The sequence below is a fragment of the Anomaloglossus baeobatrachus genome, chromosome 3, assembly GCF_048569485.1.
Source record: "Anomaloglossus baeobatrachus isolate aAnoBae1 chromosome 3, aAnoBae1.hap1, whole genome shotgun sequence".
Lineage (NCBI taxonomy): Eukaryota > Metazoa > Chordata > Amphibia > Anura > Aromobatidae > Anomaloglossus > Anomaloglossus baeobatrachus.
The window spans coordinates 134,152,810-134,411,239 of record NC_134355.1 but is presented as its reverse complement, the minus strand read 5'-3'; the positions used below and the strand labels follow the sequence as shown (position 1 = coordinate 134,411,239).

The following is a 258,430-nucleotide window of genomic DNA, read 5'->3' as shown; positions in this document are numbered from 1 at the left end:
CAGTAGGATGTTGAACCCCTCCTTGGGTAGGGTTTTTTTGCCCCGGGAGCCCGATGAAGGTGGTGAAGGGGTGCCGTTGGGGAGAAAAGGGTTTCTGCGTACTCACTCAGTCCAGGAATACTGACACCGACAGCTTGTAAACCAGAATTCTGAGCACCGCTGCAGCAAAGAGGGAGCACGCTTGGATCCGTGCCCTTGGTGTTGCTTGTTAGCCTGTGACCTTTTCCGTGGCACCTTCTTCACTATTTGGACCCTGTAGTGTAGAACTATTCGGGTCCCGCTCACCCGTAAGGCTAACGGAGTGAGCTTGCTCTCAGGGTTCACGCTCGGGATTTTCTGGACTATGTTTGGGAAAGTCCTATCCCATCGGCGCGCTAGTACCCTGATTTTGAAGCGGGTGAGGGATGAATCCTGAAGACTTCACCCCCGTCTGGTAAATTACCGGGCTGCGTGAAGCTACTTCCCGGCCTAGGGTCCACGTACCCCGTCGTGCCCTGGCCCCTGCCCGGAGATGGCTCAAGGTCATCGGCTGCCCTCCTCGACAGATCTGTGCCCCTTGACACGATCCCCTGCGACCGTGGTTCCAGCTCCTACCAGGCCCAGACCAATGTCTGTCACCTAGGATTCTACTAGGAGCCCAGCTTGCTCTCAGGGTTCACGCTCGGGATTTTCTGGACTATGTTTGGGAAAGTCCTATCCCATCGGCGCGCTAGTACCCTGATTTTGAAGCGGGTGAGGGATGAATCCTGAAGACTTCACCCCCGTCTGGTAAATTACCGGGCTGCGTGAAGCTACTTCCCGGCCTAGGGTCCACGTACCCCGTCGTGCCCTGGCCCCTGCCCGGAGATGGCTCAAGGTCATCGGCTGCCCTCCTCGACAGATCTGTGCCCCTTGACACGATCCCCTGCGACCGTGGTTCCAGCTCCTACCAGGCCCAGACCAATGTCTGTCACCTAGGATTCTACTAGGAGCCCAGCTCCGCACCGTTCACTCCCCACTTCACAACTCTTCACTTTTTGACACTTCTCACCTCCCCTTACCAACCCTCTAAGAGGGTGGCCCTATTCCCTTCAGGCCCCCCAATGGTGTGTCTGGTAGGTGTGGTACAAAGTGTTCCTAGGATTTTGACTGGCTTGGCTCTTAGCAACACCAACAGACCGGGATCCATAACCAAGGAGGATGCGGATACTATGCAGAAGGGCAGATCGCACAATACCCTGTGACGACCTGATAGGCCAGGGATTCAGAGTATGATAAAAAGAAAATTTTGTAAAATACCCTGTTCAGGAAGAGGTAATTGAAAACCATATCATTTATAATTAACTCCTTCATGCACCAATACTCCAATAATATGTAGAATATAATGTTCTGACAATATTGATAGTGACATTTTAATTGCTGTGTATGAAAACATAAGGCTGCTCCCCCAAATTATCTGCATAGCTTCATATATTAAGCAGAGTTATAGCACGTCTATATCAAATGCACTGTGGAGAAATAAGAGCGTCCTGTCCCTTTAAATTCTGTGTGTTCAATGACACTGGTCAGCAGCCAATAAGCTTGCTGGATTTAAATTTGAAAAAATAAACACAGACTGTCTCTCCTCCTCAGTCTGTTGCAGACAGTGACAAGTGGAGACAGATATCAGTGAGTAGCTGCCATCACATCACCTGATGGACCTGACACTGATTTATCTCATCCTCAATGCTTCTTTCCTGTTATCTGGAATCCGCTGATGATTTCATCATTTCACCTAAACTCAAAATAGGCGAGACACCGGGCAGAGCAGAGAATTCTGCCACAACAGCTGCTGTAACCGGCCATTAGGGAGCGCTATCAGTATAATCTATATTTACTAGTGCATTGTGCTCCCCCTAGTGGCTGCAGGAAAACAGGATTTTATATTTCGCTTACACAGCTGCTGCCAGTATTAATTAGTGGGGTATTATTTACCACTAATGTCAGTGGGATTAGTGTCCTGACACTGTTATTGGGGGTGAGGCTCTATGTGCTGGTAATGAAGTCACTTTTGCTGTCATTTTTGTGGAGTTACCTTTATTTATTTGCATGAAGAACATAGAAATACATGTATGCCATATATCTTTATTTACAGGCCCCAGTATAATCCAATGTACAATGTTTTCCATGTGGTATTACCTATACCTATACAGGAGACTACAAACACCCAGTAAACACCCAGTTTGCTCCATGTGATCCTGTTGCCTCCATGTATGGGTGTAATGGGGTCTGATACCTGGGGGGACGCTCACTATGAATATGTGTGGTAAGCTCCAGTGTTTGTGTATTTATCAGATCTGTGACTATGTGACTAAAACTTTTTTGGATTCACAGATTTTTCTATGGATTCATCAGTGACAATGTATGTAAAGCGCTGTGGAATCAATAGCGCTATATAAGTGAATAAATATTATTATTATTATTACAGGACATACTGTATACAGGATAGCAGCGAGCCACAGCTCTCTGGAGGTCCGCAGCTTTATTATACATTGACCCTCGTCCTATTGTCCATCCCTGATGAGTGATGAATGGACACTCACCGGATTCTGTTTTCTTTAGCACTCCTACCACCGCTAGGAATGCATATTCGGTTCTGGACACTTCTCATGTGAGATTATTATTTTCAATAAGAAGAACTTCCAGTTAATCTGAGAATAAAGTGTTATTCCTATAATCCAGCATTTAATAATCCAGAACTTGTATTACTCCAGCACATTGCAGATTGAGCAGAAAGTCAGAAAATAGGTTTCCATAGTAATTTGTGTGATTTTCTGTGCACAGAATCCAGCAGGTCACGGTGATTTGGGTTAAAGGATTCTTCCTGTAATTTTAAGGATTTGACGCATTCTGGACATTGTATGATTGATCCCATTATCTGCTTGTGTTTTCTCTCCAGCTTGTCTCAGCACAAAGGAGGAGGCAGAACAGCAACTTCTCATCTATTGCACCGGATTCCTCCCATCACCGATCTTCAGGATGGAGGGGACTGATCACACCGCATATTATGTCCTCATGTTCTGTCCATAGATGTAAAGGAAAGTCTCACCATACAATTAACTGATTCTTATTTTCTTAGAGCCTGATGCCGACCAACTGCAAAGCCTAGAAAAAATACCTTCCGTTTCCTTTATATAAAAAAAGACCTGAGCCGCCATCAGTGACGCCAGAGCAGCGGAATGGAGTGGTGATAACGGAACCAATGAAGTATCAGGATGTGAAAGACCTGGAAGAAGATGAGAAAGAAGACATTAAGAGAAAAGAAAGATTCAGGAGCTAAACAAGAAATGGTGCAAACTACGACAATAAGCGTTCAGAACTAGCTGACAAAAAGACAATGAGTTCAGAACCAGCCAGCACAGACACAACGAGTTCAGAACCAGCCGGTACAGAGTCAACAAGTTCAGAACCAGCCGGTACAGAGTCAAGAGCAGTAACTCAAACATTAATTGTATAATAATTATAATTAGAGGCATAAAAACAATCTCAGCGCAGGTTTGATCTGGGGTTCTCGGACTGAACGCCTTTTCCCGGGGTCAAGAAGGAATTTTATTCCCTGAGACACAAATTGGCTGAATGTGTTCATGGGTTTTGCCTTCTTCTGGATCAACAGCTTGATGCCGACCAACCGCAAAGCCTAGGAAAAATGTCTTCCGTTTCCTTTATATGAAAAAATAGCTGAGCCGCTATCACTGACGCCAGAGCTGCGGAATGAAGTGGTGATAATGGAACCAATGAAGTATAGGGAGGTGAATGACCTGGAAGAAGATGAGAAAGAAGACATTAAGAAGAAAGAAAAGAAAGATTCAAGAGCTAAACAAGAAATGGTGCAAACTGCGACAACAAGCGTTCAGAACCAGTTGGCAAAGAGACAACGAGTTCAGAACCAGCCAGCACAGAGACAACGAGTTCAGAACCAGCCGACACAGAGTCAACGAGTTCAGAACCAGCTGGTACAGAGTCAACAAGTTCAGAACCAGCCGGCATGGAGACAGATGATCCGCCAGCAGACCATGTTCATGCGTCTCGTGTATCCGTGCGAGATGCACCTATATAGTGCTGTTTTGCCCGCCTGACCTGGGTTTCTGGCGTCATTTATAGGTCACAGTTCAGACACTGTGCATTTCACTCATTATATGATGGGCTCCCAGTGCAAGCCTTATTAGTGTGCATGTCTTATGCTAAGCAGCCGCCCCTCCCCCCTAGTGTGGAGGTTGAGTGGCTGTGACATCAGCATCTTGCACCTCGGCTGCAGCCATCTTTATGAGGAAGGCTCACCACATTCTGTGTGTGCACATATCATTTATCTTGGCTCCTTTTTGGTGTTTTTTTGATATAGTTCTTTGTGGTTTTTCTAACTAATTCAGTGTAGGGACTCGCAAGTGTGAGAATCCTTGACGAACGGATTGCGAGCTTACATATTTTGGGCCAAAATATAAACTAATATCTCACTAATTGAGGTATGGCACATTTTATCCATTTTTGCAGGATGTGTGTGGACCTTTTGAATTCAGGTGGTTAAATGGTGAGCCTGTCATGTGTTATGTACTCATAGTGCTAACTGACCCGCCTGGACCTGGTGTTGTGCGTCATTTATAGGCCATTATTCAGACACTGTGCGTCTTGTGTATCCGTGTGAGATGCACCTATATAGTGCTGTTTTGCCCGCCTGACCTGGGTTGCTGGCGTCATTTATAGGTCACAGTTCAGACACTGTGCATTTCACTCATTATATGATGGGCTCCCAGTGCAAGCCTTATTAGTGTGCATGTCTTATGCTAAGCAGCCGCCCTTCCCCCCTAGTGTGGAGGTTGAGTGGCTGTGACATCAGCATCTTGCACCTCGGCTGCAGCCATCTTTATGAGGAAGGCTCACCACATTCTGTGTGTGCACATATCATTTGTCTTGGCTCCTTTTTGGTGTTTTTTTGATATAGTTCTTTGTGGTTTTTCTAACTAATTCAGTGTAGGGACTCGCAAGTGTGAGAATCCTTGACGAACGGATTGCGAGCTTACATATTTTGGGCCAAAATATAAACTAATATCTCACTAATTGAGGTATGGCACATTTTATCCATTTTTGCAGGATGTGTGTGGACCTTTTGAATTCAGGTGGTTAAATGGTGAGCCTGTCATGTGTTATGTACTCATAGTGCTAACTGACCCGCCTGGACCTGGTGTTGTGCGTCATTTATAGGCCATTATTCAGACACTGTGCGTCTCGTGTATCCGTGCGAGATGCACCTATATAGTGCTGTTTTGCCCGCCTGACCTGGGTTTCTGGCGTCATTTATAGGTCACAGTTCAGACACTGTGCATTTCACTCATTATATGATGGGCTCCCAGTGCAAGCCTTATTAGTGTGCATGTCTTATGCTAAGCAGCCACCCCTCCCCCCTAGTGTGGAGGTTGAGTGGCTGTGACATCAGCATCTTGCACCTCGGCTGCAGCCATCTTTATGAGGAAGGCTCACCACATTCTGTGTGTGCACATATCATTTGTCTTGGCTCCTTTTTGGTGTTTTTTTGATATAGTTCTTTGTGGTTTTTCTAACTAATTCAGTGTAGGGACTCGCAAGTGTGAGAATCCTTGACGAACGGATTGCGAGCTTACATATTTTGGGCCAAAATATAAACTAATATCTCACTAATTGAGGTATGGCACATTTTATCCATTTTTGCAGGATGTGTGTGGACCTTTTGAATTCAGGTGGTTAAATGGTGAGCCTGTCATGTGTTATGTACTCATAGTGCTAACTTACCCGCCTGGACCTGGTGTTGTGCGTCATTTATAAGCCATTATTCAGACTTCAGACACTGTGCGTCTCGTGTATCCGTGCGAGATGCATCTATATAGTGCTGTTTTGCCCGCCTGACCTGGGTTGCTGGCGTCATTTATAGGTCACAGTTCAGACACTGTGCATTTCACTCATTATATGATGGGCTCCCAGTGCAAGCCTTATTAGTGTGCATGTCTTATGCTAAGCAGCCGCCCCTTCCCCCTAGTGTGGAGGTTGAGTGGCTGTGACATCAGCATCTTGCACCTCGGCTGCAGCCATCTTTATGAGGAAGGCTCACCACATTCTGTGTGTGCACATATCATTTGTCTTGGCTCCTTTTTGGTGTTTTTTTTATATAGTTCTTTGTGGTTTTTCAAATACATCAGCACCAACCTCAGAGGAATGAGAAACATCATGTGGACCATCCTCCTCAAACCGATGAGACGTGATTGACTGTGTGGCCCCAACATACAAGTTGTAAGAACATCAACAGCATAAAATCTAATAAGTATAATAATAATAAAAAAACATAAAATAGTAATTATTAGGTTTAGAAATAGGTTAAAAATGTAGTAAAAACATTAAAAAGACATATAATATGAACAGTAATATAGTATCTAATATCATAATAATAAGAGCAGTAACCCTAACATTAATTGTATAATAATGATAATTAGAGCCATAAAAATAATCTCAGCAGGTTTGATCCAGGGTTCTCAAACTGATGACCTTTTCCTGGGGTCAAGAAGGAATTTTTCCCCCTGAGACACAAATTGGCTGAATGTGTCCAGGGGTTTTGCCTTCTTCTGGATCAACAGCTTTAGGAATAGGAATCTAAGTTATGATATTAGTAAAGTATCAATACAAATTTTAGTATTAATAGTACTAATAAAATAGCAATAATCCAAAGATATCTAGAATAAAATATTCCACAGTAGAATAATAATAGAATAGTAATAAGATAAGTAAAATAGCAACAAACTAAAAATAGCATAAATAATAGCAATAGTAATAATAATAATAATATTACAGTATGTATAGTAATGACTAGAATAAATAGTATATAATTAATAGGTATTAGGGGAGTTGATACAGGGTTTTTGGACTGATCGCCTTTTTTCGTGGTCAAGAAGGAATTTTTCCCCCTGAGACACAAAATAGCTGAATGTGTCCAGGGGTTTTTGCCTTCTTCTGGATCAACAGCTTTAGGAATAGGAATCTAAGTTATGATTTTAGTAAAATATCAATACAAATGTTAGTATTAATAGTAATAATAAAATAGCAATAATCCAAAGATATCTAGAATAAAATATTACAGAGTAGAATAATAATAATAGAATAGTAATAAGATCAGTAAAATAGCAACAAACTAAAAATAGCATAAATAATACTAATAATAATAATAGTAATAATAATAATATTACAGTATTTATAGTAATGACTAGAATAATTAGTATATAATTAATAGTGTCAGGAAATGGGGGGAGAAAGAGGGAGTTACACCCCCCATTTCCACCCGACAGAGCACGTGACTCGCTCTCTAGCGCCCCTCTTATAGTCAGGCCAATTATGGAATTGACCAATAAGCAAGGAGGCCGCTATTCTACTATGCCGATGATTGAAGGGTTCCCGGTGAGAGTAAGGTATATATTCCCCCGACTCCCGTGGGCGGAATATATCTAAACCTCCCCCGATCTCACTGGTTGCCCCACAATGATCCTTGCCATAAACTCGCTGCCACCAATCGATTACGATAACTATTAAGCCGAGCCCACAGATGTGGGATTCAGGATCGAGATAACAGAACAGCCCAAGATTAAATTATATATGTTTAATCGCCGTAGGGGCACACTAGATACTACAATATATACAATATGGAATTTACAGAATATATATATATATATATATATATATATATATATATATATATATACATATATATGTCAGAGTACATTTACAGAAAATACGTGGTCACAAACAAAAACAGATCAAGCAGTTACCTTATGCGTCTGGCCACAGGGGGGCGCCGTTCGACCAGGGTTTCATGGACTTCCTCACATGTGTTTAGTACGCATGACCCCCGAGTAAAGACAAGCCAAGAATGTCCACATTGTCTATCAAACTGGCTACAATCCAATTCACCTCCCACCTGGTGACCTCGCAGGGGTGTACTGCCCCACCCCTGTCCTGAGTCTAAAATAATATCCCAAAGGGAATATGATCCGCAACTCCGGACTGGGAGGTCCGATCGGGACAGTTCTGGGGTCATCAGATCCATCTGTGTCCCCTTTGTATACTGAGTCCAAGCAGGACTCCTCTACCGGACTCCTACTCGCAGTTCTCTGTATCTCGCCGCCCCAGGGCACGACAAAGAATTTGAGGGTATGCAGAGATGCAGCTTGGAGTCCCAATTTTAACGATGTAGTGGGTGTATGGCTCACACGCACGGTAATATTATAACTGTGTATGACGTTACGGAGTCAGGAATATGAACTCCTGCTGGGAAAGAGGGTCCGGGATCCCTTTGAAGCTTCTCAAGGTTTTCCAGTTGCCCACACACTCCCTTGATGAATGGACATATCCCCCCAGGGAGGGGTCTTCCTCTGGATTGACAGTGTAATTGGATCTGACACCTTCCCAGATGCTCAGTGATCTGAGGGGAATCTCTGTGTGTGCAGGGGGAAGAGGTGTATGTGTAGAGCCAGCTGGCTAACTTTGCCATAATTCTCATCATATCTCAGGATTTCCATCACAAATAGGTATTAGGGGATTTGATCCAGAGTTCTTGGATTGATCGCCTTTTCTCGTGTTCAAAAAGGAATTTCCCCCCCCTGAGACACAAATTGGCTGAATGTGTCCACGGGTTTTTGCCTTTTTCTAGATCAACAGCTTTAGGAAAAGGGATCTAATTAATAGTAAATAGAGAAATAATAGAAATATTAGCAATAATAATCATAATATTAGAAATAATAAGTTAAAAAGCATAGAAATAGTATATTAAAAAATAATAGTAATATAAATTATAATATTACATTATTATTAGGAATAATATAATAATAACATAATACATTATTAGGTGCCAGCAGGTTTGATCCAGGGTTCTCGGACTGATCGCTTTTTCCTGGGGTCAAGAAGGAATTTTTCCCCTTGACACAAATTGGCTGAATGTGTCCGGGGGTTTTTGACTTCTTCTGGATCAACAGCTTTAATTTTAATGATTTTATAGGGTAATGATAGTAATAATAAGTATAATAATATTGTAATAATATTGTAATAGTAATGAATAGGTTACTAGGAGGATAATAATAAGAATATTATAAATACAATAAATAGGTTAGTGTAGGGCCCCATCTAATGAGGTCGCCTTGTCAGTGGCAGATGGGCTTGCACAATTTTATTAAAATGTGCACTAAGAACCTCACATTTATAAGTATAGTAAATATGTCAGTAATAAAAGGTAGAATATTACAAATATAACTTTGTGCCATTTATTTTCCTGCAACAAACAAAAACAGAAAATCAAACACATTTGGAAACATTTGTCTTTCAGTGTAGCAATGAAACGCATGATCTAGATGTCACCCGCACATGCCGCTGTGTAGCCCTAATCTAAAGTGTATCACTGGTGGCTGATCAGCCAGTAATTTTGAGCTATGGGAATGATGAGTCCAGTTGTTCTCATCTGCAATACAGTGTTATAGGCAGTGGAAAGCACAGTGCGCTTACAATGGCCAATCATGTCTGTTAAACGACCACAGATCAGCTACATCCAGTCGATCGTCCGTCATTTAATGGTCTTTCTAGACCGGCCGATCATCGCACTTCCAGGCGCACAGAATATAATTGGTACAAATTGATTTGCACAACCTAGTATATCGGCGATGTCAGTAATCTGTGGCCACTGGATGCCCTGAGAACCGTCTCCTTCCTCCGCGAATCTCAGGACTCCCAGATTACTGATGATTCTCAGATTACTGACGAGCTCAATAGACCGGGAACTGTCAATCGATTCTCAATAACTCTAGCACACAATGATCGACATAATCATCTGTCACCCGATGGACAACTTTTGCTCCTTAGTCGGGTGACTGGCGGCTGATTTATTCAGCCGATAATCCGGAAATGAGCTTTCGTTTCATTTGTAAATTTGCCTGATGAAGAAGGCTCTATGCTCCAAAAGCAAATATTTTTTGGATTGACTAGTAGAGAAAACTTTTGTCTGTTTTGGAATAAAATATTTGTAGTAAGATAAGAAGCACAAACTTTAAAGACAAACCAAGCCCAATGGATCCACTTCACCTTGCAGCAGAAATTGGCATAAATATATTATTATTATTATTTATTATTATAGCGCCATTTATTCCATGGCGCTTTACAAGTGAAAGAGGGTATATGTACAACAATCATTAACAGTACAAAACAGACTGGTATAGGAGGAGAGAGCAGATGTCTGTATCAGCTTATGGCTGGAGTAGATTTCACTCACTGGTGTGAACGCTGCCTGAGATGTGCTAAATATATCGTCATCGAACTTTCCACAAACTTGAGGTACCTTAGGCCTCCTTAGTATGTCAGTGATTTTTCTCATATACAAAAAACTCTCCAAATGTCATTCAGGTAAAATATATTTGTACCATGTTAGACAGTAGATAGAAAAAAATTGTTTAAAAGAACTAAGAGTCCTCAGTGGTTGAGCCGAGTTTTATCAGTATTTTTCATCAGAGTCATCAGAGTTTGGTCAGTGTCAGCTTTAACCATCAGAATTGAGTCAGAGATTCATCAGTTTCCCTTTAATGAAAAAACCCTCAAACCGGCAGATGTTTCTCAAGCTTCTCCTATCAAACAGTCCATGCAAATTGGACAGCACAAACGACATCCGAGTGCTGCTTGATTTTTTTCACTGATCCACAGACTCATTGACCTGATTCTCCAACACGTGGATAATTATCAGACAAGTCTCTGTGTTTTTGTGACGACCACTCGGTTAGAAGAAAATATCGCACATGTGAACTGCCTCATAGGCTATGATGCACGAATGCTGTCTGTGAAAAACAGATAAAACTAATACGAGAAGAACTGATGTCTGAAGACGCCCTTACTCCAGTGATGTTTCAATCAAGACATGTTCATGAATGCTGATCTGAGGTGGATGATGACTCCTCGTATTCCCTGCATTATAAACCAGCAGTGTGGTAAAAAGTACTGATTGGTTCTGTTCAACAGCTTCAGGCTTCAAGACAGATATATGTGTCATAGAGTGGGTCAGGGTGTATGGAGTGGGCTCATAAGCTAAGCTGGCGCCGCATAGGGCAGATGCCACCTGTATTACACAGCCAGCATCTCCCTCTGACAGAAGCATTCAGAACTAGCCTTAAATGTGGCAGTTGACCCCTAAAGTACCAATGACAATCACCTGATCCCTCACTTTTTAACACACAATGTCTTAGGCCCCCTTCACACGCATGTGTCTCCGGTACGTGCTAGGTCCATGCCCGCATGTACCGAAGACACGGGCACGCGTAAACCCTTTAAAATCAATGGGTTTATGTGCACGCACGAGTGCAGCCATTGGCCCGTGCCTCCGTGTGGAGCAGACGTGAACCCATGTGCTCCACACGGATGCATGTCCGTTTTTCTCCGGCAGCACGGGTGTCACGGGGCCCGCACTCGTACCACACGGATGTAGTGTGCATGGGGTCCCATGTGACACGCGCCGGAGAAAACTCACGTGTCAGAGAAAAAAATAACAAATCTTTACTCACCTTCTCCTGCCCTCCTGTCTCTGCCACTGCCGTCACTTGCTGCCGACCGCCGCTCATTATGCTCATTTTATATTGACTTCACTGCGGCCGGAAGCAGCAGCAGCGGGGGGGTCGGCAGGACTGGAGACTGAAGATCAGCACCACGGACAGCGACGCCAGGGAATCCATGTGTTATCATTTATAAGACACGGAGAACACACGTAGTGCCATAAACACAGCTCATGGAGGGGAAAACGCACCTTTGACACGTCCATGAAACACGTGCTTGATTTTCACGGACGTGTGAAGGGGGCCTTAAATGTACTCGATGTGAGACAAGTCCGGAGACTCTGGAGTACATGGTAGCACATTTAGGCAACGCAGGCTGTGCACAGAAGAAGGAACATGCGGCCTGGGATTGTCGTATTAAAAAACAGACCCTAGAACACTATGAACAGGGCGATCTAAGGAATAATGTTTCTCCTAGTGGAGAGTGCCAAGCAAGCATAGCGAGATTTATAAGCCACCCAATGCTCATCTGAGAATTTACTTCCTTCTCAACCGGGCGCGCTTTAGTTCTTTTTCTCCTTTTATTCCAAGAGTAATACATTTCTTATTTTTCCATCAATCTAGATGTGAGAGGCTTGATTTTCATTCAATAAGTTGTAATTTTGAATGATGTCATTAATTTTCTCATGTGATGTACTGGAAAAAAATTCCAAGTTCGACAAAATATAATAAAGCACAATTCTATTATTATTATTATTATTATTATTATTATTATTATTATTATTAATATATTCATTATATGATAAAAATGACCTGACATTATACAGGTCAGTATTAATATGGCGATACCAAATATACATTGTTTGTTTTTATTAAGTGCTGAAATTTTTTGGTAAATTTGTAAAAAATAAATTACCTTGTGCCGCAATTTTCCATCGTAATATCCAAAATTGTTAGTTGATGGAGGGCTTATTTTTTGCACCTTGATTCTGGCATATGACGTAGCTTTACATAAGGGGTTAGATAGGCAATTAACCTCTTTAGCGTGGAAGAGGACTCTAGTGCCACCTATTGGATGTATATTTAAATTTCCACGTTTTCCACAAGGAGTAACCTTACAGTAATCCTTAAACCCTTTATCAGAGCTCTTTCAACAAAGTTAGGTCTCCTGCTTTGCACTTATGAGAGGCAAAAACCCCAAACTACGTGTCTGCTAATGAAATGTATGGTTTGATTTGAACAGCTGACATGTGTGGCTATCAGGCACAAGTAGATCCGCTCTCTACTCGTGCCTATTAACCCATTGCACCATGTTGTTAAAATGTGACAGCGTGGTGTACATCCCAGCTGTGTTAAGCATTCACTTACCCATCACCATCGGAAGACACGTGATGTGATCACGTGGATCTGATGGTTGCCATGGTAGCACAAATTCATGTGACGGCTCATGTAGCTATCATGAGTCAGTTCATCTTACAGCCGGCAGAGGGCCGTGTGTGAGAGGAGAGCTGCTTTTCTGCCTATCAGAGCAATGCTGCTCTGATCTACAGAAATAAATGAGCGATCAGACTGCTGATCTTTATAGTCTCCTAGGGGGACTAGCAAAATAAAAAAATAGTAATAAAAAAGGTTTTAAAAAATAAAACCTAAAAGTTCAAATCACCCCGTTCGCCTCATTGAAAATGAAAGGGTTTTACAAAAACATACACATATTTAGCATTGCCGCGTTCAGAAATGCTTGATCTATCAAAACATAAAATCAATTAATCTGATCGGTAAACAGCGTAGCGTCAAAAAAATTCCAAACGCCAAAATTACGTTTCTTGGTTGCTGCAAATTTTGCGCAAAATGCAATAACAGGCGATCAAAACATAGCATGTGTGTAAAAATGATACCGTTAAAAATGTCAACTCGACAGGGGCCCAAGGGGCTGCCCAGGGGCCCAAGAGGTGAGGGAGCCCTCCAGAGCAGAGCAAGTGAAATTGTGCATTTCAATGAGCTCCTGGGCTGCAAAGGTCCCATATATTGTTCTTGCACAGGGGCCCTTTTCTGTCTGTGTCCGCCAGTGGACAGGAGAGCTGGTCAGTTTGTAGGGAAAGGTGCAGTATTAAGAGAAAGTGGCTGACCTTTTTAACCAAAACTACTGTACTAAGACAATTATTACCACCATATATGAAATAATAGATATCACTGTCTCACCAGTGATGTCCTCACTGTCATTCATTTCCTCTTTTCTGATCCACTCGATCCGGACCACTGTGATTACTCCTTCTATCCATGACTTGTCTGTGCAGAATGGCTTATTGCTTTTCCTGCACCATCCTCACCCTCTGCCCCTTCTACACAAAATATAAACTGTAGTGCTTTATTCAATGGCCTAGACAGTAATAATATCCCCCTGTGGCTCCTCATAGTATTAATACACCCATGTGTCCCTTATAGTTTTAGACCTCCCCATAGTAATAATGTCCCCCTTTGGTTCCTCATAGTAATAATACACCCATGTGCCCCCTTTAACAGGTCCCTGTAGTAATAATATCCCCCTGTGCCTTCTAATAATAATAATAATAATCATGCCTCCTTATAATAAGCCCCCCCCCATTGCGCCTCCTTATAATAATGACCTCCCCAGTAATCCTTCTTATAATAATAATTCCCCATTGTGCCTTCTTTTAAAAAAATATCACCCCTCGTTTTGATCTCTTTCAATAATCACCCCCTCCACACCGATTGTGCATCTCATTTGCCTGCCAAGGAGAAAAAATAAACTAATACCTCACCCCGCTTCCAAATGGAGTGGCGATGTGCTCCTCCACTGCAGTTTCCAAGTAAGTTGAGGTGGCTCGATGAATTTACATTATTCCACCACCTGATGTCCCCTGCATGACGCTGACTTGTTTCAGACTGGAAGCCTTAAGGCAGACTACAGTGGAGGAGCAGCGAGTCAATGGCTCTCTGCTCTACTACAGTTGTTAACAGGAGGTTGTCGATACTGTTAACATTTTTTGCAGGCCATTGTGACCCATTGCTGGTTTGGCCCATCTTCCATTTCCAGATAGCCAATTGCCAGATACTGTTCCATTCTGACATTGATAAGTTCAACGTCATACGCTTTTATGATCAGAAAATCTACAAAAACATCCTCTATAAAAAGTACAAATTGTATGTCGAGACATATATCAGAAATAATCAGGATGTTCTTTATATGTACATACGTGATAATAGCTCTCAGCCTACATACGTTTAGGCATATCCAGTATATGTGTGGGGCTGCTCTGCAGGTCAGTGCATTGAAGTAATTGCTGAGGGCAAAGGTGTGGTGCAGTGCAGCAATAAACAAGCAGGAGGTAAGGAACTTCAATTATCAGGGTAAGTCTCCTGTCTAGCATGTCTCAGTTTTCTTCCAATCAATACAATACCTATAATACTTTACATTGATTAGGCTCATATGAGACAATAGGAGACGCATTGGAATATATGCATGAATAATTCCTTCTTGTATAGAGGGCATCATAGCATGGATGGCATCGTCAGCCATAAAGTGTTAATGTCATTAACTTTCGCAGGACTGCTTACTTTAGGGACTGAAAGACAGAGGAGCCTTGTTCAGAGCCTGTGTTCTGCTTGAAGTGAGCACACTGCTTTGATTGCTGAGTCTGAAGGTTATGTAACGAGAAGAAGAGAGTACATTAGTTCCTCTCGCCTCTAAAACCAATGACTAGCTAGTGACAGTTCTAGCCCAGGAGCATTGAGCTGAAGGAGGCTGCAGTCCCTCCACTCTTCTCACATGCACCTCCAGCTGAGACAGAGCTGTCCTCACAGGCGCACCTTAAACCACACTGAAGTGACCTGTGCTGGTGAGTTCACCCTTCATCCCTTTGCTATTACGACTTCATTTATATCATGTTCATTCACATCATCACTGGCTTGTAGTATTTTTTACTGGATAACTATGTAGTGTTTTGCTTTACATTATACGCATATATGTGTGTACCAGTATATATACATATATACTGTATATATATATATATATATATATATATATATATATATATAGATATATATATATAGATATAGATATATATGTCTCGTCCGGTTTATATTTATATCTACCCGGTCATGGATAATGCTTGTTACAGAATGTTCTTTGGATAAATACCACTGCACAGCTGGGTTAGTTTTTGCACTCATGCCAAACTACCCAGGATCTTCTCTGAACTGCATGCATTGTCTCCTCGCCTGTCTGCTTTCTTCCTCTGGGAGAGGTTAATAGCGGCACTTGGAAAACGGAGATGATACAATTAACCCTATCGCTGTATTGCACATTTATATCTATTAAATGGATGCAGCTGCCCTGTTTTGATCACATTTTTTCAATATTACCGTATCTTTATAATTAATGTTTCCTTCTATCCAGTTGTGGTTAGAACAATATAGGTTTATGTATCATTGCGTACGATGATGGGTAAGTCACCTAAATTTCCTATCATCCACAAAAGTAAAACTTCACAACTGGTAAATCTGATCTGGTCACGATAATTAAACCAAGCGCTCAGTTTAGTACCTATTTAGTATTGTTTTTAGGTTATTGTTGTTTATTTGGAATTGTACAACTTGAAAAAAAAACCCGCAATATTTATCCTGGAGAAAACTATAGAACAATGTTTGAAAATTGTGTAAAAATATATTTTGTGTTAAGTGTTATTATTGAAATCACTTACACACAGTTCAATCATGAATGGCAAGCACTATTCATCCCCTATTACATCACGAATTAAGGTTATTTTCAATATCATGAGCTTCTGATGGAATATATGGGAATTTGATTCTATGGCAATTACCTAAAATATTGCTTTGTAAACGCCAGTTACATTGTAATCAGTTCACCTAGGGTGACCCTGTCCTGTAAATACTTGGAAATATATTCATATTTGACAAACAGTAGCCTGCAGTAATCTTAGGCAGTTGTGTGAGGCTTTAACTTGTGTAGATGAGAAATACATAGCGAGACGATAATGAAGGATATTTGAAATGAGTAGGGTGCATATTAAATATGTATGTGCTATAAAAAGACTAAGAAAAGAAACACGTAAACAAAATCACATTATCGCTTGTGTACTTTTCGTTAGAACAGATAAAAACAAATGTTTCAATGTTCCCATCAAATATAAAGTTGCTTAACTAAATGTTTTACTATTGATTTTTATTAAACATTATATTGGATATATACCTTCTGTTCCAACCATAATAAATCATGATTGTAATAGGCTTTACATTTTAGATTTAATGGCTTTCTTATATACACCTCAGATCAAGCTCATAAAGAAATATCTCATAAAGGCAACCCTTGTCCATAACTGCTTAAAGGGAACCTGTCACCATATTTGGCGACTGTAAGCTGTGGCCACCATCAGTGAGCTCTTATATTCAGCATTGTTGAAAACTGTATATGAGAGCCCAGGCCGCTCTGTATAACATGAAATGCAGTTTTAGAATACTCCCCTGGGGGGGTGGGGGCAGTATGGTCTGATGGGTTTCGCTGTTGAGAGCAGATCAAAGTACTGTAATGCACAGGCATGAGGAAAGTTTAAAGTCTGCATGCGCAATACAATACTTTCATATGCCCTGGGTAGGGCAGATCAAAGTGCGCCTGCGCAGGACCTCAATGCCGGCTGGTGTGGGTGACGTGGGACGCGTCATGCACAGGGTCTCAGAAGAAGGAGGACGGCAATCGTCGCAGAGAGGAGGCACTGGACCGGAGAGTAGCGACACCCATGGGACCAGACCACCCTCTAGGTGAGTATTATAAAAGTTTTTTACATTATACACAGTGGCCTGGGCTCTTTTATGCAGTATTCTAGAATACTGTATGTAAGGGCTCACTGGTAGTGATCCCAGCTCATAAGGGAAAAACCCGATAACAGGTTCCCTTTAAGCATGACAGTATCAACACAAAGTCTGATTTACACTGACAGACTTTGTGTCTTAACGAGTGCCAACCAACGATATTACAAGTCAATCATCAATTCTTTATAGGCCCTTTTTTAAGGACAGGTGCAAACCGGGGACACAAAATGCATATTATTAGCAGCACATCCCTTGTTACATGTGCTGCCAACAACTATGATATTGGGCTGCATTCACACTGCAGCTGAAAATGGCAATAGTTCTCTACTGTTGTGGTCTTTCCACTTTTTTCCCTGCACATTCACTTACTCTTGCAAGGAAACAGATGTTTCACCTGCAAGACCGTGCAGCCATTTAAATTGGGCCTGCAGTTTTGTAGGTGTAACTACTGTTTCCTTGCAAGAAAAACTGAGAATATAGAAAAAAAGTGGAAAAACTGTAGCAGTATGTGGCTCAGCCACAGTGTGATCGCTGCATGTGAGTGCAGCTGTACAGCTCATTCATATGTCCATGCACAGGAGTCTGATCTCAGACCGCATTGCACGGACTGGTCATGGCTCTCCCGACCCAATAATCATAGTCTCACAGAAATATATGAAGCTGTCATGCTCTAGTCGGGAGACACGCGACCAGTCCATGCTTTGTTGTAAAACATTGAACCGATGTGCACGGACATCTGAATGACCCCTTAGGTTGCATTTGCTTGTTTGTGGGCTAAATGCTGCCATGTCTACACAGGCCAATTATCAAGATCAATAATTCTTATGATTACTAACTAGGTCGATGTAAAAGGGTCTTAAAGGAAAGCTTTAGTCAAAAACATGATATTGTTTGAATCAGATTTTTATGTTAAATGTACTTTTTAAATATTCCTCTTTTTCCATATCACAATCTGTATGAAAAATAAAAAAATAGAAATCTTGCCATTCTCACACTGGCCATTGGGGCTTTTTTAGACTCTAATAGACACACTGGTCAAACCCCAACACTATTGTTTGTATTGAAGAACCTACTGAGCATGTGCAAAAGTCATTGTGAAGGGATAGGGAACAGGGTTTGCTGTGGAATCACCTACTGTGATTGGTGGATCCTGTGTTATTAGCAGTGTGTAGAGCGGGTACTTGTTATTGTAATAATATTTCTCCTGATAAGGAGCCTGCTGAAAACTCTTTCTGAAAGCATGCCAACAGTTTAATGTTTATGGGAGCCCCCGACAGAGGATTGTCAGGAAGGTTAAGGATTTGGTTTGTCCGTTTTCAGACTGCCAATCCTTTTGTGTTTTAGAGATGTTCTGCTGCCAGAGGAGTTTGGCAGTTTCTCTTTTAAAGAAAACACAGAAGTGCATGGCCATGTGAGCACTCCTTCATATAAGACAGTTGGGTGAAATGGCTTCTCGGCCAAACAATCAGCTGAACTATGATTTCAACTGACAGCTATCTAAAATATCTGGTGGGATTAAGAGTGGCTTCCACCGGGTATACCCAGTGTGCAGGATCCACCGGGTAGACCCAGTGTGCTGCCTCCACTCTGGCACACCCAGTGTGCTGCCTCCATTCTGGTAGACCCAGTGTGCTGCCTCCACTCTGGTAGACCCAGTGTGCTGCTGCCTCCACTCTGGCAGACCCTGTGAAAGTGTGAGAAAAAAAAAATTGAACTAATGATTTATGTCCTTGTCTTTGTAAGCCAAACTCATCTTGCTGCTGGAAAACTGACAACAAAGTGCTGCTGACTGATCTGATTTACATTATGAATTTTTGTTTAGTGCTTCAAAGAATACATTGATATTCACTAGTAAAAATGCTGATAGTGGAGGGCTTTGTAATATAATTATATTACTAAGTCAATTATATTAGAGAACCTTGCTGGTAACCCATAGCTTGTACCTTCCATTGTCTGTATGGTGGGCTGCACTCAATAAAAAGAGTCCTGCTCTGACTACTAGGCCAAGGAATCAGGCCAGGTCATTGGCCATAGGATCCAGCAGCACTGGCTTCCATAGTGAATATGGTAGCTTAGGGGTGAGCAGGATAATAGGTGAGTATAGACCTCGATAAGTGCAGTCCATGATACCGAAATAATGCTGCAGAATAATGGGTTTTCATGTGACACTAAACATACTCTAAGTGAAAGGCAGAGTCTTGTTATCAAGAAAATTTAAGCTTTAATAGCCACTAAAATCAAACTTATTGTAGAGGGTGGTCTATTTTAGAAAACCTATTTTCAAATAGCCAATTATTGAAATATGACTAAAATGAATTCTTATGTGGTGACCAAAATTATTAGGAAGAGTATTCAGAAGGTTTAAAAAGCACCTGTGTCTGTATGGACAGTAAGGGTGGCTTTACACGCTACGAGATCGCTAGCCGATGCTAGCGATGGCGAGCGTGATAGCACCCGCCCCTATTGTTATGCCGATATGTGAAGATCGCTGTCGTAGTGAACATTATCGTTACGGCAGCATCACACGTACTTACCTGCTCGGCGACGTCGCTGTGACCGGCAAACCGCCTCCTTTCTAAGGGGGCGGTTCGCTCGGCGTCACAGCGACGTCACTAAGCGGCCACCCAATCAAAGCGGAGGGGCGGAGATGAGAGGGACGAACATCCCGCCCACCTTCTTCCTTCCTCATTGCTGGCGTGTGGCAGGTAAGGAGAGGTTCCTCGTTCCTGCGGCGTCACACGTAGCGATGTGTGCTGCCACAGGGACGAGGATCAACTTCGCCCAAGCGACAGCAGCGATAATTGGGAGAGGACCCCCATGTCAACGAGGAGCGATTTTGGACGTTTTTGCAACAATCCAAAATTGCTTCTAGGAGTCACACACAACGAGATCGCTACAGCGGCCGGATGTGCGTGACAAAATCCGTGACCCCAACAAGGTCGCTGTAGCGATCTCGTCGCGTGTAAAGCCCGCTTAAATCTAAGCATTATTTCGACACAGTCAGTAATAGAACTTTACAACCATGACATGGGAGAGAATCATCATCTACGGATCTTGTTTTCAAAGTCTGCCATTTAACTTTCAAACTAAAGACTTTTAGCCCTTTGGAGGGTGACCTAATGTCTCAAAGGGCTCATTTATATCATTCCAGATAAAGCCACTTTACAGAATGGAAATTCAGTACTCAAATGTCCTTGCATTCTGGATTTTATGTCAATAGTCACATGTGATTCTTCATTTCTGCAGTGGTGATGCTGCTGCATCAAATGAAAATACTACCCAGGTTTCTTGGAGAGTACAGTGGTTCCAAAAGCAGGCCACCCTCTGACCACCTTGCAGTCTGGGGTACCCTTCTAACAAAGTGTGAACACTAGAGATAAGCAGACCCGTAGAAGTTTGGGTTTTGCTGGTTCAGCTGAACTTTTGTAGTGTTCGGTTTTGGACCTGGACTTGACCTGAACTTCATTTGAAGTCACTGATTGACAGTTCGGGTCTCTGCCCACATGCAGCCAGCCATAAACAAATCAGATTCCGAAAGAGGGTGGATGGGGTTTTTTTCATTCCTTTTTTTTGGGTGCACACTACATCTGATCATGCTGCTGTTACCCCCAGTGCGAGCCGTTCAAACACTATAAGCAGCTCGCACTCAGCTGAGCACCAAGCTTACCCAAACAAATTGAAGCTCGCGTGAGTGGTGTTCATGCGTAAAGCACCCGAACTCCGAATCCAAACTCTGTTTTCTTGGAAAAGTCTGAGTTTGTACCGAACACCGAAACTGAACTATAGGTTTGCTCATCTCTAGTCAACACTTAAAAGAGTATAAGATATTTGTATATTAATCAAGCAATTTTATTTGCTTATTTTGTGAGATACTTGGTATATTATTAAAACATTTGATTATGTCAAATGGAAAGCAGATAACTTGTTGATATTTTTCAACCACCTGTATTTTTTGTTTTGCTGCACATAGCATATATAAAATTTAACTTATAAAATGTACAAATGACAAAACTTCCATTTTATCATAGGGCAATCTGCAGGCTTAAAACAATATTTCAACATTTTATTTTATTTTGTTGCCTATATACTGGATTTTAGGTTAGGATATCACTAAAGAATAATGTAGTTACTCCTTAAGGGATTGTCAACTACTCGGACAACCTCTTATCAATCTTTATGCTTCCCTACAATAAAAATAGCATAATAAGGCCTCGGTTCCACTTGCGCATAGCTTCCGATGCAATGTACTAATGACTCTCTACTGCGGGTGTGAGCACTTTCTTCCTCTCCTCCGCAGCCTGTTTCTACGTACATCACACTGCACTCTGATGACATGCGAGTGCAGTGCGATGTTTCACATGCACCCATAGACTTGTATGGGTGCGTGTGAGCGGAGACTCACTGCCAAACTCAGCATGCTGCGATTCATTTCTCATGCCGATATGGCATGTGAAATCAATCGCAGATGGACACTGCCCCATACTTTTGCACTCGTCTGTGCAAAACGTAAGTGGAACCAAGGCCTAACACTCATACCTCCGGTACCGATGCCGTTCCAGTGGTGTTGCCACTGACTCTCCTGGGGATCAACAGCTATCAACGTCACACGATCCTTACATTCAATCAGCGGCGCTTCATTCTCTCCTCCTTCATATGTAGTTGATATCCAAAAGTGAGAGAGCAGTCACAGCTCTCGTTTACTGTGGATGTCTGATTTGTCCAAAGGAGGGGATAGGGAAGTGACCACAATGTCACACGATCCCCAGGAGAGCCAGTGCCGACACGCTGGAATGGCGCAGGCACTGGAGGTGTGTGTAATTGTTATTATTTTATTGCTGGGGAAACAGAGATTGAGAAGACATTGTCCGAGTAGTGTGATCCCTTTAGTTTGAGTTGTGTATACCTCTTTTAGTTGATGAGCCATGTCTGAGTTTATACCATGTTAATTTCCTCTTAGCATTTGGTATGACTCCACTTATTCAGACTACAGTAGCATGCAAAAGTTTGGGGACCCCTGGTCAAAATTACTGTTTTTGTGAACAGTTAAGCAAGCAGAAGAAGAAATGATCTCTAAAAGGCATAAAGTTGACACATTTCCTTTGTATTTTAGGCAATTACATATATACAGTATATACAGTTAGGTCCAGAAATATTTGGACAGTGACACAATTTTCGCGAGTTGGGCTCTGCATGCCACCACATTGGATTTGAAATGAAACCTCTACAACAGAATTCAAGTGCAGATTGTAACGTTTAATTTGAAGGTTTGAACAAAAATATCTGATAGAAATTGTAGGAATTGTACACATTTCTTTACAAACACTCCACATTTTAGGAGGTCAAAAGTAATTGGACAAATAAACCAAACCCAAACAAAATATTTTTATTTTCAATATTTTGTTGCGAATCCTTTGGAGGCAATCACTGCCTTAAGTCTGGAACCCATGGACATCACCAAACGCTGGGTTTCCTCCTTCTTAATGCTTTGCCAGGCCTTTACAGCCGCAGCCTTCAGGTCTTGCTTGTTTGTGGGTCTTTCCGCCTTAAGTCTGGATTTGAGCAAGTGAAATGCATGCTCAATTGGGTTAAGATCTGGTGATTGACTTGGCCATTGCAGAATGTTCCACTTTTTTGCACTCATGAACTCCTGGGTAGCTTTGGCTGTATGCTTGGGGTCATTGTCCATCTGTACTATGAAGCGCCGTCCGATCAACTTTGCGGCATTTGGCTGAATCTGGGCTGAAAGTATATCCCGGTACACTTCAGAATTCATCCGGCTACTCTTGTCTGCTGTTATGTCATCAATAAACACAAGTGACCCTGTGCCATTGAAAGCCATGCATGCCCATGCCATCACATTGCCTCCACCATGTTTTACAGAGGATGTGGTGTGCCTTGGATCATGTGCCGTTCCCTTTCTTCTCCAAACTTTTTTCTTCCCATTATTCTGGTACAGGTTGATCTTTGTCTCATCTGTCCATAGAATACTTTTCCAGAACTGAGCTGGCTTCATGAGGTGTTTTTCAGCAAATTTAACTCTGGCGGGTCTATTTTTGGAATTGATGAATGGTTTGCATCTAGATGTGAACCCTTTGTATTTACTTTCATGGAGTCTTCTCTTTACTGTTGACTTAGAGACAGATACACCTACTTCACTGAGAGTGTTCTGGACTTCAGTTGATGTTGTGAACGGGTTCTTCTTCACCAAAGAAAGTATGCGGCGATCATCCACCACTGTTGCCATCCATGGACGCCCAGGCCTTTTTGAGTTCCCAAGCTCACCAGTCAATTCCTTTTTTCTCAGAATGTACCCGACTGTTGATTTTGCTACTCCAAGCATGTCTGCTATCTCTCTGATGGATTTTTTCTTTTTTTTCAGCCTCAGGATGTTCTGCTTCACCTCAATTGAGAGTTCCTTAGACCGCATGTTGTCTGGTCACAGCAACAGCTTCCAAATGCAAAACCACACACCTGTAATCAACCCCAGACCTTTTAACTACTTCATTGATTACAGGTTAACGAGGGAGACGCCTTCTGAGGTAATTGCAGCCCTTAGAGTCACTTGTCCAATTACTTTTGGTCCCTTGAAAAAGAAGAGGCTATGCAGTACAGAGCTGATTCCTAAACCCTTTCTCCGATTTGGATGTGAAAACTCTCATATTGCAGCTGGGAGTGTGCACTTTCAGCCCATATTATATATATAATTGTATTTCTGAACATGTTTTTGTAAACAGCTAAAATAACAAAACTTGTGTCACTGTCCAAATATTTCTGGACCTAACTGTATGCAGTATATATACATATATATATATATATATATATATATATATATATAAAATTTTACATTTTTAAATTAACAAAAAAGGAAAATGAGCGGATGCAAAAGCTTGGGCACCCTGCATAGTTAGTACCTAGTAGCACCCACTTTGGCAAGTATCACAGCTTGTAAACGCTTTTTGTAGCCAGCCAAGAGTCTTTCAATTCTTGTTTTGAGGGATTTTCATCCATTCTTCCTTGGAAAAGTCTTCCAGTTCTGTGAGATTCCTGGGTTCTCTTGCATGCACTGCTTTTTTGAGGTCTAGCCACAGACTTTCAATGATGTTCAGATGAGGGGACTGTGAGGGCCATTGTAAAACTTTAGGCTTGTGCCTTTTGATGTAGTCTATTGTGGATTTTAACTTGTGCTTTGTAGAAACCATCCTCTTTTTAACTTCAGCTTTTTTACCGGTGGTGTTAAATTTGCATCAAGAATTTGTTGAAATCTCATTGAATCCATTCTTCCATCTACCTGTGAAATGTTCCCCGTTCTATTGGCTGAAACACAACCGCAAAGCAGTATTGATCCACCTCCATGGTTAATGGTTGGCGAGATATTTTTTTCCTGAAATTCTGTGCCCTTTTTTCTCCACACAAACCTTTGATCATTGTAGCCAAAGAGTTCTATTTTAACCTCATTGGTCCACTGGACTTGTTTCCAAAATTCAACTGGCTAGTTTAGATGTTCTTTTGCATATTTATGACACTTACTTTTATGGTGAGAAGGCAGGAGAGGTTTTCTTCTGATGACTATTCCATGAAGGCAGTCAAGCAGGGGTTCTGTTTTGCCTTACTAGCAATCCTACGAGTCGCTCTCACAGAAATTTTGCTAATCTTGACCTCCACTGTTCCTGTTAACTGCCATTCTTAATAGCATTTCAAACTGAGGAAAGGGCAAATTGAAAATGCTTTGCTGTCTTCTTACAGCCTTTTCCTGCTTTGTGAGCCTCCATCATTTTCATTTTCAGAGTGCTAGTCAGATGCTTAGAAGAACTTATGGGTGCTGTTTTTTGGCAAAAGATTAGGGGAGGCTGGGTTTTTATAAAGTGTGAAATTGCATAACTTGCCCTTACCTAACAAAGATAGTGAATAAGCTATAACCCTAACAGGCTAATTAAGGTCTGAAACCTTTTTCAAAGTCATCTGAGGACACAAATCTCCAAGAGTGTCCTAACATTTCCATCAGTCCACTTTCCTTTTTGTAATTTTTAAAATGCAAAAGATGAAAACTTTTTTTTTTACCTAAAATACAAAGGAAATGTGTCATCTTTACCTGTATGCTTTTTAGAGATCATTTAAGCTTCAAATTGTTTAAACGCTCACAATAACAGTAATTTTGACCAGAGGTGCCTAGACATTTGCATGTCACTCTATAACGGATACACTGCCAAGATAAGCACACAGCTAGGGACTGAAGCCTGTAGCCGTATGCTTTATCTGTGCTTATATGATAATATAGGGGACCTTACATTAATTTTTAAATTTATTTACCATATTTTTCGCTTTATAAGACGCACTTTTGTTCCCAGAAAATATACAGGGAGGGGTGTATATATATATATATATATATATATATACACTACAGAGTCCAGGGGAGGTGGGGGCAGCTCTGTAGCTCTGCTGGGGGGCTTGTGAAAGCTGGGAGCGGCAGCGTTTGATCTCCTGCACCCGCTCATATAATATGCACAGCCACTGTCCACCACCATGGTGCTGAAAGCGCACCGCGGCGATGGGCTGGGGCAGCAGTGTATATTATATCTGCCTGGGCCCTCCTTTGATCGCACATGCCCCCTCCCCCTGTGTTAGCTATGGCCCCCATGCTGCTGCCCATAGTAAAATAATAAACTCTTTACTCACCTCCTCCAGCATGTCTGCCCGGTCTCCCTCCTGCTGCTGTGATCATGCACGCAGAGATATCACTCTGCTGTGCCGGTCTGTGCCGATCACATGACCGGCCAAGATCCAGGAAATGCAGGAGGTCGGAGCTCAACCCCGAGGAGGGGGACAAGAGACAGGACAGTGCTGGAGAACCAGGAAATGCAGGAGGCCGGAGCTCAACCCCGAGGAGGGGGACAAGAGACAGGACAGTGCTGGAGAACCAGGAAATTCAGGAGGCCGGAGCTCAACCCCGAGGAGGGGGACAAGAGATAGGACAATGCTGGAGAACCAGGAAATGCAGGAGGCCGGAGCTCAAACCCAAGGAGGGGGACACGAGACAAGACAGTGCTGGAGAAGGTAAGGAAAGAGTTTATTTTACTAAAAGCAGCAGCATGGGGCAATATCTAACACAGGGTGCTGTATGCCAGCAATAGTGGGCCGTGTGCAGCTGCAGTGGGCCGTGTGTAGCCACAGGGGGCTGTGTGCAGCCACAGGGGGCCGTGTGCAGCCACATGAGGCTGTGTGCAGCCACATGGGGACGTGTGCAGCCACATGGGGATGTGTGCAGCCACAGTGGGCCGTGTGCAACCACATGGGGCCGTGTGCAGCCACAGGGGGCTGTGTGCCAGCCACATGGGGCCGTGTGCCAGCCACAGGGGGCCGTGTGCCAGCCACAGGGGGCCGTGTGCCAGCCACAGGGGGTCGTGTGCAGCCACATGGTGCTGTGTGCAGCCACAGGGGGCCGTGTGCCAGCCACAGGGGGCCGTATGCATCCACAGGGGGTCGTATGCAGCCACAGGGGGTCATGTGCAGCCACAGGGGGCCGTGTGCAGCCACAGGGGGTCGTGTGCCAGCCACAGGGGGCCGTGTGCCAGCCACAGGGGGCCGTGTGCATCCACAGGGGGCCATGTGCAGCCACAGGGGGCCATGTGCAGCCACAGGGGGCCGTGTACATCCACAGTGGGCCGTGTGCCAGCCACAGTGGGCTATGTGGCAGCCTCAGGGGCCGTGTGGCAGCCATAGGGGCCGTGTGCCAGCCATAGGGGATGTGTGCCAGCCATAGGGGACATGTGGCATCACTGGGGGACGTGTGTCAGCACAAAGGGGCTATATTCAATATAAGGTGGCCATATCCAGATTAAGAGGTCTAATTTTAGGATGGGGGGGCTATGAGGGACATATACTCTATATGATTTGTTAGACGGACACTGGCATTATAAGACGGACCCCATTTATTAAAAAATTCTCTATTCCTTCACCAAATTTGGGGGTGCGTCTTATAATCAGGTGCGTCTTATAAAGCGAAAAATATGGTATTTTTATACCATGTTAGACACACATGGTGTCTGTGATTGAAAGCAATCAGCTGACATGCTGTTACTCAGGGTGGGAGCGCTGTCTGACTGCAACCAATCATAGACACCGGTAGGTGGGGAAAGTAGTGCATATGCAATGAAGGCTAATACTTGGCCCCGGAAGTGAATGAGTGGCCTGGAAGCAGTGTATAACCGTGATGTAGCCTCGGTAACTACAGCGTGCTTGGTTTTATCCTCCTATCCCTTCTACCACCATTTTTAATCCTTGAATTCTGGTCCCTATAGACTTATATTAGGACCAGCATCCAGCCCAGAACTGGATTTTAAAGACCAGATAACTGAGACTTGATGGTCCCGGTAATCTGCGAGTCCACCCATCATTACTGCTGACGTCTAACTCTTACTACATAATTTTTCTACCCTATGTATGGCATACTCTAATGTGGGGGTCACACAGTACGATCTATCGTGCGATCGCACGAGCGATCGTACTCGCCCCCGTCGTTTGTGCGTCACGGGCAAATCGCTGCCCGTGTCGCACAAAGTCGTTAAACCGCCGTCTCAAGTGCTTACCTGCTGAGCGACCTCGCTGTGGGAGGCGAACATCCTCTTCCTGAAGGGGGGTGGGACGTTCGGCTTCACAGTGACGTCACACAGCGGCCAGCCAATAGAAGCGGAGGGGTGGAGATGAGCGGGACATAAACATCCCGGCCACCTCCTTCCTTCCGCATAGCCAGTGGGTGCCGCGGGACGTAGGTAAGCTGCATTCATCATTCCCGGGGTGTCACACGGAGCGATGTGTGCTGCCCCGGGTACGATGAACAACCAGCGCAAAGAAAAATAAACGATTTTTTAAAAATAAGCGGTGTGTGACAGATAAACGATTTGCACACGATTTGCAAACGTTTTGCGTCGCTCGTAGGTGTCACATGGCGCAAACGATGCCGGATGTGTGTCACAAAAACCGTGACCCCGACGATGCATCGCACGATAGATCGTCTCGTGTGACGCCCGCATTAGACTCTATACTTGTTACTTATGTTACTTTGACATTACTATGATATAACTCAGAGCAAAGTCAAATTCCTTTAAAAATCATCATTCTATATTGAGTATTATTAAAATGTTTCCATATATGTTTAGTTCTTTTGCATTTTTGGATAGTTTTGACTTTTTCTGTGCATTTAATTACTGATACTAAACAATTGTGAAGACTTGAACTGCCCTGGACTGGGTGATATGAAAGGTTCATCATTATGAGATTTGTATGACTGTATGCAGTGAACTATTAACCTTCATTCATTCTTCATCGCCAAAACAGCCTGGGGTAATATGCTAGGCGGATTTTAATGAACACAACCTTTTGTTGTTTAACTGTTTCTCCCGATTTGAGCTTATTTTAATATAATAAAATGAACATGTATAATAAAAGGTATATGAGATTGTGTGGGAATGATTATTCTCATTTTCTGTCATAAAAAATAAACTACAATTTTAGCACCACCCAGTTTTAAAGAGAATTGCCAATATGCAAAAGGACAGAAAGTAGCAAATGTTTCACAAATTCAACGTGCAATAAATGACATGGCATTTCATGCCAGAAAAATGTCGCAAAGGGAATGTTAAATTCTACCCTAATATTTTTTTCAAATCAGATGAATTAACATTTTATTTTCCAATTACGTGCTCTTTCTACATTTATCCTTACAGATGTCGTTTTATATATAGATATATATATATACATACATATATATATATATATATATATATATATATATATATATGCAGTCATGGCCAAAAGTTTTGAGAATGCTACAAATATTAATTTTTACAAAGTCTACTGCTTAGGTTTTTCTAATGGCAATTTGCATATACTCCAGAATGTCATAAAGAGTGATCAGCTTAACAGCAATTACTTGCAAAGTCAATATTGGCTAAGAAAATGAACTTCAACCCCCAAAACACATTTCAACATCATTGCATTCCTGCCTTAAAAGGAGCAGCTAACATTGTTTTAGTGATTGTTCCATTAACACAGGTGTGGGTGTTGATGAGGACAGGGCTGGCGATCAATCAGTCATGATTAAGTAAGAATGACACCACTGGACACTTTAAAAGGAGGCTGGTGCTTGGTATCATTGTTTCTCTTCAGTTAACCATGGTTATCTCTAAAGAAACACGTGCAGCCATCATTGCTCTGCACAAAATTGGCCTAACAGGGAAGAGTATCGCAGCTACAAAGATTGCACCTGAGTCAACAATCTATCGCATCATCAAGAACTTCAAGGAGAGAGCTTCCATTGTTGCCAAAAAAGGCTCCTGGGCGCCCAAGAAGGACCAGCAAACGCCAGGACCGTATCTTAAAACTGTTTCAGCTGCGGGATCGGACTACCAGCAGTGCCGAGCTAGCTCAGCAATGGCAGCAGGCTGGTGTGAGTGCTTCTGCATGCACTGTGAGACGGAGACTCTTTGAGCAAGGCAGGTTTTCAAGGAGGGCAGCAAAGAAGCCACTTCTCTCCAGAAAAACATCAGGGACCGACTGATATTCTGCAAAAGGTACAGGGAGTGGACTGCTGGGGACTGGGGTAAAGTCATTTTCTCAGATGAATCCCCTTTTCGATTGTTTGGGACATCTGGAAAACAGCTTATTAGGAGAAGAAGAGGTGAGCGCTACCACCAGTCTTGTCTCATGCCAACTGTTAAGCATCCTGAAACGATTCATGCATGGGGTTGCTTCTCAGCCAAGGGAATTGGCTCACTCACAGTCTTGCCTAAAAACACAGCCATGAATAAAGAATGGTACCAGAATGTCCTCCAAGAGCAACTTCTCCCAACTGTCCAAGAGCAGTTTGGCGGCCCAACAATGCCTTTTCCAGCATGATGGAGCACCTTGCCATAAAGCAAAGGTGATCACTAAATGGCTCATGGAACAAAACATTGAGATTTTGGGTCCATGGCCTGGAAACTCCCCAGATCTTAATCCCATTGAGAACTTGTGGGCAATCATCAAGAGACGGGTGGACAAACAAAAACCAACAAATTCTGGCAAAATGCAAGCATTGCTTATGCAAGAATGGACAGCTATCAGTCAGGATTTGGTCCAGAAGTTGATTGAGAGCATGCCAGGGAGAATTGCAGAGGTCCTGAAGAAGAAGGGTCAACACTGCAAATATTGACTTGCTGCATTAACTCATTCTAACTGTCAATATAACCTTTTGGTACTCATAATATGATTGCAATTATATTTCTGTATGTGATGTAAACCTCAGACAAACACAATTAAAAACCAGAGGGCAACAGATCATGTGAAAATATAATTTTGGTGTCATTCTCAAAACTTTTGGCCATGACTGTATATATATATATATATATATATATATATATATATATATATATATATATATATATATATAGTGTCTAAATACAGTTAGGTCCAGCAATATTTGGACAGTGACCAAATATTCATGATTTGGCTGTGCCACTATTTTTTATCTAAAATGAAATAACTGAGATATAATTGAAGTGTAGACTTTTAGGTTTCATTAAAAAAAAATGAACAAAAATATTTTCGAAACGTTTAAGAATTGCAACCATTTTTCTACAAATCATAAAAGTAATTTGACAAATTTTCCTAAGCATAAATAAAATGTTAATATGTTAAGTTTTAATACTTTGTAGAGAATCCTTTGCACGTAATGACTGCCTGAGGTCAGGAAGCCATGGAGGTCACCAAACCCTGGATTTCCTCTTTTGTGATGCTTTGCTGGTCTTTACTGCAGCTGACTTCAGTTGTTGCTTTGTGGGTTTTTCTGCCTTAAGTTTTCTCTTAGTCATGTGAAATGCAGATTAACCCCTTCACGACCGCGGGCAGTAAAATTACGTCCTATTTTAACGTGACTTAACGACCAGGGACGTAATTTTACTGCCTAAACTTCATTTGATTGCCGTGGCCATAGCAACGGCTTTCAAATGTGGTACCACGCCACCGCTGCTGCTGCCGTCGCCGTCGTAGCTGAGGTCACCGCTCCTGCTGCACGTGAGTACTGTGCTCACCTTGCAGCCCGTGCGCGCTCCCGTGGTGCCCCTGCGCGCTCCCGTGTTAGCCCCTGCTTGCTCCAGTGTTAGCCCCTGCCCGTGCCCCCCTGCGATCTGCCCCCCCGACATGCCGATCTGCTCCCCCCCCTTTCCCCGACATCTCGATCTGCTCCCCCCGCGATCTGACTGCCTCCCCCATTATCTCTATTCCGCTTCTGCAGCTCCCTCTCTGGTCTCCCCCTCTGCTCTCACCCCCCCTGTGCTCTCCCCCCCCCTGCTCTCACCCCCTCCCTCCCCCTCTGCTCTCCCCCCCTCTGCTCTCCCCCGACGTCCTCTTACCTGTCTTCACTGGCCCGATCACATCTGCCTCCATCGCTGGGTCCTTCCTGGGCATTCTGCTGATCTGCCTGCTGCTCCTGTAAAGCTGTCCATCTCTCTGCCATCTGTTCCTCTGCAGCTCTTCTGGTCAGTGATCCTCTGGGTACTGTGAGTATGACTTTTTTTTTTTTTCTGTATCCCCTGTCCATTTTTACACCTCATCTGTCCGTGCGTCCCGCTGAGCGCTGATCAGGGATGCAGATAACGTATCTGCATCCCTGCTCAATTTTTGGCGTGACTTCTTTTTTTTCCGTATCCCCGACGCTTTTTGTATGGCATCTGTCCATGCGTCCCGCCAAGTGCTGATCAGGGATGCAGATAACGTATCTGCATCCCTGCTCAATTTTTGGCGGGACTTTTTTTTCCGTATACCCGACACTTTTTGTATCGCATCTGTCCGTGCGTCCCGCCAAGCGCTGATCAGGGATGCAGATAACGTATCTGCATCCCTGCTCAATTTTTGGCGGGACTTTTTTTTTCGTATCCCCGACGCTTTTTGTGTATCCCCGACGCTTTTTGTATCGCATCCGACCGTGCGTCCCGCCGAGCGCTGATCAGGGATGCACATAACGTATCTGCATCCCTGCTCAATTTTTGGCGTGACTTTTTTCCGTATCCGCAACGCTTTTTGTATCCCATCCGTCCATGCGTCCCGCCGAGAGCGCTAATCAGGGATGCACATAACGGATCGGCATCCCTGCTCAATTTTTGTCGTGACTTTTTTCCGTATCTGCGACGCTTTTTATATCGCATCCGTCCGGGCATCCCGCCAAGCGCTGATCAGGGATGCACATAACGGATCTGCATCCATGGTCAATTTTTGGCGTGACTTTTTTTTTTACGTATCCCCGACGCTTTTTGTATCGCATCCGACCGTGCGTCCTGCAGCGGCCGATCAGTGCACTGCGTCTGTGCGTTTGAAAAGTCAAATGGCGCTCCTTCTCTTCTGAGCCCCGCCATTTGCCCAAACAATTACTTTCCACCACATGTGAGGTATCTACGTAATCAGGAAAAATTGCACGATACGTTTTATGGTGCATTTTTTCCTGATAGCCTTGTGAAAAAAAAAGCTACCTAGTTGAAGCAACCGTTTTGTGGTAAAAAAACAATTTTTTCTTTTCATGGCTCAACGCTATAAACTTCTGTGAAGCCCCCAGGTGTTCAAAGTGCTCACCAAACATCTAGAAAAATTATTTGAGGGCTCTAGTTTCCAAAATGGGGTCACTTGTGGGGGAGCTCCACTGTTTAGGCACCATAGGGGGTCTCCAAACGTGACATGGCGTCCGCTAATGATTCCAACCAATTTTGCTGTCAAATGGCGCTCCTTCTCTTCTGAGCCCCGCCATGCGCCCAAACAATTACTTTCCACCACATATGAGGTATCTGCGTACTCAGGAGAAAATGCACAATACATTTTATGGTGCATTTTTTCCTGATAGCCTTGTGAAAAAAAAAGCTACCTAGTTGAAGCAACCGTTTTGTGGTAAAAAAACAATTTTTTCTTTTCACGGCTCAACGCTATAAACTTCTGTGAAGCCCCCAGGTGTTCAAAGTGCTCACCAAACATCTAGAAAAATTATTTGAGGGCTCTAGTTTCCAAAATGGGGTCACTTGTGGGGGAGCTCCACTGTTTAGGCACCATAGGGGGTCTCCAAACGTGACATGGCGTCCGCTAATGATTCCAACCAATTTTGCTGTCAAATGGCGCTCCTTCTCTTCTGAGCCCCGCCATGCGCCCAAACAATTACTTTCCACCACATATGAGGTATCTGCGTACTCAGGAGAAAATGCACAATACATTTTATGGTGCATTTTTTCCTGATAGCCTTGTGAAAAAAAAAGCTACCTAGTTGAAGCAACCGTTTTGTGGTAAAAAAACAATTTTTTCTTTTCACGGCTCAACGCTATAAACTTCTGTGAAGCCCCCAGGTGTTCAAAGTGCTCACCAAACATCTAGAAAAATTATTTGAGGGCTCTAGTTTCCAAAATGGGTTCACTTGTGGGGGAGATCCATTGTTTAGGCACCTCAGGGGGTCTTCAAACCCAAAATGGTGTCCGCTAACAGGTGCAGCTAATTTTGCACTCAAAAATTCAAATGGCGCTCCTTGCCTTCCGAGCACTGCTGTGTGTCCAAACATTTGATTTCCACCACATATGAGGTATCTGCGTACTCAGGAGAAAATGCACAATACATTTTATGGTGCATTTTTTCCTGTTACCCTTGTGAAAAAAAAAGCTACCTAGTTGAAGCAACCGTTTTGTGGTAAAAAAAAAAAATTTTCTTCTCACGGCTCAACGTTATAAACTTCTGTGAAGCCCCCAGGTGTTCAAAGTGCTCACCAAACATCTAGAAAAATTATTTGAGGGCTCTAGTTTCCAAAATGGGGTCACTTGTGGGGGAGCTCCATTGTTTAGGCACCTCAGGGGGTCTTCAAACCCGACATGGCGTCCGCTAATGAGTGCAGCTAATTTTGCGTTCAAAAATTCAAATGGCGCTCCTTCCCTTCCGAGCTCTGCCGTGCGCCCAAACAATTGATTTTTACCACATATGGGGTATCAGCGTACTCAGGAGAACATGCACAATAAATTGTATTGTGCACTTTCTCTTTTCTCCCTTGTAAAAATGAAAATTTTATGGCTAAAGTAACATTTTTGTGTTAAAAAGTAAAATTTTCATTTTTTCCTTCCACATTGCTTTGGTTCCTGTGAAGCACCTAAAGGGTTAATAAACTTATTAGATGTGGTTTTGAGCAGTGTGAGGGGTGCAGTTTTTAGAATGGGGTCACTTTTGGGTATTTTATGTCACCTAGGTCTCTCAAAGTCACTTCAAATGTGATGTGGTCCATAAAAAAAATTATTTTGTAAATTTTGTTGGAAAAATGAGAAATTGCTGATGACCTTTGACCCGTTCTAACTTCCTAACGAAAAAAAAATTTGTTTCGACAATTGCGCTGATGTAAAGTAGACAAGTGGGAAATGTTATTTAGTAACTATTTTGTGTGACATATCTCTCAGATTTATGGGCATGAATTTTCAAAGTTTGAAAATTGCGAAATTTTCAAAATTTTCGCAAAATTTCCTAAATTTTCACAAATAAACACAAAAAATATCGGCCTAAATTTACCACTGACATGAAGTACAATATGTCACGAAAAAACAATCTCAGAATCGCCAGGATCCGTTGAAGCGTTCCAGAGTTATAACCTGTCAAAGTGACACTGGTCAGAATTGCAAAAAATGGCCCGGTCATTAGGGTATTTTAGTGGCCAGTGGTGAAGGGGTTAATGGGGATGAGATTTGGTGATTGACTCGTGTATTGCAGAATATTCCACTTCTTTGTCTTAAAAAAAACCCTTGGTTGCCTTCCAAGTTTTGGGTCATTCTCCATCTGTACTGTGAAGCGCTGTCAATTCAACCTTGCTGCATTTAGTTGACTCTGAGCAGATTGTACAGTACCTTGAATCGGCTGTTCACATCTTTAATAAACACTAGTAACCTAGTGCCATTAGAAGCCATGCATGTGTTGCGGGTGGGTCCGGCGCTGCTGCGGCTGCTGCTGCTCGGTGGCTCGAGCGGTGGGCCGGATCCGGGGACTCGAGCGGCGCTCCTCGCCCGTGAGTGAAAGGGGTGGTTGGTGTGGGGGATTTAGTCCATGACGCGCACCCACGGGTTGTGGTGAAGATGGGCACCACCGCTGCTGGTGACGGGGATCCCGGGAGCGATGGTGGTGAGCAGCTGGGATGTTGTTTACCCCCTCCGTGGGTAGGGGTCAGTGGTCCCGGGGCCCGGTGATGAGATGGGGCTGCAAGGCCGGTGAGGTGCAGGGTTGCGGGGACAGCGCGTCGCGGTGCCGGATGGCACAGCTGTACTCATTCAGCAAATGAGGCACAAAGTCTCCGGTAAACCAAACAGCTGGATGGACGGGTCCCGCAGCTGGCTGCTGTGTCTCTCCCTGGACAGGTGATGGTGGCTGTCTCTCCCTGCACCTTAGTGTTCTCTGTTGACTACTGTGGCTTCCCAGCGATAGTCCGCTCCCCGGTGTATGGGTGCCGAAGGAGCCCGTTGTGCCCGCAGGCGCTGGCCCTTGGGTCTCTAGCCGTTGGCTGTGGCTGTATACCCTCACGATGCGGACAGTTGCCTTCAATCGGGACTTTTGCTGTTAGGAAACCACTAGGGTTCCAGTCACATTCGGATTTGACTGTTGTCGGCGGCTCCAAGCCTGGTCGGGGTCCGATGGCCCTGCCTGGGTGTGCTGGCTTCACTTCGCTCCCCGGTCGGTACCGGCGGGCCAATGCCCGACCCCGGTCCTACGGTTCTGCGTTGCTCCACCACTCCTGCAGATGGCCACCACCATCTGCCAACCTTGCTGTCAGTGCCTGGGCCACAACCCATACACCCAAGTGTTTACTCCTCTCACTTCCACCTCCTGGACTAAACTGTCACTTTTCCCGCCTCCAGGCCTGTGAACTGCTCGGTGGGTGGGGCCAACTGCCTTGGCCCCGCCCCCAACTGGTGTGGACATCAGACCCTGGAGGGAGGCAACAAGGGTTTTGTGTTTGACTAATGTTGCTGTCCTAGGGGTGGGGGTGTTTGTGTGTTACCTGTGACGACCTGGTTAGTCCAGGGCGCCACATTCCCCCTTGGTAAAACGCAGACCGTCCGCGGGATGCCCGTCCATCACCGGTTTTCTTTTGTTTTCATACTGTAGAAAAAGGGAATATAAATAACATTTAACAATCTACATTTCAACATATGGATATTTGTCAGGTCACTTTTAACGTTGCACATAAAAACAGTTTAAACATAGATGGACGGACGGACGGATGTCTTACGCTCTCCCACCCAAGCAACCTAGCCCTGATGCTGCCCCTAAGAAGTGGGCAGCACCCCTTGACCCCCGTCCAGGTTCAGGCTGCCCGAGCGGGAACGGGTACGGTAACTCGCACCCGGCTGTCACTTCAGGGGACCCCACGTCCTTGGGGGACCCCTGACCCCCTGGAGGATAGCCACCTGTCCTGATGGTGGCCGGGCCCCAGCCTGCTCCGCTGTGGGCCCTTCCTCCAATCTGCCTCTCCGGAGGCGGCACCGGCGGAAAATCAACCCTCAATTTATTTACAAGCCCACAAGTTCGTGGGTGGCCTGCCAGTACCCGCTAGTAAGGTCAAGGGTAGAGAAGAAGTTAGCAGTTCTCAGTGCAGCTTGCGACTCTTCAATACGGGGGAGAGGATAGGCATCTTTATGCGTGATCTGGTTGATCTTCCGGTAATCCACACACATTCTCATGGTGCCATCCTTCTTCTTTACCAGCACCAGTGGGGCTGCCCAGGGACTACAACTATCCCGAATGACCCCTGCCTCCTTCATGTTCCTCAACATGTCTTTGGCGCATTGGTAGTGTGCTGGCGGAATGGGCCTATACCACTCTTTGATGGGTGGGTGTAGGCCTGTAGGGATATGGTGTTGAATACCCTTAATCCTCCCGAAATCTAATTGGTGCTTGTTGAAAACCTGTTCATACTCTTGCACTACCCTGTATACCCCCTCTTTGTGATGCGTGGGTGTGGTTTCAGTACCTACGTGTAGTTCCTGGTACCACTCCTCTAACTGTTCAGGGGGTGTATGGTTACTGGCAGGGGATGCTGAGGTAGGAGGGACGGCTTCGTGAATGGTGTGAGGGTCTAGAGTGAGCAACTTGGCGAGGGTAGCGTAACGGGGGAGCCTAACTTCCTCCTCTCCACAATTCAGCACTCTTACAGACACTCTCCCCTTTTTAACGTCAACCACCCCTCTGGCCGCCATCACCGTGGGCCAGTGTTCAGAAGGCGTGGGTTCCACCATCGCCGGGTAGTCGTGCCCCTGGGGGCCTACTGCTGCCCTGCACCAGATCATCATCTCACTTCGGGGTGGCACTACTAAGGGGGCCACATCCATCACCCTCACTCCACCAATCTCTCCACCAGTCGAGCTCACTTGCTGCCGATACAGAAGGGCCCGGATCTCACGCTGCACAGCCCTCTGTCGGCCTCCTCCTGCTGTGGTGGCCAACTGCTGCAACAGATTCAGCACCTCGCTCCACTCCATTACATTGGTCCCCAAGATTACTTTCGGGGTATGATCACTGGGTTCGTTCATTACCACAATCATCCCTTGATTCTTTAACTCTGCCCGCCCCACAGTCAGGGTCACTTGCTTGTATCCCACCTGGGTCAGCGGGAGTCCATTGGCTGCGATAAGGGTCAGGCTATCATCAGAGGGGGCAAGTTCGTCAGTGCCCCAATACTGCTGGTACAGTGTATATGGAAGAGTGGTTAACTGTGATCCTGTGTCCAAGAGGGCCATGAGCGGGACGCCATCCACTGCCAGGGGGATGATGGGGCGAGCTCCGACGTACCGGTCTCGCCAATCGGGGGGGCCATTGGTGTCTACTCCTGAGGATTGGCCCTTGGCCCCAGGGGTTGCTCGTTTAACGGGCACCTCCAAGAGTAGTGGCCAGGCTTGCTGCACCTGTAACAAATAGGAGGCCCATACCATGAGTCATTGACCCTTCTCCGCTGCATCCAGGGGACGTCCTCCGGGCTGTCGGCGAGCTGGATCCCTCTTGGGGGCTTGACTCTCGTCGGAAGCTGGAGTGCGGCGAAGATCTTGGCTAAGTCTCCATCCATGCGGCGGACTTGGGCCGCTGATTCCTCCATGATTCCCGATGGGCGCTGAAGGGGCCGGTAGATCCGGGGGTGGAGGTGCCACCGTGATAGGAGCAGTCTCGGCCAACCATGAAGCCGCCTCAGGAGCGTCTGGCATTGGGGCCTGCAGGGCCTTGATGGCCCGTTCTTTCAGCACTGCGAAGTCCAGATTGGGGTGTTCTAAGGCCCACAGCCGCAGCTGCTTGCGGTCTTCCATGGACCCCAGCCCTTGCAGGAATTGTTCCATCAACATCTTATTACTGTCTGCATCATTAATAGTGTCCACCCGCTTCAGTGTACGGAGGGCTGTTTGCAGGCACAGGGCGTAGTCTCTTACATTGTCCAAAGATTAACTGTCTACCGCCTGACCCAAGATTAACTGTCTACCGCCCCTGCAAACCTGCAAGAAGCGATACTTAATTTGAACTCTAACGACCTCCCCTCCGATGCTCTCCCCCAGACCATGAATATCCCCCCTCACCCCCATATGAGAGGCAAAAAAGGAGAAATTCACACAAGCCCCTCCCCTATTTGTTAGACCGGGGTCCCTCACTAATACAAATGGGCACATTTCAACCTCCCCAATATCTGAAATCAGAGCCGTGCAGACTTTTCAGCCCCATCCACCAGATGATGTAGAACCTGGATCCTTTCCCCTCCTCTGCGTCTGGGGACCCATGGACTCCCAAGATAGCCAATCTGATAACAGAGAGAGGTAGAAAAGGGCTTTTGTTCACCGCGCCAATGATCACTGATGAAATTGTAGGATTAATGTAACTTTATTTTGCACAGGTCTACGCGTTTCTGGAGGCTCAGCTCCCTTCCTCAGGACCGACAGGCACAAGAAACATCAAAGTGATTGATCAAATCCTACAATTTCATCAGTGATCATTGGCGCGGTGAACAAAAGCCCTTTTCTACCTCTCTCTGTTATCAGCCGCCTGGGGTACTGCTGCCGTGATCTGGATTTTACGTGCCTTTACAGGAGTTGTGACTTTCACAACTCCATTTGGTGAGTAGGATTGCCTATTGTGTTTACCCCGTATATATTTGGGTAAGACCCTATTGCACTTTTCTTTCCACAGCTTTTTTATAAGATAGCCAATCTGAAATGGAGAGGTCAGGCAGTTCCAGAAATTTGCACAGTCCCGGTAACTCCGCAGGATGTCTCAGCGCAAATGTGGATGACACCTTCCGGACGATGAGGTGGAACGGGTGCCCCCAGCGATACAAGGTATTCACCTCTTTGATTTTCGCCAAAAGTGGATGAAGCTGGTGCCTCATATAGAGGGTGCGACTGGAAACGTCTGGAAAAAGTTTTATAAAAGCACTATCCATCTTCACCGGCCCTAACTCCAGGCCCTCCTCAGGATCTGTTCCTTGTCTGTAAAATAATGCAAACAGCAAAGAACGTCTCTTGCAACAGATGAATTGACCCCTTGATTAGCCCTGGCAACTCTGTGTACTCTGTCACATAGGTATGTGGCATCCAATGGTCTGGCGGTAACATTGTTGAATATTTCTTGCACTTTAGAATGGAGTGACTCTGTGGGCCAGTCTTCTGGGATACCCTTTAACCTTATATTGTTGCGACAACCTCTATTCTCTTGATCGTCCAGCAAAAGTGCCATATCCTTAAACATGGGTGTTATAATCCTCACAATCTTTTTCCAGCCGTGAAACTCTGCATTCCAAGGACTCCTGGGACTGTTCAGTGGCCGCGACTCTATTATCTAAGGCACCTATCTCCTCCCTCACAGAGGAAATAGCTTGCTGATGGGACTGTTCAATTATGCAGACTAGTGCATCCAGGTCACTCTTGCTTGGGAGGGCCAGTATTAGCTCCCTCAGTGCCTGCAGGTCTGATGCATTATATGAATGGCACACATGCATGGTGGAGAGGGCTGAGCTGCCCAGGAGGGGCCCCTCCACAGGGAGGAAGATGGCTGGGATGTCCCTGTCTGGGGATCCCTCTGGTGAGGGCAGGGGGCCACGCTCCTTCTCAGGGCTCCTAGGTATCAGGGACTGTGACTCAGATGGTGTCCCCCCGTTCAGGGTCCCCCCCTGCTCCTCCGGGTCTCCTCACCTTCCTCCTCGTGGTGCTGCGCGCCCTCCATGGCTACCTTGTGATCACCGCTGTGGAGCTTCTCAGTAACGCTGCCTCTCCTCGCCGGCAGAATCCCCTTCTCTGCTTCAGCCCGAGGCCCAACTTCCTCCCGTGTTCTCGCACCACCAGCCGCCGGCTTCTGCAGTCTCACTGCCTCTGGGGATTCCCCTCCAGGAGGACGCAGCATGGGAGTCTGCGCCATCTTGCCGCTGCTGCCCGCTCGCTTCACATCGGGTGAGGGCCCGCTGAGGAACCGCTCCATCCTCCCTCCCGTTCTCGGGGTTGCAGCTCCAGCCACCGCGGTGAGTACCCCCTGGGGCTTCTTTTTGGGTGGCATTTATTGGCGGAGAGGCCGAGATAGTAGTGATATTAGGCGGTGGGTGTGGGAGCTCAGCAGGGATGCCTCCTCACACCACCATGTCCAAACCACGCCCCCCCCTTCCCTTCTTACCTGATTTTCTTCTTCCTTCTATTCCTTTCTTGTTCTTTCCTGGGCATTCATTCAACACTACATACTTTGCCCTATCTATAGGCTTCACAGATTACAGTTTCTGTGACCCTATTCATATATCCTCTTCTCTTCTCTTGATCTTTAGTGCCTTTAAATGTAAAAAAAAGTTTGAATTATATGTATTTTTACTGTACTAAGACAGTTTGTAACTTTCTACACATTTTAAGTTCACATGCTTTCTCAGTAATATCTGTTTTGAATTGCTTCTCCGATAGGTGCATATGGATCTTTAGGTTCGAGCAAGTTGTATCTTATATATGTATGATTCCTTGTTAAATAAAGAATTAAAAAAAAAAAAAAAAAAGTGCACATTTGCCTTCTATGTTGCACTGGTGATTGCTGGCTGTAGGATGGGGTAACTGAGAGTCTGTCACTAAGCTTATTCGTAAGGTCGAATAGCAGCATTTATAACTCTTTCATCTGTCTTTTTAACTCCTTAAATCCTAGCTAATTTGGGTCTAGAAACCACATCAAAATTTAATGTTCAGAAAAACAAGCCAAACCTAGGAAAAATGCAAAACAGCAACATTTTAATGAAACCCAAAATCATAAAATATATTTTTTTTTCCCCCAAATGCATGCATTTAAATAAAAAAAATCTTCCCCAGAAGTTGAAAATCTCTTTACTTGAATCTTGCATTAGATTTTAAAAATTAAACTTATGAGCTTTAGAAGGAAACTATCATGTTACCATACAATATTGACTTGCAGACTTCAGATTAATCTGCAGGTTAATAGCATCAGTGCAGAGTCGGATGTTAGTCATTGCCGGGGCGTGGTTATAGCCACCACTCACTGTGTATTAAAGCTGTGATTACAGCCACACAGGGGTGGGATTCAGCCGGCTCTGTCCGGTTCGGGAGAACCGGTTGTTAAAATAGCAGCCGGTTCCCAGAACCTGCAAGAAACAGCTCAAGCGATCCGGTTCCCTGTATTCATCTGTGTTAGTGTCTTTAAGACACTAGCACAAATGAATCCCCGTACCTCTGCACTGCACTTCCGGGTTCAGTGGAGCCTGTTTGCTCCCTGACCCAGCGTGCAGCGACGTGCTGACGCTGCAGAGGTCACGGCAGTGTGAGGAGGTAGCTCCTCCTACTGCCGCCTGTCAGCGTCAGTGTGACTGCAGAGTGCGCGGAGGAGGACAGAGGAGCAGCCGCCGGTGCTTGGAGCAGGTAAGCGTTCAGTGAGCAGAAGATGCAGGGAGAGGAGCCGCATAACATGGCAACTATATGGGGAGAGGGGCCACATAAGATGGAAGCTATATGGGGAAAGGGGAACGAAGAAAAAAAATTATTCAGCTCACCCGTATATGTATCCGCTCAGTTCAGGTGGGATGCAGGATGTCCACCGGACAGGCAGGTCCGTAGAGGCAATAGCAAGGAGAAAGGATGGGACTCAGCACCAATTCCAGGATAGCAAAAATATAAATCCAACGAAAAAAATATAAAAGTGTAGAAACTTTATTCAATGATTAAAAATCCAAGAAAAACATCATCGGTTCCATGAAAACATCATGGCTTGACGCGTTTCGGACAGTTGGAATATAGATAAGTCCTTAATCATAAGCATGATGCTTATGATTAAGGACTTATCTATATTCCAGCTGTCCGAAACGCGTCAAGCCATGATGTTTTCATGGAACCGATGATGTTTTTCTTGGATTTTTAATCATTGAATAAAGTTTCTACACTTTTATATTTTTTTCGTTGGATTTATATTTTTGCTATCCTGGAATTGGTGCTGAGTCCCATCCTTTCTCCTTGCTATATGGGGAAAGGGGCTGCATAAGAGGGCAGCTATATGGGGAGACGAGCCGCATAAAGATGGCAGCTATATGGGGAAAGGGGCTGCATAAGAGGGCAGCTATATGGGGAGAGGGGCTGCAAAAGATGGCAGCTATATGGGGAGAGGAGCCGCATAAAGATGGCAGCTATATGGGGAAAGGGGCTGCATAAGAGGGCAGCTATATGGGGAGAGGGGCTGCAAAAGATGGCAGCTATATGGGGAGAGGAGCCGCATAACGATGGCAGCTATATGGGGAAAGGAGCTGCATAAGAGGACAGCTATATGGGGAGAGGAGGCCGCAAAAGATGGCAGCTACATGGGGAGAGGAGCCGCATAAAGATGGGAGCTATATGGGGAGAGGAGGCCACAAAAGATGGCAGCTATATGGGGAGAGGAGGCCGCAAAAGATGGGAGCTATATGGGGAGAGGAGGCTGCATAGATGGGAGCTATATGGGGACAGGAGGCTGCATAGATAGGAGCTATATGGGGAGAGGAGGCTGCATAAATGGGAACTATATGGGGACAGGAGGCTGCATATATGGGGACAGGAGGCTGCATAGATGGGAGCTATATGGGGACAGGAGGCTGCATAGATGGGAGCTATATGGGGACAGGAGGCTGCATAGATGGGAGCTATATGGGGACAGGAGGCTGCATAGATGGGAGCTATATGGGGAGAGGAAGCTGCATAGATGGGAGCTATATGGGGAGAGGAGGCTGCATAGATGGGAGATATATAGGGAAAGGAGGCTGCATAGATGGGAGCTATATGGGGAGAGGAGGCCACATAAGATGGGAGCTACTGTATATGAGAAAAGGAGCACATGGGATAAGATTTGCTGGGAAAATAAGCCATGATGGGATGGGATTTGTAGGGGGAAAGGAGCCACATGGGATGGGATCTGTAGGGGGGAAAGAGGCCATAATGGGATGGGATCTGCAGTGGAAACATGCCATAATGGGTAGGGAGCTGTAGGGGGAAAAGAGGCCATAATGGGATGGGATCTGCAGGGGAAAGGGGCCACATGGGATGTGATCTGTAGGGGTAAGGTCGTCCGTTCCAATGTTAGCAGGGCTCCTTCAGTAATAATTTTTAAAAATTGTAGAAAAAACGTTTAATACAATATGCCTGACAGTGACTGGAACAACTGGTGCTGGACAGGAGAGTGACGGTAGAGGAGGGGAAGAAGAGGAAAAAGCTTTTACTTTAAATTACTTGTATTTTTTGGTTGAGGAAAGTGCGTGAAAATGGGTGTGGCTAACAAAATGGGTGTGGTTACAGAATGGGTGTGGTTTTCAAATGGGTGGGGTTTACAGAGAACATGTTGTTAAAAATTTGAATCCCACCCCTGCAGCCACATCTCTATGACTGAAAGTTTGAGGCTGCTGGAAGAAAAAACGTTAATTTTCTCCCATTAGCCGGGCTTTCAGTGAGATGGCTGCACTGCTTTACAATGCTATTAAATTATAGATTTTGCAGAGGAACACTGTGCATGATCGAAAGTGCAGAAGACAGCTGTTCTTCCACTGTTCTATGTATGTGAGCTGAATTCTGCTTTTCCGCTCATATGCAGTGCACCTTTCAGAAGCTTCAGAGGTTTAATGATGTGAGTGAACAAAGTTGTGGTCATACCCGAGATTTGTAGAGTGCTAGCAAAGACACTGACCCTTGTAAATCCTATTTGCGTGCCCACAGGGGTGTGATAACATGCTAAGTGTGACAACTAGTCTGGGAAAATTAACACCCCGTTGACTAGTCAAAGGCTTCATTTGAATATCCTAAATGGACTTTAGATATACTTTTTCTAAAAGTCTGTTTATGTGTCCAATGTAATAAAGGGACTGTTAGGCAGGGAATTTAGATAGGTAGACCCAGCTGCTAGAGGCTCCGAGGGCACAGGGGATCTGTCAGGTTCCCTTCAAAGCTTTGTAACCATTTTGAAGAATTCCATTTTGAGGCTATGTAAGTTCTAGAAGCTAAAAGTAGATCCATCTTTAGGGGGCACTCTAAGAAATATTGTAACTCTTGTAAAAAGCCTTCATTTGAGTACTTGATAGTTTTGGGATCCTTTACGAGGGCTACAGCGTTCATTTCCGAATCTGTGGTTGAGGAGCTACTTTTGGCTCCTTGATTCCTTATATGTTGATATTGGTCTAGACCAGCAGTCCAACTTTTCTTGCCTTGAGAGTCACATTCAACTCTGAGAGATGGACACGATCAACATACAGCACACCCAGTGGTTACACTCTGAGCATCCACCATTGCTGGTATGATGACAGCCAAAGCTTATCCACAGAAAGCACAATGAGGTCTTGTACCCCCTGCCCATGTGGGCAGAATAATTACATCCAAGTGTTCCCATTTTACCCTCATTTGGCATTTTTGTATTAAACACGCTCTCCACATCACTGAATCCAACTTCAGCTCCTGTCTAAAAGAATCATCCTATCTCCAGCTTAATGTATTTATTTCTTGCCCCTGTCCCCTCCGCAGGAATATGCACATCCACATCTTCTCTTCTATGTGGTGCTAATCATAAAAGTCATCATCTGGAGATCTTCTCTTTATAGTTGGTTGCTAGACTAGGTGCTAATGCACCAAGCTGGCAGACAGCCGCGAGTCATACATCTTGGACTTGTGAGCCACATGTGGCTCTGGAAACACAGGTTGGGGGCCCCTGGTCAACATCAATGACAACAAAGAAGTCATAGTTTTTCTAATACTGAGATCTAGGCTTTTAGGAGTTGCCACCCAGCAAAAAAATATAACATTTCCTCATAAATGTAAAATTTACACCAATTAAAATAAATTGTAGGTCTTTATCATAATGTAAAATTTGCAACAACTCCTATTTTCATTTCATGCCTGCAAAAAATACAGGGTTCCTATTAATGGGAACCTGTCAGGTCCAATATGCACCCAGAACCACGAGCAGTTCTGGGTGTGTACTGCCCCGGGGCTCGGCCGGCTGCCGAGCCGCTCGGATCTGTGCTCGTCGGTGGGTGGCTCAAGTCGCTCTGAAAGGGGGTTGGCGCTACACGTAGGGACTTCAGTGGGGAGGTCCACGGCCGGAGCCGCGGTTGTTTGTAGGGGATTTGAGTTTGTGACGCCACCCACGGGTTGTGGTGAATGGATGGACACCACCGCTGCCGTTGACTAGGCTCCTGGGGACGGTGTTGCGCAGCTTGGTGTTGACCCCTCCGTGGGTAGGGGGAATGATGGTCCCGGGGGCCCGAGGGAGGTGCTGAGGCGGAGGGATGGAAGGTACTGGCGTGTCGGTGCGGTGTGCGGCCCGAAGACACTGTTGTACTCACTATTACAAACACGCGGGAGTCTCTGGTAAACCAAACAAGATGGTGAATGGTGCAAGCAGCCGGCTGCGCTTTTCCCCTTTTCAGGTTGGTGGTTTCCGCCTTTCTCCTGCACCTCACTTATGTAGAAATGACGACTCCTATGCCTGAGCAACGGTAGTCCGCTCCCCAGCCTGGTGTGTGCCGGGAGAGCCCTTTTTGCCCGCAGACGCTGGCCCGTCAAGTCTCTATGCCTGGGCGGTGGCTTTACCCTAATGGTTGGGCTGTTGTTTTCAGTCGGGTCTTAGGTGGGAAAGGGCCTAAAGTCCAGTCCTCAATCAGTTGATTTGACTCAGGCCAGTTGTTTCTGGGCCTTGTACTGGGTCTGAGTACCCCTCCTGGTGCTCCGGCTTCCAATCGGTTCCCCGGTTCGGTACCGGCGGGCCACTGCCCGTCCCTGGTCCCTACGGTTCCACCGGCTGTAATCCCAGCTCCTGCAGGTGGCCACCACCGTCTGCCTCCTTGCCAGAGGTGACTGGGCTCCAACCCAGACACCTGGTGTAGACTATGACAGACATGGACGCAGGTCTGCCCTTGAACTCCACTCCATTTCACTGTCAAAGCTAATCTACTCCTTCAACTCTGCTCCCCACGGGGAACTGCACTGTTTTTCCCTCCTCAGGGCCTGGGAACTCCTCGGTGGGCAGAGCCAACTGTCTGGCTCCGCCCTCTCCGGAGGGAGGTGACAAAGGTTTTGTAGTTTGGCTGATGTCACCTTGTTAAGGGGGAGGTGTTTGTGTAAGGGCCTACCTGTGACAACCTGGCTAGTCCAGGGCGTCACATTCCCCCTTGGTTTAATGCAGACCGTCCGCGGGCTGCCCGTCCACCATCGGTTTATTTTGTTGCTTTATAACTGGAAAAGAGTAAAACAGGTTACAAGTATAATAAACTTTGTACAATTCAAGCATATTTTGGACTCTTTCCTTATGGGAGGCATATTCTTAAACGTTACAAGAATCAAACATTTTTATTAATATGGGAACGGGGCCGGGTCCTTCAGTCACCCACCCAAACAAACCTAGCTTTGATGCTGCCCCTAAGAAATGGGCAGCACTCCTTTTCCCCAGTCCAGGAACGGGCCCAGGTTTGCTTTATGGGATGGGTACAAGGCTCCACACCTGTTTGACTCTCAGGGGCCCCACGTCCAGGGGACCCCTGACCCGGAGGATCGTCACCGGTTGCAGTGGTGACAGGGCCTCGGCCATCACTTTCCCGCAGGCCCATCCTCCAGTCTGCCTCTCTGGAGGTCATGAAGCGTAACAGGCCAGTCAAGGGATTATTTAAAACGGGATAAACTCCGCTGCCGACGTAGCCTCCTCCAGCCACTTTCCCTCAGTCCACCACAGGACAGCACGGATCCCCAATGCCACATTCACTCACGGTGGCACTGTCCAAAAAGACCCCGTCGTTCACTGCCTGCGGTGCAGGTACGGTGCGCTGGGCTTTGAACTGGAACTGTCCTCACTCCTTCAATTCCCTGCCGTCCTCCACCAGGGGCTCCGACCCCTGATGGCGCCCTCCGCGGCTCCGACCGCGGCGACGTTCAACAAGTCAGGCCAGGTCCTCCTCCTTCCACCCATGTGCTGGATGGCGTCTCCCGGAACATGGGGACGTTCAACAAAGGCAGGAGGTTTACTGCAGGAGCTGGTCTTTTAAAACTTGCAACTTTAAAACTTTAAAATGTTGAAACTTCAGGGGTTAACGTGCAGTACTTCTCACCATTGCAGGGGACCGTACTGCGCCATCGTCGGACGGGTTATCGGCTTCCCCCTCCAGGTGCAGTAGGTTCCGGGGCTGTAGGCCGCTACCGGGAACCGCGGCGGGGGCAGAGTAGCCAGTACCTCTTCCTCCATGAGTTGTGCTACCCCGGGCTCGCTCGTCACGGTACTGGCGGGCTCCAGCTCCCAGCTGATGAGGGACAACATGGGGGTCTGCGTGGCTGCGGCGGTCCTCTGCTCATGGGCCCACACCACGGCAACCATCCTCCGTACCTCCGCTTTCCAGTCAAGCACCTGCTGCAAACTTTGCACCCTCACCTTCACACAGAATCGACCCAGCTCCCGCTCCAACCAGGCAGCGGTTCCGGCAGGGAGCTCACCCGGGCCGCAGTCCTCATCCACAAAGGCTACTCCACCTCTGCTCCTTCTGGGTCCCGCTGCTCCAGCCGCGGGCGCCTCTCCGCCCCCGTCCGGGAACGCCGACATTTTTCCATGCGTCCCCCCCCCCCCGTGGTCTTTTCGGAGCACTCTGCTTTTTTCTGCACCGCTCTGTTCTCAGGGGGCGGGACTTCACTTTCGCACCCTTTTGCTTGGAGAAGAAGGCTTGGGTGGGAAACTTCGCGCCAGAGGACAGTGACAAGATGGCGGATTCTGAAATTTTTCAGCGGGACGCCCCTGACAAGAACTAGAAGGCGCACTTCCACAGGTAAGTGGATGGGTTTAATCCTGTTCGTGACGGCAGAAGAGTCGATGTGTACTGCCCTGGGGCTCGGCCGGCTGCCGAGCCGCTCGGATCCGTGCTCGTCGGTGAGTGGCTCGAGCTCCTCATGGACCCGGGGGTCACGTCGCTCTGAAAGGGGGTTGGCGCTACACGTAGGGACTTCGGTGGGGAGGTCCACGGCCGGAGCCGCGGTTGCTTGTAGGGGATTTGAGTTTGTGACGCCACCCACGGGTTGTGGTGAATGGATGGACACCACCGCTGCCATTGACTTGGCTGCCAGGGACGGTGTTGCGCAGCTTGGTGTTGACCCCTCCGTGGGTAGGGGGAATGATGGTCCCGGGGGCCCGACGGAGGTGCTGAGGCGGGGGATGGATGGTACTGGCGTGTCGGTGCGACACCTGGTGTAGACTATGACAGACCTGGACGCAGGTCTGCCCTTGAACTCCACTCCCCTTCACTGTCAAAGCAAATTTTCTCCTTCAACGCTGCTCCCCACGGGGAACTGCACTGTTTTTCCCTCCTCTGGGCCTGTGAACATCAAACCCGGGGTGAGGTGACAAGGGTTTTGTAGTTTGGCTGATATCACCTTGTTAAGGGGGGAGGTGTTTGTGTAAGGGCCTACCTGTGACAACCTGGCTAGTCCAGGGCGTCATAGGTGCATATTGCTAATCCCTGTCTAACCGTCCCCATATCTAGTAGCATAGCTAAAGGGATCTTTAGTTAAAGTATTTCGAAAGATCTTTTATTGTATGCTAATGAGCGCGGGGACTAGTCCCAAGAATGTTGCTTCCCTTGTACTCACCTCTCCGCTGCCATGGCCGCCCGACGCTGAGAGGAGAGTGAGATCATCCTCTGACACTGCTCATTCATTAGCACGTTAGTACGCCCACAGGAGCATACTAACATGCTAATGGGGCCGACTAGCAAGAAAGTAAGGCCCAGGGGACTAGTCCCCGTGCTCATTAGCATATGATAAAAGAGCTTTAGAAATACTTTTTCTAAAGATCTCTTTATGTATGCTACTATATACAGGGACCGTTAGGCAAGGATTAGCAATATGCACCCAGAAGTGTTCGTTGTTCTGGGTGCATATTGGACCTGACTGGTTCCCTTTAACTTTTGATACCATACAGTAAAGTTATACCTAAATAGACATCAATACAAGATGCTGATACATAATTCAATTTAGCGTTTTGATATGTTTTATTTGAAATCCATTTCAGGCACTTAAAATACAGTAGTTACTAAGGTAATCTTTGATAAGGAGAAATATACACTGGATGATAGCCAATTCAAAGCAATTATCCAGGAAAGACCTAGGGACACGTTGCAAATTAAAGATTACTTAGTTAATAGTCAGCCGTGAAGCAAGAATGGGAGAATTAGTTTTTAAAGGTCAAAAAAGCGACTGTACAAAAAGAAAGTCGATAGTTTACCATAGTAATTAGAACGCAGCACGGCTTGGATATTTTTCATTGGTTATCTATGTCTAATAAAGATCAACCTGTGGTGCTTGTGATCTTAATATGTTTATAAACAAATACGTTTATACAGCTCATTATAAGTGTTGTATCTTAAAGGAAAACTCTACTTTAAGCAGCAATCTAAAACATTTTAGATTTTAAATTTATAGAAATTGTTGCATAAGTCTGTAAATGCTTTCTTATCTTGTACCAATTGGGAATCAGATGGATTAAAGGGGTTGTCCAGGACTTTATCATTGATGGCCTTCCTCAGGATAGGTCAGTGGGGGTGTGACACCTGATACTGTTGCCGAACAACTGTTCCCGCCTGGAGCTGCTCAGTTTCAGAGCTTCACAGCGCAGTTCCGTTAACCGTATAGTAACCGTGGCCAGATTCTGCACATCCACCGCCTATTGATTCAAACAGGAGATGGATATTCAGTACCCGGTCACCGCCACTATACAGTTTATGGAGCTGTGTTGTGTAGCTTTGCAACTGAGTAGTTCCAACCGGCTGTGGTACTGGTAACAGCTGATCGGCGGGGTTGGGTGTCACACCCCCATTAATCAGACATTGATGATATTCTGGGGATAGGACATCAATGATAAAGTCCTGGACAACCCCTTTAAGGACGGTTTTTCACATCCGTGTTTCTCGGTCCGTACTCGGGCTGTGATGCAAGGCCTAGCTACAGATCTTCTTACTTAAACTTGGCTGCCTTATAAACAGAATACAAATGTGTGAATCTGTCTTGAGGAAGGAAAAAATATGCAATAGAATAAAAAATGGCAAGTGACCATTTGTCTTAAAGGGACTGTCCACTACTCAGACAACCCTTTTGAAAATTACACCTTATATTCACGTCCTGGGCCAATGACATTGTTGGTGGGTCTTCCGGGGCTCACATGGTGTTGTTATGTCCCATGAGCCTTGCTGCCAATCAGCGGCCACTAATAGACCGCTCCACTCTCACTTCCTGACATCGGAAGGTGGTGTGAGAGCAGCAGACGTTCTTTCTACTTCTGGATATCAGTCTCGTCCAGTAGAAATTGGCAGAGAAGCAGCCCATTAGCGTCCGCTGATTGGCTGTAGGGCGCAAATGAAGTAACAATGAGTGAGTTTCAAGAGTCCCAGCGACAGCACCGTAAGTGAGTAAGGGGTGTCTTTATTCTATGAGGGGAAATATTGTAATTGAGAAGGGGTTGTCCGAGTAGTGAACAACCCCTTCAATAACATTGTTACAATCTTATTTGCTCATTTGTTCCTTGTGATAGCTGTAGAAAATATTATCATCACTGATCCTGACAGTTATAAATCCTTCATTAACTTATTCTGCCTCCTTCATACCCAAACACTAAACCGCAATTCAAGCTCCTTTCAACTATAGCTCAGCAAGGTCCATCCACAATCTAGGTATAAGATTTTCCTACTCTCAACTCCTCCTCAGTAATGAAAGGGGGAACGGCCCATATACAGATTGCAGTGTATGGATCTGCTGAGCAGCAGTTGGAAGGGGCTTCTAAATGAACTTGAACTGGACATTGAAATGGCCCCTACAAAATAGTGTTTTGGAGTGGAGACAAAATAAGTTAATGAGGTATATTACAAAAAAAGTCATAACATTGCAAAGGCTGATCAATAATTATGGAAAAAAGAAAATTTAGTAACTTCTTAAATGTAATCATTGTCGTGGGTGTACTAATCCTTCTACCCATTTTTCACCCACAGACATAATTATTTTTTATATTCATGCATAAAATGAACTTTGCTACATCTTTGTATAATTGGTTCTTTTTAAAGGAGATCTATTACCACATTTCAGAATACAAAGTGAATACATTATTAACCCTTTAACACTCTATGACAGATATATTTATAATGGAGCATGGTGGAGCATGATATCAGAGCATGGGAAAGCTGGGTGCTGAGGGAAAGGTGTATAGCAGAGCATGGGAAAGAGCCTCTTTCCCATGCTTTTATCTTTGTCCCCTCATATATAGCTCTCCAAATACTATAATGGACCCCACATAGCCTTCCATATAGTATTATGGGTCCTACATAACGATTCATATATTATAATGCAGCCCCCATAGTCCTTCATATTTTATTATGCAGCTCACATACTGTTTAATGCACACCCATAGGCCTCCATATATTATAATGGAGCCCTATAGTCCTCCATGTTTTATAATGCAGCCCCATAGTCCCTCATATTATATTATGCAGCCCCCATACCATTTAATGCACCCCATAGGACTCCATGTGTTATAATGTACCCCCATAGTCCATGTATATAAGGTGTTCTTCATATTGTGTTATGCAGCCCCGATACCATTTAATGCATCCCATAGGCCTCTCTGTACTATAATGCACCCCCATAGTCCATGCATAAGGTGTCCTTCATATCGTGTTATGCAGCCCCCATACTATTTAATGCACCCCCACAGGCCTCTGACCACAGTGTACTCACTGATTAATAAAAAAATAAACAAGTCCTCATCTCTCCTCGTTCCCCCGCTGCTCCAGTCAGAGCGTCCTCTCGTCCTGTGCTCTGCCGGTCTCAGCACAGTAGTCGCGCAGTAGTGACGTCACCGTGCTCTGCTGCACTGAAATGTCGAGTGCAGGCACAGGGGGAAAATGATGAATGATGGAACAGAGCGCTCTGCTGGCACCGGGCCCTCTTGACTCACGGGCCCCATAGCAGCTACGTGGTCTGCCAGTGAACAGTGCAGCTCCTCTCTCACAGAGTGGAGCCGGCTGCTTCTCAGCAGGGCAGGCACTGGGCCCCTAACCCTGTTGGGAGCGGTCACAGTCACGATCTCTGCGACTGCTTTCGTTACACGCCTACCCTATAGCCTATCTTCATAGTAGATCGAAGATTAGAACTATATATTACAATGCTGTGCTAGTCCAGTAAGAAGTACAAGTGATTAATCAATTGTATGTTCAAGTCCCATATAGGGACTAAAAAAAACCAAGATCTCTGACATCAGTCTGGTCTAGTTACTTTGAAAATTGATGTCAGAGTGGCTGTATAATCAATTGTGAAAGTTTTCCTGCCTGATGTTAAAACAAATATTTCACCAGTCTGGTTCTAGATGTACCTGAACTCGTAATAATTACTTAACATCAGGTGGAAAAACTTTCTAAAAAGATTATAAAGTATACCAGCATCATAAGAAAAAGAGGTCTATTTAAAGGGAACCAACCACCAGGTTTTTGCCCTATAAACTAGAGGCAGCGCCATAATGGCGCTAGGATGCTGATTAACGATACCTTTAGATGTGAAATCCAAGGCTTTATTAGCAGAGAAATATTTGTCCAAACTTTCCAAAATTATGTAATTGGTGCAGTGGCTTGACGATCGGGTGGGACTTTGTGGGTCGGGTCCTTTGTTATCATTCCTCCTCCTGCTTTGCCTCCTTTCCTTTATTTAAATTTTGCACTGCTGCCATCACCGCTGTTGGCAGGATGTGCGCATTGCAATCATGAAGTTGCATTCAATAAATGGCACTGGAGTCAGCGCATGTAACTGCCACGATCTCCGGCGCTAATTTATTAAAGACTGTGAAGACTGTGGCAATGACTACTGGTGCATGCACTGATGAAAAAAATTAAATCTGTACATGCACCCCCACTGCTGCTATTTATCTCTTCATTGTCTTCAATAAAATGGCATCGGAGAACGCGGTGTGCGCATGTGCTGATTCAGGCGCCATTTGTTTTAAGACAACATCACAATAGCAAAGCGCACACTCCGCCAACTGCGATAATGGTGGTGGCAGTGTAAAATTTAATCAAAGAAAAGGAGGGAAGGTAGGAGGAGGAATGATAACAGAGGACTTGGCCCACAAAGTCCAGACCTGATGCTCAAGCCACTGCAACAATGACGTCATTTTGGAGAGTTTGGACAAAGATCACTCTACAATACCTCAGATTTCTCAACTGAAGGCATCATTTTAATCAGCATCCTAGTGCCATTATGGCACTGCCTCTAGTTGATAGGGTAAAAACCTGCTTGTTGGTTCCCTTTAATATTATATGCAGTATAAGGCCGGGGCCACAAGGGGGACTAATGCGATGCTCGCATGACACTCGGCTCACGCTGGCAGCACACCGAGAGCCGAGTGTCATGCAAGTGTCACTGCGACTGAGGTCCGATCTTGCTATCGTACCACAGCTGCGAGAGGTGGGCCGGCACTGAGGAGGCGAGGGAGGGATTTATCTTCTCTCTCCTCCATTGCCGGCTATTGCGATTCTCGCCCTGCACTCGCGGTACATGGGTGTAATGCGAGTGCAGTGCGATTTTTCTCTCACCCCATAGATTTGAATGGGTGCGAGAGAAAAAAGGATCGCATTGCACCCGCTGATGCTGTGACTATTTTCTCTGTCCAATTAAGGCTGAGAAAATAATCGTTCATGTGTGCTGGCACATAGGCTAATATTGGTTCAAGTGGAATGCGATGTTTTATCGCATTCCACTCGCTCCGATTTTCGTGCCGTGTGTCTTAGGCCTATATTGTGAAATCTGCTGAGATCCTCCATGTTGATTTTTGTTTGAAGTGGAGTTTAATAAATGAGTCATTAACTAGAATCTTTATGTTTTAGTAGCTGATATCTGATGTAGCAAAGTATTTTGTATATATACTACATAACTGTAGCCATGTATGAACTAGTTGTCCTATAGTATAATAGCATGCAAAAGGGCTACAAAGAACACAAAGACGTAGTTAGTAAACGTTGGATTTTATTAAATTAAGAAATGGGTGGACAGATTATGTAATTATGAAGAATCCAGTTTTCTTTTCTATAGATTATTGTCCAACTGTCATATGAAAATAAATTTAAATTTCATAAGCTGGCATGTCACTGCATGTGAGTTCAACATTCTCATTTCCTACATCCAGAGTTTCAATAAACCCTTTATCCTTTTTATGAAAACAGGCATTGGCCATCATGAAACATCATTGAACTCACATGATAGTGACTGCTGCCCCATGAGCTGCTTTCAGAGAACAGAATACTGTAGCTCTGTGCAAAGATGATCTGTGATTCTTCAGAACAGGGAAAGCCAGCCATGGACTCAAACAAACAAGAAGGTAACATCTTTCTAATTCACATTGAGTGGACGCCAAATCCCTAGAATATATCAATGGTTTTATGTTTTTTATAGAAATAACTGTACAATTTGTATCTTATGCTGAAATCATTATGTTATAATGTGGCTCATGTAAACTATGTAGTATACTTTCCCACTAGACTTAATGCCTTTATAAGTGTAAGTGATCTGATAACTGCAGCTTCCCTCTTATCCCATTGTTTTCGGAGTCCGATCCTTCATAAGCAGAACACAGTCTACCCATAAAAGATATTCTGAGTGATTTGCTGGGTAACAGTGGATATTTTGGGTTTGCTCTATTATTGGATCACTCCCTATAGTAAAGGCAGTAGTAATAGATATTGAGAATAAAAAGGTTCTAGATGCAGTACTATCCGATGTGGTCCAATAACTAACCCATACTGGAATGCCAGGTTATATGAAATGTAACATTACTGTGCATTCTCTTTTAGTGTTATCGCCTTATATATTACCTCTATGCTGATACACTTTGTTTATGTTGCTTATCCTTTGGCCACATCCAATTATTGCCTGTAATAATACTGACCTACCACTGTAAAGTCGTGGTCAAAGATTTTTAGACTGGCACAAATTCAGATATTTCTATGAATACTGATGCACAATTGTAAACATTTTATATAGTTTTTTAACTTTTATTGCCAAGTATATAAATTTTATGCAAAGACTCAATATTTATAGTGTTGACCCTTATTTTTGAAGACGTCTGTAATTTAGCCTGACATGGTGCATATCAACTTCTGGGACAGATCTTGACTGATCACAACCCATTATAATCAATGCTTGGAGTTTATGACAATTTTGGACTTTTTGTTTGACCACCTGCTTTTAGATGATTGACCAATGGTTCTCGATTGGATTGAGGTCTAGGGAGTTTCCAGGCAATGGACCCAAAATGTCAATGTTTTGTTCACCGAGCAACTTGGTTATTATTGCCATGTATAAAGAATAGTAACGAAACATCATCCAAGAGCAACTTCTCGCAATGATCCAAAGGCAGTTTGGAGATGAACAATACTTTCTCCATTACGATGGATGCCATGTCACAAGGCAACAGTGATTACTAAGTGACTCTGTGAACAAAATATTAAAATATTGTGTTCAAGTGGATATTGGTATTGTAAATTGCATGCAAGTCTGGGGGACTCTGTTAGAGTTTTTACTCTTACAGTAGGTCTAGAAGCATAAAGTTATAGCCCATATATCCTATTCCTTTCTAATATTTAGACAGCATAAATGTGCCGAATATTACATTTTACACATCTTCACACACTCTTTTCTAGCGTTATACTTCCTATTGGCTGGATTAGTTTCAACTTATATTTTCTGCCAACTTATTTTTAAATTTATTATTTAAGCCATTAAGGGAGTAGGAGTTACAAAGCCTATCATTGCAACACAGCTTGCACAAGGTTTTTCAAGAACAAAACAAAAAAGAACAAGCTGACTCTTGAGAAACAAAAGAAGACCTATTGGGAGAGGAGGCTTAGAGAAAGAAAATCAAGTTGAAAGGTGGGAAAAGATTAGAAGGTGGGTGAGGAGACAGGGGCATGGCACCTAGAATTCTAGCATCTAGGCATTCAAATCTCTGACCTATACACTGCGTGCAGACTTATTAGGCAAATGAGTATTTTGATCACATGATAATTTTTATACGTTGTCATACTGTATAGGCTTGAGAGCCAACTACCAATTAAGTAAATCAGGTGATGTGCATCTCTGTAATGAGGAGGGGTGTGGTGTAATGACATCAACACCCTATATAAGGGGTGCATACTTATTAGGCAACTTCCTTTCCTTTGGCAAAATGGGTCAAAAGAGAGATTTGACGGACTCTGAAAAGTCCAAAACTGTGAGATGTCTTGCAGAGGGATGCAGCAGTCTTAAAATTGCCAAACTTTTGAAGCGTGATCACTGAATAATCAAGCATTTCATGGCAAATAGCCAACAGGGTCGCAAGAAGTGTGTTGGGCAAAAAAGGCGCAAAATAACTGTATATGAATTGATGAAAATTAAGCGTGAAGCTACCAAGATGCCATTTGCCACTAGTTTGGCCATATTTCAGAGCTGCAACGTTACTGGAGTATCAAAAAGCACAAGGTGTGCCATACTCAGGGACATGGCCAAGGTAAGGAAAGCTGAAAAAACAATCACCTTTGAACAAGAAACATAAGATCAAACGTCAAGACTGGGCCAAGAAATATCTTAAGAATTATTTTTCAAAGGTTTTATGGACTGATGACATGAAAGTGACTCTTGATGGGCCGGATGGATGGGCCAGAGGCTGATGAGTAAAGGGCAGAGAGCTCCACTCCGACTCAGACGCCAGCAAGGTGGAGGTGGGGTACTGGTATGAGCTGGTATCATCAAAGATGAACTTGTGGGACATTTTTGGATTGAGGATGGAGTGAAGCTCAACTCCTAGACCTACTGCCAGTTTCTGGAAGACAACTTCTTCAAGCAGTGGTACAGGAAGAAGTCGGTATCATTAAAAAAAACCATGATTTTCATGCAGGACAAGGCTCCATCACATGCATCCAACTACTCCACAGTGTGGCTGGCCAGTAAAGGTCTAAAAGATGAAAAAATAATGACATGGCCCCCTTGTTCACCTGATCTGAACCCCATAGAGAATCTGTGGTCCCTCATAAAATGTAAGATCTACAGGAAGGGAAAATAGTACACCTCTCGGAACAGTCTCTGGGAGGCTGTGGTGGCTGCTGCATGCAATGTTGATCATAAACAGATCAAGCAACTGACAGAATCTATGGATGGTAGGCTGTTGAGTGTCATCATAAAGAAAGGTGGCTATATTGGTCACTAATTTTTTTGGGTTTTGTTTTTGCATGTCAGAAATTTTTATTTCTAAATTTTGTGCAGTTATATTGGTTTACCTGGTGAAAATAAGCAAGTGAGATGGGAATATATTTGTTTTTTATTAAGTTGCCTAATAAGTCTGCATAGTAATAGTTACCGGCACAAACAGATATCCTCCTAAGATAGCCAAATCTAAAAAAAAAAAACACTCCAACTTCCAAAAATATTAAGATTTGATAATTATGAGTCTTTTGGATTGATTGAGAACATAGTTGTTGATCAATAATAAAAAAAAATCTGCTAAAATACAACTGGCTTAATAAGTCTGCACACGGTGTATTCTTCTAAGGAGGTAAAGGTAATTCACTAAGACTATATTTACAGATGTATGTCTTTACTGCCTTTATTAAAAGGTGGGAGCTCCTCCATCTGCATGATGAATATTTTTTAAAGAAACACTCCCATTACAGTTTTTATCCTCTTAATATATTGCAGTTATCATATTGTATAGCACTGTGTAATTACAATTGCTTATTTTGCCATTCTATAGAGATAGTTCTTCTGTTTTCCTTTAGATCTATGACATCAAGTCCTTAAAAACAGATTAGCTGAATCCTTGCTCTATGTAGAAACAAAAAGTCAATTTTCCCTGCATGAGTCATCACTGCAAAGTTCCTGGCAGGGAAAGGAGTGGAGCAGCTGGATAAGGAGTTAATGCAGGGAATGATTCATGCAGGGACAAGATACTTCTTGTTTCTACATAGAACAGAGAAAAGAGCAGAATTTACTGGGTAGAAAGGCAAAATGAGAAATCGTAAGTACACAGTGCTATATTATATGATGATGTAACGGTGTATATGGAGAGCAGGGGCCCGGGGCTCCTAGACTGGCCGTCAGGCTAGGGGACCCTAGCTATTCCTAATTCAGAGTATCCTCTAATGGTGAGGATATCTGGGCCACCTTCCTTGCCCTGCTCCTGACCAGCACACACACACACACACACACACACACACACACACACACACACACACACACACACACACACACACGTATAAGACAAAAAGAGTTTAGAAGGAGAATAAAAGCAGGGAGGAAACAACAAGACAATGAGAGAATTCCACAACAATGCCATGCACAAAGTAATACAATCACCAGCAGGCCTGGGAAACAACAGCACACGGAGTGGTTTAGCAAAAGCTATAATCGGCATGGGAAGTAATCTTAAAAAGCCAGGGAGTGACTGTGATAGGTCTCCCACAATATGTGATCCAAGAGGTAACCAGCAGGGTAGCAGAAATTAACTCCTGCAAGCCCGATCACTAATGAGAACACAGATGGTCCAAGCCCGAGACTGTCTCTGTAACTCAGAAGCACTAAAGGAGGCTTGAGTGTCAGATTCTGCAGTGTGAACAGTGTCAGATGCTGCCATTACACTTGACGAGTTAGGGTACTTTCACACTTGCGTTGTTTTCCTTCCGTTACAATCCGCCCTTTTGGAAAACAGCGGAATCTGTTAACGGATTCCGCTGTTTCCCATAGACTTGTATGGGTGACGGATTGTACCAAAAGGACCTGCGTTGCTTCCGCTGGGCGACGCTCCGTTGCTTCCGTCCAGCGGGAGGAACGCAGCATGTAACGTTGTTTTGAGCAGCGGAATCCTGTGGATTTCACTGCGCATGCTCTTTTTTTTTTAAAATCACAAACTTTATTTTGGCTTGCGGTGGCCGAACGTTTAGCTGAGCGCCCGGCCGTCGGCAAGTGACAGCGCTCAGCTGAGCGACCGGCCGCCGGCATGCCTGGGCGCCGGCAAGTGACAGCGCTCAGCTAAGCGACCGGCCGCCGGCATGCCCTGCCGTCGGCAAGTGACAGCGCTCAGCTGAGCGACCGGCCGCCGGCTGCAAGGAGCGATCAGCTGATCACCCGGCGGCCGGCTGCAAGGAGCGATCAGCTGATCACCCGGTGACTGGCTGCAGGGAGCGATCAGCTGATCACCCGGCGGCCGGCTGCAGGGAGCGATCAGCTGATCACCCGGCGGCCGGCTACTGGGAATGATCAGCTGATCACCCGGCGGCCGGCTACTGGGAGCTACTGGGAGCGATCAGCTGATCGGCCGGCTACTGGGAGCGATCAGCTGATCACCCGGCGGCCGGCTGCAGGGAGCGATCAGCTGATCACTCGGCGGCCGGCTGCAGGGAGCGATCAGCTGATCACCCGGCGGCCGGCTGCAGGGAGCGATCAGCTGATCACCCGGCGGCCGGCTGCAGGGAGCAATCAGCTGATCACCCGGCGGCCGGCTACTGGGAGCGATCAGCTGATCGTTCCCAATAGTCTACCGCCGGTAAAACTGTAAAAAAAAAAAGAAAAAATCAAAACGGATTCCGTTGTTTTGCAGCATCTGTTGCATCCGTTATGCCACTATATGCAACACATCCGTTGCATCCGTCACACAACGCAATGCAACGGATACCGTTCAACGCAAGTGTGAAACTAGCTTTAAGAGCTAAACACTGTGTGACAGATGATTGCAATATACTAAGAGGATAAAAACTTTGATGGGAGTGCTTCTTTAAAAAACACAATTAAGAGTCAATTTTTTTGTTTGAGAAGCAAGCCACAGAATTGTGCTGCACTGATCAAGTGTTGCTGTAGTGTAGGGGTTAGGAACCTCCAGCCCGCAGGCATATTCCTTGGGACCACAGTGCTTGGGCAGGTGGCCTCATATTCCTCCTTACCATGTGATTGCTAATGACATGAATTTCTCACCAGATGTCTGTAACGACCTATCCACTCCACTTAGACAAAAAAAAATCAAACTTTAGCTGTCCATAACTAAAGCTATGTGTATAATGAGAAATTACACAGGGAAAATGTATTGAACATGCTTAATGAAATGTATTTAATAACTTTGTACAAAAGCTTTTGTTGGTGATGATGGTTTCAAGACACCTCCTATATGAAGAAGCTAGTTGTATGCATTGCTCAGGTGTGATTTTGGTCCATTCTTCAACACAATCACTCTTCAAGTCCTGAAGGTTCATTGAGCTCCTTCTATGATCTCTGAGCTTCAGTTCCTTCCATAAATTGTCTATTGAATTCAGGTCAGGTGATTGGCTGGGATATTCTAGCAGCTTTATTTTCTTTCTCCAAAGCCAATTGATAGTTTGGCTGTGTGCTTGGGATCATTATCTTACTGAAGTGTCCAACCTTGCTTCATCTTCATCATCCTGATAATGACAGTAGATTTTATGAAGAATGTCTCGGTACCTTTGTCCATTCATCCTTCCTTCAATTATATGAAGTTTGCCAGAGCCATCAGTTGAGCTAGCTTGTTATGCTCACTGGGTGAACATGTAATTAGTGGGTCCACTGGACCGAAGGTACCGATCATTTGCTTGGAGGAGCCAACTGAACCGACCACCGAGTATTCACTACCACCATCGGAGGTAGCAGTAGGTATACACGCAGGTAAGCAGCCGTCAGAGGGCAGCCCCAGGGGGTCAGCGGTACCCCAGCAGCCGGTGCCATAGATACAATACAGTCTCTGGTTGTAGCAACATTGTTCTGGTCTCCTGAGCTCTGAATGAAAGCTATAGCTAATTTTTCTCTATTGCTAATTACCCCTGCTATAAACACTTCCCTTCTAGCCTAGGTAATCAATCGTGATAGTTTCTGCTTAGCTTGCCTTTAGAGGGAACCTGTGAGCTGTGGACCAGGAAGGCTTTCGGAAAACATTTGCTTTGTGAAAATTGTGAGTTTTTCCTTTCCTTAGTCCTTTTTAGTTTTCCCCTCTGGTCCATTCCGCATTATTACCTCTTGTCATTTGTAATGTGTTGTATGATTGCTGTTTATTTTATCCTTGTCTGTCTAATCCTCTCTGTGTCTTTAAGCTAGAGCAGGACTAGCATTCCTGCTGCCCTGCGCACTATAAAGGGCTGACTCCAAGGAAAGACAGGGGTAGGCACGTGATCTGTGACGAGGTGAAAGAACCTGAATGGGGATGTTTGGGAGTGCAACAATCATCTTCAGGTGAGTTTAGGAGGTGACCCTGCTCCTCTTTCACTAAGACAGGGACCACCATTGTATCATGTACCCTGTGTTTTGTGGCACTTTGTGGTGCTTTCCGTGTACCTGGCGGAATTCCACTATTCATTGCTTGACACTGAGTTGTGTTTTGCCTTTCCTGTTCCTTTTTGGTGTTGTCTCACTAGTCTGTTCCTCACTACTTCCTCCTGTCATATGGAGTGCTTTGTATGATTGTTGTTTATTTTACTCCTGTCTGTCTAATCCTCTGTGTGTCTTTAACCTAGAGTGGGACTAGTGTTCCTGCTGCCCTGCTCACTAGACAGGGCAGAATCCAGGGAAAGACAGGGATAGGCATATGACTACAGGGTGAATGAACCCATATAAGAACGTTAGGGAGTGCAGGATTCAGCCTCGCTTGAGTTTAGGAGGTGACCTTGCTCCTCTTTCCCTAGCGCCAGGACCCACCGTTGTATTGTGTTACCAGTGTACCCTGTGTGTTATGTCTCTCCCATGTACCTGGTGACTCTCCCATGTACCTGGTGGAACACCGATAGTCACTGCGTGAGACTGTGTCCCCTACATGGCTTTTTGCATACTGTAAAAGGACTTTTTATGGCTTGCTTTCAAAAGTGGTTTTCTTCTTGCCACTCTACTATAAGGGCCATATATATGGCATATACGGCTAATAGTGTCCTATGGACAGATTCTCCTACCTGAGCTGTGGATTTCTGCAGCTCTCCAGAGTAACCATGGGTCTCTTGGCTACTTCTCTAATTAGTGGTTTCCTTACTTGGGATGTCAGTTTAGGCAGACGACCATGTCTTGGGAGGTTTGTTGTTGTGCCATTCTCCTTCCAGGTTTGGTTGGTGGATTGATCAGTGCTCAGTGAAATCTCAGAGCTTGGACTACTTTTTTTTATAACTCATCCATACTTTTCGCTTCTTCACAACTTATTTGTTTTTCTATTTTATCCATAATATTCTCAAACAAACCTCTAAGTCCTTCACAGAACAGCTGTAGTTATACTGAGAATATATTACGCACAGGTGGACTCAATTTACCAATGAGGTGACTTCTGGATTCAATTGGTCACTCAGGATTTTATTTAGGGGTATCCAATTATAAGGCGCTGAGTACAAATGTATGTCACAATTTGAAAATTTTAAAGTATTTTAAAAAGCATGTATTATTTCCTTTTCACAACACAAATACTTGCTAATTTGTGTTGGTATATTACATAAAATCCCAATAAAATACAGTTAAATTTGTGGGTGTAACATGAAAAAGGTGAATATATTGACAGGGTGTGAATATGTTTTCAAGGCATTGTATAACCTGATGAAAATTAAACTTTAATTTCTTTAATTTGGTCATAAATCAACTTGAATAACCCTTCAGAGGTAATGAGATAAGGTCACAAATCCTATTCTGTATGCTATTGATGCCTCAGAACTTTCTTTCTTACCTCCAGTTATTCAGGTTATCCAGTCCATCTTTCTCAATTGCATCTCTTCCACACTTTTAAAGGGAACCTGTCACCACTTTTTTGGGTTATAAGCTGCGGCCACCACCACCAGGCTCTTATATACAGAATTCTAACATGCTGTATATAAGAGCTCAGGCCGGGGGTATAACATAAAAAACACTTTATAATATGGTCACGCTGTAGGCCTTATGGGCGTCTCCGTTGTCCGGTGCCAGCGCCTCCTCTTTCAGCCATCTTCTTCCTCTTTCTGAAGCCTGGGTGCATGACGCGGCTATGTCATACACACTGCCGATCCTGTGCAGGCGCACTACAATACTTCTATCTGCCCTGCTCAGGGCAGATCAAAGTGCGCCTGCTCAGGACCTGAATGCCGGCGAGTGTGGATGCCGTCGGCTCCGTCATGCACCGCGGCTAGAGAAGAAGGAGCACAAAGATGGCCAAAAGAGGTGGCGCCAGCACCAGACAACAGAAATGCCCAAATGGCCCACAGCGCGACCATTAGGTAAGTATTATAAAGTGTTTTTTTATGTTATACCCCCGGGCTGGGCTCTTATATACAGCATGTTAGAATGCTGTATATAAGAGCACGGTGGTGGTGGCTGCAGCTTATAGGCCAAAAAAGTGGTGACAGGTTCCCTTTAATAGAATCATAGAATCATAGAATGGTAGAGTTGGAAGGTACCTCAAAGGCCATCGGGGACAACCTGTTGTGAGTGCAGGTTTTCCTAAATCGTCCCAGCTATATGTTTAATGGAATCATAGAAACTAGTTTACAAACTAGGAGGAAAAACAAACTTGAATCTACTATAACTATAACCCATTGCTCTAAAGTAGACTGAATGGTTTGGGTCCTATATGGCAATCTTAGTACCAATTTGATGGATGCTCTGAGCAATGTAATTTATTTTGTAGCATACTGAATCTCATTTACATCTTTATTAGTTAATCACTATTAAAACATAGTGGAAAAACGTATTTTGAGTAATGGTACCTCTTTATACATAGAATGAATGAGAGTGTAAGTGATTCTTGTAAGAACTACATAATTCTTAATTACTAATTAACTGTTACTACTAAATATTACAAGTATGACTATTAGCATTAATAATAATGATCAACAATAAATAATAATGTAAAAGTGTACTACTCACCAATTCATGTACAATCTCTAGAAAATGTTTGTTAGCTGTACAGCTCTGAATGGCAGTAGTGTTTTACGCTGTGAGCTTCAGTGCAGGAAAGCCCAGAGGTAATCAAATGATGTCTTTATCGTGTACCATATGCTTACAATAAAAACAGTCCTACTCCTTGTTGTGCTTAATGTGTGTTTTATAGGTCAATGTCTTTTTTTTTCCCTCACAGGAGAATCTGAAAATGTTCCAGTAAGCACCTTGCCAGCCCAAATATATCAGGTAAGCATACCATAAAATAGTAATAATAATAATAATAATAATCTTCATTATCAAGTATATTGGGTTAGTTACAGTATATAAGAACATGTACTTTGTTAAACTCTCGCCATTGTGATTGGTTGATATGTGATATATATCAGAGCTTTGTGGTGATGGGAGCTTGGATTGCTACTCTGTAGGTGAGCCTGAAATGATAGTGACCTCTTCAGAGCTGCTAGGTGTAGAGGGAATCTGCCCAGCTCAGCTCAACAGGCACTGTTGGAGGTGCTTCGAAGGACCTGGAGAAGGTGCTTACAGAATGCCAGGTGGAATATTTCTGTTGGGCTGGAATCCCACCTTGACCAATCTGGGTAAGTGTGAGGGCCCCAGACTTCGCTGTCGTACAGGAGGATTGGAGCAATGATGGAATCGAAGATTTTTAGCCAGACCCTCACTGGTGGCTTCAGATGATACAATTTCCTTCGGATGCCATAAAAGGTTTTGCAGGCCTTGTTTTTCAGGGTCTCTATGGCTTGTTTGAAGCTCCCTGACTGGTGAATTTCCAGGCCCAAGTAGGTGTATTTGTCTGTTCCTGTTAGAGTGCAGCCGTTTACGACAAATGAAGGATGCTGGTCAAATCTTCTTTTTCTCTTCTGGAACACCATGATGTTGGTTTTCTTTAGATTGATCGGTAGTGCCCATGTGGAGCTGAATTTCTCCAAAATTTGTAGGTTGTCTTGGAGACCTTTCTCGGTTGGTGACACCAGCAGTAGGTCATCTGCATAGAGCAAGAATTTCACCTGGGCGTCATGGAGTGTGAGACCTGGAGCAGTTGAAGATTCTAGAGCAGTAGCCAGCTCATTGATGTAAATATTGAAGAGCGTTGGACTTAGGCTGCAGCCTTGTCTGACTCCTCGGCTCTGCTGGAAATAAGCCGTTCTTCTACCGTTCACACTCACACTGCAGAGGTTCTCGGTGTAGGAGCTTTTGATGACATCGTAGGTCTTTCCTCCTATTCCGCTTTCCAGCATTTTTAAGAATAGGTCTATATTTTTCTTATCCATTGTGATTGGTGCACTGTTGTTATCAAAGATAATGTGTATACGGTATATAGTCCATTTATCTTCTTGAGTTGAATATTTCTCTTTGGTTGAGTCCACATTCATACATAACTCAGTGTTCAAGATTAAAGTGGGCTTTACATGCAGCGATATCGCTAGCGAGCATACCCGCCCCTGTCAGTTGAGCGTCGCAGGCAAATCGCTGCCCGTGGCGCACAACATCGCTTACACCCGTCACACATACTCACCTGCCTAGCGACGTCGCTGTGGCCGGCGAACCTCCTCCTTTCTAAGGGGGCGATTCGTTCGGCGTCACAGCGACGTCACTAAGCGACCGCCCAATAGAAGCGGAGGAGCGGAGATGAGCGGGACGAACATCCCGCCCACCTCCTTCCTTCCTCATTGCGGGCGGCCGCAGGTACGAGGTTATTCCTCGTTCCTGCGGTGTCACACATAGCGATGTGTGCTGCCGCAGGAACAACGAACAACCTGCGTCCTGCAACAGCAACAATAATCGGGATTACAACAATTGGACAACGATCAACGATATGGTGAGTATTTTTAATCGTTAATGGTCGTTCCTGCGTTTCACATGCAACGACATCGCTAACGAGGCTAGATGTGCGGAGCGAATTCCGTGACCCCCAACGACATCTCGTTAGCGATGTCGTTGCGTGTAAAGCCCGCTTAACAGTTTGGATTTTTTTTATTCTACTTTTTTTTTCTTCTGGACTCATCATTTACTCTCAATTCTCTGGTAAAATAAATCTTTAGGGTAAACAGATTTTCAGCATACTTTGATGAAAGTTGCTGCTCCTTAATGTCTTTCGAAAGGGAAGGAGAAAGGTGGAAGGAGCAGGAGGGAGACACAAACATTCTACTGCAAGTTCTCCCTAAACCACACTTATGTTTTATATCTTGGAGACCTCTAAGCAGAGGAACTTGATAATACATATGCCATAGAAAAGTGAGACTGTGGATTATCATAGGGGCAGACATATCAGTGCCACAATCTATGCTGCCACACAGGAGCCCAAGAAGTAAGGTGGCTCTCTTTTACGTCCACTCTACCATCATCAGTCCCCTCTACGGAATTATATATTATGATGAATTCTTGGACTGCAAAAGGCCCATATATTGTTTTTCCACAGGGGCCCTTTTTTGTCTGTATCCTCCACTGGGTAAGCAAATCCATATATTAACATTTCAAAAAGGCCTCAAGTACCCAGTTTTTGCTCTTACCCTGAGTATGCGGTTTTCTTTTTTAAAATCTACCATATTGTTGCAGAGATAAGGAGCTTTTTGTTTATTGCTAATTTTTATTCTCTTTTTCAAGGGGGCGTGGTTCACAGTTCCCTGTGTGTGTATGCTGCTGTGAAGTGGTGCGGGCCGGTAACCGTGGGCAAGGTATCACTTTCCATGCCTCTGCACTCTACAGAAATATAGGGCTCCTGGGTGTGTGTTGTGGTGTTTCAGTTGAGGAGACCTCAATGTTCACTTCTGCCACACTTTGCGCTGCCCCGGCTACTTGAGACCCCATGAGGAGGAAACCATACTAGCTTGTAAAAACAAAGATATTTTTACGAACAACCACGCTGATGTACAGCGAGTAACATCAAATAAACTTTCCATTTTTTTCTTTATAGTACAACAGCACATCCCCAGTGGTCATGGTGGACAACGACACAGTTCTTGCAAAAAAAAATTATATTCTAGGAATTAATGTAAGGGAACTCCCTAGCTACCTAACTAGCCTTGCTATTGTGGCGCCCCTGCAGCTTCAGGCGCCACAGGGTACTGCACCCCCATTAGGGTGTAGTACTTAGTCCGAATCTAGGGAAGGTCGATGCCGGTATTCACTTACACAAACATACAGTCAGTGGGTTGCCCTCCCCAATGGGGACTGCGCCAGGGTCGGATCTCAATAGGGGGTCACTACTGCGGTGGGTGTACAGGATGCCATTGCACCAGGGGCTCCCCGATCCACTGGAACCGGGAACTCAGGGTCAAGGAGAAGCAACCACCAGGGGGAGTTAGGAGCTAGTGAACCAGCTGGTGGCAGCGGCTGGGGGCAACAGCTCAGAACACACAACACAACTACAACAGATATACAGTCCCTGACAGAACTTCTGTCGCTTAGCCATGTTATGTAAATAAAAGCTTATAACCTGACTTTAAATTCATCCATTGGTTTCATAAATTACTCTTTTGAAAGCTGAAACCCTGCCAAATTTGGTTTAGGTTATGAAAATAAAGTTGCTGCAAAGCTGAAATATTGATCATTTAATGAACACAGAAAGGTCAGATTTTAGCAAGACAAACGTTTTGTCGCCTTGTCATATAATGCACCCAATCCTAGTTTACATCCTGTAAACCTGACCTGTGCTCACTAAATGATCGGTTAATTAGTGGGTGTGTATAAAAAGAAACCCAGCACCCCAGACCTTCAGTTGAACTGCAACTTGACCTCTGACAACATGCCAAAAATCCACCCTGCGACCAAAGCCTTGATTATCAAGAGACTGAAGAACAGATCCACTGCAGAGGTGGCTGGCACCTTTAATGTGTCTCAGCGTCAAGTACAAAGAATTAAAAAAAGATTTGAAGAGACTGGAGATGTTTTTGACACAAGCCCAGGTCCAACAGACCCCGCAAGACAACTGCTCAGGAAGAACGTTTGTTGGTTAGAAAATCCAAAGCCAGCCCCTCTTCCTCTGCAGCAGAGCTCCAACAGACCTGGTCACCTCAAGTCCCTGTGTCAACTAGAACAGTTTGTAGGATTCTGTCTCGACATGGCCTGCATGGTCAAATCAATGCCCAGAAGCCAGCACTAAACAAAAGGCAATTAAAAAAACTGTGTGGCATTTGCCAAGACCCACAGCCTGCTAAACAGATGGATGCTAGAAAAGTGGCAGAAGGTGGATTTCTCTGATGAATCTTCAGTTGAATTACACCATAGCTGCCACAAATACTGTAGGAGACCTACTGGAACCCGTATGCATCCAAAATACACCTAGAAAACAGTTACGTTTGGTGGTGGAAGATCATGGTCTGGGGTTACATTCAGTAAGGGGGTGTGCAAAACATTTACAGTATTAGCTACTTCTTACATTCCCAATCATAAAAGGGGTCAAATTCTGCAGCAGGATGGTGCTCCATCTCATATATCCATCTCTACAACAAAGTTCCTCCTGGCAAAGAAGATAAAGGTGCTCAAAGAATGGTCAGCCCAGTCACCCAGACATGAACATCATTGAGCATGTTTGGGGTAGGATGAAAGAGGAAGCTTGGAAGATAAAACCAAAGAATCTAGATGAACTCTGGGAGGCATGTAAGACTGCATTCTTTGCTATTCCTTATGACTTCATCAATAAATTGTATGAATCATTGTTGAACCGCATGGATACAGTCCTTCAAGCTCATGGAAGTCACACACAATATTAAATATGGCTCTTATAGCACCACAACTTCATTCACCAATGTTATGCAACATATCTTTGTATTAGAAGTTAATTATTTGTTTGAATTTCACATTACTTTCTGTGGACAACAAAACTTTTGTCTTGCCAAAATCTAACCTTTCTGTGTTCAATAAATGATCAATATTTCAGCTTTGCAGCAACTTTATTTTCATAACCTAAATCAAATTTGGGAGGGTTTCAGCTTTCAAAAGAGTAATTTATAAAACCAATGGATGAATTTAAAGTCAGGTTCTAAGCTTTTATTTACATAACATGGATAAGAGACAGAACTTCTGTAAGGGACTGTAAAGGAGGAGAACAGCTTCAGACACAGAGCAGAGCGGACGTGCCGCAAGCAGCTCTGTGGGCCAGTGTATTCAACACGGTCGCTGGGCTGAAGCAGGTGGCTGCTTCCACAGGAGCGGCACTGTCGGGATACAGAATCTTAGGGCAGATATACTTCACGTTATCTACCAACTCTGCAAGGTTCGCGGGGTTACGGCTAGAACAGTCACCGGACCCGTCCCAAAGAGCCTGCAGCCAAATAGCATATAGGATCCGGGGTTGAGGACCGGCCCCATAACGGAACCGCGCTACCAGCATACAAAACAGGACACTCTTCTGACACCGGGACCCTCAAGTGCTTTACCCCACGCGCATCAAAGGAGGAAAGGGCTCACAGGCTGACACACACACCTCACTTGACCTTTCACGAATCCGGGATTGGCTGGAGCCCATTGTAGCGGAGATCGGTGCTCTGGGGCAGCGCTTGAACATTCCTGTGAGTAAAAAGATCTGGAACCGCAGCCCCTGCCTCTCCTTTACTAACGCCGTCGCCCAGCGCTGCGGCGCCAACGGGGACTACTACCACCTCCGCCATCCTCCCGGGGCCCGCTCCGCCTGTTGGCGAGCAATACCGTCCCGGCTGCACCCGACATCTGCCCCAGTTAGAGACCCTGCAGCGGCAGCCCATCCCTGGTCGCGTACCACAGGTGGTGTCACGATCCTAATAGACTTTCCTTTCCCCAACTACTACCTCCAGCCTCCCTACCACCCTCCAATCCTGCCTCCTGTATGCCTCGGGGCAACAGAAATGGGCCAGGCCACCCCGTGACAACGCAGAGGATCCGCACCCCCAGCCCGGCAACGAGTAGGTTAAAACACCTGCCCCGTAGGGAACTACATTAGCAGTTTGGCTCAGATCCACTTTCTCTTCACCACTATCTCACAGACACAGTGCACTAATGCTGTGTTGCAGCTTGTAAGTCTTAAGTGCCCCTACTCGCCTGCTTCAAGGAACTGCCACCACTGTAGGTCCTCTGCTGTACTTGCTCCCTTGAACTTGCCACACACACACACACACACACACACACACGCACACACACATGTGACGCCCTGGCCTATCAGGTCGTCACAGGGTATTATGCAATCTGCCCTTCTGCATGATATCCGCCTCCTCCTTGGTTACGGGTCCCTCACTTTTGGTGTTGCTATGAACAAGCTAATCGAAACCCTAGGAACACTCTGCACCACATCCACCAGACACACCAGTGGACAGCCTGAAGGGAATAGGGTTGGCCACTTGGGGGGTTGGTTAAGGGGAGGTCAGGAGTGTCAGGAGACAGTTAGTTGAGGAGTGACTCTCAAGAGGAGAGGTCACAAGTCAGTTGAGTGGTGACTCTCGAGAGGAGAGGACAGGAGCTGGGCTCCTTGTTAATACTAGGTGGCAGACGTTCGTCTGGGCCTGGAAGGAGCTGGACCCTGGTCGCAGGGGATCGTGACATGGGGCACGGACTGTCGAGGAGGACAGCCGGCGGCCTTGTGCCATCACCGGGCAGGGGCCAGGGCACAACGGGGTACGTGGACCCTAGGTCGGGAAGTAGCTTCAGGCGTCCTGGTAATTTACCCGACGAGGACAGAGCCTTCAAGATCCGTTCTCCACCCGCTCCAAAATCGGGGTACTGCCACAACGAGAGGGCTAGGTCTTTCCCACTGCATAGTCCAGAAAATCCCAAGCGTGAACCCTGAGAGCAAGCTCACTCCGTTAGCCATACGGGTGAGCAGGACCCGTTTAGTTTCATACTAAAAGGGACCAACTACAGAAGAGAGGTGCCAAAGTTAAGGTCACAGGCTAACAAGCAATACCAACGGGCACGGGATCCAGGCATGCTCCCTCCCTGCTGCAGCGGCATCAAGAACTTTGGTTTACCACGGTTTTCATCATCAGCGTTATTGGACTGAGTGAGTTCGTAATTAACCCTTACCGGCCCGACGGCACCTCCCCAGCGTCATCACCGAGTCTCGGGGCATCCCCACTACCCGTGGAGGGGTTAAACACCTGGCTGACCAGGTATTAACCCTGTCCTTTCCAAACAATTGTCTTTATAAGAGTAAAAAGGAAGACAGTTACCTCTTGTGGCGAGTCATTTGTACTGCAGCCCACAAGGAAATTAACACTTGCTACCACAGGAAAACATTGCAGAAATACAAACATCACACATATGCGATTGGTGTGTTTAGGGGATATTTGATATCCTGTTCACATCCTTATACTGTGCCACATAATTACCCTGAGAGCAATGCCCCTTTAGTAAAATCTATGAAAATATGCCCTGAATAAAATGGCCCGTACCTCAGGAACCGTATGATGGATTAAAAAAAAAAAGAAGAAGAAAAAGACAAAATAGTAAGAGGAAAAACATGTGGAGAGGAACCAGGTAAATTGCCATGCTATTCACCATTTAAACGAGCTGATATAATTTAATCTATGAATTTATTGAATATTGCCAATACAGGTCAACATGTTTTGGAAGACTTAGCCCCCTTCCTCAGGACATGCAGCAATGACAAAGATTATTTTGTAAGGATAGAGAAATCTGTAAGCATAGAAATCTCCCAATCAGTGGTGTGGGTGGGATTATACAGAGATCCGCATTCAGAGAACTGCTGGAACTGCAATTATTTTATTAAAACTGCAGCAAATGTGACGCCCCTGCGGTAACCAGGTGTCACAAAAACAATGTAACAACAAGGTAACAGCTCGGGTCCTACATGACTGTGCCAGTCATTAAACACACACCAGGACACCAGGACATTTATACTCACAACCAGGGTGGGAGATTCTCCTTAGAGCCAGATGACAGGGCTGGGCACTGTGAGATAACAGGAAGCCAACTGGGAAGGGAGGAACCAGACCTGGGGGAGGAGAGAGTGACCTGGGATGTGTTAGTGAGCAGTCTGCAGTGGAAGTGAAAGAGGAAGGAGTGGAGGAGAGAAGTGCGGTAGCAAGGAAAGGTGTCAAGACAGACCACAGACTCTTGAGACACATTGGAAAGTAGAAAAAAACTGCAAAGACCTGAGTAGAAAGAACAGCCACTCAGAGGAGGAAAGTAGCTGGAGAGTGAGAGAGCCATCTCCAAGGAAAGAGGGATCCTGTGGGGTGGACATCCAGGGCTCACAGTACTTTGCACGCACGGGTTGAAGATCCCAGAACAGACAAGGACTTCAAGCCATCTGTTAACTCTGCTAGGCGGGTAGGTTTACAGGACTCACCTGCCACCACTAACGTCTGAGGTATCAGCAGCAAACGGAGGACCGGGACACATACCCTTAAACAGTACAAGCTGCCTGCGGCAGGACCCAGACACCAGGAGGACCTCCAAGTGCTCCACGCCAGGGAGGATCCACATACACCAGAGTGCAGAGGTGGAGAGTGGCACCAGGTTGCCGGCACAGCCATCAGGACACCTGGGATCCAGCACGTTCCCAGGGTGTAAACAGGGCTGTATTTTGCCTTCGTGCTGCCCTAGGCACTTTAAGTGGTCGCGCCCCTTATTGACAACGTAAAACTGAGTTTTCGCACACGACATCTGTTTAAGGCAGATCTACTCTGTAAAACACTTGAAAAAGTATCAATGAGAAACGAAGGGCACTAACCCCCCCCCCAATGGGAATCACCACAGGCACATCAAAACATAGCATGAGTATAAAATATTCCCACCATCCCCACTTATATACTGTGACTGTCACACTGCCCTCCCTTATAAATTATACCCACCACACCTTCCTCAATTATGAAATATGATCTGCACATTGTCCTCACATCATGCTGCCCCCCTCCTCACAGTGTCCCATGCATGCTGCCCCCTCCTCACAATGTCCCATGCATGCTGCCCCCTCCTCACAGTGTCCCATGCATGCTGCCCCCTCCTCACAGTGTCCCATGCATGCTGCCCCCTCCTCACAGTGTCCCATGCATGCTGCCCCCTCCTCACAGTGTCCCATGCATGCTGCCCCCTCCTCACAGTGTCACATGCATGCTGCTTCCTCCTCACAGTGTCCCATGCATGCTGCCCCCTCCTCAGTGTCCCATGCATGCTGCCCCCCTCCTCACAGTGTCCCATGCATGCTGCCCCCCTCCTCACAGTGTCCCATGCATGCTGTCCCCTCCTCACAATGTCCCATGCATGCTGCCCCCTCCTCACAATGTCCCATGCATGCTGCCCCCTCCTGACAATGTCCCATGCATGCTGCTCCCTCCTCACAGTGTCCCATGCATGCTGCTCCCTCCTCACAGTGTCCCATGCATGCTGCTCCCTCCTCACAGTGTCCCATGCATGCTGCCCCCTCCTCACAGTGTCCCATGCATGCTTCCCCCTCCTCACAATGTCCCATGCATGCTTCCCCCTCCTCACAATGTCCCATGCATGCTTCCCCCTCGTCACAATGTCCCATGCATGCTGCCCCCTCCTCACAATGTCCCATGCATGCTGCCCCCTCCAGACAGTGTCCCATGCATGCTGCTCCCTCCTCACAATGTCCCATGCATGCTGCCCCCTCCTCAGTGTCCCATGCATGCTGCCCCCTCCTCACAGTGTCCCATGCATGCTGCCCCCTCCAGACAGTGTCCCATGCATGCTGCTCCCTCCTCACAATGTCCCATGCATGCTGCCCCCTCCTCACAGTGTCCCATGCATGCTGCCCCCTCCTCACAGTGTCCCATGCATGCTGCCCCCTCCTCACAGTGTCCCATGCATGCTGCCCCCTCCTCACAGTGTCCCATGCATGCTGCCCCCTCCTCACAATGTCCCATGCATGCTGCCCCCTCCTCACAATGTCCCATGCATGCTGCCCCCTCCTCACAATGTCCCATGCATACTGCTCCCTCCTCACAGTGTCCCATGCATGCTGCCCCCTCCTGACAGTGTCCCATGCATGCTGCCCCCTCCTGACAGTGTCCCATGCATGCTGTCCCCTCCTCACAATGTCCCATGCATGCTGCCCCCTCCTCAGTGTCCCGTGCATGCTGCCCCTCTCCATGAGCTCCTAATGCTGCCTTCCTCTTTTCCATAATGACACCTCCATGCTGCCCCATTCATCCTAAGACCACCACACTAACGCTTATGCTGAGACCCCCCCCCCCACACACACTACCCCACTCTTGATATTGACTCCCCTACATTGTTCCACTCCATACTGAGCCCAGACATGCTGCCCCTTCTCCATAATGAGCTCCCAATGCTGCCCCCCTCTCATTCTGAGTCCTTACACTCCCCCCATCGATATTGTCATTGCTCTATCCCTCAACCCTTGTCCTCTGTCTCTAGCATTGGCCCCTCTCTCCCATTCCCCCAGCAGCAGCCGCTCTCTCCCGCCTTCACCAGCAGCCTCTCCCCCAGCATCAGCCTCTCTCTCCCCAGCATCAGCCTCTCTCCCCCCAGCCTCCCCCAGCTTCAGCCTCTCTCCCCCAGCTTCCCCCAGCATCAGCCTCTCTCCTCCCAGCCTCCCCCAGCATGAGCCTCCTCCAGCATCAGCCTCTCTCCTCCCAGTCTCCCCCAGCATGAGCCTCCTCCAGCATCAGCCTCTCTCCTCCCAGCCTCCCCCAGCATCAGCCTCCTCCAGCATCAGCCTCTCTCCTCCCAGCCTCCCCCAGCATCAGCCTCCTCCAGCATCAGCCTCTCTCCTCCCAGCCTCCCCCAGCATCAGCCTCCTCCAGCATCAGCCTCTCTCCTCCCAGCCTCCCCCAGCATCAGCCTCCTCCAGCATCAGCCTCTCTCCTCCCAGCCTCCCCCAGCATCAGCCTCCTCCAGCATCAGCCTCTCTCCTCCCAGCCTCCCCCAGCATCAGCCTCCCTGCTCCCAGCTTCCCCCAGCATCAGCCTCCCTCCTCCCAGCATCAGCCTCCCTCCTCCCAGCCTCCCCCAGCATCAGCCTCCCTCCTCCAAGCCTCACCTTCCCCCTCCCAGCCTCAGCCTCCCTCCTCCCAGCCTCCCCCAGCATCAGCCTCCCTCCTCCAAGCCTCACCTTCCCCCTCCCAGCCTCAGCCTCCCTCCTCCCAGCCTCCCCAGCCTCAGCCTCCCTCCTCCCCCAGCCTCAGCCTCCCTCCTCCCCCAGCCTCCCCCAGCCTCAGCCTCCCCCAGCCTCCCTCCTCCCAGCTTCCCCCAGCTTCAGCCTCCCTCCTCCCAGCCTCCCCCAGCCTCAGCCTCCCTCCTCCCAACCTCCCCAAGCATCAGCCTCCCTCCTCCCAGCCTCCCCCAGCATCAGCCTCCCTCCTCCCAGCCTCCCCCAGCATCAGCCTCCCTCCTCCCAGCCTCCCCCAGCATCAGCCTCCCTCCTCCCAGCCTCCCCCAGCATCAGCCTTCCTCCTCCCAGCCTCCCCCAGCATCAGCCTCCCTCCTCCAAGCCTCACCTTCCCCCTCCCAGCCTCAGCCTCCCTCCTCCCAGCCTCAGCCTCCCTCCTCCAAGCCTCACCTTCCCCCTCCCAGCCTCAGCCTCCCTCCTCCCAGCCTCCCCAGCCTCAGCCTCCCTCCTCCCCCAGCCTCAGCCTCCCTCCTCCCCCAGCCTCCCCCAGCCTCAGCCTCCCCCAGCCTCCCTCCTCCCAGCTTCCCCCAGCTTCAGCCTCCCTCCTCCCAGCCTCCCCCAGCCTCAGCCTCCCTCCTCCCAACCTCCCCAAGCATCAGCCTCCCTCCTCCCAGCCTCCCCCAGCATCAGCCTCCCTCCTCCCAGCCTCCCCCAGCATCAGCCTCCCTCCTCCCAGCCTCCCCCAGCATCAGCCTCCCTCCTCCCAGCCTCCCCCAGCATCAGCCTTCCTCCTCCCAGCCTCCCCCAGCATCAGCCTCCCTCCTCCAAGCCTCACCTTCCCCCTCCCAGCCTCAGCCTCCCTCCTCCCAGCCTCCCCAGCCTCAGCCTCCCTCCTCCCAGCCTCCCCCAGCCTCAGCCTCCCAGCCTCCCCCAGCCTCAGCCTCCCCCAGCCTCCCTCCTCCCAGCCTCCCCCAGCTTCAGCCTCCCTCCTCCCAACCTCCCCAAGCATCAGCCTCCCTCCTCCCAGCCTCCCCCAGCATCAGCCTCCCTCCGCCCAGCCTCCCCCAGCATCAGCCTCCCTCCTCCCAGCCTCCCCCAGCATCAGCCTTCCTCCTCCCAGCCTCCCCCAGCATCAGCCTTCCTCCTCCCAGCCTCCCTCCTCCAAGCCTCACCTTCCCACACCCAGCATCAGCCTCTCTCCTCCCAGCCTCCCCCAGCCTCAGCCTCCCTCCTCCCAGCCTCCCCCAGCTTCAGCCTCCCTCCTCCCAGCCTCCCCCAGCCTCAGCCTCCCTCCTCCCAACCTCCCCAAGCATCAGCCTCCCTCCTCCCAGCCTCCCCCAGCATCAGCCTCCCTCCTCCCAGCCTCCCCCAGCATCAGCCTCCCTCCTCCCAGCCTCCCCCAGCATCAGCCTCCCTCAGCATCAGCCTCCCTCCTCCCTCAGCATCAGCCTCCCTCCTCCAAGCCTCCCTCAGCATCAGCTTCCCTCCTCCCAGCCTCCCCCAGCATCAGCCTCCCTCCTCCCAGCCTCCCCCAGCATCAGCCTTCCTCCTCCCAGCCTCCCCCAGCATCAGCCTCCCTCAGCATCAGCCTCCCTCCTCCCTCAGCATCAGCCTCCCTCCTCCAAGCCTCCCTCAGCATCAGCTTCCCTCCTCCAAGCCTCACCCTCCCAGCTTCCCCCAGCATCAGCCTCCCTCCTCCCAGCCTCCCTCAGCATCAGCCTCCCTCCTCCAAGCCTCACCTTCCCCCTCCCAGCCTCCCCCAGCATCAGCCTCTCTCCTCCCAGCCTCCCCCAGCATCAGCCTCCCCCAGCCTCAGCCTCCCTCCTCCCAGCCTCCCCCAGCCTCAGCCTCCCTCCTTCCAACCTCCCCCAGCCTCAGCCTCCCTCCTTCCAACCTCCCCCAGCCTCAGCCTCCCTCCTCCAAGTCTCCCTCAGCATCAGCTTCCCTCCTCCAAGCCTCACCCTCCCAGACTCCCCCAGAATCAGCCTCTCTTCTCCCAGCCTCCCCCCCAGCTTCAGCCTCTCTCTCCCCCCAGCCTCAGCCTCTCTCTCCCCCCAGCCTCTCTCCCCCCAGCCTTAGCCTCTCTCTCCCCCCAGCCTACCCCCAGCCTCAGCCTCTCTCCCCCCAGCCTCAGCCTCTCTTCCCAGCCTCAGCCTCTCTCTCTTCCCAGCCTCCCCCCAGCCTAAGCCTCTCTGTCTTCCCAGCCTCAGCCTCTCTCTCTCTTCCCAGCCTCAGCCTCTCTGTCTTCCCAGCCTCAGCCTCTCTGTCTTCCCAGCCTCAGCCTCTCTGTCTTCCCAGCCTCCCCCCAGCCTCAGCCTCTTTCTCTTCCCAGCCTCCCCCCAGCCTCAGCCTCTCTCTCTTCCCAGCCTCCCCCCAGCCTCAGCCTCTCTCTTCCCAGCCTCCCCCCAGTCTCAGTCTCTCTCTCTTCCCAGCCTCAGCCTCTCTCTCTCTTCCCAGCCTCCCCTCAGCCTCTCTCTCTTCCCAGCCTCAGCCTCTCTCTCTCTCTTCCCAGCCTCCCCTCAGCCTCTCTCTCTTCCCAGCCTCAGCCTCTCTCTCTCTCTTCCCAGCCTCCCCCCAGCCTCTCTCTCTTCCCAGCCTCACCCCAGCCTCTCTCTCTTCCCAGCCTCCCCCCAGCCTCTCTCTCTTCCCAGCCTCCCCTTGCATGATTACAGTGGACAAAAAGAGGCATCGCAATTTGCAACGATCATCAACTAACCTATAAGGAGCCCATACATTCTAGGCTCTGCCTCTGCCTTACCTGCTCCGGTGCCCGCCGCCCCGCTCTGGCTGGCTCCTCTTCTGGCTTGCTCCAGCTGCAGACGCGTCCTCCTCTGTGGCGTGTGTCATCTGCAGCATTGGACGCTGCAGCACGGGGCAGTCAGCTGATTGTCGCGCCCGCGCGCCTCTGACCCCGGAAGTGCAGGCCATGGAACTTCCGGGGTTAGTCAGCTCACTATGCCATGTATTTAAATAGACAGCAGAAGTGCGCCTCTTCTCCCCCCCCCCCCCCCCCCGGAACACAGCCGAGTGTAATGGAGGGAGGGACGGGGGGCGGGGATGTAAAAAAAAAAAAAAAAAAATTTATAAAAATTTTTTTTTTTTTTTGCTGCCAGAAAGTGCCGCCCCCCACAACGTGCCGCCCTAGGCACGGGACCACGGGTGCCTAGTGGCAAATACGGCCCTGGGTGTAAATCCAGTGAGTAAAAACCATCAAACTACACTCTCTGTCTGGACTGCTTCATTGCACTGCGCCTCCACGTTAACAGTTCACCTACCCCTGGGGAGAAGCCATGCTCGCGGAGGGTTCCACCATCCACGCTGCCCCATCCATCATCCACAGTGGGAACCAGCAGCGGGGGCCCTACCATCCCTGGCCGCAAACCGCGAGTGGCGTAGTCGGACTTTTATTTTATTTTTATTGTTATTTTTCATTTAAATCTTGTTGACGGTGCCCCCGGATCCGGTACCCCTCGAGTCACAGACCGTCCGGATCCGAGTAGCCCAGCTGCCCCGGGCCGCGACACAAGCAGCTCAGTAAGGGACACATCGCTGTGATCAGGGCCACTGCCCCTACATCATGCTGGTCTGAAATAGGGTAGAAAAAAAACTGGTGACGAATTCTACTTTAATTTAAGGGTTTTTCTAAGTTTAATTTCTTTTTTTTTTTTACATTTGCGCCTTACCGATTCTTTGTTGATCATTTGACCCTGTCACTTTACTGCTACACCTCTCACCTCTGGCTATCTCAATCGCCCAATATGAAGTGTTCCATAGAAACTGATGGTAAAATAATACTTAAACACTTCTATGACCTTTGCCAGAAAATCAAAGAAACTAAAAGCGTTGCTTGGTGCTACAATATTATTGTCCTGTCCCATTCATGTAATTGAGACTGAGATGCAGTGATCTGCATTACCAGACACAGACACTGTGCGCCTGGCAAACAATGCAGCGGACATTGTGCTTCCTGGAACACCACGGAATCTCCAGGCATCTGATAGCCATCTGGAGTCCTAGGGATGAGGCATCAATATTTTAGTCCTAAATGTCCAGGTTCTTTTCACAACAACACTGTGCCAGATGTGAGCAGATCTAAAGTCACTCAGCGATCTGTCATGTTTTCATGTATTTTCACTGCAAAAATAGTGACGCATATTGTTTAATTGATGAATATCTTGTTGGTCACTAGTGAACTGTTTCGTATCTTATAAAGAAAGTGAAGGCATATTACTAGGATTTACTCAAATTCTGAGAATGAAGGGGGATGCATTCGTGGTTTAGTGCTACGTCCCTGTCACTATTTTTTTCTTGCACAAGTTCATTGGCCATGCTACTGAAAAAAAAATTGGAAGGGGTGATGGTTCTAGAGGTTTAACCGCCATTGATCATAAAGTGATTGCATCAGAGACCGCCGTCAATGAGATAGATGAACTTTCGTCAAAAGAATCCCTGCTTCTCGGTTCCGTATAAATCTGGTTGTTTTCCTGAGTTTTTTTGGGGGGGGGGGGGGGGGTTCTATCTCAGGGACTTTTCATTTTACAGTTTTGCCAATTGAGGTTGTGGCGTTCTACATTTGCCTGCTTTTCACTGATGTCGATTAACTTTTTCTTTTAGGCTGTATGCTCTGCTGGTGTGTGGAGACTCTTCTGCAGTATGAGCCCGGGGAGTCCACCTTGAGGTCCCTCTGGCCCATAAACTTGGGGACCCAGATTCGAAGCTTGACAAGATATCTTTCTCCTGATTCTCCCTTTCTCTATGCTTTCTCTCTCAATTCTGCTTCTGGGCCATGGCTAGTGGGCTTTCACTTCTGTATTGAACACCTTAATCCAGGGCAGCAAGGGGGCCCCTCTCCCCTTGGTAGAAAGCCTAGCCCCCCACAGGGGTCCAACGTCTTTAGGACGTTTAACTTCTTTATCCCAGCTAGTGGACTGAGCCCATTAATCCACATCTTTTTAGTGTTCTACTCTATCTCTACCTCCTCGATCCTCCTCTCATTTAACCTCTAATCCTTCCTTCTTTCCCTTTGTTTGTTTCCTGCTCTCTCTTCCTCCTTTCAATCCTACCTCCCTCCCCTTCCTCTCTCATCCCTGTTTTCTCTCTCACACCCTCCTTGCCTCCCCCGTCCCTAGACTAAATACCTCATATTGTGGAGCAATGGCGCAGATTAATGTTGCCTCTTACAACACCAGGGGTCTCAACTCGCCTCGGAAGAGATCGCAAATTTTATTTGAAATGCACAAAAAACGGATCCACATACTTATATTGCAGGAGACTCACTTCAAGGAAGGCCATCTCCCTGCACTGAAGGACAGGAACTACACCTCCTGGTTCCACAGCCCCAACCCGGCTTCCAGGTCTGGGGGGGTCTCTAATACCCTTCACAGGTCTTTGACCCGCACGATTGTGGATTCCTTGCCCGACCGGTAGGTTTCTTTTTCTGAAATTATGCATTGGCTCCACCGTATATACAATTGCCAACTGGTATCTCCCCAACAGGGATCCCTCTCGGGCCTGCGCCTCTATTCTGTCCCGTCTGGCTGAATTTTCTGAGGGCGTGTTAGTAGCTGGTGGAGACTTTAACCTCACACTGGACCCAGACATAGACACCTCGTCAGGGCGTCATTTTATACCACGCAGAAAACTTAAGGCCCTTAAACGTGACATTCAAAATATGCAGTTGGTGGATGTATGGCGTGCCCTATACTCCACCACAAAAGATTACTCCTACTACTCCCCAGCCCATTCATCATATAGCCGCTTCGGCATGATCCTCCTGAGCCAACATGTCCTGACGTGGCAGGTTGCAGCGTCTATTGGGAACCTTTCCCTCTCCGATCACTCCCCGATCTTTGCTCACTTCACTCCTCCAAATAGCTCACAGCGCCCATGGACTTGGCGCCTCAATGAAAATTTGCTTAATGATCAATTGTGCTGTAGTGAAATACGGAGCCACATATCTGAATTCTTGGAAAATCATGCCAGAGGCCCGACTCCTCTTCCGACACAATGGGAGGCGCTAAAGTGTGTAGTTCGAGGTTTATTAATTAAACACGGCTCTAGATTGAAGAAGGAGAGGTCTTCCCTTATCATAGAGCTCCTACAGCAGATTGCCTCTTTGGAAGCCGCACACAAGCAATCCCTTTCCACCACGGTTTATGCGGACCTCACAAAGGCTAGGGAGGGGCTGAGGGACCTTCTCGATCAAAGGTACAGGAGACAAAGGGCCAAGTTAAGTCGATATTTATATGAGCATTCAGACAAGTGTGGGAGAGCCTTGGCTCGTTTTCTGCACCCCAGAAATGCTATTGGCCATGTTCCAAAAATCCAGACCGGGGGGGCCCAGACCCAAAATCCCATCCAAATTGCAAACCTGTTTCGTTCATTCTATGATGACCTCTATAATTTGAAGGGGCAGTTTAGAGATATTCCGTCACAACAATCTTTCCAGCGTAAAGTTAACGAATATGTGCAGCAAACTGCACTCCCTCGGATCTCTGAAAGGGATGTGGTAGCCTTGGAAGAGGACTTTTCCACAGAAGAGATCCTCGCCATAATTAAAGCCACCCCGAATGGTAAGAGTCCGGGTCCGGACGGATTTACCTCCAAATTTTATAAGATATTTGGTGACCAAATTGTCCCTTTCCTCACGAGGGTTTTTGGCTCTGTATCTGGAGACTCCCCCTTTGTCGCCCAGTCCCTAGAAGCACATTTGTTCTACCCAAACCGGGGAAGGATCATTCATCTGTCTCTAACTACAGACCCATCTCCCTCATCAATGCTGACATCAAAATTTTTGCATTGATGCAGAGAAGGCCTTTGATAGAGTCAGCTGGGAGTTTGTGATGGCCTCTCTGCGGCAGGTGGGACTGGGAGACAAATTTATTGAAAGGGTCTCTTCCCTTTATAGGTATCCCTCTGCCAGGGTCAAAGTCAATGGGTTCGTCTCATCACCAATTGCAATACATAATGGTACACGTCAGGGGTGCCCCCTTTCTCCCCCTACTTTATGTCCTGGTTATGGAACACCTTGCCGTGGCCATCAGAAACAATTCCAGTATCCACGGGATAGGGGTGGGGGGTGGGGAATGCAAGGCAGCTCTTTACGCAGATGATCTACTTCTGTTCATTTCACAGCCTCGCCTTCCCCTCACTTATTCAACAGTTTGAAAAATTCAGTCACCTCGGCAACTTTAAGGTCAATTACTCCAAATCCGAGGCATTAAACATATCTCTCCCTGATGCTGAGGTGGATCATATCAAGAAAAATTTCCCCTTCAAGTGGCAGGACTATGCCATTACTTACTTAGGGATATCAGTCCCCATGGATCTCTCAAAACTATATCAGCTTAACTACCTTCCCCTTCTCAACAAGACAAGAAAGGATCTTACCTCATACAATAGTAAAAGATTATCCTGGTTTGGACGAATAAATGTTATCAAAATGGACGTTTTGCCTCGCTTTTTGTACTTGTTCCAGACGGTCCCCCTTGGTTCCCCCTGCAGCCTTTTTCTCCACCCTGCAGTCAGTTATCACGCGCTTCGTGTGGGGAGGTAAGCACCCGAGGATAGGCTTCACTACCCTTTGCAGACTTAAAAGCCGGGGAGGGCTGGATTGCCCAACCTTAAACTCTATCATAAAGCGGCTCTACTGATGCGATTACTAGATTGGCAATATCATGGGGCCACAAAGCAGTGGGTAAGCCTAGAAGAAATGGATCACGAGATCCCCTTGCGTTACCTCCCTTGGATTAGCTCGGGCTCCAGGAGCCAGCCTCTCTCTGAGGCTGATCTCTTGAGGGCGACATTGAGGACGTGGGATTTAGAAACCAAAAGGGGTCATCTGTCCAGGGGGCGTGGTCCCCTCTCCCCTATCTTTTCAAACCCAGATTTTGCCCCGGCAGTTGGGGCCAATGTTTTCCTGTGCCGGAGGAGGAGCGGGGACATGCGCTTCTTTCACATACTTCAGGGATCCCCATTGCCCACATACGACTTGCTCTCTGCCTCTGCCTTGGGAGGGGCCATACCCTGGTTTGAATACTTCCAGATCAGGCAGGTCTTTCTTGACCGGATCAGGCCGGGAGGCACTTTATGCTGCCCCCCCCCTCCTCGTTTGAAAAGCTCTTTCTTTTGGAAGAGGCTCCGGGACATACCCTGTCCCTTATCTATAACCTTTTGATCCAGAAGGGGGATGTGGACGAGCTCAAATTTGTGGGGGGATGGAGTAGAGACTTGGGCGTGACTATCCGGGTTGAGGAATGGAGGACTCCTTTTCTTTTCACTCACAAATTTTCTAGGGCTTGTTCGGTCCAGGAAAAGGGTTATAAAATTCTCACCCACTGGTACCGCTGCCCTCATGCCCTACACGCAATCTTCCTTTCAGTGTCAGACAGATGTTGGCGGTGTAATCACGAGAGGGGGGATATGTTGCATATTTGGTGGAGCTGTAGCCTCATTAAGCCTTTTTGGAGTGGGGTCTTCTCGGCATACAATAGCATTAGTGGGGAGGCCCTCTCTGGTTCTCCACAAATCGCTCTCTTATCTATCCTACCGGGGTCTGTTAAATCTCAGAAAATGGGACTATTGCGGTTTTGCCTAGCGGCTGCCCGAGCCGTGATCCCCAGACACTGGAGGTCCACCCGTGCCCCCGCCTTGGATGAGTGGCTTGAGGAGATGGCCTCCCTTTACAGAATGGAGAGTCTCACTGCTGAAATTCAGGACGCTACTGAAAAATGTATTAACCCTTTCACGACCGGCCGATTTTTCGCTTTCCGTTTTTTTTTTTCGCCATTCTTTTTCTGAGAGACGTAACTTTTTTATTTTTCAGTCAATATGGTCATGTGAGGGCTCATTTTTTGCGGAACGAGCTGTACTTTTAAATGAAACCATCAGTTTTACCATATTGTGTACTAGAAAATGGCAAAAAAAATTCCAAATGCTGAAAAATTGCAAAAAAAGTGCGATAGCACTATGGTTTTTGAGATATTTTATTCACTGTGTTCACTATATGGTAAAACTGATGTGTGGGTGTGATGCCTCAGGTCAGTGCGAGTTCATAGACACCAAACATGTATAGGTTTACTTTTATATAAGGGGTTAAAAAAAATCGGAAGTTTGTCCGAAAAAAGTGGCGCACGTTTTACGCCATATTCCGTGACGGCTTATTTTTTGCGTCTCGAGCTGACGTTTTTAACGGTACCATTTTTGCGCAGATGCTACGTTTTGATCGCCTCTTATTCCATTTTGCGCAAAAGTTGTGGCGACAAAAAAAACGTCGTTTTGGCGTTTGGAATTTTTTTGCCGCTACGCCGTTTACTGATCAGATTAATTGATTTTATATTTTGATAGATCGGGCGTTTCTGAACGCGGCGATACCAAATGTGTGTATATTTTTTTATTTTTTTAACCCTTTAATTTTCAATGGGGCGAATGGGGGGTGATTTGAACTTTTAGGTTTTTTTGTTTTTTTTTAATTTTTTAAAACTTATTTTTTTACTTTTTTTTTTATTTTACTAGTCCCCCTAGGGGGCTATTGCGATCAGCATTCCGATCGCTCTGCAGTATCTGCTGATCACAGCTGGAAGGCTGTAAACAGCAGATACGCTGTCTTTCTCTTTTGCTGTGCCCCGGGCACAGCGAAAGTGAAACCAATTCATGTGTAGTACAGGAGTCATCACATGACCCTGTACTACCATGACAACTATCGGGAGTCACGTGATCGCGTCACGTGACTTCCGGTTTCGGCGGTAAGTAAAACTTTACCGCGATTGCGCTTATAATGGCGCTGTCATGTATTGACAGCGCCATATAAGGGGTTAATCGGCACGAGCAGATAACGATTCTGCTCGTGCCTAGCAGGCACACATCTCAGCTGTGAAAATCAGCTGAGATGTGTGCCGATCGCGGCATGCTGCCGCCGGAGGACCGCGGGCAGTAAGATTATGTCATTTAGGACGTAATTTTACGGCCCGCGGTCGTTAAGGGGTTAAGATCTGGAGTCCCTGGGTCATTTTTTTGGATTCTCCGGACTTCAGGTCCCTCTTTGGGGCGAGTTGAGACTCTACCTAGATTTTTCCTGCTAGTTATTCCCGGCCCTTTCTTGCCCTTCCCCATGATCCTTTTCCCCGTCATCATTCACTTGGTCTACTTCCCTCTTTCTTTCTCTCTTTATTTCTTTTCCTTCGACTGACCATTATGTGCCTCTATGGTATGAATGGTAAATCTTTGCTGTTTATGGTATAGTTTATGGATTTTATACTTTTATAATGGTTCAAGACAGAATGATATAAATGTTCTTAAATGTTCTTTATTGTAACAAACTGTATATGGCTACAACCATGCAAAGCCTTTCATGTTTCATTGCATTCTTGTTTTTATTTTGTTTTGTCTCTATTTGGGGGTGCCTTGGTCTGCAGCCCTGCTTATTGTAACCAACCTTAATTTTTCAATAAAAAAGAGATTTAACATAAAGTGATTGCATATCCTAGAAATATGCCACTTTATGTGATGGAAAAGCCCTTTGATGTCTTAAGTAAGTTGTTCATATAGAAAGAAATCAGTACTGAACTGTTAAAAACTAAGAAAGCGGATAAATATGAAGCAAAGAATTTCTGTATTTTGTTTTGAAAATATTTATTAGTTGCAGATTTTGGCATCTGAACTTAAGACGGGCTTTACAGAGGCTATGCAGGAATTGTCCCGAATTCAACATGGTGAATATGCCTTGGAGGAGAAAGTCAAGAGCTGTCGCTGTACCATGGAAGAGAAGGTTACAGAGTTGAAAAATTCCCTTAACAACCTGAAGGTATCGATGTCAATTGGATCTAAAGACTATGGAGTTTGGAACTATGTGATATATTTTTTATTATTGTGCATACCCAGCAAGGGGAACATAAGATCTCTTCACTTCATATACAGTGTGTCCACCCATATCCTGTCCACCGCCATTAACTTGAGAACGGCGGCAGCTATAGGCATAGAAGTGGTGTCTAGGTATAGTAAAGCAGCCATGCGCTACGCAATGAAACCACCTATAGCGCCACCTGGTGGAAAACAACGGAGTTAGTATTTTTATCTCGAAAACGAAACGAGATAGAGAAAAAAAATGAATTACAAAGTTGTAGGGCATCATCAATTCAATACGAAGCGACACATTGCATACAGAAATGCTATGATATGAAACCCATGACCCCCCCCCCAAAACATTGAATGCTGGTCACGCATATGACGCTCATTTAACTTTGATGCTCAAAGTGGCCACCGTCAGCTGCAATGCACATCTGGACTCTGGACAGCATACTGTATCTTGCTGCACGTTGTGCAATATGGTAGGTGACACTTTTGCACAAGCATCTGTGATATGTCGTCGTAATTCCTGCAATGTTGGTAGAGGGGTCACATACACCTGCTGTTTGATGTGACCTCACAGAAAGAAGTCCAATGGGGTTAGGTCAGGTGAGCGTGGAGGCCACTCCACGCACCCACCATACCCAATGACTTGTAGGAAGGTCTCCATGAAGTATCGCTTCACGTCTGCAGCCTTGTGGGTTTTACACATTCTAATCATAGCATTTCTGTATGCAAGGTGTCAATTCGTATTGAATTGATGATGCCCTACAACTTTGTAATTCACTTTTTTTCTCTATCTCGTTCTGTTATCGAGATAAAAATGCTAACTCCATTGTTTTCCACCAGGTGGCGATATAGGTGGTTTCATTGCGTAGTGCATGGCTACTTTACTATACCTAGACACCACTTTTATGCCTATAGCTGCCGCCGTTCTCAAGTTAATGGCGGTGGACAGGATATGGGTGGACACACTGTATAGGTACTGTGTTTCCCTGAAAAAAGAAAGTGTCTTATACTAGGGCTTATTTTTGAAGTAGGTCTTATTTTTGTGGAAACATGGCTTCATTAAACCCCAAAAGAAGGCAGACACCTTCCCGAGGAGAATCGCACTGACCAGACACCAGACATCTGCATCGCTGCCAGGTCACCCTGCGTTCCACAGCACTTTCTCTCTCTACTGGCCGGAAGCAGTATCACTCTCGTAGAGTTAGTGAGAGCGGAGTGGTACTGCGATCGGAAGCGTGTGTGTGTGTGTTAGAAGAGCGGAGTGATATTGAGACCCAATGTGTGAGAGCTAAGGGATACTGGGACCCGATGTGTGTTTGTGAGAGGGATACTGGACCCAACCTGTGTGTGTGTGTGAGTGGAACAACAGGGTACCCAACAGCGACATAGATCACTGTGGGAGAGCCCATCCGCTGTCGGTATTTGCCAGCTGTAGTTATTCGGGGTCAGGTGAGGACGATTTTTTTTTTTAAAGGGGGGGGGGGCTGTCTGCTATCTTTTGAGGCTGTCCTCTCTCTTTCTGGTCTGTCTTTTTTTTGTTTGGGGCTTTCTTCTCTCTTTTGAGTCTGTCTCCTTTCTTTTGGGGGTGTCTACTTTCTTTAATGAAGTGTCCTGCTCTATTCTTTAATTTTTTTTTTTAGCTGCATGGACACTTCATTATTGAACTGCAACTAACGCTTATTTTTGGAGTAGGGCTTATATTTTAAGCATATTCCAAAAAGGCTGAAAATACCTGCTAGGGCTTATTTTCGAGGTAGGCCTTATTTCCAGGGAAACATGATAGTAGCCACTTAGTTTGAAAGCTTAGTTTAGTTGCCACTTCCACTGTGCCACTCATCACTCAAAGTGAAATACTATAAGCACAGGAGAAATCACGCCTGTGTGAAAGGCAATAGGACCTATAGGTATGAAATTTATAGTTGAGTAATTTTGTAATATAATTCTTTGGTATTTCTAATTCTCACTCATAAAGAATCAAAGGAACCTATCACTTCCATAAATATTATTTACCTGTAGATATACTGGTAATTTGAAGGTACAGTCAGGGCCAGAAATATTTGGACAGTGACACAAGTTTTGTTATTTTAGCTGTTTACAAAAACATGTTCAGAAATACAATTATATATATAATATGGGCTGAAAGTGCACACTCCCAGCTGCAATATAAGAGTTTTCACATCCAAATCGGAGAAAGGGTTTAGGAATCATAGCTCTGTAATGCATAGCCTCCTCTTTTTCAAGGGACCAAAAGTAATTGGACAAGGGACTCTAAGGGCTGCAATTAACTCTGAAGGCGTCTCCCTCGTTAACCTGTAATCAATGAAGTAGTTAAAAGGTCTGGGGTTGATTACAGGTGTGTGGTTTTGCATTTGGAAGCTGTTGCTGTGACCAGACAACATGCAGTCTAAGGAACTCTCAATTGAGGTGAAGCAGAACATCCTGAGGCTGAAAAAAAAGAAAAAATCCATCAGAGAGATAGCAGACATGCTTGGAGTAGCAAAATCAACAGTCGGGTACATTCTGAGAAAAAAGGAATTGACTGGTGAGCTTGGGAACTCAAAAAGGCCTAGGCGTTCACGGATGACAACAGTGGTGGATGATCGCCGCATACTTTCTTTGGTGAAGAAGAACCCGTTCACAACATCAACTGAAGTCCAGAACACTCTCAGTGAAGTAGGTGTATCTGTCTCTAAGTCAACAGTAAAGAGAAGACTCCATGAAAGTAAATACAAAGGGTTCACATCTAGATGCAAACCATTCATCAATTCCAAAAATAGACAGACCAGAGTTAAATTTGCTGAGAAACACCTCATGAAGCCAGCTCAGTTCTGGAAAAGTATTCTATGGACAGATGAGACAAAGATCAACCTGTACCAGAATGATGGGAAGAAAAAAGTTTGGAGAAGAAAGGGAACGGCACATGATCCAAGGCACACCACATCCTCTGTAAAACATGGTGGAGGCAACGTGATGGCATGGGCATGCATGGCTTTCAATGGCACTGGGTCACTTGTGTTTATTGATGACATAACAGCAGACAAGAGTAGCCGGATGAATTCTGAAGTGTACCGGGATATACTTTCAGCCCAGATTCAGCCAAATGCCGCAAAGTTGATCGGACGGCGCTTCATAGTACAGATGGACAATGGCCCCAAGCATACAGCCAAAGCTATCCAGGAGTTCATGAGTGCAAAAAAGTGGAACATTCTGCAATGGCCAAGTCAATCACCAGATCTTAACCCAATTGAGCATGCATTTCACTTGCTCAAATCCAGACTTAAGACGGAAAGACCCACAAACAAGCAAGACCTGAAGGCTGCGGCTGTAAAGGCCTGGCAAAGCATTAAGAAGGAGGAAACCCAGCGTTTGGTGATGTCCATGGGTTCCAGACTTAAGGCAATGATTGCATCCAAAGGATTCGCAACAAAATTTTGAAAATAAAAATATTTTGTTTGGGTTTGGTTTATTTGTCCAATTACTTTTGACCTCCTAAAATGTGGAGTGTTTGTAAAGAAATGTGTACAATTCCTACAATTTCTATCAGATATTTGTGTTCAAACCTTCAAATTAAACGTTACAATCTGCACTTGAATTCTGTTGTAGAGGTTTCATTTCAAATCCAATGTGGTGGCATGCAGAGCCCAACTCGCGAAAATTGTGTCACTGTCCAAATATTTCTGGACCTAACTGTATGCATAATGTTCAGGTAATTACGGTATATAGTGGAGCAGTATTTTCTATGAGAAAATTAAGTTTTATTTTCCCTGCTGCTTCTAGTTTCCAGTCATTAGAGCAGTGCAAGGAGCAAGTTATCAGGCTAGATGTAGAGGGAGGGGTTACTGTGCAATCCCTGTGTAGAGAGCGATGACTGTTACTGCATCCGAGCACCTCTACCATGACTGAAATCAAATAGCTGCAGAGAGAATATAACTTTGTTTTCTCCCTGTAGCCGCTCTTTCAGTACTTCTGCCTAACATGATTTATTTGCTATTTACCTGTAGATTACCAGTATATCTACAGGTGAAAATGTGGCGCCCCTGAGGCTTCCGTCGCCACAGGAACATTGCACCCCAGCCAGCGGTGTGATGTCACATTCTGGGTAAGATAAGGAGTGAACGGCGGTACTCAGGCAAATCTACACTACACCCATCGTTAGGTACACACTGGGACCAGGGACAGTGGCAGCAACCCTCCCATGCTGCATGCTGGGAGGGGCCGTAAGACTCATCCCTGCTCCTATAGGGTACAGCTTAGCAACTGGGGAGGTGGGAGGAGCCACCAGATGACAGACAGAGAAAGGGAGTCTAGTGTAGTGAGTAGTAGGAGAGAGAGAGGCTGCGGGAGGCAGCGAAGGGAGCTGAGGATAGAGCTCTAGTCAGACAGGAGCAAAGAAAGAAAGAGACGCTTCCTGGTGAAGATCCTGGGACTCAGAGGGTCCAGGCAGGGCCGGCTCCAGGTTTTTGTGGGCCCTGGGCGAAAGAGTCTCAGTGGGCCCCATCCACACACAGACATGCACAGATACATACACATACAGGCATACGTACACATACTTATTTAAAGAGAAATTCACAAAAACACATAAATAGACATAAATCTAGACACAGTCATATACACTGCCAGATAGTTACACATCATACACACACACACACACACACATTATTTTTATATATTTATCCTGTATATATATTTCTAATATTGGGAAGCCGGCAACAGCCTCATTCACCTCCCGGCTTGTCTAACAGACATGGCCGCACATAGGGCACACTAACACTGCAGTATATACATCACAAGAGAGGCTGGGGACAAACACATTACTGGGGGGAATACATATTACTGAGGAAAGGGGTATACAGCTCTAGAGGAGGGCAGTGACTGAGGTGGGGGGGGCAGCTGTGAGGTGGGGGGTTGACATGCAGCTCTGGGTGTATACAGCTCTGGGGTGGGGGGGGGGGACATACAGCACCTGGGTGGAGGGGACATACAACTCTGGGGGTATAGTAGTATGCAGCCCCCATATTGTGTTATGAAGCCCCCATTGTCCTCCATATAGTATTATGTAGCCCCCGTATGCACTATGCAGCCCCCATATAGCACAATGCAGACCCAGATAGCATTAGGCACCTTCATGTAGTATACAGCACACATATAGCACAATGCAGACCCAGATAGCAATAGGCACCCTCATGTAGTACACAGCCCCTAAATACCACAGTGCAGAGCCAGATAGCATTAGGCACCCTCATGTAGTACACAGCACCTATATAACACAGTGCAGAGCCAGATAGCATTAGGTATCCTCATGTAGTACACAGACCTATATAGTACAGTGCAGACCCAGACAGCACAGTGCAGAGCCAGATAGCATTAGGCACCCTCATGTAGCATACAGCTTGTATATAGCATAGCCTGTATATAGCACAGTGCAGAGCCAGATAGCAGTAGGCACCCTCATGTAGCATACAGCTTGTATATAGCATAGCCTGTATATAGCACAGTGCAGAGCCAGATAGCAGTAGGCACCCTCATGTAGAATACAGTGATTAATACTCAGTGGCGTAACTAGAGTTTGATGGGCCCTGGTGCAAAATTTGGACCGGGGCCCCCCTCCACCTACACCGACACTTAGGGTGCGGGATAATGACACTGACACTCGGGGTACAGGATAATGATGCTGACACTTGGCTATTACCCTCAGCACCCAGGTTTCCCATGATCTGAAATCCCTCTATCAGTACCCAGCTTTCTCATGTTCTGATATCCATCTTTCCCTCAGCACCCAGCTTTCCCATAACAGAGTAAAGCTGGGTGCTGAGAGATGTATAGCAGAGCATGGGAAAGCTGGGTGCTGAGAGATGTATAGCAGACCATGGGAAAGCTGGGTGCTGAGGGAAAGAGCCTTTTTCTCTCAGCACAAAACATTCCCATCCCCTGCTTGTATCTTTGTCCTCCTTATATATAGATCTCCAAATACTATAATGGCCCCCACATAGCCTTCCGTATAATATAAAGGGTCCCACATAACCCGTCATATATTATAATGCACCCCCATAGTTCTCCATGTATTATAATTCACCCCATAGTACTCCATATATTATACTGCACCACAGTCCTCCATGTTTTATAACGCACACCCATGTGTGTCCATGTGTAAGGTAGCCTCCATATTTCTCCATTTATTATAATGTAGCCCCCATAGTGCTATATGTATTATAATGTAGCGCCATAAATCATCATATTGTATTATGCAGCCCCATACTCCTCCATGTATAATGCACCCCTAGTCCATGTATAAGGTGTCCTTCATGTTTATTATGCAGTCCCATAGACCTCCATGTATCATGCAGCCAGGCCCCTCCAGGCCTCCATGTGTCATGCAGCCAGCAAAATAAAAAACAAGTACCTCTCTTCTCCTTCCGACCCCTGCGACTGCGGTAGTTACGCCCCTGCCCCCATATGTCACACACCCTGCACCCCCATATCACACACACTACATCCCCATATCTCACACACCCTGCTTCCCATACAGCCTGCACCCCCATATCACACACAGTACACCCCCATATCTCTCACACCCTGCTTCCCATACAGCCTGCACCCCCCATATCACACACACACACACACACTGCTCCCCATACAGCCTGCACCCCCCATATCCCACACACACACTGCTTCCCATACAGCCTGAACCCCCCAGATCTCACACACTACACCCCCATATGTCACATACCCTGCTTCCCATACAGCCTGCACCCCCCATATCACACACACACACTGCTCCCCATACAGCCTGCACCCCCCATATCCCACACACTACACCCCCATATGTCGCATACCCTGCTCCCCATACAGCCTGCACCCCCATATCACACACACTACACCCCCATATCTCACACACCCTGCTTCCCATACAGCCTACACCCCCATATCTCTCACACCCTGCTTCCCATACAGCCTGCACCCCCCATATCACACACACACACACACTGCTCCCCATACGGCCTGCACCCCCCATATCCCACACACACACACTGCTTCCCATACAGCCTGCACCCCCCAGATCTCACACACTACACCCCCATATGTCACATACCCTGCTTCCCATACAGCCTGCACCCCCCATATCACACACAATACACCCCCATATCTCACACACCCTGCTCACATATCTCACCCTGCCTGTACCCCAACTTACCCCTCTCAAACACTCTGCACCCCTTCACATCCTTCTGTCAGTCTGCAGCCCTCATATGCCCCTCACCCTGCAGCCCCCCTCCCCCTCATGTCCCCTCTTTTCTTATTACCAGTCATCATGTGTCCAAATCTCCTTCAGGATTCAGTATCTTGCTTTCTGCCCGGCATCCTGTGTCTCCTCCCACACAGTCACATGGGCGTGACATCATCGCAGGTCCTGCAGGATGGAGATTCCGTCTGCTGTGCAGGTCAGGAGCTCTCCTGCAGCTCAGACATGGCTGGTGGCCTCTCCAGGTCAGGGGCCCCTCTACTGACACTGGGCTCCCCTGACTCACAGGTCGGCCACTACACAGCAGCACTACACATAGACGCAGAGCGGCTGCCGGGCCCCTATGTGTACTAGTGCCGCTGTGTAGTGGCCGGCCTGTGAGTTAGGGGAGCCCAGTGTCAGTAGAGGGGCGGCTCACTTCTCCTCGTTCCCCCGCTGATCCGGTCTCCTCGGCGCATCGTCCATTGCTGTCGCTCGCTCTGTCCTCTCTGCAGGCGCGCAGTGATGACGTCACCGCGCTTGCTGCAGAGCTGTCAGAAGAACGCCGACAGTCACAGCGGGGAGAATGATAAGAGAGAGAGCGCGCCGCTCCCTCTCTCATCATTGCTCTCAATTGTATCGGCACCTGCGATGCCGATGCAATTGAAAGCGCGATCCTCGGCGGGGGGCGGTGACAGCGCGGCCACCGGGCCCCCCTAAGTAGCGGTGCGCCACTCCTGCCCCCGCGAGTGGGCCCCTCCGGCAGCTCAGGGCCCCGGCATTTGACCGGGTTTGCCGGGTGCTGGCGCCGGCCCTGGGTCCAGGTGACACCAAGCAGAGAAAAGAAGGGATTCCAGGGCCACAGATAGCTTTTGAGCTTGTGGCCTGTTCCACAGGAACATCGGTGGAGGGATCAAGCTGCAAACAGGGGATGGTCCCTAGAAACCGGAGGAGTGAAAAATCATCTCCAACAGTAAAAACCGAGGTCCAGGGAAAGCTGCAAGCTCCCCGGGCCACAGCCACAGCAGAACCTCTAGAAAGGGGGTAAATCACCGACAGGCGAGCCCCCGGCCCGGAGGCTGTAGTGGAGGCCGAGCCAGGTTCATCCTACAACGGCAAGGCTTAAGGAGACAGCTGAAGACAGAGACACTTTAGAAGGGGGTACCGGCTTTCATTCCAGGATCTACCCAGGATCGGCGGGGGTCCCTGACAGTGGGTTCCAGCCGCCTAAAGGCACCAGTGTGCTGCAGCCCCGGAAATGTGAGTAAAGACCTTAGAATTGCACCCTCTGGTGTTGTCTCAGTTACTGTCGCCTGCATAGACTTCCATCACACCATAGACTCTTACGAGCACCAACTGTGCCCCGGGGCACCGCTCCACCTGTGGGAAGCAGTACCACCATTGCTGCCATTCCATCACCCCGGAGGCCCCATACAGCAGCGGCGGCTTAATAGTCGCAAACCACAGGTGGCGTCACGAAAAATACAAACTTTAATCACCCCCACTGAAGCATATTAATTGACACCCACCAGGGTCACGGAGTCGGGCCCCGCCACCACTGACGATCCACGGACTAGTCCGGTCCGGCACCGGGTGTCCCATAGCCCTGGGGTGGGCGAGTCAACAACATTTCTGGACATGTCAGGATCCCTTTAACAAAGTATTTCTATTGTATCATCAATGCTAGAATCAATTGTGAATGGAGAGGTTCTCCGAATATTCCTGAGTGGGAAAGGCAGCTTAATAAGAGTGAAGTTGCAATTTAATGCTTTTGTGTATTAATTGAGCCATCTGTTTTTTTTTAGAATTTGTTTTCACTATAAGCTCAAAAGGTAAGCTGATCACAGGGCACCCCCTTCTAAACCCCCCAGTCTATATAGGGACATGTCAGCAGTGCCTCTACAGTAGAAATTAAGCTGTCACATGGAGTTTTGCATAAACTTAACCAACTGTCATGGCAATGTCAGGCTCTGTTCACATTGCAGATTCCGACACTTTGCCCGATTTTGTTTCTTTGCTGTCTGGGATCAACACAGACAGACTTGGAAGTCCACCCGCTGTGTGCTGATTCATAAACAGGCTAGCAGAAGTTAATCTGTGCTAATCTGCTTGTTAGGTTCCTTTGATCACATGGGGTGGGGAAGCCAATCACATCTTCTCCCCTTGTATTTAACCTGGATGGTATCTTCTACCCATGCCAGCAATAGTCTTGTTGCTTCCTTCCTGCTTTTGTTTTCCTCCTAGTCTTTAATTTTTGTCTTGTAAATGGGTTTTGGGTTCCCCGTCTGTCTATTCTGTGGTTTTCAACACACTTCTGTCCCATCCCTCCCTGGAGGGAAGGGGAATCAGATCAGAACTGGTCAGGAGCAGAGTCAAGAAGGAGACTCAGGTATCTCCACCATTAGGTGTATTCCTGTAAATGGGGATAGCATAGAGCCTAGCTTGAGGGACAGCTTAAGGGACCCGGTTCCCCGCTATCCCAATGTCATTGTGACAGATGCATTGCATGGTGTCCATTGAAATCAATGGGCCAATGTAATGCATTAATGTGCTGAGGCCTCTAAAGAAAGTTGCTGTGTCTTGGATAAATTATGGAGACCCTTCTATTATTATTGTACCTCTCATATCTTTAACGGGGTATTTAAAAAAAAAAAAGATAAAAAATCTTTTTAACTATATACTGTAATACCTTAAAGAAGTTGACCACTAATTTTTTATTGATGGCCTAACCTTAGGATAGGTCATAAATATCTGATCGATAGGGTGCAACACCTGTAAGCCCCGCCGATCATTTGTTACCAGCAGACAACAGTTCATAGATGCTACTGGTCCATATAAGGGGGGGATGTGTACAGTACCTGACAGAAGTTCTTTCGCTTATCCATATTATGTAAATAAAAGCTTATAACCTGACTTTAAATTCATCCATTGTTTTTTTAAATTACTCTTTTGAAAGCTGAAACCCTCCCAAATTTGGTTTAGGTTATGAAAATAAAGTTGCTGAAATATTGATCATTTAATCAACACAGAAAGGTCAGATTTTGGCAAGACAAAAGTTTTGTCGTCCACAGAAAGTAATGCGAAATTCAAACAAATAATTAACTTCTAATGCAAAGATATGTTGCATAACATTGGTGAATGAAGTTGTGGTGCTATTAGAGCCATATTTAATATTTTGTGTGACTTCCATGAGCTTGAAGGACTGGTCCAACAATGATTCATACAATTTATTGATGAAGTCATAAGGAATAGCAAAGAATGCAGTCTTACATGCCTCCCAGAGTTCATCTAGATTCTTTGGGTTTGTCTTCCAAGCTTCCTCTTTCATCCTACCCCAAACATGCTCAATGATGTTCATGTGTGGGTGACTGGGCTGGCCAGTCCTTGAGCACCTTGATCTTCTTTGCCAGGAGGAACTTTGTTGTAGAGATGGATTTATGAGATGGAGCACCATCCTGCTGCAGAATTCGACCCCTTTTATGATTGGGAATGAAAGAGGTAGCTAATACTTCTTGATATTTTAGGCTGTTGATATTGCATTCCACCTTGCAAAAGTTTTGCACACCCCCTTACTGAATGTAACCCCAGACCATGATCTTTCCACCATGAAAACGTAACTGTTTTCTGGGTGTATTTTGGATCCATACAGGCTCCTGTAGGTCTCCTGCAGTATTTGCGGCAGCTATGGTGTAATTCAACTGAAGATTCATCAGAGAAATCCACCTTCTGCCACTTTTTCACCATCCATCTGTTTAGCAGGCTGTGGGACTTGGCAAATGCCACACAGTTATTTTAATTGCCTTTTGTTTAGTGTTGGCTTCTGGGCACTGATTCAACCATGGAGACCATTTCGAGACATAATCCTACAAACTGTTCTAGTTGACGCAGGTACTTGAGGTGACCAGGCCTGTTGGAGCTCTGCTGCGGAGGAAGAGGGGCTGGCTTTGGATTTTCTAACCAACAAACGTTCCTCCTGAGCAGTTGTCTTGCGGGGTCTGTTGGACCTGGGCTTGTCGAAAACATCTCCAGTCTCTTCAAATCTTTTTTTAATTCTTTGTACTTGATGCTGAGACACATTAAAGGTGCCAGCCACCTCTGCAGTGGATCTGGTCTTCAGCCTCTTGATAATCAAGGCTTTGGTCGCAGGGTGGATTTTTGGCATGTTGTCAGAGGTCAAGTTGCAGTTCAACTGAAGGTCTGGGGTGCTGGGTTTCTTTTTATATACACCCATTAATTAACCGATCATTTAGTGAGCACAGGTCAGGATGTAAACTAGGATTGGGTGCATTATATGACAAGGCGACAAAACTTTTGTCTTGCTAAAATCTGACCTTTCTGTGTTCATTAAATGATCAATATTTCAGCTTCGCAGCAACTTTATTTTCATAACCTAAACCAAATTTGGGAGGGTTTCAGCTTTCAAAAGGGTAATTTATAAAACCAATGGATGAATTTAAAGTCAGGTTATAAGCTTTTATTTACATAACATGGATAAGGGACAGATCTTCTGTCAGGGACTGTAGTACTCTGCCTCAGCTACTAGAGAAATGATGGAGTTACTGTGTAGTGTCAACATCTAAGAACTTCTGGACCGACCTCCACGAGTAACAGATTGGCGTGCTGTATTTTCACCAATCAGATATTAATGGCCTATCCTTGAGATAAGCCATCAATAAAAAAGTAGTGGCCCACCCCTTTAACACTAAACTAACAAGTCTCCTCAGTGTTTCGGTACATTTTATTAGTATTTTTTCTAGTTATGTACATCATTATTATCAGTCATCATTACCACCATCAAACAGTTATATTCCCTCTATTGATAATTATATAGGAAGAGGTGAACGCGGCTATGGCAATGATTCACGCTATCATCGCTAAGCAGGAAGAGATGCAACAGAAGATCGAACAATTGCAACAAGAAAAAAGGAGGGAATCCCGGAAAATGAAGAATAAGTGAGTGGCTATTAGCCACATTTTGAAACTGTATATAATATACCATATTATTTGCTCCCTTTCATTTCTATGTATGTGTATAGCTTAAAAGTGAAAATACCAGAAAACAAAAATTAAAACATATGGGATTATAAGAGTAGAATTCTGGATGTCACAAATCCTGTGGGTATTCTTAAACTAATTATAAAAACCTGTATTGTTCCTGATATTAAGAATCAGGTCACCCTCCTCTAATTAGAAGTTATTCACAGAGCCTTTGGTTTCTTGTCTTTCTGGTGGGGGTGGGGACTGCTACTGATCTAATTATCATTCTTATTTTTTCCCCATAAAGCTATTTAACAAAAAAAAAGTTTTGCTAGAACTACATAAGTTAAAGGGAACCTGTCATCACATCCATGCTGCCCAAACCGCAGGCGGCATGGATGAAACCTGGTTGCACTATTTCAACCAAGTATATTTTTCTGTGAAACTCTCCGACTTTTCAGTGAAATCATAAGTTTAAAATCCAGTGAGACTAATCTGGCTCCGCCACTTGACAGTTTTTCCCACAGCTTGACAGTAGGGGAGCCACACTAGTCTCCTCTCCAGCTGTGTTGCTTCTCTTCAGCTGTCTTGCTTCTCTCCAGTGTGGGTCTCCTCTCTAGTTGTGGTCCTCAGCAAGATATCTACAGTTTATCCGCTCTGAAACACCTTAGCATTCCAGTTAAAAATATACCTGACTACAACTGTACAGCCAAGCTCTGGTTCATGCTACCCATGGTTTGGCATCATAAATCAGATGACATGTTCCCTTTAATACCAACCATACAATGGGTCAAACATGATTCTGGAAGTTTTGCCTGACATCCATAGCTTTCATTAATGCATCATTTAGAGCAGGGGAGGAGTACCTTTTTTTTATGTGAGGGGCCATTGGATATTTCTACCATCATTCGAGGGCCACAGAAAATTAAGAATTTGAAAATGACCTTGCTGTATTTGGTCAAACAATTAATTAATGCCCCCTTAATGTCGTGTCTGGAGCTGCTTCTCTTTAGTGAGTCTGTGATCTTAGGCAATATTGGTCATGTTGATTCTCACAACTGCTTTTTCAGATTTGCATCAGTCTGGAGCACAGTCAACTGTTTGTGATGATAAGTAGTGGCGGACCCGGACTGTAAAAGTCCAGATCCGCGCCGGTTCAAAAGAACCCATGCACCGACTCCGGGCCCGGAGTTCTCAGGGAACTCCTGGTAGCAATCCGGGTCCGGCCACCCAGGTAATAAAAAGAAATAAATCAAAGAAAATAAGAATAAAGCAGGTGCTTCATACTTACCGGTCTTCGCACGCTGTACATTACTTCCAGGGCTGCTCACTCTGCTTCTGGGGCTGCTCATTATCTTCATGGATATGCACTGCTTCCCTTACCCACTGGCAGTCCCCGTCTCCCTGATTGGTTGCAGTCATACAGTGCCCCCACCCTGTGTGACAGCGTGTCTGACTGCTTTCAATCAGAGGCACTGTCTGCATCTAGATTGATGTAAAAATAAATAAATTGGCATAGGATCCCCCCATATTATATACCCTGCAGCCCCAGCCATACGTGTTATCTTGGCTGTGTATCAAAATAAGAAGAAACGCATGCTGTTTTTTGTTTGTTTGTTTTTTTTTAATTTAAATAAAGAATTTTTAAAAACATCGTGCTGTCCTCCCCCCAATTTTGATACCCAGCCATGATAAAGCTAACAGCTGGAAGCTGGTATTCTTAGACTGGGGAGGCTCATGGTTTTTGACCCCCAGCCTAAAAATAGCTGCCAGCAGCTACCCAGGATTGTTGCATCCATAAGATGCGACAATCCTGGAATTTTACTAGGCTCATCCCAATTACCCTAGTGAGGTGGCAATCTGGGTAATAAGGGGTAATAACAGCTCACAGCTGCCACTAAACACTAGATTAGTATCTATGGTCTATGAGACCCCCCATTACTAATCTGTTAGTGAAAAGAAATAAACAAAAACATCGAAAAAAATCCTTTATTTGAAAACAAAAAAACACACCCTCTTTCACCCCTTTATTAATCCCCAAAACACCCAGGTCATAATCCACACGAGGTCCCACAACGATTCCGGCACTGCTACATTTGAAGTGACAGCACTCGGGCATAGAATATTACTTCAGTTAATCCTTGCATTGCAACATTTTAAAGCGCGAAGCTACGCTATTGTCCGGTGCCTCCTCTGTTTTTTTTGCATACAAAATAGGACAGAGGTAGATGCCTACCTATGATGCCAGAGAAAGTTATGGAGGATATGTAGCGCCCAGGGATATGGGGTACTCTGTTCCGGGCGGTTGCAAACGGGGATGTCGCTCTGGTGGCCGTTGCCTGGTTCCGTGCCCTGGGCCCCTTTTGTTAATGGAGGGTATTTACAGGGGAGATAAGAGGTTTTTGTCATATGATGCCACCTGTGGGTTGCGGTTAAGGATAGAGAACCGCCGCTGCTGAATGTGGGTACTCCCAGGGCTGGTGGTAGTGGCAGCTGAGATGGTAGGCCCTCCGCAGGTAGGGCTGTGCCTGGGAGATGTAACGGGGGCAATAACGGAGACCACACCAGATTGTCTTTAACAGTCTCTACTCACTGTGGACCCAGGGGTTGCTGGTTCAGGTCCCTTGGAGGACCAGTGCTAATGTTGTGACCCAGGTTACTCTGTCCCCGTCACTCTCAGTTGATTGGGTCCCCGTAGCGTGGAGCGTTTGGGGGCCCCAACTGTCCCCTTTGCGGTACAGTTTCCTTCTCCGTACGGCGGGCAGTGCGGACCCTGTGGAGAGGTAAGTGTCCTAGTTTACTGCTGATGCCCCTGGATTATTTGGTTCAGTGAAGTCCGTGAAGGTGTCCTCACCGGGCAGGTATTTGCCAAACAGTCTAAAACTTGCACTTGACCTAGGGACCTGTGCCCCGTGCGTGCTCCGGTCCTAGCGGTATCTCCGGTACCCATCCTGGCGATCTCTCTCCTGTGCCCCCGGGGGTCACCGTTACATGGACCCAGCTCAGGCACATCTGCACACCTCTCCTGTGTGCTACTCGACTCTTTCCTCACTACTGACTGACCCCTCCCACCAGGCCGGCTATACCCAGGGACTCGTTCCCATGGCGACCATCCCCTTACATAATTAATCCTCTATGCCCAGTGTGGAGTGAAGAACTAGGATTTTGGTCGTGTTTTGATGGAATCGGCACTGGTACTCCAGGTCCCAGGGGGGTTGGTCCTGCATTCCCAAGAGGATGCAGTTTCCTGTAGTGCCCTGAGAGTTTCAGGGGCGCTCCAGATATACCTACTAATACTGCGCTAAGTTAGAAAGGAGGAAATAATACCAATAAGTAGAAAAAGATGCACTGTGCATAAATAAGGGTTTGTTACAATGGCACAGAGGTGATTTTGAGGGAAAAGTGGCTTTAAAATATTGCTGCAATTACACAGAGATTTGTAGTGACTCCTTTTGTACATATGAATTCCCTAAATCCAAATCTTCTCTTTAAGTTCTCCATTAAGACAAAGCAAATGTTATGATTTATAGATCGAATAATGTACAACATTAATTTTCTGACACATACTTTTTGTCCATATGTTTCTGTTGTCCCCAGAAGAATCCAGAAGGAAGAGCATACAGGTCAAACCCAATCAGTCCAGAACAGCACCTTCCAAAACTCCAATCATTCCGAATCACTGATGGTCAATTATCATAACAACCTAGTGCAGCCGTCCCCATATGAGAAAGGTACTGCGATGTTTAGTGTGGTACAAAATACTTAGGTTATTAAATTAGAGTTAATTTATATATTAATATTTAAAGAAAATCAATATGCTCTGTAATTGGTATACACCAGGCAGTCCGAAACTACAATGTCAGTGTTGGGGCTACTATGTAAATATTAGTGCAGAATTTAATTTCAGCAGGTGGTGCTATATATTTATAAAAGTTGACAGACAAAAAAGTTACCTTCCAGTTTTTGTTAATAAGCACGGCACTCACCGATCTTAAAAAAAGCTTATTTTATTAATTCAGACGGAGATTACAATATACGGGCTGGAGCAGCCTCCTCCTAATACAGTGTGACGCCCTGGCGCAGCCAGGTGGTCACAGAAGTGTACTACACCCTACATAACACCAAACCACACAGGTACCATCAGCCACAAAATCCTAGCTGTTTGTTGCGTTTTGCTGCGGATTTAATGCGGATTTGGTGCTGAAACGCCGCAGCCAGCGTCGGACTGGCTACTGGAGGAATCTCCAGTAATACCAGGCCTGGCCGCGGTTACCTGCACTGAACTCCAGAGCTCCCACCTGAGCTCCGGAGTGCAGCCTAGACTAAACTGCGAGCGCCAACTGATTGATTCCCCGGCGATTGCCGTTTAGTTCAGGCTGGGCTGATCTCTGGAGCTCAGGTGACAGCTCCGGAGTGCAGCCCGGACTCTCTGCAGCTGTCACCTGAGGTCCGGAGATCAGCCCAGCCTGAACTAAACTGCAATCGCCGGGGAATCAATCACTCAGCGCTCGCAGTTTAGTCTACGCTGCACTCCGGAGCTCAGGTGACAGCTCCGGAGTTCAGTGCATGTAACCGTGGTCAGGACTGGTATTACTGGAGATTCCTCCGGTATCCAGTCCCGCAGCTACCTGCGGAAATGAATTGACATGCAATTGTTTTGCTTCGGGAATACACCAGCAAAACATGCAGCTGTAAAAATCCGCATAGTGCGCACAGCTTTTTTTTTCCCATAGGATTTGCTGGTGAATCACTGCAGAGATATTATGAACATTTTCTAGGTTAAAAAATTGTCCTAAGACAATATTAAGCGCTTGACCCAAAGGACTTACTTAGAATTCTGCAGCTGGTTTTAAGGCAAAAACCTCCCCAAAAATTGCCTAAAAAGGTTAATGATATAAAATAGAGATTTTTTCCACATTTAAAAAATCTCACAAACCAGCGCTGAATAATAAGAGTGAAAATTATTTTATTAATACCATTACTCCTAATCCCTAACAAAATAAACAAGATTAATTTCTACAAGTAGATAACAATGGACGAATCATATACACTTTATAAGCTCAGTAGGACTAAAGGGTCGTGGGGCCCCGGCCGATGGCAACCACGATCTAATATATATATATAAAAAAAATTATTTTGATGTTATTAGTCCGATTAAAAAGGAGGGTGAATTTCTCAAGAAAAAGATTTTTTATAGCTGCAGAAAGTTTTTACAAAGAAGCACTATGACTGTACCAGCCCGTATATAAAGGCAATCTTCCTGCTTAAGGGTGCCTGCACCGAGGTTAAAGCTTTACTGTTTGTTGAATTTTCACTAACAGCCACGCTGCACTCTTTCACGATCCCTGGTTAATATTGAGTATACCGCGCTCCTGACAGGGAGTCTAGCGGTAATTAGATCAGTGCACCGGGGGCCCGTTACAGATCCCCAGTGTAGGTTACCTGACACCGATGCTAACCGAGAGGGCTCCGTGAGATGTGGTCCTTGCGTGGAGTAGTTTTTTCTCCTGTCTGGAGAGGAAAAAGTTGATGCTGAGTCTCTGTGTACAAAATCCTCAAATCCAGAAGACAGGATGCCGATTAAACGTTATTGAAGAATACAGGGCTGTAATATCCTGGATTGTAGGCTTCTCCGTGTACCTGCTTAGGCGTTCACCTGCCAGTGAACCGACAAGTCCCGTAGAATTTTTGACACATCTGTTCATGCAATCATTTTCCTTATAATTATTGTCATGTGCACATTTTTTATTTAAATTGTAGGCAGCAACACCTGGAAGGAGACATATGTAAACAAGCAGTGAAGAAAAAAAGTGTCAAACAAATCAGAATTTGACTCAATCCTTAGATTCCTCACAGTATCCCTCTTTTACTTTGACAGCTTTATACCTCTTTTGTATTCTCCCAATATCTTCATCTGGTTTTCCACTCATTTGTTAACCCATTATTTCCTCATGGGTTCCTTTGTGGTCTTGCTGCCTTGAGTCTGAATTTACAACATGCACATTGCAAGAAGAATAAGAAAAAAAATAGCATGAACAGTCAACTGTGTCCAAACCTTTGATTGATGCTGTAGTCCCTTCCGCTATCTATCTCTCCACACCCTGTTGCTTTAAGGATAAAATTAACTCACATACTGCCACACAGTTATCATTTCACATCATTGACATGTCACTCATTCCATAAAAGTTAGCCACTCCCCCAAAGTAAACTCTTGTTATGTCCACCTGCAGGAAAGATCTGTTACTAGATTGTATGGAAATCAGACTTTAAAGCCAGCTTTACACGAGGCAATGTATCTTACAATGTGTCGGCGGGGTCATGTCGTAAGTGACGCACATCCGGCAACGTAAGTTACACTGTAGCATGTAACAGCTACGTGCGATTGCGATTGAACGGTAAAACATTCATCGCATGCACGTCGTTCATTCCTCATGAATTGAACGTCAGATTGTTCATCGTACCCGGGGTAGCACACATCGCAGTGTGTGACACCCTGGGAACGATGAACAGATCTTACCTGCGTCCTGTGGCTCCTGGACGGTAATGCGGAAGGAAGGAGGTGGGCGGGAGGGGAGGTTTACGTCCCGCTCAGCTCCGCCCCTCCGCTTCTATTGGCCGGCTGCCGCGTGACGTCGCTGTGACGCCAGAAGTCCCTCCCACTCCAGGAAGTGGACGTTCGCCGCCCACATCGAGGTCGTATGGATGGATGGGTAAGTACGTGTGACGGGGGTTAATCGTTTGTGCGGCACATTCAACAAATTGAACGTGTCACACATACGATGGGAGCGTTGCAAATCGCATACGAAATCGTATACGAAATTGCAACGTGTAAAGCTGGCTTAATATTAAGTAACTCAGTTTAATTTGTGCCCATAGCTCCTGGGCAATATTAGAAAATATTTTCAAGATAAAGGCATAGAATTACAAAGGGCCTCAGTTCGGCCTGTGTTACACAAGTGCAACATAAGGGCATTTACAGGAGGCATGAATTCGGCTTGCAACTGTATGGAATAAACATTACTTAGCCTCACACATTCTATTTTAGGGACCAATGTTTCAGCCCCTTTGCTATTATGTGGTAAGAATACATGCTGGACTTCCCTCCCCTGAGGAACTATTGTTTGCTAAACACAGGGTGGGCTATAAGAAGTTGCTTTCTGGTTGCAGTGGGGGGATAAATATAATTTCCTGATGTCTTGGGTAACAAAACCCAGCTCCTCAATCTTTACTATGGACTCTCTATGTTCTGTGTAAACCACTAAAAGCTAGTATGAATATTTGAAAACCAAAAGTGTCAAAATGATGTTCCTAGAAAAGATATAAAGATTGGATAGGGGAGTGAATGTATTTGCACAAACTGATAGCTCAGTCCTGGATTATAACAGAGCAAAATATATTTAATAACTGATAGCTTTTTGTTTTCAGCACCTGCATCCAGGTCCCTAAGTGCTGGCAATGAAAGCAATATGACGGTCAGCAACGCAGGTAAGAAAAAAAGACTCGTATGGTAGAAGAAACTTTCATCACAATCATTTTCTTTTAACATTTTCAGCTGGATTCAATATTGTATTTGCAACTTTTTTGTTTAATTAGTTTTTGGTCTTTTTCACATATTTTTCATTTGCACCTTATTCTTGTAATTTGCACTTGTTTTAAAGTCTATTTTATATATATTTTACATTTTCTTAGTACATTCTTGTCATCATCTTAGTGGAACATGCACCTTTTTGCTCCAAAAGGTCATATAATGGGTTAAAGACAAAAAAAGAGCATTTTTATTTTGTGAAAAATTCAAAAACCACATACTCCATTTTAAAGGATGTAATGCAAAAAAAGAGTGAACAAATACCACACAACAAAAAAATGACTGATAAAATGTGATGTTCTGTCATCATTTAAATTTTTTTATGTGCTGCTACTGGTAAAGATAAAGAACATTAAAATCACCAGTATATTGCAAATTCTGATTGTATCAATAATAATGTTCAATTTAGTTCAATGCTCATGCTTATTTCCTTCCTTGTACTTGAGCCAATATCTACCCTACCTTTTAAGTCGACATTTCTCAATCTCCCTTAACTACCTTTTACCATGAACTATGGCTAACCTTACCTATTTCATGTAGCGTACCGCCAATGATGGCAGACCCCTACCCCTTCCCTCAGCATCACGGATACTGATACAGTTGAAAGGTGTGTCTGCGCTCTCACATCTTAGTCATAGGCTAGATTTTCAGCTCAGGTGGGCGAAATATCTGAGTGATAGCCATGTGTACAGCCACAGTGGCGCAGCCTAATCATAGGTATAGGGGAATATTATCAGATGACCAACCTGTTACTGAAAATCACTATACAAATATTAACACCGATATTACCGTCATACAGTGACTGTATAGTGGTAAATATCAATCCTGCAGATTAGGTAATAGATACAGTACAGTTACAGATGGTGAATTACAGCTGACGTTCTTTCTGATAGAGTCGTTCACTTTTCCCATCTTTTCCATCTGGTCCAAAGCAGCATGACAACTTCTTTCAGTCACGAGTCATCTGCAGATATTATAACACATTTGATGTCTCACATTTCCAGCACCGTCTGGAAATTACATTATCACGCAGAGTCCCAGCGTGATGACATCATCACTCTGCTCCACATCCCCGCCTCGTCCTTGAGTCTGAGAGCGTTAGTGCAGGGAGATCATGTCTCTATGCACTAACACAGAATTTAACTATATTGGTGCCCTTCACACTCTGATAGAGTTTACAGTAGCAATAGCTCTGGGTGGGACGCTGAGATAATGGGGGCATTATAATATATGAATAACTATGTGTATGCATTATAATATATGGAGGACTATGGGATGCATTATAATATATGGATGACTGTGTATACATTATAATATACTGTATGTATTACTATGGGGTGCATTATAATATATGGAGCACTATAGGTGTGCATTATAATATATGGAGCACTATGGGGGTGTATTATAATATATGGAGCACTATGGAGGTGCATTATAATATATGGAGGACTATGGGGTGCATTATAATATATGGAAGACTATGGATGGTGCATTATACTATTTGGAGGACTATGGGGAGTGCATTATACTATTTGGAAGACTATGGGCTGCATTGTACTATGTGTAAGAAAATGGGACTTGAATTATAATATATGAAGGACTATGGGGTGTGCATTATAATATATGGAGGACTTTGGGGTGTGCATTATACTATATGGAGAACTATCGTGTGTACTTTATAATATATGGAAGACGATTGGGGGTGCATTATACTACATGGAGGACTATGGTGTGTGCTTTATAATATATGGAGGACTATAGGTTGTGCATTATAATTTATGGAGGACTATGGGGTGCATTATAATACATTGGAGGCTTATAGTGGATGCATTTTACTATATGAAGGACTATGGGGGGTGCATTGTAATATATGGAGGACTATGGATGCATTATACTATATGTGGGTGTATAATGCTATCATATATGGAAGACTGTGTCGCCAATTATACTCTATGGAGAACTATGGGGGTGCATAATATTAAATGGAGGACTAAGTGGGGCCAATTATACTACAGGGAAGGCTATGTGGGGTACTTTATACTGTTTGGAGGGCTAGTGGGGGGGTCTTTATATAGTGTGAAGAGGTGTGGAGGCCATTATAACGTATTTAGGCTCATTATACTGCATGGAGGGCTGTGTGAGTGTCACCGTTGGACATCATACTGTGCTGGAGTCACCATACTTTGCCAGGGTTATTGAAGTACAGTAGGATCATCATACTGTGCATGTGGGGAGCATGGGATTACCTGTGGCGATATCATACAGTGTTTGTGTGGAACTTTTGTTGGCATCATACTTTATGGATGCAATAAAAGGGGTACCTAGAGGCTTCAATAGGAGGAAAATTACTTTCTAAGGGCTGTAAAGGAGTGAGATATGGCCCTATGCAACCCAGACAAATATTAATTTATTTATTTTTGTTGAGGTTGGGAGGGAACGGGGCTCAATTAGGACTTCTGCTATGGGGCCCCATGAGACAATACAAGACTAGAAATACAATTTATTCTGATAATGTATCTACAGTGTACCTTATTCATGGATTAGAAATTAAAAGGCTACACCTTTTATATAGAAAAAATTAAATCATTTGTGTATATAAACGACACAAATCTATAATAATACTAATTGAAACAAAAAAAAAACGCCAAAAAGTATATGACAAATACAAACATTTTATTTCAAATATTTTCACCCACTTGTTTATTTTTATAAAACAAAATACTTATGATACTATATACTACTTTGTTGAATAGTAGTATTCCAGAAAAAAAGTGGAAACCCCCTAACTACCATACATGTTTGATTTTCATTCACCGTATACCATTGTGTTTTTATGTTGTTTATTATGTATTTATTCGTTGTAGCAACTCGGGCCAATCATGAAGAGACAGATGAAAGTTTCAAGTCCTTAGTGACAATTGAAGGTCAGTCCAGAATGTATATGCCTTCTCTCATCTGGAGACAACCAAAAGATGGAAGGGAGTGGGAGGAAGAAGCCTCTAAAGAACAGACAGATAGGCCAAGGGAACTTGTACAGAGCCGAGCTGCCCCAGTGGAGAATGTCCTCAGCGAACCCAGTAATTTTGGTAAAATACTATATTACAAAAATGTCTCTTTTAATATGAATTGAAGCCTCATTCATCGAAATGTGTGTCTAATGGAAGTTCACAGCATTCTTTGAAATAATTCTTATATAGGGTAGCTTTTAGTAGCTTAAGGTTTTTATTGGTTCTCCTCTTATAAACAGTGATCTACAAGTGTCAGACTGCTTCTGATTCATAATAATCGTGGTGATGGGACAAACCTTATCAAAGGAGTTTTTCTTGACGTTATTACGGATGAATGATCCTTAGGTTAGATCATTAAAATCAGATTAGTGGGGATACCTGGTTGATGGTGCTGTGGCGCACTATATGTGGCTCAGCTCTGTACTTTGCGTAGTGAACATGAATGGTATTGCAAGCTACATACAAAATACAAATTCCATCCATATAGGTTGGATTTAAAGAGGACCTTTCACCAACTTTTCCATGTTGAACTGGAAACACAATGCTGCAGAGAAGAAAAAAAATACTTTTTTTTTTTATTTTCCTTCTCTGTTGCAAATATATTAGCAATCAAAGTGAGAAATTTCACTGGGGGTGTGTATTTCTTTCCTCTGTATAATGCTAACCAATCATAAGCAAGGCAGCAATACACTGGGGAAAGAACAGCTATGACAATACAATGTCTCCCACATTGAGACTCTCCATATCCCCCCTAACACAATTACTATGAATTTATAGGCCCCAATTAATAATTTCATTTTATAAGTCACTTTTATAGTGAAATTCAATGACTATTTTTGTGGCACATTTTTCAAAGTATTCATACATTTTATGCAAAATCAAAAATACTGTTTAACAATTTTAGAACTTTTTAGTTAAAAAAATTTTAATCTGCTGCTAAATGTCACAAAATTTACCCCAAAATATCTGGTGTACATAAATTCACTCTCGGGAAGAAAAGTTTGTGGAAGAATGGAGTACAAAAATGTTACATCTTTTTAAAGAGAACCTGTCGGGTCCAATATGCACCCAGAACCACTAGCAGTTCTGGGTGCATATCGCTAATCCCTCCCTAACCTTCCGTGTATACACTAGCATAGATAAAGAGATCTTTAAAAAAAAGTGTTTTTAAAGATCTTTCATCTCATGTTAATGAGCATGGGGACTAGTCCCAAGGGCGTTATATCCCCCGACTAGCCACCCTCTTAGCATGTTAGTACGCCCACAAGGGCGTTCTAACATGCTATTCAGTGCTGTGTCACGAGCGGTGCTGTGTGTACCTGTTTTCACTGTGACCACACTTCTGAATGCCTGGCACTTCCAGTCACGTGCAGTAGACCTCTCTGAAGCCAGGACGCGTACACCCGGCTTCATACTGCGCACGACCAAAAGTTCCCGGCATTCAGAAGCACGGTCACAGTGAACACAGGTACGCGAGGCGCCACTGGTGACGCTGCATTGAATTGCATGTTAGTACACCCCTCTGGGGGTGCTAACATGCTAAGAGGGCAGCTATTCGGGGGATATAATGCCCTTGAGACTAGGGCATTAGCATAAGATAAAAAATCTTTAGAAATACTTTTTGTACAGATCCCTTTATCTATGTTAGTGTATACAGGGTCCGTTAGGCAGGGAATAGCAATATGCACCCAGAACTGGTCATGGCTCTGGGTGCATATTCGACCTGACAGGTTCACTTTAAAAATTCATAATTGTCGAATGGGCCAAAAACATCTGGAAATCCCATACCCTGCCCACAATGATGACCAAAAAAAACCACAAAACAGGAGAAAGTAAAAAAAAAGCTGAAAGAAAGGCAGAAATTTAAAAAGAATAAGGAGTAAATTAAAAAAATAAAACCACAAAAACTAGACAAACGAAAATGCAAGTACGAAAATGAATCATGTCCAAAGTATACCCGAGATATATGGTATAGCAAAAGATTCAGAAAACAGACAAAAGATCTTCTGAGTCTTCTCTGCAGCAGGAGATGAGTGGTCGGAGCTAATCTGCATGCATCATGTATATAGGATTATGTCCACAATAACCAGGTTGTTTAGAAGTTAAGCTGCTACCCCTTTTACAAGCACAGAATACTGTATTAGACACCTATCAGTCTGCAAGGAAAAATGATTTTACACGTAAGATTTTTTTTTTAAACGTTGACTGAATGTTGCATATGTGGCGCCCCTGAGGCTTCAGGCACCACAGGGTACTGCACCTCCATTAGGGTGTAGTACTTATCCTGGGTCCAAGGAAGGTCGGTACCGGTTTCCACTCACACAAATATACAGTAACACTAGGTTGCCCTCCCCAATGGGGACCGGACCAGGGTCGGATCACAGTAGAGGGTCACTACAGCGGTGGGTTTAGAGGATGCCCCCGCACCAGTGGCTTCCCGATCCACTGTAACCGGGGACTCAGGGTCAGGGAGAAGCAACCACCAGGGGGAGTGAGGAGCACACAGTGGGAAGAGCAGGTTGACCTAGTGAGAGTAGTGAACCAGCCGGTGGCAGCGGCTGGGGGCAACAGCTCAGAACACACAACCCAACTACAACAGAGGGAGAGAACAGCTACAGACACAGAACAGAGCGGACATGCTGTGAGCAGCTCTGTGGGCCAAGGCATTCAACACGGTCGCTGGGGAGAAGCAGGCGGCTGCTTCCACAGGACCGGCGCTGTTGGTGTACAGAACCCTAGAGCAGATACACTTCACGTTGTCTACCAACTCTGCAAGAGTCGCGGGGAACGGCTAGAACAGTCATCGGACCTGTCCCACCAAGTCTGCAGCAAATAGCATATAGGATCCTGGGTTGAGGACCGGCCCCATAACGGAACCGCGCTATCAGTATACAGAATGGGACACTTTACTGACACTGGGATCCCCAAGTGCTTCACGCTACGGGGTTCTGATATTTAGCGCATCAAAGGAGGAAGGGCTCACAGGCTGACACACACACCGGACTTGACCTTTCATGGATCCAGAATCGGCTGGAGCCCATCGTGGTGGAGACTGGTACTCTGGGGCAGCGCCTGAACGACTTGTGAGTAAAAGACCTGGAACCACAGCCCCTGTCTCTGCCTCTCCTTTACTGGTGCCGTCACCCAGCACTGTGGCGCCAATGGGGACTACCACCACCCCCGGCCATCCTCCATCATCCTCCCCGGGGTAATCCCGCTCCGCCTGTGGGGAGCGATACTATCCCGGCTGCGACCTTCTCCATCAGCCCCGGAGAGCAGCACCTGCAGCGGCGGCCCATTCCTGGCCGTGTAACACAGGTGGCGTCACAATTATTAAAAGACTTTCCTAACCTCCAACTACCACCCTCCACCCTCCTTTCTGTACACCTCGAGGTAACGGAATCGGGACAGGCCACCCCATGACATTGCAGAGGATCTGCACGCCCAGCCCGGCGACGAGTAAGTTAAAACACCTGCCTTGTGGGGCGCTACACATATATTTACAGAGGTTATAGCTTTGTATTTATATTCCTGACACAATGCCACAAATTTTCTGCATAGACATATATTTTAAAAAATTTACTGCATTTAACATCAGAAGGAGGACATGGGAATTATTCTAAATTGTGTTAAGATTGAATTCAGTGTATTTGTTTATTTATTTGTCATACCAACCGGTATGCATTTAGCACCCCAATCCCCTTAATGACAGCAATAGGTAGTCAGCACGGTATGTTTTTAATGTATGTAATTGTGGGGGGTTGATGCTTTGAATAAAAAATATATACAATATATACATACATACACAGCGAGTGAAATAAGTATTGAACTAGACACCAATTTTCTAAGAAAATATATTTCTAAAGGTACTATTGACATGAAATGTTCACTAGATGTCGGTAACAACCTATCCAAATCACACAGGCAAAGAATTCAAACACTAGATGTCCACACATTTAGTGATGTGTAATAAAGAGCAATTACACAGGGAAAAAGTATTGAATACATGAAGGGAGGTGTAAAAAGCCACAGAAAGTCATGAAACCAGCTGAAATCTATCAGTAATTAGAAAGCAATCCTGCCGCTTAGTGAAAAATAATATCTGCTGGTTCAAACGATGGCTTATAAAAACATGTCTCATTACCATGGTGGCACACAAGAAACATCTCATGACTGTAAAACCAGTGAGCTATCTCAAGACCTTCACAATTTTATTGTTGCAAAACATACTGATGGCATTGGTTACAGAGGAATTTCTAAATTACTGAAGGTTCCAGTGAGCACTGTTGGGGCCATAAACCGGAATTGGGAAGAACAGCATTTTCCAATAAAATGGCCAGAAAAAGGTGCTCCACACAGGATTTCAGACTGAGGAGTGAAAATAATTATCAGAAGAGTTGTCCAAGAGCCAAAGACCACCTATGGAGAGCTACAGAAAGACATGGAATCAGCAGGTATAATTGTTTCAAAGAAAACAATAAGTAATGCACTCATCGGACATGGACTGTATGAACGCTCACCTCGCAGGACTCCATTGCTGAACAAAAAGCATATTCATGTGAATTTAAGGTTCGGTCAACAACATTTTTCTTGAATGTCCTGATGGAGACTGAGCTCTCTGAAACATGTTGACTTGAATAAAAGAACTTTAATTAATCAACATCTGGAACTTCTGGTGGCAGCGCGGCATACACCCGGTTTCTCTACTCCAGCGTTGACATATGTACCAAGACATTCTTGATAAAAATCTGCTGCCATCAATTAAGGTGATGAAGAGTAAACGAGGGTGGACAATTCAGCAAGACAATGATCTTAAACACACATCCAAGGAAACTCTCAATTGGTTTCAGAGAAAATAAAGGTGCTAGAATGGCCCAGCCAATCACCTTACCTGAATACAATAGAAAATGTAAGGAAGGTACTAAAGCTCAGAGTTCATAGAAGGAGCCCACAGAACCTTTAGGATTTGAAGAGTGTTTGTGTGAAAGAATGGTAAAAATCACACCTGAGCAATACATGCCACTGGTTTCTCCATACAAGAGGCGTCTTGACGCTGTCATCACCAACAAAGGCTTTTATACAAAGTATTAAATACATTTTAGTGTGTTTACTTTTTCTCTGTGTCACAGCTCATTATTACACATAATTTATGGACATCTATGATTTGACTTATTACATCTTTTGAGAATTTCATGTTAATAGCATCTTGAGAAATATATTATCATACAAAATTGGTGTTGTGTTCAATAATTATTTCACCCGCTCTATATACTGTATGTTATTCCTTCTGGAAATGTATGAAAAAAAGTTCAACTACAAATTGTTATTCCCCTTGTCAATATGGTTCATGTCTGCACAGTCTGATACTGTCAGTGATAGTTGGAAAGTGACTTATGTAAGAGCATAGCCCACTGGCAAGGAAAATGGTTACACTCAGTTGTTAGTTTATTCATACATTTTCAACAGAAATAAAAGAAAAACGGATTTTCAATAAAAGATTCTGCTAAATTGTAGTTTTATGGGAAATGTAAGTATTTGACAGGACCTCTTTACGTATACTCATAGGTACTTGCAGAATTTGTTCAGAGCGCTCTTGTTAATTAATTGTTTTGCTTTGTTTTTTAAAGTGAACCTGTCAGGTCCCTTATGCTTCCATCCCAGCAGCATTCACATGTGTATTCCAAAATTCCCTGCCTAACCAGCCCTGTATAATGCTATTCACTAAAATCAATGTTTAAAAAAAGCATTTATAAAGTACACTGTTCCTTTTGCTAATTAGGTGTTTGACTAGTCGAACGGGCATGGTTTCCCCAGACTAGTCAGCCCGTTTTCCATCTTATCAAGCCCCTGTGGAAGTGATAACATGACTTCCAGCTCTTGGAAAACTTGCGCATGCGCGTGGCTCATGTTGGAAGTGTCAGTGCGCCTCAGAAGCCAGGTGTACGCTTCCCAACTTCAGAGAGACACCCTGCGCATGTTCAGAAGAAAATCTTGTGCACTAATGCTGCCGAAATGAGCTGATGGATGTGTATGATTTCCAGCAGCTATGGTGATGCCGGCTTATGGATATCATGTTATCATGCCCAGAAAGGTGTGATAACCTGGAAAGAGGACTCACTAGTCTGGGGACTTTATAAATGCTTTTTTTAACCATTGATTTTAGTAAACCGCAGTACACAGGGCTGTTTAGGCAGGGAATATTGGCATACACATGTGAATGCTGCTCGATTGGAGGACATAGGGGACCTGACAGGTTTCCTTTAAATACTTTTTTCCAATAAAGTACAATGTAATTTAAAGGAAACCAGTCAGCAAGTTTTTAGATCCTAATGTCATATATGTAAAATATCTGGAATGTTGATTATGTCCATACCTTTGTATTATAAATCCATTTCTTTGTTTTCTAGAAATCTATTGATGAATATTTTTGCAAATGAGCTCGCAAGTGCAAGGGGCTACATCTCTTTGACCTCGATCACTCTTTTGCCTCCAGCCTCCAATTTCCTGTCAGAGACTGACAGTTCACACTTCTCTGTGGCCAGCTCCCCTTCCAGAGATCTTGAGCTGTGCCGTCATTCCCACGGGTGGCGCATGCGCAGTAAGGTCCTGATGACAGACCCGGATTATCAATCTGTACATGCAGTGTCCCTAGAAATGATGGCACCACCACGAGATTTCTGGCTGGAGAGCAGGTTACATAGAAAAGTGACCTGTCAGTCACTGACAGGAAGACGATAGAAGGTGGGGAAAGAGGGAGACAGGCCGGAGAGTTGTAGGTGCAGGTCAAGCCTTCGGCACTTGTGAATTTATGTGCATAAACATTCACTGGGTCTAAAAACCTGTTGAAAGTTTTCCTTTAATAATATTTCATTATTCACTAATTTAAAGAGATTTTTTTTCTTGCTAAAATGGATGTATTTGTGACTATGAATAATTTTTCAAATTGGGTACATTAAGAATGTGTTACTCTGCCTATTGCTGGCTGCTCAATAGATAAACTGAGACTTTTTTTTAGCCCTTTTTAATTGACTTAAGACCACAGACCAAACCATAGTTTAATGTGCAGGGAAACAAAGAGCCTGAAAAAGCCAAATAGTGAAATTTTTTAACGAATCCGAATTGAAAAATTATTTGCAGCCCAATATACAGTACATGCATATGAACAAAAAATATATTTTGTTTGTGAGGGGGACAACCCATTTTAATAAAGTCTGAGCATAGAATATTAAAAACTTAGATGGAAAATCAAATGGCAAAGCGGGTCAGAGCCAAATTTTGAAAGAAATAGTATTGGTTATCGTTTTGGGTTTTTCCGGGACGCGGCACCACAGCTAAGACATTCATCCATGAATGTAAAATAATCACTAATTGATTATTAATAATTAGTACAAGTTTGCTATACAGGTAATATAAATTGCTGATTCTGCACATTCGTGGCACTGTTCAGTGATTTCACTTTGCACATAAGCAGAGGATATTTCTGAAGGTCAATTCGTCAGTCTTCAGAGTTCATCCAGATTCAATGAACTCCCTCTTTCTATGCATCACTTTTCTCATTTTAAGTCTATATATTTTTGCAGACACCTTTACAAGGACAGAAAAGTCACTATTAATAATAACCACAACATGGCTTTGCACCAGATCCTCAGAGGTATCACGCAACCCCTGTACAGTCATTATCGAGTGTCAGTTTGATGGCTTAGTCCTCACAGTATTCTGGAGATATAAATGTAACCTCTCTCGCTTTTTATAGAAACAACTCTGTTAAGTTTGACTTTAAAAATTTATCTTGTGGACGCAGCTCCAGTCTATTCCTTTGTGTCTTGCAATATGAACATAAACACATCAATAATGTAAAAAACCCATCAACATCAGGTTTGGATATAAAGTACTCTAACAGCTGAAGCCCCGTTGAAGGGTCAATTCATGGAATTTATAAATCACGCTTTCAGCCTTCAATCTACATTTCAACTACACAAGAACAATAGTAATTGCGAACATAATACAAACACTAAAATTCTATTATAGTGACCACAAACTAGTCTTATGGTGCCCATACATATTATTTTAGCAAGGCAGAGATTATCACGATTTGCGGGCTGCGCTCACAGAAAGGATGAGAGATCCATAGAGTATAAACAAGATTTTTCTTCACACCAATGCTTTTCGGAACTAGACCAACGCATTTCTCAAGGTTAAACACCAAGTGTCAAACATATTAGTTGTAAGTCAAATGAACTGCCTTATTTGTGTAGGGTCATTTTGACTCTCTTCCCTCAGTAGATGTCTGGGAATACAAGTATTGGGCATGTTGTACCTCAACATGCCTAATCTTTTGTTGCTGTAGGAAATAAGGAGCTTCTTAAGGTGTGTGGCAATGGCTTATACCCCTCGAAACATTAAAAACACATATCCTGAATGGCAATGGGGGAGGGTTGTGTGGAGCCAACATCAGATGGTGATGTATTAATTGTCAGAGTGTGCTAACACTATTGTATGACCTTCTAGGATATTGTGTGTGAGCTGTTTCCTATAATCCTCTGTATTATGATTTTTTAAATAATGGGTGCTGTAAGTAAAAGTTCATTCTCCCACAATGTCTACGTGTGGAATGATTATGTTGAAAGTGAAAATCTGCAACAGGTAATGGACCTAAACGCAACCCAGCAAGTAGCACAGCACAACTTCATGATCAGACTGATACAAGGTATCTTATTCACATCTTCTGAAGACCAGTAACAAACATTAACACAGAACCATCTGCTGCCTGCTCAACACAGTCCCTCCAGCATGTCTGTAGTTGCTGCTATTAAGGCCCCGTTACACGCAAGAACGGATCTAACGATATATTGCCGGGGTCACGGATTCCGTGACGCACATCCGGCATCGTTAGCAACGTTGTTGCGTGTGACAGCAAGGAATGGTCGTTAACCATGGAAAATACTCACCTTATCGTCCATCGTTGACATGTCGCTCCTTTTTAAAAAATCATTGATTGTAGAGGACGCAGGTTGTTCGTCGTTCCTGCGGCAGCACACATCACTACGTGTGACACCTCGGGAACGACGAACTGCAGCTTACCTGCAGCACCCGGAAATGCGGAAGGAAGGAGGTAGGCGGGATGTTACGTCCTGCTCATCTCTGCCACTCCGCTTCTATTGGGCGGCCGCTGAGTGACGCCGCTGTGACGCCGCACAAACCGCCCCCTTAGAAAGGAGTCGGTTCGCCGGCAACAGTGACGTCGCTAGGCAGGTAAGTCAGTGTGACGGCTCCCAACGATTTTGTGCGCCACGGGCAGCGATTTGCCCGTGATGCACAAACGACGGGGGCGGGTACTTTCACCAGCGATATCGCTAGCGATATCGCTGCGTGTAACACCCCCTTTACTCCAACACCAACAGCCCTTCTAAACATCTAAGACTAAAGGTGCTTTACACGCTGCGACATCGCTAACGATATATCGTCGGGGTCACGTCGTTAGTGATGCACATCCAGCGCCGTTAGCGACATCGCAACGTGTGACACCAAGGAGCGACGATCAACTCGCAAAAACGTCAAAAATCGTTGATCGTTGACACGTCGCTCCTTTTCATAATATCGTTGGTGGTGCATGCCGCTGGTTGTTCGTCGTTCCTGCGGCGTCACACATCGCTATGTGTGACACCGCAGGAACGACAAACATCTCCTTACCTGTGTCCACCGGCAATGAGGAAGGAAGGAGGTGGGCGACATGTTCCGGCCGCTCATCTCCGCCCCTCCTCTACTATTGGGTGGCCGCTTAGTGACGCTGCAGTGATGTCGCTATGACGCCGAACGCACCTCCCCCTTGAAGGAGGGATTGTTCGGCGGTCACAGCGACGTCGCTGAAAAGGTATGTGCATGTGGCGATCACCAAATGTCGCACGAACGGCAGGGGCGGGCGGGTGCTATCGCGCACGACATTGCTAGCTATCGCTAGTGAAGTCGCAGCATGTAAAGCACCCTATACTCTGTCCATGTTGAATAAAGTAGTACAGAGAGTTTTCTGTTACTCCAATTGATGACTCCACCTTGAATGCTGCAATTTTGAACAACATGCGTATGGGCTAGAGAGATGGGGAAAACTGTCGACCAAAAGAGTATTTTTCCTATATCTATTATATGTGTATAGGCAACTTATTCTGGTGATAAAACCTACAGTACTATGTAAATTAATTTTGTGTTTAATGTAATATTCTCCTATTTTCCATATCAAGCAAAAAGACAGACTGCTGCCAAAGACCTTCTTGAATCTGAGCGAAAATATGTCCTGAATCTGTCTCATATCCTTAAGATAAGGGCCACGCTACAAAGCTCTGACATCAAGAGGACCACAAAGGAAAGAAGGTACTGGATTTCTTTCTGTTTTTAAAATGAAGTATAGCATAAAGTGAAGTCAGCCCAAGAATGCAACTTATCACCCAATGACTGTCAGCACCAAATACTATAGAATTAATTATTATAACGTGCTATTTGTGACCATTGTGATCTTTATTTTATCGATTTCTTGTGATGTGATGCATAAAATAAGCAGGTTTACCTTAAAGGAATCTGTCAGCTACTCACCTGTGGGGTGGTCAGATACGTTCCAGTCCGATGGGAATCACTGGTCTTTGGAGCGGCACTTCCTCTATGATTGCGATCGCCATCCTCCTTCTTGCTACATGTGTATGACGCTTCCCATGTAATCCCCAGAGTGCCCTCCATTGCGCTCCTGCGCAAGCGCCCTTCTCTCTGCCCTCCCGAGGGAAGAGCAAAGTACTGTAATGTACTGGCGTTCTTTGACCTTTCACCGCGCCTGCACCTTAAAGTACTTTACTTACAGTAGCTCTACCTTCAGCATGGCAGAGAGAAGTAAATAGGAACGCAACAGAAGACACTGTGTGGATGACATAGGATGTGTCAACCACATGAAGCAGAAGGGAGTACAGCGATCACAAGGATAGAAGAAATGCTGGGTCAAGATCAGTGATGCCCATCGGACTAGATCGGACCGACCACAGGTGAGTAGGTGACAGGTGCCCTTTAAAGAGAACCTGTCAGCAGGAATTTGCTAACTAAACTACACACAGGGCCATATTTGTGAAGTTACACTAATTAAAAAGATTCCTGCTGTGAAGAAATCCATTTTGTAGATTTTGTGTAATAACTCAGTGTTTGAACTTTTCTTCTAATCGTAGCTTTGTGCATCGGGTTGGGACTGTGGGAAAGGACTGTGATGTCTTTATTGTCTCTTGGTTTAAATTTCACGCTGGTGCTATTGTTCTAGCTGCAGGTGGCACTTGCGCACATTGTTGTCCTGCCAGGAAAATTATGACAACGGTGGCGCATGCACAGATTTAAATCTTGGCTCAATGACAAGCCATCATCTCAAGTCTGCACATGCACCACCACCTGAGCCATTTTACTGAAGACCAACGAGAGGTCAATCTGTGTAAGTGCCACCACCGACGCCATTTTCCTGAAAACTGCCAGGAGATCAATGTACGCAAACGCTACCCATGGCTAGACCAGCACCACTGTAAAATTTAAACTAGGAAAAGGCTAAAGACACCAGAGGCAGTGGAGGGACCGTGGCAGAACCGAAGACCCAACCCACAGTCCCACCCCAATGCACAAATCTATGATTATAAAAAAACTTCAAACACTCATTACAGAAAATCTACAATACGGATTTCTTCACCGCAGATATCATTTTAATCTCTGGATGGTTCTGTCTGTACTTTAGCAAAATCCTGCTGACGGATTCTCTTTAAAACATAGTGTGTTTTTCCAGATCCACAAAAGACACACCGCATTTATGAATATATTTTCTTGTGAGTGCAACATTTTGGGTTGCAGACCCTTCAACAGGCAAGAGCAAGTGAAAGGAAACAGATAATGGTGTCTCAGTGCCATAGTGAGCTCTTTCACTTTAAAACTCGGACCAGGTAGGAATATAGCCAGGGATTAGGAATGCTCTTGGCTATATTCTCTTTCTGGCAACACTCTGCACCACTCCTTGTCTATATTTCTAAATGGTCTGAGTTTTAAAGAGGTTGTCTGGACATCAATGTCTGCTCGGTTTGAGTGCGACACCGGTGCTGCTGGCGGCATAACTACTCAGTTAGGGCTAAGCCACACGGCGAGAAAATCGGTGCGAGTGGAGTGCGATAAAACATCGCATTCCCCTCGGACCAATTCTAGCCTGTGTGTCAGCACACATGGGCGATTATTTTCTCAGCCCTAATCGGACTGAGAAAACAATCGCAGCATGCTGCGATTGTAAGCTGAGTCTCTTTCTCTCGCACCCATTCAAGTGAATGGGGCGAGAGAAAAATCGCACTGCACTCGCGGTACATCGGTGTACTGCTAGTGCAGTGCGAGAATGGCAATACCCGGCTACACAGGAGAGAGGGAGAGAAATCCCTCCCTCCCCTCCTGAGTGCCGGCCCGCCCCCCGCAGCTGAGGTCTGCTCGCACGAACGGACCTCAGTTGCAAGGACACAGGCATGACACTCGGCTCTGCTGTACTGCCAGCACGAGCCGAGTCTCATGCAAGTGGAGTGCAGTAGTGCCCGTGTGGCCCCAGCCTTATGGAACTACCCATCACATCTCTGTCACTTGTATAGTGGCCGTGGCTGGGTACTGCACATCCACTCCCTATTGATTCGAAAAATGTAGCACAGTATGTCATTTGTTTGTCCGTACGTCATCAGGGATTTCACCCATGGCAATGAAAATTATGTTATCGGTGCCAAATCCACAGTAAAATCTGCATTTTCCATATGAAGTTTGCTGTAGATTTCCTGCAGAAAAATTGCCAGTAAATCTGCTGTGTGTGCATTTGCTCTTAAAATAATTAGTTGTGGACTTATTATCATCTGCATTCTTATTTTGTCAGCAGATAATCTTTTGATTCATTGTATCCCATTGCTCAGGATGAAAACATCTTCAAGGGTCACTTTTTGTTCATTTCTCAGTTTTTTCCCCAGTTCCTTGCGGTATTTGATCCAGCATCACCTGGACCTGCTTCACGTATTACAGGAGAGGGTAGTAAAATGGTCCAGACAAGGAATCCTGGGAGATATTTTCCTGAAGTTAACCAATGATGAGGTAACTGTGCCGTTTTATCAAATCATATACAGTATATTATATGTCAAATTTATTTTGCGGTCTATTATTTGATACCAAATGTAAAGTTTACTTTTTGCTATTATTACTAATTTTGTACACTAAAAAAAAAAAAAAAAAAAAAAAAACAACATTTTTTTTTAATTAAATAATTTGTTGTTTTTTGTGTTTCATTATTTTCTGAAAGCCATAACTTTGATGCTTATTTTTTTAAGGGATAGGTTAACCTTTTTTTTGGTTATTACAACTTGTTGATAACTTTAATTCCTTTTCTTCAAGGCAGTATAAACCAAAAAGAGCATTTATGACCTTGTCTTTCCTTTTACAGCATTCAGTATGTGCAAGGGTCACAGAACCTAATAATTTTATAGATTGATTATATTATTTATAGTGATGAGTGAATAGTAACTATTCGTGTTCAGATTATTTGTAATTAATCCCAAAGTACTATTCTGGTATTCGTCACGAATAACAAACCTAATGCAAGTCAGTGGGGACCCAGAGCATTTTGCTTGCTGTGATGAACACTGGAATAGGACTCAGTACTCGGTAAGCCTTATCCCAACATGAATAGTTATTAGTCATCTATCACAATTTTTTTTTCTGATTTTTACTATAAGCCTTTGCTATGCAATTGCTTGTATAATACACTGCAATACTTCTGTATTGCACTGTATAGTGACTTTTAGACTATATCTGCTGAAAAATGACAGACAAAAGAATATGATTACACAGTTTTTGCACCATATAGTATTTTTTAAAATATTTTGCACTTCCTTCAGTCATCCATTAGTAAATCTGCCAAATGAAGGGACCTCTGTGCTCCAAAAGTTTTCAAATGTAGGTACCGTGTTTATACGAAAATAAAGTAGGGCCTTATATCATATTTTGCTTGGAAAGATGGGCTAGGGCTTATTTTCAGGGGATGGCTTATATTTTCTTATTTTCTCATGAACAACAATCTACGTTTATTTTTGAACACAAAAATGAATTTTAAAACATATATATATATATATATATATATATATATATATATATATATATGTTTCAGGCAATGTGTACAAACAGGCATTCTATAGAATACCTAGGCAATGTACACAATGCCGGAAATGGGTCATCAAAGTATGAAATACACCAGATGTTCATACATTTCTTAGTCACTCTATAGAATACCTAAATGACAAACAGGCGGAGTATAGAATACTACAGGGGTCGTCCGTCCAAAAGTAGGTGGACAGAGCAGGCAGCAGCAGATCTGTAAAACTGGCTCAGTTGCCCTTAGCATTAAAATACCATTCTAACCTCCCGTGCTGCAACAAATAGTCGGGAATGACACTTCTGATTCCTTTTTTTTTTCCCAGCAAAGATATCCTGTTGTTCATTTTGCATTTCTTCTTTCATGTTTTTGATTATTTGTTACTAAAAACTAAAGGCCCCATCACACGCAACGATATGTCTAACGATATATCGTCGGGGTCACGAAATTTGTGGCGCACATCCGCCATCGTTAGAGATGTCGTAGCGTGTGACACCACCGATGGACTGTTAACGAGCAAAAATACTCACCTGATGGTTGCTCATTGACACGTCGTTCATTTTCATAATGTCATTCCTCCTTCTGTGCACAGGTTATTCGTCGTTCCTGAGGCAGCACACATCGCTACGTGTGACACCCCGGGAACGACGAACACAGCTTACCTGCGTCCCGCCGGCAATGCGGAAGGAAGGAGTGGGCGGGATGTTACATCCCGCTCATCTCCGCCCCTCCGCTTCTATAGGCGGCCGCAGTGTGACGTCGCTGTGACCTGTCGAACGTCCAACCCCCTTCAGGAAGAGGATGTTCGCCGCCCACAACAACGGGGGCGGGTGCGATCGCATGATATATCATCGTGTGTGACGGGGCCTTAATAGTCAGGAATGCCACTTCTGTTTCTTTAAGTTTTCCCAGTAAAGATATCATGCTGTTCATTTAGAATTTCTTCTTTCATTAGTTTTTTGACTGTTTGTTTCTAAAGACTTTTCCAATCTGGGCATGATATCAGACTTTGCCTGAGCAGTTCTTGTCATTCTTTATAATACATAGACATTTTATGTAATGCCTAGGGAAAGTATAGAACAACGCAGATATTTCATACCTTCTATAGAATGCCAGTTTTCATACATTGCCAGTAACATATATATATATACATCTCTCTCTCATATATATATATCTATATATATAATTGCCTTATTCTGTCTGTCTGTCTGTCATGCTCCAAAATTGTGTCACGGTGACAGTGTCACCGTGACATGTCCTTACGGTGACACAAAGCTGATTGGCCGCTGGGTTCGCCATGGCCCCGCCCCCCCACACGGATTGGCCTCTCGCCCCGGCTGCGCCCCCACACGGATTGGCCAGCCGCTCGCCCAGGCTCTGCCCCCCCCCACAGATTGGCCTCTCGCCCCGGCACCCTGCAGGCATTGGCAACTCGCCCACGCCACGCCCCGCCCCCCTCACGCAATAGACGTTAGCTCTCGCCCCCCCCCCCCCGCATTGCCCGAACTGACACGGTCACGGAGCCACGAATCCCAGGTGAGTACTGTACTCCCCCCCCTTTCCCCCCTCCCCAACGGGAGCCCACATCAGCGTACGCCGCCGCCGTATGCTGGTGTGGGCTCCCGTGCGAGCGGGGGACGTGTTGCGCTGGTAACCATGCTTGCATAGTTACCAGTAAATCAAGGTCCTGCAGCGGCGCGACTTCCACACGCACAAACATAACAGCACACACACACGCATACACACACACATCAGATCGCACTCACTCTCACAAACACCTCACACACACCTCACACACACATCGCATCCACATACAGCATCCGGCGATATCGCTTGCTTCTCGGCCTCGATACTGTGCTGTTGTGATCTTCCAAGACCTGACGGAGGATCACATGGCCAGAGGCATGTGGTATGTCCGGATGTTGTGAGTATCAGCGCGTATGTGCGATATCGTCAGTGTCTGTGAGTGGATGCGATCGGGTGTGTGTGAGTGGATGCGATCGGGTGTGTGTGAGTGGATGCGATCGGGTGTGTGTGAGTGGATGCGATCGGGTGTGTGTGAGTGGATGCGATCGGGTGTATGTGAGTGGATGCGATCGGGTGTGTGTGAGTGGATGCGATCGGGTGTGTGTGAGTGGATGCGATCGGGTGTGTGTGAGTGGATGCGAGGGGCTGAGGCTGGGGACAGAGAGGGGCTGAGGCTGGGGACAGAGAGGGGCTGAGGCTGGGGACAGAGAGGGGCTGAGGCTGGGGACAGAGAGGGGCTGAGGCTGGGGACAGAGAGGGGCTGAGGCTGGGGACAGAGAGGGGCTGAGGCTGGGGACAGAGAGGGGCTGAGGCTGGGGACAGAGAGGGGCTGAGGCTGGGGACAGAGAGGGGCTGAGGCTGGGGACAGAGACGGGCTGAGGCTGGGGACAGAGACGGGCTGAGGCTGGGGACAGAGAGGGGCTGAGGCTGGGGACAGAGAGGGGCTGAGGCTGGGGACAGAGAGGGGCTGAGGCTGGGGACAGAGACGGGCTGATGCTGGGGACAGAAGGCTGATGCTGCGGGTAGAGAGGCTGATGCTGGTGCAGCATGGGGGATGGATTACAATGGGGGGTGCGCAGCATGGGGGATGGAGCACGTTTGGGAGTGCGCAGCATGGGGAATGGAGCACGTTTGGGAGTGCGCAGCATGGCGGATGGAGCACGTTTGGGAGTGCGCAGCATGGCGGATGGAGCACGTTTGGGAGTGCGCAGCATGGCGGATGGAGCACGTTTGGGAGTGCGCAGCATGGCGGATGGAGCACGTTTGGGAGTGCGCAGCATGGCGGATGGAGCACGTTTGGGAGTGCGCAGCATGGCGGATGGAGCACGTTTGGGAGTGCGCAGCATGGCGGATGGAGCACGTTTGGGAGTGCGCAGCATGGCGGATGGAACACGTTTGGGAGTGCGCAGCATGGCGGATGGAGCACGTTTGGGAGTGCGCAGCATGGCGGATGGAGCACGTTTGGGAGTGCGCAGCATGGCGGATGGAGCACGTTTGGGAGTGCGCAGCATGGCGGATGGAGCACGTTTGGGAGTGCGCAGCATGGCGGATGGAGCACGTTTGGGAGTGCGCAGCATGGCGGATGGAGCACGTTTGGGAGTGCGCAGCCTGGCGGATGGAGCACGTTTGGGAGTGCGCAGCATGGCGGATGGTGCACGTTTGGGAGTGCGCAGCATGGCGGATGGTGCACGTTTGGGAGTGCGCAGCATGGCGGATGGTGCACGTTTGGGAGTGCGCAGCATGGCGGATGGTGCACCATGGGAAGTGCGCAGCATGGGAGATGGAGCACGATGGGGAGTGCGCTGCATGGGGGATGGAGCACAATGGGAAGTGCACAACACACCACACACACACACACACACACTGGGAACCACAAACAACTGCCCTACACAGACACCTACACACACAGACAACGCTGCACACACACAACACCCAACACACAAACACCGCGGCACACACAAATATACGCACATACCGCACAACACACACATTGCACAAAACATACCTCCCCCCAAAACACACCACACACACACAAACCGCGCAACACACAACGCTACAGACACACAGCGCTCCACAAACAACGCAACACACATACAACACCGCTCTCACCCCCGTCACACCCAGACAACACCCAGAACATGTACAGCGCCCTACACAAACACTTGGTAACTACACACAACATATATATATATATATATATAACAAAAATCATACATGAACTACACAATACGTAAATTCTAGAATACCCGATGCGTAGAATCGGGCCACCTTCTAGTATATATATATATATATATATATATATATATATATATATAAAATATGCATATATGTCTCCTCTTCAGCTCTCAACTTCTGCAGTTAAGAAACCTTTGTTGACATCATGGTCACATAAAGGTCCTTGAGCAGTGCTACCCTTGGTATAGAAACGCTGGGGTCTCTTAAGAGGGCGGCACCCTGAGAATTTGACCAGTTTGACTTACCCTAATGCTGACTGACTGCAACTAGCATTTATTTTTGGAGTAGGGATTATATTTCAAGCATACTGCAAAAACCCTGGAAAACCATGCTAGGGCTCATTTTCGGGGTAGGTCTTATTTTCAGGGTATCACTAGAATACTTTTGGCTTTTTGGATATCATGTATTTCTCCACTTGCTAGCCTACTTTTGTAGTCAGAGCATGTCAGCATTAGGACTCCTGCATATGTAGGAGATCTGAGCAATGAGCTGGCATGTCTTTTCTAGTAAAAGCATGAGCTTTTCTTCTACTGGATCCCTACAGAATCCTATTACAAAAAACTCCACATGCCTTTGTACGGAATTATAAATACTGTATAAGGATGTAGAATTACAAATATTTTTTTATGTTAAAGGTGCACATACCCTGTAATGCTTATATTGTCCACCCTTGTTTTTTGTTCTTTTTTCAAAAACCATCCAAAAAGCTCTTAAATAATAAAAAAAAGGTCATACTTCCCCTACAAAAATCAGTGTTGGACAATTCCTTTGAATATAGTTCTTAAATACGTTACTCCTTGTGTTGAGCTGCCTGTATTCCCCCTTTCTGCTGTTTATATCTATTATATTACTATAGACAACTTTCTACAAACAAACTTGCTATTTCATTTTCGTCATAGCTTTAGTAATAACTCCTACCATTATACATTTTAAAAAATATATATTATTTATGTCAATACAAATAATGTTCTCCTTTTTTTTTTTTTTTTTTTTAATTAAGAACAATTTCTTAGACTACTATGTTGCTTACTTGAAGGACTTACCGGAAAGTATATCAGTGATTCACATTGTGGTTCTTAAAGAGGTAAGTGTTATAAATATATATGGAAATGGTAATTTTAAAAGTAAAGTCATGTTAGATCCTAGCTCATTTTTTATGCCCTTTCCTTTCTATAATGACAATTTACAACTTTCTGCTCTGTTACTAGAAGCACAATTGTCATGGAAACTTTGCAGAGCACTGTCTGAATTTGCTGGAGGCCGAACATGCACACCAATACTCCATTGATTGCACCCATACACAATAAATGTAGCCAAGATGTGCTTGCTTGATCTCTGCTCGGGTTTAGCATGCCCTTGCCATGTCTGATGAGGTGTTGCTGAGTGAGAGTGTTGTGTTTTGTGTGAACCGGTGGTGACCTCCTCCATACCCAGGATGGAATACCACACCTGCGACTCAAGCCTCAGGGGCGCCACATTTTCAGCAAGCAGTTTAGCTTGACAAATCTTAACAGTGTGTAATATATATACAGTTAGGATTAGGCTGTTATCCGGTTTGAACAGTTGTCACATGAATGCAAATATTTCATTTGCATACAGTTTCTTTTTTTGTAAATCACTATAAGTATGCAATTTTCTGATTACTGGAGTCGGGATACACAGAGCCAAATCTAATTAGTGTGTGAATTACATATGATTATAATTCTATAAGTTACACCTCTTTCCGAAAATTTGATCTAGCCTGGAAAACTGCGCAGTAAACCCATACTGTACCCATGAGTCCTCCACAAAATTGTGCATATAAGTTTGCTTAGTTTTCATAATAGTTCCAGTAATAAGACATAAACATTTGTAGTCATAGCTGACGTGTATGGAATATTAATGTAGTATCTAAACATACATTAAGTCTGGAAAATTCTGTTACTGACTAGGCTGAAGAAGACCTGAAGTCAGATCTGTACATTCTGCTTTTCCATGTAGTGCAACGCATACCAGAATATCTTATTCTACTACAGGTAAATCTGTCAATCATTTAATCATTCAATAAATTGTAATTTGCCATTTTTCTGAATGGTTCCCAAATAACATTAAAGAGTACCTAGCACCAATCTATGTCCCTTTTTATGTAAGAAAACAGCACCTGCTACGGTAAAGACATTCTACCAAACGTCTGGTCCGAACATCTGGCTTGTGAGACATCGGCAAGCAGAGTAGGATCTCTCAACCCTCCATGACCCCTTCACTGCAAAAGTCTTACCCAGAGATCTCCTTCTTTAAGAAAGACCAGCCCTGCCGTATCATTTACTTAGAAGTTCACAATCGGTAACTTCTCTAATGATATTACTGATTGGTAACCACTTAATAAATGATGAGGAAGCGCTGGTCTGCATCAAAGCGCGTAATCTCACTATAACTGCAAGATCTCACACAATCACAGCTCAGGGATTGTGGAGGATTGTGGGACTTAGCACTGTATGCCAAAATACCACAACCTGGAAGTTCAGGTCAAACTTTTGCTACAAAGTCAGATACCTAAACCAGCCATTGGGGACCGTTTGGGACATTTTGGTTAAGATATATTTGGTAAAATCATCTAACTTTGGTTACCCTCTGAATTCTTAAATATAAAGAGCAAGTGATAGGTATTCTTTAAGTTATTTTCATTATATAAAAAAGATATTGTTGGAATATCCATAATAAGCCTGATAAACAGTTTCTGTAAATCCAATAGGCTAAAATACTGAGAAATATGGACATGAATGAACCTTTGTAAAGAAGTGGACTGGTTGCTGTCTTATTCCTTCTCTTGAGGACACCAATAGCGTTTTTGTATTGTCGCGTAGTGTAATGTGTGTCATGTGCCTATTGTAAATATTGTTTTATGTGACATGTGATGTATTGTAATGTGTTCATGTATAATTTACAGTACGGTTTTATAATGTAAGCTATAATGTGAAGTAATATTATACGTGGTAATGTATTGCATAGTACTTGTATAGGAAGTTACCAGACTACAGAGAAAGTAATAGTTAAAATAGTATTCCCATCTCCAAGTTCCAAGATCCTATCCCAATATGTAGTAGGAATAATAATAATATTAGCAATTACCCCCCAGATAGAAATGTAGTATAGTTCTCCTGACTAGCTACCTCTCTTACCTCATATGCAGGGCACATTGCAACCTAAATATCCATGGTTATGACCACTCATATAGTTACAGTTATTTAGTTGCTCGTGGTAATAACCATGGATACCTAAGCTACTAAAAGTCCCTGTATATGAGGTAAGCGACTTACAGTACCTAATCGAGAGAACGATGCTACATTTCACATTGGAAGTATTTACTAATATTATTATTATTTCTACTTATTGGGATAGGACCTTGGAGATGGGAATACTCCTTTAAGTGGGATTAGCCCACATTGCGAGCAGTTAGTTGATAAGGGAAGAAATAGTTCCTTTTAAAGAGTTCTAATGTGCGATAGTTCGGGACAGATAGTCTGTAGGTCGGGAAGTTTGCATACAGTGAGTGACTTGTAGCAGCAAAAGAAGAAAGGAAACTTGAGACAAGATAGTATGATTCCTCTGTGTAGACTGAGACACAGAGCAAGAAAAACGCTGAGGCTACCTTCGAATAAACCAGCCCCAGACAATAGGAGTCATAGGATAGGACTCTAGTTGTCAGGCCCCTAATTGTCAAGGTAGCAGGTTAATAATAATTGATACCCTGTTAGAGTTTCCTCAAGCGTCACAGAGCATAAGATTCTGCTCTGACACTAGTGGCAACCCCTTACTCTACGAGGAGAAGAGACCTGGATATGGAACCGTCTGGGAGTATAAAACTCTACTCTGGCCATAGTGACAGAACACTCCAACCTCTCCTGTACTAGAACACTGCTAAAAGGGAAAGTGACCATCATGAGTTGGACTGTAGCATTAGGCTGGGTTGTGCTGGAACTCACAGGACCAGCAACCAAGATTGCTGGTCCTGGTGCTGCCACCCCCATCTGCCTGATTTTACCTTGGATGGCAATCAAAATACAGGGTAGCCCCTTCATTTTTTTTAATTATTTAAAAAAAAAAATAAAAAAATTGCGTGGGCTCCTGCATATTTTGATCGCCAATCAGGTAAAACCAGGTAGCTGGGGGCTGGGATTCTCAACTGCAGCCCCTGAAAATGGCGCATTGTTTCTTAGCGCCATTTCCAGGTGCTTTACCTGGCTCGTCCAGTGGCCCTGATGGCGGTGGCATGCTGGGTAATAAAGGGGTTAATACCAGCTTTGTATTCTCAGATGGTACTAAGCCCAAAAATTAATTGTGTCATGCCAAATTAGACGTGGCCACCATGAATTTCTAGTAAACAGTAAAAAAAAACCACAACACAGAGAATTTTTTTTCATTAGAAATAAAACAAAAAAAACATTTAGAGACTCCATCTTTATTATAAAAACAATCCTTAGTCCGACATAATCCACAGGTGGAGCATTGTCAGCTTCATCACTCTGTACAGACACAGTCTATACACAGTGAGAAGCACACAGAGTCATGTCAGCTCTGCTACATCAAGCAGGCTGACAGTGGGGGTATGACTGGTGCAGTCTTGCATTGCATCACCCCGCACCTGACTCTCTCCGGACAGGAGCGCATCAGCTGCATTGAAACACATGCAGCTGACCCGCTCCTGTCGGGAGATTGTGCGCTGTGATGCGACACTTGCACAGTGACAATCCAAGTTCAGATAACAGGACCTGCAAGACGTCATAGCCATGTGACCAGTCTGCAGCCAATAAGGTAATGCAACATTCACACCTGACTGGTTACATGGTTATGACATGTCGGAAGGTCCTTTTAGTCAGCGGTGGTTACCGGGAGGGCACAGCAATGATCGGACTCGGAAGCAGCGGCCAGGAGATAGCGGGTCTGCACGACGCATCGCGGGACCTGTAAGTATGATCATAATGTTTTTTAATAATTTGCTTTTTTTTTCTTTTACAGACCCTGAACCCGATCTGTACCCGATCTGTAACACAAGCTTCTCAGGAAAGCTCGTGATCGGGATCGTGTACACGATCACTATGTGATCGGTACGACCCCCGATCTTTACACTAAACAGAAGTCCTCACACCCAGCCAGGACCAGCTCTTGTAGTGTGGCGGGGCATCTGGCCTTGCCCACGACTACTGCCCCATGACACTCTACTCCCTCATTCTTCCGATACATGGGAACAACATATTTATGGCATATTTTGGATATAACATGAATGCTAGTTCTGGGAAAACCCCTAAATGCAATTGCCTTTCAAACAATAAATACAACTTTAAATGTCCAAATATATATATATATATATATATATATATATATATACAGTATATATATACAGTATATATATATATGTTTATGTATGTGTGTGTGTGTGTATATATATATATATATAGACTGTATATGTGTGTATATATACAGTGCCTACAAGTAGTATTCAACCCCCTGCAGATTTAGCAGGTTTACACGTTCGGAATTAACTTGGCATTGTGACATTTGAACTGTAGATCAGCCTAGAAGTGTGAAATGCACTGCAGCAAAAAGAATGTTACTTCTTTTTTTATTTTTTTTTTAAAATTGTGAAAAGTTTATTCAGAGGGTCATTTATTATTCAACCCCTCAAACCACAAGAATTCTGTTTGGTTCCCCTAAAGTATTAAGAAGTATTTCAGGCACAAAGAACAATGAGCTTCACATGTTTGGATTAATTATCTCTTTTTCCAGCCTTTTCTGACTAATTAAGACCCTCCCCAAACTTGTGAACAGCACTCATACTTGGTCAACATGGGAAAGACAAAGGAGCATTCCAAGGCCATCAGAGACAAGATTGTGGAGGGTCACAAGGCTGGCAAGGGGTACAAAACCCTTTCCAAGGAGTTGGGCCTACCTGTCTCCACTGTTGGGAGCATCATCCGGAAGTGGAAGGCTTATGGAACTACTGTTAGCCTTCCACGGCCTGGACGGCCTTTGAAAGTTTCCACCCGTGCCAAGGCCAGGCTTGTCCGAAGAGTCAAGGCTGCATCATGCTGTGGGGCTGTTTCTCAGCCAAGGGGCCTGGCCATCTGGTCCGCATCCATGGGAAGATGGATAGCACGGCCTACCTGGAGATTTTGGCCAAGAACCTCCGCTCCTCCATCAAGGATCTTAAGATGGGTCGTCATTTCATCTTCCAACAAGACAACGACCCAAAGCACACAGCCAAGAAAACCAAGGCCTGGTTCAAGAGGGAAAAAAATCAAGGTGTTGCAGTGGCCTAGTCAGTCTCCTGACCTTAACCCAATTGAAAACTTGTGGAAGGAGCTCAAGATTAAAGTCCACATGAGACACCCAAAGAACCTAGATAACTTGGAGAAGAGAAGATCTGCATGGAGGAGTGGGCCAAGATAACTCCAGAGACCTGTGCCGGCCTGATCAGGTCTTATAAAAGACGATTATTAGCTGTAATTGCAAACAAGGGTTATTCCACAAAATATTAAACCTAGGGGTTGAATAATAATTGACCCACACTTTTATGTTGAAAATTTATTAAAATTTAACTGAGCAACATAACTTGTTGGTTTGTAAGATTTATGCATCTGTTAATAAATCCTGCTCCTGTTTGATGTTTGCAGGCTCAAACTTATTTGCATCTTATCAAACCTGCTAAATCTGCAGGGGGTTGAATACTACTTGTAGGCACTGTGTATATATATATATATATATATATATATATACATATATATATATATATATATATATATATATATATAAATTTGAAATGAATGATTGCATTCTCATATTTCAATTTATAGAAATTATTGTTTTTGTTTGCCATATACAGTTTGTAGAGTTTGGAAATTGCAAATAAGAAGGTGCCAAAGTCATTAAAATGGTAACCGCTGTATGTGTGTCCTTTTGAATGAAAATGTATTTTAGTTGCTTATTTTATCTTTTCTTATTTTTTTTGTCTAGAATATCCTGAAGTTTACTGAACAGGAGCACCCGGATTATTACTTGCTCTTGGTTTGTGTACAAAGGCTACGAGTTTTTATATCACACTATAGCATTCTCTTCCAATACAATGAGGATTTATTAATCCAGAAACGGAAAAAGCTTAAAAAGTATGTTGTCCTTAAAGAAAAAAAAATAGTATTTGTTGTTTATATCTAAATGTTCCTAAAAGATTTTCTGGATTAGAAAGACACAGCACAACTGTTCTCCATGGGTTTGTGTCTGGTTTTGCAAGTCAGGCCAACTCAGAAGCAAATCTCTTCCTAGCTCTATGGTAGGAACAAAATGCGGCTCAGTGAGAGGAGGCACAGGTACCAATGAAGAAGACAGCTAGAAGGCTGCAGGGGTGCATAAAATAAGAAGATGGTATTTGTACAGACATCACGTGACATCATCAGTGATGACTGTTAAAGGGGCTGGGCTAGTCTCTTTTCCCCCTGCATGCTGCATTCCATTCTTTTCAATGCACACTGTCACTTCTCATTAGAGCCAGTAAGGGAGTGCACTGTCACTGCACACTGAAAGCAGTATAGAACAGAGAGCACATACTGAGTATGCACTGGAATTGGCAACTAACGTATGGTCAGTAGTGCGGAGACTAGCCCAGACCCTGAAACTGATGTCACTGATGACGCTTTGTTACGGGGTGGGGACAGAGAATGCAACCTCAGCCTCTGCCCCCTGATGACACTTCATACGAGTATTTCAGCATGCACTGGGGATTCTCATATGAAGTATCATAAAAAAAGCAGTGTAGAGAGGTAACTATAGGAACTTTTTAAAGTATATTAGAAAAGAAATTAGATTATTACAATAAATTGACATTAAGGATTGAAATCAATATTAGTTTCAGACCAACCCTTTAAGGTCTATAGGTTTAGAAAGTAAAGGCCCTGTTACACATAGCAAGATCCCTGAAATGTCACAGGATTTTTTGACACAACGTGTGAAACATAGCAGCGACCGGCCCCCCATTGCGATATCGACGATCGTACCTGAACGTCCAGGTTCATTTTTTGATCGTTGTTGTGTTGGTGTGCTGGGTAGCATGCATTGTTGTGTTCTGAATGGACCTGAGAAGTCTCGAAAGCTTGCTTTGTAACATCCTATTTTATTTTGTTTTAGTTAGCCATTAAAAATCACAACAACTACAAAATTATCATTTGGTCTCTCTCTCAGTTCTAATGCAAATAAGATATAGTAAGGTATTAAAAGTGGACTTGTAAGGCAAGAACGTAATATTATCACTGTGGAAAGCATTAGTACTTCATCTAAAATATACAGCTTAGTTATTAGCATCATTTTATAGGAACGTTACCCTGAATTTACAAAAAGTACAGATAATTGTCAAAAAACATACAAGTAGAAAGGAGGCTCTTAGTTATGAAGAGACTTCTTTACCATGAGACCTGTTCATCTGTGGAGTGGAGTAGCCTAATTCAGGAGCTGGTCACAGAGGGAATGGTTTATGGATGATGGTCTAATAAAAAACAAAAAACCTTAGCTGCTTTACTAGAAAAAAATAACATAAATACAGCTGTATATGGGTAAAATTCTTCCTTCTGAATGTTGATCCAGTCATTTAACACTCAGAGCAGATGGGAAAAATTTGCTGTGTTAGGGCAGATTGCTTCATGTATTACGGATGTTCCCTTACCATTCCCTTTTACTCCCATTGATCTCTAGGTAACTTGATGGTTGTGTCTTTTTTTCAGTCGTACTATGTAACTGTATTGTTCACAGGAATTTTTACTGTGGTTCATGTCCATTTTTGCAGTTTAGCCCTTTATAATAGCAAATACAACTCATAGAACAATTCATAATCCTGGAGAATTTAATCTTAAACTGCTGAATATTTTGTTGTTGCCAACCTATCATACGAGTAGAGTAATATATGCATAAATAATCATTTCTTTTAGATCATCACTAATTAAACTATATAAGGGTCTTGCATCTCAGTGCACAGCGTCCGGACACGAAGCTCCTTCTAGTCTGACTAATTCTACCAACATTAAAGAAAATGTTGTCCAGTCCGACGAGACCCTCCAGCCTTATACTACAACATCGGGCTCCACATCAGCCATGTAAGTCAACCCATAGTGGAAAGCACTGAGAGCTAAGCTTAGGGTTACACTGACGCATTGTTAGATTAAATAAAGCTGGATTTCAACGAAAGAATAAACATTGAAAATCAATAGACTTTTTTTAATTAGATTATTTTTTAAATCTACTAAATATTTATTACCTTGTGGACTGTTGACTAGAGATGAGCACACCCGTGGAAGTTTGGTTCAGCGGGTGCAGCCGACTTTATCTGAAGTTCGGTTTGGGACCTGGACTTGACCTGAACCCCATTGGAAGTCACTAATTGGGCAGTTCGGGTCTCCACCAACATGCAGCCAGCCATAAACATCCAAGGGCAGGTGGACGGGGTTTTCAATTTTTTTTGTTTTGTGAACACTACATCTGATCATGCTGTTGTTACCCCCAGTGTGCGCCGTTCAAACACTGCAAGCGGCTTGCACTGGGCTGAGCACTGAGCATACTCGAGCACAGTGATGCTCCAGTGAGTGGTCAGCATACGTAAAGGACCCGAACTCCCAACTCAGACTCAGTTTTTTAGTAAAGTCTGTGTGAGGTACGAACATCGAACCTTGGGTTTGCTCATCTCTACCGTTGACCAGGTCAACATTTTGTAGAAAAAAAAATATGAAAAATTGTGCCCACAAATTCCTCTGTTTGATACTGGAGAATTTAGGCACAGCATACAGTATGTCCACATACACCCCACTTTACTTCCTTATCAAAAATATCTACATTTTAGTTACAAACAGGCTTTTTTCGCACTTCAAACAATGGGCTACACATGAATAATTAAAATAATATTCAGCTATACAGACACACGCAGATACTAATTATAAAGTTTCACAAAACTACTATAGTGTTAGAGTAGTCGACATCTGATAAAATGCAAAAAACTACAAACAGTTTTTTTGGGACCTTAATGGGACACCAAAAAAGTGCATTACATATTAATACATCTCTAAAATTATATAAATACACAAATGACTGTTAAAGTGCAGTAATTACTTGAGTATCCACAATAAAAAATAGTTGATCAGCCTCATACAAGTACTATAAATATATTAGTGGTATGACCCCATTTATCATTTCTAAATCTCAAATACACAGTTTATTATTATGCAACGACCAAGTATAGCCTCAACTAAAGGGGGCTTTACATCCTACGATATCGTTAATGTTTTATCATCTGGGTCACGTCGTTAGTGACGCACATCCGGCGTCATTAACGGTATCGCAGCGTGTGACACTGACCAGCGACCTTAAACGTCCTCCAAAGTGGTGAAAATCGTTCACCATGGAGAGGTAGTCCTAAAACCAAAAATTGTTAATGGTTGTTTATAGATGTTGTTCGTCGTTCCTGCGGCAGCACACATCGCTGTGTGTGACACCGCAGGAGCGAGGAACCTCACCTTACCTGTGTCCCGCCCGCAATGAGGAAGGAAGGAGGTGGACGGGATGTTCGTCCCGCTCATCTCCGCCCCTCCGCTTTGATTGGCCGGCCGCTTAGTGACATCGCAGTGACGTCGCCGTGACACCGAACGCACCTCCCCCTTGAGGGAGGGATTGCTCGGCAGTCACAGCGCCGCCGACGACCAGGTAAGTGCGTGTGACGCTGCCGTAGCGATAATGTTCACTGCGGCAGTGATCACACGATATCGCATGCACGACGGGGGCGGGTGCTTTTGCGTACGATATCACTAGCAATTGCTAGAAATATCGTAGCGTGTAAAGCCCGCTTAAGTCCTAAAAGGACGGAAGAAGAGCATAGATAAAACCTAGCTTCACAATGGCAAAATAAGATGAAATAAACATATGAAATCTGAAGTCCAATTCAGAGATCAGTATATGCGTAAAGAAAAGTGCAACCTCTGAAGAATAGATTGAGATGGAAAAAAAAGGAAACAATGCACACACATTGATAAGACTTAATAAAAAAGTCACTTATCTGAAATTGTATAATTCCCTTTTCCATCCAGACAGCTTTGATCCATGGAGTTATGTAACTCACAACACATCAGTAAGGCTATGTGCGTACGCTGCGGATTTACCACGGATTTTACCGCGGATTTGCTGCAGAAAATGTGTCTAACATTTGTGCAGTCATTCCCCAGCAAGACCTATGGGTATAAAAAAAAATGCTTACGCGCACACTGCGGTTTTTTATACTTGCGGATTTACCCGCGGAATTTCCGCTGCGGAATTAATGTGCATGCCAGTTCGTTTCTGCAGGTCCCAACCTGCGTAAAAAGTGGCGAAAATCCACAGCAAAACCGCACCAAAACCGCACCATACCGCGGCAAAACCGCCTGCGGATTTCATTGCAGTTTTGGTGCATTTTTTTTGCTGCAGGTGCAGGATTCTTTCAGAGGGTCCGGTTTTTCCTTAAGAAAAAATCATTTTCTAGTGCGTACATGGCCTAAGGCTTCCCTGTCGAATCAGGCCTCATTGTAATGTCACTTTTGAAAAAAAAAAGAAAAAAGACTGATTTTCATCAGTGTTTGGGCAGCGTGTCCATTTTATCATTGCTGTTTCATCAGTTTTTCTTCTATAGCAAGAAAAAAAACAAATTAAGGCTATGTGCATATGCTGCGGATTTGCCTTGGATTTGCTGCAGAAAATGTTTCTAACATTTGTGCAGTCATTCCCCAGCAAAACCTATGGGTATAAAAAAATGCTGTGCGCACGCTGCGTTTTTTTATACCTGTGGATTTACCTGCGGAATTTCCACTGTGGAATTAATGTGCATGTCACTTCTTTTCTGCAGATCCCTGCGGTTTTTCCATTAATTATTGGTAAAAACCCACAGGGACCAACCTGCGGATAAACCGCAGTAAATCCACACCAAAAAATGCACCAAAAACGCACCAAACCGCGGCAAAACCAGATGCGGATTTCATTGCAGTTTTGGTGCGGTATTTTACCGCAGGTGCGGGATTCTTTCAGAGGGTCAGTTTTTTCCTTAAGAAAAAGTCACTTTCTAGTGCGCACATGGCCTAAGGTTTGCAAGCTTATCCTAGCAAATAGTGAAAAATGGGCAGGACTAATATGCCAGTAGCACAGCATTGATGATTTGTCTTAGTTTTTGATGGACCTGTAGACTTGAATGTGTGATTTTTGATTCATAACTGGGATCTAAATTGGACAATTCTTCAGTCTTTTTTTTTTGCAGTCACTTTGTCCACAAAAAAAACACAGGCATGTGAATAGTCCCATAAACTATAATGAATCCTCAGGGAAAAAAAACATGCATTAGGCCCTGTGCGCACACTGTGTTTTTTTGCCGCGGTTTTTGCTGCAGAAAAGGTGTGGTTTTTGTTCATAAAGTTAATGCAGTCATTCTCAGCAAAACCCCATGAGAAATACAAAATACTGTGGGCAGACTGCGTTTTTTTACTCTACAGGTTTTTATGCAGAATTTCTGCAGCAAAAAGAAGCAGCATGTCACTTCTTTTCCTCAGGTACCTGCGGTTTTGCCATTGATAATGGTTAAAAACCACAGGGACATAACCGCAGAAAAAACACACCAAAACCATGGTAAAACCGCATGCGGATTTTGGGTGCGTTTTTTTTTGCCGCGGGTGCGGAGTTCTGCCAGAGGGTGCGGATTTTGCTTAAGAAACTCATCTAGCCAGTGCGCACGGACCCTTAGGGTAAGAACACACTTTGCGTTTTCCTACTTGCAGTTCTAAACGCACCTTTTGGGCTTAATTGATTTGACCAAAGTTGCCTTTTTCAGAACTTTAGAGTTGAAAACGCATGCGTATTTACCACGTTTAAGATGCGTTTTCAGCGCTTTTTACATGCTTTTTCACCTGCGTTTTGACAGATGCGTTTTGAACATCAAGACATTGCTAAATAAAGATTAAATAGTCAAACAAAATAAAAAAAATGAAAAAAAGGAACACAGAATTTTAGTAATAATTTAAGAAAGAGAAATATTTAATAAAATTATAGCGGTAATATACTATTTATTGCAAAAATAGCAAAAAATTAGTAATTTTCTTTAATTTAATTGTCGGATTATGTGTGTGTGTAAAGGGACATATGAAATCATTATTTTAATGTCCAAAAAGCATGTTTTCTGCACATAAAAAGCAGGTAATGAGGTCTTTGGGATCTCGGGTGGCTTTATGCGGGCCTTGAAGTCCCTGTATAGCGCTCCTACGGCCTCTATCAAACTCCCCCTCCACATCTCTAAGCCTTTTCTCATCTCAAATGGCACCAGGCAGGGGTGCCCCCTGTCCCCCCTCCTTTTTGCACTATGCATAGAGCCCCTCGCGGCCTCGGTCAGGAGCAACCCAGACATCTCGGGGGTCCTGGTCAGGAATAAACCGTTTAAAATCTCACTTTTTGCCGACGATGTGCTCATTACACTTACTAACATCCATGTGTCCCTTCCAATTTTAATGTGCACCTTGGGTAGGTACGGGAGCCTTTCGGGGTATAAGATCAACTCTAGCAAAACGGAGGCAATGCCCTTGAATCTCGACCCGGTGGCCCTGGATTACCTGCGTTTGAATTTTAAGTTTCGTTGGAAGACAGATGCGGTCAAGTACCTGGGGGTTAACCTCACATCTACTTATGATTCCCTCTATAACCTTAACTTCCCCCCCCTTTTCCGAGAGCTGAGAACTCTTTTGAGCAAGTGGTTGCCCCTCCCTCTTTCGTGGATGGGGCGCATTGCGGCGGTTAAAATGAGCTTGCTCCCAAAATTATTATATTTCTTTGAAACCCTCCCAGTTAAGGTACCAATAAAGGAGCTGAAGTCCCTTCAGGCGGCTATCCTTAGATTTATTTGGTGTAACAAACGTCATAGGGTGGCCAGGGAGGTGTTGATGGCTCGGAGAAACAGGGGGGGGCTTTCTGTCCCGGACATCCTAAAATACTATTGGGCGGCCCATCTTAGGAGGATCCCCTGTTGGGTGTCCCTTTGGGCATACAACAGGTGGACTGAGATTGAAAAACTTTGGCTGGCGCCTATACATCCAAACGCGCTCCTGTGGCCCCCGGCCCAGTGTGATTCGCCCCCCCCTCTTCTTGGACCGATGCAGTTCACTAGGGACCTCTGGGCATTTTGCATTAGAAGATTTCCTTTGGCATCCCCCTGCTCCCCTCTGGTGTCCTTCATATACCAACCCTTGCTCCCAAGCAGTCTGGAGTCGGACATGGTGCACCCCTGGCTCAAGGCAGGTCTATTCAGATTTGCAGACATTATAGATGGAAGTACAATGCAGATCCATTCCTTTGAGTACCTTAGAGATAAATTCTCTCTCTCTAATCGAGAGTTTTTCCAATATCTGCAGATCAGAGACTTGGCTGGCTCCTTGTTTGGCAGGGCAGGGGCCTCGATTCCCACAGATTTTGAGAAAATTTGCAGAAGGGGCACTGATACTAAGGGGCTGATTTCGGAAATTTACATTTTGCTTTCTGATTCACGGGAGGGGCCCGAGGGGTCTTTTCCATACATGCGGAAATGGGAGTCTCTATTGGGAAGGCGGATACTTCCTCAGGAATGGGCAGCAATCTGGGGAAACGCCGCCAAGACGTCAATATGCACACTATATAAGGAAAATATCTATAAAATTTTGCTATTTTGGTACCACACTCCAGATTTCCTTCATGGCATAGACCCCTCCATACCGGCTTGTTGCTGGAGATGCGGGGGAGGCAGGGGCACCATTCTGCACATATTCTGGTCCTGTCCAGGGATAGTCCCCTTCTGGGAGCGGGTTAGAGGGTTGATCCATAAAGTACTATATATAGAGGTTGATCTTGATCCCCTGATCTATGTTCTGGGTCTTGGGAATGGGGGATTGGGAAAAACGGCCTCTAAGCTTTTGTCCCACATCCTTACGGCGGCCAGATGCTTAATTGCAAAGAATTGGAGGCAGCCAGGGACACCCTCACTCCAGAGCCTCAAGTATAGATTACTGGACGTTAGACGCATGGAACATCTCACGGCACTATTGCATGACACAGTTGACCGCTTCCAGGCCGTGTGGGCACCATGGGACTACTTTGCGGGACAGGAGGATCTGTGAGACTGAGGCCTATGGGTCCTATGGAAGGAGCATGGACTCTTGAAACCCTTCCCTCTTCCCTCCTATTTCTCCTCTCCCCTCCTAACCCTCCTCACCTGTCCTGTCATTGTTTGTCTAGGTTCGATAAGAATTGTGAATTTTATGTTTTATTTTATGTATGAAAAACGTAAATTGAAAATCTCAATAAAAATTCAAAGTTTAAAAAAAAAAAAAAAAAAGCAGGTAAAACGCAGGAATATGAAGGAATCTTGGTTTTTGCCATTTCTCATTGACTGCAATGTTAGCAAAACGCACACAAAATGGCAAAAACAATTGACATGCTCCTTCTTTGAACGCATGGTTTTTGCCACAAAATATGCAAATTAAACGCAGCGTTTAGAAACGCAAAGTGCGGTCTGAAAATCACCATTTTCTATTGACTTTGCTGGAAAATCAAAACGCATGCCTTTTGGCATGAAAAAGGTGCTTCTCAAAATGGACCTAAAAAGCAGCTGAAACGCAGGTGGAAACGCAAAGTGCAATCTTACCCTTAAACAGATATGTGAAACACGGACAACTGAATGAGGCATAAGGGCTCCAATAGATGAGCATATGCAAGTCAATAAGCCAGTTCATATGAGTGTTTGTAAGTACGGATCAATGGTCTGTGTGTATAAAAAATCACAGCATCCAGTACTCTGATCCATTCTTTAGACCAGAGTTGCCCATTAACATCTGTGCGTGTATTAAAAAATGGACACCATACAGACATCATGTGTTTTTACAAATCCTATGGATGGGTCAACAATACAGTTTACCCAGAGAACCCGTTTAATAAGACATGTATGTACATATCTTCTTACTGATTTCTAATATTTTTATACCCAACATAGAAAACACTTAGGCCCTGTGCACACGCTGTGGATTTACCGCGGATTTTGCCGTGGATTTGCTGCAGAAAATGAGTCTAGCATTGCTGCAGCCATTCCCCAGCAAATCCTATGGGTTTTAAAAAATGCTGTTCGCACACTGCGTTTTTTTATGCTCACGGATTTTCCCCTTGCGGAATTAATGAGCATGTCACATCTTTTCTGCAGGTACCTGTGGTTTTTGCCATAGATAATGGTAAAAATCTGCAGGGATCAACCTGCGGAAAATCCGTGGTTAATCCATGGTAAACCGCGATAAAACCGCATGCAGATTTCACTGTGGTTTTTTACTGCGGGTGTGGGATTCTTTAAGAGGGTCCGTTTTGTTTCGTAAGAAATAGTCACTTTCTAGTGCGCACATAGCCTCAAAGGTGATTTTCCTAGAAGTGACTCATCCCATACCGACAGGATACATGATAAATGTTTGACTGCTGGGGGTCCCACCTCTTGGACCTCCACGAACTATGAGATTGGAGGTCCTGATTAACTGTTACAACTTGTGTTGACCGATTAGATTGGCATGGTTACATGTGACTGATGCTACTCCAGTCATGCCTATAGCAATGACACAGAAACATGTGCTGTACTCCATTTTCTCTGGCAGTCCCCAAGCGCAGTGAGAAGTAATAGAACATCAATTCCCCTATCCTCTTGATTGGTGGTGGTTCTGGTGGGGGACCCTTGTAGTGAACACATTTGTATCTTTTCTTACGTAGATAGATGATAAATCTGACATTTAAAGAGCATCTGTTAACAGGTCAAAAGTGGCTATTTTTTTTAAAATGCACGATTCAATTCCACATATTATGCTTTTTTACTTGGCGCAAATTTTATGATCTTTACAAAGGGGTGTGGCTTCCAGGGTAATTAAGCAAATCAGCATAAATACATAAAATAGGGACCATAAAAATGAGCACAAAATAAACAGCCCATATCTCTGGAATCATAAGGCAGAGTTAAAGAAAAAAACAAACAAAAAAAATGATATTCAGAGCAGCAGCAAGAAAAAAACTGAGATTTTAAAAAACTGGCCACGTTTGACCTGGTGTCAGGACCTCATTAAGTTCTCTTTATACCATACACACTAAGATTAAAAAAAATACTCATGCTTATATTTTTAAGGCATCTAGTTTCTCATATTAAAAAAAGCAGACAGACGCCTGTAGACACCATCCAACCTTTAAAGGCATCAGATTGGGAAGCTGAGGGAAAGAAGCATGAGAGGTCAGAGAACATCACAGCACCCATGACATTCATTGGAAGTGATCAAGAAGCAAACTCCATCCCTTTACAGTCTATCCCTGAAATGGAATATGAAAGTAATTCTGTGGACACAATGCTTGATGTTGAAAGATCGATGAGAAATTCGTCAAATATTTTAGGTGATGGCAACTTTGCCCGCAACTATGAAGAATTTGAATATGGTGGTGAAATAATAGGAATTTCTACTCCATATGAAGAAGAAACCTACCCTAACAGGACTCTTTATGAGTCTTGTTCAGCAGGATCCTCAGAGTCCAGCCTTGATATTTGTTTTTTAAGGCCAATTAATTTCACACTTGAGTCCAATCGAACAGACCGTTCTCATCAACCATTGGCCAGAAGTTGTATGTCACCGGTGAGCAACAGTAGCTACAGACATGAAGGTATCCATGCAAAAAACAAACCACTGAGCCGATCACTCAAGGAGTTCCCTCGAAATCATGAGACGGTAACTACCAGGTTGTACAGCACCAGAAGTACCCATGCCAATAGGATGCAGGTCAAGCAGGAACGAGGCATTCCATCCCATGGTTTGTCAGCTTCAACCCGCAACTCCCACAGGCCCTTCTACATTTCACAAAGACCCCATGTGGAAAGTAGGTCTTTATTAGAGGTGAGTAATTTCAGAAATTAGTAATTTTGAAAACATTGAAACAGGTTTAGTATCAGTTTTAAATTTAGACTTAACAGTAGATGCCCATGCAGTCGGAAAGATATACCAATTTTTTACTTAGTGGTGCAAACTAGACTAGGTTGGCAGATGATGCACCAAATTTATCATAGTGGCTTATATTGTATGGTTCATTTGGTTAATTGCTGGACATGTCAGACATTTTTTGTTTTCCTTATACCATCAGTTGCTTGGCTTTCTTTAGACCAATATTTTATTAAAAAAGTTGGCACAAGTCACCACATTTTAAACTATACCTCTCTTCTTCAACCAACACCATCTTTTCTATACAAACTAAAAACTATTTAAAGGGACTCTGTCAGCAGGTTTCTGCAATGTAATCTGAAGAAAGCATGCTGCAAGAGATTAAACAGAGAATTCAGCCCAGGGTCTATTATCTCACAGCCTTTCATTGTTTACATGCAATGTTAGCTTAAGCCTCTTATCTTTATCATTAGTGGGTCTGAGCAGAGCCTGAGGGGTGCTTCACACACAGCGAGCTCGCTGCCGAGATCGCTGCTGAGTCACGCTTTTTGTGACGCAGCAGTGACCTCATTAGCGATCTCGCTGTGTGTGACACTGAGCAGCGATCTGGCCCCTGCTGCGAGATCGCTGCTCGTTACACACAGCCCTGGTTCGTTTTCTTCAAAGCCGCTCTCCTGCTGTGACACACAGATCGCTGTGTGTGACAGCAAGAGAGCGACAAATGAAGCAAGCAGGGAGCAGGAGCCGGCGTCTGACAGCTGAGGTAAGCTGTATCCAAGATAAACATCGGGTAACCAAGGTGGTTACCCGATATTTACCTTAGTTACCAGCCTCTGCAGCTCTCACGCTGCCTGTGCTGCCGGCTCCGGCTCTCTGCACATGTAGCTGCTGTACACATCGGGTTAATTAACACGATGTGTACAGCAGCTAGGAGAGCAAGGAGCCAGCGCTAAGCAGTGTGCGCGGCTCCCTGCTCTCTGCACATGTAGCTGCATTACACATCGGGTTAATTAACCCGATGTGTACTGTAGCTAGGAGAGCAAGGAGCCAGCGCTCAGTGTGCGCGGCTCCCTGCTCCCTGCTCACACTGGTAACTAAGGTAAACATCGGGTAACCATACCCGATGTTTACCTTAGTTACCAGTCTCCGCAGCTTCCAGACGGCGGCTCCGTGCAAGCGCAGCGTCGCTTGCACGTCGCTGCTGGCTGGGGGCTGTTCACTGGTCGCTGGTGAGATCTGCCTGTTTGACAGCTCACCAGCGACCATGTAGCGATGCAGCAGCGATCCTGACCAGGTCAGATCGCTGGTCGGATCGCTGCTGCATCGCTAAGTGTGAAGGTACCCTGAGTTGTAGTCCGACCGCTGCCCCTTCTGTGATTAGAAGCTTCTATCTATGGAAATGTACACTGAAAGCCTGGTGTGGGCGGGGGTAGCTCTCAGAGCTCTGCTACATACAAAATCTCAAATCTTTCACTGTGTAAGAAGGGCTGCACACAGTAATCTAAGTGATACATTGTTGAACTCAGAGCCTCTTTGCCTACTTCATGCTACTGTGCCGCCCCTGCAGCGGTCGAAGCGCTCGGATCCAGGGGTGATTATTCATGGCTCAAGGGTCTCCTGACCCGGGGGCATGGCGCCACACTTGAATGAAGAGGATGGTATTTACAGGGGAGATATAGTTCGTGACGCCACCCGTGGTGTACAGTAACTGGGAGTACCGCCGCTGCCGTTGGGAGTACCCGGGGTGATGGAGTGGGGCAGCTAAGGTGTCGTAGCCCTCCACTAGTAGGGGAAGGCCCCGGGACTCGGTGGGATGCCGTGTGATGCAGGGGTCACTCAGGTACTCACTCAGTCAATAAGTAGATGATGACATCCAGTTAAATCAAATCTCACGGTATCGCTGCCGCTTGAGGGGAGCACGTCTGGGTCCCGTCCCCTATAGTGTTGCCTGGTGATCCGTGACCTGCCTCCTGGCACTAATTTTAACTTCAACGTGGTGGCCTAGTAGTCTGAAACTTGCCGGGCCCTGCTCCCCACTGTGGCTAAGTGTGGGAGCCTGCTCTCAGGACTCACGCTTGGGATTTTCTGGACCGTTTTGTTGGAAGGCCCTATCCCCCTCGTTGCACTAGTGCCCCAATTCTGGAGCAGGTGGGAACAGATCATAAAGGCTCCGTTCTCCTCAGGTAAATTGTCGGGTTGCCTAAAGCTTCTGCCCGACCTAGGGTCTGTGTAACCCGCCATGCCTTCGGTCCCAGACCGATGACAGTGCCAGGCTGCTGATCGTCCTCCTTTACAGATCCAGGCACCTAGCCGTAGTGCCTTGCGACCGGGGGTCCGACTCTTCTAGGTCCAGACCTAGACAGCTTCCCTTGGGAGCCACCACTCCCAAGCTCCTCTCACTACTCCTTTCACTTCCAACTCTCTACCCTCCTCACCTCCCCTCCCTGACCCCCCAGGTGGGCGACTCTATTCCACTCAAGCCGTCCACTGGTGTGCCTGGTGGGTGTGGTGCAGTGTGTATCTAGGATTTGATTTGCTGTTGGAGGCAACACCATAAGGTAGGGACCCAGAACCAGGAGGGACTTGGAATACTGCACGGAAGGGCAGTTTGTGCAGTACCCTGTGACGACCTGATAGTCCAGGGGCGTCACACTACTCTTAGATGAGGTATCAAAAATCTGCTGATAGATTCTCTTTAAAAGCACAAAGTGTGGAAATTATGTCAATTTTGGTGCTAACTGAGCCAGTATTCTACTGCACTTAGTTAAGTATATCCCCTCCACTGCATATCTTGCAGCAAAAACTGTGAATGTGCTTTATAAAACAGGCATCAATTGAGAAACAATTATGATAAATCTGTTTTTCCCTACCATACACCTGAGGGACATCAACAATGTCTGGAGGACAAGTGCAACAGAACAGAACTGACAAGTAATAAGCATATATTATATATATATAATTACAAAAATAATACTAAAGATGGCCTTGCACATGATGGCGAGGTGCATGCAGCTGAAGTGTTTTTTTGGGGGGACATCAATGATTCGTCTGCTTTTTAGCAGGCATATATAGTGGCTTAGGAATCTTAGTGTTTTGTAAGAGCTTTTTGGTGGCTGCTTCGTTGTCATAGACAGTCCAATGTATAATGAGAATATCTTTTTTTTCCCAAAATTCCAAGCTATTCCCTATCCTTCATTGTACTTCTCCATTCATTGTCTATGGTAGTGCTGGAGAAAGACAAGTACAGCATTCTGCTACATCTGGCAGTCCTAAAAACAGTGAATGGATATAGGAAAACCTGTATTTTTAAAAAAAAAAACAAAAAACCTTTTGGATTCAACATGGTGTGCTCGCTCAAGCATGATAGAGGAACAAATTGTATAGTCCTTTTTCACACGAGTGAGATGAGTTTTGAGTCCAGTTTTATTATAGGTTGAACTCTAAGGACTTGTGTCTTTTCTCAACCTTAACAAATAAAACTATTAGAAAATAGGATTCTTCTTTTTCCACATACAGTTCTACTTGGAATGTATCTGGTATTTCAGCTCAGCTTTGAGTCGGGTTGGGTTGCAATACCCAACATAGCCAATAAACTAAAGTGGCAGTGTTTCTGAAAAACATGGTCAACTCCATTGTTTATCTTAGATTAAAAAACTAGATCAAAATCTGTGTCAAGTGTTTGTTCACGTGTCCATCATTCAAGGGCTATATATATATATATATATATATATAATATATATATATATATATATATATAAAACAATGTCATTATGTATTTTTAAAGGATATCTGTCATCAGGTTTTTGCTATGTCATCTGAGAGCCACATGATATAGGGTTAGAGACACCAATTCCAGCAATGTGTCACTTACTGAGCCGCATGCTGTAGTTCTGATAAAATCACTGTTTTCTCTGTTGCAGTTCTACCATTTGACTGAATGCTGAGCTCTATATAACCCCGCCCACTGATTGACAGCTTTCTGTGTACACTGTGCATAGACAGAAACCTGCTAATCAGTTGTGGGGATGGTGGTTACACAGTGCAGGAAGACTACATGGCATAAGACAAGTAATTCTCAATGATGATCTCCCACAGATAAAACACTGATATTACTGACACAACAACAAGGAGCCTAGAAAGTATCACACCACTGGAATCAGGGCCTCTGCCCCTATATCATGCGTTTCTCAGATTACACAGCAAAAACCTGATGACAGATTCCCTTTAATTGTGATGCCAAATAGTATGAAAATGTGTGGTCTATACAAAGGTTATACAGATGTTGACTATATATTAGCACCTGGCCATTTTAAATCTTATTACTAGAACTGAGATCATAATAGTTAACCTATACTTTTCTCTAAAGGATATCCACATGGATGGAAATGCAAGGTTTTACCATAAGGATGAAACGGAGCAAACCTCTTTCAGTGATCATCATCCTAGACCAGATCAGAAGGGCGGCTTCCGAAGCTCATTCCGAAAACTGTTCAAGAAGAAGTGAGTACAGCCAAAGCTTTGGATGTGCAATGTGAAATATAAAGATGGCCAGAATTGTTTCAGTTTACTACATATTAGCAAACAGAAAAAATATGGTGATTTACTATACTTGATTGCCTTCATATGGGAGTTAGGTGGGAGGGGAAGATATTTCCTTTGGTTTCAGGTGCTGGGGCCACCTAACAGCTACTCTGCACTAAACTAAGTACCTGGATAAATGGCTTACTCAATGAATTAGCTAAGTGTCCTGGAAGAAGTAAAGCCTAGCTGAAATTATACTTGTATATAAGAATTCACAAAATTATTAGTATATGCAATCTATATTTGAAACCAGAAGTTTACATACACTATCTAAAAATACACATCTGTAGGTTTTTCTCACTCTCTGACATGGAATCAGAATAAACCTTTCCAGTTTTAGGTCAATTAGGAACCAAAATTATTTAAATTTACCAAATGCCAGAATAATGAGAGAGAGAATGTTTTAAGGCATTTTTATTACGTTCTGCAAAGTCAAAAGACACTAAGAGTACTATGCCTTTAAACAATATGGGACAGCCAATATGATGATATCATGTCTTTGGAAGCTTCTGATAGGTTTTTTGGTAACATCTGAGTTAGAGACACACCTGAGGATGTATTATAATGCACACACTGAAACACACTGCTTCTCTATGTAGCATCATGGGAAAATTAAAAGAAATCAGCCAAGATCTCAGGAAGAGAATTGTGTACTTGCACAAGTCTGGTTCATCTTTGGATACAATTTTCAAATACCTGAAGGTGCTTCGTTCATCTGTACAAACAATTATATGCAACTACAAACAATGGGAATGTCCAGCCATCATACCGCTCAGGAAGGAGACGGGCTCTGTGTACCAGAGATGAACGTGCTTTGGTCAGACATGTGCATATCAACTCAAGGACAAGAGCGAAAGATCTTGTGAAGATGCTGGTGGAAGCTGGTAAGATTGTGGCATTATCCACAGTGAAACGAGTACTGTATCAACATGGGCTGAAAGGCCACTCTGCCAGGAAGAAGCCATTACTCCAAAAGAAACAGAAAAAAGCAAGAATAATGTTTACAAATACACACAGGAACAAAGACCTTAAGTTTTGGAAACGTCCTGTGGTCTGACGAAACTATAATGGAACTGTTTGGTCATAGTGACCATTGTTACATTTGAAGGAAAAGAGGGAGAAGCTTTGAAGCCTAAGAATACCATTCCAACTGTGAAATACGGGGGTGGCAGCATCATGTTGTTGGGTTGTTTTGCTGCAGGAGAGACTGGTGAACTTCACAAAATAGATGGCATCATGAAGAAAGGTGATTATATGGCAATACTCAAGCAACATCTCAAGACATCAGCCAGGAACTTAAAGCTTGGGCAGAAATGGGTCTTCCAATTGGACAAGGACACAAAGCATACTGCTAAACTGGTTACAAAGTGGCTTAAGGATAACAAAGTCAATGTTTTGGAGTGGCCATCACAAAGCCATCATCTCAATACCAGTGAAATTTTATGGGCAAAGCTGAAAAGGCAGCTGTGAGCAAGGCAACCTACAAACATGGCTCAGTTACATCAGTTCTCTCAGGAGGAATGGGCCCAAAATCCTACCAACCATTGTGAGAAGCTTGTGGAAAAATTTCCAAAACATTTGACTCAAGTCATACAGTTTAAGGGCAATGGTACCAAATACTAATGAAATGTATGTAAACTTTTGACTTTGCAGAAAGTAATAAAAATGCCTTAAACATTCTCTCTCTCAATATTCGGCATGTGGCAAATATAGATAATTTTGGTTCTTAATTGACCTAAAAAGAGAAAGGTTTATTCTGATTTTTTGTCAGATAGTGAGAAAAACCTGCAGATGTGTCTTTTTAGATAGTATATATAAACTTCTGGTTTCAACTGTAACTAATTATTTTAGCAGCTAAAACAGTTTATGTATTTTTTTTGCTGTTTGTTTTAGTGGAATAATGATGAGATCTGGTGAATTATATAAAACTGTATCTCTGCTATGTTCTGAGATTTTAGGTCCTCTGGACTAGAAAATAAAGAGAAGATGAGCGAGAAGTCGTCCATAGACCAGTCTCCCACCAGGCAGGAGATCTTCAGAGTTCACTCTGCTTTGCTCAATGAGCTTGACCGGGGTACAGCCGTGTAGAAGAAAACTGTACCTCCATACAGGAGTGGAGGATGGCTTAACGCATTTTGGGAGCCACAACAATCACTAGCTGTGTTTAGGAGCCTCAATCGTAGACACATAGAAGCCCATTTTACATGTAAGCCCCATTTTTGCTCCTTCCTTCCTCTTCCATGCCATGCCTTCAAAACCAACCCTTATTGTAATCTCAAGACAATATTGTATTTTATGGGTACCTAGCACTGTTTATCAAAAAAACTGTTCCTGAACTATTCCATTGTAGTTCTCACAGCAGATTGGTTCTACACAAGGTCCACATAGTTGCCAAAATGGAGGCACAGATATGCCAATGTAGTCCACATACAGTAGTGTAGGCAAAATAGCTCAAGGACCCAGAATTAACCAGAAAATTGTGCCATTCCTATGCCTTGTATAATATTAGACATTTGTGCTTCTGCCTTGCACTATGATCAGTAAAAGATGATATCATCATACATTTCCCTCTTCACTTCATGAAAACTTAACATGGCGGCACAAACATTGTTCCCAAGCTGCACCATGGCCACCCTGGCTTTACAGATTCACTGGATTTGTAATCTGTCACCAGGAATAATATCTGGATTTATATAACTGGTGCTTTATCTACACAATAGTTCTACCACTTAAATTATCCACTCTTTCCGCTTGTTAATAGATAATTACAACATGAAGAGTATTAATGTAAAGCTTTTAATATATATATATTACTACAGCTTTCAACCCTAGGGTTAAATTGCTTGTCTAGCTTTTTTTTAAATATGTGAAATATAATATTATTCAATACCATTTATTTACTGGGTTTTCCGACTTAGTAGGAAACAAAGATAGCCATGATCCCGATGAGACGAACACTTTACGTTCTTCTGTTTTGCACTTTGCACACTTTGAATATGACCCTAATAAGAAAGCAATAACAATTTCCAAGACATAAAATGTATCCTCAGCTCAGATTCATTAAAGATTATACATATACCACTATAGAAAGAAACTAATATAACAATATAAAGAGGATAAAATATTTTTAAATTTATCATAATGAATGTGTTCATACAGATTTCTTTATATAATTTAGACAAAGTTCTGATGGAGCACTTGGAGAAAGTTGGTCCCATCCTGCTACTTGTCTTATCCTATGATTTTCCAATATTAGATTGTGATATTTAATACCTCCTGCATTGGAATAACTACAAACATATACTTATACTTATTGTGAATGAATCCATTCTTACATACACTACTCATAAAAAGTTATGGATATTTGGCTTATGTAACCGTAAAAGTTCACTCTACAGTGATATTTTACCATAAAAGTAGGGCATTTAAGTAGGAGCATGCAATGGTGATTTCCTCATATTAATCAACTTATTGAAACAAAAGCCAACAACGGTGGTGGGTATACCCCCTCCAAAAATGTCAATGTCTGAATAACTTGTCATGTGGCCTTGAGCAACAATTAAAGCTTGACAACAACGTCTCATGTTGTTCACAAATGGAGTTATTGTCTGCTGAGGCATAGCATCCCACTGTTCTTTAAAGTCGGCCCTCAGGTCATTGAGGTTCTGGGGTACAGAGTTTCAAACCTCTACACAACGACCTGGCTGATCCCATAAGTTTGCTATGGGATTCAAGTCTGGGAAAAGTGCAGCCCACTCCATTTGAGGCACCCCAATATCCAACAGCCATTCGCTAATGATATAACCCTGATAACCTGGAACATTGTCATTCTGAAGATGTAATCAGGCCTGTGTTGTTCATGCAGAAACACAATGACAAAATTAATGACATTTTTAAAGTATTAGGGACTTGTCACTGTACCATTCACAAAGAGTAGTGCAGTTCAGTATTGACTAGACACACCTGTCCACACTGTAACACCTCTACCAAAGGCTAATCTGGTGACAACAGTGGCTGAGGCATAGCGCTCTCCTTGACTGCTTCTTCATCATTGGCCTCCATAATTTCTGCTCACCGTGAATCGACTTTCATCAGTGAATAGCACTGAGGCCTCCTGGTCCCTCATTCAACAGGACGATGACACCTGTGCCTTGTGGTGTAGTCAGGTATCCTTGCAGGTCATCTGTCTTGCAGACCACGCTGATTAAAAGGGAACCTGTGAGGTCCCCTATGCCCTCCAACTGAGCAGCATTGATGTATGCTCAAATTCCCTCCCTCATTAGCCATGTATAATGCTATTTGCAAATATGAATGCTTAAAAAAGCTACTTATAAACCTCGCATTCCTTATGCTAATTAGGGCCTTGCCTAGTCGAAGGAGCGTTAGTTCCTCAGACTAGTCAGCTCTTTTTCCATGTTATCATGCCCCTGTGAGCGTGAGAACATGATTTCCAGCGTCACCACCAGATAATGGAAATCTTTCACATTTGCGCAGCTCATTTCTGCATCGTCAGTGCGCTTCAGAAGCAGGGTGGACACTTCCTGGCTTCATTAGGTGCATTGCGTATGACCGAAAGTTCAGAAGTCAGCTCAAGTACATGTTATGCACGAAGTGCGCGTAATGCAGCTGGGAATCGTACAGCCGGGTTCAGAGGTGCACTGAAGCCGTGCTCATGCTCTTGATTTCTAGGAGCTGGCGGTGATGTCGGCTCGTGGACCATCCCCCCAAGTGCGTGAAAACATGGAAATAGGGCCATCTAGTATGGGGAACTAATGGCCCTTTGACTAGTCAAGGTCCTTATTAACATAGGGAAAGCAAGGTTTATAAGTCTTTTTTTAAACATTAATTTTAGTGAATAACATTATACAGGGCTGGTTAGGGAGGAAATTTGGGCATACAGGTATGAATGCTGCTGGGTTGGAGAGCATAGGGGACCTGACAGGTTCCCTTTAAATGGTTTTGAATGGTCTGATGGGACACCTGGGTGCCTCTCACCTTTGTTAAATGTGCCTAGAGTTGTGTGGCATTCATCATTCGCTTACGAAGGGCATTGTTCACAATGAAGCGGTCATCAATATGGGATGTGGCCATAAGACATCCACTTCTATACTTTTCTGTGACTCTTCCAGTCTCTATGTATTTCTGTTGTAACCTGCTGATGACACTCTGTAACACTCTAAGTTCAGTGGCCACTTTCAGTTTAGAGAAGGTCACATTAAGTTCACCTAAAAAGGTTAGAGTTCATTTTATAATCATGGAATGGCAGGGTAAGTAAAAGACCGCACTCCTTCCACTGTGCTGGATATCTTTATTTTTCAAAGGTGCAGGATAAGAGGCTGGAGGAAACTTGTGAGCCGGCTCCTAACAGAGGATGACGATCGTTTCGCCTATTGATTAGACTTCCACGGGTCTTTTACTTACCCTGCCATTCCATGGATCTTGTTTGGTGACGGGCACCCCGCTTTGGATTTGAACTCTCTGCAGCTCACCTCCGCATGCATGCGGTACCACAGGTAACACGCAGTAGTGCTGGACCATTCTCGTATTGCTGCTCATTTTATAATCATCCTGAAATTTCATCCAAAAGCCAAATATCCCTAACATTTTGTGAGTAGTGAATATAGACAGGAGATACCTGCTATTGCATTACCATTTTGACCATTACGTTACCAACATACTAGTTGCAGTCTTCAGAGCCACTATTATATAGGAAAAGTTTATAAAGTAATGTTTACCAGCGCAGTACATGTAAGTGACCCATCTTGACGGCTTATCCAAGTAGGTGCTTGTAGAAAGCTGTGGTAAGTTGGCAGAAGAGTGATATGAGTGTTCCAGGTGATTGTAGTGCAGACTTATTAAAGGTGCATAGAAAGAGTGAAGTAGGTATTGATAGACTGGCGTTTCGGGTAGATAGAATTTAAGACAGGGGTTAAATAATAAAGTGAATGATGGATATTAGTATGAATTCTCAGACATCAAGGACTACAAAAAATGATTAAGAATGGAGGCTGAGATGAAAACTGTGTGTTTGGTTTAAAAAATAAAAAAACAAACAAACATTAAAAAGCACCTAGAATATAATGCCCATCGTATAAATGTGATACTCTCTCCTAACAGTGTTAAAATGCCATTGCGTAATTGGGAAAAAACGGTCTGCTCTATTTCTATCTCAGAAACAGTGCCACTCATATTCATGGTCAGTGTGTGGTATTACCACTCGTCCCATAAATGAGAGTGGGGCAATTGGTGCAAAAATAAATAAAAAAAATGTAAATATAGCAGACCCTTTTTTTCTACAAATGGATTACCGGTATATCTGTGCATTTTCACTATTGCAATTATTGTTACATTTATAATTTTTTTTTCTTCTAGGTGTGACCTTTAAAAATTCTTGTAATAAATCTTTTCAGCTAAAATCTATCTGACTGCTTTCAATAAATTCTGAGCATTTATTTGCTTGTTTGGATCACTGCACCGTAACAGCGATATCTTTCAATGGTTTTATGCATGCATTTTATACTGTTTCATCATGGCTAAACAAGGCGCTTCTCATTCAGTCTATAATTACAGTGGTTTTCCACTATTTTCTCACCCCATAGCCATATATCATACATCTTAAAAACAATACCATTTGTAATATACTTGAATTAGATGTATAGCTTCTATGAGCGCATCTCAGTGACACACCCGCACCGGGGCCGTGGGGCGCACTCCGGTGCAGCTTCCTCCAAGTGCTGGGTTTTTACATTAAGGGCGTACCAACCCCTTTCACCCTTATGTCGGGAGTACACCACTGCATCGCCTGGATACAGGTCGCGACCAGGATGACCCTTCTGCAGGTGGGCTTCCACGTCTCGCCGGTAGACAAAGATGTCCTTTGTGAGAGTGGGCTCACTAATGAAGCCCCATCCCCGCTCCAGGTCAAACTTGGTCACCATCTCGTGCCTCAGCGGTCCCCGATCAGATGGTCGGTGCTTGCGGAGCCGCTGCTTAGCGGCCATTTTTTGGGCCTCCATTGCCTCCCACTTGGCCTGGTGCTGCTCCTTCTCTACACGCAGTCTGGTCAGCTGCTGCTAGCACGACATCTCTATGGCGCTTTTAGACAGGGTGGGCTGCAGAGAGGCCGCCAGTCCTTTTCCACCACTGGCAATGACATCCCAGGCCAAGCATTTAGAAAACTGACCGGGTACAAGGGCCGGGAGAGTTGCAAGGGGTCCCACCAGGGTGTCCTCGGCTACCGGGACAACAGGGGTTGTCACTGCCGTTACCTCTCCAATGCCGTTTTCCTCCTCCACTAGGGTTGGCGTCACCCGTTCCATAAGGGCACGTCCCTCCACCACCACCTCCTCCATCAGGGACTCCTGCCACTTCTAGACGGTACCCGCCTGGAGCTCCAACAGCCGGCATCCCAGCCGCTTCACCTCCTCCTCTAGGAAGTCCGGGTCTAGGGCTTGTTGAGGTACTGGTGCAGCTCCTGGATGGCCAGGGGAGCCTGTCGCTTCTACCCCGCGCTCCAGGTTGCTCTGGTTGCTGCTCACCATGGCACACTCTGAGTCCTTCTGCGCAGTTATCCCATATTCTTTTACTTCCTGTGAAGGCGGGACTTCTGGGTACTTTTGTAAGTTTTGGTGTTCCTCTGTTGCTGTAGGGGGTGGGTACAGCTTTTCGCGCCATACCACCATCCAGCCCACGAAGGGCAGATACACCCAGGCCATCTGATTACACATGGCGCCTATTCTTTTTCAACGGACGCCAGTGCACAGTCCTTTCTGCACAGTCTTTAAGGCACACAGTACCTGTTGTAACGGGGACGAAATCCTGTTCGTGATGACAAAATTGACACGCCCGCATCGGGGCCATGGGGCACTCGTTACCGTGCCGGTCCTTGTCTTGGGTGAGATGGATGTCATGGCGGCAAGGCCCAGCGGTGTCGTTTAAAAGGGATAATAGTGGGGATAATGATAGTTGGTGATGCCACCTGTGGTACTCGGCCAGAGCTAGCCGATGATGCGGGATGGGACCTCTGGGGCAGATGGTGACACAGCTGAGTTGGTATAGGTCTGCACAGGTAGAGCTGGGATCCAGGGCAGATGGGAGTAGTAGTCGTGATGGCGGGGTGCAGGGCCGGAGACGCAGGCAAATAACGGAGTGACACAGGGATGCAGTCTCAAGGTTTTTTATTCACTGTAGCAGGTTCCAAGGTAACACGACTAGTCAGTGACTGCCTTTGGAGTTCTGGGTTCCATTGTGATGGGCTCCAGTCGATCCCGGGTAGTTCGGAGGTCAAGACCGGTGCATCCTTCTTATGTTCCTTCCCTGGTCATCTTCCTGCGCTGACTTCTTGCCCACCTGTCCTGCGCCTATGCACATAGTGCCCTGAGCCGGTGTCCGCGGACCCTACAGGGTGGATTGAAGCTCTGTCCCTTGGCCCTCTATGGTCACCTTCTAGCGGATACGTGAGCGGCGTTGGCTTCGGTACTAGCCGTATCCTTAGCCTCTGGTGTTACTAGATGAGCACATTAGTTATTCTCCTCTAGTATAGGGACCGGATCCCTGTCTGCGGCTAAGTCCCTCCACTGCAATATGTCGTATGTGGAACGAGACCACGGGTTTATGGCGCACTTCCCGTTGGCTCTAGGACCCCTTCTCACTTGTGAGTAGGCCAAGCTGCACAAGCTCCAGGTCTTCACTCCTCCACTGCACCTTCCGACTGCTTCACTTTCTACAGGCTGCTCCCACTAACTAGACTCTACGCCCCAGCGGCCGACATTACCCTAGTCTGATGGAGTGTTGCTGAGTGAGAGTGTCTGTGTTTTGTGTATGATGGATGACCTCTTCCTTACCCAGGGATGGGGCACCACACCCCTGGGTGAAATGCAGTACCCTGTGGCGACTGAAGCCTCAGGGGCGACACATCAGCAGGGATCACATACACTGGAGATCAAAATTAGAGGACAACACACAATTTCCTAAATATTAAGGTCATTGTGTAGTCCTATGTGATTATATCCCAACATGAGTAAACTAGCAGTATTTTAATCTTAACACCTACATTTGACATCTACCATTTTATATAGCTGGGTTTCTGCTATATTAACCTGATAGCCTGCTTTATACTCCCTGTGACAGAGCTGAGCCTCTGTTATATTTACAACATAGTTGCTATATTATATCATATTGTACTATATTGTCCAATCGACCACACTGCCATGTTGTATTTTAAAGCACGGTGGTTGCACATGTTTTTATACAACACTGTCTGTCTAAATTGTGTGTCCTCATTAATATTATATGTCGAATAAAGCTTTGTATATGATTTTTCTATATAAAAAGTGTGTCCATATGGATAGTTATTTATAGCTTCAATTGTGAATATTGGTCAAATGTAGGTGTTAAGTCATAATTTTGGGATCATGGTATGAAAATACAAGTTATGATATTATGGATCTTATTATTCAATTAATGGTTCTCCAGTATTTTAATGTTGTTTCATAAATTGAATTTATTCCAAAGCACATAATAAAAATGTAAATGAGATAAATGAAAAAGAACACTGATCAAAATCAGAGCACACTTTCAGATACCTGCAAGTTATTGGTGTTAATCTGGCACCTGGTGCTAATTTCCTTAATTATCTGACAAACCCTATTTAACTGGCAGCCTAGCTTTCCAGGTCGCACTGATTTGCAAAAAATGGTGTGCTGTTCCAAAGTAACTGAAACCCTCCAGCAGCAGGTTGTCCAGATGAAAGCCAAAGGAGTGACCCTATCAGCCATAGAAAGAGAGGACAGGATAACGTGGAAAATCTCCATGGGTAATCATTTAAACACTGCAGCTGGAATTGCTCGGCAGTTAAGCACTGAACAGGGTAAGGATCTATCTCGTCATAGTGTCACAAGATTAAAGAATATTTGGACTGAGAGCCCACTCTGCAGTGACCAAACCTCCTATTAGCAGAAAGAATCAAAAGGCTAAACTCACCTTTGGTGAAGAGCATGTTGTGTGGACAGAGGAGAATTGGTCCACAGTTCGTTTTAATGATGAAAGCAAGTTTAATTTATTTGGGTCTGATGGGAAACATTATGTTCATTGACAAACTGGGAAAATACTGAATCTAAAGTGTGTTTCAGAAATCAGTGAAAGGTGGTGGAGGGAGTGTAATGGTTTGGGGAATATTTTCTGCAGCAGGAGTTGGACCTCTCATACAGCTACATGGCAGAGTGAATTCAAGTGTGTATCACAACCTTCTTCAACCACCAGTGGTTCCTTACTTGCATTCATCACTCAATCAGCTAGCAATTTTCATGCAGGACAATGCTCTCTGTCACACAAAAAAAACAGGTAAAGCAGTTCCTTGAAACAGAAACATTGAAACAATGAAATGGCAGCCCAGATTCCTGATCTAAACCCAGTAGAAAACCTCTGTAAAATCCTTGGTGAGAAAGTTATGGCCAAGAAACCCACAACAATGAAAGAACTGTGGAAGAGACTGGAAGAAGAGTGGACCAAAATCACATCAGGGCAGTGTGAGAGACTAATGATGTCCTGTGGCTGCCGATGTACTGAAGTTATTCAAAGCACTTCCTACTGATTGGTGACTGTTGTTACCTTTAGAAAATATAGTTATAATCTTTCTCCATGCTACAGTCATTGTTGTTCTCTAATTATGATCATCACGTTTTGGGAAAAATGAAGGTTTTATGTTGATAAACTTTGGATCTTTTGTAAAACACTGTTATAGTGACATGGTGCACCCCTTACAAAAAAAGTTTAAATGTTGAACAATGTGGATTACATTATTTCTGAAAAAAGCAAGTGATCATACAATGTTCTCTAATTTTGATCTCCTCTGTAGTACTGGATTGCAATGCAGACTTTTCTTCCCTCTTCTATGTCTGATACTTCCACATAAATCAGACCAAATGAAAAGAAGTTATCACTGGGCTCCTGATGGTCGGTGTAGATGCTTTCGAGTGAATGACAGCTTACCTGAGCATGGCTCCTGAATATGAAATTGGTCTGCCTCACACAAGCTGAGCTGACAGTTTCATTCAGCAGTAATACCAGGGGCTAACACCTTTGCTATTGAAGTGCTGCAATCTGCATTTCAAAAGCAAAGGGTTTAGGTAATCCAATCAAGGACCTGGACAACTGAAAAGATCTGATTTGCATAAAAAAACACTGTGGCAGGGCTGTACTGGCCATCTGGCAATTGCCAGATAGGCTGGTACCTAACCTGGGCTGCTTGGACACTTGGTATCTCCCAATATCTTTAGCAGAGCAGGGTGGAGAATGGAGGGGCGGGGTAAGTGCTCTCTCACAGGCCAGTGCAATGCATGCTGGAACTTGTAATAACACACAGTAAGCATGGGGAGAGGAGGTGATTGATGTAAACATCAGAGCTGCAGCTGCAGACACCAAGTAATGCTATCTGCATGATAAAATGTTTATATTACAATAATAAGAGTATGGCTGCATTTAGTGGCACATAACACGATTGACAAATAAAAAATAAAATGAGTTAGGATAGAATTCTACATTTATAAAGTGTAGCACAAAATTGTGAAACAATGCAAGTGAATTAGACAGCTCAGCTAGGAAGCAGATGCATGGACTCGATGCAGCATCAAAAAGGAAGAAAAAATCCAGCACTTTTGTAATTTGTCAGAATGTAAAAAATACTTCTTTTCTCACTAATTGAAATTAAAAATCAAGATTCGGGAACAGGAGGATGTACATATTGTGCGTTTCGACCATGTAGTAAAATAATATGATATATTATCCAGCTGTGTAAACACTGCGGTAATCACAGCAGAGCGCTCACGGCAATAACAAATTTATGAATAAAATAATACATTAAAGTATATTATATTTCTACTTATAAATAATACAAAGACATTTATATGAGTTGACTAAACTAATGATATTTTATTTCAAATAAAAAGTTATTGTATTTGTATAGCACAATGTATTGTCTGGGAATCATCGCCGAGCGCACAAAGATTATTTTTCTTTATTAAAAAAAAATCAGGAACTTAAATTACCTACTGTTGTAAAGATAAATGCTATCAACATTTTATATAAAAGGGAACCATAGTATTAATTGCTGCAGAATATTACAATGCTTTAGAAACACTTTACCGCCAGGTGGACACAGCAATTGCAGAATTACGAAACAAAAACATATTATAGGATAATGTGTTTGTTTTTTTCTCTGCAAATAAATAACATAAGCAGATTTATGAGTTAACCCTTGTTATACAGTAAAAAACAAAAATATTTCATTTCAAATGAAGTCAGCATACTTATAACATGCAATATACTAGCTAGTACATTGACTAAGGAAACAGAAGATCACTTTATACTTGAAAGTTTGAGTATTTCTGTTATTGTTCCCTTATTTTTTAACTGTTCTGCATATTTGTGTGTCGTTTTTTATCTTTATCTCTTACACTTTTCATTGTAAGCACTATTTTTTATATTAAAGGTTAAAACGTTAATAACTAGATCTTTGTATGCGCTAAAGAATCCATAGTAGTGATGGGCGAACCCGGATTGTAAAAGTCCAGATACGTGCGGTTTCAAAATTATCCGGGTGCCGGCCCAGAGTTCTCAGGGAACTCCGGCTAATGATCGGGGTCTGGCAACTCAGGAAATAAAACAAAAATAAAGTAAAAAGAAAAATAAAGCAAGTGCCCTATACTTACCGAGTCTCTGGCGTGGCTGTAACTACTTCCGGGTTGCTCACTCTTCTTCCGGAGAGATTTATTAGCCTCATACATATGTACTACTTCCCCTGCCCATCGGCAGTCCTGGCATCTGTAATTGATTGCGGTGAGACAGCGCCCCCAGCCTGTGTAGCAGTGTACTGCTTACAATCACAGATCCTGTCTGCAGGTCACTGTATATTTGAGTAAAAATAAAGAAAAAAATTGTTCATATTAAAGTCCAACAGCTGGAGGCTGGTATTCTCAGACTGGGGAGACCCATGCTTTTTGGGCTTCCCAGCTTAAAAATAGCAGCCTGCAGCCACCCCGAATTTTCACATCCATTATATGCGCCAATCTCAACACTTTACCTGGCTCTTCCCGATTAACCTGGTGCAATGGCAATCGGGTAATAAGGGGTTAATTTCAGCTCCCAGCTGCCACTAAGCCCTAGATTACACATCCTATAGTACAAGACAAAGGCTCTATACATTTGTATAAAAAAAGTTCTCTTTATTTTTTACACAATACAAAACTTACACAGCATACAGTTATAGACAAGACAAAGACATGTTATTATAAAGACATGTTATTATAAAAAAAAGCAGCTTCCCTGGAAAACACTGGGGTCAGAGATTTTAAACATACTATCATTAGAGAGAATTATTAAAAAAAAAACACTGGGTCAACCATAATATCATTCCACATGTTTCATTATAGTCTGAAATAGTAACGTGAGAACATCATTCAGTATTATAAATGAAAGGATCCCTAGGATCGTTAAATAACAAAGATGTCTTCATAAATTGACCTCACTTCAATGCTCTATACACTTTTAGATTTATATATGCAGTAAAGTGTGACTAAACTTTTGTCAGGAATCTAACAACTGTACAAGATGGTGCCTCTGCTCATAACGTGTCAGTGCTTTCATTAAAGTGCTGCTGCTGTGGACTGAAATGGGCACTAGATGGCACCAGTGCTCAGAAAATACTGACTGACATTTCAACGAGAGGGGGAGCCAGCACTGCCTGAGAATGGCATGCAAAAAACATTTTTTTAGTGTAAATTCACAATTATTCCAACTGTACTATTATGCAAATTGAGAATTTTAGCAAATGATTGAGCAATAATTTGAGTCACCCCTGCCAACGTCAAGGCAAATCTCTATAGGGGGGTCCTACTCTATATTTATATTTTCAATGTGCCATACGGCTAACTAATTAAATTAAAAGCAGAACCATATTAAAGCACTCATATACCTGATACATGTCAGAAGCGCTCTCATGCTCCAAGGACAGACTAACCTGAGAATAAAGGAGGTCCACGTCCCAGCACATGCAGCTGTGTGCCGCACACACTGGGACAATGTCAGAACTAGCCTTCACAGTGCCAACCCAGCAGCCATGAATGAAAGCGGAACAGGCCCAAGCATATGGTGCTTAACCCCTTCACGACCTTTGACGGATATATCCATCATGGAGTGTGTGACGTTAAGCCCCGCCCCCTGCTGCGGGCAGGATGCGGCGATCCGCGCACATATCAGCTGTTTTCAACAGCTGAAATGTGTGCCTGCATGTTACGAGTGGAATCGCATTCCACCCATAACATTAACCCCATTAACCCTTTCGGTGGTTGCCATGGTAGCACAGGGTCATGGGATGACACCTGCAGCTATGACGAGTCACTTTCGTTTTCACTCGGCCCGGAGGCCAGTGAAGCAGGAAGTGACCGTATCTGCTGTTTACAGCTGTATAGCTGTGATCAGCAGATAGTGCAGAGCGATCGGATTGCTGATCGCTATAGCCCCCTAGGGGGACTAGTAAAATAAAAAAAAAAATAAAAAAGTAGCAAAAAAGGTTTAAAAAATAAAAAAAACAAACCTAAAAGTTCAAATCACCCCCCTCTTCCCCCATTGAAAATTAAAGGGTTAAAAAAAATAACTAAATATACACATATTTGGTATCGCCGCATTCAGAGATGCCCGATCTATCAAAATATAAAATCAATTAATCTGACTGGTAAACGGCGTAGTGGCAAAAAAATTCCAAACGCCAAAATTACGTTTTTTGGTCGCCGCAAGTTTTATGCAAAATGCAATAACAGGCATCAAAATGTATCATCTGCGCAGAAATGGTACCATTGGAAACGTCAGCTGGAGACGCAAAAAATAAGCCATCACTGAGCCATAGATCCCAAAAAATTAGAACGCTACGGGTTTCGGAAAATGGCGCAAAACGTACGCCACTTTTATTGGACAAGCTTGTGATTTTTTTAACCCCTTAGATACAAGTAAACCTATACATGTTTGGTGTCTACAAACTCGCACCGACCTCAGGCATCATACCCACACATCAGTTTTACCATATAGTGAAAACGGTGAATAAAACATCCCAAAAACTATTGTGCCATCACACTTTTTTTTGCTGTTTTTCCACACTTGGCATTTTTTTTGCTGTTTTCTAGTACACCATATGGTAAAACGTATAGTTTCATTTAAAAGTACAACTTATCCCGCAAAAAACAAGCCCTCATATGGCAAGATTGACGGAAAAATAAAAAAGCTACGGCTCTCGGAAGAAGGGGAGCAAAAAACAAAAACGGAAAGTGCCCGGGGGCTGAAGGGGTTTAATAACGATGCCTGTAGGAAAGGGCGTGGTAGCTGTGTGTGAACAGACACCGAATTATATATATGTAGATAGAAACAGAAGGAATATGCAAACCAACGTCAGACGTGCACGGCATGGCAGGGGTCAGCCACCAAACCAGGGTACAACAAAGAGAGGGGGAGCCAGCACTGCCTGAGAATGGCATGCAAAAAAACATTTTTTTAGTGTAAATTCACAATTATTCCGTACTGTACTATGATGCAAATTGATCATTTGTTGTACTATGGTTTGGTGGCTGACCCCCAGCAATGCCATGCACGCCTGAAGCTCACAGCAGACGGTCAAGTTCTATGGGCTTCAGATATACAGTAGCAGCGCTGAAATAATTGTGAGACCTTGTGTGGAATATTGGACTTGGGTGTTTTGGGAGTTAATAAATTGGTGAAAAAGGGTGTTTTTTTGTATTTTATTTCAAATAAAGGATTTTTCGGCGTTTGTGTTTATTTCTTTTTACTTAAAGATTAGTAATGGGGGGGTCTCATAGATGCCTACCATTACTAATCTAGGACAATCGGGAAGAGTTGGGTAAAGTGCCAGGACTGTCACATCTAACTGATGCGACAATCCTGGGCAGCTGCAGGCTTGTTAATAACAGCCCCCTTCTGCTGGGCTTTATCATGGCTGGGTATTGAAATCAGGGGGAACCGCATGCCATTTTTGAAACTTATTTATTTAAATAATTAAAAAAAGACTAATGCAGTTCTTCCTTTTTGATACCCAGCCAAGACAAGCGCACGACTGAGGACTCCAGCCCGTAGCTATTTGCTTTATCTGTGCTGGGTATTATAATGTGGGGGTACCCTATGTCAATTTATTTATTTTACTGTATGATATAGACCCGCCCACCGGCATCTGTGATTGGAAGCATTAGATACGCTGTCACTCAGCATGGGGGCGTGTCTGACTGTGCCAATCACAGACGCCGGTGGGCGGGGAAAGCTGTAAATATTCAATGAAGGTAATGAACGACCCTTGAAGTGAATGTGCAGCCGCAGGAAGTACAGCTGCGCAGTTGACTCAGTAAGTATGAAGAGCTTGCTCCTACCCCTTTGCACCGGATTCTGGTCCCCATAGACTGTATATGGGGACCAACATCCAGCTAGATTCCAGGGATCAAACCCCTTCACTAGTGAGAAACTCAGGGCAGGGACAAAACGCAAAAAAATTTACATGCTGCCTCTTTCTGATCACCACAAAGATGCAGCTAAAAAAAAAGTTGCAACGTGCACACAGCAAAAATGAAATCTCATAGATTGCTTGGGAAGAAAATGCATGCAGTTTTGTGCCACAAAATGCACCCGAAAAATGCGGCAAAAAAGGAGCGTACACATGAGGCCTAAATGTTGTGTCCTGACAGCTGCAGTTCAGCCTCAGTACCTCACTACACAGCCTGAAAGTGACAGCTGACCACTGATGTAGTCCTGACGTTGCACAGCAGCACCTGTCAGTAGCTGTGTTGCCACCCGAGAGAAGCGATCTCATAGCCAACAACACAACACTGGTGAGTTTTATACTGCTCCATAACACCAGTCACACGCTACATGGCAATACCATATATCAACACAAATCTGTGCCACCCCGGTGATGACCAGGGAGGGTGGTCATGGCTCGGGGGGTCCGGACCCGGGCTCGGCGGAGAAGGGGTTATTTACAGGGGAAGTGTTCATGTTGCCACCTGCGGGGTGCGGTAATGGGAGTACCGCTGCTGCTGCAATGAGGACTGGGGCAGATAGTGGAGAGCAGCAAGGTGAGTCCCTCCACAGGTAGGGAAGGCCCCGGAGCTCAGATGATGAGGAGATGTAAAAGGCAGGGCGCAGGGACAGGCGTACTCACTGCGGTGGTTGATAGGCATGTATAGGCAGATATAAACAGAGGCACACACTGTTCTTAAACAAGTCTCTGTGTACAGCTGCCGCTTCCTGGAACACGTCCAGGTCCCCGGTACCACCGGTGTCACTAGTAGTTCAGAACCTGCCTCCGTGCACTGTTTTGTGTCTGTGTGGGTCCCTCTAGCTTGAAGCCGTAAGGTCCAGTTCATCAGTTTTTAAGTGAAGTATTGGCACTTGGGACCTCAGTGGGTTGCTTTGTCTGGAAAACCCTGTTTCCCACATTGTGCTGATGCCCTCAGTCTCTGAGCTCTAGGAAGGTCCCTTCCTCTGCAGGTCAATTGCCAGGACGTTGAATCGGCTCCTGACCTAGGGTCCTGTACCCCATTGTGTTCGGTACCGGTCAGTTCTGTTAGTCCCTGAACTCGACTCCTCTGGTCCCAGACCACTGTCTGCGACCCAACTTCAGTCTTTCTAGCTCCCTGGGAGCTAACACTCCGGCTCCTCTCACTTTGAGAGCTGTCACTAGTCCCTCCCACCAGTCTGCCTGACCCCTAGGTGGGTGGCCCTGTTCCAGCTAGACCAACCCACTGGTGTGTCTGACAGGTCATGGTGTGAGGTGTGGGTTGGGGTTTGTGGTACTGATGGAGGTGATACCTGTTTCTGTAGCACTGTGAAAAATATTCTCTTAAGCAGGCATGTTTTTTGTTATTATTATTTTTTGATTTTTTTGGGCTTTATTTTAAGCCCAATTTATGTCATTTTTGTTACTCTAAACATCCCTGCGTCTCTAATACCATCTAGTCACAGTTGCTCACACATTTAAAACCTGTGTCCTTTTTTGTGAAGTATTTTTTACCATGATATATGGTTTGTCATCATGAATTACTTATTGTATTGGTATTAGGATTGATACTTTGAACTGACAAACAGTTTTTTGCTAACATTAATGGTGTCTATTTGAGTGATATTCTTTTTCACATTTTTCTGCTGTACTAAGTTTTAATATTTTTTTAAAAGAAAAATATTTTAACAATAAAGTCTACATTTTTGCTATGTACTTGTTTGTGTCTTATTCAAGGTAGTGTTTTTAGGTTTGAATTTTGCCACTATGTCACTACCTGGTTACATTTGTACTTGAACTGGCTTGGTTTTTTTGGTGGCCAAATTGTAGGTTAACTGTTTCTGTGAACCTGGAATCATGGGGGGTAGGTCCTGCACCCTGGGGAAAAAGGATGCAGTTCCCTGTAGCACTCTTATGTACTCAGGGGCGCTACAAATCTCCAACGTAATACATGTAAAAAAAAATGAGAAAGCATAAAAATAAAGTGGTATAAAAAATAAATGATACTATAAAGGTATATTTTTGTATATTATATGTATTCTGCTATTTTCATTTTATGCATCTTTGCCTTTTGCTGCTTTGATACAATTTTATTGTTTGAAATAAAATAAGTTTTAAGGAGTTTATATCTGTGGCGTGCACAGGACCAGGAGTGATGACCCCATTGTGCACGCTACCCACAGGACTATGGGTATCATTGTATGTTTTTCTGACGACACTTTGCTCAAGTCACCTGACCTGACTGCTTCCACCTATTACAGAGCGCAATGGTCCTGGGCCAGCGCACACCAAAAAGTGGCCTGTGCAGGATCCTGATGCGTGACAGTAGGTACCATTCTTTTTTTTATATTACTTTGTGATGGGTGAACATGTTTGCCACTGCTCAATACGCAATTGAGCTCGGCTATGCTCGATACTCGATTGAGTATCTCTGGTGCTAGAGAGCCATGCTCGAGTCCACGCCCTACATGTTTTGCAGCTGTTTTTCAGCAACTAAACATGCGGGTTTGCCTGCCAATCACGGTAATGCTGTAGCCATGTTGTCTATTGGCATTACAATAATTTGCTGGCTGCAAAGCGTTATCGGCTCTATATAAGACGCGGTAACGCAACATTCAACTCACTCTACCCAGTAAACCGTGTTAGGACAGCTGCTGCAAGAGGGATATGTTAGGATTGGGGGCACATAAGCAGGGATTAAGGCCACTTTACACGCAGAGATAAATCTTTGGCAGATCTGTGGTTGCATTGAAACCATGGACATATTGTTCCATTTGTACACAGCCACAAACCTGGCACTGATTGTCCACAATTTCACTGCAACCACAGATCTGCAGCAGATTTATCTCTGTGTATAAAGTAGCCTTTAGAGCTGTAGTCCTTGCTGCTGCAACCTGAAACCAAAAATCCTTTGTCAGGGCTACATCTATTCTATTATTATTTATTAATACTGCTGTTTGCTGCATTCAGTGTAGTGAAAATTGCTGGAGGAGGAATAGATTAGGATTACAAGCATATAAACATGGATTATAGCCTTGAGTTCTTGCTGCTGCACCCTAAAAGCAAAAGTCCCTTGTCAGGGCTACATTTATTCTATTCTCTATTAATACCACTGTTATTACCTGCATTTATTGAGGCCCTCCTCTACAGTGAAGGAAATAATTATTTGATCTTTTGCTGATTTTGTAAGTTTACCCTCTGACAAAGACATGAAGTGTCTATAATTTTAAGGGTAAGTTAATTTTAACAGTGAGAGATAGAATATCCAAAATAAAATCCAGAAAATCATATTGCATAAATTATATACATTTATTTGCATTTTGCAGAGAGAAATAAGTATTTGATACCCTACCAAACATTAAGAGTTCTGGCTCCTATAGACCACTTAGATGCTCCTAATTAACTCATTACCTGCATTAAAGACAGCTGTCTTAATTTGTCACCTGCATAAAAGACTCCTGTCCACAGACTCAATTAATCAGTCAGACTCTAACGTCTACAACATGGGCAAGACCAAAGAGCTTTCTAAGGATGTCAGGGACAAGATCATAGACCTACACAAGGCTGGAATGGGCTACAAAACCATAAGTAAGAAGCTGGGTGAGAAGGAGTCAACTGTTGGTGCAATAATAAGGAAATAGAAGAAATACAAAATGTGTCAATCGACGTCGATCAGGGGCACCATGCAAAATCTTATCTCATGGGGTATCCAGGATCATGAGGAAGGTGAGAGATCAGCCTAAAACTACACGGGGGGAACTTGTTAATTATCTCAAGGCAGCTGGGACCACTGTCACCAAGAAAACCATTATAACACATTATGCCATAATGGATTAAAATCCTGCTGTGCCTGCAAAGTCCCACTGCTCAAGAAGGCACATGTGCAGATCTGTCTGAAGTTTGCCAATGAACATCTGGATGATTCTGAAAGTGGTTTGGAGAAAGTGCTGTGGTCAGATGAGACAAAAATTGAGCTCTTTGGCCTTAACTCAACTTGCCGTGTTTGGAGGAAGAGAAATGCTACCTATGACCCAAAAAACACTGTCCCCTCTATCAAGCATGGAGGTGGAAACATTATGTTTGGGGGTGTTTGCTAAAGGCACAGGACTACTTCACTGAATCAATAGGACAATGGATGGAGCCAAGAACTGTAAAATCCTGAGTGACAACCTCCTTCCCTCCACCAGGACATTAAAAATGGGTCGTGGCTGGGTGTTCCAGCACGACAATGGCGCAAAACATACAGCCAAGGCAAGAAAGAAATGGCTCAAAAAGAAGCACATTAACCCCTTCAGCCCCCAGCCTGTTTTCACCTTAAAGACCCGGCCATTTTTTACATTTCTGACCAGTGTCACTTTGACAGGTTATAACTCTGGAACGCTTCAACGGATCCTGGCGATTCTGAGATTGTCATATTGTACATCATGTCAATGGTAAATTTAGGCCGATATTTTTTGCGTTTATGTGTGAAAAGTTTGGAAATTTGGCGAACATTTTGAAAATTTCGCAATTTTCAAAATTTGAAATTTTATGCCCATAAATCTGTCAGATATGTCACACAAAATAGTTACTATGTAACATTTCCCACTTGCCTACTTTACACCAGCGCAATTTTCGAAACGAATTTTTTTTCCGTTAGGAAGTTAGAAGGGGTCAAAGTTCATCAGCAATTTTTCATTTTTCCAACAAAATTTACAAAAAAATTTTTTTCGGTACCACATCACATTTGGAGTGACTTTGAGAGGCCTAGGTGACAGAAAATACCCAAAAGTGACCCCATTCTAAAATCTGCACTCCTCACACTGCTCAAAACCACATCTAAGAAGTTTATTAACCCTTTAGGAGCTTTACAGCAACCAAAGCAATGTGGAAGGAAAAAATGAAAATTTTACTTTTTTACACAAAAATGTTACTTTAGCCATAAAATTTAGCATTTTCACAAGGGTATCAGGAAAAATGCACCATAAAATTAATTGTGCAATTTCTCCTGAGTACACCGATATCTCATATGTGGGGGAAATCAATTGTTTTGGCGCACGGCAAGGCTCGGAAGAGAAGGAGCATCATTTGAATTTTTGAAAGCAAAATTGTCTGGAATAATTAGCAGATGTGATGTTGCGTTTGGAGACCCCCTGAGGTTCCTAAACAATGGAGCTCCCCCACAAGTGACCCCATTTTGGAAACTAGACCCCTCATGGAATTTATCTAGATGTTTATTGAGCACTTTGAACCTCTGGGGGCTTCACAAAAGTTAATAACTTTGAGCAATGAAAATAAAAAAAAAAAAAAATTACCACGAAATTGTTACTTCAACCAGGTAGCTTTTTTTTTTCACAAGGGTATCAGGAAAAATTGCAACATAAAATGTATTGTGCATTTTCTCCTGAGTACACAGATACCTCATATGTGGTGGAAATCAAATGTTTTGGCGCACAGCAGGGCTCGGAAGGCAAGGTGCGACAATTGACTTTTCAAACGCAAAATTGTCTGGAATCGTTAGTGGATGCCATGTTGTGTTTGGAGACCCCCTGAGGTGCCTAAACAATGGAGCTCCCCCACAAGTGACCCCATTTTGGAAACTAGACCCCTCATTGAATTTATCTAGATGTTTACTGAACACTTTGAACCCCTGGAGGCTTCACAAAAGTTAAGAACGTTCAGCCGTGAAAATATATATATTTTTTTTTTACCATGAAATTGTTATTTCAACCAGGTAGCTTTTTTTTCACAAGGGTATCAGGAAAAAATGCACCATACAATGTATTGTGCAATTTCTCCTGAGTACACAGATACCTCATATGTGGTGGAAAGTAATTGTCTGGGCACACAGCGGGGCTCAGAAGAGAAGGAGCGCCATTTCACAGCAAAATTGGTTGGAATTATTAGCGTACGACATGTTGCGTTTGGAGACCCCCTGAGGTGCCTAAACAATGGAGCTCCCCCACAAGTGACCTCATTTTGGAAACTAAACCCCCATGGCATAAATCTACATGGGTAATGAGCACTTTGAACCCTCACGTGCTTCATACATTGAGGCATAAAAACAAAAAAGTACTTTTTTTTTTTCCACAAAATGTTATTTTAGGCTCCATTTTTTAATTTGTACAGGGGTAACAGGATAAAGTGGACCGCAAAATTTGTTGGGCAATTTGTTCTGAGTACGCTGATACCTCATATGTGGCAGAAAAACACTGTTTGGGCGCACGGCAGAGCTCCAGAGGGAAGGAGCGTCATTTGACTTTTTAAATGGAAAATTAGCTGGAATCGTTAGCCGCACCATGTCGCGTTTGGAGATCCCCCTGATATGCCCAAACAGTGGAGCTCCCCCACATGTGACCCCATGTTGGAAACTAGACCCCCCCCCCAATACAAAGAAATATTAGTTTGGCATAATAAAAAATACAGACGTCAGTAAAAAAAAAAAAATATATGCACCTGCAACTGACACTAAGGCAAGTGCCACACGTGAGAGCAATGCACAAATCTCGCATCGCATCACCCGACACAGCCGCACACTGTCTGGAAGAGAGCGACCGTGCCGGATGATGCGGTGTGAGACTCGAGCATCGCTCTCATGTGTGGCACTGGGCTGACCCTTACAATATTCAGTAAAAAATACTGTAGTTGAGGATTACTACAGTATAATTTTACTGGCCCTAAACTAAGTTTATTTGTATTTATTTCTTAGTTTACAGAAAAAAAAATTAGGACGAACGCACAGATGTACTGCAAAAAGGGGGGGGGCTAGGTGGGATGGAAAAAAGATGGATGGAGGATAGAAGGGCGCAACGGATGCAGGAGCGGCGGAGGATGGGTGAGGGGCCACGGCGGAGGATTGGTGAGGAGGCACGTCGGAGGATGGGAGGGCGTGGCGGATGGAGGAGCGGTTGAGGATGGGTGAGGGCACAATGGATGCAGGAGTGGCGGAGGAAGGGGGGGCGAGGGGAAGGGTGGAAGGGGAGTGGGAGGTTAGATTGGGGATAGCTACCTTACAGAATGCATCTAGGCAGCAGGATTGCAGCAGATCCGGGAGGGGGGGAGGGGGCAGAGGATTAAGGGGATGAGAGAGAGCAGGCAGCAGAAAAGGGAGGGGGCAGAGGCTGATGGGGGAGTGAGGTGGCAGATGCAAGGGCGCAGAGGCTGATTGGGGAGTGAGGTGGCAGATGCAGGGGCGCAGAGGCTGATTGGGGAGTGAGGTGGCAGATGCAGGGGCGCAGAGGCTGATGGGGGAGTGAGGTGGCAGATGCAGGGGCGCAGAGGCTGATGGGGGAGTGAGGTGGCTGATGCAGGGGCGCAGCGGCAGATGGGGAGAGAACTGTGGCTGATTGGGAGAGTGCGGCGGCAGATGTAGGGGCGGTGGAGCGGCTGATGGGGAGAGTGTGGCGGCTGATGCAGGGGCGGTGGAGCGGCTGATGGGGAGAGTGGAGCGGCAGATGCTGGGGAGTGCAGCGGCAGATGCTGGGGAGTGCAGCGGCAGATGCTGGGGAGTGCAGCGGCAGATGCATGGGAGAGTGGAGCGGCAGATGCAGGGGAGAGTGGAGCGGCAGATGTTGGGGAGAGTGGAGCGGCAGATGCTGGGGAGTGCGCAGCGGCAGATGCTGGGGAGTGCAGCGGCAGATGCTGGGGAGTGCAGCGGCAGATGCTGGGGAGTGCAGCGGCAGATGCTGGGGAGTGCAGCGGCAGATGCAGGGGAGAGTGGAGCGGCAGATGCAGGGGAGAGTGGAGCGGCAGATGCAGGGGCGGTGGAGCGGCAGATGCAGGGGCGGTGGAGCGGCAGATGGGGAGAGAGCAGTGGCTGATGGGGAGAGGGGAGCGGCAGATGCTGGGGTGGTGGAGCGGCAGATGCTGGGGCGGTGGAGCAGCAGATGCTGGGGCGGTGGAGCGGCAGATGGGGAGAGAGCAGTGACTGATGGGGAGAGAGCAGTGACTGATGGGGAGAGGGGAGCGGCAGATGCTGGGGCGGTGGAGCGGCAGATGGGGAGAGAGCAGTGACTGATGGGGAGAGGGGAGCGGCAGATGCTGGGCGGTGGAGCAGCAGATGGGGCGAGAGCAGTGACTGATGGGGAGAGGGGAGCGGCAGATGCTGGGGCGGTGGAGCAGCAGATGGGGCGAGAGCAGTGACTGATGGGGAGAGGGGAGCGGCAGATGCTGGGCGGTGGAGCAGCAGATGGGGCGAGAGCAGTGACTGATGGGGAGAGGGGAGCGGCAGATGCTGGGCGGTGGAGCAGCAGATGGGGCGAGAGCAGTGACTGATGGGGAGAGGGGAGCGGCAGATGCTGGGCGGTGGAGCAGCAGATGGGGCGAGAGCAGTGACTGATGGGGAGAGGGGAGCGGCAGATGCTGGGGCGGTGGAGCAGCAGATGGGGCGAGAGCAGTGACTGATGGGGAGAGGGGAGCGGCAGATGCTGGGCGGTGGAGCAGCAGATGGGGCGAGAGCAGTGACTGATGGGGAGAGGGTAGCGGCAGATGCTGGGGCGGTGGAGCAGCAGATGGGGCGAGAGCAGTGACTGATGGGGAGAGGGGAGCGGCAGATGCTGGGGCGGTGGAGCAGCAGATGGGGCGACAGCAGTGACTGATGGGGAGAAGGGACGGCAGATGCTGGGCGGTGGAGCAGCAGATGGGGCGACAGCAGTGACTGATGGGGAGAGGGGAGCGGCAGATGCTGGGCGGTGGAGCAGCAGATGGGGCGACAGCAGTGACTGATGGGGAGAGGGGATGGCAGATGCTGGGCGGTGAGCAGCAGATGGGGCGACAGCAGTGACTGATGGGGAGAGGGGACGGCAGATGCTGGGCGGTGGAGCAGCAGATGGGGCGACAGCAGTGACTGATGTGGAGAGGGGACGGCAGATGCTGGGCGGTGGAGCAGCAGATGGGGCGACAGCAGTGACTGATGGGGAGAGGGGACGGCAGATGCTGGGGCGGTGGAGCGGCTGATGGGGAGAGTGCAGCGGCCGCCGTGACGCTCTCCTCCCGCTGCGTCACCCCCTGCATCTGACGCCGCTTGCTCTTACTGCTGAGTAGCGGCGTCACATGCAGGGGCGCAGTGGGAGAGCAGGGGCGAAGCACATGGAGCAGGGCAGCGGTGCATCGGGGGCTGTGACTCACAGATGGGCGCCTGCAGGGATCGCTCTCCTCAGATTCCACGGAGGGAGAAGCTAAGGAGAGCGATCTCCTACAGCGAGCTCACCCGGTTCCAGAGGCACGGTGCTGCTTGGAGAAATCGGTCACAAGGCCGATCTCTCCAATCAGAGCTGGGGGCGGGTGCAGTAAAGCTCACTGAGCTCCAGCCAATGGCCAGTGCTGCAGCAGCACTGACATAGCTGGATTTCAATGCTTCAGCCATTTTCAATGGCTGAAACATAACACTGGCTGTGATTGGCTGACGAACGCCGTTCAGCCAATCACAGCCTCCGTAGGTCCGGGAAGGAGACACCACCCCTCCTGAGGTCAGGTACAAGTCCTCTCCTTCCCGAATCTACAGTTTTTTAAAACCGATCGCGGTGCCCGGTGCTCTGGTGCCGCGATTCCGCCATGACGGATCTAGCCGTCATGGGTCTTTAAGTACCAGGGCACCATGACGGCTAGATCCGTCAAAGGTCGTGAAGGGGTTAAGGTCATGGAGTGGCCTAGCCAGTCTCCAGACCTTAATCCCATAGAAAACTTATGGAGGGAACTGAAGCTCCGAGTTGCCAAGTGACAGCCTCAAAATCTTAATGAATTAGAGGTAATCTGCAAAGACAAGTGGACCAAAATACCTCCTGATGTGTGCAAACCTCATCATCAACTACAAAATACATCTGACTGCTGTGATTGTCAAAAAGAGTTTTGCCACCAAGTATTAAGTCTTGTTTACCAGAGGGATCAAATACTTATTTCTCTCTGCAAAATGCAAATACATTTATATAATTTATACAATGTGATTTTCTGGATTTTATTTTGGATATTCTCACTTTAAAATTAACCTATCCTTAAAATTATACTGTTCAGGTCTTTGTCAGTGGGCAAACGTACAAAATCAAAGGATCAAATAATTAGTTCCTTCACTTGTATGTCTCTTCCAGGGCGTATAGGAGTCCCTCATTTTAATTTTAGGCAGCCCTTGGACATAGTGTATAGGCTTTACTAGTCTAGGAGTCCCATTCCTTAATAAAGGGGAAAAAAAAATATTCGGAGGCCCTCCTCTACATGTCTTCCAGGGTGTATTGCAGTCCCTCCTTTTAGTTTTTGGAAGGCCTTGCACACAATACATAGGCTTTACTAGTCTAGAAGTCCCACACCTTAATAATGGGAAAAAAATAGTATTGTGGTCAATCCCCTATGTGTCTTACAAGTTGTATTAGAGCTTGGAATTCCTCCTTTTAATGTTTGGCAGCCCTTGCACACAGAGCATATGTTTTAATTGTCAAGGAATTCCAGTCCTTATGGGAAAAAAAACTGTATTCTGGGGACCATCTCTATGTGTCTTCCAGGTTGTTTTGCAGTCACTCCTAATTTGTAACAGCTATTTGTCACGCAGTGACAACCAGGGTTCTGCCAGGTACATGGGAACCCCTGGTGGGCACTGCAACAGTGTACACGTTACAATGGTGGGCCTTTGCACTAGGAAAAGGGGAACAGGGTTACTGCCTAATCTCACCTGAGACTGATCCCTGCACTCCCTAACCTCCCTATATGGTTTCTTTCATCCCGTCGCCGATCATGTGCCTATCCCTGTCTTTCCCTGCACTCAGCCCTGTATAGTGCATAGGGCAGCAGGAACGCTAATTCCGCTCTAGGTTAAAGACACAGAGATGATTAGACAGATGGGACTAAAATAAACCGCAATCATACAAAGCACTCCAAACAACAAGCGGTAAAAATGAGGAACACACCAGTGTGGAAAAACCCAAAAGGACTAAGGAAGGGAAAACAACACAACTTTCACACAGCAAGTGTTCCCTGAATGGCTTCCTGGTCCTCAGCTCAAGAGTACCCTCTAGAGGCAAGTAAAGCAGAAACTATCATCAGCAATTTACCTGGACTAGGAGGGAAGTCTTTATAGCAGAGCTAATTAGTAATAGAGAATAGCTGACTATTGCTTAGACTAAAGCGGGCTTTACACGCAACGACATCGCTCAAGTGATCTCGTTGGGGTCACAGAATTTGTGACGCCCATCCGGTCGCTTTAGCGATGCCGTTGCGTGTGACACCTATGAGCGATTTTGCATCGTCGCAAAAATGTGCAAAATCGCTCATCGGTGACATGGGGGTCCATTCTCAAATATTGTTACTGCAGCAGTAACGAAGTTGTTCCTCGTTCCTGCGGCAGCACACATCGCTCCGTGTGACACTGCAGGAACGAGGAACCTCACCTTACCTGCGTCCCGGCCACAATGCGGAAGGAAGGAGGTGGGCGGGATGTTACGTCCCGCTCATCTCCGCCCCTCCGCTTCTATTGGGCGGTGGTTCAGTGACGCTGCTGTGACGTCGCTGGGATGCTGAACAAACCGCCCCCTTAGAAAAGAGGCGGTTCGCCGGTCACAGAGACGTCGCAGGGCAGGTAAGTGCGTGTGACGGGTCTGGGCGATGTTGTGCGACACGGGCAGCGATTAGCCCGTGTCGCACAACCGATGGGGGCGGGTACGCACGCTGGCGATATCGGTACTGATATCGCAGTGTGTAAAGCGGCCTTTAGAGTTTAAGGAGACCAGAGGATCTACTTAACCCTAGCAGCGCTGGATAAAGGAGAATGTGCACAGCTAGCAGTATTAATCTAAGCAAGCGTGTATGAAGCCGTGCACTGCGATCTCCTGACTCCAGAAATTGGAGGGACCACTCACCATCGTGGTACACTCATGACACTATTCCAGTTTTGTACTGGAGTCCCAGTACCTAAGAATTTTAACAGAATGTGTATGTGGCCCTCCTTTATGTTTAATACAGGGTGTATCGGAGACCATCTTCCTTCTAATTGTTGCAGTTCCTGCATAGGCTTTGTAAGGATCAGAGTCCCTCCTTCATAAAGTAAGCAGGATTTGTCTGACCATGTCACACACACCACATGCCCAGATAATGTAGTAAAATGTTAAAATTAAATTTACCATGATGTTTTATTTCCTCCTCTACTATGTAATCTACTGTAATCATAGGAGACGGGGAAATATACCGAGAGGTGGCCCCGCTATTAAGCCTATGTTTACATATTGCATGTTTGCTGCGTTTTTTTTTAAAGCCTTTTTTCATGAGTTATATGCAAATTAAAAGCTGATTTTTACATTTCCAGCATAAGCTAGATTTCATACATCTAATGCATATGATTGTTATTTTTTTCCCAACTAAAATGGAAAACTGCTGAGTTTTCGAGAGAAGCAGCATGTCAACTTCTTTTTATTTTTTTTGCAACGTTTTTCAACATTGAAATGTATCAAAAAGGTTACATATGAACATTGCTTAAGGGTTAGAGGAGGTGTTTTTTTCCCCCTCTTTTTATTTTATCTTATATACAAGTCATTATATAGGAAAGAATGTTTCTTAACATTTGTTTCTGTAAAATCCATTTTATCTTCGGTTTTGTATGTTTTATTGTAAGTCCATAAAAGTGGATATCCTGACAACGATGTTTCCAGCAGCGACCTGGGAGTCGGAGATACGTCCAGGCGCCCTTCCCCATGCTGTTCCCATTCCATTTTTGCGCTGTTTCCATCCATTTCAGCGATTTTCATCCCCCCGATCTTCTTTGAGGGTCTTCCAGACATGCTCTAGAGTTTCCCATTGACTTCCATTATACTCATTAATGGAATCAAGCCTATTCGAGTGTCCAACCTGCTACATTCGGGTATTGAACACTCGAGTATTTTAAAGTATTCAGACCCATAGCAGGTCAGGATTTAAAGCTGTAATTCATCTGAAATAAGCTAGAAACCCCAAGTTTGGGATGAGAATTGCTGTGTGCCAGGCTAGCGCATTTGTAGCCCTGCTGCCGGGAAGAAATGAACTTTGTTCCTCCCAGCAGCATTTGGCTCCCAGTCTTGGGGGTGGTACTGACATGGGTTAAGTCACCGCTCAGTGTTCAATGCTGAACTCTAATGCAGAGCTGGCTGTCAGTCAGTGCAGGGGGCGCAGTTACAGACACCACTCACTGAACGGTGACTGAACACTCGCCTGCGCCACCACTATGACTGGCAGCCAAACACTGCCATGAGGAATAAAGTTAATTTCCTCCTGGCAGTGGGGTCCTCATTGTGGGCAGGTTCAGCGCACTATTAACTTGTAGATGAATCCCACATCTGCAGATTAATTGCATTGTGAGCCATATTTATAACTGAGAGAACTACTATTTGTAATGTGGCCACAGATATGTTTGTGGACATCAGTGAGTGATGCCATAACTTCTAGAGCCTCCCCAGGAACCATGTGACGGAGGCGATAAACGTTGAGGCAGTAAATAGCAAGGAATTCAGATGAGTTAATAATTACTATGATCACTTGCTTTATGCCACACATGTTTTATCCATGTCATACTAGTCAATGGGGGAAGTGGTCTTTATTAATGATCCAGATTAGTAGATTGGCATCTAGGTTTAACTGCCTTTATCTCTGAAAATATATTTTTCTATTTATGCCTTGCATTTATGCATAGTTTGTATACTTATATTTTCATATTATCGTTTAATATTTTTGCTACCCTACACTGAGTCACACTACGTATATATCAGGGTCAGTCGTCGATAAGTGGAGGCTCCACTACACAATTTCTAGGGTCCCAACTTCCATGGATAGGCAGAGTCATAAGGTATAGAGCTAGTTAGGCTTAATTTTAGAGATTTGTAGAGGTTTAGCTATCCATTACTCCTGTGACCATTTCTAGTCCATATCTAATTTTAACATTTATGTATGTAGCAATATTCTCAATACTTAGCTTATTTTAACTAGGAATAATGAAAGTTAATTTTTAAACTCAAGGGTATTTTTTGTAAGAATAGTGATACGACCCTAGTACTAGATTTTTTTCATTATTATTCTTGTAGAGGGATTTGCTAGCATGTCATCATATTATATTAAAGGGAACGTGTCAGCTAATTCATGTTTCCCAAACCGCATGCAGCATAAATCAGAACCTGGTTGCATGATTACATCCAGGTATATTATTGTCTGAAATGCTCTGATGTTTCAGAGAAAATATAGTTTGAAGATCAAGCCTGTGACCATAACCTGAGGTTACACCAGTCCAGTGCCACCCCTGGTGGCCAGTTCTCCCTGTGCTGCTCTAGGTGACGGACGGGTCTCTTCATTGTGTGTACATAGTCAAATTTCTGGCTATGGTCCTGTGTAGGATCGTCAAACTATATACAGTGGTACCTCGCTTAATGAGTAACCCACTTAACAAGAATTTCGCTTAACAAGCAAAGCTTTCTGTAAATTTGTAACCTGGTTTACGAGAAAGCTTTGCTATACGAGCAAAACCCTCACCGCACACACTTCCGATTCCATACATCCACCGCGCTCTGAACCGCTCTTGAAGCGACACAGTCGACACAAACACGCACAAACACGCACAAACACGCACGCACGCACGCACATACAGTATTATGCTCACCTTACCTTCCGTTCCACCGCCGGCCTCATGGTTCGTGTAGTCCGCCGACTCATTGTGACATCCTCGCGGCAAACTACAAGATCCAGGAGGCCGGCGATGGAACGGAAGGAAAGGTGAGCATAATATGTGTACCTTCAGTTCCATCGCCGGCCTCCTGGGTCCTGTAGTTCACCGCTCCACTCCAGGCTGTGCATCAGCAACCATAGCAACAAAGCAGGAAGTTCCGCTGTCAGACGCTACTCAAAGGCAGCGCGCTGGCCAATCAGAGGCAAGCAACTCCTGCCTTTGACGTCAACGCTCTGGCAGCGGAAGTTCCTCCATCATTGTTATGGTAACCCGATACACAGCCCATACTGGAGAACAGCAAGTCCCAGGAGACCGGCGATGGAACGGAAGGTAAGATGAGCATAATATGTGCGTGCTTGTGTGTGTTTCTGCGTGTTTGTACGTTTGTGGAATGACACAATAGGGGACCTGAATGGGACAATTTAACAAGTTGTGGAACGAATTGTCTGCATTGCAATGATTTCCTATGGGAAATCTTGTTTTGCTGAATGAGTAACTTGGTTAACAAGCACAGTCCCAGAACGGATTGTTATCGTTAATCAAGGTTCCACTGTACTGAAAAATATACCTGGTGGTAATTGTGCAGCCAGGCTCCGATTCATGCTGTCTGTGGTTTGGATAGCTTGAATCCACTGACAGGTTTAATTTTATATTATGCAAAATTGGAGCCCTTAAAAAATTAGTGGATAAAAAGAGAATTTTGTTTACTTACCGTAAATTCTTTTTCTTATAGTTCCGTAATGGGAGACCCAGACATTGGGTGTATAGCTTCTGCCTCCGGAGGACACACAAAGTACTACACTAAAAAGTGTAGCTCCTCCCTCTGAGCATATACACCCCCTGGATAACCAAATATAGCCAGTTTAGTGCAAAAGCTGAAGGAGAATAGCCACCCACAAGTAGAGATAGAGCAAAAACCGGAACAACCAGAGCCTCTGTCTACAACAGCAGCCGGTGATAACACGCGGAACAAGAAACTGCCAACAGGCAACAGGGAGGGTGCTGGGTCTCCCATTATGGAACTATAAGAAAAAGAATTTACGGTAAGTAAGCAAAATTCTCTTTTTCTTCCTCGTTCCTATGGGAGACCCAGACCATGGGACGTCTCAAAGCAGTCCATGGGTGGGAAATAAACAGAAAACTGAGAAGTAGGAGAAACCTAACTTCACAAATGGGCGACAGCGGCCTGAAGGATGCGTCTGCCCAAGCTCGCATCCGCCGAAGCATGAGCATGCACTTGGTAGTGCTTCGAAAAGGTGTGCAGACTAGACCAAGTGGCAGCCTGACAGACCTGCTGAGCCGTAGCCTGGTGCCTGAAAGCCCAAGAGGCACCGAGAGCTCTGGTCGAGTGTGCCTTGATCCCCGGCGGGGGAGGCACCTGAGTACACTGGTAGGCATCGGAAATGGCCGACCTAATCCAGCGAGCTAAGGTCGGCTTAGAAAGCCGAGAGGCCCTTACGCCGACCTGTGGTTAGCACAAAAAGAGAAGTGCACCGCCTAAGAACAGCGGTGCGAGACACATAGATCCGAAGCGCCCGCACCAGATCCAAAGTATGCAACGCTTTTTCAAAGCGATGAACAGGAGCCGGACAAAAGGAAGGCAGGGAAATGTCCTGGTTAAGGTGGAAAGAAGAAACCACCTTAGGGAGAAAATCCGGAGTCGGACGGAGAACCACCTTGTCTTGATGAAACACCAAAAAAGGTGACTCCGAAGAGAGCGCAGCCAAATCAGAGACTCTCCTGAGGGAAGTTATGGCCACTAGAAAGACCACTTTCTGTGAAAGACGAGACAAAGATACCTCCCTAAGAGGCTCAAAGGGGGGTGTCTGCAAAGCCGTGAGGACCAGATTAAGCTCCCAGGGATCCAAAGGCCGCCGATAAGGCGGAATGTTGTGAGATGCGCCCTGCATAAAAGTGCGCATCTGAGCCAGCCGGGCGATACGCCGCTGGAACAACACTGACAGAGCCGAGACCTGTCCCTTGAGGGAATTGAGGGATAGTCCTAGCTGCAGACCGGACTGTAGAAAGGACAGGATGGTCGGCAAGGAAAAAGGCCAAGGAGCATGGCCAGAAGAACGATACCAGGACAGGAAAATTCTCCAAGTCCTGTGATAAATTTTTGCCAAGGAAGACTTCCGAGCCCGAGTCATAGTGGAGATGACTTCAGGAGGAATGCCAGATGTCGTCAAGATCCAGGACTCAAGAGCCACGCCGTCAATCTGAGAGCCGCAGAATTCTGGCGGAAAAACGGACCTTGTGAGAGAAGGTCTGGGCGGTCCGGGAGATGCCACGGCACCTCTACGGACAGATGGAGCAGGTCTGGGTACCAAGCTCGCCTGGGCCAGTCTGGAGCAATGAGGATGACCCGACTCTGCATTGCCAACATTGCCAGGCGGCTGCGAGTCCCGCCCTGGTGATTGATGTAGGCAACCGCTGTCGCGTTGTCTGACTGGACTCGAATGTGCTTGCCCGCCAACAGGTGGTGAAAGGCTACGAGAGCTAGAAGCACAGCTCTGATTTCCAGCACATTGATCGAGAGGGCTGATTCGGACGGAGTCCAAACGCCCTGCGCTCTGTGGCGGAGATATACTGCTCCCCAGCCGGATAGACTGGCATCCGTGGTGAGGATCACTCAGGACGGGGCCAGGAAGGAGCGTCCCTGAGAAAGAGAGAGGGGCCGAAGCCACCACTGAAGAGAGCCCCTGGTCTGTGGCGACAGAGCCACCAACCTGTGCAAGGAAGAAGTCCGCTTGTCCCAACAGCGGAGAATGTCCAGCTGCAGAGGACGCAGATGGAACTGGGCAAAGGGAACCGCTTCCATTGACGCCACCATCTGACCCAGCACCTGCATTAGGTGCCTGATGGAATGACGGCGGGGCCTCAGCAAAGAGCGCACCGCCAGATGGAGGGACTGCTGTTTGACTAAGGGCAGCTTGACAAGTGCCGGCAGAGTCTCGAATTGCATCCCTAGGTACGTGAGTTTCTGGGTCGGAGTCAGAGTGGACTTGGGCAGATTGACAAGCCACCCGAATTGAACTAGAGTGGTGAGAGTGAGCGAGACACTCCGCTGACAGTCTGCACTGGATGAAGCCTTGACTAGAAGGTCGTCCAGGTAAGGAATCACTGCCAACCCCTGGAGGTGCAGAACCGCAACCACTGCTGCCATGACCTTGGTGAATACTCGAGGGGCCGTGGCTAACCCGAAGGGGAGAGCCACGAATTGGAAATGTTCCTCTCCGATTGCAAAACGTAGCCAACGCTGGTGTGAAACTGCAATTGGCACATGCAGATAGGCATCTCTGATGTCGATGGATGCTAGGAAATCTCCTTGGGTCATTGAGGCAATGACTGATCGCAGAGACTCCATGCGAAAATGCCACACCTGAACATGCTTGTTGAGAAGCTTGAGATCCAGGATGGGCCGGAAGGAACCGTCCTTTTTGGGGACTAGGAAGAGATTTGAGTAGAAACCTCTGAACCGCTCCCGGGCGGGAACCGGTACAATTACTCCGTTGGCCTGCAAGGATGCCACGGCCTGAGAGAAGGCGGCGGCCTTGGAGCAGGGGGGAGTTGACAGAAAAAAATCTGTTTGGCGGGCTGGAAGAGAATTCTATCCTGTAGCCGTGGGAGATGATATCCCGCACCCACTGATCGGAGACGTGTTGAAACCACACGTCGCCAAAGTGGGAGAGCCTGCCACCGACCAAGGACGTTGCTGGCGCGGCCAGATAGTCAAGAGGAGGCTGCCTTGGTAGCAGCCGCTCCTGTGGATTTCTGAGGACGCGGCTTCGTGGGCCAGTTGGGCTTTTGGTCCTTGGCTGAGTTAGTGGACGAGGCCGAGGGCTTAGAGGACAACCAGTTGGAGGAACGAAAGGAACGAAACCTCGACTGGTTCCTGCCCTGGACAGGTTTCCTGGTTTTAGTCTGTGGCAAGGAAGTACTCTTCCCGCCAGTAGCTTCTTTAATAATCTCATCCAGTTGTTCACCGAACAGCCTGGACCCAGCAAATGGGAGCCCAGCAAGGTACTTCTCTGAAGAAGCGTCTGCCTTCCACTCTCGAAGCCACAAGATCCTGCGGATAGCGAGGGAATTAGCCGAAGCCACCGCAGTGCGGTGAGAAGCCTCCAGCATGGCAGACATGGCGTAGGATGAAAAGGCTGAAGCCTGGGAAGTTAAGACAACCATTTCAGGCATAGAGTCCCTGGTGAGGGAATGCATCTCCTCTAGAGAAGCAGAGATGGCTTTGAGAGCCCACACTGCTGCAAAAGATGGGGCGAACGAGACCCCTGCCGCCTCATATACAGATTTGGCCAGAAGGTCAACCTGGCGGTCAGTGGGATCCTTAAGTGAGGTGCCATCAGCCACTGATACAACTGTCCGGGCTGAGAGTCTAGACACCGGAGGGTCTACCTTTGGTGAATGAGCCCACTCCTTAACCACCTCTGGTGGAAAAGGAAAACGGTCATCAGACCCACGCTTTGGGAAGCGTTTGTCAGGACAGGCCCTGGGCTTGGTCACAGTGGCCTGAAAACTGGAGTGGTTAAAGAACACACTCCTTGTTCTCTTAGGCAAGGTAAACTGGTGCTTTTCTGCCAGAGAGGGTTGCTCCTCTGATACTGGCGGATTGAGGTCCAGTACAGAATTAATGGACGCAATCAAATCACTAACATCTGCGTCACCCTCGGTCAGATCAATGGGGCACATGGAGGTAGCGTCCGAGCCCCCAGTAAAAGCATCCTCCTCGTCCTGCGAGTCAGCTCTTGAATCAGAGCTGCGGGACGAGGAAGGAGAGGGGACCCTGCGTCTCCTTTTAGGAGGACGGGGTCTGAGACCAGATGAAGAGTCCTCTGTGAGCTCTGCAGAGTGAGCCGTAGCAGCAGAGGCGCCCAGAGAAGGGGGCTGATGCATGCTCAGCAGAGTCCGGGACAACTCTCCCATGGAGTCGGCAAAGGACTGGGAGATAGACTTAGAGAAGGATTCTACCCAAGCCGGGGGTTCAGCCACCGGGGCCGGAGCAGCCGGAGGGACCACTGGGGAGACTCCAGGCTGAGGCACCACCATGTTAGAGCAGGCATCACAATGTGGATATGTGCTCGGTTCAGGCAGTACGAGCTTACATGCAGTGCATATTGAGTACAGCCTTGCTCCTAGTGTAAGACATGCTGCTGAAGTGGGGGCTCTGAGCCAGAATGACCCCCAGAGAATGTATAAGCAGGTCCACAACCGAAGGTTGTGGCTTACCAGACCGTTTGTGTGCCCTCCAGATCCCACAGCCCGGACCCCCAGAGAGATGCTGCAGCCAGCGCCGATCGGTGTGAGAACGCTGATAAAATGGCGCCGGAGCAAGGAGAGGGGGCGGGGCCTACTCTAAGAGCGGGATCCGGAGGGCCAAGGAGATATACAGGGGAGGGAAACATTTCACTCCCCTGTGCCGAACGGCCGGTGGGCGGAGCCGCTCTGCCCCTCTGCATGACTGACATGCAGAGTCAGTGAAAACGAAACTAGGCCTCAGGCGAAGCCGGGGCCTAAATTTAACAATGCGGCCGGCGCGCAGGCACCCTCGGCGCGGTTCTCAGGTGAAAACCAGAGAACCGGCCGGAAATGTCACAAAAGTTAAACAGCACACTCTCCCCAACAATAAAGTACAAGGGACCCTCCGACAATAACGTCTCAGATACTTAGCTTGTGAGACGCAGGGCCAGGTCCCTGAGGGATGAGTGCTCCATCCGGCAGGATCCTGAAAGGGCTGCGGATGGAGACCGGTCTCCTGCAAGGCAGTGAGAACCGTGCTGGCTCCCACTTCAAGCCAGAGACCGAGGGATGGTGAAGGAGCACGGCATGTAAGGCTCCAGCCCTGAAATCAACCTTAACAACACCGCCGACACAGTGGGGTGAGAAGGGACATGCCGGGGGTCCAGGCTTGGACCCGCTTTTCTTCCAACTCTTTCCAAAAATCAAAAAACAGATGATGTGGATGTGTGCCTCCTGAAAACAAAGCATTGAACTGGCTATATTTGGTTATCCAGGGGGTGTATATGCTCAGAGGGAGGAGCTACACTTTTTAGTGTAGTACTTTGTGTGTCCTCCGGAGGCAGAAGCTATACACCCGTGGCCTGGGTCTCCCATAGGGACGATGAAGAAATGAGGATAGAGAAATCTGTACAACTATGTTCTAATGTCCCTTGGATTATATGCACTATATGCAGTATATATCCAGCATATTCTGAGGTTTCTATGCAGATGAGTTATGCAAGTAAAATAAATAGAAAGTAGTTATGTTTTTAGTAGTTATAACATTCTTACGGTCTTATATCACTAAACTATGCTACACCACGTTTAACTAGTACAAAAAAAAAATAAATTAATATACTAATTGTTAGTCCTCCTAAACCATCATGCTGCTACTAACAGCTCACTAATGTATGTAGGATTGCACATGTTCCAAGATGAAAATAACACCAGCCAATGTTTTTTTTAAAACGCCCTTTTATCTCTGCTGTTTAATGCAGTCCGATATAAGGTGTCTAAAGATTGGTGGCCGCAACTCGTCGAACAGTGCTTTGTGATTATCCCTCAAGCTAAAATTTGCAAGTCAACTCCTAATCATCTCCATAATTTACGTACTGTAATACACTGTGTATCCACATCCACCCCATCCATGTCTTACCCCACAAATGTGAACCGGTTGGTTACTATCAGAATACAGTGAGTGGCAGATCAAGAGTGAGACCAGACAATGTTAGGGAACTAGGTTTTTATGACCAATGTGGATTGGAATAGGTAGCACTAAATAACTCGCAACGGTTATCACAAAGAAAATATAACATACACCCAACCAGAAAACACTGAAACCACTGTAATGCCCCAATGACACTTTGCAATGTATTCGGAGATCTCAGGACCAATTTACCTAGCATGCACGCTGCCTAGTGCAAGAGCTCAAATACTACTCTGAGTGGTAAAACTTGCTGAGTGTACAGAAGGACCTGTCAGTGGGTCACCAAAATGGCTTACAAACTTAACTAGAATGCTAACCTCCCCTTTCCCTGCACCCCATACACAGCAGCAGGATAACCGGGTGCCAAGCTTTAACAATATTATTATGTGAGAACAAGTTCAGTCCCTGTCTAAGCAGCTGCAGCCTGCCTAAACTAATTTGGCACCAAATGCTAATGGATGTGTGCACACAAACTGAGAAGAATGTCCATGCAGGGCCTGAGCTCAGGACTTACAGTACTCCTCATCCAGTACAGTAATATCAGGTCGAAAGGGTGTATCGATAGATTCAAACGGAGTATCTGTATCTTCAGTGGCTGACAACCATCTGGAAAAATCAGCAAAGGAACAGGTTCAACAAGGAGTTTTGTGCTGGCAACACCCAAAGATGTCTGGATTTTAATTTTCACTACAGCAGCAAATACCCGCTTTCCTGATGTGGCACTAGCACCTCTCACATGCTCAGCAGTCTGTCTATATCTCGCCATCAGAAACCAGTACTCTCGATAAACGGGCTGAGAGCAGTTCACAGCATGTCTGCACGCTGTGGGCCTAGTCCACACACTATCCTGTACCTGACCACACATTCTTTTGCACAGCCTGTGCAGAGGCTCTCATACAAACTTCAAAATGTTAATTAGGGGTCTTAGTATGAAGGCTGAGACTAAGCTACTCAACCGATCAAATAGGAACTACCTAATTATATATATTTATATTAATAGGACAGCTTGGTTCAGTGCCAGAGGAACAGCGCAGAAGCAGAGAAGGTATACCACCCGGCCGCCGGAAAGCGAGGTGCTGCGTGATAGAGGTGAGTATGAACTCCCGATCACTGCAGCACTTGTTCTGCATTGAGGATGCAGTGCCGAAGCCATGGTACTGTATTCCCCAATGCCGAATGCCCGCACCATATCCGCCGGACATTCCGCAATAAAACCGCAGCATGTAAACAGACGAAATTGTGCTGCGGTTTTCTGGGAGCTCCTGCGGAATGTCCTGCGGATATATCCGCACGACACTGTCCCCGTGGGCACATAGCCTTAGAGCACGCTCAGTAACTGAAAGTCCACCCCACATACGCCGGATGCAGTCTATATTATATGACTGGCATCACCAGCGATTGGCCAATCTCTGCTGCTGTCACTCACTGACAATAGCATTAAAGGGTTATTCCCATCTCCAAGATCCTATCCCAAAATGTAGTAAGTGTAACGATAATAATAATAATAATAGCTATTATTAACTATTAGGAGAACTATACTACATTTCTAATTGGAGGTATTTGCTAATATTATTATCACGCCTATATTGGGATAGGATCTTGGAGATGAGACCACCCTTTAAAGTGTTTCGATCCACTCCAGACGTTAGTATTGTGGCATTGCTGTATCTAGTACAAATGATCAGACAATTGCAGGTTCCCGTAAGAGTAAAAGAAAAAAAAAAAAAACAGTTTTAAAAATATAAAACTTTGATCACTCCCTTTTATGCAGTTATCAATGAAGAAATGTGAAAAAAATAAGTGTGTTGGTTTACTAGTATACCTTAATGAGAAAAAAATATATAAAAACAACATCATTGCATTTTTTTGTTTGCAGCAATAATGGTTTAAAATGCATAAAAAGTTATTTAAAGCATAGTCTGTACCCCAAAATTGTATAATTAAAAACACTAGCTCATCAAGCAAAAAACAAGCTCCCAAAAACTGCTTAATTGATGGTAACATAAAAAAGTTAAGTGTCTTGGAAAATGGCAACGTGAAGCAATGCGATTTTTTTTATTTACAAAATTCAGAATTATTTAAGCTAATAAAATAGTAAACTATCTATGAATGAGAACCGAAGAACAGCGTAACTGGATTTTAACAGCAATAAAGGGCAAAGACTTCTGAAAGCATAAATGGATACAGAGGAAAAAGAAGTCATTCATTTTGCCACAGTGCCTACATGCCTCAAAACCAAAGGTACAAAGTAGTCAAATGCACAGGTGTGCAGGTAAAAAATACTTTTAATGAACAAACAATGGTACACTACAAGGGCATGGATATACGTATAAATAGGTTTACAGAGACATAGGGGGTGATAAAAATCCCCACATGTGGATGCATGCAAAATCGTATCAAGTTAGATTATTTATAGCTCCCTGGTATGGTCAATGCTGAAGGCATATAACAACATAGTGCAGATAAGGAAAATACCAGCCGAAGAAAACAACATGCCGGCTACACATTTGTAAAAAACAATGCAGCAAGAGACCAGAGGCCAGTATGGAGCTTACCAGAGTGACAGAGGAAAAGCGTGCAGGCACACACAGGGATAGTCCCGACACGTGTTTCGTGTGGTGACTGCTTCAGGGGACTGTGGACAACAGGACAAAAACGTGAGTCTGATATACCTGCCGGGCTCAAGCTGGATTGGCACCACCTGTCGCAATTCAGTGGGGCGGAGGAGCGCAGCGTCGGTGTGGGCGGCCGCTCAAGCGTCATCTGGGTGGAGGGAAATCCCCTATTGACGTCACAGACCCAGAGGACGCCGGGAAGAGGGCCGCAACCACCGCGCATGCGCAATCCCGCAACCAGGAAGTGCGATCGCACCACCCATATTGAGTACTGGCAGCAGTAAGGGCAAAGACAGGCAGACGGGGCTCCTGGAAAGGGATGTCACATATAGCTCAGAAAAAGTGACTCAGATATGCCACAATAGGTATATATAGCTGTACAAATTTAGTGAAAACAAAGGCAGACCAATTATATTTAGGCTGCTTATTACAAACAGTATACCATACTAGGACATATGTAGACATATCATAGACAAATACATATATTGAATAAATGTAACATCCCGGCCAGGTACAGGAATAAAAAACATCTGCTTTGATTAGATTGTGGAGCAAAGCATTTACTGCGGTAGTAATCCAGAATAATTTTTATCAGACATTCCATCTTCTGTAGTTCGTATATATATTCAATATTCTGATTACTGTAACTTCAAAAGAGGTGGCGTGAGAAACATCCGGCAGGCATATTAGAAAGACGAAAAAGTGAACTGTGAAAAAGGAAAAAGACACAAAAAGTGAATTTAAAAATTGAGACATAAAAAAATTTTTTTGTTAAAAGGACTCAACAGAACATGAGCAGCACAAGGGAATTACAACCAACCAGCAAAAAGCATTAGCACAAACCGCAACGGAAGAGACGTGGTGGTTTAAAGGAATGATGCAAACGTTTGTCTTTCATTCAATCCGTTAGGCACCACGGACTCAAGCAGAAAGATCCACCGACACTCTGCCCTTGCCAACATCCTATGTATATCCCCGCCCCTAAGTCCAAGGTGCACCTGGTCAATTCCCCTCACCTTAAAACCTGAGGGGTCCGACCGATGGTGTACCCTAAAGTGGCGGGGAATAGTCTTGAGGGTGTCAACATCCTCCAATTTGACTTGTTTTGCAGCGATTATATCCCTCACATGTTCCCTGGTGCGGACTTTGAGTTCCCGGCTGGTTAGCCCGACATATATAAGGTTGCAATTGCACGTGGCATAATAAATTATGCCAGTGCTATTGCAAGAAATATAATGTCGAATATCAAATGTCCTAGCACCACTAGAGGACGTGAAGGATGTTGCCCGAACGATATTACCGTGGCGGCACGCGATGCATGATCCACAGGGGAACGAACCAACTAAGGGCCGCCCAGTAGAAAACGGTAATTTGTTAGGTCTTGAATAATGACTGTGGACCAGCATGTCGCGTAGGCTACGGCCACGACGAGCCGTCATAAGAGGGCGGTCAGGCAGAGTGTTTCTCAACACGGGCTCGGTTTGCAAAACGGGCCAGTGTTTAGAAAGGATACCCCTGATGTGTTCCCACTGACGGTTGAATGATGACACAAAGCGGATCTTGGGTTCAGTACAGCGTGTCGTATTGGGATTGAATCTCAGAAGAAGCTGGTCTCGTGGGGTAGACCTTGCGCGTTTGTATGCCTTCTTTATAGATCTTGTACTATACCCTCTTGCCCTAAACCTATCACGCATCTCATTGGCCCGATCCTCAAATACCCCCGTCTCAGAGCAAATCCGTTTAAGGCGGATAAATTGACCTGTAGGGATGGCATTGATGGTAAATTTCGGGTGGCCAGAGGATGCGTGAAGAAGGGCGTTAACAGAGGAAGGCTTACGATAAATGTCAGTAGACACAAGGCGCTGGTCAGTAAGGGATATATTAATATCCAAAAAGTCCACCTTAATGGGGTCAACATGAAAAGTAAGGTAGATGTTAAAAGAGTTGGAGTTCAAATGACGCACAAAGCCCTCAAGCTCCGAGGTGGTTCCCCCCCAGATGACAAATATATCATCAATGAAGCGGAGCCAGCACTGCGCATGGGAGCTAGCCGGCACGCCACCGCCGAAAACCTCTCTCTCCCAGTATCCCAGGAAGAGGTTTGCGTACGATGGCGCGCAGGCCGCCCCCATCGCAGTGCCGCGCCGCTGGAGGTAGAACCGTTCCCCGAAGGTGAAGACATTGTGCGTCAGTATGAACTCCAATAACTCCAAAATCAGCTGTTGTAGAGGGGGTGCCCAGTTGCTCATACTCAGAAAATACTCCACCGCCCGTAAACCATGTTCGTGACAAATGTTGGTATAAAGTGTCTCAACATCCAAGGTCACCAGCAGAACACCCTCGTCCGCCGTCAGGCCATTAAGCCTCCTCAGGACGTCCGAAGTGTCTCTGACATGGGAGGGCAGCGTCTCAACCAAAGGTTGGAGGTAAAAATCTATAAACTTGCACACTGCATCGCATAGCCCTCCCATGCCAGAGACAATTGGACGCCCAGGGGGAATCCGAGGGTTCTTATGTATTTTTGGCAGTAGGTAGAACGTGGGCGTTACCGGTAACCTTGGAAGGAGACCATCATAGATCTTTTTTGTTATGGTACCTGCGGCGAGAGCATTTTCGAGTATGAGAGTCAACTGGGTAAGATAGGCATTAGTCGGATTCGAGGGAAGCAACTGGTAGAAGTCAGCATTCTTCAATTGCCTATATACCTCGCGCTCATACATGGTGGTAGGCCAGATCACCACGTTACCCCCCTTATCCGCCGGTTTAATCACAACCCCCTCTAGCTTCTTCAGCTCCTCCAGGGCCCGTTGATGTTTAACTGACAGGTTATTGGGTAGATTACTCCTTGAGAGAGATTTCAGGTCTCCCATGACCAAGTCATGAAAGATCTGAACCTGGGCCCCCAGGTTCAGATCTTTCATGACTTGGTCATGGGAGACCTGAAATCTCTCTCAAGGAGTAATCTACCCAATAACCTGTCAGTTAAACATCAACGGGCCCTGGAGGAGCTGAAGAAGCTAGAGGGGGTTGTGATTAAACCGGCGGATAAGGGGGGTAACGTGGTGATCTGGCCTACCACCATGTATGAGCGCGAGGTATATAGGCAATTGAAGAATGCTGACTTCTACCAGTTGCTTCCCTCGAATCCGACTAATGCCTATCTTACCCAGTTGACTCTCATACTCGAAAATGCTCTCGCCGCAGGTACCATAACAAAAAAGATCTATGATGGTCTCCTTCCAAGGTTACCGGTAACGCCCACGTTCTACCTACTGCCAAAAATACATAAGAACCCTCGGATTCCCCCTGGGCGTCCAATTGTCTCTGGCATGGGAGGGCTATGCGATGCAGTGTGCAAGTTTATAGATTTTTACCTCCAACCTTTGGTTGAGACGCTGCCCTCCCATGTCAGAGACACTTCGGACGTCCTGAGGAGGCTTAATGGCCTGACGGCGGACGAGGGTGTTCTGCTGGTGACCTTGGATGTTGAGACACTTTATACCAACATTTGTCACGAACATGGTTTACGGGCGGTGGAGTATTTTCTGAGTATGAGCAACTGGGCACCCCCTCTACAACAGCTGATTTTGGAGTTATTGGAGTTCATACTGACGCACAATGTCTTCACCTTCGGGGAACGGTTCTACCTCCAGCGGCGCGGCACTGCGATGGGGGCGGCCTGCGCGCCATCGTACGCAAACCTCTTCCTGGGATACTGGGAGAGAGAGGTTTTCGGCGGTGGCGTGCCGGCTAGCTCCCATGCGCAGTGCTGGCTCCGCTTCATTGATGATATATTTGTCATCTGGGGGGGAACCACCTCGGAGCTTGAGGGCTTTGTGCGTCATTTGAACTCCAACTCTTTTAACATCTACCTTACTTTTCATGTTGACCCCATTAAGGTGGACTTTTTGGATATTAATATATCCCTTACTGACCAGCGCCTTGTGTCTACTGACATTTATCGTAAGCCTTCCTCTGTTAACGCCCTTCTTCACGCATCCTCTGGCCACCCGAAATTTACCATCAATGCCATCCCTACAGGTCAATTTATCCGCCTTAAACGGATTTGCTCTGAGACGGGGGTATTTGAGGATCGGGCCAATGAGATGCGTGATAGGTTTAGGGCAAGAGGGTATAGTACAAGATCTATAAAGAAGGCATACAAACGCGCAAGGTCTACCCCACGAGACCAGCTTCTTCTGAGATTCAATCCCAATACGACACGCTGTACTGAACCCAAGATCCGCTTTGTGTCATCATTCAACCGTCAGTGGGAACACATCAGGGGTATCCTTTCTAAACACTGGCCCGTTTTGCAAACCGAGCCCGTGTTGAGAAACACTCTGCCTCACCGCCCTCTTATGACGGCTCGTCGTGGCCGTAGCCTACGCGACATGCTGGTCCACAGTCATTATTCAAGACCTAACAAATTACCGTTTTCTACTGGGCGGCCCTTAGTTGGTTCGTTCCCCTGTGGATCATGCATCGCGTGCCGCCACGGTAATATCGTTCGGGCAACATCCTTCACGTCCTCTAGTGGTGCTAGGACATTTGATATTCGACATTATATTTCTTGCAATAGCACTGGCATAATTTATTATGCCACGTGCAATTGCAACCTTATATATGTCGGGCTAACCAGCCGGGAACTCAAAGTCCGCACCAGGGAACATGTGAGGGATATAATCGCTGCAAAACAAGTCAAATTGGAGGATGTTGACACCCTCAAGACTATTCCCCGCCACTTTAGGGTACACCATCGGTCGGACCCCTCAGGTTTTAAGGTGAGGGGAATTGACCAGGTGCACCTTGGACTTAGGGGCGGGGATATACATAGGATGTTGGCAAGGGCAGAGTGTCGGTGGATCTTTCTGCTTGAGTCCGTGGTGCCTAACGGATTGAATGAAAGACAAACGTTTGCATCATTCCTTTAAACCACCACGTCTCTTCCGTTGCGGTTTGTGCTAATGCTTTTTGCTGGTTGGTTGTAATTCCCTTGTGCTGCTCATGTTCTGTTGAGTCCTTTTAACAAAAAAATTTTTTTATGTCTCAATTTTTAAATTCACTTTTTGTGTCTTTTTCCTTTTTCACAGTTCACTTTTTCGTCTTTCTAATATGCCTGCCGGATGTTTCTCACGCCACCTCTTTTGAAGTTACAGTAATCAGAATATTGAATATATATACGAACTACAGAAGATGGAATGTCTGATAAAAATTATTCTGGATTACTACCGCAGTAAATGCTTTGCTCCACAATCTAATCAAAGCAGATGTTTTTTATTCCTGTACCTGGCCGGGATGTTACATTTATTCAATATATGTATTTGTCTATGATATGTCTACATATGTCCTAGTATGGTATACTGTTTGTAATAAGCAGCCTAAATATAATTGGTCTGCCTTTGTTTTCACTAAATTTGTACAGCTATATATACCTATTGTGGCATATCTGAGTCACTTTTTCTGAGCTATATGTGACATCCCTTTCCAGGAGCCCCGTCTGCCTGTCTTTGCCCTTACTGCTGCCAGTACTCAATATGGGTGGTGCGATCGCACTTCCTGGTTGCGGGATTGCGCATGCGCGGTGGTTGCGGCCCTCTTCCCGGCGTCCTCTGGGTCTGTGACGTCAATAGGGGATTTCCCTCCACCCAGATGACGCTTGAGCGGCCGCCCACACCGACGCTGCGCTCCTCCGCCCCACTGAATTGCGACAGGTGGTGCCAATCCAGCTTGAGCCCGGCAGGTATATCAGACTCACGTTTTTGTCCTGTTGTCCACAGTCCCCTGAAGCAGTCACCACACGAAACACGTGTCGGGACTATCCCTGTGTGTGCCTGCACGCTTTTCCTCTGTCACTCTGGTAAGCTCCATACTGGCCTCTGGTCTCTTGCTGCATTGTTTTTTACAAATGTGTAGCCGGCATGTTGTTTTCTTCGGCTGGTATTTTCCTTATCTGCACTATGTTGTTATATGCCTTCAGCATTGACCATACCAGGGAGCTATAAATAATCTAACTTGATACGATTTTGCATGCATCCACATGTGGGGATTTTTATCACCCCCTATGTCTCTGTAAACCTATTTATACGTATATCCATGCCCTTGTAGTGTACCATTGTTTGTTCATTAAAAGTATTTTTTACCTGCACACCTGTGCATTTGACTACTTTGTACCTTTGGTTTTGAGGCATGTAGGCACTGTGGCAAAATGAATGACTTCTTTTTCCTCTGTATCCAACTATCTATGAATGTTTGGTATCTCTGTAATGGTACTAACCCGGAGAATCAGGCTTTCAGGTCACTTTTACTGTAGAGGTGAATGCCATAAAAATAAAACCCAAAAAATAATGTTGGATTTTTTTTTTTCCTTCACAATTTCACCGCACTTCTTTTTTGCCACTTTTGTTTACTCCATATGGTAAATTATATGGTATATTTCAAAAGAAGGGAATTTTGTTTACTTACCGTAAATTCCTTTTCTTCTAGCTCCAATTGGGAGACCCAGACAATTGGGTGTATAGCTATGCCTCCGGAGGCCACACAAAGTATTACACTAAAAGTGTAAAGCCCCTCCCCTTCTGCCTATACACCCCCCGTGCCTTCACGGGCTCCTCAGTTTTGGTGCAAAAGCAAGAAGGAGGAAAAAATTATAAATTGGTTTAAAGTAAATTCAATCCGAAGGAATATCGGAGAACTGAAACCATTCAACATGAACAACATGTGTACACAAAAAAACAGGGGCGGGTGCTGGGTCTCCCAATTGGAGCTAGAAGAAGAGGAATTTACGGTAAGTAAACAAAATTCCCTTCTTCTTTGTCGCTCCATTGGGAGACCCAGACAATTGGGACGTCCAAAAGCAGTCCCTGGGTGGGTAAATAATACCTCATAATAGAGCCGTAACGGCTCCGTCCTACAGGTGGGCAACCGCCGCCTGAAGGACTCGCCTACCTAGGCTGGCATCTGCCGAAGCATAGGTATGCACCTGATAGTGTTTCGTGAAAGTGTGCAGGCTCGACCAGGTAGCTGCCTGACACACCTGCTGAGCCGTAGCCTGGTGCCGCAAGGCCCAGGACGCTGCCACGGCCCTGGTAGAATGGGCCTTGAGCCCTGAGGGAACCGGAAGCCCCGAGGAACGATAAGCTTCGAGAATTGGTTCCTTGATCCACCGAGCCAGGGTTGATTTGGAAGCTTGTGTCCCTTTACGCTGGCCAGCGACAAGGACAAAGAGTGCATCCGAGCGGCGCAGGGGCGCCGTACGAGAAATGTAGAATCTGAGTGCTCTCACCAGATCTATGCGGGAATCTAGTGCCCCAGTGTCCTGAGTGAGGAGGGAGGAGGATACTAATGTATGCTCCAGCCCTCAGCGCTGACGATCTGTGCAGCGTCCCGCCCTTCCCCTGACTGGCAGGCCTGTGGGCAGGAATATACGACACTAGGCCGCAGAAGCCGGGGACTAAAGTTATAAGCGCGGCCGGCAATCAGCGCGGCCGCGCGGTAGTCCCCGGCGCACTAACACATCCAGCAGTGCTGCGGTGTGTATGGCACAAGCGCTCCATGCGCGGTAGTCCCCGGCGCACTAACACACCCAGCAGTGCTGCAATGTGTATGGCAGAAGCGCTCCATGCGCGGTAGTCCCCGGCGCACTAACACACCCAGCAGTGCTGTAATGTGTATGGCACAAGCGCTCCATGTGCGGTCACCACGGGGACACAGAGTACCTCAGAGTAGCAGGGCCTTGTCCCTGACGATACCCAGCTCCTATCCAGCAGATTCCCAGGGGCTGCGGAGGGAGCACGGTCCCAGTGCCTGGAGACCGATCCGGATCCCACTTCACCCAGGGCCCATTGAGGGATGGGGAAGGAAAACAGCATGTGGCTCCTGCCTGTGTACCCGCAATGGGTACCTCAACCTTAACAACACCGCCGACAAAGTGGGGTGAGAAGGGAGCATGCTGGGGGCCCTGTTATGGGCCCTCTTTTCTTCCATCCGACCTAGTCAGCAGCTGCTGCTGACCAAGCTGTGGAGCTATGCGTGGATGTCTGCCTCCTTCGCACAAAGCATAAAAACTGAGGAGCCCGTGAAGGCACGGGGGGTGTATAGGCAGAAGGGGAGGGGCTTTACACTTTTAGTGTAATACTTTGTGTGGCCTCCGGAGGCATAGCTATACACCCAATTGTCTGGGTCTCCCAATGGAGCGACAAAGAAAAGAGAATTTTGTTTACTTACCGTAAATTCTTTTTCTTATAGTTCCGTATTGGGAGACCCAGACAATGGGTGTATAGCTTCTGCCTCCGGAGGACACACAAAGTACTACACTCAAAAGTGTAGCTCCTCCCTCTGAGCTTATACACCCCCTGGAGAACCAGATCTAGCCAGTTTAGTGCAAAAGCTGAAGGAGAATAGCCACCCACAAGTAAAAGCAGAGCAAGAACCGGAACAACCGGAGACTCTGTCCACGACAACAGCCGGTGATAACACGCGGAACAAGAAACTGCCAACAGGCAACAGGGAGGGTGCTGGGTCTCCCAATACAGAACTATAAGAAAAAGAATTTACGGTAAGTAAACAAAATTCTCTTTTTCTTTATCGTTCCTATGGGAGACCCAGACAATGGGACGTCTCAAAGCAGTCCATGGGTGGGAATAAACAGAAAAACTAAGAAGTAGGCGGAGCCTAACTTCACAAATGGGCGACAGCCGCCTGAAGGATGCGTCTGCCCAAGCTCGCATCTGCCGAAGCATGAGCATGCACTTGGTAGTGCTTTGAAAAGGTATGCAGGCTAGTCCAAGTGGCAGCCTGACAGACTTGCTGAGCCGTAGCCTGGTGCCTGAAAGCCCAAGAGGCACCGACAGCTCTGGTCGAGTGTGCCTTGATCCCCGGCGGGGGAGGCACCTGAGAACACTGGTTGGCATCCGAAATGTTCGACCTAATCCAACGGGCTAAGGTCGGCTTAGAAGCAGAGAGGCCCTTACGCCGACCTGTGGTTAGCACAAAGAGAGAGGTGCACCGCCTAAGAGCAGCGGTGCGAGACACATAGATCCGGAGAGCACGCACCAGATCCAGAGTATGCAACGCTTTTTCAAAGCGATGAACAGGAGCCGGACAAAAGAAAGGTAGGGTAATGTCCTGGTTAAGGTGGAAAGGAGAAACCACCTTAGGAAGAAAGTCCGGAGTCGGACGGAGAACCACCTTGTCTTGATGAAAAACCAAAAAAGGTGACTCCGAAGAGAGCGCAGCCAAATCAGAGACTCTCCTGAGGGAAGTTATGGCCACTAGAAAAACCACTTTCTGTGAAAGACGAAACAAAGAAACCTCCCTAAGAGGCTCAAAGGGGGGTTTCTGCAAAACCGTGAGAACCAAATTGAGGTCCCAGGGATCCAAGGGCCGCCGGTAAGGCAGAATGAGAATGCATGTGTGGATGTATGCCTCCTGAACACAAAGTGATAAACTGGCTAGATCTGGTTCTCCAGGGGGTGTATAAGCTCAGAGGGAGGAGCTACACTTTTGAGTGTAGTACTTTGTGTGTCCTCCGGAGGCAGAAGTTATACACCCATTGTCTGGGTCTCCCATAGGAATGATAAAGAAAGAAAGGCCTTGCATGTCTAATGTCAGTGTAAAAATAAAACATGTTATGTCTAATTGAAAAAAAGAAGAAAAAAAAATGCAAAAATGAATATTGGCTGCGGAGGAAAGTTGTTAATATATTGAACATAGTTTTCAATGAGGTAGGGTTACAATTCACGATTCTGACTGAAAGTATCTTCTATTTTTCCAGCTTGTTTTATTTAGGCTTCTTTTTCCTATTTTATTTATTTATTTTTTTATTTATTACCCACATGAATTAAAAAAACCTTTGGGGGAATAGGAACATAGTAATATATTCCTTTTATTGCAGATTTCCCCTGTAACTGAGGCTGTTATAAAAGCTTCAGTTACAGGGGAAATTTAGCCTCATGGCTGTATTTCAAAGGTGACTAGGTGTCCTAAAACCCACCAGCTCTCTCCTTACATCCACTAATCAAATGGTCAATGGATCCAGTAGGAAAAGCATCAATACTTCCTAATCTGTATACACGTGCTCATTCAAAACTGGATAAAGAGATCGAGAAGGTGAATATGGTATAAAAAAAAACAAAAAACAGGTTTATCATCTCCATAAGGAAGTCTGGCTGGGTCTAACCGCTGCCCCCCCCCTCTCAGCTCCACCATCTACTTCTAGCTGCTTACTCAGCAGTAACACTGCAAAACGTCAGTGCAGAGTAAAGTGTGGACTTCCTGACGTTTATAGTCTATGGGCAACCTAGAAGTAATTGACCATACTTTCCCCTATTCTTATAATAATCTATCTTGGTGTAAATATAGATTATAAAACCAGAATAATTAATGTCCATGGGCCTGAACCCATTCGTGTGGATGAACCTGTCCCGGAAGGGCATCAACTGCAAAAGTGCCAAAAGAACACCATGAAAATGAAGGCTGAAAGTAATCCATCGCAGCAGGAGCACATACACCATAAGCAGATGTCACACATAGCTTTGCTACTGCTTTAATGAGAAGACTGTTTCCCGTGTTGAAGGCAATAATTACACATTCTTCCAGCTAAAATGTCCTTATTTTTTTTTTAAACCGGCGCCATAATTGACTTTTTATAAAAAGGAAAAGAAAAAAAAAAAAAAAAAAAGTAAAAGAAATTTAAAATTAAAAAGTACCTCTTTGGCGAGGCAGGTACCGAAAGAACACATGGAACATTTTGTAAACTGAATGGGCAATACAGCGCTATACTTTACTTTTATAAAGTCGGGTACCACAGATAGTCATCACAAAGCTTCATTGTGACTTATAAAAAGAAGTTTAAAGCAGAGGCACGAAGCAAAAGAGAATTTATGTAGGATATAAACATCCCTATTCAGATATACGCATATGTATATATATATATATATATATATATATATATATATATATATATATATATATGTAAAAAAGTGCATAATATTCTAGTTTGTATCTCATTGACATTATGTGGCCACAAAGCTTACGGTTCCCACCTTCTATGTGTTTGTCAAACTTTAATCGTGGGTACAAGATTTACTCCTGCCTGACCAACAGTCTATCCTTATAATGGTGCAATATGCATCCGGGAGGAATAGCAGTGACACGGGATTTCCCGTTTGTCGTTTAAGTCGACAAAAAGTTATGGTGTTCTCCGCCGTTACAGTTTAGTCCTTTTATCAATGATTTATCTGAAGAGAGACGAGTTTTTAGTGTTTAGAATACACTATCTGTATTACAAAGAATTGGCATTTTCCAACAACGGGGGCCCATCTCTGTGAATAGATGGATGTGGAGGCTCCCTTTTATAAGTTTTTGGTGGGAGCTTTGGGATAGGCTGAGAAGTGCTTTGTCTAGGTGGCACAGGAGGCCCAGTCATCGGAGGCAATTCAAGATCTTGCACTATTAAGGGGGGAGAAGGCAGATGTCTTCTTGGTCCAAGGGGGGATGGAGTCTGTGGTGGAGGTGGGGTGAATGGTGATGGACTGTAAGGGAAGAAAGTGGTGGCATGTTCACTTTTCCGTCCTAGCGGAGGAGGCTGAAGATGGAGAGGAGAGCTGGAGAAGACATCTGGGGTGCGTACTGGTTCTCGAGGTGGTAAAAGTGGGGGACTCTCGGGTCCTTCAGAAACTGAAGAGCGTTCAGACAGTGGATACCGCGGAGAATAAACCTTTGATGTAGGTTGCCGAGGGGGGATTGCTGGAGGGCTGTCCGCATGTTTAGACATGATCTAAAAAAGAAAGAAAATAAGAATTTAGGTTCATAACTTAATAACAATAAAAAAAAATCTTAGTGTAGATCCCTGGGACAAATATATTAAGTTCAATGGGAGATCCATACATCAAGTCACCCATAGGGACAGCTACAGACCTATACTGTAGACCCCAAGGGTGAGGGTTAAAGAAAGGAAAGTCTCACTATAAGAGGAGGTAAGTAAACTAACTAGAAAGTTTCTGGGTGCTGGGACATGGGCACCACCTCATGTCTTAAAAATAAAGGATTTGCAATGAATAATGAAGCAATATAAAAAATAAAGATAGCGTGCAAACTTATTATTTTACCTTAGAGGGGGACGACTCTGTTGGGGCAGATTCTGGCCTTCTACGAGGAGGAACAGGTGGTGGAACTTGCATTTCATCACAGTTCTTAGGGAAATTAATTGAAGATACTGATGCAGAACCTGAGGACAATTCCAAGTACACATAAGGGTTAATGCATTGTTCAGAACATGTGATGGATAAAGTGATAAATCAGTGACGAGTTCTGACCACCAGGTTGTAGTATACTCATCACTTTAGGAAAAAAAAACAACATATAAATAGATGGTGCTATTATATATAATGTAGACAGTGTTTGGACCCTTTTCTTTTAAGGGAATCTGTCAGCAGACTATGCAATGTAATCTGAAGACAACATGCTATAGGGGTTAACACAAATTTCAGGAATGCCTTCTCATCACACTGTGTGCTGTTTAGCCGCAATGATTGTTTTAGCATCAGATTATCATTGATGGAAAAGGTCAACTAGAGATCATCTAGTCAGGCACACCCCATGCTCTGATTTGTAGCTCACGGTCAATAGACTATGTACATACAGAGCCTTGTGTGGGTGGGGTTAGTTTTCTAAGCTCTGCTGCATTGCGAAATCTGAAAACTCTGTGTCACAATTGCTGCACACAGTAAACTAAGTGACACCTTGTTGGATTCAGTATCTCTTTGCTTACATCATGCTGTTCTCAGACAGGTAGCAAAAACCTGCTGACAGATTCTCTTTAAGAATGCAGACAATTTTGCTGTTAAAGGGGCATTCCAGTTTAGACATCTTAATTATCCACCTGAGAGGTGATAATTGTTAGACCAGCATGAGATGGCCAGAATTAGGGACCTTTGCTCCTGGTTTTCACCAAGGACACTAGATGTTGAATGTACCGTTTGGTACCACATACTCCCTGTTGCTGCATCCAAAGTCTATGGCACTGACAAAGCTAACTGAGCAAAGCACTCATCTGTGCCAGAAACTAAAATTAATTGAAATATGTTTTAGTCAACTCCTCTTGATCACAGTCTTGTGGTTAAAGGGGAGCACGTGAGACAAAAGTCTACCATTCCACCTATTTGCGGTCTTAAGGGGTCAGACCAGCAGCAGTAGATAGGTGGCAATTTGTCTAAACCTTTATAATTCATTTTTTGGGTGATATCCCAATGGCTAAGTGGATTTCAAGCCCCAATGGAACAGATACTACATCCAGGCATGGCCAACTTTACTTTACTTGTATAACTGTAAAATTTATCAAAAAAAACCCCAACAAAACAAAAAAAACACAAACTTTTATCTAAATTTTATTTAGAAAAATCATAAAATGAATTATGTGTTGAGAGATTAGTAATTAATAAAAACACAAGGGGAAGCTGAAACAAAAATATGAAACCTACGTGAATGAAATGGGCTTGAAGGGTCAGAATCGAAGACACTGCAGACATCCGTGGTACTGGATGCAGCAGAAGGCGGAGGAGGAGTCAGTGGCGTCCTGGGAGAGTTCGGGGCGGAAGCTGTACTTTCTGTTTCGCTCTCAGGGATGCGACTATAGCTGATTTTCCTGGGCTCCTGCTGTAACGGAGTGGGGTGCCTCATGGTACCTGGTCTTGGGTTTGATGGCCGCACACCAGGTGACTTCAGGGGATAGGTGTACTTTTTTTGCTGAGAAAAAGAAATGACAAAAAGAAATTAAAACAACTAAATTTAAAGAATGAAGAAAACATGCTGGATAAAACACAGTTTAAAGGGGTTATCAATTTATGTAAAACGAATATCCAATCTTCAGCATAACAAATTGGACATGCCTAACAAGGCTAATAAACGACTGCCACCGGCTTCTTATAGCCAATCGGCAATTGTTTAATGGCTAGGATTGTTTAGGGAAAATGCAACCAAATCACTTGAAGTAGCGAGACCCCATCAAACAGCTGAATGGTAGAGATGCCACCAGTCGGACTCCGACAATCAAATATTCATGGCCTTTTTTAAGGATAGGATATGAAAAACTTACAGAACTGGAAAATCCCTTTTAATGGGAATCTGTCTGTATGATCAATCCTCCTAAGCGGTCTTAATGAGCATGGAGATCATAGATAGTTTAATAAAAGGAAAACTTGATATCTGCAATTAGATTTCTTATTCCAGAAAATCAAGTTTTTCTTAATAGTAAATGAGCTGTTAAGATCTATAGGCTAAACATAATTATTTGAAATTAAAAAGGGGGAGTTACCAGTGTGAGACATGTAATGACTGACAGTTTGCTCTCATAACCTCACACAGCTCTGCTGTGAGATCAAAGCTAATACAGTACAGCAGAAGTGAACTTTGTCTCATTACAAACATTTGCAGCAGCACTTGATCTCTGAAAGTGCGGTCAGCTCTGCTGCAGAGCTGTGCCTGGTCATAACCAACACAGTTCAGCAGAGGTGAACCTTGCCTTATTACAAACACAAAAAAGACATTTGCATTTGATCTCTCACAGTGCTGTCAGCTCTGCTGTACTGCCCTTCCTCCACACTGGATGACTGAGATGAAAGCTGCCAGCCCAATGAGAGGTCAACTGCAACTGTGCATGTAATGAGACAAAGTTCACCTCTGCTGTACTGTGTTAGTTGTGATCTCACTGCAGAGCTATGTGTGATTATGAAAACTGTCAGTCATTACATGTCTCACACTGGTAACGCCCCTTTCATTTATAATAATCTCTGAAGGCAGATTCTTAGGGAGATCTGTGGCCGGCCCATAGATATTAAGAAATCATTTACATATTAAAGAAAAATGTGGAATTCTCTGGAATAAGATATTGGTTCGCAGATTTCAAGGTATCACTTTACTTGTCTTTCTATGACCCAGATACCCAAATAGACGGCTTAGGAGGGTTGATCCTAGTAACAGATTCCCTTTAAGGCTGAGTCCACAAGTGTTAGACCCCTCTATGAACATACTCTAAACGTGGTGTAATCTGCTATGAAAACATTCAACTTACAAATCGTGGCAGAGTCTTGGCATTTCTTGGCTCAATTTCTAATGACTTCTTAAAGAGATAATCCTCAAATTCCTTCTCTGCGATGTTGCCCATTGGGTTCAGATTTTCAAAAAATCTCTGAAATTAATCATATTTTTCATTAGTTTGAAAATCGAGATAAAAATAATCCAATAACTACATAAAAGTATGTTATGCCCTGAGGTCCCCCTGGGTAAATGAGAACTAGATCTACGTCACATCCGATCAATCAGATTATTGCTGTCGTCAGTATACACATTTAGAATTACCCGGATGTCAGCCTCCACTTGTAAACAGTATGGCTGATTTTGGTACTGTTGTATTTCCCCTGTGATCTCAGCCACTTTCCTCCGTTTGCTGAAGTTCACCAGCTCTTTCCCATGCCTCTTCAGAAAGTCAGGATTGCCTTCTTCTGTTTTTAAAATGTTGGTCAAATAAATTCCTGAAATAAAAAAATGTCAATATCTGATGAATAGCGCCTTGTGCTGGTTGAATGTTTAAAGAACCACTCCAGTACTTTTTTATTATTGTTGCACCGCTGGAATGGTGCTTGAAATCTAAGTCCCCTGTCCCAGATCTTATACTCACCCTCTGGTGACTTCAGCTTCTATTGCCACTGATCTGGTTGGTCTCCTGTAATTTGTGACCTGCTGGCAGCTCAACTGTTTCATGGAGCACACCGGACATCACAACTTAATACAACTCTATGAGAGCCTTGTTCAGGCCTCCGTGTGTCTGACAACCACGAGTTACAGTCACAAGATGGTGCCGCAGGATTGGAGAGCACCAGTAAAAGGTGAAGCTGCTGGACGTGAGTATATGACAGGGGACTTACATTTTAAGCGCCACTCCAGAGCTGAAAAAAGAAAAAAAAAACCTCCCTGGAGTGGCGCTTCTAAATGGAACCTGTCACCACATTTTTGGCGCATAAGCTGTGGCCACCACCACCGGGCTCTTATATACAGCATTCTAACATGCTGTATATAAGAGCTCAGGCCGTTGTGAGAACATAAAAAACACTTCAGAATACTTACCTAACGGTCGCGCGGTGGGCCTAATGGGAGTCTCTGTTGTCCGGCGCCGCCTCTTTCGGCCATCTTTGTGCTCCTTCTTCTCTAGCCGCGGTGCATGACGGGTACGACGTCATCCACACTCGCTGGCATTCAGGTCCTGAGCGCACTTTGATCTGTACTGAGCAGGGCAGATCAAAGTATTGTAGTGCGCCTGCGCAGGATCGGCAAGTGTGTATAACGTAGACGCGTCATGCACACAGGCTTCAGAAGAAGGACGAAGACGGACGAAAGAGGCGGCGCCGGCACTGGAGACACCCATTAGGCCCACTGAGCGACCGTTAGTTAAGTATTATAAAGTGTTTTTTATGTTGTCACAGTGGCCTGGGCTCTTATATACAGCATGTTAGAATGCTGTATATAAGAGCCCGGTGGTGGTGGCCGCAGCTTATATGCCAAAAAAGTGGTGACAGGTTCCCTTTAAGGGTTTTCCAAATGTAATTAATTTTTTTACTCCACAGACTTGTCGAGGTTAAAAGCAACAAACGGAGCTTCCTACTCACCCACCGCTACCCCGATCACTGCTGGCAGGTTGCAGAGGAAACATCAAATGAGCGCTGCAGCAACCACTGCTAAGGTGGGCACTACAAACTGCAGCAGCCACGTGTTGTGTCTGTCAACAGAGGCTCGGGACAGTGGCGGAGAGGCTGCACTGGAGTAAAGTTCAGTTTGTTCCTTTTTACTCCATACGCTGGCCGAAGCTAAAAATAATTCTTGGAAATCCCCTTTATCAGTTCCTGTGTCTTCCCCCAGTGAACAGCTACTTGGAAGTCACTAATGTAAACAACATCATAGTTCTGCGGAGTTGATGGCTCCTACTTACCGCAGAAAGGCACACATGGTGGATTAATGGACCTGAGTTTAGCCAAATATTTCTTTTGGTGGTCTTCACTCAATTCATGAGCCTCTTCTAGAATCTTCCTCTGACGACTAGGAACTTGCTGTACAAAAATAGAAAGTAAAAGATACATTCAAGAGTTAAAACACATCCATGGAAGAAATAGTAACAAATGGATACAGGGGTATTCTCATCTCCAAGATCCTATGCTAATATATAGTATGTGTAATAATAGTAGTAATATAAGCAAATACTTCGAATTAGAAATGTAGCTGAGGTATCCATGGTTACAACCACTCATATAGTGACAGTTAGTTGCTCTTGTCATTACCATGCATACATAAGCTACTGCAATGCCCTACACATGAGGTAAGTGATATAGCTAATCAAGAAAAATATACTACATTTAGAATTGGAGGCATTTGCTAATATTATTATTACAACCACTACATATTGGGATAGCATTTTGGAGATAGGAATACCCCTTTAAGCGCTTTTACTTATGGTCGACATATACAAGGACACATTGTAAGGATTCAGACCCCTGGGAATCAATTTTGTTGATGTCCTTCAGATGACACATCTATCAATGCCTGAACTGTGTCCTTCAGCTGCAGTGTATTTTATTTGCCCACAGCTGACCAAATCCTTCAACAAGCTCCTGATTGTCGACCCCACACTGTATGGATTCTTTTTAGTAACAGGAGCATCCTGCACATTTAATAGGATTACAGGATTCAAGATGTAAACAGGCATGTAACAAAGTGTACTCCTTCAGATTCAGGACACATTGTACATGTGTTACATTCAGGGTACTCCTGTTACTGAAAAGAATCCACACACTGTGCATTTCTCTTTTTGTGATTTTCACTGACGGTGATCACAACACGCGCTACAAGTTGAAGATCGGTATATTGCTGACAGAAGTTTGGTCAGCTGTGAGATTTTGTAGCTCTGAGGCGGAGATGACTGTGGAGAAGAAAGCCCAAGAAAGATAAAGGCAGGTTTGTGCTGCAAAGAGGTTGGCATAACCTTGTGTACAGAGGATCTAAAAAGCAATGTGAAGACTGAGCGGTGATTTTAGTTAATGTATATAGTACAACTAAATGGTTTTTGCAACATTGGTCATATGGTGTACGCGTCCCGGCTTCCGAGAGGTCTAGTGCGCATGGCTGGAAGTGTCGGGGACTTCTGATCATGAACACAGAGCATAAACTCTGCGTCGAATGCGGTGACAACTGACAGGTACGCGCGTCCATGTTGATGACCCCGGGCATTGAATAGTATGTTACCAAGCCCAGAGGGGCGTGCTAACATACTAAGAAGGCAGACTAGTCGGGGAAATTAACTCCCTTGCAACTAGTCCCTGCGCTCATTTGTATCTTATAAATGATCTTTTGAAATACTTTTTCTACAGATCTCTTTATGTTTACTACTAGATACAGGGACGGTCAGGCAGGGATTAGCAATATACACCCACAACTGCTCGTGGTTCTAGGTGCATATTGGACCTGACAGGTTCCCTTTAATAAGAAAATCTGTATTCACTGAAGACATGATTTAATCCGTGAATTGAGAATTTTGAGTGAAAGATGAATCCTGGAGAAAAAAGTAGATTTCTCTGATAAAGATATATTGAAAATTTTCTTATTTTCATGTGTACTCCTGATTTATAGAATCAAAAATTAAAATTGAGTGTTACTATTTAATGATTACAACCCAAAAACTAAATTTAGCAAAGAATTATGAGAGTTAGGAGAACAATGTATAAAAGAGCATGAGTAGTGATTTTAAAGGGAACCTGTCAGGTCCCATATGCATTCTAACCGACAAGCAGGGTGATGTGTGGCCTAGTAACCCCTTCCTACCCATCCCGGTGTTGTAATATTGCATAATATGAATGTATATAAAAAAACAAGCAAACATTACTTACATGTTCCCTACGTAAATAAGCAGAGGCTCTAGTCGTCCCCTAGGAGTTGCTTCGCTCTGTTGGCATTTGCATGCTTTCCGTGGTGTCACGCCCCATGTGGGCATGATACCATGGATTTAAATGAGCAACGTCATAGTCAGGTCCTGGAGATCCCGCGCATGTGCGCTTGCCATTCCCGCAGCCTTGTTATCCAGGCGGTTGCTTGTCTGCTTCAGATGCGCACTGCACATGCTCAGAAGACTCCTGCGGTTCTGACCATGCGCAGAGCACGTCTGAAGCCGAGAATCAACCGCCTGGATAACAAGGCTGCGGGAATGGAAAGCGCGCACGCGCGGGTTCTCCAGCAGCTAACGATGATGCCCAGGGAGCTAGAACCTCTGATCATTTACATGGGGAACCTGTAAGTAATAAAACATTTTTATACGTTCATATTACACAATATTACAACACAGGGATGGGTAGGAAGGGGTTACTAGGCCACACATCACCCTGCTTGTAGGTCAGAACGCATATGGGACCTGATAGGTTCCCTTTAAAGAAAATTGGTATTTATGAATAGCCCCTTCCATATAATGATAATTCGGTGTTGTCTAGTAAATTTGCACTAAATATATAGACATTCAATAGTATAATGATGTGATAATGGAGTGTAAACGAGCCACACTGATCATCACAAGATTCACTCACCTCAAAGGTGTTATCAAGCCTGTAGATTGGTGAGGAGTTCATGGCACTTACAACTTCTAGTACACCATTAAAATTGTTTAGCTCTTGAAAAACCTGGAGGATTTCAATGATTCGGCTCACAACAACCACCCGCTCTTCTAGGTTTTCAGTTTCTACGATACATCTGGTAAAGGGAAAAAATGAGAAGCATAAATGTTTGAAAATCAGAAAGCAAAACACAAAAACATGCTAATAAAAGGAGAGTCTATTCCTCTTGGATAAACTTCTGCTTTGGCTCATACGAGATGGTTTTCCACCAAAAAGTTGGAAACTAATATGAATATTTTCTCATGCAGCATTGCCTGTAATCGAATTTCCATACACCAGTAGGGTCCTCTTCGATAAGGATCAGTACCCCTACTAAACAATATTCCGCCACTTCAATCTTTACTTTATAAATCAATAGTACACATGAAAATAAGCAACTTTGTAATTTATCATTTTAGAAAAATCTTCTTTTTTGTCCTCCTGGACTGATCTTTCAGTTTCCTTTCAAGGGTAAAATCTGTATTCAGAGGACAAAAATTAACATTACTGCGATAGGAAATGACAATTAGTGGTTAAAAGATTTTATGGAGAAGGTGGGGAGGAGCTAAAGTCAGACAAGGACATTTTCTACAAGTTCTCCTACCATTACAGGAGAACTTGCAGCAAAATGCCTGTGTCTGCCTCTAGCTGATCCCCTCTCCATTACATGTTATGAGCACCAACTATCATCTCCAAAAACTCAGCAATGGGAAAATCGGTCTTCATGGAATACAGATTTTATCCTTGAATTGATACTGAAAGATCAGCCTAGGAAAAGACAGAAGCAAATTCCTCCAATAATATATTACAAAGTTGCTTATTTTTATGAGTACTATTAATTTACAGTTAATTTTTAAGTCCATTTATAATAGATAAATTTTGTATAAACAAATCGTATTGGTTCAAGATGAGACATGGGTCACTAAATTGCTCCTGGCCACGTGGAAAGTGTGTTTATGATGGTATAGTGCTCAGCCATTGTCAGCAGCCTCCATAGTGAGCCATTGCTGTAGGGTGTATGGGTATCACACTACCTTTCGATAGCATTTTATTGTTTCTAAGACCTATAACAGTTCTATTTTACGTTCTCAGGAATCTCCTAAATATTAGTATGCTCATCTGCACAATAACTGTTCTTGTGGGACACTAGGACCAAAGACATCAAGGCAAAATCTACTACCAGATTTCACGCCATATTTTGAGGCCTCCATAGAAAGGGTTTGCATTTAAATAAATTTTAAAAATTACCATATTAATTTTTACAATGAAATCGGATGGTAAGTATTACTTGGAATGAAATACAACAGAGAACAAGGAATAAATCTCTGAAAATGATTCATCTGTAACAAACAACCTAATGAAGAGGACCTGACATAAAGTGACCAATTTTGGCTTTTATTTTATTCCTGCAGCTCCTCTGACTATCCAGACTTTTTCTTTAAATTTACCATATGGTTCTGAGATGAGGCCTTTTTTATTTAGTGTTACTAACACACAGTAATTATGCAGAGCAGCTTAAAACTCCCCCCTCCAGAGAATCCTGTGACCTATGCTCCCATATGGTGAATTAAAAAATAAAAACTTAAAGGGTATTCCCATCTCTAAGACCCTATCCCAATCTGTAGTAGGGGTAATAATAATATTCACAAATACCTCCAATTAGAGATGTAGTATAGTTCTCCTGATATAGCCATGTCTCTTACCTCATGTGCAGGGCATTGCAGCTCAGGTATCCATGGTTACATCCAATCACAGTGACAGTTAGTTGCTCGTGGTCGTAACCATGGATACGTAAGCTAGAATTCCCTGCACATGATGTAAGAGACATGGATATATAGCAGGAGAACTGTTCTACATTTTTAATTGGAGGCATTTTCTAATATTTTCATTACACCTACAACATGTTGGGATAGGATCTTGAAGATGGGAATAACCCTTTAAAGGGAATCTGTCACCAGGTTTTTGCTACCTCATCTGAGAGCAGCATAATGTAGAGACACAGACCCTTAGTCTAGTGATGTGTCACTTACTGAACGGTTTGATAAAATCAATGTTTTCGCTGCTGCAGATCCAGCAGTTATACAGAGCTCATGAATATGCTTGACTACCTGGCAGCACGCCAAGTAGTCCTCTGATGATAATCTACTGCTGATTAAACAGTGATTTTATAAAAACTACACCAAGCAGCCTATTAAGTGACACATTGCTGGAATTATGATCTCTGGCCCTACGTTATGCTGCTCTCGGATTAGGTGTTAAGCACCTGGTGATAGATTATTTTTAAGGAAGCAGATGGAATACAATAAGAGCAAAAATTAGCCGCTTTGACCTGGTGACAGGTCTTCTTTAAAGGATATGTATCAAAGATGATAAAAAATAAAGTAAAGAAGTAAAAGACATTTTCTGTGCTCAACATCCCCCTGATTTATGATTACCAGCTTCCAAACTTTGCTGTTGAATTACTGGGTGGGGGCAGAGATGTACTTCCTGTAGAGCTGATTATCTACAAGACTGCTGGAGATAGCGAAGGTCTGTACTCCGCTAAGTCAGACCGTCCCATCACAACTGCACATGGTCAGTACTATTTAAGGAAGCATTAATATATTTATTGATAGCAATGGGCACTTTGTAATACTAATGGGCACTGTGTAATACCAATGGGCACTGTGTAATACCCGATTTCCCCTGTGTAGGCATTATATGCGAGCCACCCATTGTTAATGTTTTGCACATTTGTTTACACCAGCGGATAACGGAGAGCGCCAATTTCTACAGACGTTAATTGGCTTATGGGGCCATACAAGGTTTATTTTGTTAGATTGCTGTTGATTGGAAAACTTTGCAGACCCAAGAGAAAATGAAAAGGTGGCAAAAAAAGTATCAATATTACAAAAACAAATCAAAATGTATGTATGTCCATATAAAAATACTACAACAATCACACAAGAGGATGTGGGTAAGCAGGAAACCGGTCCAATTATAAGGTGCCAGATTTAGTTTCCAGGTATTAGACAGAAGTAAACAGTTCTCCCCAAGTAGGTCATTTACAAGTTCCTCTTAACCTCAGAGTACGGGTGATGAAAACAGGAGCATTATGCCGGCCAAGTATTGGCACGGCTCCACGATGGTACATTACACAACAATATTTAAGGCACATAGACGTAAAGGAAGCGCACAGCCTGACACAATGGAGAGTGAAGTCACGAGCGGTTACTTCATTTTCCAAAACAGTAAAAGACGGTAAACATTCAGCTACAGCGGCAAAGTGGGAAATATATTTATTAGTAGAAAGGTCACCTACAATTAGTGTCCTTGTTCCCAAAAAAATCTAAGTAGAGCAAAACATATAAAGATAGAAATGTGCAAATCAACTAAGACGACCATGGTCTAGAGCAGGGGTCTCAAACACGCGGCCCGTCAGGCTGCTTCGTGCGGCCCCCAGGCCCGTTTCCCTGGTAACTATCGCGGCCGGTGCAGGGGCTGCAGCCACTGTCTGCACTTTGTTAGATGAGTGTTTTGCCGGCGCTGCGCTCTCAGAGGCAAGGACTGTGCGCGCGCAGCGCCGGCAAAACAACCATCTGATCTGACATAAATCGCTGCCAGGGGCAGTCACCGGGGCACAGCCTGCAGACAGCGAGAAGCAGAGATGAGGAGCCGAGGGAGCGCGGGACAGGTGAGAAGAATGGTGGTTTTTTATTTTTTGTGTATGTGAAGGACGGCACATTAACCCCTTAGCGATCTATGACGTACTGGGTACATCATGGCTCCCTGGTACTTAAGGACACATGACATGCCCAGTACGTCATGGCGAAATCGCGGCCCCGGTGGCTGCGATCGCTGTTTGCATTGCAAATAGCAAATACCTTAGATTCGGGGAGGAGGGGACCTCAGGAGGGGTGGTGTCTCCTCCCCGAACCTACGGAGGCTGTGATTGGCTGACGAACGCCGCACAGCCAATCACAGCCACTGTAATGTTCCACCCATTGAAAATGGCTGTAACATTGAAATCCAGCCATGATCAGTGCAGCTGTAGCACCGATCATTGGCTGGAGCTGGGTGACCTCAGTTTCACCCGCCCCCAGCTCTGATTGAAGAGACCGGCCTTGTGACCGATCTGTCCAATCACTGTGGATCTGGGGCCAGAGACCGCCCCCTCAGCTTCACTCAGGAATCTGTGGGTGGAAACCGAGAACGATCGGTAAATTATCACCTTTCACCCGCCGTCTCCACCGCCACTGCCCCCACCACCCATTACTACAGGATGGGGACATTACTATAGAATAGGGACAAGGTGGGCACATGTCTATAGAATAGGGACAAGGTGGGCACATGACTATAGGATGGGGACAAGGTGGGCACATGACTATAGGATGGGGACAAGGTGGGCACATGACTATAGCATGGAGACAAGGTGGGCACATGTCTATAGCATGGAGACAAGGTGGGCACATGACTATAGGATGGGGACAAGGTGGGCACATGTCTATAGGATGGGGACAAGGTGGGCACATGTCTATAGGATGGGGACAAGGTGGGCACATGTCTATAGGATGGGGACAAGGTGGGCACATGTCTATAGGATGGGGACAAGGTGGGCACATGTCTATAGGATGGGGCCAAGGTGGGCACATGTCTATAGGATGGGGACAAGGTGGGCACATGTCTATAGGATGGGGACAAGGTGGGCACATGTCTATAGGATGGGGACAAGGTGGGCACATGTCTATAGGATGGGGACAAGGTGGGCACATGTCTATAGGATGGGGACAAGGTGGGCACATGACTATAGGATGGGGACAAGGTGGGCACATGACTATAGCATGGAGACAAGGTGGGCACATGTCTATAGGATGGGGACAAGGTGGGCAAATGTCTATAGGATGGGGACATTCCTATAGAATAGGGACAAGGTGGGCACATGACTATAGGATGGGGACATTCCTATAGAATAGGGACAAGGTGGGCACATGACTATAGGATGGGGACAAGGTGGGCACATGACTATAGGATGGGGACAAGGTGGGCACATGTCTATAGGATGGGGACATTACTATAGAATAGGGACAAGGTGGGCACATGTCTATAGGATGGGGTCAAGGTGGGCACATGACTATAGCATGGGGACAAGGTGGTCACATGTCTATAGGATGGGGACAAGGTGGGCACATGACTATAGGATGGGGACAAGGTGGGCACATGTCTATAGCATGGGGACAAGGTGGGCACATGTCTATAGGATGGGGACAAGGTGGGCACATGTCTATAGGATGGGGACAAGGTGGGCACATGTCTATAGGATGGGGACAAGGTGGGCACATGTCTATAGGATGGGGACAAGGTGGGCACATGTCTATAGGATGGGGACAAGGTGGGCACATGTCTATAGGATGGGGACAAGGTGGGCACATGTCTATAGGATGGGGATAAGGTGGGCACATGTCTATAGGATGGGGACAAGGTGGGCACATGTCTATGGCATGGGGACAAGGTGGGCACATGTCTATAGCATGGGGACAAGGTGGGCACATGTCTATAGCATGGGGACAAGGTGGGCACATGTCTATAGCATGGGGACAAGGTGGGCACATTACTATAGGATGGGGACAAGGTGGGCACATGACTATAGGATGGGGACAAGGTGGGCACATGTCTATAGGATGGGGACAAGGTGGACACAGACTAGGATGGGGACATTACTAAAAGATGGGGACATTAGAAGGATGGGCATAATACTATTGGATGGGGACATTACTATAGAATAGGGACAAGGCTGAGGTCATTACTATAGGATGGGGACAAGGTGGGCACATTACTATAGGATAGGGAACATTACTAAAAGATGTTGGCCAAAATTTCTATATAGTGATAATTGTAACACTTCGTTACAAGAAAGGGATAAAATGTAAAAAAAACCCCAACAAAATAAGGTATGACTTTTTTTTAACATCAAATTTTTTTTTTTTAGATTTAACCAAAGAATGTGCACATTTGTTATAATAAACAAGTGAAAAATGTTGAAAATCAGTCATCCAAAGGTGTGTAAAAAAAAAAAATATGGTACCAATAAAAATGTCACTTTGTCCTGCAAAGAATGTGGCCCCCCAAATTATTTTTTTCCTCGGTGCGGCCCATACACCCAGCCGAGTTTGAGACCCCTGGTCTAGAGGCCACTTCAGTAATCCGTGGCTGCCGGATGGGATTCCTGTGAACAGCCTCCTACTGTCCAGCATCCCTGATGATCGGTAAGCCCACGTGATGTCATGCACACGGTTTAGATCATGCTGTAGCAGTGTCTGCAAATCAGAGGCGGCACCAGGCATGTCGGCGGGTAGTAGGCGGTTTGCAGGACTCCCATCCGGCAGCTACAGGATATTGAAGGGGTCTGATGGGGCTAGGGTTCAGTAACTCAATTTGTTTGGTAGTTTTCTAAATTCTGCTATACACGTGTCAATTTCTCGTGCGATCGCACCCGCCCCCATTTTTTGTGCAGCACAAGCAATTTCTTGCCTGTGTCGCACAAAGTTGTAAACCCCCGTCACACGTACTTACCTTCCAAATGACCTCGCTATGGGCGGCGAACATCCACTTCCTGAAGGGGGAGGGACGCTCGGCATCACAGCGACGTCACAGAGCGGCCGGCCAATAGAAGCGGAGGGGCGGAGATGAGCGGGACGTAAACATCCCGCCCACCTCCTTCCTCCCGCATTGCCGGCGGGACACAGGTAAGCTGCAGTTCATCGTTCCCGGGGTGTCAGATGGAGCGATGTGTGATGCTTTGGGAACGATGAACAACCTGCGCGCAGAAGGACGTTCAATTTTTAGGAAATGAGCGACGTGTCCACGAGCAACGATAAGGTGAGTATTTTTGCTCGATCACAGACGCTCGTAGCTGTCACACGCTACGATATGTCAAACGATGCTGGATGTGCATCACTATCGACGTGACCCCGACGACATATCATTAGATATATCGTAGCATGTAACATGCCCTTAAGACTTTGATATTGATGGCCTATCATTAGACTAGCTGATCAAGAAGGTCCATTTCACACATCCGGCATTTCGCCAGATTACCGGATCTGGAACACTCCAGTACAGTGTTAATACTGTACAATGGCATCGCGGCAAGCTCCAGTCACATGCTGTCATATGACCGCAGTTTGCTGCGATGCCATTGTATTCTATTACACTGTACTTGAGTGTGACGGATCCAGTAATCAGGCGAAATATCTGATGTGTGAAACGGCCCTAAAAGATCACTGAGGGACAGACTCCTGACACCTCCACCGATCAGCTGATACAAAGTGCTGCAGCTCATCTTGTAGTGGCTGTGAATGGTACTTGCAAGCGGTCTTCTCTTAAAAGATGACAAATGGACATTATGTAGGGTTATAACCTTGTTGGAACCCCCTTTAATAGCCAGATTGAAGAGCTGCTATCAAAGAGTGCCTTTAGCAATGGTGGCAACTTAAATTTTTCATGGTGGAATTGCCGAGTACGCAACAGATTCTGTAGTGGCACCAAAAATCCCACAATTTTTGCATGCTGCATGTGTACTGGGTTCATGTGCAAGAAATTGGTTTGTTCACATATGTCAGTTCAAAATCTATTGGATTCAATCCTGACACGTTGGCAAGATGTAATATGCAACATGAAATATTATATTTTTCTTGTAGTGGTGGTCACAGGATCTATGGCTGACTGAGCCGTAACCTGTGAATTTCTGTGTGTCGATCAAATAAACCTAGAGCTGCCATCAAATGCAAAAGAGGTACAAAAATAAGACCCCCTTCATATTGTCGGCATCATACATCGGATACAAACAATGAATTGGTGAAAAAATAAGATGTAGATTTCTCTATACTGTCAGAGATAAAACGGATCAGAAGAAAGTCCGAGAAAACTTACTTTTCAAACCATAAGGTGAGATTGGTTGTGTGTCTAATCATTTTTAAGAGGTTGGGGGAGTTAATTTCTTTATCTTCTTTAGTCCATACACTTCCGACAAGTTCAGAAGACTGAACCGCCCTACAAAGAGAAAAATACAGATCAATTTCCAAGGCCAGTAGGAGTAAGGCTTTGGAAAGCAAGATATATTTGGATTTCCTATACACAGAATACAAACGTTTTTACTCTACATGTTCTTAAGGGGGAAATGCAAGCTTTTCCATGAACAAAGCTTAGGTAAGTGACTGTGTCCTGAGCTGTACAGTGTTTCTACAACCATCCCTTCATGTATTTATAGACCGGCCATAATGAGAAGGACTCTGGAGGAAACCGCTGTACTGTGTGGCCTTATTAAAGGCTTCTGATTAAAAGAAATGTAGTCAAAATAAAGGACGCTGATGACTCCTTTCACTTTAAAGCCTTTTGAAGTGCAGGGATCTACAAAAGTAGTCGACGACAAACAAAACTTATACTCCGAGCAAAAGTAGAAATGACGCAATCAGCAGCATGAAATACATTCACACAAAGCAAGTACCGTATTTTTCGGACCATAAGACGCACTTTTTTTCCCCCAAATGTTGGGGGAAAGTTGGGGGTGCGTCTTATGGTCTGACTATAGGGCTGCGGCTGGGAATGAGGGTGCTGCAGGTCATCGGGGGCACGAGCAGGCAGCAGCAGCGCCTGCTCGTGACCACGTGTGCCCGCTCATTACATATGCACGCCCATCCTCCCGCCCATCTCTCAGCGCTGAAGCCGGCGCTACAGGTGGGCGGGAGGACGAGCGGGGACGAGCGGATAGTAAAGAGCCGGCCGCATGATCACCCCTGGCAATTACAGCCTGGAGTGATCATGTGCGGTGTATTCACTGCCCCCCGCGCGTCATTACCAGCGCGGGGTGCAGTGAATCAGTACACTCACCCGTCCCCGTGTGTGGAGCCGGCCCCCTGCAGCATCGCGTCTTCCTATCTGTGCCGGTCACCTGATCTGTGCTGAGCCGGTCAGCTGATCGGCACAGACAGGAAGATATCGCGATGCAGCAGGGGAACGGCTCCGCACACACAGATCAGCGTGCAGAGAGGAAGATGTGATCGGTGCTGCAGGGAGTGAGGAAAAGGTGAGTATAAACGTTTATTTTTTTCTCTGTGCTATAGGATACAGGCCATATACCAGGATGGTATATGAGCACGATGGGGGCATATAGCAGGATGGGAGTACCGTATATGAGCAGGAGGGATGGGGGGGGGGGGGGTATGTGAACAGGCTGGATGGGGGGGGGGGTATGTGAACAGGCTGGATGGGGGGGGGTATGTGAACAGGCTGGATGGGGGGGGGGGTATGTGAACAGGCTGGATGGGGGGGGGGTATGTGAACAGGCTGGATGGGGGGGGGGTATGTGAACAGGCTGGATGGGGGGGGTATGTGAACAGGCTGGATGGGGGGGGGGTATGTGAACAGGCTGGATGGGGGGGGGGTATGTGAACAGGCTGGATGGGGGGGAGGTATGTGAACAGGCTGGATGGGGGGGGAGGTATGTGAACAGGCTGGATGGGGGGGGAGGTATGTGAACAGGCTGGATGGGGGGGAGGTATGTGAACAGGCTGGATGGGGGGGTATGTGAACAGGCTGGATGGGGGGGGGTATGTGAACAGGCTGGATGGGGGGGGGTATGTGAACAGGCTGGATGGAGGGGGGTATGTGAACAGGCTGGATGGAGGGGGGTATGTGAACAGGCTGGATGGGGGGGGTATGTGAACAGGCTGGATGGGGGGGGGTATGTGAACAGGCTGGATGGGGGGGGTATGTGAACAGGCTGGATGGGGGGGGTATGTGAACAGGCTGGATGGGGGTTTATAGCAGGATCATATACAAGGCAGGAGGATCATTACCAGGATGGGGTACCTCTTAGTAGAGAATTTGGGGACATTACCCCCATAACAGTGTCAGCAGCAGATCCTCGCCCCATAACAGTGTGTCATGACCACATTTTTTGCTTAAAGTTTTATTTTCCCATTTTCCTCCTCTAAAACCAGGGTGCGTCTTATAGTCCGGTGCGTCTTATAGTCCGAAAAATACGGTAAATGGCAGATAAATCACAATAATAATATTTATTCATTTATATAGCACTATTAATTCCATAACGCTTTACATACATTGGCAACAACTTGTAGGTTCCATGTTTTATTAGGGCAGGTGTATTGTTCTGCTACATATTTAAGGTCTCCAACAGATGTCAGTGAATTAAATTATATTACCATTATTAAAGGGGTATTCCCAACTCCAAGATCCTATCCTAATATGTAGAAGGTATAATATTAATATGCCTCCAATTAGAAATGTAGTATAGTTCTCCTGATTAGCTATGGTCTCTTAACTCATGTGTAGGGTATTGCAGGACCTTTGGTATCCATGGTTACAACCACAGGCAACTAAAGAACTGTCACTATATGAGGGGTCATAACTATGGATACCTAAGCTGCAATGCCTTGCACATAAGGTAAGTGACATGGCTATATCATGAGAACTATACTACATTTCTAATTGGAGATATTTGCTAATATTATTATTATACCTTCTACATATTGGGATAGGATCTTGAACATGGGAATACCCCTTTAACCCCTTCACGACAATTTTGCGCTTTCCTTTTTATTTTAGCCATTCTTTTTACGAGAGCCGTAACTTTTTTTATTTTTCCGTCAATCTTCCCATGTGAGGGCTCATTTTTTGCAGAACGAGCTGTACTTTTAAATGAATCCACGAGTTTTACCATATAGTGTACTGGAAAACGGCAAAAAAAAAATTCAAATGCAGAAAAATTGCAAAATGTGCAATAGCACTATTGTTTTTGAGATATTATATTCACTACATGGTAAAACTGATGTGTCAGTGTGAGTTCGTAGACACTAAACATTAATAGGTTTACTTTTATTTAAGGAATTAATTTTTTTTTAGAGGTTTGTCTTTGTGGTGTATGTTTTGCGCCATTGTCCGTGACTCGTAGTGTTCTCATTTTTCAGTATCTATGGCTCAGTGACTGCTTATTTTTTGCGTCTCGGGCTGACATTTTTAACTGTCATTTTTGCGCAGATGCTACGTTTTGATCGCTTGTTATTGCATTTTGCGCAAAATAAGAGGCGAACAAAAAACAATTTTGGCGTTTGAAATTTTTTTTGCTGCTACGCAGTTTACTAATCAGGTTAATTGATTTTATATTTTGATAGATCGGGCATTTCTGAACGCTGAAGGATACCATGTGTGTTTATTTTTCATTTTTTTAACCCTTAAATTTTTAATGGGGAGAAAGAGGGCTGATTTGAACTTAGGTTTTGTTTTAGATTTTCAAAACTATTTTTTATAATTTTACTGGTACCCCTAGGGGACTATAAGGATCAGCTGTCTGATCGCTCCTTCATTTCTCCCGATCAGAGCAGCAGAAGAAATGACCATCTCTTGTAACAGCCAATACTCGGCTGCTGGTTAAAAGGATCCGAGTCATGTGAGCTACAGGAGTCATCACATGACCCCGTGCTACCATGACAACCACCGGATCCACGTGTTCATGTTACTTGACTTCCTGTAATCGGGCGGTGAGTAAACTTCTACCGCCATCGCCGTTAACATGGCGCTGTCACATCTTGACAGTGCCATTAAGGGGTTAACCGGTACGGGTGGATAGCTATTACACTCGAACCTGCCAGGCACACATGTCAGCTGTACAAATCAGCTGACATGTGCACGGATCCCCATAAGCAGCCCACAGCAGCAGGTGGGGATTAACACTATGCCCGCAGGGATGTAATATTACTGCCCACGGTCGTTAAGGGGTTAAATTTGTTACAATGAATAGATCAGCGCCAACATGAAATATTTAAAGCATACCTGTATAAATCAGACTCCAGCAGTGTCAGCTGCCGAGCGATCTCTATGGGATGTAATGTAAGCAGTTCAAAGTTTTCTATCTGTCCGGGCCGACTAATGTGCCATTCTACAGATGGTGGTAAGCTCTCAAATGTTATGTTGTGGCTAGGTCCATTGGCTTGCGCTTGCTTTTTCCGTTGAATGATCTTTGTGATCGATTCAACCCACTTTTTCATGGCTTTTCCTGCAGATATAAAAATTCATAAATAAAACTACACAATAAAAAGCCCCACTAACCTGTGCAAGTCACTTTTGTCATACAAAGAAAAGTTGGGAATCTTTGCATCATACCTCTGACTGTCCCAATAAACTCCTCCAGTCGCACTAACAGGTCTGCATCTCGCTCAAAGTCATAGAAATGATGCTCTACCCAATGCCGGCAAACATTCAGGACTCTGAAAGTGAAGGATAAGATTCATTAAAACTGCTCGCAGATGAGAACATCTGGCCGTGAGTCATCAGGAATGGTTGTGTTTATTTTTGTGATTAACGCAACTTTATCATGTGATTCCTTGCTTACATTTGATTGGATAATGATGCATACTGTGCATTATCATGCAGTATCGCTAAGGACCCACATGCATAAAACACAGCCCCCGCGGAAGTCAGAATAGCACAATGTACAGACCAGAGATCACCACAGTACTGTACAGTGTAGGGGTTGACGCCTGGTACTGCTGGTCAGCTCTTATTGACGTGAATGGGACCTGAGCTGCAGTTTAAAATAAAGGCCACTAGCATGCATGGTTTACTTCCAGCTGTTATGGCACCTGATAACTGACTAGTGGCGGCAGGTACCAAACCCCACTGATCTGATATTGATAACCTATACTAAGGACAGGTGATCAATATCAAACACCCTGGAAATGTCTCCAGTCAGATATTTCAAGCTGCAACCCATCCTAATCATGTGTCAGGAGGGGTTGCTACTTATAGAAACTCTGCTCGAGACGTATGTCAACTGTTAGAGGAGCAGTGAACAAACGTGTGATCTGTTTACTCATTGACCAGGGCAAAAAATATTCTCTCGATCGAGTACAAGGTTTTTTTTCTTCTTTATCATGTCAATTTTTAAACCCAGGTGTGCTCAGTCAGCAAGAAGTTGTTTTTTTCTCCTGTTACAGCCCTGCTCCGTGGTTGAGTAAGCAGATCAGTTCATGATGCTGCTTCTCTGACAAGAGCAATGTTTCTTTAGTTTACAACTTATCCAGAAACAATCATAGGACATGTTCCAGCTTGAAATATGTAATGGCGACCATTTTATCACATTTTGAAAAAAATCCATTTAAAGATGCAATAAACGGGCAATCTGAGAATCTGTCACATATAATAGAATAATAATAATAATAATTCATAGAGCGAGGCAACAAACTGCATCCCCTCAAGGTCATCTATAGAGCATATGAACAAGAATGGCTCCATAAGACAAACGTTTTACAGATGAGTCAAGGAAATTGGAAATTACTTCTAAATTTCACGCAACATCAGAAAGAAAAAGTGTAAAAAAAAAAATAAAAATCCGTGCTAGCCTAAAACTTACCGTAACTGTACAGGTTGCACATATTCTTTCCTAAACCTCTTCAGCTCTGCACTGAGTGGCTGATCTCCATTTTCCATTGCAATTCTATCTGCTTCACTTGGTTCAGGCTCCGGAATCTCAAACCTAGTGGAGGACACATCAATTTGTAAAATTACAATGATGGGCACAATTAACCTATCGTAAATAGATTTCATGAGATCTTCTACATGATTTGAAGTCAATCTATACATTAATTTATCTATAAAAAATGTTATGCAAATAATAAAAAATGGAAGACTAACTGGAATATGATTAAATGAAAGTGTATGGAGTACTGATGTGTTTTACAAGTGTCCTACCTTTCTATAAGAAGGCTCAGAAGTTCCTGTGGTTTGCAGAAAGATCTATAGGTTGTGAGAAATGTTCGCACAAAATTGGGATCTGAAAACAGAATATCAACAGCACGTGAGGAAGCGAAACTTATTCATAAAGTATTTAAGAATTCTCAGATTCTGAATTGTACTTCATCTCTGACGATGAATATATGCACATGTACCAACTGCGATCGTGTAATACTGGGCTGTTATAGGGGAAAATCAATGATTCTTATATACGAGTTTGTTGTGGCTTTATTTAATGTTAACCTGCCCTCACCAAGAATTGGATGCAGTATTGTCCGGATGGCTTCACCCTCTTCATTGTACTGATCCACAGGGATCCCAGGATTAGAGGCGAGTCAACTGATTTGGCATCCATGACAGTATTCCATGACTGCCAGACAGGAGCCCTGTGAACCATCTCCTACCGGTCGACATCCTCGGCACCGTTTCTGATTTGTAGGTCGGGCGTAGTCTCACCATTGTGGAGTGAGGTATGCATGACGTCGTGATGGGCCTACTTAATAGGAGACGCTGGAGATGTTGGCAGGTGGGAGGTTAACAGGGCTTCTATCTGATGGCCACAAAATACGGATGTAACTGCTGAACCAGGGTACTGCAAATCAATTCACTCATCTCTAGGACCCGATAAATAAACGCTAATTGGCTATGGATCAAAGTTCTCAGTTTCTAGGCAGAAAAAATGCATTATTGACAGAATTCATTTTAGTTGTGCTCGGATGGATCTATAAAGCTTTTCAGCCTTCATACCCTGGATAACCTACTTTAAAAAATAAGAAATCATTAATGACACATCTGCCATCAGTCTAATGACTATTGCCTGGTGACCAGCAATACCACAAACTTCAATAAGGGTCTAGAGGGTAAGTAAGGATTATTATCGGCTCCTAGGAAGGTAAACCCGAAGCACTGCGTCCCGTCAGCAAGAACACACCAACAAGACACGGGGCATTTGGAGACACCACTAAAGTAAAAGTTCCACCATTAAATAGGATGTCCAGCTCTGGACAATATATAGTGGCGCTTTAAATCTAACCATGCCCTATCATATAGTCTCATCTTCCGCCGGCTTCACCTTTTACCGACACTGCTCCGGTCCCACAGCGCCATCTTGTGACTATAACTTCTGACTGGCCGGAAATCAGACGTTACGTTACAAGGTCTCAACGTAACCCTATGAGAGCCAGAACAAGGCCAGAACGAGGCTCTCAGAGATATAATGAGTTGTGACCTCCGGCACGCTCCAAACACTGGAGCAGTCGGCAGGTCACCATTTGCCGGAGACTGACTAGGGTGGTGCTAGAAAAAGATGTAGACGGTGGCAAGTGAGTATAAGGCCGGGGGAAGGGAAATTGCATTTAAAGAATAACTCCAGCGGTGCAATAAAAACACTGGAGTTGTGCTTTAAAATATTTTTGCAATTCAGTTTAATTTAAAATGTTGCACAGATTGGCTATTCAATGCCCAGGGTCATCGGCATGGATGCACGTACTTGTCCGTTGTCACCGCCTCCGATGCCGGGTTTAGGCTCAGTGAGCATTATCAGAAGTCCCAGCACTTCTGGTCATGTGCACTTGCCGGACAGTCTCTTAAACATGTCGCCCAGTTGTGTAGATGACCTCAACAACTCTTGATATATTTGTGACAAAGTGTCTTTAAAATCACAGAGAAGAAACATAATGCTGTTGGTGAAGAAAAGTTTTTCCTGTGTTTTCAGTGTAAAATTGGAGATCAAGACAAACTTTGGGCACCATGTTTGTTGCTCATCTTGTGTAAAGGCCCCTTTACACACTGCAACATCGCTAGCGATATCGCTGCAACGTCACCGGTTTTGCGATGTAATAGCGACCTCCCCAGCGACATTGCAGTGTGTGACACGCATCAGCGACCTGGCCCCTGCTGTGAGGTCGCTGATCGCTACAAATCGTTCAGGACCATTCTTTGGTCCTTTGTTTCCTGCTGCGCAGCATGCATCGGTGTGTTTGACACCATTACGACGACATCGTTAGCGACCCAGCCCATAGGCGTGCTAGCGTTCCCTTTCAAGTGAGGTCGTTCTGCAGGTCTATATCGCTGCTGCGTCGTTGGCCAGATCTGCCTGTTTGACAGCTCACCAGTGACTGTTAGAGACTTTCCAGCGATCCCGGCCAGGTCGAGATCACTGGTGGGATCGCTAGAAAGTCTCAGGGTGTAAAGGGGCCTTTACACTTCTCATAAGTTGGCACAATGGTAAACCATGGCACTTTGCATTTGCTGTTCTAATGAAATGGAAGAAGCCAAAAAACCATTCTACACATTGTCATTTCTGTATGACAACGATTGCTGGAATAACAAGAAATTCAGTGAAATATCCACACACTCCTTCAGCAATTAGGCCGGTCACATATAGCTCAGAGCTGCAACTCCTTCCAGATCCAAAGTACAAGATGTTGGTGAAGATTCAGACGCTGATTTGGTTGGAGAAGGTGATTGAGAAGATCCTGATTTTCTAGGCCATGAGTCTGGGCAGCCTCACAAACTAAACCAGGTTGATTTTAAAGGGAACCAATCATCAGGATTTTCGTATATGACCTAAAGCCAGTGCTATACTGGCACTATCAGGCTGATTCTATACATACCTGTAGTGGTCAGCTCAGATGTGTAAGTTTTGAAATCCAAGAAAGTAAAGTTTATAAAATCACTCAAGAAGCTGGTGACAGCAGCTGAGCAGTAGTTAGAATTCTGTGACCAGAAGAAGCGGGGCCTCGGCCAACAAAGCTGATACCAAGAAGCAACATTTTTCTGTTGGCTGAGAACTCGCCCCTTCTGGTCACATGGGTATGACCTCCCACAGGTCCTGCTAGTGAAAAAATAAATTGATTGTATAATGCTTATGCTAATTCTAACAGGGGGAGGGGATAAGTATGAATACCCCCCCAGATATTATCTGATCCTCAGCTGCTATCACTCAAGAAGCTGTTGATTTTATAAACTTTACTTCCTTGGATTTGAAAACCTAAACATCCGAGATGACCACTAAAGGTATGTAGAGAATCAGCCTGACAACACCTATATAGCACTGGCTTTAGGATATATATGGAAATCCTGGTGATAGGTTCAGATCACAAACTAAATCATTCAAGGGAACCAATCAAAAAGGCAGAACTTTTGGCCTCAAGGCTCAAAGTCTGGCATTTGCTTGAGCAGGGGACCCAAAATATGTTCTTTCTGCCATAGGCAGCAGGAGGTTGAACACTTATTTTCAATGGAAGGGAACCTAGTTTACTGCAATTGTAGAAACTCTCTGCTAGATGCAATGGGAAAAAAAAGAACAGACTCAATAATGGAGGCTTTTTTTTTTATAGACTCTTCAAAACCCAGTTTAAGGCCCTGTGCGCATGCTGCGTTTTTTGCTGCGGATTTGCCGCGGTTTTTGCTGCAGAATTGGTGTGGTTTTTGTTCATAAAGTTCATGCAGTCCTTCCCCAGCAAAGTCTATGAGAAATCCAAAATGCTGTGCACACTGCGGTTTTTTTTTCCTTACAGAATTTCTGCAGCAAAAGGAAGCAGTATGTCACTTCTTTTCAGCAGGTACCTGCGATTTTCCCTTGTGTTTTGCCATAAGGTCCTCACTGGCAGCCAGCTTGGTTTGTCAGTCTCCGCAAGGAAGAACGTTTTCCCCTTAGACCCGATTATAGCTTTTCATACAGCCAGATCAAATCTCATACTTTGCACTGACGAGGTGCAAACACCTCGAAATACTGTCTGCAAATTGAGGTTCTGATCTGGCATAAATTCTAAGTCATATGACAAGGCTCGTTAAAGGGTAACTTTTGACTCTTAGTATTAAAATATGTGCTTCATTGTTGTAAAGAAGGGAATTTTGTTACTTACCGTAAATTCCTTTTCTTCTAGCTCTTATTGGGAGACCCAGACGATTGGGGTGTATAGCACTGCCTCCGGAGGCCACACAAAGCAATTACACTAAAAAGTGTAAGGCCCCTCCCCTTCTGGCTATACACCCCCAGTGGGATCACTGGCTCACCAGTTTTAGTGCAAAAGCAAGAAGGAGGAAAGCCAATAACTGGTTTAAACAAATTCTCTCCGAGTAACATCGGAGAACTGAAAACCGTTCAACATGAACAACATGTGTACCCGCAAACAAACCAACAATCCCGAAGGACAACAGGGCGGGTGCTGGGTCTCCCAATAAGAGCTAGAAGAAAAGGAATTTACGGTAAGTAACAAAATTCCCTTCTTCTTCGGCGCTCTATTGGGAGACCCAGACGATTGGGACGTCCAAAAGCTGTCCCTGGGTGGGTAAAGAAATACCTCATGTTAGAGCTGCAAGACAGCCCTCCCCTACGGGGAGGCAACTGCCGCCTGCAGGACTCTTCTACCTAGGCTGGCGTCCGCCGAAGCATAGGTATGCACCTGATAATGTTTGGTGAAAGTGTGCAGACTCGACCAGGTAGCTGCCTGGCACACCTGTTGAGCCGTAGCCTGGTGTCGTAATGCCCAGGATGCACCCACGGCTCTGGTAGAATGGGCCTTCAGCCCTGATGGAACCGGAAGCCCAGCAGAACGGTAGGCTTCAAGAATTGGTTCTTTGATCCATCGAGCCAGGGTGGCTTTAGAAGCCTGCGACCCTTTGCGCTTACCAGCGACAAGGACAAAGAGTGCATCCGAACGGCGCAAGGGCGCCGTGCGGGTAATGTAGATTCTGAGTGCTCTCACCAGATCTAACAAATGTAAATCCTTCTCATACCGATGAACTGCATGAGGACAAAACGAAGGCAAAGAGATATCCTGATTAAGATGAAAAGAGGATACCACCTTCGGGAGAAACTCCTGAATAGGACGCAGCACAACCTTGTCCTGGTGGAAGACCAGGAAGGGAGCCTTGGATGATAGTGCTGCCAGCTCAGACACTCTCCGAAGAGATGTGATCGCTACCAGAAAAGCCACTTTCTGTGATAGTCTAGAAAGTGAAACCTCCTTCAGAGGCTCGAAGGGCGGCTTCTGGAGGGCAACTAGTACCCTGTTCAGATCCCATGGATCTAACGGCCGCTTGTACGGGGGTACGATATGGCAAACCCCCTGTAGGAACGTGCGCACCTTAGGAAGGCGTGCCAAACGCCTCTGAAAAAAGACGGATAGCGCCGAGACCTGACCTTTAAGGGAGCCGAGCGACAAACCTTTTTCTAACCCAGATTGCAGGAAAGAAAGAAAGGTAGGCAATGCAAATGGCCAGGGAGACACTCCCTGAGCAGAGCACCAGGATAAAAATATCCTCCACGTTCTGTGGTAGATCTTAGCAGACGTGGGCTTCCTAGCCTGTCTCATGGTGGCAACGACCCCTTGGGACAATCCTGAAGACGTTAGGATCCAGGACTCAATGGCCACACAGTCAGGTTCAGGGCCGCAGAATTCCGATGGAAAAACGGCCCTTGGGACAGTAAGTCTGGTCGGTCTGGGAGTGCCCACGGTTGGCCGACCGTGAGCTGCCACAGATCCGGATACCACGCCCTCCTCGGCCAGTCTGGGGCGACAAGTATGACGCGGCTGCAATCGGATCTGATCTTGCGTAGCACTCTGGGCAGGAGTGCCAGAGGTGGAAACACATAAGGGAGCCGGAACTGCGACCAATCTTGCACTAGGGCGTCTGCCGCCAGCGCTCTTTGATCGCGAGACCGTGCCATGAAGGTTGGGACCTTGTTGTTGTGCCGTGACGCCATTAGGTCGACGTCCGGCACCCCCCAGCGGCGACAGATTTCCTGAAACACGTCTGGGTGAAGGGACCATTCCCCTGCGTCCATGCCCTGGTGACTGAGGAAGTCTGCTTCCCAGTTTTCTACGCCGGGGATGTGAACCGCGGATATGGTGGAGGCTGTGGCTTCCACCCACATCAGAATCCGCCGGACTTCCTGGAAGGCTTGCCGACTGCGTGTCCCCCCTTGGTGGTTGATGTATGCCACCGCTGTGGAGTTGTCCGACTGAATTCGGATCTGCCTTCCTTCCAGCCACTGCTGGAAGGCTAGTAGGGCAAGATACACTGCTCTGATTTCCAGAACATTGATCTGAAGGGTGGACTCCTGCTGAGACCACGTACCCTGAGCCCTGTGGTGGAGAAAGACTGCTCCCCACCCTGACAGACTCGCATCTGTCGTGACCACCGCCCAAGACGGTGGTAGGAAGGATCTTCCCTGTGATAATGAGGTGGGAAGAAGCCACCACTGCAGAGAGTCTTTGGCCGTCTGGGAAAGGGAGACCTTCCTGTCCAGGGATGTTGACTTCCCGTCCCATTGGCGGAGAATGTCCCATTGAAGTGGACGCAGATGAAACTGCGCAAACGGAACCGCCTCTATTGCCGCCACCATCTTCCCGAGGAAGTGCATGAGGCGTCTTAAGGAGTGCGGCTGACTTTGAAGGAGAGCCTGCACCCCAGTCTGTAGAGACCGCTGCTTGTCCAGCGGAAGCTTCACTATCGCTGAGAGAGTATGAAACTCCATGCCAAGATACGTTAGTGATTGGGTCGGTGACAGATTTGACTTTGGGAAGTTGATGATCCACCCGAACGCCTGGAGAGTCTCCAGTGCAACATTCAGGCTGAGTCGGCATGCCTCTTGAGAGGGTGCCTTGACCAGTAGATCGTCCAAGTAAGGGATCACAGAGTGTCCGTGAGAGTGCAAGACTGCTACCACTGCCGCCATGATCTTGGTGAACACCCGAGGGGCTGTCGCCAGACCAAATGGCAGAGCTACGAACTGAAGATGGTCGTCTCCTATCACGAAGCGTAGAAAGCATTGGTGCTCTGTAGCAATCGGCACGTGGAGATAAGCATCTTTGATGTCTATTGATGCTAGGAAATCTCCTTGAGACATAGAGGCAATGACTGAGCGGAGGGATTCCATCCGGAACCGCCTGGCGTTCACATGCTTGTTGAGCAGTTTTAGGTCCAGAACAGGACGGAAGGAGCCGTCCTTTTTTGGAACCACAAAGAGATTGGAGTAAAATCCTCGCCCCCGTTCGAGAGGGGGGACAGGGATCACGACTCCTTCTGCTCTTAGAGAGTCCACCGCCTGCAGCAGGGCATCTGCTCGGTTGGGGTGTGGGGAGGTTCTGAAGAACCGAAGTGGAGGCCGAGAACTGAACTCGATTCTGTACCCGCGAGACAGAATGTCTGTTACCCACCGGTCTTTGACCTGTGACAGCCAAATGTCGCAAAAGCGGGAGAGCCTGCCACCGACCGAGGATGCGGAGGGAGGAGGCCGAAAGTCATGAGGTAGCCGCTTTGGAAGCGGTTCCTCCATTTGCTTTCCTGGGGCGTGAGTGAGCCCGCCAGGAATCTGAGCTCCCTTGTTCTTTCTGAGTCCTTTTGGACGAGGAGAATTGGGCCTTGCCCGAGCCTCGAAAGGACCGAAACCTCGACTGCCACTTTTTCTGTTGAGGTTTACTTGCTCTGGGCTGTGGTAAGGAAGAGTCCTTACCCTTGGACTGTTTTATGATTTCAGCCAATGGCTCACCAAACAGTCTGTCTCTAGATAATGGCAAGCTGGTTAAGCATTTTTTGGAACCAGCATCTGCTTTCCAGTCCTTTAACCACAAGGCTCTGCGCAAAACCACAGAATTGGCGGACGCCATAGCGGTACGGCTCGTAGATTCTAGGACAGCATTGATGGCATAGGTCGCAAACGCAGACATTTGCGAAGTTAGGGACGCCACTTGCGGCACTGCTGGATGTATGAAAGCATCCACCTGTGCTAAACCAGCTGAAATAGCTTGGAGTGCCCACACGGCCGCGAATGCTGGAGCAAACGACGCGCCGATAGATTCATAGACAGATTTCAACCAAAGGTCCATCTGTCTGTCGTTGGCATCTTTAAGTGAAGCGCCATCCTCTACTGCGACTATGGATCTAGCCGCAAGCTTGGAAATTGGGGGATCCACCTTTGGACACTGGGTCCAGCGTTTGGCCACCTCAGAGGGAAAAGGATAACGGGTATCCTTAGAACGTTTAGAGAAACGCTTGTCTGGATGAGCGTCGTGTTTCTGGATCGATTCTCTGAAATCAGAGTGGTCCAAAAAAGCACTTAATTTACGCTTGGGATATAGGAAATGGAACTTCTCCTGCTGTGCAGCTGCCTCCTCTGCAGAAGGGGCTGGGGGAGAAATATCCAACAGCCTATTAATTGCCGATATAAGGTCATTAACCATGGCGTCACCATCAGGGGCATCCAGATTGAGAGGGGCCTCAGGATTAGAATCCTGGTCACCGTCCTCAGTCTCATCACAGAGAGACTCTTGTCGCTGAGACCCTGAACAGTGTGAAGACGTGGAGGGTCTTTCCCAGCGAGCTCGCTTAGGCTGCCTGGGACTGTCATCTGAGTCAGAGACTTCAGCCTGTGATGCTTGAGACCCCCCTGAAGTACGGATTAGTTCCAACTGAGGGGGACCGGATAGCATAGACACAGCAGTGTCCATGGCCTGAGCAACTGGCCTGGACTGCAAGGTCTCCAGGATTTTTGCCATAGTCACAGACATTTTATCAGCAAAAACTGCAAAGTCTGTCCCCGTCACCGGGGCAGGGTTCACAGGCGTCTCAGCCTGGGCTACCACCACATTAGGCTCTGGCTGACGAAGTGCCACTGGGACTGAACATTGCATACAATGTGAGTCTTTGGAGCCTGCCGGTAGATCAGCCCCACATGCAGTACAAACAGTGTACACAGCCTGTGCCTTGGCACCCTTGCGTTTTGCGGATGACATGTTGCTGCCTCCTCAGAGCAGTACAGGGTGTCCAGCCAAGAAGCGACCTTACAGTGCAAATATATATATATATGGTACCAAGAAAAAAGTACACTAATATAACACTGAGGCACAAGTGGGGCCAGCACTAAAGTGCAGCTTACCGCCCGCTTAGGAGCGGGTGTGTGGTCGCCGAATTCCCTTTAGTCTGGGTCTCCCAGAGCCTGCTGCCTTTCCCCAGCCAGACCGCATGTGTAATGGCTGCCGGCGTCCTTGTGGAGAGGGGGGGCGGGCCCTGGGCGTATACAGACGAAAAGCGGGAAGCCTGCTTCCCCCTGTGCCTAGTGAGAGGGCTGGAGCATGTAAATAAAGCTCCAGCCCTCGGCGCTGCCTATTGAGCAGCGTCTCTCCCCTACCCTGATTGACAGGGTGGGGGCGGGAACGAAGCGGCGCTAGGCCGCAGAAGCCGGGGGCTAAAGTTAGAAGCGCCGCCGCCGTAAAAGCGCGGTCGGCGCAAAGTCCCCGGCGCACCACAAGTCGCAGCTGCGCCGCCGCTCCAGTAGCGGTCGGCGCAGTAGTTCCCAACATGTAACGTCACTCAGCAAAGCTGCAGTGACCTAACCCCAGCGCGCAGCGCTACTGTCCCCGGCGCACTATAACGCTCAGCAAGCCTTGAGAGTGTCCGTGCCTGCCGGGGACACAGAGTACCTGAAAGTTGCAGGGCCTTGTCCCTGAACGGCACTCCCGCTCCAAATCCAGCAGGTTCTCTGGGTCTGTGGATGGAGCCCGGCCCCAGGGCTTGGGGGCCGGCAAGATCCCACTTCCACAGAGCCCTCCAGGGGATATGGAAGGAAAACAGCATGTGGGCTCCAGCCTCTGTACCAGCAATAGGTACCTCAACCTTACAAGCACCACCGCGGGTGAGAAGGGAGCATGCTGGGGGCCCCATATGGGCCCTCTTTTCTTCCATCCGATATAGCCAGCAGCTACTGCTGACTACAAACAGTGGAGCTATGCGTGGATGTCTGACCTCCTTCGCACAAAGCAGAAAACTGGTGAGCCAGTGATCCCACTGGGGGTGTATAGCCAGAAGGGGAGGGGCCTTACACTTTTTAGTGTAATTGCTTTGTGTGGCCTCCGGAGGCAGTGCTATACACCCCAATCGTCTGGGTCTCCCAATAGAGCGCCGAAGAAAGTACAGTATTTCCATTGCTTTAAAATCATGAATCATCATTTGTTAAAACTCTTGTTATAGTACTCCTTTTCCTCCTCAAAACAAGTGAATAAATGCTCAGGTATTCCTCTTCATACTGTACTGGAGGGGGAGAGGGAGTCCTGGGTCTCTTTAGAAAGACCAGATTAGTATGGGGTCTTATAGAGAAATGTCATTATTGTGATTGACTTTGTTGCCAGACGTTTAGGAACCCTAATAAACAGCAGACGCTCGTTTACTACATCCATAGAAAGACTACAATTTTATGTACCCACTGATCACTACCAGTATTATATTAGACAACTGCAATGTACGTAATTCCCCAAAATATTTTTTAATGTGGAACTTTACCGAAAAAAGACAATAATGGCCATTTTTCATAGTCTGTGTGCTTGTACTGCAGAATGAGGCAATTTACAGATAGCAGAAAACAATACCGTGACCTACAATTAGCTCTAAACAATCTCCCTTGAATTCCTGAAGAAAGGAAACAGACTTCTTGATGACGCACAAATTCTATTTTTGAATACAAGGAAAAAAAAAAAAAAAAGAAAGGACCAGAAATAGATCTCCTCCGACTTGGAGAACAATACTTTGTAGGAGAGAGTCAGGACCCAAACAGCGACTCTATGGAACGCAATTAATTGAGAAGGACAAGATAACCGACAAGTCATTTCCTTGCACTGGGAGCTGCAGACGTTACTTATTAGGTCAGGAGCAGAAGGTTGGATTCCAAAAATAAAGTTACCACGGAAGATAATTGTCTTCAGATTGGAAGACAAGAACCCCCTTGTTCCGTTATCGTCACTTCTTGCCCACAGGAGAAAAAAAAAAAAGTTTTACTGCAAAGTTGAAGATGTAGATGTTTGTCCTGGGGCCGAGCCATGAAGACATGTTTTAAATAGAAAAATTCCGGAAATCAAACTACAAACTACAAATACACAATGAAGCAGCAATAATAGCTTAATATATGCGTGCAATATATAGGCCTACATAGAGCACATATGTGCATGTGTGGAATATATAGGCCTACATAGATCACATACGCAGTCTACATATTGCACATATACAGAATGTGCATGTGTGTAATATTTAGCGCTACATAGAGCACATACATGGTCTACATATTACACATATATGTGCATGTGTGTAATATATAAACAACAGAGCAAATACGTAGTCTACATGTTACACATACATGTGCATGTGTGTAATATATAGACCTATATAGAACAAATACGTCATTTACATATTATACATTTGTGCATGTGTGTAATATATAGGCCTCCATAGAGCAAATACGTGGTCTACATATTACCCATATATGTGCATGTGTGTAATATATAAATCAACAGAGCAAATATGTGGTCTACATGTTACACACATGCACATATATGTGTAATATATATAGCTACATAGAGCAAATACATGGTTTACATATTCCACATATGTGCATGTGTATAATATACTGTATATACACCTATATAGAGCACATACATGTATAATATGTAGACCACACATATGTGCATGTGGTATATAGTCCTATATAATGCACATATATGTATAATACGTAGAGAAGACAATATCCAAATAAGTTAAACTTATCTGGTCAATCCCTGATGTTCTGTTGGTCCATTGGCTTTTATAAAACATCGACCAGTAGTGACCACATGTATGTGACCACTGCAACCAATCGCTGGTGTTGGACCAGCACAGCGAGCATGCAGTATAACTTATTTTGTAATTTCACAGCTTTGTGGCTGTTACAACCTTTGGGACCCATACCTATTTTCAGAATGCGGGTCCCCTAATTCCATGTGGCATTGGACAACCAGTGAGTAGAAAGGTGATAGCACATGTGCCAACTCTCAATATTCAATGTTCCAAATACAGCTAAAGATATTTGCTCAGCTATTTGTGGGACTCTTATAGAAATGAATAGAGCATGTGGCATCACCTCTCTACCCACTGGTGGGTGGACACCAGACAGAATGAGGGATTGTAGGACCTCCATTTTGGAGATAGGTGAGGGTCCTTCAGTTGGGAGCAACATCTATCAGACTTTTAAGGCACAACCACGGGAGCCATAATTTATTTCCCGATTTTCATGTGAAGAAAACGACCTTAAATTACAAAGATATCAGTCTCTTTGCCTGGAACAGATATATAATTGCAATACTGCAAGTGCAATAACTTTGTCACAAGGAACAAGATATCACTAGACCCATAATGTGACCATTACATCGGAAAACATATGTGCACTTGTAAAGTTACTGTATTGCAGCTTGGTAAAAGTATCATGGTGCTTATACAGTACCCTGTGTGATAGTTTAGGTACTGTGCTTATACTGCGAGGGTAACGTACCTGCATACATGTGATAAGTTAGTCTTTCGATGAGCTTCACTACAGTCCCGGCCTTGACGATGGGAATACCAGATTTTGGTTGTACATTTTCCTCAAATATAATGTTCTCCTCCGAGTCCGGCTCAGCAAACCTATAGAGTTTGGAGCTCGGGAGCCGCAACAGCTCTTCTTTCTCCTCCTGCATTATAGTCCCATCCAACATTCGTTCTAATGTACTTCGGTACTGCAGCGATATTAAGGCAGCCATCCAGTTATTCTTTTCTTCTGCTGATTTTGCAGCAAATATAACACTGTTCTCGTCTTTTAGAATAATCTCAAACGCATGTCTGTACTCGTTAGTGTCATCCTTGTCATTGATTTGTACCTTCCGCATAAAGAACTTCTCCTTCAGCCGATACTCTGCGTTGCTTGCACCCGGTAGCCTAGGTTGGCCGTGATTCGACTTACAACAGATCATCAAGCCATCAAAAAGGAATATGTGTCTCTCGTGCTTCGCCCCGACTCGTGTAAGGGCGCCCTCCATGATGAATTCATTACAGCACTGTCCAATGTCCTTTCCCTCCCATCCGTCAATGTTTTTCTGAATTTCGTTCATTTTCTTAATGGCCAATTGCTTTCCCTTCATTTGATGATTATAAAACCGGCATGCAGACTCACTGTGGATGAGAAAGAAGCGCGTTACTAGGATAATATCACCAATTTTATGCTTATAAAAAAAAATCCTCATTCTTCACAGTAAGCACACCAGCCCTCTCAGATTGCAGAGATCCTTTTCATAACGCATCCTTTTTTATGTATTGTGAACGAATCTACTTTAAATACATCTAAAGTAAAACTAAAGAATAAAAATGGAAATCCCATACCTACACAAAAAAAACCATACCTACAAAGTAATCAAAATACACAATGTTAACCAACAAACTTTCTATCCAAAGCATCAATAACACAATACACAAACGTTTTATGCCAAAAGCGAAAAGATATATCAGAAAACTAACAACACAAGTGATAAAAGCAGTAAAAAGCAAAGCCTTCTCCATAATCAAACCTGGAAAACATCCACTTCTTGAGCATTCGAGGCTCCTCTAAGAGAACGGCTCGACCTGCGGGTCGCAGTGACAGTTTATTGTAATAGTTTGGGGACAATAAGAATTGCTGGCCTTTAATGTCACTTCCTTTAAAAACAAAAGCCAGGGCTTGGACTCTCCCACTCCTCCGCTTGTTCTACATAATGTTTATAAAAACCCGACCAGAAAAAAAAAGTGTAGCAAGAATAAATAAACCTCTACAATTGCTTTCAAGTGCATAAAAAAAGAAAATAGAAAGTACATTCGCTGCTGATGACAGTGAATCTGCACTGCTGGGTATTGCTGCGTGCCACGATAAGTGAGAAATTATCAGTCACATAACAGAAACACACAAAGGCACTAACTATATAGGTGAGTCCATAAGGGGTGGAAACTGTGGCAAAGTGACCATGCCAGCTGCATCAATAAGATTAAAACAAAAAAAAAATCCAGATTTTTTTCCGCATGGAAATGTGTGATCATAATGGCGAAACCTGCAGCAAAATCCACATTTTCTGTAAGTAGATTATTGGCCACCACTTTAACATTCCCTAAGAAATCCGAAGTAATAAGAGGTTGCATAAAAAGATTTGGTCTCCGATCAGGTGTTAAGGAGGGGGCATCTATGGGGAGTAAAAGTCTGCCACATTTTGGGTGAGTTTTTATCACTAGGTGACAATGTTCTGCATCTGTAGACCACGTATCTATGAAGTGCAACTCTCAGAGTAAAGACTTGGAAAGATATGGTTTTTTTCCACTTATATGAAAGTGGACCTAGTTTCCTTAAAGGGATGGTCCACAATTAGAACAACCCCTTCTGATTCCACGTTTCCTCCATGTAAAATTAAAAAAAAGCCTATACTCACCTCCCGTACCGACGTGGTCCCACTTTGTGTTCCTGGGGCTCACGTGACGTCAGGCAAGCCCAGAGTCCAATTAGCGCTGGCTTCCTTCTCTCAGGCCTTGGGACCAAATGAGTTAATTAACAGGAAGTGAGCACTGCGGATGCCACTAACTTCCTGTTGATTACTCCTCTGTCCAAAGGTGGGGAGACAGAAGCTGGAGCTCATTGCATGCGGGTCTCACCTGACGTTACGTGAGCCCCAGGAACGCAAGTCCGGACACCACTGGGATCATGCTCGTATGGGAGGTGAGTATAGGCTTTTTTATTTTACCTGGGGGAAACATGTGGAATCTAAAAAGGTTGTCCTAGTAGTGGATAACTCCATTAACAATTTTCATCAGAATTTAATCCGATTTTTATCAGTTTTTCTCATAATTGAAAAAAAATTCTCCAGCCCGATCTAACATGGCATCCGAGTACGGTCTGATTTTTTTGCTCACGGACCCATTGCAGACTTTGATCCGACACTTGGGTCAAAATATGGGACGTGCATCTGCGATTTTGCACAGATTACTAGGTCCGCAAAAATATCATGGGCATGGGAATAGGTCCACAGACTGCCACTCGTACAGGTATTGTCAATGAAAAACAAGTATGTAAAACGGATATCTGTAAGAGGCCTTAGTGAGCGAGATTCAACCTTCTCTATCCAAACAGGTTGATTTAGTGGAGGTGAGATGTCCTCAAAGTTCTCTTGAGATTCTTTCAACATTAGATAGAACTCCATTTAGCGATCTTTAAAAATGGATTTTGTGGGAAAAATGTGTTCATAAAACAAAAGAAGCCACGTCTTCAGTTCTTCTGCTGATATTCGTTTTATCAAGGCTACATCTATGATTTCCCTGCCGTCAATCACAGGCCTCAGTTGTACACAGCATGAGAAAGTGATGGGCTGCAGCTTTCATGTTAAAAGACATCATTGACCCTGATCCACAAAGCAATTTCGACAGAATGGGCAGAACTAAATGGAGCTGGGTCATGATGCCACGGCTCTTCTAAATATATAATAATAATAATAAAAAAAATCTTTATTTCTATAGCGCCAACATATTCCGCAGCGCTTTACAATTCAGAAGGTTCATATACAAACAAATAACAGTTATAGAAAATACAATAATTAATGGAAAAAAAGACAACCCTGCTCGTGAGAGCTTACAATCTACAATGAGATGAGTGGGGGGGGGGGGACAAGATGTAAGCGCCTACTTAGGCTATGTGCACAGAGTGCGTTTTTCGCGACGTTTTTCGGGTGCGTTTTTGGCCTCAAAACTGCAGGACTTTGCTTCCCCAGCAAAGTCTATGAGTTTTCATTTTTGCTGTCCGCACACATCTGTTTTTTTTACCTGCGTTTTTGAGTAAAAATAAAAAATGGACATGTCAGTTCTTTCCTGCGTTTTTCTGCGTTTTCCCCCCATGCAATGCATTGGAAAAACGCAGCAAAACGCAGAGATCAAAAACGCAGCAAAACGTAGCCAAAAATGCACCAAATCGCGGCAAAAACGCATGCGTTTTTTGAGGCATTTTTTCGACGCAGGTGCGTTTTTAGCGGCCAAAAACGCAGCGTCAAAAAGACGCAGTGTGCGAACCTAGCCTTACAATGATAATCTAGCCATCTCAAGGATATGGGGAATAGATAATGGCTTCCTGGACCAGTCAGCCAGAACCTTGAGATGCATTTGGGTGCAGTGGAGTTTGACGTGGAGTTATGTTCTGAGACGTTGTGGAGGGACTAAGTAAATTTAATTTGGCTAGGGAGTGTGATAGGCCACCCTGAAAAGTTGCGTTTTTAGGGAGCGTCTGAAGCTGAGTAAGTTGTGATTCGTCCTAGCTTCTTGGGGTAGAGCGTTCCAGAAAGTTTGTGCAGCTCGGGAGAAGTCTTGGATCCAGGAGTGGGAAGTTCGGATTAACGTGGATGTTAGTCTAAAGTCATTTGCAGAGCGTAGGGAACGGGTGGGGTGATAGACAGAGAGGAGGGTGGAGATGTAGGGGGTGCCGCGCTGTGGAGAGCTTTGTGGGTGAGAACAAGCAATTTGAATTGGATTCTGTGATATATGGGCAGCCAGTGCAATGACTGGCACAGAGAGGAGGCATCCGAGTAGCGGTTAGCCAGGTAGGTGACCCTGGCTGCTGCATTAAGGATGGACTGTAGAGGAGAGAGTCTAGTTAGGGGGAGACCAATTAATAGAGAGTTACAGTAGTCGAGGCGAGCGTGGATCAGGGCCACGGTGAGGGTTTTTGTCATTTCCATTGTGAGAAAGGGGAGGATTCTAGAGATGTTCTTGAGGTGCAAATCATGACAAGATGTGATGTTACTTATGTCAGAATTCTTATACCACTCAAGGACTGTTATAAAATGTGTAAGATTTCTGGCATGGCGCACAGAGGCACATGCTGCTTATCAGAGGCTCCTGATTCCTCTTCATGAATCTGGAGCGTCTGACTCCACCACATACCTGATTTTCTAGCTGGTCTTGATGAATTGCAGCCTTTATCTACACTGATGAAATGATTACTGTATATGCGACTTCAGTCTATTAGAAGAACTGTTCCTTAGTAGCCTGTCCAAACGACTATCGCCTCGCCACAAAATGATGTTTGTCGCTCTCTTCTCTGGAGCATACTCGTCTTACCAACTCCGTTTCATAATGATCCGCTCTCCTTCTAAAAATGTTTGCACATCTAGTATATCCCTATGTTGTTGTTGATGCAGTACATTCCCCCTTATATTCCTACAATGTTTATTACCCTATTGTATTTTCTTAAGTCAACAGGATGTTCTCTTTTTTTTTTATTGTTTGGTTGTAATGCAAAAATCCTTCAATAAAAATTGAAATGCAAAAAAAAAAAATAAAAAAAAAATGTAACCTGTGAGAATGAAAATGCAGACCAATCTGCGGGGAGCATGTGTTTTAGATAAAGAAGATACATGTGGGAACAAATTAACTAATTTGTATTCTCTTAAACCTTTGATTTTTCTGGGCTTAGGAGTCTGGCGGACAGTCCTACTTAGTTATTAAACAGCCTTCCCAGTCTTAGTAATCCTAAAGAGAAAAAGAATGAATGCAAAGGACCGCCCACTGGACTACTTTACTCCTCCTGTCAAAGTAGGCTACTTGCGGATTAAAGTACATTTTTATTGTCACCTGTTCTCTTCAACTGTTGGCCAATGGTAACCAAAATATAAGGATAGGAGAATAAAAAAAAAAATACAACAATATGATTTTGTTTAAGAATACAGAGAATATGTAGTAATTGTGTATAGATTTATCAGTCATGTTCATTTATGATGGTGCTAGAATATTTTGGATACCTGAGACGTCTTTTCGCCAGACTCTTTGAGCATATCCTTTCCATACTGCTCTGGAGGTTGAGCAAGGCAGTTATGGATTGCTTCAAACATTCTTTATCTTCCTCGTCCTCACTTTTTTCTTCCAATTGCTGCAAAGTAGGAACCAAACCAGAATCAAGGCACTGGTGTATTCCAAATTGCACAAATGACAAAGATACAATTATATGTACTGTAGCTTAACTGTGGGCAGGCGGCGGCGATCCGCGCACATATCAGCTGTTTTCAACAGCTGACATGTGTGCCTGCTATGCGCGGGTGGAATTGCTTCTACCCGCGGCCATTAACTACTTACATCTCGCTGCCAAAATCTGGCAGCGATATGTATATGCGCGCAGCCATAACAGTCACTTACCCCGCCCCCACCGGAAGTCACGTGGCATGATCACGTGACTTTCGGTGGTTGCCATGGTAGCACAGGGTCACGTGATGACGCCTGCAGCTAACATGAGTCACTTCCTCTCAATGCCGGAATACAGCCGGCATTGAAAGTAAAGCACCAAGTCTGCAGTTCTCAGCTCTGTAGCTGTGATCTGCAGATAGGGCAGAGTGATCGGATTGCTGATCGCTATAGCCCCCTAGGGGGACTAGTAAAATTTAAAAAAAAAAAAAGGAAAAAAAGTTTTAAAAATTTTTAAAAAACAATAAAAAAAACCTAAAAGTTCAAATCCCCCCTCTTTCACCCCATTGAAAATTAAAGGGTTAAAAAAATAAAAAATATACACATATTTGGTATTGCCGCGTTCAGAAATGCCCGATCAAAATATAAAATCAATTAATCTGATCAGTAAATGGCATAGCGGCAAAAAAATTCCAAACGCCAAAATATACGTTTTTTGGTTGCTGCAAATTTTGCGCAAAATGCAATAACAGGCGATCAAAACGTAGCATCTGCGCAAAAATGGTACTGTTAAAAACGTCAGGTCGAGACGCAAAAAATAAGCAGTCACTGAGCCTCAGATCCCGAAAAATGAGAACGCTACGGGTTTTGGAAAATGGCGCAAAACGTGCGCCACTTTTTTTGGACAAGCTTGTGAATTTTTTTTAACCCCTTAGATACAAGAAACCTATACATGTTTGGTGTCTACAAACTCGCACTGACCTGAGGCATCACATAGATACATCAGTTTTACCATATAGTGAACACAGTGAATAAAATATACCAAAAACTATTGTACGATCACACTTTTTTTGCAATTTTTCCGCACTTGGAATTTTTTTACCGTTTTCCAGTACACTATATGGTAAAACTTAAGGTTTCATTTAAAAGTACAACTTGTCCCGCAAAAAACAAGCCGTCATATGGCAAGATTGACGGAATAATAAAAAAGTTACGGCTCTCGGAAGAAGGGGAGCAAAAAAACCCCCGCAAAAACGGAAAGTGCCCGGGGGCTGAAGGGGTTAATAAAAAAAAAACAAAACACTTTTTTATTTTTCTGCATTATGCCCAATGTGTTTATAGATGCCTACATTTGTACAATTCTACCAGCATGAAGGAAATTGAATTTCTATAAAAAAAGACAGAGATGGTTCATTACCACTTCTGCCTGCCTGATTACTGTATACATAATGCTCTTAAAACACATGTCCTGCTACTCCATATGCAGGACAAATAAAAAGTCAAACCTTTAATAGATTTATAGGAAAGCAGTAGTACCTGACTTTTCCTCACTATCTCATATGTACTGTTCCCTAAAATACAGCTGAAGCATCATGCACTGTAAATGCCTCTTACCTTAATAAATTCAAAGTAGTGCAGGCAGTAGTAAACAGGAGCTAGAAGCAGCCGAGGCAAAACGTATTGCACAGCTTCTTTAATACCTTCACCTATAGACTGGGAGTAACAAACAAGGAAAAAAATAAATGTATTTTTTCTAGAATATTGAAAAAGTCTAGAACAAAGCATATACCGCATCGGCATCGTTATAATGGATATGTATGCACACAGGGATGACAATGATGGCATCACTCCATCATCTGCAATAATTCTTGTCCGTATGGGTCAAGTCCTTGGTATGGAATGAGCCAGTAATATATTAACCACGCAACTTTTGTTGTTGGGGTTAAGGTAATGACAAGATGTTTTGGAAAGTGCAATATAAAGCATTAATATAGGATGGGCACTAGACATTGTATGGGAACTCCGATGACTTCTCTGCTAAATGTAGCAATCAACAGGGCCCATTCTGGAGGTAGATACAGGTCCCATTACTGAGTCTCAGACTGTACATTAATGTCATAACCTGTAAATATGCTATATATGTATGATGGGAATACCTCTGTATATCATTTAATTGTTTACTATGGGCAGGAGAAGGCCTTAAATGCAGCACTGGGGTGAGCAATGGGGGTATTTTTGACTGGTTATTACAGAACCAATTGTTTAGGTATTGGCAATAACAAGGCTGTGGCTTTCTCCTTTATTTTTGAAAGACAAAGAATATACTCTGTAGTGCTAATATTGCTGTCAAACGTACTGGAACAGTACCGACAGACAGACTACATTAGAGGTCGATAGGATCCTTCATGTTGTAGTTTAAATAGGACTTGTCCTTTATCGTAAATATGTAATTTTACCGTAAATGTCACTGTTCTCCTTGACTTGGTGGGGTTTTTTTTTAGTCTTTTAGCCCTGTGCCTCTTTTTTGAGATATGGTCCCCTCCTCTATGTAAGTTAACATAGCCATGTTAGCGAATTGAGTATATCCTCATTAAAACACCTGCTTAGAAATGTTGAAGGCCACACCCACTTGGATAACAAGACTAGATGTACAGTACATACAGGGAAGAGAAGGGCCCTATATCGGAAATGGAGAGACACGGGAACAATAAATTGACCACCACTACATTCAGTAAAACAGCAGCATTTACATTGGGCAAAAATTACATTTTTAGGTGACTGAAAAGAAAAAGATTTTACTTCCAATTTAAAGGGAAGCAACCATCAGAATTTTGCTATATGAGGTAAAGGCAGTGCCATACTGACACTAAGATGCTGATTGCAGGCATACCTGTTATAGAAAGATCGGATGCTTGGTTGATTAAATATCGTTAATCAAAGTTGCAAAAATGCACTGCACTTGGTTGACTGATACAACATGGGTTGGGTTTTCACGTTTATTCCTCCTCCGGTGTCCTCTGGGTTGCCCCCTTTTCTTTATTTGAATATTTCACTGCACCACCATGGCTATTGTTGCCGGTGTGTGCACATTGCCACCGTATTCAGGTCTTCATGTAATCAGAGTCCACACATGCGCATACCGCGACCTAAGGCGCCATTTTATTGAACACACTGTGGTGAAGACTTGAGTACTGTGGCAATGTGCAGGCGCCAACAGCAGCAATGGTGGCGCGGTGCAATATTCAAATAAAGAAAAGGGGGCAGATCATAGAGGACGCTGGAGCAATAAACGTGAGGACCTGACCCACAAAGACCCCCCCCCAATGTTGGATCAGTCAATCACAGTGCAGGCCTTTTCTTCAACTTTGATTAACGATATTTAATCAGCCAAGCATCAGATCTTTGTATAACAGCTACGTCTCGAATCAGCATCTTACTGCGTCTATAGCCCTGCCTTTACCTGAAATAGCTAAATCGGGCTGGTTGGTCCTCTTCAATACAATAAAAATGCATGATTTATTCAGAGAAGTACAAAAATAAGAGTGACGAGTCAGTAGATTAAGACTGAACTTGCGCTAGGACAGACGTACCTGTAAATAAAGAGCAGCACCGGGCTTTGAAAGCTGACCAAGAAAGTGATCATGGAAACCTGGTCGTAGAATATCCTGAGCGTAGGATTCATATGGATCAAAGGCTAGTTCCTGGAAAAGAGGCAAAAACTTGAGGAAACACGCCAAGGAGACATGACCTGAGGGAGGTTACGACATGATATAGCAGAATTCCTGAATTCCTCCTCAAACATCAAAAGCCTATACTAATAATCAAAACTTATAACAAAGTCTCATTGTTTTTTTTTATAACCTCTAGAGACAGTGGCATACGTGCAAAATTATACAGCTTTAGATATAAATTGTGCGCGCCTAAATCCAAATAAAAATGTTCCCGAGTATACAAGGCCAGTGTTGGAGGACTGGGAACTTGCCCAGGGTCGCTATTCATAAGGGGGCTCCCTGCTTCTGATGTTCCTCAGTCACTGACAACTAGGTGGGCAGATGCCAATCAACATTTAATCAGTCTGCAGATGTAACTATCTGTATCTGACCTCAGGAATATTATGGTGGGGTCAGCTCTCTGCTCCATCAGTCTGTCTGAGTATCGGCTGAAGGACCTTCTAGTCACATGACTGAGGTGCAAAAAAGCTCAGCCGAGGATGTCACAGGAACACTGGAGATTGTGGGGGTTTGTGTGTGTGTGTTTGTGAGCATATCACTAGTGTATGCAGATACTGTGTGTAGGGGGACACTGGGGCCTTATATTGTGATGGGGCATCATAATGAAGGTGGGGACGACACCGGGGGCACTGTACTGTGGAAGAACTGTGGGGAGGGCTGTGATAGCATCATACTGTGCGTGGGGGATACATTGTAGAGACATTACAGTATGCGCGTATGAGTGTGCATGTGTGCGGTGTCATGGACACTGGGAGCATCATATTACTCATGCGGTCACTGCAGGCATAATCTATAGGGCAATACTGTGGGACATCATAAAAGCAGTGTTTAAGAGGGGAAACTTAGAATACTGTGTGGTGGGGCACATGATGTATCATACTGTGTGAGATACTGTGGACATAACCCTGTGTGTATGGAAACATAGCAGGTGCATCATACTGTATAGGAGTCATGAAAGAATATCATACTGTGTAGAAACACTAATCGGCTTCACACTTTTATACTTTCTGTCTGAGTCATAAAAAATAGAGTAATTTTGGGGGAGTGCTTTATTGAAAATAACGCACCCACAATGTGCAAAACGTGACCTCTTTCTGATCTGTCAAAGTTAAAGGCTATGGCAATGCGTACAGGTCAGAGGCGCTGTGCTAACTCTCCTCCTGCCTTGGCTCCGCACTGCCAGCCTTACTGTGCCCTGAAAGCCACAGTTCGGTGTCCGTATGAGGCCGTGACATAGTGACGCGCATGTAGTCCTGACGATGCATAGCAGGGCAGTACCGCACGGCAGCAGCATTGACCTTGGGTGTCCTCATTCCCAACCCTTTATGATCATAGAGGTAAATAAACATCTAGACTACTCTAGGGGGCACAAATTAGAATTTTGCCCAGAGCCACAATATGTGAAAACAATCTCCCTGTATATAGACATATACACATGGCTGCAAATATTTATTAGGATGAACATATGGTGCTTATTTTAACAGTATAACAAAATCACAAGTGTACGGTCATGGGTCCAGGAGAGCAGAGGAACTGCATGTTTAATGGGCTGTCAACCCTCCTGACATGCCTGTCTGCGTAAACACTGCTATTCCCCATGAAATAACAATTGGAGAGCATCCATTCTTAGAAGTCTTCATTGTACCGTTCCTTGGTTTCATTTTTGAATATTTCCGAATGAATAGACAACAGCGCATGACTATTTCCCGAGTGGCAAAACCGTGTCCCAACAGTCCGGAACGACCAGCACTCACTGGTTGGTGTCAGACAGTGTAGAGACACCCCCAAATAGTAACACCCAGTTGTTAATTTATTCCTAACATAAGAAAAGCAAGAACAGGCCACTTTTGACCTGATGACAGGTCCAGATTCATTAGATCTGTGTCTGAAAATGTAAGTGAGAATCAGAATAGCTGCATGTGTTTTTAGTGAAAATACTGGTTATAAGAACAGAAAACCAAAGAGTGGACAAATGATGGTCTCCCCGACATGTATAAAAGGCAGTATGGCTAACTATGGGAAGAAACTAGAATTGCATGATATGAGTCCCCCCTGTCAATTAAAACTCACCTCTGCTAAATCCTCAAAGCAGCTTCCAACTAATGGGTGCGGACTGCTCTCATCTGTCATCTCCACGGTGTCTTCGATAAGGCCCAAAAGCTTCACACTAAGTTCATGTATATCAATGATTCGACTAAATATATTTTCTACATCCTGAAAGAAACAATCATTGTTGTCAATACTCAAATATATAAGATAATTGCCCTGATCAAAAAATCCATCACAATATGAGGGTATCGTATAAGGCACCACTCCAGCATTTTTTTTTATTGCACAGCTGAAGTGGTGCTTTAAATCTAAGTCCCCTGCCCCTAATTCTTATACTCACCCTCTGGTGTCTTCATCTTTTATCACCACCGCTCTGGTCCATCTCCGGCGATTTGTGAGCCGTCGGCAGCTCCGGTGTTTCATGGAGCACGCCAGAGGGCATAATTCAGTACAAGTCTATTAGAGCCTCGTTCTGGCTATCATAGACTTCTGAGAGCTTGTGGACGGAACGTTTGACTAAAGCGGGCTTTACACGCTGCGACATCGCTAGCTGATATGTGTTGATCGCTGCCGTAGCGAACATTATCGCTACGCCAGCGTCACACGCACTTACCTGCTATGCGACGTCGCTGTGACCGGCGAACCGCCTCTTTTCTAAGGGGGCGGTTCGTTCAGCGTCACAGTGACGTCACAGTGGCGTCAGTGAACCGCCGCCCAATAGAAGCGGAGGGGCGAAGATGAGCGGGACGAACATCCCGCCCACCTCCTTCCTTCCGCATTGCTGGCGGGACACAGGTAAGGAGATGTTCCTCGTTCCTGCGGGGTCACATGTAGCGATGTGTGCTGCCGCAGAAATGAGGAACAACATCGTTACTGCAGAAGCAGCGATAATTGGGAAGAGGGGGGCATGTCACTGATTAGCGATTTTGAACGTTTTTGCAACGATTCAAAATCGCTGATAGGTGTCACACGCAACGACATCGCTAACGCGGCCGGATGTGCGTCACAAATTCTGTGACCCCAACGAAATCGCTTTAGCGATGTCGCGGCGTGTAAAGCGGCTTTTACAGCCAGACAGAAGTTAGGCTGAAAAAAAAAAAAACTTTGCTGTGTATTTTATCTGGGACACAGCTAACCACTTGCCACCATCCATATTGGAGTTCTGACATGACACAAGTCAGGTATTGATAATGTTTTTAACTTCAGTAGGTTAGGGACTGTCTCAGATGGGTACACCGTGACGAGGTGAGACAGCTTTTTACCTTTTTGCAAAAATGTATACACTAAGTACCCTGTTATTAAGCACTTGCAATTTATTTATTTATATTCAGGGTATTTTTCATACAATTTTTCTCCTTGGTTTTTTCTAGTCTTAAGGCTGCAATTCACATGCTTAATGTTGCATGTTTACTGAACATTGTTTCAGCTCAGGTTTTTGTATTTTTTGTATGTTTTCTTGCTTGGTTGCAAGTTGGGGGTGCAGCCCTCCTAGTACTGAGACTGAACAGCTGATTGCGTCTCACTTTGCTGTGTATTTTATCTGGGACACAGCTAACCACTTGCCACCATCCATATTGGAGTTCTGACATGACACAAGTCAGGTATTGATAATGTTTTTAACTTCAGTAGGTTAGGGACTGTCTCAGATGGGTACACCGTGACGAGGTGAGACAGCTTTTTACCTTTTTGCAAAAATGTATACACTAAGTACCCTGTTATTAAGCACTTGCAATTTATTTATTTATATTCAGGGTATTTTTCATACAATTTTTCTCCTTGGTTTTTTCTAGTCTTAAGGCTGCAATTCACATGCTTAATGTTGCATGTTTACTGAACATTGTTTCACCTCAGGTTTTTGTATTTTTTGTATGTTTTCTTGCTTGGTTGCAAGTTGGGGGTGCAGCCCTCCTAGTACTGAGACTGAACAGCTGATTGCGTCTCACTTTGCTGTGTATTTTATCTGGGACACAGCTAACCACTTGCCACCATCCATATTGGAGTTCTGACATGACACAAGTCAGGTATTGATAATGTTTTTAACTTCAGTAGGTTAGGGACTGTCTCAGATGGGTACACCGTGACGAGGTGAGACAGCTTTTTACCTTTTTGCAAAAATGTATACACTAAGTACCCTGTTATTAAGCACTTGCAATTTATTTATTTATATTCAGGGTATTTTTCATACAATTTTTCTCCTTGGTTTTTTCTAGTCTTAAGGCTGCAATTCACATGCTTAATGTTGCATGTTTACTGAACATTGTTTCAGCTCAGGTTTTTGTATTTTTTGTATGTTTTCTTGCTTGGTTGCAAGTTGGGGGTGCAGCCCTCCTAGTACTGAGACTGAACAGCTGATTGCGTCTCACTTTGCTGTGTATTTTATCTGGGACACAGCTAACCACTTGCCACCATCCATATTGGAGTTCTGACATGACACAAGTCAGGTATTGATAATGTTTTTAACTTCAGTAGGTTAGGGACTGTCTCAGATGGGTACACCGTGACGAGGTGAGACAGCTTTTTACCTTTTTGCAAAAATGTATACACTAAGTACCCTGTTATTAAGCACTTGCAATTTATTTATTTATATTCAGGGTATTTTTCATACAATTTTTCTCCTTGGTTTTTTCTAGTCTTAAGGCTGCAATTCACATGCTTAATGTTGCATGTTTACTGAACATTGTTTCAGCTCAGGTTTTTGTATTTTTTGTATGTTTTCTTGCTTGGTTGCAAGTTGGGGGTGCAGCCCTCCTAGTACTGAGACTGAACAGCTGATTGCGTCTCACTTTGCTGTGTATTTTATCTGGGACACAGCTAACCACTTGCCACCATCCATATTGGAGTTCTGACATGACACAAGTCAGGTATTGATAATGTTTTTAACTTCAGTAGGTTAGGGACTGTCTCAGATGGGTACACCGTGACGAGGTGAGACAGCTTTTTACCTTTTTGCAAAAATGTATACACTAAGTACCCTGTTATTAAGCACTTGCAATTTATTTATTTATATTCAGGGTATTTTTCATACAATTTTTCTCCTTGGTTTTTTCTAGTCTTAAGGCTGCAATTCACATGCTTAATGTTGCATGTTTACTGAACATTGTTTCAGCTCAGGTTTTTGTATTTTTTGTATGTTTTCTTGCTTGGTTGCAAGTTGGGGGTGCAGCCCTCCTAGTACTGAGACTGAACAGCTGATTGCGTCTCACTTTGCTGTGTATTTTATCTGGGACACAGCTAACCACTTGCCACCATCCATATTGGAGTTCTGACATGACACAAGTCAGGTATTGATAATGTTTTTAACTTCAGTAGGTTAGGGACTGTCTCAGATGGGTACACCGTGACGAGGTGAGACAGCTTTTTACCTTTTTGCAAAAATGTATACACTAAGTACCCTGTTATTAAGCACTTGCAATTTATTTATTTATATTCAGGGTATTTTTCATACAATTTTTCTCCTTGGTTTTTTCTAGTCTTAAGGCTGCAATTCACATGCTTAATGTTGCATGTTTACTGAACATTGTTTCAGCTCAGGTTTTTGTATTTTTAGAAGTTAGGCTGGTTTCACACTACGTCTTTTTAACATCCGTTGAAAACGTTATTTTAGCGGAAGTACGGATCCAGTGCAAATGCGTTTTCATTTCAATGCATTTGCAATGGACTCGTGTTAACATCTGTTCACCTGCGTTTGCGTGCGTTATAGTGCGGATCCGGTGACTTGCAGTTTTTTAACATGTTTCAAAAACGCTACATGTAGCGTTTTTGAGCTGCGTCAAAATACTGCAAGTCACCGGATCCTGACTAAACAGCACGCAAACGCAGGTGAACGCTGGCGTGCTGATAGACAGGATCCTGCTTTTGTACTGAGCATGCCCAGAAAGTACTGAGCATGCCCAGAACCAGTCTCGCGTGATCTGTCTCTCTCTCCTCCTCCCTCCCTCACCCTCTCTCTCTCTATCTATGTCTTTCCCCCTTCCTCCCCTTCCTCTCCTCCCTCCTGAGAGCTGCGGACACTCGTAACCAAGGTAAATATCGCGTAACCACTTCTCTTAGTTACCCGATGTTTACGTTGGTTACGTGTGCAGGCAGCCCTGCTCCTAGCAGCTGCAGACACTCGTAACCAAGATAAATATCGGGTATCCAAGGCCGATGTTTACCTTGGTTACCAGCGTCTGCAGCTGTCAGAAGCCGGCTCCCAGTCTAGTTCCCCTCACTCCCGATCACATGACTCCAATGCCCGCCCCTAAACATCCAGTGCAGGATCCTGCAAAATAACAGATGCGTTTGCATACGTTATTTGCTGTAAAAGCAGGATCCGTACTTCCGCTAAAATAACGTTTTCAACGGATGTTAAAAAGACGTAGTGTGAAACCAGCCTTGCAGTCACAAAACTACGCCGTAGCAGTTTAGCGATGCCAGAAACGCATCAAAACAAAGGGGGGTAAGTGTAAAACAGAGGATAGGGGGCTTACATTTAAAGTGCCACTCCAGCACTCAAAAAAAAAATAAACGCTGGAGTAGTGCATTAAAAGGGTCAATTTCCAGATCAATCATTTGGATACAAACTTTTCCGACATGTCCTTAAACAAATTTTAGACTTAAGTGTTACTCCCCCAAAAAAACAAGTTAAGCTGGGGTCACACATAACGACGACGACAACGACGTCGCTGCAACGTCACCATATTCTGTGACGTAGCAGCGACCATCGATGATCGTTAGTAAGCTGTCAAACATGTTAGAAAAAGCAGCGACGGAGCAGCGATCATAGCGACGTCGACGGTCGTTGTGTGGTTTCAGACGTAGCGTAGCGTCGCTGCTGCGGTGTCAAACACAAGGATTATCAGCTTATCAGCATGGCGCAGCGGGATAGCAGCGATCAAAAAATGACTTCGAGCATTCAGGAGCGAGCAACGATTTCGCAGCAGGGGTCTGATCGTTGTTATGTGTCACACACAGCGACGTCGCTGTTGAGGTCGCTGCAACGTCACAGAATATGGTGACGTTGCAGCGACGTCGTTGTCGTCGTTATGTGTGACACCAGCTTTACACAAGCTATTCCCTATCATATGGATAAGGCACAACTTGCTGATCAATGGGGGTTGTTGCATGTCTTGCGCATGCAAAGCCTTGCTCCGCTTACGGTCTATGGGACTGCAGAGTACAGTTCTTGGCTATTTTCTGTTGTCCCATATAGAATGAATAGACTGGAGGTACTCACTGGTACCGGTCTTCACCCATTTTTCGCCCCCGCTCTGGCATCATGTGACTGCAGATATCACTGGCCAAATCACACAATGATTGTTATGTGAAGCAGAGGTCACTTTTTTCCATTTTCTTAATGCACATTATGGGAATTCAGAACAAAGCTCTGTATCCACATTCTGTTTCCTTTAAATTTGTATTCAGAAAAGTGACTTTCATAACCTACAATGACCACATGCTACAATAGCCGCTGCATGATGATAGCGCGACCAGAGCGGGGCTTAAAACAGAAGAAAACGTCAACCGGTGAGTATGTAACAACATGCATTACACTTACAGATGTGATCTCTATCAGAAGCAGTTCAAAACACACACAACAAACCTAGAGTAGGGCTTTAACCCTGAATCTATAGTCAGAGTTTTTAGATTTATCATGTAGCATTGCTGAGAAAGCTGCCTTCGCTCTGTAAATACATTTCTACAGTGAGGTGCTAATCACAGCAGGGAATGTGTTGAACTAGCTGACCTAGTCTGACAATGATAACCTTTTGAAACTAAAACAAACATTGCAGGTTACCAACTGCACACAGTGTGATAAGAGACACATCACTGAAATTTGTGTATTATCCCCAGCAGCATGCGGTCTTCGGATTACATAGCAAAAACTTGCTGACTGATTCCCTTTAATTTGAAATCCCCTGGCCCCTGTCTTCTATTCACCTACCGCCATCTTCTTTTGTTATCGACACCACTCTAGTCAATCTTTGGTGATTTGTGACCTGCTTGCAGCTCCAGTGTTTCAATGAGCGTGACAGAAGTCACTTTCAATACAACTCTACGAGAGCCTCATTCTGACTCTCAAAGTTACATTGAGTGCTAATAATAATAATAATAATAATAATAATAAAAAATAATAATAATAAATCTTTATTTCTATAGCGCCAACATATTCCGCAGCGCTTTACAATTCAGGAGGTCTTATACAAACAAATACAAAATGGATACAGCCGCACACTAAATGCCATCAATGTATAAAGGAACTCTGCTACTGCATTACTGCTATATGAAAAAATGAGATTTTTAGTTTATGAATTGGCCAATGCATGTAAGCCCGGAAACCAAACGGCAAGGTAAATCTCAATATTATATGATAATAGGATAGTGGCATTTCAAGTTAGATTTTTAGTTTAGCTGCCCAGACATGGATGTTTTTAACCTAGATAGTGGCATTTTAGTTAGGGACCCGGAATATTGAGATTTACCTTGCCATTGGTTTCCGGGCTTACATGCATTGGCCAATTCATAAACTAAAAATCTCATTTTTTCATATAGCAGTAATGCAGTAGCAGAGTTCCCTTATACATTGATGGCATTTAGTGTGTGGCTGTATCCATTTTGTATTTTACTAGGTTTTTTCAGCTGGCACCTATACACACTTGTAGGATGTGCGGGTCAGTCTTTTGAAATATTATACAAACAAATGACAGTTATAGAAAATACAATGATTAGAGTAAGGAAAAAAAAGAGACAACCCTGCTCGTGAGAGCGTTGCACAGCGTAGAGAACGGGTAGGATGATAGACAGAGAGGAGGGTGGTGATGTGGGGGGAGCTGCACTGTGGAGAGCTTTGTGGGTAAGAATAAGCAATTTGAATTGGATCCTGTGATATATGGGCAGCCAGTGCAATCACAGTGAGTGTACACATTCTCCTATGTAAACATTCTATGTACACATTCTATGTACACATTCTCATTCTATGTACACATTCTCATTCTATGTACACATTCTCATTCTATGTACACATTCTCATTCTATGTACACATTCTCATTCTATGTACACATTCTATGTTCACATTCTCCTTCTATGTACACATTCTCCTATGCACACATTCTCCTTCTGTGTACACCTTCTCATTCTATGTACACATTCTCCTATGTACACATTCTCCTTCTGTGTACACCTTCTCATTCTATGTACACATTCTCAATCTATGTGCACATTCTCATTCTATGTGCACATTCTCTATACACATTCTATGTACATTCTCATTCCATGTAAACTATCTCATTCTATGTACACATTCTCAGTACTCATTCTCATTCTATGTACACATTCTCATTCTATGTACACATATGTAAACATTCTATTTATATATTCTTTTTCTATGTACATATTCTATCTAGACATTCTTATACTAAGTACACATGCTCATTCTATGTAGACATTCTCATTCTATGTACACATTCTATGTACACATTCTCATTTTATGTACAAATTCTCATTGTATGAACACCTTCTCATTCTATGTACACATTCTATGTACACATTCTCCTATGTACACATTCTCATTCTATGTGCACATTATCATTCTATGCAGACATTCTCATTTCATGTACACTATCTCATTCTATGTAGACATTCTTATTCTATGTACACATTCTATGTACACATTCTCATTCTATGTACACATTATATGTAAACATTCTATGTATATATTCTTTTTCTATGTACATATTCTATGTATACATTCACATTCTATGTACACATGCCATGTACACATTCTCATTCTATGTACACTTTCATTCTATGTACACATTCTTATTCTACGTACACATTCTTAGTACACATTCTTATTCTATGTATACTTTTTGTGTACACATTCTCATTCTATGTATACATTCTCATTCTATGTACACTATCTAATTCTATGTACACATTCTCATTCTATATACACTATCTAATTCTGTGTAGACATTCTCATTCTATGTACACATTTTCCTTCTATGTACACATTTCCCTTCTCTGTACACATTCTTATTCTATGTACACATTCTATGTACCCATTTTCCTTCTATGTACACATTCTTATTCTATGTACACATTCTCAGTCCATGTACAGTAAACATTCTCAGTCCATGTACACATTCTCAGTCTATGTACACATTCTCCTTCTATGTACACATTCACATTCTATGTACATTCTAATTCTATGTACACATTCTCATTCCATGTACACATTCTCATTCCATGTACACATTTTAATTCTATGTACACATTCTATGTACATATTCTATGTACACATTCTCATTTTATGTACATATTCTATGTATACATTCTCATTCTCTGTACACATTCACCTTCTCTGTACACATTCTATGTACACATTCTCATTCTATGTACACATTCTATGTACACATTCTCATTCTATGTACACATTCTCATTCTAGGAAACCCACGCAAACACGGGAAGAACATACAAACTCCTTGCAGATGGTGTCCTTGGTGGGATTCGAACCCAGAACCCCAGCGCTGCAAGACTGGAGTGCTAACCACTGAGCCACCGTGCCGCCCATGCACACTGACATGCTTGTGACATAACTTCACACTTCTGTCCTGTAAGAAGTTATGTGCACAAAATGGCACCGCGGAACTGGAGCGACACTGAAGAGGGATGAAAACAGTGTAGGGTGAGTATAAGACAGTGGGCAGGGGACTTAGATTTATAGCACCACTCCAGTGCTGGGGAAAGAAAAAAAAAAAAGCGCAAAAAACCCCCCAGAAAACTGCTGGCGTCGTACTTTAAATATAAATAATAAGAATAATATTTATTCATTTATATAGCGCTATTGATTCCACAGTGCTTTACATACATTGTACACACTGTCCCCATTGGGGCTCACAATCTAAATTCCCTTTCTGTATGTTTTTTGGAGTGTGGGAGGAAACCGGAGACCCCGGAGGAAACCCACGCAAACACGGGGAGAACATACAAACTCCTTGCAGATGTTGTCCTTGGTGGGATTTGAACCCAGGACCCCAGCGCTGCAAGACTGCAGTGCTAACCACTGAGCCACCATGCACATACAATGGGTACTCACCATCAATATGTTCACGGTTTAATTTAGTTCATCCCAGTTACATGTACACATATCCCGGCCTTAATTATAGAAAGATCTCTGTCTGACAATCCGTCCAGTAAAAGTGCTAATGTGTAGACAGGATGTCAGTCTCTGATTGCTTGAACTACAGGATGACATTATTATCTAACAAATCCCTCCTGGCAGCTCTCAGTTATTTCTCCTTCCAATCCAACTCAACCGTCAGTGTGCCTCTGTATATCCTCCTATGCAACCAAAATTTCAGATTTATATAAGAGAGCAGTTATAAATAAAATGAGACTGAAGCTGAAACATATAGAATACACAGAGACTGCTGTATATACATCACATAGGATACGCTGTAACTGTGCTGTACACATCACAGAGAATGCAGCTAGACTTCTGAATATACACCACCTAGGATATACTGAGATTGTACTATATAAACATCACATAGCTTACACCAAGACTGTGCTGTGTATACATCCCATAGGATACAAAGACTGCTGTATACGTTATATAGGATACACGGATACTGTGCTGTATATAGAAGAAATCAAGATGGAAGACATCCCAGACATTACACATGAAATAAAACATGAATACAAAATTTCTACATCATTCTTTAGAATTCGCTTTCTCTATACAGTACGTTGCATTGAACAGGTAAAAAAAAAAGTTGCTGGAGTTCCAATTTAAATGTTTAAAACATGCAAGGGTCGCACATAAGACACAACCAGATCTATTTTTTGTAAAACAAGTCAAACATATCTAAACTAAGAAAAAAAAAAAAAAAAAAAATGGCGGTTGAGAACTTACATGAGCTGAAAAAAGTTTTGTGTTGGAGGCAAAAGGTTCTCGGAATACTTTGATAATGAGGTTCAATTCCCTTATATATTGTCTAACTTCTGCCATAAAGGACTTCACAAGATCATAGTAGGTCTGTTCTCCCAAAGTAGATGGCTCTTCGTCGGCTAAGGACAAAACACTAAGGTCTTCTTCATCCTGATGGAACATATCCATCAATACCTGTGAAACAAAAACCGAGAGACACATGTAATGGAAGGAGGAGGATCTGACACTTACAGAAATGTATCAAAGTCTAGATTGTTGGTCCTATAGGAAGTTCTGGGTAAATAAACTAGTCCCTCTCGTTAATTGCCTATGCAGATAATAATACAGAGGTCCAGAAGGGATAATGGGGGTTTTCAGAACGCACATATCATTACTAGCCTCACCATGTAGATATCATCTGCTCTTTCTAATGAACAGTATTACCGTATTTTCTGCCATATAAAAGACGACGGTGTATAAGTCGACCCCAACTTTCCCAGTTACAATATAGAGTTTGGGAGATACCATATATACTCGAGTATAAGCTATTTTACCACAAAAAACTAGGAAACCTTATTGACTCGAGTATAAGCCTAGGGTGGAAAATGCAGCAGCTACTAGAAAATTTCAGAAATAAAATAGATCCCAATAAAATGAAATGTGCCCATCTTTGTCCCCGTTGTAGTAATTTGCCCATCCTTGTGCCCCTTCCTTGGGCCCTCTCTAGTAATGTGCCCATTGTTTAGTAATATCCCCTGTAGTAATGTGCCCTGCAGTAATGTGGCCATTGTTTAGTAATGTCCTCATACCAGTCCCCTTCTTGTCCCCTATTATGCCGTTGTTTACACACAATAAAAATTATTCTCACCTGTCCTCTGTTCCAGCGGTGCCCTCAGCTGCTTCTAGCACTTCGCAGGCACATAGACCTCTCTGTGATCCATCTGGTACATGGAACCGCCGCTGCAGGATGCTGTCATGGCTTTACTGCAGTTGAATGCTTTACGGCGGCAGTGTTGCAAAATATTCAACTGCTGTAAAGCGCTGACAGCCAC

General features: G+C 44.8%; 2 protein-coding genes across 9 annotated transcripts in view; one reads left to right on the top strand and one right to left on the bottom strand.

Annotated features, from left to right (window-relative positions):
- Window positions 1-15,182: 15,182 nt before the first annotated feature.
- On the top strand, window positions 15,183-154,730 carry ARHGEF33 (Rho guanine nucleotide exchange factor 33). Of its 8 annotated transcripts, none has more exons than XM_075339466.1 (17): window positions 15,315-15,403; window positions 55,099-55,253; window positions 64,980-65,029; window positions 86,472-86,630; window positions 98,731-98,852; window positions 102,474-102,607; window positions 106,302-106,361; window positions 109,326-109,547; window positions 119,705-119,834; window positions 122,450-122,582; window positions 128,399-128,482; window positions 129,330-129,413; window positions 134,389-134,537; window positions 136,347-136,511; window positions 144,584-145,337; window positions 149,746-149,879; window positions 151,919-154,730. In XM_075339466.1, exons 2-17 carry the CDS (start codon window positions 55,196-55,198, stop codon window positions 152,046-152,048), a joined length of 2,568 nt encoding a protein of 855 aa, XP_075195581.1. In that variant the 5' UTR covers window positions 15,315-15,403; window positions 55,099-55,195; the 3' UTR covers window positions 152,049-154,730. The 8 variants fall into 8 exon arrangements, with proteins under 8 accessions (XP_075195577.1, XP_075195575.1, XP_075195578.1 ...); XM_075339464.1 differs by having other exon boundaries at window positions 86,466-86,630; XM_075339462.1 differs by lacking the exon at window positions 55,099-55,253 and having other exon boundaries at window positions 15,183-15,403.
- Window positions 154,731-201,003: 46,273 nt separating this feature from the next.
- Window positions 201,004-258,430, bottom strand: part of SOS1 (SOS Ras/Rac guanine nucleotide exchange factor 1) — a 215,753-nt gene continuing 158,326 nt past the window's right edge. The window contains exons 5-22 of the mRNA XM_075339458.1: window positions 257,364-257,573; window positions 247,488-247,631; window positions 245,277-245,387; window positions 243,301-243,399; window positions 241,530-241,657; window positions 236,249-236,904; window positions 223,906-223,987; window positions 223,568-223,690; window positions 222,319-222,422; window positions 221,989-222,211; window positions 218,071-218,190; window positions 210,097-210,259; window positions 207,462-207,579; window positions 205,838-206,010; window positions 205,551-205,667; window positions 203,962-204,226; window positions 202,591-202,709; window positions 201,004-202,259 (exon numbers count right to left, since the gene is read on the bottom strand). Of these exons, the coding sequence (XP_075195573.1) occupies window positions 201,765-202,259; window positions 202,591-202,709; window positions 203,962-204,226; window positions 205,551-205,667; window positions 205,838-206,010; window positions 207,462-207,579; window positions 210,097-210,259; window positions 218,071-218,190; window positions 221,989-222,211; window positions 222,319-222,422; window positions 223,568-223,690; window positions 223,906-223,987; window positions 236,249-236,904; window positions 241,530-241,657; window positions 243,301-243,399; window positions 245,277-245,387; window positions 247,488-247,631; window positions 257,364-257,573 (3,450 nt within the window). The 3' untranslated portion in view covers window positions 201,004-201,764. The remainder of the gene's footprint in view (window positions 202,260-202,590; window positions 202,710-203,961; window positions 204,227-205,550; window positions 205,668-205,837; window positions 206,011-207,461; window positions 207,580-210,096; window positions 210,260-218,070; window positions 218,191-221,988; window positions 222,212-222,318; window positions 222,423-223,567; window positions 223,691-223,905; window positions 223,988-236,248; window positions 236,905-241,529; window positions 241,658-243,300; window positions 243,400-245,276; window positions 245,388-247,487; window positions 247,632-257,363; window positions 257,574-258,430) is intronic.

Excerpts from the sequence above, each read along its gene's own strand:
- ARHGEF33 (XM_075339459.1), top strand. The coding sequence starts at position 15,334 with ATGCACCTCCAGCTGAGACAGAGCTGTCCTCACAGGCGCACCTTAAAC. Across the intron at positions 106,362-109,325 it reads TATGACGGTCAGCAACGCAG|CAACTCGGGCCAATCATGAA; the intron begins GTAAGAAAAAAA and ends TATTCGTTGTAG. Across the intron at positions 134,538-136,346 it reads AAACGGAAAAAGCTTAAAAA|ATCATCACTAATTAAACTAT; the intron begins GTATGTTGTCCT and ends CATTTCTTTTAG.